At 43.1% G+C, this 284,041-nt stretch overlaps 6 protein-coding genes across 10 annotated transcripts; 2 read left to right on the top strand and 4 right to left on the bottom strand.

The window, feature by feature from the left end:
* Positions 1–8,439: 8,439 nt before the first annotated feature.
* LOC311144140 (transcription factor Sp3-like) lies at positions 8,440–18,245 on the top strand. 3 transcript variants are annotated; one of them, XM_084180131.1, is made up of 7 exons: positions 8,441–8,569; positions 8,892–8,989; positions 9,171–9,266; positions 9,839–11,051; positions 16,334–16,520; positions 17,054–17,250; positions 17,491–18,245. In XM_084180131.1, the coding sequence occupies exons 1-7, from the start codon at positions 8,563–8,565 to the stop codon at positions 17,796–17,798; spliced, it is 2,106 nt and encodes a 701-aa protein (XP_084036257.1). In that variant the 5' UTR covers positions 8,441–8,562; the 3' UTR covers positions 17,799–18,245. The 3 variants fall into 3 exon arrangements, with proteins under 3 accessions (XP_084036259.1, XP_084036257.1, XP_084036258.1); XM_084180132.1 differs by having other exon boundaries at positions 8,445–8,763; positions 17,491–18,225; XM_084180133.1 differs by lacking the exon at positions 9,171–9,266 and having other exon boundaries at positions 8,440–8,569; positions 17,491–18,225.
* Positions 18,246–76,743: 58,498 nt separating this feature from the next.
* On the bottom strand, positions 76,744–80,690 carry LOC311143642 (cell division cycle-associated protein 7-like). The gene is made up of 10 exons (XM_084179510.1): positions 80,328–80,690; positions 79,406–79,549; positions 79,180–79,299; positions 78,827–79,069; positions 78,658–78,732; positions 78,336–78,515; positions 78,036–78,170; positions 77,781–77,930; positions 77,535–77,671; positions 76,744–77,445 (listed from the first exon to the last, which is right to left on the bottom strand). The coding sequence occupies exons 1-10, from the start codon at positions 80,418–80,420 to the stop codon at positions 77,415–77,417; spliced, it is 1,308 nt and encodes a 435-aa protein (XP_084035636.1). The 5' UTR covers positions 80,421–80,690; the 3' UTR covers positions 76,744–77,414.
* LOC311143643 (mitogen-activated protein kinase kinase kinase 20-like) lies at positions 80,565–143,542 on the bottom strand. Its single transcript, XM_084179511.1, has 19 exons — positions 140,697–143,542; positions 137,292–137,379; positions 110,187–110,288; positions 109,720–109,785; positions 107,944–107,972; positions 107,680–107,817; positions 98,639–98,725; positions 98,110–98,184; positions 97,753–97,859; positions 92,621–92,756; positions 85,804–85,848; positions 85,655–85,685; positions 85,403–85,542; positions 85,196–85,258; positions 85,010–85,105; positions 82,861–82,977; positions 82,509–82,583; positions 82,109–82,262; positions 80,565–81,965 (listed from the first exon to the last, which is right to left on the bottom strand). Exons 1-19 carry the CDS (start codon positions 140,853–140,855, stop codon positions 81,259–81,261), a joined length of 2,415 nt encoding a protein of 804 aa, XP_084035637.1. The 5' UTR covers positions 140,856–143,542; the 3' UTR covers positions 80,565–81,258.
* A 332-nt stretch (positions 143,543–143,874) lies between these two features.
* LOC311144047 (rap guanine nucleotide exchange factor 4-like) lies at positions 143,875–196,902 on the bottom strand (the record flags this gene model as incomplete). Of its 2 annotated transcripts, XM_084179982.1 has the most annotated exons (31): positions 143,875–144,772; positions 144,891–144,945; positions 145,032–145,096; positions 145,370–145,457; positions 145,696–145,746; positions 145,991–146,081; positions 147,634–147,812; positions 148,246–148,371; positions 148,741–148,838; positions 152,147–152,293; positions 165,339–165,417; positions 165,609–165,639; positions 165,732–165,820; positions 166,094–166,244; positions 166,471–166,549; positions 167,080–167,165; positions 168,138–168,268; positions 169,862–170,008; positions 170,213–170,289; positions 170,527–170,587; positions 170,683–170,767; positions 170,943–171,126; positions 171,254–171,375; positions 171,520–171,626; positions 171,743–171,793; positions 172,926–172,990; positions 173,442–173,517; positions 192,734–192,880; positions 193,747–193,835; positions 193,936–194,078; positions 196,820–196,902. In XM_084179982.1, 31 exons carry the CDS (start codon positions 196,900–196,902, stop codon positions 144,645–144,647), a joined length of 3,111 nt encoding a protein of 1,036 aa, XP_084036108.1. In that variant the 3' UTR covers positions 143,875–144,644. The 2 variants fall into 2 exon arrangements, with proteins under 2 accessions (XP_084036108.1, XP_084036109.1); XM_084179983.1 differs by lacking the exons at positions 192,734–192,880; positions 193,747–193,835; positions 193,936–194,078; positions 196,820–196,902 and adding an exon at positions 182,103–182,962.
* Positions 196,903–218,460: 21,558 nt separating this feature from the next.
* On the top strand, positions 218,461–261,377 carry LOC311143308 (neurabin-1-like). The gene is made up of 19 exons (XM_084179140.1): positions 218,461–218,581; positions 218,981–220,936; positions 244,727–244,859; positions 245,056–245,176; positions 245,699–245,803; positions 246,057–246,189; positions 249,144–249,302; positions 249,412–249,465; positions 249,654–249,883; positions 250,102–250,198; positions 250,292–250,436; positions 250,604–250,749; positions 250,936–251,248; positions 251,425–251,476; positions 251,559–251,630; positions 251,793–251,988; positions 256,530–256,646; positions 259,387–259,575; positions 259,847–261,377. The coding sequence occupies exons 2-19, from the start codon at positions 219,146–219,148 to the stop codon at positions 260,003–260,005; spliced, it is 4,212 nt and encodes a 1,403-aa protein (XP_084035266.1). The 5' UTR covers positions 218,461–218,581; positions 218,981–219,145; the 3' UTR covers positions 260,006–261,377.
* Positions 261,378–261,383: 6 nt separating this feature from the next.
* On the bottom strand, positions 261,384–266,920 carry pdk1 (pyruvate dehydrogenase kinase, isozyme 1). Of its 2 annotated transcripts, none has more exons than XM_084179136.1 (11): positions 266,237–266,920; positions 265,945–266,089; positions 265,655–265,726; positions 265,370–265,554; positions 265,013–265,108; positions 263,267–263,344; positions 263,048–263,133; positions 262,849–262,947; positions 262,623–262,730; positions 262,422–262,535; positions 261,384–262,317 (listed from the first exon to the last, which is right to left on the bottom strand). In XM_084179136.1, exons 1-11 carry the CDS (start codon positions 266,346–266,348, stop codon positions 262,177–262,179), a joined length of 1,236 nt encoding a protein of 411 aa, XP_084035262.1. In that variant the 5' UTR covers positions 266,349–266,920; the 3' UTR covers positions 261,384–262,176. The 2 variants fall into 2 exon arrangements, with proteins under 2 accessions (XP_084035262.1, XP_084035263.1); XM_084179137.1 differs by having other exon boundaries at positions 263,048–263,124.
* Positions 266,921–284,041: the final 17,121 nt, after the last annotated feature.

Genomic DNA, 284,041 nt, shown 5'->3' with positions numbered 1-284,041 from the left:
TGAACGTCTAGCAAACCAAAGGTTGCATGTTTGAATCTCATCAGGGGCAACTTTAGCATTTGAGCTAATTAGCAACTACTTTTGAGCTACTTTGCAACTACTTATCATGTTAGCTAACCCTAACCCTAACCCTAACCATTTAACCTAACTCCTAACCCTAACCTTAACCCTAACCTTAAAGGACCCCCCCAGAGGAAGTTGCCACCCTTATTTTTGACCTAATTTCCTGTCATAGTGAGGAAATGCACGTTTAGGTTCCACCTACGAAGAATGACGAAGGCTACTTATACATATTCACAAATTGGGTGTGAGAATTTCCTCGTGGAATTGATAACCATCAACAAATAGGGCACTGACAGCTGTGAGTGTAGCTAGCTACCATGCTAACCTTATCTAGCTAGCTATCTTGCTAACCTATGTTCTTTTTATCTAACTACACCATATTCAAAAGATTAGCCAGCTTGCTCTATGGCTGGTTCTGGAGCTGGATTTAAACAGATGGAAACCACTGGCCTATTTTACACTTCGCCATCTATTGTTATCTCCAAAGTTTTGGCATCTTCCATAAATTGCGACTACAAATCTGCCATAGAAATAGTTTGAAAGAAAAAGATGATGCTCCAGTAATATGGATAACTATTGAAAGATAGCTGATATGCGTTTTTCTACATTGTAATGGGCACGGTGCAACCTTTGGTAGCTAGGCTGCTGGCAGGCTTCGGTACATCAAAGCCAAGTCAGCCTGTGCTCATGGTTCTCACATGGGAAGTGAAATGATAGCCTATAATGACTTTGCTCATGATCATGCACGCCGCACATTACTTGTAACTATAAGTTCCTTGAATTTTCTTTTGTGGGTGCCTTTTCATTATCTGGAAAGACACTTGTGGTTTCTAGCTAACGTTACACCAAACAAAGCAGTGGAGTGTGTAGCAAAGTAAAACTTTAGTGGCCAAAACCATTCATCTTGGGGCGACGGGGGGAGTGGGTTTGCAATGCTATCATATCACACAATTATACAATTTATAAAATGGTCATACAGTGAGGGAAAAAAGTATTTGATCCCCTGCTGATTTTGTACGTTTGCCCACTGACAAAGACATGATCAGTCTATAATTTTAATGGTAGGTTTATTTGAACAGTGAGAGACATAATAACAACACAAAAATCGAGAAAAATGCATGTCAAAAATGTTATAAATTGATTTACATTTTAATGAGGGAAATATGTATTTGACCCCTCTGCAAAACATGACTTAGTACTTGGTGGCAAAACCCTTGTTGGCAATCACAGAGGTCAGATGTTTTTTGTAGTTGGCCACCAGGTTTGCACACATCTCAGGAGGGATTTTGTCCCACTCCTCTTTGCAGATCTTCTCCAAGTCATTAAGGTTTCGAGGCTGACATTTGGCAACTCGAACCTTCAGCTCCCTCCACAGATTTTGTATGGGATTAAGGTCTGGAAACTGGCTAGGCAACTCCAGGACCTTAATGTGCTTCTTCTTGAGCCACTCCTTTGTTGCCTTGGCCGTGTGTTTTTGGTCATTGTCATGCTGGATTACCCATCCACGACCCATTTTCAATGCCCTGGCTGAGGGAAGGAGGTTCTCACCCAAGATTTGACGGTACATGGCCCTGTCCATCGTCCCTTTGATGCGGTGAAGTTGTCCTGTCCCCTTAGCAGAAAAACACCCCCAAAGCATAATGTTTCCACCTCCATGTTTGACGTGGGGATGGTGTTCTTGGGGTCATAGGCCGCATTCCTCCTCCTCCAAACACGGCAAGTTGAGTTGATGGCAAAGAGCTCGATTTTGGTCTCATCTGACCACAACACTTTCACCCAGTTCTCCTCTGAATCATTCAGATGTTCATTGGCAAACTTCAGACGGCCCTGTATATGTGCTTTCTTGAGCAGGGGGACCTTGCGGGCGCTGCAAGATTTCAGTCCTTCACGGCGTAGTGTGTTACCAATTGTTTTCTTGGTGACTATGGTCCCAGCTGCCTTGAGATCATTGACAAGATCCTCCCGTGTAGTTCTGGGCTGATTCCTCACCGTTCTCATGATCATTGGAACTCCACGAGGTGAGATCTTGCATGGAGCCCCAGGCCGAGGGAGATTGACAGTTATTTTGTGTTTCTTCCATTTGCGAATAATCGCACCAACTGTTGTCACCTTCTCACCAAGCTGCTTGGCGATGGTCTTGTAGCCCATTCCAGCCTTGTGTAGGTCTATAATCTTGTCCCTGACATCCTTGGAGAGCTCTTTGGTCTTGGCCATGATGGAGAGTTTGGAATCTGATTGATTGATTGCTTCTGTGGACAGGTGTCTTTTATACAGGTAACAAACTGAGATTAGGAGCACTCCCTTTAAGAGTGTGCTCCTAATCTCAGCTCGTTACCTGTATAAAAGACACCTGGGAGCCAGAAATCTTTCTGATTGAGAGGGGGTCAAATACTTATTTCCCTCATTAAAATGCAAATCAATTTATAACATTTTTGACATGTGTTTTTCTGGATTGTTTTGTTGTTATTCTGTCTCTCACTGTTCAAATAAACCTACCATTAAAATTATAGACGGATCATGTCTTTTTCAGTGGGCAAAATCAGCAGGGGATCAAATACTTTTTTCCGTCACTGTATATATACAGCACCAGTTAGAAGTTTGGACACACCTACTCACTCAATGGCTTTTCTTTATTTTTACTATTTCTACATTGTAGAATAATAGTGAAGACATCAAAACTATGAAATAACACATATGGAATCATGTAGTAACCAAAAAAGTTTTCAACAAATCTAAAAATATTTTAGATTTTAGATTCTTCAAAGTAGCTATCCTTTGCGTTGATGATAGCTTTGCACACTCTTGGCATTCTCTCAACCAGCTTCATGAGTAATGCTTTTCCAACAATCTTGAAGGAGTTCCCACATATGCTGAGCACTTGTTGGCTGCTTTTCCTTCACTCTGCGGTCCAACTCATCCCAAACCATCTCAATTGGGTTGAGGTCGGGTGAATTTGGAGGCCAGGTCATCTGATGCAGCACTCCATCACTCTACTTGGTCAAATAGCCCTTACACAGCCTGGAGGTGTGTTTTGGGTCTTTTTCCACTTGAAAAACAAACGATAGTCCCACTAAGCACAAACCAGATGGGATGGTGTATCGCTGCAGAATGCTGTGGTAGCCATGCTGGTTAAGTGTGCCTTGAATTCTAAATAAATCACTGACAGTGTCACCAGCAAAGCACCCCCACACCATCACACCTCCTCCTCCATGCTTCATGGTGGGTACCACACATGCGGAGATCATCCGTTCATCTACTCTGCGTCTCACAAAGACACGGCGGTTGGAACCAAAAATCTCACATTTGGACAAATCAGACCAAAGGACATATTTCTACCTGTCTAATGTCCATTGCTCATGTTTCATGGCCCAAGCAAGTCTCTTCTTCTTATTGGTGTCCTTTAGTCGTGGTTTCTTTGCAGCAATTCGACCATGAAGGCCTGATTCACACAGTCTCCTCTGAACAGTTGATGTTGAGATGTGTCTGTTACTTGAACTCTGTGAAGCATTTATTTGGGCTGCAATCTGAGGTGCAGTTAACTCTAATGAACTTATCCTCTGCAGCAGAGGTAATTTCCTGTGGCTGTCCTCATGAGAGCCAGTTTCATCATAGCGCTTGATGGTTTTTGCGACTGCACTTGAAGAAACTTTGAAAGTTCTTGACATTTTCCAGATTTACTGACTTTCATGTCTTAAAGTAACGATGGACTGTCGTTTCTCTTTGCTTATTTGAGCTGTTCTTGCCATAATATGGACTTGGTCTTTTACCAAATAGGGCTATCATTTGCCAAGAGTGTGCAAAGCTGTCATCAAGGCAAAGGGTGGCTACTTTGAAGAATCTCAAATATATACACTACCGTTCAAAAGTTTGGGGTCACTAAGAAATGTCCTTGTTTTCGAAAAGAAAAGCATTTTTTTTTGTCCATTAAAATAACAGTGGGTGTCCATTAGAAAGAGGAGTGGGAGGCAACTCTGCCTAGAAGGTCAGCATCCCGGAGTTGTGCACTGGGGCCTCCCACTCCTCTTTCTATTCTGGTTAGAGACAGTTTGCGCTGTTCTGTGAAGGGAGTAGTACACAGCGTTGTACGAGATCTTCAGCCTTTTAAAATGATAAACTTGGATTATCAAACACAACATACCATTGGAACACAGGACTGATGGTTGCTGATAATGGGCCTCTGTATGCCTATGTAGATATTCCATTCAAAATCAGCCATTTCCAGCTACAATAGCCATTTACAACATTAACAATGTCTACACTGTATTTCTGATCAATTTTATGTTATTTTAATGGACAAAAAAATTGCTTTTCTTTCGAAAACAAGGACATTTCTAAGTGACCCCAAACTTTTGAATGGTAGTGTATTTTTTTATTTAACACTTTTTTGGTTACTACATGATTCCATATGTGTTATTTCATAGTTTTGATGTCTTCACTATTATTGTACAATGTAGAAAACAGTAAAAATAAAAAATAAACTTGGAATGAGTAGGTGTGTCCAAACTTTTGACTGGTACTGTATATATATATATTTTTACATTTACAGACTACCTAAAAAATAAGTGAAAATTGACAAATTAGCCAATTGTATTGTAATTTTCTGGTTAAAAAAAGGAGGTGCAAAAACATTAGTTTGCACACCCTATTTTTATTTGCTCCCTGGCTCAGGCGGCCAATTGGACACAAGGCTGTTTGGCTCATCTCAGTCACGAAGAGGAATAACTTTGCAGCCGTTTCTGATTAATAAACAATGCCATACTGGTGGGGGTAATGTTCAAATAAAACCCAGCCCTGAAACTAAATGCAGGCTGAAAACTATTTGTATGTCATATCATAGGGAAAGACACCGCATTCACACGGATTTGCATGAAGTGGGCAGTTCGGATTTGGCATTCAAGCCCAAATATATCATACTTTGATTAAAACGATGACTCATTGACTTAAGTGGTAGTGCTACATCATGGGTAAGCTCTGGGCATCGTCTTTCAGCTCAGAAAAGTGGATTTCTACTGATGTGGGCGTTTAACCCCTAGCCTAGCTAACGTTAGCCACCTAGCTAATGTTAGCGTTAGCCACCTAGCTAACGTTAGCAACAACTAATTGTAATAACATAATGCGAATTGTAATTCGCAACATATCATACGAAATGGATGATGGACATCCACGAATTAATACATACCATACCAAACGTAACATAGCATACTAATTTGGGTGTCCGGATTTGTGTTTACTATGTTACGTCTACCCCTGAGTCCAGGTTGCAGCCACAATAGTCACAATAGTTCAGGCTTAACCCCAAAAGAACTTGAGAAATTACAAAGAATTTATGGGATGATAAATAAACACATAAATAACCTTGACATGTTGAGTACAAACAATGCACACACAAGGGATATGTGTTTGGAAATTCCATGGTACTGTTGAATAATTGCATTCAATGGTTCTTGAGGGGATCCCAGTGTCTGTTTAGGATTATTTTTTATTTTTTAACTAAACACAGTACAAAATAATCTTCAAACATCCACATGATGGACCCGCTCAGGTTATTCTGTACTTCAGACTAGAAGGAGTCAAAATCAGATTAAATTAATGATTTGACTAAGGCACACATTGACATTTACCACCCAAATAGGTAATTATTTTTTTATGTCATTTAGCAGACGCTCTTATCCAGAGCGACATTCCTTTACATTTACGAAACTGAAATCTGTTTGTTTATTGATAGGCCCAAAGGTCACAAGCTGACCTGACAGATGGGTTGGAAATCATTTGAATATGATTCTCCCCCAGAAAGTATTAAGTAACATTTTATACTCAAAATGGAAAGAAATATGATTATTTTTCAAAAGTCAAATCATTCCAGAATATATCCCTTGTTCAATTTATGAGAGGAGGCCATTTTGTACATTGCAGGCCTGTGTTATTTGCCCTTGATATAGTAAACTGGGTTTCATTGGGTGTAAATGACGATCAGGGAGTGACTTGTCCAACTGAATATGTCCAACCTTCTACAATACAGGAGATAAGTGGGTACCTACACTTTGGACCTCCTGCTCCACAGCTGAACCGGAGTGACTCATAGAAATCCAGGATAATGTTTCTGTGTCTATATTTATGCCTTTCTCAAAGTTGTAATCCAGATCCATTTGGTATTCTATCCACAATTCTTCCTCCTTGCACCATTTTACATTTTCCCTCTGAGGCGCCATTTACAGTGTCCCACAAGGTGTCTCCAGCAGGGCAGTTTCTCCCCATGGGGTCACCTCTCTCTTGGACCTCATGGAAACAACTGTCAATATGTTAATATGACACCTTCACAGCTTGTGTTTTGATCCTGTTCTTTTCTTCCTGGCTGACCAAGTACACGCTGTGCCTCACTGCTTCATTCTGGACAATGACAGATATTTTAATTTAACCTTTATTTAACTAGGCAAGTCAGTTAAGAACAAATTCTTATTTACAATGACAGCCTACACCGGCCAAACCCGGACTGAGATGCAGTGCCTTAGACCGCTGCGCCACTCGGGAGCCCAAGGGTTGTCTGCTTTAATTAATATGATTAATCTTATCCAGCATCGTTTAACCTTGTGGTTATCTCATTTTCCCCTTTAACACACTATAAGCTATTGTTGTTACTGAATACACAATCAATTGCAGTGCTAAAATACAGTAGTAGTGAAAGATGTGATGCCATTCAATTCAACTTACATTTGGTGTAAATATAATATTGAAAGATAAACTGAATATTGATGGAACTGTAAAGAGCTATACAGACCCTTGTATTGAACAGCTTACTTGTTGTTGCATCAAAACTCCCACTGGGTAATTGCTATGAAAAGATAGTCTGCTCATCACATTCTCAGCAGGTGTATGTTGAATATAGGACCAGTCAATAAAACCAATACAATCTAATGTTCCTTATCCATAGGTGCAGTTGGAATTGGAAACAAAAAAAAAGTGGATTAGATGTATGCTCCTATTAGGATCTATATTCGACTTTTCCTTTTAACTTGGATTTCTTTGTTGAAATTGCTGATAACTTTCCTTGGACTGGAGTAAGACCGACAGACATAGCTGCAAGAATTTCTAAAGGCTGTTTCCGTAGGCCTGTGTTTACCTGACACTTGGATTGACAGCAGAGTGATTGGAAATATCCACCATTCACTGGTGTGAGCTCCTGAGTGCCAGAAAAGTGCTTTTGTAGTCTGCTTGTAATGGGCCAAGTTAGAATTGAAGGTTGAGAGAAATGGCCCCACTCTGGTCGCACTCTGTGAGGAACTGACACACCGCAAATAATACTCTGGAGAAGAAGTGAGGGCCTTGCATCACAGACAGAGGAGAGGCAATACAACACAATTATATTAGATTTCAATGCAATCTTGTCAATATTGCATTCTATGTACAAGATAGTTAATGAAAAAATGTGATACATGCTATAACTCACTTTACAGGGAAGCACTAGCAGTGAACTGGATAGCAGCTGTTTATCTATTGTACCCTTGCCTAATACCCTACCAGTATTTTTCAAGGACCTCTGTGCTAACTTCCATGATAGAAACAAGGTGGAAATAACCTTTCCTTAGGAATGATGGCAAGTATGGTAGAATGTATTATTCTTACTGTTTGAAAGGTCACCTTTGGTGCATGAGCTCACCCCAGTAAGAATTCCAAAATCACCATTCAATATGAACATAAAATACCACAGCCATATTTCATTATATAAATGAACAGTTTACTTATTAGAGAAAGCAAAATATTAAAATGTACATAGAGTATAACAGTGTACAATGATGTCTACTTTTGGTGTTCCTAGCCTTTGCGCATAATCACAACTACTGTCAGACTGTCAAAATCACTGTGATGAACAGTTGACAATCGATAGCTATGATTAGTGAAACTGTACATCTAAATTGGGCCAATCTATTTTATTCAGCTGCCAACACAAGGCAAGTATCTAGCTACAAATGCAGTCATCCCATCTTATCTTGTAAAACCAAGGGTCGACCTGCCTCTGGAATCCCCATGCAATGACAGTTTAATTGGCAAATAGTTACACTAGCTGGCTTTAAGTTTAGCTAGGCATAAATTACCTAAATTGAGAGGTAAGTGAAATCAATTAAGATTATGTTTAAAATCCACTGTGGCTGCAGAACGCTTGGATACATGAACGCTTATCGATGTACAGCATAGCTCCTGGCACCATATTCTTCTTGTTAAGAGAATAATAAACAGGAAGAGAATTAGTCAGAAAATGACTGACATGTACACTGGCGAATGCTAATGCAGGGAATAAAATACGGTATCCAATTGGGTTTAAGAAGAACGGCGGGATTTCCTGTGCGTTACCCAATCTTGGAGGCCCCACCCTTTGTGTTTCCCGCACCGTCAATCAAAATAGAAACGATTGACTAGAATCACCGATTGCAGCCAGCCTTCGATTACTGTAATCATGTTTCGCTTGTGATAATACAGATTCTGCGAAATAAAATAATTGACGCAATGACTGGTATGTAATGTTCAACCTAAACATCGGTATGTTTGCACCCTTTAGCTAAGCTAATGTTAGCTAGCTGGCTAATCTTTTTCCAACAGCTTAGCCAAGAGTGAACGTTAGCGTGCATGCTAGCCACAACTACCACATACGTAGCTAGCTAAGGCTTCAGACAGTTTGATCAACTCCACACCGCAGCTGTAATGGAGGTCAGTCCAGCTTGAAGTGTTACGTTATAGCTAGTGGAATAGCTAGAAACACATTTTCCGTGTGGAGATTTAACTTAACTCTGGTTTGTTTTGCTCCGTTTTCTTCTTTTTGTACCTTGTGACGTTAGCCCCAGAACAGCCAGTGAAACAAGAGGAAATGGCTGCCTTGGACGTGGACAGCAGTCAAAGCAAGTTTCTGCAGCAAGACTGTGGCACAGGAGATCAGGTAGCTACCGTTACTATTTAGAAATTGCCCTCGTATGCTTCTCGGTTAGCGTTTCAGTAAGTGCGTGGTGCTTTGTGAAGTTCACACGTTTTAACATTTGTAGTAAAAGTAGAACTTCCTGTGTGGCTCCGGACTAACGGCCACCCACTTTCTTCCTTTTAAACCCGCCCATTGTGGGTAGGACACTCAGTCGTCATCGCTTGCTCTGCTGGCAGCTACCTGCAGCAAGATCGAGTCGGCATCATCAGATGGGGGTAACGGTGCTGCCGTTGTAGTGGTAAGTCACCACCTCTGGCTCTGCTAGAATGTAGTCGACCCCAAAATGTAGCTATCTTTAACCAATAGAACGCGAGTTGTGTCGGCAGAGATATGCCCAAAGGCCATCATGTAGTGTGCTCATATTTGGATCACACACTATAAAGTTAGGGTTCTCATGCACCTCCAGACAAACATTACTATGGTCATTAAACACCTCTAAACCAATCTTCAAATATGTTGCTAAATCGTGTGAACAAGCAGCACCAAGCTCTTATTCCAATATTCTTCATGAATGGTAATACCTTTTGTGATTTCTATGCACGTGGTGATTCATAACTAATCATGCTGTGGTGATTCATAACTAATCATGCTGTGGTGATTCATAACTAATCATGCTATGCCTTTTCCAACTGGCTGAATACAATAAATACGATAAATAATTGGCTTGCTGTTTTTTATGTAAGTAAATATTTCACTGCTATGTCTAACATTACATAATTAATGTCAATGTTGCAATCTGCATCTTAATGATGCACCTTCTCTGCAAATGAATTGTTTTTATTCACCAAAACAATATTTTTTATTCCGCAGACGACAGACCTAACATCCATCCAGTTAACAGGGAACCCAGATAGATGGGAGGTTTTGACCCCCACAACAACACGGAAGGAGGAACCTGGCATGTTCCAGAGTCAGGGGATCGGGACATCAAATGGACAGTATGTTCTTCCTCTCCAGAACCTTCAGAGCCAACCAATCTTTGTGACATCAGGAAGCGACACCTCCGCCAACGCAGTGCCTAACATTCAGTACATTCAGACAGCTGATGGACAGCAACTAAGCTTCTCCACCTCCAGTGTGGAGGGGGCCACTCTGAGCCAAGATGCCACAGGGCAGATCCACATCTTGCCAGAAGGAACTCAGACTATAAGTGTGACTGGGGCTGTAGACATCCTTACTAACAACCAGAACCTCATATCACAGACTGGTCAGGTCCAGCATATCCAGGGAGTTTCTATCGGCAGCTCCACCTTTAACAACCAGGGTCAGGTTGTCACTAATGTGCCTATGGGGTTGCCAGGGAACATCACCTTTGTCCCCATTAGCAGTGTGGACTTGGACTCCCTGGGCCTCTCTGGTGCTCAGACTATAGCAACAGGGGTAACTTCTGATGGCCAGCTCATTATGACCAGTCAGCCTGTGGACAGCTCTGAGAGTCTGGAGAAGACAGGTGACCAGCTCTCACAAACACTATCTGTAAATGACTCGAATGCTAATGCAGACATGTATGTGCCAACGTCCTCCGCCCAGCTGCCTGAGGCCATGGATGAGACGGGTGTTCTAACCCACGCCACAGAGCAGACAGACCCCTCTGGTCTCCAGGAGGGCTACATTCAGCAGAACCAGGTCCAGAACATCCAGGTGTCCTCCGGCCAGTCCATCATCCAGCTGCAGCAGGTGCCAGTCCAGACCAGTGATGGTCAGGTGGTGCAGGCAGCAGGGGGGCATACCATGCAGAACGTTCAGCTCATCAACCCAGGGACCTTCATCATCCAGGCCCAGACCGTCACGGCCTCAGGGCAGATCCAGTGGCAAACCTTTCAGGTGCAGGGGGTCCAGAACCTCCAGAACCTCCAGCTGCCCACCAACCCAGCCCAGCAGATCACCCTTGCCCCATTGCAAACCCTGTCTCTGGGCCAGGGAGGAGCGCAACAGATCCCCAACCTGCAGACTGTGACCGTCAACTCTTTGGTCCAGGCAGGCATTCAGTACCAGCAGGCAGAGGACACCGACAGCCCTGGAGGTATGGTCTCCTCCTGCATCATGCACAAATCAAGCAGACATGCACAACATAATAGTGGAGAACACTGAGTGGCGCAGTGGTTTAAGGCACTGCATCGCAGTGCTAGCTGTGCCACTAGAGATCCTGGTTCGAATCCAGGCTCTGTCGTAGCCGGCCGCGACCGGGAGACCCATGGGGCGGCGCACAATTGGCCCAGCGTCGTCCAGGGTAGGGGAGGGAATGGCCGGCAGGGATGTAGCTCAGTTGGTAGAGCATGACGTTTGCAACGCCAGGGTTGTGGGTTCGATTCCCACGGGGGGGCAGTATGAAAAATAAATAAAAATAATGTATGCACTCACTAATTGTAAGTCGCTCTGGATAAGAGCGTCTGCTACAGTGGGGGAAAAAAGTATTTAGTCAGCCACCAATTGTGCAAGTTCTCCCACTTAAAAAGATGAGAGAGGCCTGTAATTTTCATCATAGGTACACGTCAACTATGACAGACAAATTGAGAATTTATTTTCCAGAAAATCACATTGTAGGATTTTTAATGAATTTATTTGCAAATTATGGTTGAAAATAAGTATTTGGCCACCTACAAACAAGAAATATTTCTGGCTCTCACAGACCTGTAACTTCTTCTTTAAGGGGCTCCTCTGTCCTCCACTCGTTACCTGTATTAATGGCACCTGTTTGAACTTGTTATCAGTATAAAAGACACCTGTCCACAACCTCAAACAGTCACACTCCAAACTCCACTATGGCCAATACCAAAGAGCTGTCAAAGGACAGAAACAAAATTGTAGACCTGCACCAGGCTGGGAAGACTGAATCTGCAATATGTAAGCAGCTTGGTTTGAAGAAATCAACTGTGGGAGCAATTATTAGGAAATGGAAGACATACAAGACCACTGATAATCTCCCTCGATCTGGGGCTCCACGCAAGATTTCACCCCGTGGGGTCAAAATGATCACAAGAACGGTGAGCAAAAATCCCAGAACCACACGGGGGGACCTAGTGAATGACCTGCAGAGAGCTGGGACCAAAGTAACAAAGCCTACCATCACTAACACACTACGCCGCCAGGGACTCAAATCCTGCAGTGCCAGACGTGTCCCCCTGCTTAAGCCAGTACATGTCCAGGCCCGTCTGAAGTTTGCTAGAGTGCATTTGGATGATCCAGAAGAGGATTGGGAGAATGTCATATGGTCAGATGAAACCAAAATAGAACTTTTTGGTAAAAACTCAACTCGTCGTGTTTGGAGGACAAAGAATGCTGAGTTGCATCCAAAGAACACCATACCTACTGTGAAGCATGGGGGTGGAAACATCATGCTTTGGGGCTGTTTTTCTGCAAAGGGACCAGGACGACTGATCCGTGTAAAGGAAAGAATGAATGGGGCCATGTATCGTGAGATTTTGAGTGAAAACCTCCTCCCATCAGCAAGGGCATTGAAGATGAAACGTGGCTGGGTCTTTCAGCATGACAATGATCCCAAACACACCGCCCGGGCAACGAAAGAGTGACTTCGTAAGAAGCATTTCAAGGTCCTGGAGTGGCCTAGCCAGTCTCCAGATCTCAACCCCATAGAAAATCTTTGGAGGGAGTTGAAAGTCCGTGTTGCCCAGCGACAGCCCCAAAACATCACTGCTCTAGAGGAGATCTGCATGGAGGAATGGGCCAAAATACCAGCAACAGTGTGTGAAAACCTTGTGAAGACTTACAGAAAACGTTTGACCTGTGTCATTGCCAACAAAGGGTATATAACAAAGTATTGAGAAACTTTTGTTATTGACCAAATACTTATTTTCAACCATAATTTGCAAATAAATTCATTAAAAATCCTACAATGTGATTTTCTGGATTTTTTTTTCTCATTTTGTCTGTCATAGTTGACATGTACCTATGATGAAAATTACAGGCCTCTCATCTTTTTAAGTGGGAGAACTTGCACAATTGGTGGCTGACTAAATATTTTTTTTCTCCACTGTAAATGACTAAAATGTAAAATGTAAACACTGGTGGTTGTACAGCGCCTTTGAAAGTATTCACACACCTTGACTTATTCCACATTTTGTTGTGCTACAGCCTGAATTTCAAATTGATAACATTTAGATTTTTTTGTCACTGGCCTACAGACAATACCCCATAATGTCAAAGTGGAATTATGTTTTTCTAAAGTTGTACAAATTAATTAAAAATGAAAAGTTAAAATGTCTTGAGTCAATAAGTATTCAACCCCTTTGTTATGGCAAGCCTAAATAAGTTCAGGAGTAAGAATGTGCTTAACAAGTCACATTGGTCTCCCGAGTGGCGCAGTGGTCTAAGGCACTGCATCGCAGTGCTAGCTGTGCCACTAGAGATCCTGGTTCAAATCCAGGCTCTGTCGTAGCCGGCCGTGACTGGGAGACCCATGGGGCGGCGCACAATTGGCCCAGCGTCGTCCAGGGTAGGGGAGGGAATGGCCAGCAGGGATGTAGCTCAGTTGGTAGAGGATAGCGTTTGCTATGGCAGGGTTGTGGGTTAGATTCCCATGGGGGGCCTGTATGTAAAAAATAATGTATGCACTCACTAACTGTAAGTCGCTCTGGATAAGAGCGTCTGCTAAATGACTAAAATGTAAATGTAAATAATAAGTTGCATGGACTCACTCTGTGTGCAACAGTGGAGGCTGGTGGGAGGAGCTATAGGAGGACGGGCTCATTGTAATGGCTGGAATGGAACGGTATCAAACATATGGAAACCACATGTTTGACACCATTCCATTCCAGCCATTACAATGAGCCTGTCCTCCTATAGCTCCTCCCACCAGCCTCCACTGGTGTGCAATAATAGTGTTTATCATGAATTTGTACTACCTCATCTCTGTACCCCACACATACAATTATCTGTAAGGTCCCTCAGTTGAGCAGTGAATTTAAAACACAGAATCAACCAAAAAGACCAGGGAGGTTTTCCAATGCCTCGTAAAGGGCACCTATTGGTAGATGGGTTTAAAAAAATGATATCCCATTGTGAAGTTATCAATTACACTTTGGATGGTGTATCAATACACCCAGTCACTACAAAACTACAAAGATAGAGGTTTCCTTTCTAACTCAGTTGTCGGAGAGGAAGGAAACCGCTCAGGGATTTCACCATGAGGCCAATGGGGACTTTAATACAGTTACAGAGTTTAATGGCTGTGATAGGAGAAAACTGAGGAGGGATCAGCAACATTGTAGTTAGTCCACAATACTAATCTAATTGACAGAATGAAAATAAAGAAGCCTGTACAGAATACAAATATTCTAAAACATGCATCCTGTTTGCAACAAGGCACTAAAGTAATACTGCAACAAATGTGGCAAAGCAATTCACTTTTTGTCCAGAATACAAAGTGTTATGTTTGGGGCAAATTCATTGCAACACATTACTGAGTACCACTATCCATATTTTCAAGCATAGTGGTGGCTACATCATGTTATGGGTATAACTGTAATCGTTAAGGACTGGGGAGTTTTTCAGGATAAAAAAGAAACAGAATGGAGCTAAGCACAGGCAAAATCCTAGAGAAAAACTGGTTGTCTGCTTTCCACCAGACACTGGGAGATGAATTCACCTTTCAGCAGGACAATAACCCAAAACACAAGGCCAAATCTACACCGGAGTTGCTTACCAAGAAGACTGTGAATGTTCCTGAGTGGCAGAGTTACAGTTTTGACTTAAATCTGCTTGAAAATCTATGGCAAGACCTGAAAATGGTTGTCTAGCAATGATCAACAACCAATTTGACTGTATTTTGAAAAGAATAATGGGCAAATGTTGCACAATCCAGGTGTTGAAAGCTCTTAGAGACTTACCCAGAAAGATTCACAGCTGTAATGGAGCAGGTTTTCATGAAGGATCTCTCTGTACTTTGCTCCGTTCATCTTTCCCTCGATCCTGACTAGTCTCCCAGTCCCTGCCGCTGAAAAACATCCCCACAGCATGATGCTGCCACCACCATGCTTCACCGTAGGGATGGTGCCAGGTTTCCTCCAGAACTCCAAGCGGGCTGTCATGTGCCTTTTACTGAGGAGTGGCATCCGTCTGGCTACTCTACCGTAAAGGCCTGATTGGAGTGCTGCAGATATGGTTGTCCTTCTGGAAGGTTCTCCCATCTCCACAGAGGAACTCTGGAGCTCTGTCAGAGTGACCATCGGGTTCTTGGTCACATCCCTGACCAAGGCCTTTCTCCCCCGATTGCTCAGTTTGGCCGGGCGGCCAGCTCTAAGAAGAGTGTTGGTGGTTCCAAACTTCTTCCATTTAAGAATGATGATTTGTTTAACACTTTTTTCATTACTACATGATTCCATGTATGTTATTTTATAGTTTTGATGTCTTCACTATTATTCTACAATGTAGAAAATAGTAAAAATAGAGAAAAGCTCTGGAATGAGTAGGTGTGTCCAAACTTTTGACTGGTACTGTATATACATTTGCAAAAAAACAAAAAATAATTGTTTTCTCTTTATTATTATGGGGTATTGTGTGTAGATTGATGAGGAACATTTATTTAATCCATTTTAGAATAAGGCTGTAACCTAACAAAATGTGGAAAAAGTCAAGGGGTCTGAATACTTTCCGAATGCACTGAATGTATGAAAACATGGGGGTCTGAAAAAAAAGATAATCCGCAGAAAGTAGACTATTTAATTATTGAGTCACATGATGTAAGCCTCCTGAGGCATCAGGCATGATTTACGCTGCTCTGGGGAGGATTATTAGCTGTATATTATTGTCTGGTTGTTGTTTTCTTTATAATAAAATATTTGCAAACTTGTTATTGTAAGAACAAACATTTAACAACAGAACACGTGTGTGTGTGTGTGTGTGTAACAATAACAACATTTTCAGCCCAATAGCTGAAAAATCTGTCGATGTGCCCTTGAGCATGGCACTTAACCCTAATTGTAAGTTGCTCTGGATAAGAGCGTCTGCTAAATGACTAAAATTAAAAAATGTAAACAATTCTCTGACCAGGTAGTTAACACCCTTTATAGATCTGTGAGATATAATGTAAACAAGCATATTATAAATTATTTGAAGATTTGAAGGGAGTATAAATCATCAAATGGTTTTGTGTCAAGCTATCCATCCACACATTGTCAAGTTTGAACAGGGGTTTTTAATTTGTTCATAGCCAAACTGTCATGAAATCTTTTTTAAAGCATTTAGCGAAGAAGCACTTTTCACTGTGAGGCTTTTGCAGTCCATTTAGCATGCAATTGTTAAAGCTTGTGTTGATATTGATGTGTGGATTGATTGGTCTCCCTCCAGACGTCCAGATAAAGGAGGAGCCGGACTCAGAGGACTGGCAGCTGGGCAGTGACTCCACTCTGAACACCAGTGACCTTTCCCACCTGCGTGTCAGGCTAGGGGATGAGGAGGACCAGCTCGGCGAGGGGGGCAAGCGGCTACGCAGGGTGGCCTGCACTTGCCCCAACTGCAAAGAGGCTGGGGGGAGGTGAGTGAGCTCATACCGTGTACCCTGCTTATAGCGACTACGCTTATAATAATAAATAATAATATGCCATTTAGCAGACGCTTTTATCCAAAGCGACTTACAGTCATGCGTGCATACATTTTTTTTTTTTGTGTATGGGTGGTCCCGGGGATCGAACCCACTACCTTGGCATTACAAGCGCCGTGCTCTACCAGCTGAGCTACAGAGGACCAGCTTACAGTGCTCAACAGCTTATAGTGGTCAGAAAACGCTAGATAGAGTCTTTCCTATACATTTGGTGTTTAAATGACTAGTTCTCAAGGTTTTGGGGTCTGAATGGGAAAGATAAATGTTTTCATATATTTTGTATTAACTCCATTGCCCTCTGTCTGGTTACTAACACAGTCCTACTGTACCCCCCCCAAAAAAAGTTGCAAATCTTGACTGTTGACCGGTCACCAGCATTGGCGCGCAAAGGCCCAAAAAACAGAGCAAGTTCACGTCTATATAGCTGTAAATACAGTATATGAGTGTGTTTGTTTGTGTTCTCTCAGAGGATCCAACATGGGGAAGAAGAAGCAACACATCTGTCACATTCCGGGCTGTGGGAAGGTGTACGGGAAGACGTCCCACCTGCGAGCGCACCTGCGCTGGCACTCTGGGGAGCGGCCCTTCGTCTGCAGCTGGATGTACTGTGGGAAGAGGTTCACACGCAGCGACGAACTGCAGAGACACAGGAGGACACACACAGGTGCACCCTCACTCACCTCAACATTTGCATTACATTTTACATTTGAAAACCTACCCTGTAGGCTGCGCTTTTCACCCATGTAAAGTGTACTCTTCTGTCTTCGGAAAGATATCATTCAGTATAAAAGCATTAGTCCTGTAAAACAGATTACATAATGAGTTCATAGTAGTGATGTAGAAGTGACATGGTTTGGTCTGTCCTACTGTTAAAACTTTTCTGGTCTCTCTCTGTCTGTGACAGGGGAGAAGAAGTTTGTCTGCCCAGAATGTTCCAAGCGCTTCATGCGGAGCGACCACCTAGCCAAGCACATTAAAACTCACCGGAACAAGAAAGGAGGCATGAACTCAGTGAGCAATGCGGTGGTGGCCTCCATGGAATCCGCCGGCTCGTCAGACAGCATCATCACGGCGGGCGGCACCACCCTCATCCTCACCAACATCCAGCAGGGCTCCAGTAACTCCCAGGACATCCTGGCCAATGCTGAGATCCCCCTGCAACTGGTCACTGTAGCAGCCGGAGAAGTCCTGGAGATGGCCGAGTCAAAGTGACACTCTCTTGCTCAATAACTCTTCATGAAATTCTGCATCACTCATTTTCCCTGCTTGTTGTTTTTATATACACTACTGTTCAAAAGTTTGGGGTCACTTAGAGATTTCCTTGTTTTCGAAAGAAAAGCAATTTTTTTGTCCATTAAAATAACATCAAATTGATCAGAAATACAGTGTAGACATTGTTAATGTTGTAAATGGCTATTGTAGCTGGAAACGGCTGATTTTTTATGGAATATCTACATAGGCGTACAGAGGCCCATTATCAGCAACCATCAGTCCTGGGTTCCAATGGCACGTTGTGTTTGCTAATCCAAATGTATCATTTTAAAAGGCTAATTGATCATTAGAAACCCTTTTGCAATTATGTTAGCACAGCTGAAAACTGTTGTGCTGATTAAAGAAGCAATAAAACTGGCCTTCTTGAGACTAGTTGAGTATCTGGAGCATCAGCAATTGTGGGTTTGATTACAGGCTCAAAATGGCCAGAAACAAATAACTTTCTTCTGAAACTCGTCAGTCTATTCTTGTTCTGAGAAATGAAGGCTATTCCATGTGAGAAATTGCCAAGAAACTGAAGATCTCGTACAACACTGTGTACTACTCCCTTCACAGAACAGCACAAACTGGCTCTAACCAGAATAGAAAGAGGAGTGGGAGGCCCCGGTGCACAACTGAGCAAGAGGACAAATACATTAGAGTGTCTAGTTTGAGAAACAGGCGCCTCACAGGTCCTCAACTGGCAGCTTCATTAAATAGTACCTGCAAAACACCAGTCTCAACGTCAACAGTGAATAGGCGACTCCGGGATGCTGACCTTCTAGGCATAGTTGCAAAGAAAAAGCCATATCTCAGACTGACCAATAAAAATAAAATATTAATATGGGCAGTCTGAGATATGGCTTTTTCTTTGCAACTCTGCCTAGAAGGTCAGCATCCCGAAGTCGCCTCTTCACTGTTGACATTGAGACTGGTGTTTTGAGCCTGTAATCGAACCCACAATTGCTGATGCTCCAGATACTCAACTAGTCTCAAGAAGGCCAGTTTTATTGCTTCTTTAATCAGCACAACAGTTTTCAGCTGTGCTAACATAATTGCAAAAGGGTTTTCTAATGAGCAATTAGCCTTTTAAAATGATAAACTTGGATTAGCAAACACAACGTGCCATTGGAACACAGGACTGATGGTTGCTGATAATGGGCCTCTGTACGCCTATGTAGATATTCCATTAAAAATCAGCCATTTCCAGCTACAATAGCCATTTCCAACATTAACAATGTCTACACTGTATTTCTGATCAATTTGATGTTATTTTAATGGACAAAAAAATTGCTTTTCTTTTGAAAATAAGGACATTTCTAAGTGACCCCAAACTTTTGAACGGTAGTGTATATATATATATACACTGCTCAAAAAAATTAAGGGAACACTAAAATAACACATCCTAGATCTGAATGAATGAAATAATCGTATTAAATACTTTTTTCTTTACATAGTTGAATGTGCTGACAACAAAATCACACAAAAATTTTCAATGGAAATCAAATGTATCAACCCATGGAGGTCTGGATTTGGAGTCACCCTCAAAATTAAAGTGGAAAACCACACTACAGGCTGATCCAACTTTGATGTAATGTCCTTAAAACAAGTCAAAATGAGGCTCAGTAGTGTGTGTGGCCTCCACGTGCCTGTATGACCTCCCTACAACGCCTGGGCATGCTCCTGATGAGGTGGCGGATGGTCTCCTGAGGGATCTCCTCCCAGACCTGGACTAAAGCATCCGCCAACTCCTGGACAGTCTGTGGTGCAACGTGGCGTTGGTGGATGGAGCAAGACATGATGTCCCAGATGTGCTCAATTGGATTCAGGTCTGGGGAACGGGCGGGCCAGTCCATAGCATCAATGCCACTCCATAGCATCAATGCCTTCCTCTTGCAGGAACTGCTGACACACTCCAGCCACATGAGGTCTAGCATTGTCTTGCATTAGGAGGAACCCAGGGCCAACCGCACCAGCATATGGTCTCACAAGGGGTCTGAGGATCTCATCTCGGTACCTAATGGCAGTCAGGCTACCTCTGGCGAGCACATGGAGGGCTGTGCGGCCCCCCAAAGAAATGCCACCCCACACCATGACTGACCCACCGCCAAACCGGTCATGCTGGAGGATTTGCAGGCAGCAGAACGTTCTCCACGGCGTCTCCAGACTCTGTCACGTCTGTCACATGTGCTCAGTGTGAACCTGCTTTCATCTGTGAAGAGCACAGGGCGCCAGTGGTGAATTTGCCAATCTTGGTGTTCTCTGGCAAATGCCAAACGTCCTGCACGGTGTTGGGCTGTAAGCACAACCCCCACCTGTGGACGTCGGGCCCTCATACCACCCTCATGGAGTCTGTTTCTGACCGTTTGAGCAGACACATGCACATTTGTGGCCTGCTGGAGGTCATTTTGCAGGGCTCTGGCAGTGCTCCACCTGCTCCTCCTTGCACAAAGGCGGAGGTAGCAGTCCTGCTGCTGGGTTGTTGCCCTCCTACGGCCTCCTCCACGTCTCCTGATGTACTGGCCTGTCTCCTGGTAGCGCCTCCATGCTCTGGACACTACGCTGACAGACACAGCAAACCTTCTTGCCACAGCTCGCATTGATGTGCCATCCTGGATGAGCTGCACTACCTGCGCCACTTGTGTGGGTTGTAGACTCTGTCTCATACTACCACTAGAGTGAAAGCACCGCCAGCATTCAAAATTGACCAAAACATCAGCCAGGAAGCATAGGAACTGAGAAGTGGTCTGTGGTCACCACCTGCAAAACCAGTCCTTTATTGGGTGTGTCTTGCTAATTGCCTATAATTTCCACCTGTTGTCTATTCCATTTGCACAACAGCATGTGAAATGTATTGTCAATCAGTGTTGCTTCCTAAGTGGACAGTTTGATTTCACAGAAGTGTGATTGACTTAGAGTTACATTGTGTTGTTTAAGTGTTCCCTTAATTTTTTTGAGCAGTGTATATACATATACATACAGTGGGGAAAAAAAGTATTTAGTCAGCCACCAATTGTGCAAGTTCTCCCACTTAAAAAGATGAGAGAGGCCTGTAATTGTCATCATAGGTACACGTCAACTATGACAGACAAATTAAGGAAAAAAAATCCAGAAAATCACATTGTAGGATTTTTAATGAATTTATTTGCAAATTATGGTGGAAAATAAGTATTTGGTCACCGACAAACAAGCAAGATTTCTGGCTCTCACAGACCTGTAACTTCTTCTTTAAGAGGCTCCTCTGTCCTCCACTCGTTACCTGTATTAATGGCACCTGTTTGAACTTGTTATCAGTATAAAAGACACCTGTCCACAACCTCAAACAGTCACACTCCAAACTCCACTATGGCCAAGACCAAAGAGCTGTCAAAGGACACCAGAAACAAAATTGTAGACCTGCACCAGGCTGGGAAGACTGAATCTGCAATAGGTAAGCAGCTTGGTTTGAAGAAATCAACTGTGGGAGCAATTATTAGGAAATGGAAGACATACAAGACCACTGATAATCTCCCACGATCTGGGGCTCCACGCAAGATCTCACCCCGTGGGGTCAAAATGATCACAAGAACGGTGAGCAAAAATCCCGAACCACACAGGGGGACCTAGTGAATGACCTGCAGAGAGCTGGAACCAAAGTAACAAAGCCTACCATTAGTAACACACTACGCCGCCAGGGACTAAAATCCTGCAGTGCAGGACGTGTCCCCCTGCTTAAGCCAGTACATGTCCAGGCCCGTCTGAAGTTTGCTCGAGTGCATTTGGATGATCCAGAAGAGGATTGGGATAATGTCATATGAAACCAAAATATAACTTTTTGGTAAAAACTCAACTCGTCGTGTTTGGAGGACAAAGAATGCTGAGTTGCATCCAAAGAACACCATACCTACTGTGAAGCATTGGGGTGGAAACATCATGCTTTGGGGCTGTTTTTCTGCAAATGGACCAGGACGACTGATCCGTGTAAAGGAAAGAATGAATGGGACCATGTATTGTGAGATTTTGAGAGAAAACCTCCTTCCATCAGCAAGGGCATTGAAGATGAAACGTGGCTGGGTCTTTCAGCATGACAATGATCCCAAACACACCGCCCGGGAAACGAAGGAGTGGCTTCGTAAGAAGCATTTCAAGGTCCTGGAGTGGCCTAGCCAGTCTCCAGATCTCAACCCCATAAAAATCTTTGGAGGGAGTTGAAAGTCCGTGTTGCCCAGCGACAGCCCCAAAACATCACTGCTCTAGAGGAGATCTGCATGGAGGAATGGGCCAAAATACCAGCAACAGTGTGTGAAAACCTTGTGAAGACTTACAGAAAACGTTTGACCTGTGTCATTGCCAACAAAGGGTATATAACAAAGTATTGAGAAACTTTTGTTATTGACCAAATACTTATTTTCCACCATAATTTGCAAATAAGTTCATAAAAAATCCTACAATGTGATTTTCTGAATTATTTTTCCTCATTTTGTCTGTCATAGTTGACATGTACCTATGATGAAAATTACAGGCCTCTCTCATCTTTTTAAGTGGGGGAACTTGCACAATTGGTGGCTGACTAAATACTTATTTTCCCCACTGTACATACATACATACTGCACCAGTCAAAAGTTTGGACACACCTACTCATTCAAGGGTTTTTCTTTATTTTTACTATTTTCTACATTGTAGAATAATAGTGAAGACATCAAAACTATGAAATAACACATATGGAATCATGTAGTAGCAAAGAAAGTTAAGTGTTAAACATATCAAAAATATATTTTATATTTGAGATTCTTCAAAGTAGCCACCCTTTGCCTTGATGACAGCTTTGCACACTGTTGGCATTCTCTCAACCAGCGTCATGAGGTAGTCACTTGGAATGCATTTCAATTAACAGGTGTGCCTTGTTAAAAGTTAATTTGTGGAATTTCTTTCCTTAATGCGTTTGAGCCAATCATTTTATGGCAAGAACAGCTGAAATAAGCAAAGAGAAACGACAGTCCATCATTACTTTAAGAAATGAAGGTCAGTCAATCCGGAACATTTGAAGAACTTTGAAAGTTTCTACAAGTGCAGTCTCAAAAACCAACAAGCGCTATGATGAAACTGGCTCTCATGAGGACCGCCATAGGAAAGAAAGACCCAGAGTTACCTCTGCTGCAGAGGATAAGTTCATTAGAGTTACCAGCCTCAGAAATTGCAGCCCAAATAAATGCTTCACAGAGTTCAAGTAACAGACACATCTCAATATCAACTGTTCAGAGGAGACTGTGTGAATCAGGCCTTCATGGTCGAATTTCAGCAAAGAAACCACTACTAAAGAACGCCAATAAGAAGAAGAGACTTGTTTGGGCCAAGAAACACGAGCAATGGTCATTAGACCGGTAGAAATCTGTCCTTTAGTCTGATGAGTCCAAATTTGCGATTTTTGGTTCCAACCGCTGTGTCTTTGTGAGACGCAGAGTAGGTGAACGGATGATCTCTGCATGTGTGGTTCCCACCGTGAAGCATGAAGGAGGAGGTGTGATGGTGTGGGGTGCTTTGCTGGTGACACTATGATTTATTTAGAATTCAAGGCACACTTAACCAGTATTGCTACCACAGTATTCTGCAGCAATACGCCATCCCATCTGGTTTGCCTTTAGTGGGACTATCATTTGTTTTTCAACAGGACAATGACCCAACACACCTCCAGGCTGCATCAGATGACCTGGCCTCCACAATCACCCGACCTCAACGACCCAACACCCGACAATGACCCAACACACCTGGAGTGCTGCATCAGATGACCTGGCCTCCACAATCACCCAACCTCAACCCAATTGAGATGTTTGGGATGAGTTGGACCGCAGAGTGAAGGAAAAGCCGCCAACAAGTGCTCAGCATATGTGGGAACTCCTTCAAGACTGTTGGAAAAGCATTCCAGGTGAAGCTGGTTGAGAGAATGCCAAGAGTGTGCAAAGCTGTCATCAAGGCAAAGGGTGGCTATTTGAAGAATCTCAAATATAAAATATATTTTGATTTATTTAACACTTTGTTGGTTACTACATAATTCCATGTGTTATTACATAGTATTGATGTCTTAACTATTATTCTACAATGTAGAAAATTGTAAAAATAAAGAAAACCCATTGAATGAGTAGGTGTAGCTTTTGACTGGGACTGTATATATATTAAGAAGAAGAGTAGTCAGTTGAAGTCCGTAAGCATTCTTTTTTACTGGGGTGGGGGTGCAAAGAAATCGTTAAATGTGGTTCCAAAACATACTCACTGAAATGCCTTATTTTGTTTCATATTGTGGAGTTGAAAAGGAGGAACGGCGTGTAGTTTTTAAGCTACTGTCAATTGTTTAAAGGTTTGAGTTAAATGTGTGTAAAAATAATGGTACAGAAATTAAGCGATTGGTTATTGCCAGTCTAAAGCCCTTGTTATGTGTTCTAATGACAGCCATGGTTAGGTCTGTGTCAAAACATTAGTACTGTCTTCCTGATTTATGTTTGTGTCATATTTGTACTTGCCTAAAACCATCAGCAAGCTTTACCCACATCCTGCCCAGTTGCATCCTGAATAATATTGCAGGTGGCAAAAAAATAACAATTGCGTATTTAAAATGTTGTATAATAATTCCTATTGAACTGCTACAATTGATCAGATGTTGTAATATGCATTTCTTGCCAATCAAGTATTTTTAGTGAACAGCTATTGCATCGTAAACTGGTTTTATGGTATCTCAAACTCCAAGCTCTTTAAATGGCTTTTTAAATGTGTATAGTGTAATATTCAAATGTGTTTATTTTGTAAAAACATGATTTCTAAATGATTCACAATTTAAAAAGGCGAGTCATTTTTATGAGAAAAGAAAAGCCATGCTAAGGGGTTGAATTGCCAAATTTGACTTTAATCTCAGGGTGACTTGGTCATGCACGATAGAGCAATCCTCCCCAGTAGCCCCTAGAGCTGGTGTGGGGTGTTGTGTAGAGATATGTTATTCGATGGACCAAAAGCAGAGTTGAAATATGCTGTCACCATGTTATCTATGCTCTATAAACTGTATGCCAGGGTCTTTAGATGACAACCCCCCTTACCTTTATGAAATAGTTAGGTAAAGAGATGCGTTCTGTGTCCGCGCCTCGCTCAATCAGCCCTCAAGGACAGAAGTGAAATGGTGTCACTGTATCGCAGTAGACGGTACTCTTTTAATAGCACTGTTCTCTTCACCTGTAGTTTGATAATTATCTTTTTGTATAAAAGTTTTTGTATACTGCCCATGAAACTGTTGGTTATGCTCTTTTATCTCTGTCAGTAAAAGTTTATTTCTCTGTCTTATAATTTATTTTAATCAGAGTGTTATTTTGACTCCCTTTTCTGTAATAATATCTATGTTTTTATTCGGATTATGAAATGTAAGATTGAAAAAAGTGAATTGTGTGCATTGTATCTGCTGTCGTAGTGACTGGTTCTGGAAAGTTGTTTTCAACTCATAAGGCCACCAGTGGCTTTAAGTCCACCATGATATCATTGAAACGTATAATACCCTGTGTGGTCATTAACAAAACACTATAGTATACCTCACAGATTCACGTTTAGAAGTGAACGTCATTTTTACAATCTCAAAAAGTTTCAATCCAGATGTTTGTCATGGCTCATTATAAACATTTTTGTAACGTGGTATTAATTTCATTGATTTTATTCTGTTTTGTGGAAAACAATTGTACAATGTCCACTTTTTGAGGGCAGCTTGTTATTTCATACAAAAATGACTAAATATTACCTGGTAGTATGTTGTCTTGTTATTAAATTATTATGATATTATGTTATACTATGAAGCGGTTAGTTTTGGACACGCAATCTGATTGGTCAAAAATGCGTTCCAGACGTGGCTTTACGACTTCATCCAAGTGGCATAATCATTCTTAAACGAGAAATTCAGTATTTGTGAAATATGATAAAGTTATTGGGGTAGTGCCACAAGGGCCGGCAGTTCGCATAGATTTTCTGCACGCTTTCATTGGACTTCTAAAGTGTTGGCACCTTTCTGTTGGCAGTCCAGTCCAGTAGATGTCACTGCAATCAAAGGAGCAGGAGACAAACTGACCTTCTGACCCTCCTAGAGCCCCCTGCCATTTCACTCATCTAGCCACTGAAGCCTACAGGAGGTAAAAATAGTTATAATAAATAATAATATGCCATTTAGCAGACGCTTTTATCCAAAGCGACTTACAGTCGTGCGTGCATAGATTTTTGTGTATGGGTGGTCCCGGGCTAGTTAATGTAATGACCATGAATATGCCTTTCTTAGTATATGAATTCCAGTTTTCTGACTTTGAACACAATATGTAGATTTCTTCAACTCTGTATAGTGATTCCTCATGAAACCCAAACAGAAAAAGGGATTTTCACGAAAGGTAATCCATAGAATTGTCCTTTGGAGGAAAGATTGTTGACATATATTTGACATTTGTATTTTAAAGCATAATTGAGAAATTATTTATGACATTTTGGTGTCATATGAAGCGTTACCTCTTGCTCTGTAATATGAGTAGTCTTTTGATTTCAATAACTTACTTTACATTTAGTTATGAATATTGAAAAATATAAACATGAATATTGAAAATATGCCATTTTTGATTTGGCTTATTTTTCTATAAATCGTTGAACATAATATACTCTACGGGCATATCAAAATTCCAGAGTGGGATCTCTGGTACTTTTAGAGTTAGGATCCAATTTGTAAGCATTACCAAAAGAGTGAATGTGAAAATGGATTCAAAATATTCGCCCTCTGCTGGTGATTTGCAGGATGTGCAATGATACAAGTAAAAGAAGGACTGTGATTGGTTACATTGCCTACTATGCCAATTTCTCTGTATAAAATGGGCCATAACATAACTTTTAAACTAGCAGAAATCCCACTCTGGAACTTTGATAGCCCCTAGAGTATATTATTTTCAACATTATATTGAAACATTTACCAAATCAAAAATTGTATAATTTCTATAATCATGTTTATATTTTTCAATATTCATGAATGTATGTTAAAAAATGTTTTATTGAAATCAAAATACTACTCATATTACAGAGCAGGCGGTAAAGCTTAATATGACACACATGTTTTGCTTTGCAGCATCTACAGATGAAACATTATGGAGTCTTAAAGGAGGCCTGGCCAAAATGTCATAAATATGCCAACAATCATTCCTCCAAAAGACTATTGTATGGATTACATTTCGTGACAATCCCCCAAATCATGTTCTTTTTTTTGTCTGGGTTTCGTGTGGAATCAATATAATAGGAGAAAGGTATATGATGTATTTTACTCATACAAATTTATGAAAGTTTAAGAATATATTATCAAAAAACATGTAATACTTGCAGCACTCCTCTCAAGCCTTGTCGCAAGAGGCGTTTGAAAGGTGTCCAATAGGCATTTAAAAGAGGCTCACTTTAAAGACATGCTCCAACACTTTGGCTACTACTAAGTCTTTTTTAAACCTCCCTCTGTCGGCTGGATGTGTCAATGTGTAGTTCATACCTCAAGTAGCCACGAAGTCCCTAGCTTGAAAGCGACTGTTTTTCTGAAAGATGTGCTGCGCCATTTTCCCCCCACGTGGGCCATCCCTTAGCAAATCGAGTTCTAGCCAATGAGCTTCAGCCACTCACCATTTCAGTGACAGCTAGCAAGATGCACACACAGCAGAGCGAGAGAGAGAGAGCAATGACGTGGTGCACATATCTGCACATATGTGATGTAGTACGCAATTTTCGGGGACCACTTTTGTGCGCTACTTTCAGAACTACTGGCAACTCAATATTAGTATGGTGCTCCTAATGTTTTGTACACTCACTGTATATCTGTCATACCGCGACATTATTATTTTAGATTGCTCCACAATTTAAGGTTGTTTTGTAGTGGTTTAAATGTAACTTCTCGTTTGTGTGGAAAAGCTCTCCAGCATAGGGTTACAATCAAGCCTTTTCTCTGGAGCTGATATAAATGCATGTGCATTGTGCTTGGCCACAGTTATCGCAGTACTGCATAGGAACATAATTAAAACCTTGCTCTATGAATGCCTATATCGGACAAATCAGAGTGAAAAGCACATATGGTTTTGAATCTGAGTCAATTTGCTGAAAATGGGGTCTATAAACGTTGAAAGGACACGTCTGTTTTGTGGTACCTTTCATTTTAATTTAATGAATTCAATTCATTGTAATGCAACACCAAGTGCACCACGAACATAGAATGACAGTTTGAGTTAATGAAATGTGGTATCATAATTTACTGTTAATTAGTCTAATTTATTTCCCCTGCTCAGTAATACGAATATTGTAATAATCTTTTGCTCCCCTGCAGGAATGAAATCTGTGATACACCGACGTGTGGGGAGAGGACAATCTGCTCAGAGAATCATGGACTTTCCTGTCATGGCACACAGCATCTTGAAGATTTACCTATGGTATCCTTTATTATTGGTTACAATTAAAGCATCCCTACATGGTAATATAAAATAAGTTTGCAGTTGGAAAATCTTGAGAAAGACGGAATGTTCATCCATTCATAAAATATTACTAAGAGGAACTGGCTGGTAGCCCAATATTGGTCAGTTGAATTTGGACAATAATGTGGCATTTTATAAAATCAGTGGTGTTGAGAGACTCTTCTGGTGCCATAAATAATTTCTTCATTCTGTTCTGCACTTATTTGGCCTATGTGGTGGTGGTGGTGTGAAACTTTCACCCAAAAGTAGTAGGCCTTCACCTGCGAGCACCTCAACACTGATAAGTAGAAGCGCTTCAGTGCCACCGAGGAGAAGATGTTTCTGCTGGACCTCCCAGATTAAAGCTGCTGTCACCGAACGATCCTTCTCGGCAGTGAAGGTGGAATAGAGAAGCTGAGTATGACACCGGACTATACTGGCATTCCATTTCTACAGAAGCATTTACAGTCGTGTGGAAGTTCACTTAGTATTCACTCGTCTCGCCTGAACCACTCATTTTATCATAGGAGTAGAACTGTCTTGATTTACAAAAAGAAATCATGTGTGGTTTTAGATCAGATTGAAATTCAAAGAAGGTGGAAATATTGAGATGTTGTGGAGAGACAATACCTTTTTCTTAACACAGTCTTGACCTTCATCCAAGGTTTAGGAGCTATTCAAGGCTATATTAGCTGTATTTTGTAACTGTTTGACCTGAGCCATACAGGAACCATCAGGATGGTGTGTGCTCCATCCACTGATTGTCTCTGAGGAGAATTTTCAGTACAGAGATGGTACTGCCATTGAAGTACCTTTGTTGTTGTGAGTATATTTGAAAGCATTGCACTTAAAGTGATGAGCACTTACTATCCTGTTGACATTGAAGAAAATTTGGTGCAGGTAGGGCAATCTGCTGCTTTGATTGACTATAAGACTGTAGCACAAAGTTACAAATAGGAAACTTTCTCAGTATAATACTGTAAATATCTTATTAAACAAATGACAGCACTATAGTGAAAAAGTCTAGGAATCAATGGACAAGGGAAATCTTAAGTAAAATATGCATACTTGAAGAGTAAAATAAAAGATTTTCCAGTGGTTGCAATTTAGTCTGATTTGGGATAGAAAGGTATAATTCCAAGTGTTCATCCTTTAAGTTGTTTTTGGTTTGTAGGGCAAAATGGCTTTTCTGTGATAGATTCCTCAACAAGCCTACTCTATTTGAATTGCAATGTAATTGTACATGGTGCTCAACTTCAATCATTCCAATTCATGTGCAAAATACATAAATACAATAACTATAAAGAAGGCATAGACCACATGCTATAATAATGTAATTACATTTCCCACTGTATTTGTGATAACATTTGAAAATTCCATAGGGATTATGGATCTCTGCCACAGGGAGGTAATGAGAACAGTTGGCAGAAATGACTTATTTCATTATTCCATCCCAAAGATACAGCACCCTTCAAAAAGAGGAGTGTTTCATCTCTATCCATGGCCCATTTTGACTAACTATGTCCCACAGTGTTGTTGAAAGACTTGCCCGCAATTTGACAAAATCACTACTATTCCGCTTTTCACAGGGAAGAATCAACAACGTCAAAGTACAGTGCCGAAAATCATCGAGGCACAACAGCTGTGCTCATTTAACGTATGTATATCTTGTTGAATTACTGTGCTGTGAACACACTTAGCATTTAAAGTCCTTTTCTATTTGTTCTTTAAAAAATGTATAGGTATACGGCTGCTTTATGCTTTACATGCAATGTCGAGAGCTTGGGACTATAAGGTTCTATCTGCATTTTTGCCAAAGTTGAGTTGACAGCCTTGTTCTGTTCAATGTTCTACCTATATAGTACTCTAAATACCCCAATTCATGTTAAGTTCAAAAGAATACAATATAAAAATTGTTGACACCATTCAAATCAGTCAGGGTTCGGAACTTTAAAGCCAATTATCTCAGAACCGTCATTTTGCAGATAGAACCTTATAGTCCCAAGCTATCAATGTGCTGCTCAATGTACCTCTTGTTCCGCTAGGGCACTCTGTTTCTGAGTAAGTTAGGAAAGTGAAAACACTCTGAAAGTCTCCTGCTTGCTCTCTCTCCATTCTACATTCCAGACACACTCTTGCCCTTGATCAACTGCAAAAGGCAGCACACAATGGAGCAGATCATTTTCCCCTGGCAAGAAAACACAGCATGGATCGACTCAATAACCTGATATTCCCTGTCTGCTGAATATGGCCAATTTTGCAGAAGGTCAGTGATAATTTCTATTCCAGAGACAATTTGGTGACCTACCTCGGGAGTACCAGCAGCGCTATAGGAGAGAGTGGAGAGGTAGAGGAAAAGAGTGGCTGTGTTGACATTGTGTTTAGGCCTCTTCAAGGTGAAAAGATACCTGTGGTGGGACAGGGGGGCTATTATGCAAACCTGATAGTGGCCACCAGCAGCGGCATATTCTGCACTTTGTTTTGCTCCTGTGTCCTGCCATTATTTGTCATCAACGTTTATCTGAGGTGTCTGGGTGGATGTTAAATTGAAAGACGCAGACTGAGGAGGAGGGAGGGGGGTTGTGGTATTGGGGTTGCAGTTGTTTCATCTAGCTTCCCCAGCAGAGCGAGGTGTGTTATTCACAGGGTCTAATTAGGTGCTTTCTTCTTTTCAGGAAAATTGTTGGTTTGCATCGCTGTTCTCTTACTGGAAGGAGGATTTTCAATGGTATTATTCTTTGTCATACTTGTTTGTTTAAGAGTTGTTAAGTGACATCTCACAAGTATTTAAAGCTGTGTTTTGTGAGTGTTTTCAGTTTCTTACAGAATAGATTCTGAGAAAAAGTGTTATAGATTTGAATGTATTGTAGTCCATGCTCCTTTAACTTTCAGTGGGTGTATGATGGATTCTATGCCTCTCCTCCTTTTGCTACCAGTATAGTGTTGCCATATGTCCTGTGGTTGGTGATGACCTTCTGTATTCTAGAGCTAAATTATTCTTGATGCTAAAGATCAAGTATGAACATTTTTCAAATTGTGAATGCAGAGGAGCACTGAAGCCATCTACGTATGTGTTCTAGGCTCTCTGCAAGTGACAAGAGCTGGCCTTTAATAATACTCAGCTTGATTAAAATGATTTTAGTGTAGAACGGAACCATTTCTGTCTGTGAAAATGTACATTAAACGGTGTCAACAATATCCCAGGGGTCAGCGTGGAGTCCCCATGGAGACAGACAGCGGCTGGGTGGCTCGGGCTCAGGAGGCGGTGAGACTCAACGCCCCTCTGAGTGGCAGAGCGGTGATGGCTCTCAGTATCTCTCGTCATGTCCCTGGCAGGTTTGACACAGGTAATATGCATGCAGTCTGACAGAGCCGGAGATGTGCACCGGCGACAATGATGTACATATCATTTTCCTCCCTGGCTGATTGAAGACTGTAATCTGTGCTGGACTTTCTCTCTGATTACACACGTCTCTGTCTCGGGGAGCAAAACAAGGACTCTGAACTGCCGCTGGGCACCGGGCTCATCCTGGGCTTTCAGCCTTCGAGAGGACTGCACTCTGCCTCTAAGGTGAGCTCAATTTTAGTCCCATTTACACTATTGTTACAAGTGGTGGATGGAACGCATCGCAGTGGATAGTGGTCAAACAGTGACTGTCTGCAGATGACACAAGCACAGAGATGTATCTGACTCCCAAGGTCATCCCATTCTCTCTCATCATTACGTGCACTGCACATGCACACTCTCTCAAAGCAGCCAATCACGAATAGGAAGAGACAGTGTAATGAATATTACATCCGTGACATTGTGTTTTGAATGGCTGAATGGTGGGTAGAGCTCTCTTCTGGGCCCACAGGCCAGAGAAAGATGACCCTGCCTCTGGCCAATAGACCAATCTACAATACAGCTAATAGTATGCTGATTTACTGTATTTGCAATACTGTTTTTGTTTGCCAGCAGACCTCTTCCTTTAATATGCAGTCTGAAGAAATCACAGAGGCCTGTGCCTAATATATCATACTTGGGAGCAAACTTCAGCTGTTTTACATGCACTTTACTGTCCCTGTAACCTTGTTTCTTACATTAGTCTCTCTTTAAAATGAAAGAGATTTCTCTGTTGACAATAGGTCACTCCTTTGCAGAAGGTACCTAGCACATTAGATGGTTAGTCTCCAGGGAGAAGTAATGGGTTCTGGGCAATTGACCAACCTGCCACGGTTTACTGCACCTGCACTGAGTTAGAGCTGTCATCATTACCACTTCCTCTAACGTTCCCACGGCAACCCAGGCCCTTCCACTTAAAGCCATGCAGAACAGCAATGGAAAGGTATCGCAGCACTGTCGTTTTAGTGCTCTCATTTACAGCGAGCAAAGCTCACAGGCCTTCTTCCTCAGGGTAAGTCTATGCTCACTCCAAATGAGATACAATCCAATAAACACATTGAAAGTTTATGACACGTTTTTTTTCTACCCCCCCCCCCCCCCTCCCCTCTTTAAATTGTGAAGAGAGAAAGAACAGTGTACACCAGAGATTGTAAAAATGTGGTGCAGTTCTTATCACTTTAGTGGCTGTCTAAATGTCCCTTTTTTTTAAAGTAAGCTAATTTGTACACTGACAAGGTGATGCTGTGCTAAAGGCTTACCAGCTAACCTCACAGCATAGACATGTCAAAAATGTAAGAGAAGATTTTGGCCAACAGAGCAAGTTTGTAACTACTTCACTTTGACTTCCAGATGTTCTTCCCTCAGTTTTCTTTTCCTCCCACTCATGTCTTATATAATTCTTTTCTGAATCCAAACGACCAGCTTGGAAGAGAAAGGAGAGGAACTTTACATTGTGCCAGAAAAGGAATGGAAATTACGGGCAGTGTCAGATAATTGAGCTTGTCTTAAGAGACATGTTAATAACAGACGTCGACGCGGAAGACATGTCACTCCGTACCCCGGGTGACAGACTCTCTCTCCTGTTGATGAGCTGTTTAGAGGGGAAATTGTTCCACGCAAACACCATCGTTATTACAAGCTGGCAAGCTGCTTGCATGTGTACCCAATTCAGCTTGAACTGACAGAATCCAATTGACCGGCACATATTCATGCACTTTATTTTCTTTATTCTCACCAACAATGCAGATAATTACTGCACCAAGTAAAACTGAAAATAGAATTTCGCAGGGCACAAGAAAACAAAGCCGGAGCTGTCTCAGCAAGCCTCTTTTAATGTCTGCTGAAATTGCTGTGACTGGTAATCACGCTTGGTTGGGAGAAAGCATCAATCCAAGATGTTCTTGCGTAGTTAAAACATACACAACCAAATTCACAACTTCTATCATTTAGATAGCACATTATGGCGCACTAGGAAAACATATTGATTGTAGAGTTTGAGCTTAGATAGCCAGAGATGGGCTTTGAACCAATAGCCTGGACGATACAAGGCAACTACAGGGCAAGCATAAGCCAAAATAAACAAGGGTGCACTTCCAACAAAGGCCTGAAAGACTGTGGGTCTATCTGACTGTGGGTTTTTGTGTAGTATGGTGTGAAGAAGTAATTGAATTATGTGTTTTATGACTGTTGCTAATACCATTAGGGACCAAGGGAATCAGCTGTTGTCCTCAGACAAACCTCTGTGTTGCCATTGGCCCTTGTGATCCAGGTCTAATAGCATATCAAGCACCAGGCAGAGGGGAGCAGGTAACAGTCAGCCTGGGACCAGGACACTTCTGCTGCTGGCTTCATGTCTCTCAACCTCTCTTCCTCAAAGTCAACTCATTCATTTGGAGAACACCTTCATGTTTTAAATATACACTAAGTCTTGTTTTTGATGTATATAACCTTGGTCTTTTGCAACTTATTTGTTTGTCATGTTTTTCATGGTGTCCGCCATACGGAGGCAGGGGGATACTTCGGTGCTGTCCAACAAGCTGTCTGTTATCAGAGGGAAATGTGTCCGTTCAGAGGTGAGGGGGGCTTTGTGCTCTCAACCAGGCCACCTCTCTGCCTTTGTCGTGGTAACAAGCTCAGCTCAGGCTCCATTGAAGCGAGAAATTGTAAACTCTCCAGAGAGGCCCAGTGGAGAGATAAGGGTTTAGTGTTTGCTGACTGTGTGCTTGGGGATGAATCAGATAAGCTAGAGTCCCACGCCAGAATGGGAGTGATGATACCTCCCCTTCTATGGAGAGTTATGTTTAATCCCTTTGCCAGTGTATTCACTTGCAAATCCTCCTGTCACCATTAATATGTATTAACACTCTTCAGACAGTGTTCAATACAGATTTATCAGACTCTATTTTTTCCTCTTGTATGCACTGTCATCTCACCCTACTCTGTAACCGTGGAGCTTTCTTTTCAGTGCTAATATTGAGGCAACATGCTTTTGCTGTAAGATACCAGATACTACTGTGCATTCTCTCTCTATGGGGTTTCTTTGAACAGCCCCTTCTTTACTTTAAGTTTGTTTTTCTGTTCTATAGAAGACTTAAACCCCTAACATACTTTATTGCAGAACTGTATGAATATGTGGGATCCCTAAATCTCTGAAAGTATAGCATTGACTCACTAATCAATGTTTGATTTGTTGATTATAAAGCTCAGTCACTTCACACAGAGCTAAAAACCTGTCTTTGAATTCCTCTCGGTTTATCAATTTCCACTATATCATTAAGAATAGCGGTGCATTAATCTGTTTAATCCAATAAAATAAAGAATATTAGATGGGGATGTTTTAGGAGATTTTGTTTGCACCAATTTGTTAGGTGGCCTAATCCTCACAAAGCCCTGTTAAGCTCATTATGGCCTTGCGAGGCCCTGAGCTGCTAGTGGTACGGTACCGTTAGCATTAAAACAGCCCAGCAGCGCCACGGCCTGCATGCCTAGCTGTCAGCTCCCTGGCAGAGCCCAAATCAAGCTGTCAATTACCGGACGTGTTTATGGAAATTACATGTTTGTTAACATGCTGGAAAAATGTGCTCTCGGCTCAAGCAGCGTGAGTTCGGATAACGATTTTGCTTTGAAATCACCTTTTAGTCTGAAATAGGTGATCCTCATCAGATCACAGACATGGGAGGCATTTTAACACTCGCTAGCCACACTAAGATACATCACAAAGAGCCCTCGCACCGGATCTACAGGCTCACTACTAACTAGGAGCTCCAACCTAAACTGGAGCTCTATAACAAACTGACACTCAGATGTATTAATGTGTCTAGACAGCTATATCAACTGTCTGGATTTTAAAAAATACAATAAATTAAGAAAGTTGTGGGGTTTATACAGTATAGGCTAATGTACAAACACTCCACTATGTCAATTGGGTCTGATCTTATGTCAGTATTTGGGGCTCTATGCAACAACTGGACTTTCAGACACAACTGTCTGACATGCCATGTTTATTGTCAATTTACCCCATTTACATCCTATTATTCTCTGACTGTAGAGCCCTTGATTTGAGCCCAGCAGATGATCACGACATTGAGACTATCGACATCCATGCCTCAGAGACGTGTGGCCAAGCTCATCACACAGAAGGTAATTTTGTCCGAGCAATTACCTTACTAATGTATTCTACTGTCGGGGCATTTTCTGCTGCTTAGGTGAGCCGCTGACAGCATGTTTTGATTTTTGAGCAATTGTGCCCTTCACTCGGAAAGTAGTGCTGTGTCTGTCTGTCTGTCTGTCTGTCTTTCTCCCTATGTATCTCCCCCCTGGTGCTCCCGTATTACACATAGCTGCTGCGGAGAAGTGTACCAAATGAACTTACTGTATATAGAAGTGCTGTATTGAAAAGCCATAGCATGTGCTGAGTGGAGTTGACAGAGCTGCAGATATGATGGGGATGTGTGTTTGTGAAGGGAAGATTCCTGCTGTAAGATATACCTATTCTTAACAGTGCTGCATCACCTGTCAGGGAGGATCACAATGTCCCAGAGAACGCCACTGTGCAGTGAAACTGTCATCACACAATTACTCTCACCATTACTGCCCTACAGCTCCATGGAACGGCTGTGACACGCTTTACAATTCAGATTGTATTCTCAGTCATTGGCACTTAAATGCTGCACTCCGTTTGATGAAAAGATAAAGATCTCTGTAATCTGCTGGAGCTCAACCAGCCCTTGAAAGCTTGTCAGGTTGCATTTTGTCATTGGCTTGATGTTGTCACACCTTGCAGCATCACCCTTTGTTGGCCCTGTGTACATGTTTGTTTTTGAGTGTGCTATTGTGTTGCTTGTTGATGTGGTTGTACAGCCAGGACAGGAGTAAGACCTACGCTCCTGTGTCTGCACCCACTATTTGATTCATTCTGAGGAACACAATGTATACTGTATTATGCAGTAACCATGGTGAAGAACCAGGTGTCAGTGCACTTTCCTAAGTCGATGTCAGTGCACTTTCCTGAATCGGCTGTATGAGATCTTTCTTCATTGTATTCAGTTCCTCACCTGGTGAAGTTTTTGGTATCTCTTGGTCAAGGTTACCAGGTTATACTCTGCTGGTTTCCACTTGGTGTAGACAGCACCTCTGGCACAAGCAAGCCTTAAGTATTACTTCAGTCCTCTTCATCACCAGGTCTTCCAGTTGTCCTGCAGATGCAGAAGTGCTCAGCGTTGATAGCAACGACAAAAACCAAACTGTGTGCATAGGTAAGATAGCAGATTGAGTTTAACAAGCCAGATGGGTTGTAATCGCCTGATCAATCCAATGTTTGTGGGTTTTTATGCCTTTTATTATGGTTTGCTTTCCTTACGTGTAATTTCCTCTGGTGATTTGTCTGCCCCTGGGTAGGGCCAGAGAGTTAATCTGCCCGGCAATCACTGCCTCTGCCAGGGCCAGGACCATGACCTGCCCCCTGGGCTAGCTCTGGCTCTCTCTGGCTGGACCTCCAGTGGAGGCAAGTGGAGCAGCCCGGAGCCCCATCCTCCATGCCTGTTGGCCATGCTGCTGTGGTTTTAATGCCCACCACGGAGAGCAACATCCAGCAGCATATGGCTAATGTCCCCTCTGTCTCTGAAGCGGCTAGTTTTTGGGGCGTTTGTTTTTTCGGTCACTTTTTTTTGTTCAGAAGTTAGGCGCTCAGTCCCTGATACAGATGTTGTGCGACACAGATTGGCTTGGAGCCCAACTCCTGTGTTAGGAATTTAATGCTGCAAAGTAGTCAGATATCGCTTCATGACTGTGGTCTTGTGTATGTTATGGCAACACTGCAGCATAAGCTGAGAGCATAAGAGACTTGCAGATCTCGCTGTGGGCTGACGTTTCAGAGACAGACAGCCTCCCTCTAAATAATATGATATGAGATACGGTTCTTCTTCACATTCACATGTGAACCCAACAGGTGTCTAGCTATACAGGAGAAGGTGGGGAGAATCAAATCAAATCAAATCAAATCAAATTTTATTGGTCACATGCGCCGAATACAACAGGTGCAGACATTACAGTGAAATGCTTACTTACAGCCCTTAACCAACAGTGCATTTATTTTAAACAAAAAAGTAAGAATAAAACAACAACAAAAAAGTGTTGAGAAAAAAAAGAGCAGAAGTAAAAAATAAAGTGACAGTAGGGAGGCTATATATACAATAGAATAAAGTGACAGTAGGGAGGCTATATATACAGGGGGGTACCGTTGCATAGTCAATGTGCGGGGGCACCGGCTAGTTGAGGTAATATGTACATGTGGGTAGAGTTAAAGTGACTATGCATAAATACTTAACAGAGTAGCAGCAGCGTAAAAAGGATGGGGTGGGGGGGCAGTGCAAATAGTCCGGGTAGCCATGATTAGCTGTTCAGGAGTCTTATGGCTTGGGGGTAGAAGCTGTTGAGAAGTCTTTTGGACCTAGACTTGGCACTCCGGTACCGCTTGCCGTGCGGTAGCAGAGAGAACAGTCTATGACTAGGGTGACTGGAGTCTTTGACAATTTTGAGGGCCTTCCTCTGACACCGCCTGGTATAGAGGTCCTGGATGGCAGGGAGCTTTGCCCCAGTGATGTACTGGAGACCTTGACTTGAGTTGATCACTGAGAGGCAGAGACTGACAGGTCTTCTAGGTATTGTTTGTCTCTGGAACCTGTACCAGCATGCTGACTTCTGAAATCATAGCACAAGTGTTGTTCTCCTTACAGATGTGAAGGGGTTAATACTTCACTTTTAGAGCCCACAGGCTGGCTTTGTCACTCCTGCTTTATCCCAGTAATTGAGTCACTTTAACAGTGCTTTTGTTTCTTTTCTTAGGTATGTAAGGAGCTGGATAGATACTCAACACGCTCAATCAGAAAGAGCTAATCTGACTATATTGTTTGACAAGTGTGTTCCTTACAGCTTGGAGTGACTGAGATGTAATCTAAAAACAATTATGTCAATTCCTGAGAACAGTATGGGGCAGGTAAGAAGTGTTTCAGCTTTCGTCAGGTTAAATGTAATGGCTTTACTCTAGCCCTCTTCAAACCTTGAACTAATTTGTGATTAATGGTGGTGCTTGTGCCTGTTCAAAGTTGGTGAATTTCCGGCAACTTTTTCAAGTTGATTTAGAGTGGATGGAATTCATTGCAGCCACGGCCGCTTCTGGAGACTGATAGCTACTGTGTGACCATTTCCTCAATTTCCTCACCCTTCCTGTGTGTGCTTTTTGATATTTTAGGATCATGTGGATCCTTGAATCCTATCTGTGACAACGATCTGATCAGTGTCATGTTGACTCAGTCGTGACAGATGTCATTTTGTTGTACCACCCACACACCCACCCCATATAGTCTACCATTACCTGACACTGCTTCCTCTATCACCATCCATCCACCATAATCTCCATAATGTGAAGTGAATTCTAATTCAGCAGGACATCAGGTAACTAATCTTAAAAAATGGAATGCGAAAGGCCTTGGAGGTGCTTTGGCATTTCAGAGCTAGTGAAGGAAGAGAGAAGAAGTCAAGGTTGCAGAGGACTGCAGCCCATCTTAGCCGGCTCTTTTAAACCCCTGTTGGGCTTTTACATTTTATCACTCCTGATATTTGTTCTCAATGGCAAATTAACAGCCTTCCTTGTGCCATTCAGTTTCTTTTCGGAAGACAAGGCTTAAATTTGGTGTAACTGCCTGAATTTACTACTATTCTATTTTTCACACGGCACAATCAATACCAGGACTGAAGTAGAGAGGATAAAAATGTATGATATCTTGCAATTTAATGGTTGAAAAGATGCAATTTGAAAGATCATAAATTGTGAAGGAGCTTATGCTTCATTGCCCTTGATTCAGTGGTTGCTGTTAGAACTTGATTTGCGAGTGTCTGCAAAGTGTGATTAACGAGGCGATCAATGTGCGCCGCAGCACACTACGGCACTCCTAATGCTCTTCATTAGAATAAATAAAATAAATTGACTGCAGCTCTATGAAAACTCTGTAATGGTTAAAAATCAAAGAACGTCATCCTTCTCCTACGATTTAGCCCCTCTCGGCCTGCGTCCACCTTCATCACATTACTCCTGACAGCCCTGTCCCCAAACCTGCAGGGGCCCCGGCGACATGCTCAGGGTGAGGGTAGTGGAAGTGGTGTCGACGGGGGTGAGAAGGGATTGTTTAGTTGACTGGTAATCATAAGTCGGGGGGCTTTTTGCTCAGAAAATGTTGGGGGGAAGGCAGTTTGTGGAGTATTAATGAATGAAATAGCATTTCAAGTTGATAAACGGTTTACAGAGGGGTCTCTGTGCAGATTGTTCTTCTGCTGTGGTTTTTCATGGCCCAGGCCTATTCTCTATAATCACTGCCGTAACCAATAGAAATGCTATTTGGAGAACAGCAAAAACAAGCAAAAATGACCCCAGCCATTATCACCTTGGCTGCTGTAGTAGGTTCATTCACCTCAGTCGATCTACAAACACATAGCCTATTAGCTATACAATTGTAATGTCATACCCCTGAAAGTGGGGAAATATGAGAAATGATTCACACTGACACGTAGCATCTGTTCAGTTAGTTGTAATGATGAATTCCATAAAATCATCAACTCTTTACATAGATATCTCTATTCTCAAATTACATAGCGTTCACATTTGTATTCCTAGGGATTACATAATCAAGCTCTGCACAAACAGACATCAATGGAGCACAAAGATGACCGAATTATCACATTCACATGAATTATTAAAATATTATATCAGTGATCTAGTGGTGAAAAAAGGTGGGTAATGGATAAGACAAGCAACCACCTATATAAACAAAAACGTATGACATTTCTAGAACTGTATTGTTTGCTTCTTGATAATATTTTAATGTAGGCCTATAGGGAAAATAGGTAATGTCGAGATGTTCATATTGAAACATATCTTATTTTTTTAAGTTCCTAACTTGTTTGATAAGATTAGTACAGATTTTCTCAAGGGGCCCGGACCCCATGTTTGGGAACCACTGTACTAACTTCTCTCTCTCTCTCTGTATACTCTGCTTCCTCCTGCCGTTTGGGAGTTTGGGCCGGTGGCTGATGGATCGCTGGTTCAGGGTCCCCGTTTTTGACCTTGTGGGAGAGCTGTCAACGTGACCTTAAGCAGGACGTTGACCCTGGTTGCTTCTGTGTGTCGCTCTGGATGGGAGTCTGTTAGATGACTAATGTGATATAGTTGTTGAGCGGCTTCACTGCAAGTATATTGTATGTTTTAAATATTCAATAAAACAATTGAGAAAAAATTAATAAATAGATTAGCACAGATTTTCTAAAGGGACCCCAAGTTTGGGAACCACTGTACTAACCTCTCTCTCTCTGTATCCTCTGCTTCCTCCTGCATGCATTGTAGCCTGCCTCAGTCTCACCACTGAGCGCCACATCAATGTCGGTCTCAGTACACTCATAGAAAAAAAGGTGTTATCTAGAACCCAAAAGGGTCCTTCAGCTGTCTCCATAGGATAACCCTTTGAAGAACCCATTTTGGTTCCAGATAGAACCCTTTTGGTTCCAGGTAGAACCCTTTCCCCAGAAGGTTCTACATGAAACCCAAAATGGTTCTACCTGGAACCAAAAAGGGTTCTCCTATGGGGACAGCCGAAGAACCCTTTTGGAACTCTTTTTTCTAAGAGTGTAGCCTACTCTCTGTAAAGCAAAGTTATTATGAGAACTTAGTAGCCAATTTTTTGCTCCTGTTGATGTAGGCTCCATTTAATGTTAGCTTCTTACTTCATCCTTCTAGCTGGCTAAGTCAAAATAGCCAGAGCCCTTCAACGTTACTGCAGTAGAAGTCTCTACCGGAAGCTAGCCACCTGACTGACTGACATAAGTGACTACGAGTTGTGCACTCATATTCCGAGAGTAGTTTTTTGTTTGTTTCGGGGAAGTCTGTAGACACGGCAGGAGTCGCGGGATGGTTCTAAAATGGCCTTTTGTCCGGCATCTTGCAAACACACTGTCAGCAGCGTCTCTAGTTTTGGATCCTTCTCTATTGAGCCGCTGCCAAGCTCGGGTAGTTCGTTTCACGTCTCAGACCCTCGGCCTGTGCCAGAAGAGGGCGGAGTTAGCTGTTTAAGAGAGTGGTGAATGTGCTGCTAAAAATATAAATCCGGGAGGCAAATCCGGTGGACACAGGGGAACATAATGAACAAACCACTGTTCATGATTCCACTCGTTCGCAAAGAGGCAGGTGCTATTAGAACTCAGTCAGATCAAGAATATGAACGTTCTGAGTTTACGCTGGGAGCAATATTTAGATGTTGACCCATAATTGATTTTCTTTATTGTGTACAGTCGTGGTCAAAAGTAATGGTCTTCACAAAGTTTGCTGATTCAGTGTTTTTAGATATTTTTACTATGGTATACTGAAGTATAATTACAAGCATTCCATAAGTGTCAAAGGCTTTTATTGACAATTACATTAAGTTTATGCAAAGAGTCAATATTTGCAGTGTTGACCCTTCTTTTTCAAGACCTCTGCAATCCGCCCTGGCATGCTGTCAATTAACTTCTGGGCCACATCCTGACTGATGGCAGCCCATTCTTGTATAATCAATGCTTGGAGTTTGTTAGAATGTGTGGGGTTTTGTTTGTCCACCCGCCTCTTGAGGATTGACCACAAGTTCTCAATGGGATTAAGGTCTGGAGAGGTTCCTGGCCATGGACCCAAAATGTTGATGTTTTGTTCCCAGAGCCACTTAGTTATCACCTGCTCCATCATGCTGGAAAAGGCATTGTTCGTCACCAAACTGTTCTTGGATGGTTGGGAGAAGTTGCTCTCGGAGGATGTGTTGGTACCATTCTTTATTCATGGCTGTGTTCTTAGGCAAAATTGTGAGTGAGCCCACTCCCTTTGCTGAGAAGCAACCCCACACATGAATGGTCTCAGGATGCTTTACTGTTGGCATGACACAGGACTGATGGTAGCGCTCACCTTGTCTTCTCCGGACAAGCTTTCTTCCGGATGCCCCAAACAATCGGAAAGGGGATTCATCAGAGAAAATGACTTTACCCCAGTCCTCAGCAGTCATGTTTTACATTTACATTTTAGTCATTTAGCAGACGCTCTTATCCAGAGCGACTTACAGGAGCAATTAGGGTTAAGTGCCTTGCTTAAGGGCACATCAACAGATTTTTTCACCTAGTCGGCTCGGGGATTAGAACCAGCGACCTTTCGTTCACTGGCACAACGCTCTTACCCACTAAGCCACCAGTCCAATCCCTGTACCATTTGCACAATATCAGTCTCTCCCTGATGTTTTTCCTGGAGAGAAGTGGCTTCCTCGCTGCCCTTCTTGACACCAGGCCATCCTCCAAAAGTCTTCGCCTCACTTGCTGCCATTCCTGAGCAAGCTCTGCACTGGTGGTGCCCCGATCCCGCAGCTGAATCAACTTTAGGAGACGGTCCTGGCAGCAGACTTTGTGAAAATTAATATTTGTGTAATTCTCAAAACTTTTGACCACGACTGTACAATATATTAAAATAAATAAAAAAATAAAATAAAATATATATATATATATATATATATATATATATATATACAGTGCATTCGGAAAGTATTCAGACCACTTTACTTTTTCTACATTTTGTTACTTTAGTCTTATTATGAAAAAAAAACAATACCCCATAATGACAAAGCGAAAACAGATTTTTTTATTTTTTATTTTTTAAAATTAAAATAAAAAAACAGAAATACCTTATTTACATAAGTATTCAGACCCTTTGCTATGAGACTCGAAATTGAGCTCAGGTGCATCCTCTTTCCATTGATCATCCTTGAGATGTTTCTATAACTTGATTGGAGTCCACCTGTGGTCAATTCAATTGATTGGACATGATTTGGAAAGGCACACACCTGTCTATATAAGGTCCCACAGTTGACAGTGCATGTCAGACCAAAAACCAAGCCATGAGGTTGAAGGAATTGTCCGCACAGCTCTGAGAAAGGATTGTGTCGAGGCACAGATCTGTGGAAGGGTACCAAATGTCTGCAGCATTGAAGGTCCCCAAGAACACAGTGGCCTCCATCATTCTTAAATGGAAGAAGTTTGGAACCACCAAGACGCTTCCTAGAGCTGGCCAACCGGCCAAACTGAGCAATCAGGGGAGAAGGGCCTTGGTCAGGGAGGTGACCAAGAACCCGGTTGTCACTCTGACAGAGCTTCAGAGTTCCTCTGTGGAGATGGGAGAACCTTCCAGAAGGACCACCATCTCTGTAGAACTCCACCAATCAGGCCTTTATGGTAGTGGCCAGACTGAAGCCACTCCTCAGTAAAAGGCACATGACAGCCCGCTTGGAGTTTGCCAAAATGTACCTAAAGGACTCAGACCACGAGAAACAAGATTCTCTGGTCTGATGAAACCAAGATTGAACTATTTGGCCTGAATGCCAAGCGTCACGTCTGGAGGAAACCTGGCACCATCCCTACGGTGAAGCATGGTGGTGGCAGCATCATGCTGTGGGGATGTTTTTCAGCGGCAGGGACTGGGAGACTAGTCAGGATTGAGGGAAAGATGAACGGAGCAAAGTACAGAGAGATCCTTGATTTCATCTTAGAATAAAGCTGTAACGTAACAACGTGGAAAAAGTCAAGGGGTCTGAATACTTTCAGAATGCACTGTATATACACTACCAGTCAAAAGTTTGGACACACCTACTCATTCAAGGGTTTGTCTTTATTTTTACTATTTTTTACATTGTAGAATAATAGTGAAGACATCAAAACTATGAAATAACACATATGGAATTATGTAGTAACCAAAAAAGTGTTAAACAAATCAAAATATATTTGAGATTTGAGATTCTTCAAATTGCCACCCTTTGCCTTGATGACAGCTTTGCACACTCTTGGCATTCTCTCAAACAGTTTCATGAGTTAGTCACCTGGAATGCATTTCAATTAACAGGTGTGCCTACTTAAAAATTCATTTGTGGAATTTCTTTCCTTCTTAATGCGTTTGAGCCAATCAGGGTCCGCGGTCAAACGACCACCCCTCATCACTGTCAAACGTTCCCTAAAACACTTTAGCGAGCAGGCCTTTCTAATTGACCTGGCCCAGGTATCCTGGATGGATATAGATCTCATTCCGTCAGTAGAGGATGCCTGGTTGTTCTTTAAAAGTAATTTCCTCTCAATCTTAAATAAACATGCCCCATTCAAAAAATACAGAACTAAGAACAGATATAGCCCCTGGTTCTCCTCAGACTTGACTGCCCTTGACCAGCACAAAAACATCCTGTGGCGTACTGCATTAGCATCAAATAGCCCCCGCGATATGCAACTTTTCAAGGAAGTTACGAACCAATATACACAAGCAGTCAGGAAAGCAAAGGCTAACTTTTTCAAACAGAAATTTGCATCCTGTAGCACTAACTCCAAAAAGTTTTGGGACACTGTAAAGTCCATGGAGAATAAGAGCACTTCCTCCCAGCTGCCCACTGCACTGAGGCTAGGAAACACTATCACCACCGATAAATCTACAATAATCGAGAATTTCAACAAGCATTTTGCTACGGCCGGCCATGCTTTCCACCTGGCTACCACTACCCCGGCCACCAACTCTGCACCCTCCGCTGCAACTTGCCCATGCCCCCCCCGCTTCTCCTTCACACAAATTCAGACAGCTGATGTTCTGAAAGAGCTGCAAAATCTGGACCCCTACAAATCAGCTGGCCTAGACAATCTGGACCCTTTCTTTCTAAAACTAGCCGCCGAAATTGTCGCAACCCCTATTACTAGTCTGTTCAACCTCTCTTTCGTAACGTCTGAGATCCCCAGAGATTGGAAAGCTGCCGCGGTCATCCCCCTCTTCAAAGGGGGTGACACTCTAGATCCAAACTGTTACAGACCTATATCCATCCTGCCCTGCCTTTCGAAAGTATTTGAAAGCCAAGTTAACAAACAGATCACCGACCATTTCGAATCCCACCGTACCTTCTCCGCTATGCAATCCGGTTTCCGAGCTGGTCAGGGGTGCACTTCAGCCACGCTCAAGGTCCTAAACGATATTATAACCGCGATCGATAATAGACAGTACTGTGCAGCCGTCTTCATCGACCTGGCCAAGGCTTTCGACTCTGTCAACCACCGCATTCTTATTGGCAGACTAAATAGCCTTGGTTTCTCAAATGACTGCCTCGCCTGGTTCACCAACTACTTCTCAGATAGAGTTCAGTGTGTCAAATCGGAGGGCCTGTTGTCTGGACCTATGGCAGTCTCTATGGGGGTGCCACAGGGTTCAATTCTTGGGCCGACTCTTTTCTCCGTGTATATCAATGATGTCGCTCTTGCTGCTGGTGACTCTCAGATCTACCTCTACGCAGACGACACCATTTTGTATACATCTGGCCCTTCATTGGACACTGTGTTAACAAACCTCCAAACGAGCTTCAATACCATACAACACTCCTTCAGTAGCCTCCAACTGCTCTTAAACACTAGTAAAACTAAATGCATGCTCTTCAATCTAACGCTGCTGGCACCCGCCCACCCGACTAGAATCACCACTCTCGACGGGTCTGACCTAGAGTATGTGGACAACTACAAATACCTAGGTGTCTGGTTAGACTGTAAACTCTCCTTCCAGACTCACATTAAGAATCTCCAATCCAAAGTTAAATCTAGAATCGGCTTCCTATTTCGCAACAAAGCCTCCTTCACTCATGCTGCCAAACATGCCCTCGTAAAACTGACTATCCTACCGATCCTTGACTTTGGCGATGTCATTTACAAAATAGCCTCCAACACTCTACTCAGCAAATTGGATGTAGTCTATCACAGTGCCATCCGTTTTGTCTCCAAAGCCCCATACACTACCCACCACTGTGACCTGTACGCTCTTGTTGGCTGGTCCTCACTACATGTTCGTCGTCAAACCCACTGGCTCCAGGCCATCTATAAATCACTGCTAGGCAAATCCCCGCCTTATCTTAGCTCATTGGTCACCATAGCAGCACCCACCCGTAGTCTGCGCTCCAGCAGGTATATCTCACTGGTCATTCCCAAAGCCAACACCTCCTTTGGCCGCCATTCCTTCCAGTTGTCTGCTGCCAATGACTGGAACGAATTGCAAAAATCTCTGAAGCTGGAGACTCTTATCTCCCTCACTAACTTTAAGCATCAGTTGTCAGAGCACCTTACCGATCACTGCACCTGTACACAGCCCATCTGAAATTAGCCCACCCAACTACCTCATCCCTATATTGTTATTTATTTTGCTCCTTTGCACCCCAGTATCTCTATTTGCACATAATCTCTTGCACATCTAGCATTCCAGTGTTAATACTAATTGTAATTATTTTGCACTATAGCCTATTTATTGCCTTACCTCCATAACTTGCTACATTTGCACACACTGTATATATATTTTCTGTTGTATTTTTTTGACTTTATGTTTTTTTACCCCATATGTAACTCTGTGTTGTTGTTTTTATCGCACTGCTATGCTTTATCTTGGCCAGGTCGCAGTTGTAAATGAGAACTTGTTCTCAACTGGCTTACCTGGTTAAATAAAGGTGAAATAAAAAAATTTAACAAAATAAAAAGAAGTGACAAGGTAGGGATGCTATACAGAATATAGCCCTATTTGGTAAACAACCAAGTCCATATTATGGCAAGAACAGCTCAAATAAGCAAAGAGAAACGACAGTCCATCATTACTTTAAGACATGAAGGTCAGTCAATACGGAACATTTCAAGAAAACCATCAAGAGCTATGATGAAACTGCCTCTCATGAGGACCGCGACAGGAATGGAAGACCCAGAGTTAACTCTGCTGCAGAGGATAAGTTCATTAGAGTTACCAGCCTCAGAAATTGCAGCCCAAATAAATGCTTCACAGAGTTCAAGTAACAGACACATATCAACATCAACTGTTCAGAGGGGACTGTGTGTTTCAGGCCTTCATGGTCGAATTGCTGCAAAGAAACCACTACTAAAGGATACCAATAATAAGAAGAGACCTGCTTGGGCCAAGAACGAGCAGTGGACATTAGACCGGTGGAAATCTGTCCTTTGGTCTGGAGTCCAAATTGAAGATTTTTGGTTCCAACCGCCGTGTCTTTGTGAGATGCGGTGTGGGTGAACGGATGATCACTGCATGTGTATTTCCCACCGTAAAGCATGTAGGAAGAGGTGTTATGGTGCTTTGCTGGTGACACTGTCTGTGATTTATTTAGAATTCAAGGCACACTTAACCAGCATGGCTACCACAGCGTTCTGCAGATATATGCCATCCCATCTGGTTTGGGCTTACATTTTACATATTTTTTTACCTTTTTAGTCATTTAGCAGACTCTCTTATCCAGAGCGACTTACAGGAGCAATTAGGGTTAAGTGCCTTGCTCAAGGGCACATCGACAGATTTTTCACCTAGTCGGCTCGGAGATTAGAACCAGCGACCTTTCGGTTACTGGCACAACGCTCTTAACCACTAAGCTACCTGCCGCCCAGTGGGACTATCACAGCCTTAGTGGGACTATCATTAGTTTTTCAACAGGACAATGACCCAACACACCTCCAGGCTGTGTAAGGGCTATTTGACCAACAAGGAGAGTGATGGAGTGCTGCATCAGATGACCTGGCCTCCACAATCCCCCGACCTCAACCCAATTGAGATGGTTTGAGATGAGTCGGACAGTAGAGTGAAGGAAAAGCAGCCAACAAGTGCTCAGCATATGTGGAAACTCATTCAAGACTGTTGGAAAAGCATTCCAGGTGAAGCTGGTTGAGAGAATGCCAAGAGTGTGCAAAGCTGTCATCAAGATTCTCAAATATAAAATAAAATATACTTTGACTTGTTTAACACTTTTTTGTTTACTATATGATTCCATATGTGTTATTTAATAGTTTTACAATCTACATTGTAAAAAAAAAATTAAAAATAAAGAAAAACCCTTGAATGAGTAGGTGTGTCCAAACTTTTGAGTGGTAGTTTATATATATATTTATTTTATGTTTTATTTATTGTTATTAAAAAGTTATAGAGGTCCGGACATCTGTGTCTTCATATGTATGTAGTTATGGCCATGTCTATAATAACATTTACCAGGATATTTATTCTGGTTATGCTACTTGCCTCACGCTTTTTTAGGAAATACCCACTGGCCACACACTGGTTGAATCAAGGTTGTTTCAACGTAATTTCGAAATTACTTTGAACCAACGTGGAATAGCCGTTGAATTGACGTCAGTGCACAGTAGGTAGTGTTTAAAGTAGTCCTACTGACTCCTAGGATTCAGGCTGTTGTTGAAGGAGAAAGTGCTATTTCCTAGAAACAACTGTCATGATATTATGTTCTCTGTGCTGTCATCTGTTGGATTTCCTGCCCTCTCCACCAGCTGACCACATCTTCTCTGTTTTACTTGAAGTCCTTCAGTAGATTTTTTAAATACATTTTCCATTAGGTTGTTGAAATCAATTAGCAATAAGTAATTTGACACAGAACACAATTTTAAATGAGTTTCTATTGATATTTTCATTTTTCTCCATCAGTAGAATGCTAAGAGGTCAATAGGTCACATTGTCAACGGTGTGTCAGTGTCTTACCCTCGGTTACTAAGAGAATATGAATCATACACCCACAAATCCATATTACTGCATTCTTGGTGATGGTCCTGTACAGTGAGGGAAATAAGTATTTGATCCCCTGCTGATTTTGTACGTTTGCCCACTGACAAAGAAATGATCAGTCTATAATTTTAATGGTAGGTTTATTTGAACAGTGAGAGACAGAATAACAACAACAAAATCCAGAAAAACGCATGTCAAAAATGTTATAAATTGATTTGCATTTTCATGAGGGAAATAAGTATTTGACCCCCTCTCAATCAGAAAGATTTCTGGCTCCCAGGTGTCTTTTATACAGGTAACGAGCTGAGATTTGAAGCACACTCTTAAAGGGAGTGCTCCTAATCTCAGCTTGTTACCTGTATAAAAGACACCTGTCCACAGAAGCAATCAATCAATCAGATTCCAAACTCTCCACCATGGCCAAGACCAAAGAGCTCTCCAAGGATGTCAGGGACAAGATTGTAGACCTACACAAGGCTGGAATGGGCTACAAGACCATCGCCAAGCAGCTTGGTGAGAAGGTGACAACAGTTGGTGCGATTATTTGCAAATGGAAGAAACACAAAAGAACTGTCAATCTCCCTCGGCCTGGGGCTCCATGCAAGATCTCACCTCGTGGAGTTGCAATGATCATGAGAACGGTGAGGAATCAGCCCAGAACTACACGGGAGGATCTTGTCAATGATCTCAAGGCAGCTGGGACCATAGTCAGCAAGAAAACAATTGGCAACACACTACGCCGTGAAGGACTGAAATCCTGCAGCGCCCGCAAGGTCCCCCTGCTCAAGAAAGCACATATACAGGCCCCTCTGAAGTTTGCGGTCAGATGAGACCAAAATGTAGCTCTTTGGCATCAACTCAACTCGCCATGTTTGGAGGAGGAAGAATGCTGCCTATGACCCCCAAGAACACCATCCCCACCATCAAACATGGAGGTGGAAACATTATGCTTTGGGGGTGTTTTTCTGCTAAGGGGACAGGACAACTTCACCGCATCAAAGGGACGATGGACGGGGCCATGTACCGTCAAATCTTGGGTGAGAACCTCCTTCCCTCAGCCAGGGCATTGAAAATGGGTCGCGGATGGGTATTCCAGCATGACAATGACCCAAAATACACGACCAAGGCAACAAAGGAGTGGCTCAAGAAGAAGCACATTAAGGTCCTGGAGATGCCTAGCCAGTCTCCAGACCTTAATCCCATAGAAAATCTGTGGAGGGAGCTGAAGGTTCGAGTTGCCAAACGTCAGCCTCGAAACCTTAATGACTTGGAGAAGATCTGCAAAGAGGATTGGGACAAAATCCCTCCTGAGATGTGGGCAAACCTGGTGGCCAACTACAAGAAACGTCTGACCTCTGTGATTGCCAACAAGGGTTTTGCCACCAAGTACTAAGTAATGTTTTGCAGAGGGGTCAAATACTTATTTCCCTCATTAAAATGCAAATCAATTTATAACATTTTTGACATGCGTTTTTCTGGATTTTCTTGTTTTTTATTCTGTCTCTCACTGCTCAAATAAAGCAACCATTATAATTATAGACTGATCATGTCTTTGTCATTGGGCAAACGTACAAAATCAGCAGGGGATCAAATACTTTTTTCCCTCACTGTAGGTCATGTGAAGAACAACAACCATTTATTTGTGCTTAAGATAATGCCTCATTCATAAATGTATATCATAAGAAGAGTAGTACATGTTTTGTTGATGCATTGTTGATAGCTAATATGGCAAGTTAAACCCGGAGCTATCATGCAGCTTCCTCCAGTTGTTTAGCTAATAATGAACCCTTTCACATATTTTGCTCATGTAATTTCCAGACCTCCACAATGGAAAGAGCTTTATAATTTCAGAGCAGCTCTATGAAGACCGGGGGTCTTCTCTACCAAAGACCTGGTACAGCGATGGGAGATGATAAGGTGCCTGTCCTGAACTGTGAGAGGGACTGCATGATGTCCACGGTCCCTTTCTGCCTGTGCAACACCTTTGCAGTGCTACGGTATGGGTGACTCACCTCCCCTCCCGCCTTGGCCAACCTTTATTAGCTCTCTGTCCATTAAAGCTGACCTGAGCGCTCATTCTGCATGGAGACACTTAATTGCATGCTGCCCTGGTGCCAGTCCTCCATTGGGTAACTAATAAGCACTGGTTCCTGAGGAGACTATGCATGAACTGTATATGAACTGCAAAACTTTCCCTCTTTTTCCCTCCTCTCAGTTCCGCTCATTATTTTAATCACCTCAGAAATTATGCTCCCTGAATTAAACACACATATGCCATCTGAAAATATTAGCCCTTGTGTAACTTTACAAATATGAATTAAAGATGAAACTGTTCCTTCTTTTTAAATTATTCCATTAAGTGTATGTTAAATGGTTTACAAATAATCAGTAATTACTTGATTTCAGTTTTCGGAAATGTATGAATGTATGCGCAATCACACTTTGGGGAATTATTAAAATTGCTGGTTTTAAAAGAATAACTAGACTAGAGATGTAATTGTAATTGTTTTTCAACTTGTGTTTATTGAGTTTATTATTGAAGTTTGACATCCAAGGTGTAAAATATTGTGCTTGATGACATCTGTAGTTCTCTTTTGCAGATGGCCGTACCCTGTTACTTTAAAATATGTCATTCTGGTTTATAGATTCTGAATATGTGTTCTTACTTCTTATAGCATTAACCATTTAGTGGTCACTGGCTCCCCTGCCTAAACCTATACAGCTTACATAAATGATGATCCAGAATAGGAAATAGTTTGTTGGGGTAGTAGGAGGGCTCTGTGTAACGCTTAGTGTGAAGTCTGTGTGTGTTAGTCATCTCTCTTGGGAAGAATGTGGCAGCCCACAATGGGAGTTGTTAATTTTGTCCCTTGTTTTGCCTGTGGCTTTCTTAGCACATTCAGGTCAGAAACCAGACATGGCGGCCTCACAGATATTCCATGAGAGAATATTGGATACACTAAAGTAATTATGGTAGCATCCATCTGAAAGATGTTTTGTTCTCTTGATGATTTCCCTCGGTATTTCCTTTCAAATCCAGGACAATGTGTACAATTATTTGTTTGTTTTTCATCATCATTCAAAATGCAGTTAATAAACCATGCACATTTTTGAATGGTTAACTGTAACTGGACACAGTCAAATGACCAGGTCAACATTTGAAACAAACAGATCAGGTTTATTTAGCAAATTGCCAAGCATGATAAACAGATGTTGGCTATGAGGGGAAGCCACAAGCATCAATACAGGATGAACAGACCCTTTCCAAAGAGGTTTTCTGTTATGGCTAATTTTACTCAACCCATTGTAGTCATTTCTGGTAATTAGTAACAATTAATTATATTTTGTAAACTGATATCGCAGAATGTTGTGATGTATCCTGGTTGTTTGGAAGTTAGGTCCATCCTGAGGGAATTTCAGGGATGGCACGTCACATTACGTTTAAGTCATTTAGCAGACGCTCTTATCCAGAGCGACTTACAGGAGCAATTAGGGTTAAGTGCCTTGCTCAACGGCACAGACAGATTTTTCACCGGTTCAAAGCCCTGCAGGGCTTAGGGGAAGGGTTAGCTAACATGCTAAGTGTTTGCAAAGTAGTTAAAAAGTACAAAGTTGCTAATTAGCTAAAATGCTAATGTTGTCTATGACGAGATTCAAACATGCAACCTTTGGGTTGCTAGATGTTCGCATTGCCTTAAGTAATCTTCTGTCTTATGTAACCGTACCAAACGTAACATACACTACATGACCAAAAGTATGTGGATACCTGCTCGTTGAACATCTCATTCCAAAATCATCTGCATTAATATGGAGTTGGTCCCCCCTTTGCTGCTATAACAGCCTCCACTCTTCTGGGAAGGCTTTCCACTAGATGTTGGAACATTGCTGCGGGGACTTGCTTCCATTCAGCCACAAGAGCATTAGTGAGGTTGGGCACTAATGTTGACCGATTAGGCCCGCAGTCTGCGTTCCAATTCATCCCAATGGTGTTCGATGACGTTGAGGTCAGGGCTCTGTGCAGGACAGTCAAGTTCTTCCACACAGATCTCGACAAACCATTTCTGTATGGACTTCGCTTTGTGCACAGGGGCATTGTCATTCTGAAACAGGAAAGGGCCTTCCCCAAACTGTTGCCACAAAGCTACAGAACTCGGAAAAAAACAAGGTTGAATCATGACGTCAGTGATCTTCAGGTCGGAGCTCTAGAAAGAGGCCTGAGTTCCCGACTTGGAATTCCGAGCTGGATGACCGTTCAAAACGTATTTTCCCAGTCGGAGCTTGTTTTTTCCAGAGTTCCCAGTTGTCTTGAACTCACTGAAGTCTTAGATTTCCCAGTTCCGAGTTTCCAGTTGTTTTGAATGCGGCAGAAGTCATGCTGGATTGACAGCATGGCCAATATATTCAACCTTTTCTGGCCCATGGTGTGTTTGCGAGTGAATGTTTATCATTTTAAGCTTGGAATGTGACGAGGTGTGAAAGAAGAAGTCAGGCGCAGGAGGTAAAATACCGAAGTCCAGAGTTTAATCCGTTTGTATAAATCAAACGCCCAAAGCGTCAAATGAAACTATTACAAGGGAAAACATCCAGCTTGGCATAAACACAGTGAAAGGTAGCTCAACCGAGCTACACGCTATCACAACAAAACAATCACTCACAAAGACAAGGGGAACAGAGGGAACACTTATACACATACTAACCAGTATGAAAATGTATGCACTCACTAACTGTAAGTCGCTCTGGATAAGAGCGTCTGCTAAATGACTAAAATGTAAAATGTAATTAGGGGAATGAGCACCAGGTGTGTGTGATTGACAAGACATGACAAGTGGAGTGATGAGAATGGGATCGGCAGTAGCTAGTACTCCGGTGACGACGAACGCCGAAGCCTGCCCGAACCAGGAGGGGGGGCAGCCTCGGCGGAAGTCGTGACATGGAAAGAGATCCTTAAACCCAGACTTGGACCACACACCCTTTCCACTGAATAGCAGGCTAGTGATTGCTTTGCAAAGCTTGCAGTTAGCCACTGATTCCTTCTAAAACCGCTCATTGTTGAATTTGCGATTTCCAACTTGTTGTGTAATGTTTATGTCCAATGGCCGATGAGCACCGATACGTTTTATCTATAATTTCTCTCATATGACAAGGATTGAAAAGGATTTGCCAGTAGATTGTCGACTTCATTCATGATGATGACTGCTTGCTAACTAAGATTTTGAAAGTATGATGTTGACATGATCAGTCCAATCAAAGCTACGGTAGATATAACGTGATTTGACATCATTTTATCTGTGGCCAATGACCTTTAGCCTTCTTGGATGGGCACTTCTAATGTAAATCTATGGCAGCACCCAAGGAGGGGCTTGAATTTTCGAGCTCTCCCCGTAGATTTTGCGGTGATGTACTGTCCAGATGAGTGACATAACACTGAGCCAATCACGGCGCAACTAGAGAACATTACCAACCAGTACGCTTCGTATTTTCCGCTGGCTGCCCCACCACCACGGAAAGAACTGAGCTGCCTTACTCAAGAAAGCATTAAAGAGACCATGTTTGTATGTGGCTTTATTAACTCAATGATAATATTTTTTAAAACATTTTTTGCAAACTGATATGTGATATGCATTAATGCCAAAATAACAAGCAAAACAAGCAAACAAATATTATATACAGTACCAGTCAAATGTTTGGACACACCTACTCATTCAAGGGGTTTTCTTTATTTTTACTAGTTTCTATTGTAGAATAATAGTGAAGGCATCAAAACTATGAAATAACACATATGGAATCATGTAGTAACCCAAAAAGTGTTAAACAAATCAAAATATATTTTATATTTTATATTCTTGAAAGTAGCCACCCTTTGCCTTGATGACAGCTTTGCACACTATTGGCATTCTCTCAACCAGCTTCATGAGGAATGATTTTCCAACAGTCTTGAAGGAGTTCCCACGTATGCTGACCACTTGTTGGCTGCTTTTCCTTCACTCTGCGGTCCAACTCATCCCAAACCATCTCAATTGGGTTGAGGTCGGGGGATTGTGGAGGCCAGGTCATCTGATGCAGCACTCCATCACTCTCCTTCTTGGTCAGATAACCCTTACACAGCCTGGAGGTGTGTTTTGGGTCATTGTCCTGTTGAAAAACAAATGATAGTCCCACTAAGCGCAAACCAGATGGGATGGCGTATCGCTGCAGAATGCTGTGGTAGCCATGCTGGTTAAGTGTGCCTTGATTCTAAATAAATCACAGAAAGTGTCACCAGCAAAGCACCCCCACACCATCACACCTCCTCCATGCTTCACGGTGGGAACCACACATGCGGAGATCATCCGTTCACCTACTCTGCGTCTCACAAAGACACGGCGGTTGGAACCAAAAATCTCACATTTGGACTCATCAGACCAAAGGACAGATTTCCACTGGTCTAATGTCCATTGCTTGTGTTTCTTGGCCCAAGCAAGTCTCTTCTTATTGCTGTCCTTTAGTAGTGGTTTCTTTGCAGCAATTCGACCATGAAGGCCTGATTCACGCAGTCCCCTCTGAACAGTTGATGTTGAGATGTGTCTATTACTTGAACTCTGTGAAGCATTTATTTGGGCTGCAATTTCTGAGGCTGGTAACTCTAATGAACTTATCCTTTTCAGCAGAGGTAACCCTGGGTCTTCCTTTCCTGTGGCGGTCCTCATGAGAGCCAGTTTCATCATAGCGCTTGATGGTTTTTGCGACTGCACTTGAAGAAACTTTCAAAGTTATTGAAATTTTCCAGATTGACTGACCTTCATGTCTTAAAGTAATGATGGACTGTCGTTTTTCTTTGCTTATTTGAGCTGTTCTTGCCATAATATGGACTTGGTCTTTTACCAAATAGGGCTATATTCTGTATACCCCCCCTACCTTATCACAACACAACTGATTGGCTCAAACGCATTAAGAAGGAAAGAAATTCCACAAATTAACTATTAACAAGGCACACCTGTTAATTGAAATGCATTCCAGGTGACTACCTCATGAAGCTGGTTGAGAGAATGCCAAGAGTGTGCAAAGCTGTCATCAAGGTAAATGGTGGCTACTTTGAAGAATCTAAAATCTAAAATATATTATGATTTGTTTAACACTTTTTTGGTTACTACATGATTCCATATGTGTTATTTCATAGTTTCGATGTCTTCACTATTATTCTACAATGTAGAAAATAGTCAAAATAAAGAAAACCCTTGAAGGAGTAGGTATGTCCTAACTTTTGACTGGTACTATATATACAGTGGGGAGAACAAGTATTTGATACACTGCCGATTTTGCAGGTTTTGATACTTACAAAGCATGTAGAGGTCTGTAATTTCTATCATAGGTACACTTCAACTGTGAGAGACAGAATCTAAAACAAAAATCTAGAAAATCACATTGTATGATTTTTAAGTAATTAATTTGCATTTTATTGCATGACATAAGTATTTGATCACCTACCAACCAGTAAGAATTCCGGCTCTCACAGACCTGTTCATTTTTCTTTAAGAAGCCCTCCTGTTCTCCACTCATTACCTGTATTAACTGCACCTGTTTGAACTCGTTACCTGTATAAAAGACACCTGTCCACACACTCAATCAAACAGACTCCAACCTCTCCACAATGGCCAAGACCAGAGAGCTGTGTTAGGACATCAGGGATACAATTGTAGACCTGCACAAGGCTGGGATGGGCTACAGGACAATAGGCAAGCAGCTTGGTGAGAAGGCAACAACTGTTGGCGCAATTATTAGAAAATGGAAGAAGTTCAAGATGACGGTCAATCACCCTCGGTCTGGGGCTCCATGCAAGATCTCACCTCGTGGGGCATCAATGATCATGAGGAAGGTGAGGGATCAGCCCAGAACTACACGGCAGGACCTGGTCAATGACCTGAAGAGAGCTGGGACCACAGCCTCAAAGAAAACCATTAGTAACACACTACGCCGTCATGGATTAAAATCATGCAACGCACGCAAGGTCCCCCTGCTCAAGCCAGCGCATGTCCAGGCCCATCTGAAGTTTGCCAATGACCATCTGGATGATCCAGAGGAGGAATGGGAGAAGGTCATGTGGTCTGATGAGACAAAAATATAGCTTTTTGGTCTAAACTCCACTCGCCGTGTTTGGAGGAAGAAGAAGGTTGAGTTCAACCCCAAGAACACCATCCCAACCGTGAAGCATGGAGGTGGAAACATAATTCTTTGGGGATGCTTTTCTGCAAAGGGGAGTGGACGACTGCACCGTATTGAGGGGAGGATGGATGGGGCCATGTATCGCGAGATCTTGGCCAATAACCTCCTTCCCTCAGTAAGAGCATTGAAGATGGGTCGTGGCTGGGTCTTCCAGCATGACAACGACCCGAAACACACAGCCAGGGCAACTAAGGAGTGGCTCCGTAAGAAGCATATCAAGGTCCTGGAGTGGCCTAGCCAGTCTCCAGACCTGAACCCAATAGAAAATCTTTGGAGGGAGCTGAAAGTCCGTATTGCCCAGCGACAGCCCCGAAACCTGAAGGATCTGGAGAAGGTCTGTATGGAGGAGTGGGCCAAAATCCCTGCTGCAGTGTGTGCAAACCTGGTCAAGACCTACAGGAAACGTATGATCTCTGTAATTGCAAACAAAGGTTTCTGTACCAAATATTAAGTTATGCTTTTCTGATGTATCAAATACTTATGTCATGCAATAAAATGCAAATTAATTACTTAAAAATCATACAATGTGATTTTCTGGATTTTTGTTTTAGATTCCGTCTCTCACAGTTGAAGTGTACCTATGATAAAAATTACAGACCTCTACATGCTTTGTAAGTAGGAAAACCTGCAAAATCGGCAGTGTATCAAATACTTGTTCTCCCCACTGTATATAGTTTATATTTGTTAGCTAAACAGGTTGGGCTCTGCCCCGTCCGACGATACCCCCAGATAGGGCCAACCGGACAGGGCCAACCAGGCAGGATAGAACCCCACCCACTTTGCCAAAGCACAGCCTCCACACCACTAGAGGTATATCAACAGACTACCAACTTACTACCTTGAGATAAGGCTGAGTATAGCCCACGAAGATCTCCTCCACCGCACTAGCCTGAGTGGGCTCTTCAGCACTCGGCTACGCACTTCAGCACTCGGCAGTCCCGTTCTGTGAACTTGTGTGGCCTACCACTTTGTGGCTGAGCCGTTGTTGCTCCTAGGCACTTCCACTTCACAATAACAGCACTTACAGTTGACCTGGGAAGCTATAGCAGGGCAGAAATTTGACGAACTGACTTGTTGGAAAGGAGGCATCCTACGACGATGCCACGTTGAAAGTCACTGAGCTCTTCAGTAAGGCCATTCTACTGCCAATTTCTGTCTATGGAGATTGCATGGCTGTGTGCTCGATGTTATACACCTGTCAGCAACGGGTGTGGCTGAAATAGCCGAATCTACTAATTTGAAGGGGTGTCCACATACTTTTGTATATAAAGTGTATCATAATAATTTCAGTGTCCTGAAATGTCGTTTTCTATGTTACATCTAGATGTTCGCGTTGCCTTAAATAATCTTCTGTCTTATGTAACCGTACCAAACATAACATATCACTCAAATTTCAGTGTCACAAATTTTCTCTAGTCTATGAGAACAGCCTGGTACTACTGCCCCCTCCACAAAGTCTACAAGTATCACCGTCCTCCTCCACACCAATGGCCAGAAGCAGCAGTGCCTAATCATTACATCTCAGCACTCTGTAAAGCCATCTCCAGGTATGGGGGGGTGAGTGAAGGGTTGAGAAGGAGAAGGGGGGCTTGGGAATAATCACACCTCACTTGGAAACTTTGACAAACACACTCCTCATCACAGTGAAGTGTGGGGAGCCGGGAGGGGGCACAGGTCAGTGGAGCTGTGAATAGACCTCATCAGCGAGGGTGAGGGATCAGATCCTCATATTAGTTACACTGCAGTCACCCTCAGCGACCCAAGCCGCTTAACGCAATTATTTGCAATCAGCAAATGTGGGATTCATTATAAAATATTTTTTACCCTGACATAATTTGCTATTGTTCGTGTAAAAAAGCCACACAAAAGAACAGTTTTAAGTGTTATTGTGGGGAGCAGGGCCTCTGTTTAAGACACTTTCACATTGCAGCTTTGAAAGTCTGATTAAACGTTCAAAATGTGAGCTGAAATGTATTCTTATTATGCACTGACCCTTGATGAGAGAGAAAGTGGCAGGCTTCTTGAGCACCTTTTCTATTGGGCTGATTTGTAAATATAAGCTTTTGAAATGTTGTACTGTACAAGTTCATGAATATTTCAATTTGCCTACGGAGCTGTGAGGGGAACGACACCTCCGTACCTTCAGGCTCTGATCAGTCCCTACACCCAAACGAGGGCATTGCGTTCATCCACCTCTGGCCTGCTGGCCCCCCTACCCCTGCGGAAGCACAGTTCCCGCTCAGCCCAGTCAAAACTGTTCGCTGCTCTGGCACCCCAATGGTGGAACAAGCTCCCTCACGACGCCAGGACAGCGGAGTCACTCACCACCTTCCGGTGACACTTGAAACCCCACCTCTTTAAGGAATACCTGGGATAGGATAAAGTAATCCTTCTACCCCCCCTTACCCCACCCCAAAGAAAGAAAGAGAAAAAAAAACATATTGTAAAGTGGTTATCCCACTGGCTATAAGGTGAATGCACCAATTTGTAAGTCGCTCTGGATAAGAGCGTCTGCTAAATGACGTAAATGTAAATGTAATCTCATGGTGCCATAGTAATCCTTTGATAGCTTTAAATCCTTTGCATCTTTTATCTTTGGTGTTTGGGATAGACAACACTGACCTAGCTACCTACAATCTCCATATATTCTATATTTATGGCAGGAAGAACTCAGTATAGGCCTTAAACTGCTGCTGATAATGAGATATACTTTAGACTTCCAAATATAACCTGGATTCTAAGAGGCAATTAACCGCTTGAGGTGTTTGTCTGTACATCTGTGTTTGTCTTAGTTTCATTTGTTGACAGGAAATATATGGAGCCCAAACTCTTCAGCATGCTGCTATCTGTTTTGGTCTGGCTGTGCTAGTTAGTAATGCCAGAGAAATATCAGTCTAATTAGCAATTCCCTCACGTTGCTATACGTTGTTTCGCTCTGCATATTTCTGCCTTCCAGATAGTAATGCAATTAGGCACCAAAAAAAATTCTCGCCACAAAATTGCTTAAGTAGATGTAATTACGAAGTACACGTGGTGATGAGGGGAACAGAACTTAAAGAATATAGCCATAAACCTCTATTGTGTAGGACACCCTGTTCATTTTTCAAATAGTAAATTGCGTTTCTTACTAGCTTGAGCAATTCCGAGTGAATGTGGGATAACTCTGTTGTCTACTAAATGTGAATTCCTATGTTTGAGAGTCAACCTCATTGCTTGTCACAAAAGACCCCTCAGCATATGGTATACCATTTCAAATTGGTTGGTTGACAAGAAGATAACTAATTATGTGATAGCATAGACTGCATTGTTTTCTATTGTTTCCTTAACATTGTGTTGTGACCTAATCTCAGCACCCAGAACCAAATCAGCTACTCGGTGTTAGTGCTGTTGTTAGAGACTAGTGACCAAACCACACCAGTTATTGCATGAACTGTTTTGTACAAGTGGGAATACTCAATGAGCAAACAATTCACTCAGGTTCTAAAACATAGCTCCCTCTGGTTCTCTTTCCCATACCATGCATAGTGAACTCTGAGGCATGCAGAGAGAGTTTATAAACTTGTGTTGGCATGTGCATGCATCTGTGTGAAACCTGGGTGCAGCAGCAGGATGCGTTACCATCGCCCATATACGATCAGTTACAATGGAAATAAATAATTCATGATGGGGAAATGAGTCTAATTAGCAGGCAGTTTGGGTCCTTTGATAAAGCTGAGGACTAATTCTGTGAAGGGCAGGAAGCTCTGTCATCAGTCAGCCCTGAACAGATTAGCATCTATTATGAATGAGGGACGAGCACCCTGGTGAAACCAAGTGTGTCCTAGAGACAAACTTAATAGCTCTTGCAATGGGACAAACTTCACCTCCTCCTTCCCTCCTCCCTCAGCCAGCTCCACACACGCTAGTGAGTCCCCGCAGGGCTATTGTGTGCAGGTAGGAGCACGCAGCTACTGTGGAATTCCCAGCCTCTCTGTCCATCATTTTGACAGCTGTGGAAATACATTCACCAAGCAGTATTTAAAAGCATCCGCTGTGTTCAACAGCACTTTAAGCACAAAAGGAACCTATAACTCAAACTCTGCCCTTGGGGTAACTATGCATGTGTCCAATTTAAGAGTTTTGCCAACGTATTCTCCAGCATTTAAAATATCCGGGAAGGTGTTGATGTTTTATAGTTTGTTTTTATTCCACAGGATGTTGGCACGTGTAAAGGCCTGATATTTAATCTAGGAGTAGTGTATGTGATAAAGTGTGTTCGTTTTGGTGAGAAGTAGAAGTAAAACTTCCTGAGCTGAGCGATGTCATATTTATTTCATCTGATGAGAGCCCAACACAATGAAGGCCAATTAGAAGCCGGTGTCATGGCAGTGGCGGGCGGCGTGTGTGAGGTGCTGGGGACAAGCGAGGGCCCCGGTGTCAGGGGGACACGGGTGGGCGTGGTATGCCTGTCAGGAGTACATTGGGAAAGATAACAATAAATGGCTAGTAATGACACTTAATGAGCTTGATTAAGTTGATTTGTTATGGGGGGAAAATGAAGTAGCAAACGGTGGATGTAGACGATGTAATAAGAGATTCATTTTAATAGATAGCAAATTCTGTAGGGCTTTGAAACACAATGGGACTGGAGGGGAAATTAGTGTAAGGTACAAAGGGATGCTAAATTAATTCTTACCAGACATATTTAAGATAATTACGAAAAATGAATACCATCTCTCATTTAGCTGAGCACACTCTAGCCCTGTTTATACCTGGTTCTAACATGTGGCCTTTGTCCTGATCTTGTCCACATTCTGATTGTGCCCTCATTTTTAGACGTAGAGAATCAAAAGACTCATTGTGATCTGATTGTGATCATATCTTAAAAGTGTAAACAGACAAAATCAGGTCAAGATCAGGACAAGATGAAGGACGAATGTTAACAGCAGGTATTAACAGGGCTAACAAGGCTATTGACTGTGTTATGCTTTCAGGTGTACTTTTTCAACATATTTCATAGTATTTTCCAGTTTATTATTTTTTAACACATATTTTTCTTGAGAGAACAAGTTGAGAATGTTCCCATGATGTCAGGTAATTATCTCACCCACTCAGTGTTGAAGGCTGTAGGATTCCTTTCATTCCATCTGATAATTGACTATGAATGGGTGGGAAATGTTATATACAGTTCATATAAGCTCACTTTCCCTTACACAATACCAGTGGAAATTATTTCAGCCTCTACACGTTTCTGAATGAATCTGTAAACAAAATGCCATATTATACAATGTTTTTCACCGCTTTTGAATATGCCTCTACCAATTTTCCTTCGAAAGCGTCAGAAAGTCAGATGAAGGGAAGTTTAATTAAGTAAGAACCTGTTGAGGAAGATTTCCAATCATGGTCTTTAGAATGAGTGCATTCACCGTATTCATCTCCAGGCGATATCCTCTCTCTTTATCCAAGTGTGTGCTGGAGTTCTCTAGAGGGACCACAGTTAATTTAATGCATTAAAGGAGAGCGCCGGGGGCTTTATTTATTTTCTACTTTTCTTAGACTTGTTTAAATGAGACCAACTGCTGCTGTTTGGTCCCTTCTAGAGTCTAAAGGGGAGTGGTGGGTAGCTGTGGCTAGAGGACAGGCTCAGTGGAATCCAAAGTCTTATTTATTCATGTTGGACCCCTGAGAAAGACTATCTCAAGCATTTGGCACTCATTCAAAGACAGTAAGTCCATTGCCAAATGTCCCATATAGCTGCTGTATGAAGTGGTATGAGGTGTTGAAGCAACCATTAGGCCTTATATTTGATCTGTTTGACCCTCTATACCTCTAAATTGCAAAGTTGTGTGGAACTTTTGTCAAGAATACACAGAGGTGAGTTGTTCTCCTCTTCCTCCTTTATGTTGATATATTGTTGGTGTTATTCTCCTGTCTAGGACAAGGCTGAGCACCATCCATCTCCCCCAGGCCTGGTTAGCGTAGCTGCCCTCTGTGGTTTCAGACAAAACGTAAGGTTACTTACGTAACCCCGGTTCTCTGATATTTTGAGTGAGATATCTCATGTGTGGGGTTCACTAAGGATTACCTACTCTCTTGGAAGTACCTATCAAAAGAGTCTGTTGGAGACAGACAGGTAGAGTGGCGATTGGCAAATAAGGTGAGACCCTCACTTCCCCAACCTGTAAAATGTAATGTAAAAAATTTAGATTTCCACCTAAATAGACATACCCAAAAGTAATGATTTATCATAAGAGAGCCATAAACAATACCCAGTAATGCTTATACTACCAGAAATATTAAAATATCACCTTTTTGGTAAAAATAGTTTTAGAAATATCCGAGGTGTAGTCACTTTTGAGGACACAAGCTCAAGTACACACTACAAATATGAATGATCTGCAACAAAGTGGGGGAATATGGCTTGAAATGATTGAAATGCTTTCTAAATATAGTAACAATCAAATTATAAACTACTTACTATAATATTTCCCCTGTCTTATAAATGTAAAATAAATATGATCACACTTAGTGACAGAACAAAATTGGCACCATTTCATATAACTGATGACAGAGCATTTTATGCCCAGCATCCTGTGAGCGACACACAGACGCAATTCCAAATGCCTGCTGACTTGTTATAACTTCAGCTTGAAGCACAAGGGGATTTCCTCCCTCTGTGACTAAGAGAAAGTGGTCTTGTTTAAATTCTATGAGATTATTTTGTATTTTTTTCATGTTGAGAGCTCTAAATCCATCGGAGAATATTACAGCGAGATGAAACTGTGTTATGCTGCAATCGCTAGTCTCCCGTTCATATGCCTTATGGTAACCGGAGGGTAGTTCGATCCTTTGTCTGGATAGGCCAGAAAATGTGATGTTTCGCTCCCTATGCAAATTAGGTGTAAGATTTCACATACTGCATTTTAGATGAGAACTGCTTGTGAAGCGATCAGAGCTGTCACGGAGTGCACAGCAATTGATGTTGCGCCATTCACACAAACCTTTTGGTCGGAACTGGTCCAGAACTACTCAAAATCATCCCCCAAAAAGGACTTAATGTTTAAGTTAAAAGGAGCACTCTTCCGCCCTCTGGTTATTCTCAAGCATGCTTCTCTTCCTCACGCTCTTGTGAGCAGGGGAATGCTGAGAGATACCTCACTCACAATATCAGAGAACCGGGGTTACGCAAGTAAACTTAAGTTCTCTTTCAATTATTCGTTTTGATATCTCACATGTGGGGGATATGGCCAACTCCGATATCGCAAGACATGCTCTCCGAAGCCAGGGTAGTCCCAGTCCCAACATCAGCATCCCTCAGAGGTCCCGAAACAAAGGTATGCTCCGAAAAGGTGCAGAGACAACCCATCGGAAAACACCTCATAACAAAGTGAGGGGAAGCCCAATACAAGGTGCACACAATCTCAGTTTAATGAGATATGTCCCAAAACAGTGCCCAAGAGGTAAACTCCTCTGTAGGATTGGGCCCTTCCAGGCCCCTCCGAAGGCTATCACCCTCTTGCCATTATAAATCTATATAATAGTCCCCATGATCCAGCAGAATAACGTCAAAGAGGGTGGTTGCCCAATGAGCGAAGAGCATGACACCCTTGCCCGAGCACGCCTACAATCCAAGTAGATGCACACTGCGGGTACTGGACAATGACAGCCTTCTAGGGAAGGCAACAGCTGAAAAGCCTTAGGCTCCAAGGTGCGACAATACGAAAAAGTTGCCCCGAGCCAAAGATGGGGTTAGGTACATTAACCTGAAAAAAAAAAAACGGGGTAGACTGTGGGCGTGACCAGTGGCTGGTAGAGCACAGTCCACACATACACTTAGGGATGCCAAGGGCAGTAGCAAAGTGAAAGATCAAGGCATTTGACATGTTCCCGCTTTTCAGCAGCTAGTAGCTGCTGTGAATAGATCTTAAGCACAATAGACATGTCCCAGGACGAGCTAAAGGCTTAGAGCAGGGTTCCCAAACTGGCGGCCCGCTGGATGAATTTGGCTCGTGGGTTGTTTTATTTGGCCCCCCAAGTATACGTGATCGTATACAAATGTAAACAAGGTTTGAAATTATTATGTTTTAGTCAAATATTATATCTGTTTGGGCTTCTTGCGGTCAATTTGCAGGCTACAAATTATTTGTATTTATGTTCCGGCCCCCCAACCATCTGCTCAAGAAGGAAATCGGCCCGCAGATGAATCTAGTTGATGATCCCTGGCTTAGAGACTGTTAAGGTCCTTTAGCCGCTTTTTCGGCCTGCCATGGCCCAGACAGCAATATAGTTTACCCGTAACCCCCTAAGAGACAACACAACAGTTATGGGTAAACTGTATCCCTGTCTGGTCCTATGCACCTTGCAGGATCCTTTGGATGGAGACAAGGTTCATTGTTGTTAGCTCTTCCTGGGATGTGTCTATTGTGCTTAAGATCTTTTCACAGCAGCTACTAGCCACTGAAAAACGTGGAGAGGTAATATTCCTTGATCTTTCGCTTTGCTACTGCCCTTGGCGTCCCTAAGTGTATGTGTGGACTGTGCTCTACCAGCCACTGAACAACAATTAACCTTCTCTCCGTCCAAAAGATCCTGCAAGGATCATAGCACCATGGGAAAACAGAGTGTAGGAAGAAACAATCTGTATATTCACACCACTTCTCCTAAAAAAAACACACCAACTAAAACAGAGAGCGTACATAATGGGCTGGCATTCTTTTCCAAGAGTCGTGGGCCTGTCTCTTTCCTTTTTTTCTTTCTCTCTCACTGGCTATGCCCCGAAGGCTAAAGCATCCGGGTGAGGATAGAGAGTTGCTTTGTTCGCTAGGGTATAAGTCCTGCATGACGATAGCTGCCAGGACTGGTCGTAAGCAGGGTTGACTGGAAAATCACTGGTCATCGAGGGGCTCGAAGATGAGGAGGGAAAGCATACGGCATCACCAAATTTTCCCTGGGTGTGTCAGCTCATCCACCCCAAACGGCGTGTTCCCCGTGTTTTGGGCCTTCATAGGGTCGTCGCTTCTACCAGGCTGCAGCAAGTCAGTCTGGATAGATGCGGGAAGCGGACTGTCTCGGGACAGAGCAGCCAGCACCATGACGTCAGACGTCAGGCAATATAGCCAAAAGAAGAAGGAAACAACTGCAGCGCAGTATTCCTAATCCTGGGCAGTAGGACAGCGGCACACACCAGAACTGGCTTGACTGTGATAGCTTGCGCCATAGCAGTCAGAAGCAAAAGGTCGTAGACACTGGGAAAATGGGCCACACCGGAATGGCGAAAGACATTGCCGCCCTGCTCCATGTGTCTGTGAGACCAGAGGGAGGGCTAACATGCTGACTTCTGCCCCTGACTGAAAACCTGAGGGGAGAGCCTGAGGGAGGGAGGCATTTGGGGGGAACAAAAAGTGCATCTCCTCCATTTTCTCATGTGAGCACGGTCACAAAAGTTGCACAGAGAGTAGGGTATTGTCTTAACATAGCCCTGCCTTCCACACCAGGAGGAGCAACCGCTAAACCTGAAAAGAGAAAGTAGGGGAGATAGCCGTAGGCCCTACACACTATTCTCCTCAGCCGCCAGGGCTACGACCTAGGTTGGCCGACCCTTCTTACCTCCCTTAAGAGGGTTAGAGGGGCGTAAGAGTGCTTCCCTACAAGTTTGGCCCGGTTCAGGGGCCTAACCTGAGTTTTGGCAGACTGCTGCGTCGCCAGGGACCTTAGTCCCCCGCCAGCTTGTTGTCCTCTCCCAGCTGTGAGGCTGGGGCAAGATGCAGAAACCAACGGGTTGCCACGGGCCCAGATCTGCAGGGCAGGCAGAAGTTGAAGGCTTCGTCTTCTTTTTTGTGCATGTCAGACTTCTGCCGCATGGCGATGACTGTGGGCCCGAACAACTCCTTGAGTGTCACTGGAGCATCCAGGAGGTCCACTTTTTCTTTGTCTGTTAAGCTGGATGAGCTCAGCCAAAGCGCCCTGTCTCCCACTCCCAGTAGGCTCATGGTACGACCACAGCCTTGGATGACACTATGGGAGGCATGGAGGTTCAGGTCTGTAATCATTCAGATCTCCTAAGCATCTGGGTCTAGGGTGTTCGAGTTCATTTCCTTCTCCACCTCCTCCAGTAACTCAGCCTGATACGCCAACAATAAAGAGGTCACATTGAGAGCTCTAATTGCTTGGGCTGAGGCCTTGAACGTCTTCTGAAAAAACGGAGGCAGTAAAGTGCTTCACCTTCCCAGGGATTGAGGCACTGGTGTCGTTAGCAACACGGTACAAGTGGCTGAGGTGGTAAAAATCTTGCTTGAGAGTTTTTTTTCCACAAGCTCTGAGCTTCCCTGAGGCAAGCTGGTACTGCGGGGGGCAGTTCCTTAATCGGAGCTGTATGGGACGGGAGTCTTTTCCCATCGTATAGGTCTCTTGACAGGCCCTGAGCCCCTACAGGAGACGGCCACTCTTGGTCTCTTGGTCATGTACCTTAGCAAAGCAATTGATGCATCGTTCCCTGCAATCATGGAACTGCAAGCACAAGAACATGGGGATTAGAGTGCTAGGCTTGTCCTGGGATGAGATAGCAGTAGCCATTGAGAGGAACAAGGCTCGCTAGGGGGACCGAGCAACGCCTGTCGTAGGAACAACGTGTAGACGGTGTATGTTGCAAAAAATGTGGCAAAGAAATGAACTTTATGTCCTGAATACAAAGCATTATGTTTGGGGCAAGTCCAACACAACACATCACTGAGTAACACTCTTCATATTTTCAAGCATGGTGGTGGCTGGATCATGTTATGGGCACGCTTGTCATCGGCAAGGACTGGGAATTTTTTTGGATAAAAAGAAATGGAATAGAGCTAAGAACAGGCGTAATCCTAGAGGAAAACCTGGTTCAGTCTGCTTTCCAACAGACACTTCGAGACAAATTCACCTTTCAGCAGGACAATAACCTACAACACAAGGCCAAATATACACTAGAGTTGCTTACCAAGACGACAATGAATGTTCCTGAGTGGCCTAGTTACAGTTTTGACTTAAATCAGCTGGAAAATCTATGGCAAGACTTGAAAATCGCTGTCTGTCAATGATCAACAACCAACTTGACAGAGCTTGAAGAATTTTTTTAAGAATAATGTGCAATCCAGGTGTGCAAAGCTCTTAGAGACTTACCCAGAAAGACTCACAGCTGTAATCACTGCCAAATGTGATTCTAACATGTATTGACTCAGGGGGTTGAATACTTATGTAATCAATTAGTATTAGTGTTTTATTTTTCATAAATGTTTTACAAATGTTTGAATTTTCCACTTTGACATTACAGAGTATTTTACATTTACATTTACATTTACGTCATTTAGCAGACGCTCTTATCCAGAGCGACTTACAAATTGGTGCATTCACCCTATAGCCAGTGGGATAACCACTTTACAATTTTTTTTTTTTTTTTTTTTTTTTTTTTTTAGGGGGGGGGTAGAAGGATTACTTTATCCTATCCCAGGTATTCCTTAAAGAGGTGGAGTTTCAAATGTCTCCGTGTAGATTGTTGACAAAAAGATGACAATTAAATCAATTTTAATCCCACCTTGTAACACAAGAAAATGTCAAGGAATGTGAATACTTTCTGAAGGCACTGTATGCACATTAATAACACCACGCACAATGAATCTTACAAAAGCAAAATTATCCTCCCTCCTATTGCATAATTTTTCATTTTGCCCAATATTCTGTGTTCCTACCTTGCCACCAGATTTCAAAGGTCTATGCACAACAAGGACGTCATTAGAAAATTGGTTGTGCTGGGGACAATAAAAGGCCCCTCTAAAATGTGCAGTTTTGTCACACAACACAATGCCACAGATATCTCAAGTTTTGAGAGAGCATGCAATTGGCATGCTGACTGCAGGAATGTCCACCAGAGCTGTTGCCAGAGAATTGAATGTTCATTTCTCTACCATAAGCTGCTTTCAACGTCGTTTTAGAGAATTTGGCAGTATGTCCAACCGTCCTCACAACCGCAGACCACGTGTAACCACACCAGCCCAGGAATTCCACATCCTGCTTCTTCAGCTGCGGGATCGTCTGAGACCAGCCACCCAGACAGCTGATGAAACTGTTGGTTTGCATGACCGAAGAATTTCTGCACAAACTGTCAGAAACCGTCTCAGGGAAGCTCATCTACTGGTGGTGGGGTTATGGTATGGGCAGGCATAAGCTACGGACAATGAACGCAATTGCATTTTATTGATGGCAATTTGAATGCACAGAGATACCGTGATGAGATCCTGAGGCCCATTGTCGTGCCATTCATCCGCCGCCATCACCTCATGTTTCAGCATGATAATGCATAGCCCCATGTCGCAAGGATCTGTACACAATTCCTGGAAGCTGAAAATGTCCCAGTTCTTCCATAGCCAGCATACTCACCAGACATGTCACCCATTGAGCATGTTTTGGATGCTCTGGATCGCCGTGTACGACAGCGTGTTCCAGTTCCCGCCAATATCCAGCAACTTCACACAGCCATTGAAGAGGAGTGGGACAACATTCCACAGGACACAATCAACTGCCTGAGATGTGTTGCGCTGCATGAGCCAAATGGTGGTCACACCAGATACTGACTGGTTTTCTGATCCTCGCCCCTACCTTTTTTTAAAAAGGTATCTGTGACCAACAGATGCATATCTGTATTCCCAGTCATGTCAAATCCATAGATTAGGGCCTAATGAATGTAGTTAAATTGACTGATTTCCTTATATGAACTGTAACTCAGTAAAATCTTTGAAATTGTTGCATGTTGCATTTATATTTTTGTTCAGTGTAATTGTCCTTGAAACATTACTTTTAAGCAAATCATATTTTTGTCTACTAATATATTTAGTACCTTTTTTATACCAAGTAAATAAACTAAGCCTATAGGCATAAACACAAGTAAAAGATTCATCTTTGCTGTTGAAAGACGTCTTTGAACATCAATCGACCTGGCCACAATTCCTCACTGAATATGTAAAACACTATCATTTGAGGATTGAGATCCCTTTTAATAAAGAGACTAAAGCAAAGATTTAAAATGAACATGGTGATTAAGAGCAAATGTGCCGGGCATTTATATAGCAGGACTGCAAGATAATTAATAAAGATTCATGCTTTAGACCAACATTTGAATTTTGAACAAAATGTGCCTGATGTAGGCAGCATTTAATCACCTTACTGACAGGAGTAACTGCTTTCATTTAACCTTGACTGAAGATCATGATTTCTAACACGTTTAATTGGATACATCATTTAACAGAATGAACAGAGCAAATTTCCCCCAATTCAAAGGCTCTGATTGACAGACAGTGGCAGTAAGGCCTGCTACAATTAAAGCTGATCTGTATTCACTGCCCCCGTCACCCAGCTCCATAAGTGATGTGACTGTTTGATCATCGCTGCAGAGAAACTTTGCTGAACTTCACCTTGTTTTGAAAGGGCTAGACGCTGAATGAAAGGGGAAGGTTGGGGGGGACCCTCAAGGGTGGGGACACACACAAGCCCCTTGGGTGTCAGCGATGCCTCCCACCTCTGGCCCAACAGCAGTTACCCTCCTGATTCCTGACAGGGACATGACAGGACAAAAGACAAAACTGGAAGTCTCACACCATTATGTTTATTACACCATCAGCAGCTTAATTGAAATGTTTCAAAATCAGGAAAATGACAATGCCATCTTTCCGAGACTTTGGAAATAATGACTTTGTCTCATAGCCCTCTGCAGACAATTGCCCCAATGATGTGAAAACTGTGTTAAGTGGCATACAGTGAAATGTGTTGCAGACACTTAATTGTTTTCTTGCCTTTGACTCTAGAGAGAACAAATTTAATCTGTGAGCCAGACATTTCCTCAGCGACGAAGCCTAACCAGACAAAGCATGTTTGGTTAAGCAACCATGCTCCAGGGTTAAATTTCATATTTAGCAATTACAGGGTTTCTTTTTTCGAACAAAAATGTAATGCATTATTTAAATGATCATAGCTTTGGGATGTTTCAGGGATCATGCTTCCAGGATTTTATATTCGGTAGCTTAAACTGTCAATATGTGAATTAGTGGCATATAGGCTACTGGCTAATGGATGTATAACCATCATTTATTTTGACGTTGGTGCTAAACCCTCTCTTGTTGTTGCAGCATGTGGTCAAAACAGATGGATGTGTAACATTGAATCTCTGAGTGAAAGTGAATGTTGAACTCACTGACTCAAACATGTACTACCTGATCTGATCAATGAGAGGTGTGTTGTATAGGAGGTACAACATGTTATGTGGACAACAAATCTCTCACGCTTGTTCTTGGGAACAATCCTTGGACGTTGCAATAGACTAACTGTGGAATGTTGACACAGTGGTTAGGCCAGCTGGGTCAGATCAACAGTGATATTAAGGAACAGAGGAAAGACATGTTAAAGGAAAAGCATATTTAGGGGATCAGATCCAGTCGAGTGTTGTTCATTCTGTTTCACCACAATAACACAAACCATCTGTGCTGATTTTAAGTGGTGAGAATGATCTTAAGATTATAGAGTGGTTTCTGGTGCTAATTATCTAAGAGCTCTTTTCTTTCTCTGTACTTTAGAGTGGCTACCTCAATTGTTTTCGCTGTTTCTTTTGTCAACTGATAGCTTTGTGGAGATATTGTTTGAGAGTTGGCTAACAACCATGACAGAAACATTATTTCAGCATGTGTGGTGAAACAGATGATACATAATGTTCTTCAGGGTGGCAGTTCTAAATAATAATAATAATTTGAAATGCAGAAACTTTAGAAGACTGTACTGTCTCTGCAGAAGTCTACAGACAGACAATATGATGTATTTGCTCCTCTTACTACCCCACCTTATTTAGAGTCTGACTCTTTCCTTATTCTCCAGTATTAGACAATATTCCAAGTCAAGCGTCAGATCCAACACTAGTAAGACTTGTATGTCCAGCTGTTGGACTTAGTGGTCAATCTACAAGGTCACACTGGATGAATCTGAAAGTCACACTGTATTGCTGTCCTGCCTCCACCACTTTCCTCTCTGCTGTAAACCAGTATAGTCAACCACCATGGGTTAATAGAGACATTAGATATTACAGGGCAAAGAAGCATGCAGGTGCTTTCATGACTGATTGATATTGTTGGGTTTAAGACTATACGACTATAATATTAAACAAATGGTCCATTGAAATCCTTGCTGAGGGAAAAGGGACCGCTAGATGTCCATAGATGTTGTGTATACAGACGAGTAAACCAAGAGAGCTCATGAGAGACTTGACTTTGTGTGTCTTTCAGCTCTGTGCGTCCACAACGTTGAATAAACAATAGTTCATACATGATTCATTCATTAATGTACTGCTTTTTCTTGGTCAAGGCAAGAGGGCCTTTTGACGGGAATGTCTATGATTAAATATTGTGATGTGGGAACAAGGGTCTGCAATTTATTGATGTAGTGTCATCATGACTCAACATAGTTCACAAACATGTAGACTCCTCTGCCAATTATCAAGGTGTTTAACTTTTGAAAACATGGAAAATGACTTTTGCTCCATTTTAACCTCCACAGAACAAACATACAGTAAATTACACTGGATATTAATTCCAGACAGCATTTATACTTAACTTCAGTCCCTAGACAAGTACTGGGATTGTTTCTAGCTTTTGTTTTCGGTCCTCACAGCATTGTGGATATAAAGACGCTTTCACAACAGGATTTATTTGAGACATCATTATATCATTTCTGCTGTTTAATTTGAATGCTTAATTTAACTAGCTAGAGTAAAGAATGCTTTGTTTTTCAGACATGTTTTCCAAATGTGAAGACATTGATCAAATGTAGTGACCTAACTCATAAATACCAAATGCCTCTGAGGTTCTGTATTTTGCATGTGTTTGTGATTTGTTTAGACTGTGTTAGTCAGTGTATCCATTGCATTATCTTGTATGTATCTGATACTGCTGTCCATTTTGCCAGCGTTCTGGATTCATGACCAGCAATGAATTGTGTGTTGTAAGCTCTGGAGGAGAGAGTTAATGAAGTAAATTAATGAAGCACGTGAGCACCACCAACTCATGGCGGTAAGCTCCTTCCATGCTCCTTTTCATAATGTATGATCTCAATTCAATCAATCCAATGTACCTGTTCTCACTTAAGGTAAGATTAGATTTACACATTACGGCTCTGCACTTCCCTACATCATAATTAGCCCCTCCCACTACTAGGGACATAGTGGCAGGCTGGACTCCCCTCATCTCCCTATTGCTCCTCACAACATTTATGGGAACTTTCACAAGGCTGTGCGCACTGACAATGTCATCACCCTCTCAGTCCCCAGCTCTAGGTCCTGCATGTGTGAAGCCCTCACTCGTGGGACAAAGTGAGGGACAAAGAACCCAGACTAGTCCTCCTCCTCCTCCTCCTCCTCAGCTCTCTTGGTCTCCTCAAGTCCCTTCTAAATCAGTCTCTTGGGGCAATAAGCTACAGCAATGAAATGGTACTCTAAATTAAGCACTATGCTAGCTACAGTATGTACTTAGCCTACATGGATTGGAGACATATCTGTGAAAGTACTACTCTCATTGACTAAAGACAAATGTATCTGTCCATTTCCTGTACTTGCAGGTAAACCATTACCACAACCTCAATGATAAGATACTTCTGTTTCTCCACCAACTCTGTGGAAGAGTCACTGAAAGTTGAAGCTGTCAGAAGATGAGGCAGTCTATTGAGTTGCCTGTATTGGAGCTCCCCCTTCAGGAACACCATATTGGGTATCTTCCATCAGATGAGGTGAATAGATAGAAATCAAGCATTCAAAATCTGGTGAGGGTGTGAGAAGCCATGCTATGTCTGTCTAAATTGCAAAAAATCAGGTATGTATGGTTAAGAATGTGGAGCATGCAGCACTGACCACCAATGATAATTTGTGTTTGACTACAGTGGTGCATGTGTGATCACAGAGCAGTTAGGTGAGGAGAGGAGACGGGTCAAAGGTGAATGTAATTTAGTAGAGGTAGTGCATTGACTCATATAGCCTAGCTGTGTGAGATGAACAACCTTGTTACTCTTCAGAAATTTAGTTTTTAGATGTATCACTTATATCTGAAATATCCAAATAATCAGACAAGTAAACTATTCATGATATTGAACATATGCCTTAAATGCCCCCCAACAATTTAACTTTAAGGAAGCATGCAAAAATAACAGAATTGACAAGTTCAGCTGCATGATGTGTTTCCCCCCTTCTGTGAAGAAGTCTGTATTTATAACGTAATCTTATCACGCGTTCTTTGAAGGCGGCAGCGAGTGCACTTATGCCTTCCTTTGTTAGGGTGAGTTGGCAATTTCCTCAGAGATGAAGCAACTGCAGGCAGCCTTTTTCTTGGATAATGTCCCTGACACCTGGACCAAACTGCTGTTTCCTCACAGTCTGGAGTCGGAGGTAAGATACATGTCATAAGCCTCCTGCCACCCAGAGTCATTCGCTGCTGTTCCTCAACAGCAGCACACTCTCTCTCCACTCTACAGGACACAGAGGTCTGGGGGAAAGGAATATTATTGTCTAGAAACTTCTGTCCACCTGCACAAGAAATCACAGAAAAGAGAGAGTACTGAGGACATCTTAGTACCTCTGAATGGGCTCTCCTGGCTTTCTTTTTGTGCTTGTATGATCCAGGCCTTACTGTAGCTCCTAACATGGAACGACATGACAATCTAGTTATGTCGTTCCATGGCAGTGAGCTGAAAAGGGGGTTTATTGCGGAGGCCTGACAGATGTATTCTACATTGTAATTAATCTGTTGATTTTGACCTACAGATTCCATTGTGATCATGCCTTGTGTGTTCAATTTATTCAGCTGTTCTTCCTCTGGCTCCACAACAATCACTAGAAACCGGCGGGACACTCTAGGAAAGTAAAAGCAATTTTGCAACCCTGCAGCCATAATGAAAATATAAATCAATCAAACAACTGCAGAAGAAAAACACCAGCATGAAAAATCCTTCTATGTAATCTGAAAACCTGCAGGATAATAACTATGCAGTTCAACCAGCACAATATCACTATCATTATTAATGTAACAAGATTGTCATCATTACTGCTCTAATTCCTCCAGCCCCGGTAGAACAGGGGATTGTGGGCTGAGGGCCCATCTGTGTGATGTAGTGCTGGGGGCTGGACAGACAGGCAGGCCCAAGGAAGGGTTGTGGCTCTGTGTTGCTCAGTGTGGCATGGCACTCAGGGCACTTCAACCCCCATTCCCTCCTTACAGGTACGCGACAGCCCACCACCGTGCACTACTCATTTACTGCTACACTGGTTTTCATAATTAGCGCCGCAAGGCCTCATTAAATCCGCTCTAATGAATAAATATTGTATTTCATAGCCTGATTACCAGATCAGCTCAATGCCTGCGCGTCGTAAACAATTATTTCCCTAAATATTCATCACCCCAAAGTGGATGATCATTGGTATTTAATACCAGTATTTTCAAGTGCATCTTTATTATGCTAATAATAGATTTTGAAAGATTTGTTTCTGGGGGAGAAAAAGAAAGATTAGCAAAAAACATTTTTTAACAGTGTGATGTCAATTCTGTAGGGAACAGGGAGATGACCTAAGCACAGTGTCACTGTATGGATTTGTGGAGAACAGCCGTTAAATTCATTAGAACTCGGTTCTTTCTTTGCGCATCTTCAGATAAAAAACGGCTACTTTTATAAACCGAGGATGCTATTCAGACCAAATCTGTGGCGAGCTTTGATCAGCTTGTTTGAAAAGGTCTCCAAGATTTTTTCCAATGTCAATGCAAGCCAAGTTCTACTGCAAATGACAGAAGGCAATGGACTACTACAAACTGTTGTGACCAAATGTGTATCCTTCTGTAAACCCAGCAGGGCAAGCTTCCAACTGTTTTCCAAAAAGAGAAGCAGTGCACTCTGAATTAGGGTAGCTACTCTTGTAATAAGAGAGCATGTCTCCTACCAAACTAGCAAACACTCAAGTGTAGACTGTAATTTCAAAAGGTACGTAAGTGTCAGTGTTAATGAGAGCATGCTCACTGGAAATGTTGCAGGTCAAATGTAGTACATTTTCAAAGGCTTAATAGCCATGAACCACCCAAGATTCACCTCAAGACATTTCCTGTGTAGTACCACACACACACACTACTGAACAGAAAATACCAGCAATAACTTCATTGCCACTTGAGTGACACTTGAGAACATTACTATTTGCACTGTAAAACATAGCTGGAAAATGAAAGGAGGAAAAAGCAGAGCAGAGCGAGAAAGTGCTTTAATAGAATTGATTTACAGGTATGAGATTCCCATTAGAGGCTGCTAATTGTTTCCACACCATTAGTGACAGTTATCTAATGAAGGATTTAACCAGGCGCTGTAGTATTTCACACAGTCCCTCTCTGCTCAGGGGGAGGGCAATGGCCCCCTGCTCACTGTGTCCTCTCCACTCTCACCACCGCAGGGGCATGGTGGACTACTAAACAGTCAAGAGTAACTGTGTGAGACTGGGGAAAAAACTTCCAACAGCTGAGACTAAAAACAGCAGATAAACCTTACTGAAGTCAAAAGCACATTTCCTTATAGAAAAATTGATGAATCTTGAATACAATTACCATAGAGGCCAACCAACCTTTACATATTTCATCTTTTGTTTTTTTCAGAACTTGCAGGTTAAAAGTGAGAACGTCACAAGCAAACATAACAAGTATAAACATTGAAGAAATTCATCATAACAGCATAAACATTGAAGACTCATATCAATTACATTGCGTAATTGACGTTAAAACGTATACATTTAAAACAATGTAAGAAAAAAAAATACAGAATCAGGAGCAATAGAAGAATTAACAGTTTTGCATTATGGAATATAAAGCCATATAACATTAGAACGTTGTCAGTCAGGTCCAGAATCAGGTTACGCCCTCCATGGTTTACTGGCTCTCTTCCATTTCCTTCTTAAGGCTGCAGAGAAAAAGAGCCATGTTTGAATTCCCAACACAGTAGCAATCACAGTACTAATACGATTGAAGTGTTTCAGTAGTAGCATTGACCTTTTTAAGTAGGCATGGGCGTTGTTGTAGCCGTGGTATTTAGCCAGGTAGACCAGGACTCCAGTGGCACAGCGACCCTCTCTGGCTCTACAGAAGCTGCAGTTGCAGATCCCTCTGCATGTCGGACACTCCCACTCCTGCAACAGACCAAGACCAGTTCAACCAAGGCTGCAGTCTCTTAACACAACAGTCAAAGAATGTGTCACTGTCTCTTGATGGCTCGGAGTAGAAAAGTGCAGTACTTACAGGATCCAGAAGGGCATCTCGGACCTCCTCTCCGTAGCGGTTACGGAGACATGGGCCACAGAACTGACCCCTCACTCCCACACACTCTGGGTTACGGCAGTTGGTCTTGGTGTCGGTCGTCTTCTGGCGGCACTGGTGGCAAGTGGATCCCTACGTCAAGCAAATCAGAGAGGTGAATTTGGTGAACGTGGCAGTATGAATGTGAAACTTTGAAGACAGGCGTTTGAGTACCACTGTAGAAGAATGGGAACTTACAGTGGAGCTGTTGTACACCTTCTCCCCCACGTTGTTGGCGATCAGGTCCAGCTCCATCTGGGAGATGTCCTCCACAGGCCGCATTACATGAGGAATGGACAGCACCCCGTTGTAGCTGCGCCGACGGGGCGCCTTCTATAAACACATTCACAAATATATCAACCAAACAGACAATTCCTGGAGTTCAGATTCACTATTGTTGAACGGACAGATCAGGAAACTTCTAAAAATGGACCTTTACTTGACTCTCATCGTCACCAACCAAACAGTGAGGTCAACAAGGGTATGTGTGCCACTCACCGCCTCATCCACCTCCTCGTAGTAGCGGCTCCTGCGCACCAGGTCCTCCTCTTCCTCTGGAGGGGGGCTGGGGGGGCCGTCCACCAGGGTGCGGGAGCGAGTGTGGGGCCGAGAGGTGCGTTCAGGGTTCCTCCTGTGGGGTCCTGAGGCTCCCAGAGACTGGCGGGGGGCACGGCGAGGCTTGAGAGGAAATTAAAACATTCCCAATCAAATACAGTCCAAAAACAAACATGGTAGCTAGACATCACATCAATAGTCAAATCTTCTGTTTCCTGATATGTGTTTTATAGTACAGCCTCATCCTCCATCTTGTGTCACTTACCGTATTCATCATAGGCAGGGATGTTCTTCTGGGGAAGCCAGGTATTTTGTTGAGTTCTGCCATCAGCTTTGCAAGCTAATTAAAATAATTGAGAAAAAATAACATTAGCACTCAAATGTCACTCAGTAGGCGTCTGCCAGAATGACTCCTGCGAATGAGCCCGTTGTACCATTGCTTTGTTCTCCCTGATGTTAAGCGCTCTCTTGTCCATGAAGTTGTCTCCCTCCTTGGAGTCGGACTCAGACTCTTTTTTGGTCTGTTTGGTAGAGACTTTGGGCTGTTTAGGGGGCTCTGCTGCAGTGGTCTTCTGGATGGCCCTCCTTGTGGGGAACTTCATGGCCACCTTCAGGGTCTGGGACCGACGGCCCCTCCTCCGAGGCCCCACTGACTCCTCCGAGTCAGAGTCCACTCTCTGAAACACACAGTACATTTGTCTGAGCACACATTCTGAAAGGTTTTTGTGTATAGTAGCCACCATTTTGTAATAAAATTAAGCTGGTAATATCGAGACAAAAAACTCACCATGGCACTCATTTCACTGCTGAACGCATTCTCGAACCCAGTGAGAGACTCTTCCTCCGAGCTGGCCTCAAACACCTTGGCTCTCTCCGCCACCTTCTTAGCTTCTCTGAAGCTACTTTTCTGCACAAAGTGAAACCACAACCTTCATTAACAACTAACTCATTAGATGAGTGAATATGGTAAAACATAAATTGTAACTGGATGGAAACGTAACAATTTGGCTTACTGTGTTTGCAAAGCCACCGTCTGAGCCAAAACTATCACAGCTGTCATCTGAGGAGGAAGAGGATGTCTCCATGGGCACTAGAGGTACGTTACGGAAGCTCCGCAAACTCATCCTGATGGAAGGAGGCTGGGGGGCCCGCTGGCGCTGGAGAGACAAGCGGAAAGAGTTAGGAACAACAATGGATAGAAGCTCATACCATAGACATATAAACACAGTAAGTACTATTAGTTTTAGAAACTGCCTGCACACTGCCGCCCTCCTGGACAGGGAGAGAAGCAGCAATACCTATGATGGTAGGGGTGTGACTGCAAGATTCATTCCAGACACCACAAGGTAAGTTAGCCGTGATATAGCTGTACATTAGCTAACACAAATGTATCTTATAAGGTCATTGAAGTTAGCTATAGAAAAAGCAGTGAGTAGCTAGCTAGCTAACGTTACAGTAGTACCCAAGGAAGATTCACTAACTTTGATTGTGGATACAACCGACATTTTAAATTACAAAACTTGTCAGGATAAAATCTGAATCTGTGTAGCCAAAACTGTGGTATAACTAGTTTGTAGCCACTGAAATAGTTACGATAAAAACATAACTAGCTACCTAATATAAAAAAAACGGGCTAGATTCACACATGGTTACTTGATTTGAAGCAAAGGCAAAGCAATGGTTGCACTGCAACTCCAATGAGACTGCAGGCAGTCTGCAGCAGCTTTTGCTGAAAGTATGCAACAGGTTGACTAAAATGTGAGCAAGAAAATAGAAGTTAACGTTAGCTAGCTACAAGTTTACCACAGCATAATTTGAGGTAGCTATCATTCTCTGCAACTAACTATAAAATCAGAACTTGAAGTACCCTGTAATTTTTTGATATAGTTATTAAGATAAATATGTATTTATTATACTTCAAGATACATTCCTTACCTTAGAGCAAGAAGGACGCATTTTGTTTTCTTGAAAGTTTTCTGCAAAGAATCTCAATCGAAACTCGTGTAGACGTTTCTGCAGTCCTTTCATGAATACAGAGAAACACCTCCGGACTTGCAAATGGGGGCAGAGAAATTTCCCGCGCCAGGAAAGTGTCTTGAAAGGTATATACACTTTTGTTTTAAAATACGAGCTAAAAGGAAAACAGAACACACAAATATGCGACACAACAAATTAGAAAAAATATTTTACAAAATACCGGTGTTAGACACTTATTTTTCAAAACAAATATATTAAAATATTATGTAATATACTGATCCACCAACTTGTAACCTTTCAAGTACTACGCCCTGGCGCGAAATCATAGCGTAGAAATGTGCATAAAGGGGTGGGTTTATAGAAAAACTCCCGCGTCCATGCCACCAGGTGTGGTGGTCATGTCCTTGGATAATGAGAGAATACTATGAACTTCATATTTGTTTATCTGTTGTTGTTTTTTTACCCTACATATAGTTATTGACTATTAAAAACATATATTCCTTTTAAGAATCAATATGTACATTAACTTTTCAATATGGTAATAAAAGGCACAAATATCTCGATCTCATAAATACAAATATTACAACAATGTAGTCTATACAATTTACAATAGCCTTATATAAAACACTTCACATATACAACTACAAATTATATGTAGGCTTACATGCTAAATATAAAATATATTTGAGTACAATTCAGAATTCAGCCCTAAAAGACTGAATTGTGTGCATTCCCTAAATCACAATTCTCCCTAGCTCAAATGACCCCTAGAAAGATCCCTCCGGAGAGAAAATTAGAAAATGTATATTTTTGAAGTAGTGTGAAGGATAATGTTCAAAGTAAACCTGCTGTCCAGTCTATTCAGACAGTTTCAAACAGCAAATTATCCTCAACTTCGACCACCATGGCCATCTCTACCCCCTCTCCTCGGTCTTCCTCTGACCTGTTTATTGTCCTGTCGAAGTAACCTTTTCTGGCGCTCCACTTTGATCCACCCCCCCTCACTGACTTTAGCCCTCTCTTGCTCTGTACTGGGGTTTTCCACAGGCGCTGATATGCCCGGTATCACCCTGGGCCGGTTATGAGCGGCTACACTATAATTATTGGACCGAGGCCACCCCGTTTGCTGTGAGGTTCTGCTGGACTTATTCTGTGTGAAGTTGCCCCTTGTATGGGACCATGTGTCTCTGTTGTGGCCCTCTGTCACAGTCATTGAGTTTTTAAAGTAGCTGCCGTGCCTGCGGTAACCATGCACTGCCCCAGCACTGAGCGGGTGTTCATGCTCCAATGCGCTCTCTGAGGTGGTGCTGGAGGGGCTGCTGCCCTTTGACCCCAGGTAGAGGGGGGAGAGCATGGCGGACAGGCCGGTGGTGGGGGAGGAGCTGCGGGAGCACCAGGGTGAGAGGGAGCTGCGGTTGGGAGACCTCCGCACTGCTGCAGCGTAGGAAGAGGCCTGGTCTCCATACGCAGACACGAACTGAGACAGGGTGCGGGTCTCTGAGCCACCGGTGGGGGTCCGGGAACCAAGCTGCTCTGCTGCTGACTGGCTCTTCAGCTGCCTCTGTCTCAGGTTGTACATCCATCTGGGATCCACATCTGGAACAAGAAAGAACATCCACTGGTAGGGTTGGCTACATAGAAGTGTGCATACATTTGTGCATTCTGTATTTAACACAGCTTTAAATAGACCATTTGTCAATGAAATCGGCATCCAAAGCACCATAGAAAGGAAAGTTGACCTTTTGAATTTGATCTGCTTCTGGGGTTCCCTTCTATGTTCAACTGGGATGTTTCTATCAGCAGCTCCACAGTCTTGATCTCATCTCGTCCACTGGTGGGGTTCCACATCACTGCATGGCTATGTCTCGTACACCTTGGTGATCTCACATCATTCTAGTGGCAAATGTAGGGACACAACAATCACTGTAGGTGATTTTAAACATCAGATCACATCTACATGTCAAATTAAATTCACAATGTATTTAATTTTTGAAGGCGTACCTGTGGACCTACATTTTACTGTAGAATTCTTATTATTGGTAATGATTAGCCTAAAGGTGGTGTAGTGTAGGCCTATGTAGTGCAATGGTTAGGTCATTGTAGGACTGTCTCCCTATAGCAATGTTTTGAATGACTCACCTCATAATTAACAATGCAGTCAACAACCTGATTGTCCTGTAGTCCAACTACCCATTTGTCCATCACAAATGGGGGCTGCAAGTAAATAGTTTGATATTGGTAATTAATCATCATGCATATGCTAGCTAGCACTGTGCATCTTCAACACTGCAATGACATAAATTCAAGGAATAATTACATTTATCTGGAGATACAAAGAGCGATTTTAAATGTCATAACATTTAGCAAAAGGGTATGCTCCTTCAATGGTCATAAAAACCTTCAACAAAGAAATGTAAAGGACAAGTGACTGTTGATTTTAAGTCCGGATGCCCTTTCAGCACATTGCATGGCGTAATGCTTATGATCACACCTTGGTCATCTTCAGGACATCCACATCCTGTCTGTTGGCATCAAAGGTCACATCCTTGATGTATGTTATTGCAACTTCATCTCCGTCAAGTTCCATGTACGTTTTCCATTTGCAGTCCTAAAAAATAGAGATTGTAGGTCTTAGAGTATATTTATTTATCCCTGCCCTGGCCCCAAACTATGTTGCTTTACGCAAAAAAATAAAAAAAAATAACAAAATAGAAAATAGAACTGCTGTCCGTTGAGAACCTAACTTTTTCCTAAACCAACAGCACAGCCTAGAGGTAGTTCCTTGGAATTGAACATTTCTGGAATGTGAATTTATATGACATTTTGATCAAATTTGACAGAAGCACAAGTTATGTTGTACATTTATATTTTAATCCTGCTTTCACCTAGTATCCAATTAAGACAAATGTTTGGAGATTGAGTGCTTTCCCCACACTCTATTTTGAAGTACACTCAGAATCATAGATGATAGCATGTCTCTTGAATTATCAAAGCATGAAGAATGACATAACAAGTGGTCAAACATTAATAATAATAATGAGAATATTAACAACCTATCTTTGCAAAGACATTTATTTTACTTCAGGGGTAAACATAAGTTGGTACGGTGAATATCTAGTATTATTTCCTGTAGTGGATATGGTTTGCAGAATCTTGACACATGGTGCTATTTGTTGTGAAAAATACAGTATAATGCTAATGTTATTCCAGTTAGCTGAAAATAAACTCAGTATTTCGATCTTTGCTGCACAAGGGACATAGGGATCAAATCCTCACTAGGAAATACAAATCTGAGAAAACCCCAACGCCATACTCCTACTGAATATTGCATGCTGACAAAGCAGTAATGATTTTGCCATCCCCAAAAGCCAGCCATGAAGCCACAGGTCACTGCTTAACCACACAGGGTTCACGGTGTGGACCAATCTATTGTGTGGAGGATCACAGAAGAAGACATCAAAGAAGTGCGACTAACACACTCGTCTGAGGAGCCTCAGCCCACTCCTGCACCGTCCCCAGGGACTGGCCGGGGCTCAAAGGGGGAGCTAGCATGAGGAAGGCTCTGGCTCCGAGACACACCAGGCAGCAGCACCGTGTCGGCCCTGGCCAGTCGCACCAGGGCCCCCAGGTCTATGCTGGTCTAATCACTCCAGTAGAAACAATGTCTGATAATGATGCCCAAGACCGGAGTGCGTCTGGTCTAATGACAACTCATACATAATTCAGCACCTTTCTCTTGGCTGCGTGGTGATATCCTCATTAGTAGGGGACCCTCAGTGGTTGTCAGATGGTGGCCGCACAATCGCAGGCCCTCATTTTGTCTTTGAGAAGTGCAGCTGCTACCATGACACCGCCAGCAAAGAGAGGTGGGAAAAAAGCAGTGCGGGTTTGTTTTATTTAGTGCAAAAAACCTTCCAGTTTGTAAAAACAAGGCTGACACAGAACCTGACACCAGGCAGGGGAAAATAATTAGCTCTCATTTTCTCAGCCTCCTGTTTCCTTCTCCCTGCTGTGTTTTCTACCCACTAAAGCACCACATGTCAGAAGAAATGGGAGGCAATTAGCATGCTCGTTTCAGCCCCGCCGAACTCACTGAAAGGGGACTATTTATGATGGGACAATGAACAGCTGAAAGATTAAATAACATTTGCCTTTTAAAAAGAAAATGACTTCTGGCTAAATGGGCTATTTTTGATGAAATTCAAAAAGCAAGTGGAGAAGCAGCCTTTCTCCAGCGTTTGAGACCCTAACAAAGGACGATGAGCAAGTGGGGGTGGGTGGGATGGATGGCTTTAGATGAAATATTTATTCATCTGTTTCTCTTGCAAAGATTTGTCTTGAAGGCAAAGCATGCTCAGTGCAACAGTGGTCAGTGTTTGCTTGAGTTTGATGGGGACCATATGGGCATCTTTACCTAGAGAAACAGCATCTTGAAGAGGAGCATTTCCATCTTGACATACCAGTTACAATCTTATCTGACAACAAGTTAGCTATTACTATATGCATTTGAACCAAACCAGAACTGAGACTAAATTATTTTACAGATACATTTGAAAATGCAGGGACAAAATACCTAAAAAAGTACCAAGACATCTTGGTTATTTGTAATATAATATTTTCAGTGTCCATTGAAAACCTACTGAGTGACCTGTCCCTGCTTTCCAGTGGTACCCAAACACCAGCTCCAGATTAACGATCTTCCTCCTCTCCTCCTCCTCCTCCTCTGCACACTCATCCTGTGGAACAGAGATTTCCAGGCTGAACATATTGTAACAGTAAACAATGCCAACCATTTCATAACATTAAAGGGGAAATAAATACAATACCTTTATTAGTGGAGGGAAGTGGAAGAGCCCAATGTAATCATTGGTTAGCTTCTCAATTTCACTCTGTTGGGGAAAGCATGTTATACATAGCCTTCAAACTTCAAAATAATTTGTATTAGCATATAGCTCAATTTCAATAATTATACCATATGGACACATTGTGAAATGACTTGCTAGTTCACGCTAGTTTGAAAGGTAGTATGGTACCTTGAGGTGCATGATGTGACCTTTGGACCTGACCCCCAGGTCTCGCATGTCTGTTTCCGTGAGCAGCAGCAGCCTCTTGCCAGTGATGTGGTTTTCCTTAAACAGGTCACCATACAGCTGCATGCCATATGCCCCCTCTCCTGAGAACATGGAAAACAAATGCTAATTAAACACATACATGCCAAAATGATGCGTTTATTCATTTGACCATACCTACAGTATGAGAAGTCTATAAGGTGACTTTGAACATACCTGCCCCAAATATCTGCTGCATCCAAAAGTACTGTGGGGATGGAATTGGAAAAGCATTAATATTCATAAACAATGGAGCCATAATGGCTATTAATGGCTAATTACACAAAGGAAGAGGAAGTAGTTGATTGATATGTGTTGATACTGACCACATGTTCCTCTGTCCAGGAATGAATATGACAGTTGGGAAGGAGCTGCGTGAAGAAAAAAGACAAAACTGAATTAGTACCAGGGAATACTGCTCTAATGGTCATGTAATAAAATGTGTCCAGCTCAAATAAAGAAATGTGCTGCCTATTCTTGATGTTTGGACTCAACACAGATCTTGCATTTAGCATTCGTGTGTGCAAGTAAAAAATTATGAACATCAGTGCATTACATACAGTTTTTGCAGCTATTGTGTTCTGCAATCAAGATTACTGGGTCCTAATGGTCTAACTCAAACTGAAATGGCATGCACTCTTCCCACGGAATCTTATCACAGCCCAGAGCCTGAGCTGAATGGCAATCTCAACAGATCGCATTCAAAGAGGGCCGTTTTAGAATTAGCGCGATACACTTCTTTGCAACTTCCTTCTAAAGTCCCTCACCCCCAGCTGCATTTTTCGTCTACTCCAGTGGTATGGTTTGGAAGTAAACACATAAAAAAAACACCACCCCTACCCTACTGCCAAAGTTCCATCACAGATACTGCCTAATTAAAGTGACATAATATTGCATTTACAGGAGCCATATTGTTTTTCACAAATTACTTCAAATCGTTTAATAAAATCCAAAGCATACTGTTGACAAATGGAAACAGATCTTAATTGATGAGAGGAGGGGAAGGAGGGAAGTCAACAGAAACTGCTCAGCCTTTGGGATTCCTTTGGCAGGGAAGAGGAGTTCAGTAGTTCACACCACTCTGCCCCCATGTGGAATGGGAGTATACTGTAGCAAGTTGATTACAGTATAGAGGCGGACAAGCATTGGAAACCTGTTGGCTAGCGGCTACACCACACATTCAACTCCATTCAATACGACTTTGTCAATCCCCGAGGGGGCAATTAAGCAGGCATTGTCAGTAAGTGTAACGTATACAATACAAATTGGTGTTCATGTGCCAAGTATGAGTGGTGCCCAGTTAGCTAATGATAGAAATCCCGCCATTGACTATATGTATTTTTTGAAGCCTTGAGGACCACAGTGAACATGGGTCTAATGCAAATAAATTAATGTAATATGACAATGATTTCAGGTCTTACATGTTAAAACATAGTTATTCCAGACCTCATCTGAAGCTACAGTACCAGTCAAAAGTTTGGACACACCTACTCGTTCAAGGGTTTTTCTTTATTTTTTACTATTTTCTACATTGTAGAATAATAGTGAAGACATCAAAACTATGAAATAACACATATGGAATCATGTAGTAACCAAAAAAAAATTAAAACAAATCTAAATGTATTTTATATTTTATATTCTTCAAATAGCCACCCTTTGCCTTGATGACAGCTTTGCACACTCTTGGCATTCTCTCAACCAACTTCACCTGGAATGCTTTTCCAACAGTCTTGAAGGAGTTCCCACATATGCTGAGCATTTTTCATTCACTCTGCGGTCCAACTCATCCCAAACCATCTCAATTGGGTTGAGGTCGGGGGATTGTGGAGGCCAGGTCATCTGATGCAGCACTCCATCACTCTCCTTCTTTGTAAAATAGCCCTTACACAGCCTGGAGGTGTGTTGGGTCATTGTCCTGTTGAAAAACAAATGATAGTCCCACTAAGCCCAAACCAGATGGGATGGCATATCGCCGCTGCAGTATGCTGTGGTAGCCATGCTCGTTAAGTGTCACCAGCAAAGCACCCCCACATCATAACACCTCCTGGTGGGAAATACACATGCGGAGATCATCCGTTCACCCACACTGCGTCTCACAAAGACACGGCTGTTGGAACCAAAAATCTCCAATTTGGACTCCAGACCAAAGGACAAATTTCCACCGGTTTAATGTCCATTGCTCGTGTTTCTTGGCCCAAGCAAATATCTTCTTCTTATTGGTGTCCTTTAGTAGAGAGAATGTCAAGAGTGTGCAAAGCTGTCATCAAGGCAAAGGGTGACTATTTGACTATATTTTGATTTGTTTAACACTTTTTTGGTTACTACATGATCCCATATGTGTTATTTCATAGTTTGATGTCTTCACTATTATTCTACAATGTAATTTTTTTTTTTTTAAATAAAGAAAAACCATTGAATGAGTAGGTGTGTCCAAACTATTGACTGGTAGTGTATATTTCTAACACCAGTCACATTTTGTTAATTTGTTCCTAGCACAAAATGTTTCTCTTATTTTATTGGCCACATTTGGAATTCTGTGGTTGACAAACCTTTGTTGTGACGTTATTGTAACATTATTGAATTAGTTGTTAGATTCAAGGTAAACAGAACTGGGAAGACCAAGAGGAAATGTGAGAAGACAATAAAGGTTGAGGATGATAACAGTGGGAGAATGGCATCCCTTAAGAGGGCCAGAACGAGATGTATGTTAGGAGAAGTTCAATATTATCATAACGAGACATATACATATACGGAGGAGAAATGGAGGGAAAAAGAGAGGCAGAGGAGGTCGAAGAGAGAGACGGAGGAAGAGGGTGAGCTTGAGTCGGGTAAACATTTTGGAAAAAAGGGAGATGGTTTGTCGAAGAAGAATGGTAGAAAGTGTAGGCAGAGTGAACCGTACGCCGGATCGAAGACAGGATGAGAAATGGAAGTGAGTTAGGCCGAATTATCGGAGGTGGCAGGTGTGGTGAAGTCCTTGGATCCCGAGGCTTGCACTGATGGTCAGGATAAAGATGAGTCTGTGACCGTAAGAGTGACATTTTTGGAGAAAGTGGACCCCTGCTTTTTGGCTGATCCATTTATGGTTTCAGAGTGAGTGAAAAAGGAGTTGGGTGCTGTGGAATCGGTGAAGGTATCCCAGAAGTGGTCTTGTGATAATTGTTTGTGTTTCTGCTGGTCAGAGGGAGCAGGGACTTCGAGCCAAACAAATTGGGACAAGAGATGTGAATTGTATTGCTCTCAAGAAAAGGGCGCCATTGAAAGGAGTGATTACTGGGGTAGCGGTAAGTGAAAGTGGACCAACTGAAGGGAAAGATTCCTGGTGTTTGTGATGCTCGTCGTTTGGTGCGACGCAGACAGGGTGGCGTGAGTGGTGAAACAGAAGAGTCATTGTCTGTTCTTTAGAGTTTTGATGTTGAGTCTCTGCCTGACAAAGTAATGTTAGGATATTTCAGTTATCTCGTACGAGCTTATGTGCCGAATACATTACATTGTTACAGGTGTCAAGCTTACGGGCATGTGGTAGCAGTGTGTAGGTGGGAGGTTCCTAGGTGCGAGAAGTGTGCAGAAGGGCATGAGACAAAGGAATGTGTAGCATTGGGGAAAGATGTGGTGTGTGTTAATTGTAGGGGTGCCCATGGGGCTGGGGATCAGAAATGTCCAGTGCAAGAGGGAGGTTGAGGTTACCAGGGTTAGAGTAGAGCAGAGGGTGTCGTATGCTGAGGCAGTGAAGAAAGTTGAGGAAGATGGGTCAAGGGGGAGGGATCCTGAGAGGATTCGTGTGAGTAGTAGATCTGTGTCAGTACAGAGGGATAGGCCAAAAAGTGATATATGCTTCAGTATGAGTAAGAGTTACAGAGTTAAAGGGTTTGTTGAGTGGTGGTGTACCGTCCTTTCAGGCTGTTGGCCTGAGGTAGGACTAGATAGGTTTAAATAGTGGAGTAGGGTGGTGGGTTTTTAATTAGTGTAGGGTTAGATGGTAGGGTATTTGTTGATTTATTTTCCTTTTTCAAGCACAGTATAAGGGAGTTATACTCCAGTCTAGTTGGTGGCGGTAATGCAACATTTATTGGATGCCAACCGCCGTTAAACCTCATCGAAGAAGAAGGAAATTTAAGAAAACAGGGAGAATAAAGAACCAAAGCAGGAAGTTTAATGAGAAAATGTTTATTGAAAAACAAGGAACAGTAGAGGTTGCAGCAAAATATGTTCATATCAAAAAGCAGTCAGTCTAATAAAGTTATGGCACACCATTAAAGAGACACTATTGGAATAATCCAAGGAATTGGACTAATCCAAGGTGCTGAAGCTTGCATAGATTATATTGCAATTAGATGTCTTGAAAATACCTTACAAAGTGGTTGACTTTCACATGAGGAAGTGTATTGGTTGGTTATTGTCTATGTCACTAACTGTAAGTCGCTCTGGATAAGAGCGTCTGCTAAATGACGTAAATGTAAATGTAAATGTCAATGGATGTGTTTCGGAGTGACTAGGTTTAATAACTACACAACAGAATACAAAAACATACATCAACAAAGTAGAAAGAGGTGAAACCTGCAGGGCCAGAGTCAGACAGAAATATCCTCCATATTGGATATGTTTAGAAGAGAAGAGCTCCCATATGTCCATAAATAGCAGAATTTACAGGGCATTTGGTGATGGCACTTGTTAGGTGAGCTTCAATAGGCTCACTTTGGGGGTTGTTAAACACACTTTGGTCTGTGGTCAAAACTGTTGGTGCAAATGCAAACATGTTTAGCTGATAGATATTCATTAGCTTAGAGAAGCCCTCTAAAGAGTATTTCATATCATCTCTCCAATGAAATACTGTTATTACTTTATAAATAATTTAATGAAATGCTAACCTTCTACCACTGAATAACAGAGTTAGTGGAATAAAGGTCCTATACAGTTGCCTTTTGTCTATGAGAACTTACCCCTGTCAAGGTGTTGTAGTCTAAGGTCTATGGCACTCCTCACAAACATCGTGATTATATGTATCTGTAACATGCAGCTGTCAACCAGCACACGAAGTGAGACTTTACACAAACACCTATAGTGCACCAATAAGCCATGGTATGCGGTCCTGAAATCCAAATCTTCCTAACACAGTGTATACAGAAAAAGGCACTGGAGGTCTGTAGTTTAACATGGCTATCAGGAAACTTTTTCTCTCTCTTCTGCTGACATGAGTCTGGGTCAGCCGAGACACACAACATGTACTTTCTCGTCCTGGTGAGAGACTCAATCAGAGCAACTGCACTCCACCACATTCAGAACAAATTGGCCAATCTTAATGTCAGCAGAATGTCACTTCATCATAAAAGCTTCGCCTCCTCAATGCAACTTGCTCCCATGGCTCTTTCTTCACAGCATGGCACTATACATCCAGTACATTAGGCATAAATGCCATCCATGAGTGCCATGTAGGCGGAAGGTTTCTAATCCATTCTGTTCATACAGCGAGAAGAACATCTCTGTTCTACAACAAGTATTGTATCTTAGGATATGCTTTATCGTTTTTCAAAAGAACGTGGGCAAAAGAAAATGGATTGTTCCAACAACAAAAAAAACAGTCAAGGAATAAAAAGCTATTAGTAATGAATTAACTAATGTACCATAACACCAGTGATGTGAAAATGAATATGCATGGGAGTGTACTACAAGACCACAGTTTTGACACAGTCTAAAGTGATTGATTGACAGATGCTACTGATGCTACCAATCAGGTCGCTCTAATCACTGTCGTCTGACCAGTTGAAGTTTGACATCCCCAAGACCATGTTGGTTTTGCGGCCCTCTCTGACGTGCTGGACTTGGAAGAGTTCTGCTTGGCCTGCACGTTGACCTGCATGCCAGAGTGCAGGACAGGGCCCCCCATGTCCAAGGCAAACATGTCCCCAAAGCCCTTCATCATGGTCTGCAGACTCATCACCTCCACCTCCCCGTTACTGGAGGATCTGATCTGACACGACATCGCCAAACTGTTCGACTCCTCCGTCTTAGACTCATAGAACGACTCAGCGCTAATCTTAGCCATCACAGGTAAGAACAGCTGAAAGGGAAAGATGGGGGAGAGAGGGGGAGAGAGGATAGGAAGGGACGAAGAGGGAGGAAAAGAGGACGGGAAAGAAAAGGAGGGAAGGAACTCAGTCTTAGACCACATACACCAAGACGAATTATTCAATGTGAAATACTTTTTTACCCAATATAAAAGGTGATTGTCAAACACTAGAAGAGTATAGTTCAGAGATATACTAAATTGGATTATCAGAGAAGGTTGGACTGAAACGATTGGAGTCTACAGGACAGATTAAGGAAGGAGAAAATGAATAATAAAGAGATAGCTAACATGGTAACATCTCTCAGGATGACGCTGCTGATTCTTACCCAATACATCAGTACATGTATCAATTTAAACTAATGTCAAATTTATACCAAGGCAAAGCACTGTAAGACATTCCCAATGCATGGCTGTAGAATGCAATTATACAATGGACATAACAAAGGATCTAGTGCAGTGCATCACAAAGTATTAGTGCTACAATGTGGAAGTGTGGAAACCAAATCCAAGCAATAAATCCAACTAGAAAGGTAATATTTAGGTTAAATGTGTTGCATGCCAAAGCAATAACAGAAACAGGAAGCCAAGGCCTAGTGGGGTGTCCCTTTGGAAGCTTCACATAGAAAGGGTAGTATAAGCAAATACACACAAGCAGCGAAGACTCCTATATCTGAGTGACAACATTGGCATTACCAACGTTAAAATTACACTGACCTCTAATTATCACTGATGGCCAATGGGAGCTCAATGACATAGCCACACACAGAGTAGCAGAATGAGCTAATGCCTCTACTCAACACAACCACCCATCAGTGAGACTCAGTGAACCTAGCCTTATTTTTATATTTTCCCTCCATTCCATTCCCCTTCATTCCAGACAGACCCCGGTCTGAAGTAAAGTTAATTCTTTGCTTCCCCTTGTGACAATGTGGACAGGACCGTGGGCCGTGACACATGGACCAACACAGTGAAGGTGGGGTGCTGTTCACGTTCAGTGACTAGACAGTGTGTGGGGGTTGTGGTTGTGCTGAGGGTGTTGGTGGTGTGCAGGTGGTATCGGCTACTGAGGAACTTACCGGGGTGTTGGACTGCTCGACGAGCTTGCGCTCCCACATTTTCAGGCGTTGTTCTCTCTCCTTCAGTTCCTGCTCTTTGGTGCTCAGATCCCTCTCCAGCTTCTTCAGTCTCTCCAGTGTGGCCTCGATCTCACATCTACAGTACAGACAGCATAGGGATGTGTTTGAGTGGTGTCAGTTCAGCTAAACCTAGGGTATGACAAAGTGGGGTGGGGTGAGCGATACTGCATTTCTACATAATTTAAAAACTCTCAAATGCTATTTGGAGAACAGCAAAAACAAAACGACCCCAGCCATTAATTATTACCGCAATATTAGGTTTAAAGGTCTGTGGAACGGTGTGTACAATGTCAACCACTAATCAACTCAACCTCATCATAAATTGACTAATTTACTTGTGGAACAGCGCATACAGTGCAACATGAAATAGATGTAATTATTATTATTATTATTATTATTTATTATTATAAATAGATGCATAATATACGTTATAAAGTCAAAACCAGGCCGACTTCAAATGCCGACATCAACGTTGAAAGTAACCGGGGCATAAAACAGCTGACGCGGATATAAACTATTTTATTTCAGGTAGTCCAATTTTCTTCTGATTGCCTCGTAATGTGTGTGGCCCAGCACATTTTTGCATTATTCGCCAGGGAAGGGAAATATTCGGTGAATATTGAAGCATTGTATCAACAAGGCTGCTCAGAGAATATTGAAACATTTTTTATCAACAAGGTGGCTCCGGAATATTAATATTGCAGCATAGTAGCCAACGAGGGGTTGGCCCGAGAACATTTCTTCCCCGGACCAGCTTATCTCTGTCTGATATTATTGTGTTGCCTACACAGCAGTTGCACTATCTGAATGCTCATTCTGAATAAATAAAATAAACAGCCCTACATCTACACTATAGCCAGTACTTGACTTGGACTGAAATAGGTGCCGGTACTCATTTTGGGTGCCACTACTGTTTATATTTAGGTGCAGGAGCTCCACAATACTTTTCAGCTAATATTCTAAAAGAGGTGTAGGTGCCGGTACTCAGCTCCGGTGAGCTCCTGCCCAAGTCAAGCACTGACTATAGCTAAATAACTTCGCAATATTTAATGACGTTTTGCAAGCAAGATTGATCTGTTAGAATATCTACTTTTTAATTCAGGAAGATGGACAAACTAGACTGATAGACTGAGAGGTGGAAATGCATTATATCAGAGAAGTAGGGATTAGGGATGCAGGCAGAAGAGGATGATGAAGTAGAACATTTTTCCATACGCACAAAAACCTTATTTCTCTCTAATTTTACGCAGAAATTGGTTTACCTCCCTGTTAGTGAGCATTTCTCCTTTGCCAAGATAATCCATCCACCTGAAAGGTGTGGGATATCAGGAAGCTGATTAAACAGCATGATCATTACACAGGTGCATCTTGTGCTGGGGACAATAAAAGGCCACTCTAAAATATGCAGTTTTGTCACACAACACAATGCCACAGCTGTCTCAAGTTTTGAGGGAGCCTGCAATTGGCATGCTGACTGCAGGAATGTCCACCAGAGCTGTTGCCAGAGAATTGAATGTTCATTTCTCTACCATAAGCCGCCTCCAACATAGTTTTAGAGAAGCCCAGCCCAGCCCAAGTCCTCCACATCTGGCTTCTTCACCTGCGGGATCGTCTGAGACCAGCCACCTGGACAGCTGATGAAACTGTGGGTTTGCACAACCGAATAATTTCTGCATAAACTGTCAGAAACAGTCTCAGGGAAGCTCATCTGCATGCTCATCGTCTTCACCAGGGTCTTGACCCGACTGCAGTTCGGCGTCGAAGGTGGGCAAATGTTTACCTTCAATGGCCACTGGCACGCTGGAGAAGTGTGCTCTTCACGGATGAATCCCGGTTTCAACTGTACCGGGAAGATAGCAGACATAAGCTACGGACAACAAACACAATTGCATTTTATCGATGGCAATTTGAATGCACAGAGATACCGTGACGAGATGCTGAAGCCCATTGTCGTGCCATTCATCCACCACCATCACCTCATGTTTCAGCATGATAATGCACGGCCCCATGTCGCAAGGATCTGTGTACACAATTCCTGGAAGCTGAAAATGTCCCAGTTCTTTAATGGCCTGCATACTCACCAGACATGTCACCCATTGAGCATGTTTGGGACGCTCTGGATCGACGTGTACGTCAGCGTGTTCCAGTTCCCGCCAATATCCAGCAACTACGCACAGCCATTGAAGAGGAGTGGGACAACATTCCACAGGCCACAATCAACAGCCTGATGAACTCTATGCGAAGGAGATGTGTCACACTGCAAGAGGCAAAAAGTGGTCACACCAGATACTGACTGGTTTTCTGATCCAATCCCTACTTTTTTTAAAGGTATCTATGACAAACAGATGTATATCTGTATTTCCAGTTATGTGGAATCCATAGATTAGGGCCTAATTAATTTATTTCAATTGACTGATTTCCTTATATGAACTGTAACTCAGTAAAATCTTTGAATTGTTGCATGTTGCGTTTATATTTTTGTTCAGTATAGCTTTTGGTTGCAAATGGTGACCAAAAAGGAGGGCTCCCCCACCTCCCAATTCCCAATTCAATTAATCCCTGGTTATCAGATTACAACAAGGTTTAAAAGGCAGAGTTCAAATGCTGACATCAAATTCAAACCAATCAGCCCACTGCCTAAACGGCTGACAGGCAAAGCAAACTCTCACTGTCTCTGCTTTCTAAAAGTGAGAGAAAAGGCTGCAGGCTGGCAGCTGCTCTCCGAGCGATGCTCCGCATGGTCCTAAAGCCCTCCAGCCAGCCATTACAGTAAACAGCCGTTGCATTTTAATCGGGATTGGAATGATTTTAGTCTACTTTTTTTGTTGTTGCCTACTTTACAGTTTTGGTCTTGAGCTAGGGTATGACACCCCTGATGTGTTTAGTAACCAACATCATCCACCTCATCACATACAACTCTGCACTTATAATACTGGTGTTTAACCGTTGACTTGAGGTATTGTGCTTAACTCAAATTCCAACTCATATCTCTCACTGACATCCATGCAATATACACAAAAGTTCAGAGTTATGCATGTGTTTCTCAAGTTTGGATTCTGCCCTTTTAGTAACAGCCCTAAGGCCACAGACAGTAGAGGAACACTTATCTTCCAGTGTGTTTGCTAATGCAGTTTACCTACTGAATGGTCTGGTCTGCTTTGTCTAGCAAGTTGGGCTGTGTGTTGGGCTGTGTGTTGCACCGTGGGTAGCCATGCTGAGTCAGAGGCCAAGACAATCGGCTCTCAAAGTAACTACTTATAAACAGGCATGTGACACAGACAGGAACTCCTGCCATGTTCCTGCATCCTCACAGTCCTCGCACTCCTCCCCTCCCCTCCCCCCTCCCATCCCTGCCTCAAAGACTTTCCACTAATGCTCGAAACTTCCCTCATAATTGATTCTCTTGCTTGTCGCTTTCCAGACAAACACTCTGTATTTCTCGTCCTCCTACCCTGCTCGTATACAGGTTTTTCTAATACCTCTCACATTTCCTCCCCCAGCACTCTAACTCGCCCTTTCTTTCCCTCCCCAACTAACCCCCCCTCTCTGCTCCTCCTCCCTGATCCAGACAGGTGTCAGAGAAACAGCGAAAAGAGGAGTCTCTTCATGCTCTACTGGACCATGTGCAAACTGCCTTAATATAGACTGCAACAAGAGCCCTCAGAGCCATCCTTACAGAGCAGTGAGCAGCTTCTAACTGACACTATTACACAAATGAGTGCATTGATGGCTCATGAGACAGACAGCCACTGTTCACTGGACTAACAGTCTGATAAGAGAGAAGAAACATAGCATGAGGCCAGATTTAACATAGCCAACACCAGGAGCCATGCAAATCAGTGGAGACCAGAACGGCGCAAATGGAATGGCATCAAACACCTGGAAACCATGTGTTTGATGTATTTGATACCATTCCGCTCCAGTCATTACCACGAGCCCATCCTCCCCAATTAAGGTGCCACCAACCTCCTGTGACGCAAATACAGGAGACATACTCCTGGTTTTACTGTAACACTTGTTTCCAAGCGCCAGAATTGACAATACCTTTGAGCCTTCATCAGTGGGACAGTTGCTTATTATAATAATTTGGTGGGTGATTATATTTGTCCTATTTCACACAGTTTGTATTATATGCATGTGTGAATTGGAAGAGTGGGGTCATGGCCAGGGTCAGCCATTACTAAATGGCGAACCTGGAGCAATTAGGGTTAAGTGCCTTGCTCAAGAGCGCATCGACAGATTTTTCATCTTCTCTGCTCTGGGATTCGAACAAGCGACCTTGGCCCAATGCTCTAACTGCTAGGCTACCTGCCACCCTGTATGTAACATACCTAGTAGTAGAACCATGGATAAATACACCGTTGCTGGCAGACTGTATCCCAAACCTGTGGTGGTCCAGCCCAGTCAGCAAACAGCATCTGTCTGCACAGGGACTCCCTTCTGACCAGGGTAATGAGAAACTATAACACACCGCTCCTGCAACACGTTTGCCTCTGATGCAAGAGGAGCTCAGGCCGCACCATTCCACTCTTCTCCTGTTTCTTACTAGCTAGCTACTACTACTGTCCTTGGTGTGTAACACTTCCCTCTCTCTAACGCACATGTTCCTGATCGACTCTCACTACTGAGCAGCTCACTTGCAGATGCCTGCTTGGACACGTCTCTATGAAGAGTTGTGAGCGTAGAAAAGCCCAAAGAGAGAGAAATCAGTAGCAGCTGACACCCAGGCTGTGCTGAACACCACTAATCCTCCAGCTGCTCATACAGGCCAATTAAACACTTGGACTTGAAAAAGATGTTGATTATTTTTTAGACCTTATGGGTATAGAGAGGAAGGAGATCCAGATGGGGGATTCTTTAGATATTTGATGCCTTTATGTTATCAGTGCAATTATAAAAGATCTGTACGCACACTCCCAAAATCCCTTCATACATTTAGTGGCCCACAAAAGCAGCACTTGCACATAGACGGGCCTATTGATTTGAAACAGTTCTGGCATATCCTTAGACTCTAGCAGTGTTTGTCTAGAAGAGATAGAGAGGATTGCAGTCGTACAGTATGATCTCAGTACCTCCATTCTGCCTTGTTGTGTAGGAAGGAGTTGCACTGTTCGGGAAGCTTGCTGTCATTGGACATGGACTCCAGGGTTGTAAGGATATGTTTGAACATTGGTCTTTCCTAGATGGAAACGAAACAAAAAAGTGTGATATTCATAAGCAGACATGTAGTATATCTATCTATTCATGACTATTGGACTGGCCTCGTAACTGTATGTAACATAACATAACTCATTAGTATTATCCACTGTAGTACTGACTTGTGTGCTGAGTCTATTGTGCACAGTGGCTATGTGTGAGTTTGTATGTGTGCGTTAGCATAAAATTACATATAATTTAATAGGATCTCTGTGTGCGTGAGGATGTCGTACCTTGGGCTCAGTCACCCAGCACTTCATCATCAGCTCAGCGAAACTGGCTGGGCAGCTACTGGGAATGGTTAACCTCTGGAACAGACAGACACAGTCACACACGCACTCACTGAAAGGATTGCTGTAGTCTCAGCTTTCAGTTCTGAGGTCAGAATATGAATTTAGAGCATGTCAGGAGGCAGGTCAAATATACGGATGACTTATGTGACAGGAGACCTGGTGAATGAGTCTTGCAAGAGATGTCCATATAGTCAACAAGCGTATCAACTCCGTTCTGAGAATGCAGATATTGCATGAGTGGGATCAATTGGCTTAGGCCCATATGACGATCCCCAACTAGCTATACTGGTGTGTGATGACTGAAATGATTCCTGTAAAGATACACTGGCTCATTAAGAAAAACTGTCAGGAATCTGTCTCTTCACAACATCTATTAGCATAGATAGAGGAAGCTCCAATCCATCTACAGTCAATCTGTTCCTAGAAGACTGCATAATGAGGAAAAATGAAAAAGGAAGTGAAGCTATACCTCACTCTTCTCCACCACCAGCCAGGCGACTTGTAAACCCTCCAGGCCTTTAAAGGGAATCTCCCGGGTGAGCATCTCCCACAGAACCTGACACAGGGAAACGAGAAGGGTCATGGTCAGTCAACGAGCAAATGCATCTAAGTCTTTCTATAAACTAGGGTACCAGTGAGGATTTCCTACACTGGATAACTTATTACAGCTGTTGATAAGGCATTGATAATAATCTGTCAATTTTCTTCATGTCATTACATTAAGATCAGTGGCGGTCGGTGCCGTTTAAGTTGAGGGAGGACGATTCTTTTTTTATGAGCATGGCCTTATTTCTATTACAGCATACTGTCATTCATATTCCATTCACCCAGCTCAATGTACCATCGTTAGGTATAGGCTACTACATGATACTCCAATTTTCCCTATACCCATCATGAGGTTGGTATAACCTAGCCTATTAATTAAATTTGAGTAGGTGCACAGGTCGAGATAAATTTGAGTAATCAAGGTGACAAACAGTGACACATTCAATACCACCTTGCACACTCTTGCCTGCATGTAGCTGATCTAGGGTGTAATCATTGGTCCAACAGTTGCAAATAAGAGTTTCTATTGGACAAATTCAGGTATGTTTATCCCCATTTTGTTACGTTTGCTTCCGGTCTAAGGCGCTGCATCGCAATGCTAGCTGTGCCACTAGAGATCCTGGTTCGAATCCAGGCTCTGTCGTAGCCGGCCGTGACCGGGAGTCCCATGGGGCGGCGCACAATTGGCCCGGCGTCGTCCAGGGTAGGGGAGGGAATGGCCGGCAGGGATGTAGCTCAGTTGGTAGAGCATGGCGTTTGCAACGCCAGGGTTGTGGGTTCGATTCCCAGTATGAAAAAATAAAAAATAAAAAATAATAATGTATGCACTCACTAACTGTAAGTCGCTCTGGATAAGAGCGTCTGCTAAATGACTAAAATGTAAATGTAATGTAAAATGTTTTAAGAAACGTTTTTCAACAGAATCGGCAGCATGAAGACACCCCTAATGTGGTGCCAGGAAAATAACCTTTCACTCAACGTCAACAAAACAAAGGAGATGATTGTGGACTTCAGGAAACAGCAGAGGGTGCAACCCCCCTATCCACATCGATGGGACTGCAGTGGAGAAGGTAAAAATCTTCAAGTTCCTTGGCGTACACATCACTGACAAACTGAAATGGTCCAGACAGTGTGGTGAAGAAGGCGCAACAGAGCCTCTTCAACCTCAGGAGGCTGAAGACATTTGGCTTGGCACCAGAACCCTCACAAACTTTTACAGATGCACAATTGAGAGCATCCTGTCGGCTGTATCACTGCCTGGTACGGCAACTGCACCGCCCGCAACTGCAGGGCTCTCCAGAGTGTGGTGCAGTCTGCCGAACGCATTACCGGGGGCAAACTACCCGCCCTCCAAGACACCTACAGCACCCAATGTCACAGGAAGGCCAAAAAGATCACCAATGACATCAACCACCCGAGCCACTGCCTGTTCACCCCGCTATCATCCAGAAGGCAAGGTCAATACAGGTGCATCAAAGCTGGGACCGTGAGAATGAAAAACAGCTTCTATCTCAAGTCCATCAGACTGTTAAATACCCATCACTAGCACATTATAGGCTGCTGCTGCCTATTGAAATCACTGGCCACTTTAAGAAATGGAACACTAGTCACTTTAATAATGTTTACATATCTTGCACTACTCATCTCATTTGTATATACTGTATTCTATTCTATAATATTCTAGTCCATGCCGCTCTGTCATTGCTTGTCAATATATGTATATATTCTTAAATTCCATTCCTTACTAGATTTGTGTGTATTGGGTATATGTTGTATATATTGTTAGATTTTACATGTTAGATATTACTGCACTGTCGGAGCTAGAAGCACAAGCATTTCGTTACACCCGCAATAACATCTGCTAAACACGTGTATGTGACAAATATAATTTTATTTTATTTGAATCACACGCAAAAACAGTTCACTTTCATAGTAGCCACATACAAACAGAATGATCACTTTGCTCATTGTATAATTCCTTCTCTCATCTACGTGCTCTCCTCCTCTCAACTTTTCCCTTCGCATGTGGACTTCAGTGCACAACACATCAGCTGTCTGTGACCAGGCGATAAAACCTTTCCAAGCCAAACCTTCATATCATAACTGCTAACCTCTACATACAACCTACAGCCTGTCACCATATTAGCTAACGTCATAGTCAACATAGCTAATAGAACTAACGCGTTAGTAAACTCTCTACTATCATGCAGTACAGTGTACAGACAGCAAGCAGTTTAGCAGTTACACTGATGGCCCGGTCGCAATAAATTCATAAAACCAAAAGCTTACCTTGACTTGGAAGAGTTCCAGTATTGGATAGCCAAAGCCAGCTAGCTAACATAGCATCCCTCTCTGTTTGAGCCGGGTGTTTGAGTAGGCTAATCTAGTTAGCTGCATTCGCTAGATAAGTAAGGGAAAGTGAAAAAAATACAAGGAAATCTCTCTCTCTCTCTCTTGCTTCTCCATCATTTTTGAAGAAATTAATTTGTTCAAAACTATTCAACTATTGTCTTTCTCTCTCTTTGAGTCAACTACTCGCCACATTTTATGCACTGAAGTGCTAGCTAGCTGTAGCTTATGCTTTCAGTAATAGATTCATTCTCTGATCCTTTGACTGGGTGGATAACATGTCAGTTCATGCTGCAAGAATTCTGATAGGTTGGAGGACATCCTCTGGAATTTGACATAATTACTGTGTAAGTCTATGGAAGGGGGTGAGAACCATGAGCCTCCTAGGCTTTGTATTGATGTCAATATACCCAGAAACTATTTGTCCTCCGGCTACACCATGGTGTTACCCTACAGAGTGCTGTTGAGGCTACTGTAGATCTTCATTGCAAAACAGTGAGTTTAAATTAATTATTTGGTGGCATGTAAATATATTTTGTATACTTTTATCTAAAAAGGATAAAAGTATGTTTCACTATTATTTTTATGAAATTCACTGAGGATGGTCCTCCTCTGAAGAGCCTCCTCTGATTAAGATATAAGCGGGGATCATATCTACACTACTCAAAAAAATAAAGGGAACACTAAAATAACACATCCTAGATCTGAATGAATGAAATAATCTTATTAAATACTTTTTTCTTTACATAGTTGAATGTGCTGACAACAAAATCACACAAAAATAATCAATGGAAATCAAATGTATCAACCCATGGAGGTCTGGATTTGGAGTCACCCTCAAAATTAAAGTGGAAAACCACACTACAGGCTGATCCAACTTTGATGTAATGTCCTTAAAACAAGTCAAAATGAGGCTCAGTAGTGTGTGTGGCCTCCACGTGCCTGTATGACCTCCCTACAACGCCTGGGCATGCTCCTGATGAGGTGGCGGATGGTCTCCTGAGGGATCTCCTCCCAGACCTGGACTAAAGCATCCGCCAACTCCTGGACAGTCTGTAGTGCAACGTGGCGTTGGTGGATGGAGCGAGACATGATGTCCCAGATGTGCTCAATTGGATTCAGGTCTGGGGAACGGGCGGGCCAGTCCATAGTATCAATGCCTTCCTCTTGCAGGAACTGCTGACACACTCGAGCCAAATGAGGTCTAGCATTGTCTTGCATTAGGAGGAACCCAGGGCCAACCGCACCAGCATATGGTCTCACAAGGGGTCTGAGGATCTCATCTCGGTACCTAATGGCAGTCAGGCTACCTCTGGCGAGCACATGGAGGGGTGTGCGGCCCCCCAAAGAAATGCCACCCCACACCATGACTGACCCACCGCCAAACCGGTCATGCTGGAGGATGTTGCAGGCAGCAGAACGTTCTCCACGGCGTCTCCAGACTCTGTCACGTCTGTCACATGTGCTCAGTGTGAACCTGCTTTCATCTGTGAAGAGCACAGGGCGCCAGTGGCGAATTTGCCAATCTTGGTGTTCTCTGGCAAATGCCAAACGTCCTGCACGGTGTTGGGCTGTAAGCACAACCCCCACCTGTGGACGTCGGGCCCTCATACCACCCTCATGGAGTCTGTTTCTGACCGTTTGAGCAGACACATGCACATTTGTGGCCTGCTGGAGGTCATTTTGCAGGGCTCTGGCAGTGCTCCTCCTGCTCCTCCTTGCACAAAGGCGGAGGTAGCAGTCCTGCTGCTGGGTTGTTGCCCTCCTACGGCTTCCTCCACGTCTCCTGATGTACTGGCCTGTCTCCTGGTAGTGCCTCCATGCTCTGGACACTACGCTGACAGACACAGCAAACCTTCTTGCCACAGCTCGCATTGATGTGCCATCCTGGATGAGCTGCACTACCTGAGCCACTTGTGTGGGTTGTAGACTCCGTCTCATGCTACCACTAGAGTGAAAGCACCGCCAACATTCAAAAGTGACCAAAACATCAGCCAGGAAGCATAGGAACTGAGAAGTGGTCTGTGGTCACCACCTGCAAAACCAGTCCTTTATTGGGGGTGTCTTGCTAATTGCCTATAATTTCCACCTGTTGTCTATTCCATTTGCACAACAGCATGTGACATTTATTGTCAATCAGTGTTGCTTCCTAAGTGGACAGTTTGATTTCACAGAAGTGTGATTCACTTGAGTTACATTGTGTTGTTTAAGTGTTCCCTTTATTTTTTTGAGCAGTGTATTTTCAATAAAATTCACGAGTTGATTTAAAACCTATGTTTAACCCTTTATCATGGTTGGTGTCTTGACAGATTTGTTTAAAATCGTGCGACTTAAAACATAACTTTTCTGTCCTTGCATTTATGGCAGTGTAAGTTGTTGTTATATCATATATTAATCAGTTAAGCTCTCGGACAGTTTTTTGTATAGAGATCTCAGAAATGCAGTGTAACTACATAACATTTCGTGTCTCCTTATTTTATGGGGTGAAAACAGTTTTCATGGGCACACAAATCCAAATGCATTGCAAAATCGAATGCGTCTAACCGAAAGTCACCTTAACTTAATACTTAAAACCTAAATCTATACTGTTATTAACGTGGTTCTTCAATAATTATGCATAATACATGTTGGATGTGCATTTGGTGTCCAGCTGAATAGTTATGCCTTGATATTTCCACATATCATCATCTGACCCAGGAAGGAATTTCCTGAATGACAGTCAAGTGGCGAACAGCTGTTGTGATAGGCTGTTGTTGCATCACATGCGCAAAGTGCTGGAAAAAAATGTGTTTGCGAGGAATGTCCAGTATATTTTTGTGTCTCATTCTTTACATTTACATTTTAGTCATTTAGCAGACGCTCTTATCCAGCCACTCGGGAGTACACCCTATTTATAATGACAACAAATGACTGTACATAGCCTTGTGGGCTTATTCACAATATAATCTGGTAATGAAATAACATGACAAATACATTTTGTTTTCCATGTTAGACCTGCATTTTTAAACGATACGAGGACTACTTGAACTTGAATTTGGAGCTCAAAAATTCAAGTAGGCTACTGGAATAGGCCTACCTTGAAAATCAGACATTTCCTCAATTTGGTGCTTGAAAAGTTTTTCTAATTATTGTAGGCAATTTATAAGTCTCCTACTCCCTTATCATTATCTGTGATTTCATTTTTGATCAATTTTTGTGAGAGATGTGGACCCTTTCGTTTGTTTCCCGCCATTTCAATTGAAGGGCGTTGCGCTACTCTGTTGCGGTAAAACCATGTGCGGTTATTATGAGGACGACATCTAATGTTGGCTTCAACTTGTCTTTCCATACAAATCCTTCCATTCAAAAATGAACCTGGTTTTTGGTCACTTTCTCATTATAAAAACAGCGATGGTGAGATTCAAATGGTGAGATTAATGCTACCGCTATTCATGGCTTTATTATGTGTGCCTGCATCGACCACACAGGCTACAGAAAAATCACCATGCATGCATCCAATCTATTTAGTCAGGCAATGTCCACATTATTCTCACATATTTTAGAATACCAATGCATTGACAAGGCCTAAAAAAAATCATTATTCTTAAAGTGGTAATTGCCTACTTTTTTGACACTTTTGGGGGGAGGGGGGGTTCTATATCAGGCCCATATGTACAATTATATAAATTATACAATTGTATAACATTGAGATCCTTGAAATACAATTAAGTGCTTGAAAAAGTCCCTGAAAGTCTTAGAATTTGACGTGACAATGTCTGTATGAGCCCTGCTTAAATGATGTATAGTCCTAGGCCTATGTTGTTGAATAGATGGAGTTATGGGTCAATTTGCATAAATTCACTTTTATTCCTCTAAGTGCACATGTGGAACTGCATGAAAGTCCTTTTTATTTTTGTTTCAAACCATTTTGAAATGTTGATCCAATGTCACACATTGGCCCCATTATTTATAGAAAGACTCATCTACACCACAGACTGCATGGTGTGGTCAGTCTTCCACTGAACTGAGATACAACACAGACTAAGACTTTAGTTATACATTAGTTACCATATTAGGAGAGCAAAAAACCTTGAATGAAGGGCAAAATGCAAATCATACAAATCACTACACATACAGTGGGGAAAATAAGTATTTAGTCAGCCACCAATTGTGCAAGTTCTCCCACTTAAAAAGATGAGAGAGGCCTGTAATTTTCATCATAGGTACACGTCAACTATGACAGACAAATTGAGAAAAAAAATCCAGAAAATCACATTGTAGGATTTTTAATGAATTTATTTGCAAATTATGGTGGAAAATAAGTATTTGGTCACCTACAAACAAGCAAGATTTCTGGCTCTCACAGACCTGTAACTTCTTCTTTAAGAGGCTCCTCTGTCCTCCACTCATTACCTGTATTAATGGCACCTGTTTGAACTTGTTATCAGTATAAAAGACACCTGTCCACAACCTCAAACAGTCACACTCCAAACTCCACTATGGCCAAGACCAAAGAGCTGTCAAAGGACACCAGAAACAAAATTGTAGACCTGCACCAGGCTGGGAAGACTGAATCTGCAATAGGTAAGCAGCTTGGTTTGAAGAAATCAACTGTGGGAGCAATTATTAGGAAATGGAAGACATACAAGACCACTGATAATCTCCCTCGATCTGGGGCTCCACGCAAGATCTCACCCCGTGGGGTCAAAATGATCACAAGAACGGTGAGCAAAAATCCCAGAACCACATGGGGGGACCTAGTGAATGACCTGCAGAGAGCTGGGACCAAAGTAACAAAGCCTACCATCAGTAACACACTACGCCGCCAGGGACTCAAATCCTGCAGTGCCAGACGTGTCCCCCTGCTTAAGCCAGTACATGTCCAGGCCCGTCTGAAGTTTGCTAGAGTGCATTTGGATGATCCAGAAGAGGATTGGGAGAATGTCATATGGTCAGATGAAACCAAAATATAACTTTTTGGTAAAAACTCAACTCGTCGTGTTTGGAGGACAAAGAATGCTGAGTTGCATCCAAAGAACACCATACCTACTGTGAAGCATGGGGGTGGAAATATCATGCTTTGGGGCTGTTTTTCTGCAAAGGGACCAGGATGACTGATCCGTGTAAAGGAAAGAATTAATGGGGCCATGTATCGTGAGATTTTGAGTGAAAACCTCCTTCCATCAGCAAGGGCATTGAAGATGAAACGTGGCTGGGTCTTTCAGCATGACAATGATCCCAAACACACCGCCCGGGCAACGAAGGAGTGGCTTCGTAAGAAGCATTTCAAGGTCCTGGAGTGGCCTAGCCAGTCTCCAGATCTCAACCCCATAGAAAATCTTTGGAGGGAGTTGAAAGTCTGTGTTGCCCAGCGACAGCCCCAAAACATCACTGCTCTAGAGGAAATCTGCATGGAGGAATGGGCCAAAATACCAGCAACAGTGTGTGAAAACCTTGTGAAGACTTACAGAAAACATTTGACCTGTGTCATTGCCAACAAAGGGTATATAACAAAGTATTGAGAAACGTTTGTTATTGACCAAATACTTATTTTCCACCATAATCTGCAAATACATTTATTAAAAATCCTACAATGTGATTTTCTGGATTTTTTTTCCTCATTTTGTCTGTCATAGTTGACGTGTACCTATGATGAAAATTACAGGCCTCTCTCATCTTTTTAAGTGGGAGAACTTGCACAATTGATGGCTGACTAAATACTTTTTTCCCCCACTGTAATACACATTTATACCAATACAGTAAATTACATTGTGTGTGGTAAATAAACCCCAGTGTAAGTGGATTGCGATAGAGAACAGTGTGTTGACCCAGACGCTGGCTGGCCTGACCTCAGGCCCTGCTCTGTTTGTTCACTGACTCTTTATGGCACTCAGGAGTCAGGCCCTTGATTGGCTGGGTGACTCAGAGCGTCCCCTATATGCTCTGTCACTCTACACTTCACACCTTCTCCGTCACCATGCAGGAATATAGCCGAGCAGTCACACACGCAGACAGGCAGATACACAAACAGTCACGCACGGCCATGCACAGACACATGGATGCACACACACACGCCATACGCATGCACACACACACACTGAAATATGCCCAGGCTTCAAACTCTCTCTCTACTCAGGGATGACAGATTCCATCTTCTAATGGTGATAGAAATGTGGCAGAAAACGTATGGAATTGCTGCTAGCACTTCTACAAAGGTCAATAATGCCGCTCACGACTACTTTTCCAGAGGCAGTAATGAATGCATGAAAATGTCATCTCTGAAAGTCTGTTCTTTCAAGTGCTAGGTACTGGTTGATTGACAGTTTACTTTCTCAGCCATGCAGTAGCAACAGCGACATTAGAGCTATTTCTTAACCATACTTGTTCTTTGGCTTCCTCTACAAACTAAGCAACTTCCTTACCAAGCTGGTTCAGTCCCTAGTCAAACAAGTTTCTCTCTGATGGTTTCTGTACTTAGTAAATAAAAGTATATGTATGAGCCGATACATATGAACATCACAAGCAGATTGTCTTGCAGAATCAGCTTGAGAAAAATAGCCCATTCTCAGTAACTATTGGATTGAGTATCAACAGCTGATCTGTGGTCAGTGTGTGTCCTATGTGTTGGTCACTCACCACGCCGTAGGAATAGGTGTCACAGGTCTCAGACACTGGCAGGCTCTGGATGACCTCCGGGGCCATCCAGGGGAACGTGCCCACCAGGGACATGTGTGTGGTGTGGGAGTGGAACCGGGACGCCCCAAAATCACAGATCTACACAGGGAAACAGGTACTGGTGAAGGCCCGGGATTTAGCAAGGGTTGGGATAAAAAGGTTTTGGGTGAAACCAGTATGCAAACGTAAGATCCCATGCATTCAGGAATGTGCAAACAAATGTACCTTAAGAACGTTGTCTGCCGTCACAACCACTGCAATAGAAAACATGTTTTTCAAGTCTGGAAAAATATGTATATTCAGTTTTCTTCTAATTCAGCTTTTGTAATATTTGCCTCTGGCTATATACAGTGGGGAGAACAAGTATTTGATACACTGCCGATTTTGCAGGTTTTCCTACTTACAAAGCATGTAGAGGTCTGTCATCTTTATCATAGGTACACTTCAACTGTGAGAGACGGAATCTAAAACAAAAATCCAGAAAATCACATTGTATGATTTTAAAGTAATTAATTTGCATTTCATTGCATGACATAAGTATTTGATACATCAGAAAAGCAGAACTTAATATTTGGTACAGAAACCTTTGTTTGCAATTACAGAGATCATACGTTTCCTGTAGGTCTTGACCAGGTTTGCACACACTGCAGCAGGGATTTTGGCCCACTCCTCCATACAGACCTTCTCCAGATCCTTCAGGTTTCGGAGCTGTCGCTGGGCAATACGGACTTTCAGCTCCCTCCAAAGATTTTCTATTGGGTTCAGGTCTGGAGACTGGCTAGGCCACTCCAGGACCTTGAGATGCTTCTTACGGAGCCACTCCTTAGTTGCCCTGGCTGTGTGTTTCGGGTCGTTGTCATGCTGGAAGACCCAGCCACGACCCATCTTCAATGCTCTTACTGAGGGAAGGAGGTTGTTAGCCAAGATCTCGCGATACATGGCCCCATCCATCCTCCCCTCAATACGGTGCAGTCGTCCTGTCCCCTTTGCAAAAAGCATCCCCAAAGAATGATGTTTCCACCTCCATTCTTCACCTCCAAACACTACGAGTGGAGTTTAGACCAAAAAGCTCTATTTTTGTCTCATCAGACCACATGACCTTCTCCCATTCCTCCTCTGGATCATCCAGATGGTCATTGGCAAACTTCAGACGGGCCTGGACATGCGCTGGCTTGAGCAGGGGGACCTTGCGTGCGCTGCAGGATTTTAATCCATGACGGCGTAGTGTGTTACTAATGGTTTTCTTTGAGACTGTGGTCCCAGCTCTCTTCAGGTCATTGACCAGGTCCTGCCGTGTAGTTCTGGGCTGATCCCTCACCTTCCTCATGGATATTGATGCCCCACGAGGTGAGATCTTGCATGGAGCCCCAGACCAAGGGTGATTGACCGTCATCTTGAACTTCTTCCATTTTCTAATAATTGCGCCAACAGTTGTTGCCTTCTCATTAAGCTGCTTGCCTATTGTCCTGTAGCCCATCCCAGCCTTGTGCAGGTCTACAATTTTATCCCTGATGTCCTTACACAGCTCTCTGGTCTTGGCCATTGTGGAGAGGTTGGAGTCTGTTTGATTGAGTGTGTGGACAGGTGTCTTTTATACAGGTAACGAGTTCAAACAGGTGCAGTTAATACAGGTAATGAGTGGAGAACAGGAGGGCTTCTTAAAGAAAAACTAACAGGTCTGTGAGAGCCGGAATTCTTACTGGTTGGTAGGTGATCAAATACTTGTCATGCAATAAAATGCAAATTAATTACTTAAAAATCATACAATGTGATTTTCTGGATTTTTGATTTTTTAGATTCCGTCTCTCACAGTTGAAGTGTACCTATGATACAAATTACAGACCTCTACATGCTTTGTAAGTAGGAAAACCTGCAAAATCGGCAGTGTATCAAATACTTGTTCTCCCCACTGTACGTAAACCGTTAGAACAGAGGTGTCTTTTGTATAGACTCAGACACCTAACAGAAGGCTAGATCATGCAGATTAATCTGAAATCTTACCATTCCTGGACTTCAGGTCTCTGTGGATAACCTTGACTGGGGCCTCTGAGTGTAAATAGTGCATGCCTGATGGGGAAATAAAGCACATTTCCTCTGACCGATCAATGGGCAACCTGGCTGATATAAACAAGTCTGTGTTCATCTGCCTCATCCATGCCTTCCTCACAATGCCCATTACTTATGTAGACTAGGGACACAGATTAATCACATGTAGGCCTACATGTTTTGACTTCACTTGTTCTCAATGAGACCGTATTCTTAGAAACATATGCCTAGAATAACAATGAGTTGGAATAGACCATGAGCGGGCATATCTGAAATATATTCTACTGCTGAGTTGCTAATGAGCTAAAACAAATGTGGAATCTCAGTCAGTGTTTTAGTTTAGTCAAATGGCTATGCAAAAATTCCACAAGATGTACCATTGCCTGGTTTAAAGGAGCTAAAACAATGAATGATCACTGTACCTTTGGCAATCTCCATGGCCCAAGTCATAACCTGTCCCAGGTCCAGCTCCTCACTCTCTGCACTGGACAGGTAGTCATACAGGGACCCTCCACCGGCATAATCTGTGGGGAAAACACATACCGTTATAAGACTCCCAAAGTAGCATGTACATTGCTCTGCACTATCAAATATGTCTTTATACTTTAGTTAAAGGTCCAATGCAGCCATTTTTATCTCAATATCAAGTCATTTCTGGGTAACAATTAAGTACCTTACTGTGATTGTTTTCAATTAAAATGGTCAAAAAGAAACAAAAATAGCTTCTTAGCAAAGAGCAATTACTGAAGCAAGAATTTGGGAGTGGTCTAGCTGTTATTGGCAGAGAGGGTTGGAACTCGCTTTCTTATTGGTCTGGTGATGTCCCCAGGCAGGCCAAAACTCCATCCCACCAAAACAGGCTGAAATTTCAGGCAGTCTTTTCAAACAGCTCTTACATACTGACCAAACCAGCCGCGTTGCGTGTGTGAGCGTTGCAAAATAAATGTACACATACATGTTATTCAATCATTTCATCCAAACTGCTCGCACGCGTCAACAGGTGTCTGCGTAGCCAGGCGCTAAAACATAACTTGGTTCTATTTTAGATGCTTGACATGCTGCAAGTCCCGCCTCTCCCATCTACTCATTGGTTTTTACGAAAGATGAACGAGGTCCACACTTCAGTCCAGTTTGTGGAGCAATGCACCTTAAAGTTGGTTGCCATCCACCATATAAACTGAACAAAAATATGAACACAGTTACAGTTCATATAAGGAAATCAGTAAATTGAAATAAATTCATTAGGCCCTAATCTATGGATTTCATATGACTGGGAATACAGATATGCATCTGTTGGTCACAGATACCTTTAAAAAAAAAAGGTAGGGGCGAGGATCAGAAAACCAGTCAGTATCTGGTGTGACCATGCCGCATGTAGCGCGACACATCTCCTTCGCATAAAGTTAATCAGGCTGTTGATTGTGGCCTGTGGAATGTTGTCCCACTCCTCTTCAATGGCTGTGCGAAGTTGCTGGATGTTGGCAGGAACTGGAACACGCTGTCGTACACGTCAATCCAGAGCATCTCAAACATGCTCAATGGGTGACATGTCTGGTGAGTATGCTGGCTATGGAAGAACTGGGACATTTTCAGCTTCTGGGAATCCTTGCGACATGGGGCTATGCATTATCATGCTGAAACATGAGGTGATGGCGGCGGATGAGTGGCACGACAATGGGCCTCAGGATATCGTCACGGTATCTCTGTGCATTCAAATTGCCATTGATAAAATGCTATTCTGTTCATTGTGCGTAGCTTATGCCTGCCCATAACATAACCCCACTGCCTCCATGGGGCACTCTGTTCACAACGTTGACATCATCAAACCGCTCGGCCACCCAACACCATCTGCCCATACAGTTGAAACCGGGATTCATCCGTGAAGAGCACACTTCTCCAATGTGCCAATGGCCTCCCGCAGGTGAAGAAGCCGGATGTGGAGGTCCTGGGCTGGCGTGGTTACACGCGGTCTGCGGTTGTGAGGCCAGTTGGACGTACTGCCAAATTCTCTAAAACGACGTTGGAGGCGGCTTATGGTAGAGAAATGAACATTCAATTCTCTGGCAACAGTTCTGGTGGACATTCCTGCAGTCAGCATGCCAATCCCTCAAAACTTGAGACATTTGTGGCATTGTGTTGTGTGACAAACTGCACATTTTAGAGTGACCTTTTATTCTCCCCAGCACAAGGTGCACCTGTGTAATGATCATGCTGTTTAATCAGCTTCTTGATATGCCACACCTGCCAGGTGGATTATCTTGGCAAAGGAGAAATGCTCACTAACAGGGGTGTAAACAAATTTGTGCACAACATTTAAGAGAAATAAGCTTTTTGAGCATATGAAAAATTTCTGGGATCTTTTATTTCATGAAACATGGTACCAACACTTTACATGTTGCGTTTATATTTTTGTTCAGTATATATTTATTTGATTGTTTATACTGTACGCTATACACAGTGCCTTCAGAAAGTATTCACACCCCTTAACTTTTTCCACATTTTGCTGTGTTACAGCCTGAATAAAAATAAATAAAAAATGGAGATGTATTGTCACGGGCCTACACACAATACCCCATAATGTCAAAGTGGAATTACGTTTTTTCGAAAATTTATGAAAAATGAAAAGCTGAAATGTCTTGAGTTAATAAGTATTCAACCCCTTTGATACGGCAAGCCTAAATAAGTTCAGGAGTAAAAATGTGCTTAACAAGTCACATAATAAGTTGCATGGAGAGGAAGGAAACCGCTCAGAGATTTTACCATTAGGCCAATGGTGACTTTAAAACAGTTACAGAGTTGAATGGCTGTGATAGGAGAAAACTGAGGATGGATCAAAGACATTGTAGGTACTCCGCAATACTAACCTAATTGACAGAGTGAAAAGACGGAAGCCTGTACAGAATACAAATATTCCAAAACATGCATCCTGTTTGCAACAAGGCACCAAAGTAATACTGCAAAAAATGTGGCAAAGCAATTCACTTTCTGTCCTGAATACAAAGTGAAATGTTGATGGCAAATCCAATACAACACATTACTGAGTCCCATTCTCCGCATTTTCAAGCATAGTGGTGGGTGCATCATGTTATGGGTATGCTTGTAATCGTTAAGGACTGGGGAGTTTTTCAGGTTAAAAAATAAACGGAATGGAGCTAAGCACAGGCACTACAGCTCTTAGAGACTTACCCAGAAAGACTCACAGCTGTAATCGCTGCCAAAGGTGCTTCTACAAAGTATTGACTCAGGGGTGTGAATACTTATGTAAATTAGATATTTCTGTATTGCATTTTCAATACATTTGCAAGAAAATCTAAAAACATGTTATTGGGTATTGTGTAAAAATCACAACAAAATGTAGAATAAGTCAAGGGGTATGAATACTTTCTGAAGGTACTGTACATAGTATTAGCAAGCTTTTTGGCAGCAAGTTAGGCCTACTATAATATTTAGCTACCTACGTTAGCTTAGCTAGCTAGCTAGATAGCTACCGGTCTCAGCCTGCTGGTTTCCTAAGTGACAGTGGCTGAAAAAGCAAGTGTAGGCAATAGAAAAATGGCCATAAAACCAGCTCTAGCTTAGTTTAGAAGAAAGACTGATGTTTATTTTCTACAGGAAAATTACTTTTTATGCACACGTAGTGTACAGCAGCTGCCATTACTGCAGCAGCGAAAAACCGGAAACAGTCATTCCCAGAAAGTCCCCTGCAATTTCACCCCCCTTTGTGCAAGAGAAAGGCCTATACAGGCAGGCACTTGCTAGCTAGCTAATCATAGGATGTAGCCAGCTTGCTTTCAATAATGTTAAACTCGAACTGGCTAGGTAACGTTTATTTAAACTCAGACAAACATATAATAACTAACCGGGATTTGCAAGTTAGTTAGCTAGCTAGCATTCGGGGGCTTCGTTTGCTAAAAAATAAATGACGGATGGTACTTATCTACTACAAATATAGCTATGGCTCTGGCAGCATATAGCAAAATGTATCAACAAGCATTCACCAACGTACACAGCTGGTTGCATAGTAACAGTGTCAGCGTCACCAGCCTGAATCTATTCTGTAGTTGTAGTACCTCTATTAGCGTATAAATTACTTCCAAACTAGAGAAAGTTATTTTTCTCGCTATATGTTTATTGAATGAACAGGCTAAGTAAAAAACCTGGTGGATTTGTTGTTCAGCAGTGTCGTAGGAACCCCCCTACTATATCAGGAATTGTGACAGAAGGGTGAGGCAGTGGCCAGATATCAGTCCCGCTTCAAAGTAATGGAGGACACTTGAATCAGGTTTGTCACATTTGATCTGGTCAATGGTCAAAATACTATGTCCTGGAATTCACCTAACCACCTGTGTCTTGTATGTTGTAAGGAGGGGCCCCATTCCACTGTGCCAATGCCCTACTCCTGAGCCCGAGTGAGTAATGCCATCCAGTCAGTGCCATGCTGGCACGTGTCCCTTGTGAATTAGCTGTGAATCAGTATCTCTGATTGGCTATGTTCAACAGTGTATTTACTGTTGGCTTCCATGACTGTACGGTGACAGTCTTTCTCTCTCTCGCTCCCTCCCTCTGTGATATAGGAGCTGGGTCGGATATAGGAGCTGAAGTCGGGCTCCTTCATGACCAGTATCTGTGATGAGAGGGGCCTGGAGCTGATCTACGCTGCCATGCTCATGTGTATTCTTCAAACATGTCAGGGAACTCCTGTCTTATACGGGACACCATACAGGAAGGTATAATATTTGCACATTGTTATTTTATCAGAACACTGCTTCTAAAGTATTATGTGAAGTATGCTTTTTTCTACATGGAACTGTTACACCTGAAAGATATCAAAACAATTTGTTTAGAATATCTACATTAGTTCAGCAATTGCACTCTTATATTACTCTGTAGGATACTGACTAGAGATGGGGGGAAAAATTCGATACAGATACAGTGCCTTCAGAAAGTATTCATACCCCTTGATTTATTCCACATTTTGTTGTGTTACAACCTGAATTCAAAATGGATTAAATATATTTGTTTCTCACCCATCTACACACATCACCCCATAATGACAAAGTGAAAACATGTTTTTAGAAATGTTTGCAATTGTTTTGAACATGAAATACAGAAATATCTAATTTACTTAAGTATTCACACCCATGTTAGAATCCCCTTTCTTTCTGGGTAAATCTCTAAGAACTTTGCACACCTAGATTGTACAATATTTGAACTTTATTCTTTTTTAAATTCTTCAAGCTCTGTCAAGTTGGTTGCTAGTCATTTTCAAGTCTTGCCATAGATTTTTTTGCCATAGATTTTTTTTTTAAAGTCCAAACTGTAACTAGGCCACTCAGGAAAATTAAATGTTGTCTTGGTAAGCAACTCCAGTGTATATTTGGCCTTCTGTTTTAGGTTATTGTCCTGCTGAAAGGTGAATTTGTCTCCCGGTGTCTGTTGGAAAGCAGACTGAACCAGGTTTTCCTCTAGGATTTTGCCTGTGCTTAGCTCTAATCCGTTTATTTTTATCCCAAAAAACTCCATAGTCCTTGCTAAAGACAAGCATACCCATAACATGATGGAGCCACCACCATGCTTGAAAATATGAAGAGTGGTACTCAGTGATGTGTTGTGTTGGATTTGCCCCAAACATAACACTTTGTATTCAGGACATAAAGTTACATTCTTTCAGTTTTACTTTAGTACCTTGTTGCAAACAGGATGCATGTTTTGGAATAGTTTTATTCTGTACAGGCTTCCTTCTTTTCACTCTGTCATTTAGGTTAGTATTTTTGAGTAACTACAATGTTGTTGATCCATCCTCAGTTTTCTCCTATCACATCCTTAAACTCTGTAACTGTTTTAGTCACCATTGGCCTCATTGTGTAATCCTTGAGTGGTTTCTTCCTCTCCGGCAACTGAGTTAGGAAGGACGGCTGTATCTTTGTAGTGACTGAGTGTATTGATACACCATCCAAAGTGTAATTAATAACTTCACCAACTCAAAGGGATATTCAATGTCTGCTTTTTTTTACCCATTTACCAATAGGTGCCCTTCTATGCGAGGCATTGGAAAACCTCCCTGATCTTTGTGGTTGAATCTGTGTTAGAAATTGACTGTTCGACTGAGGGACCTTACAGATAATTGTATGTGTGGGGTACAGAGATGAGGTAGTCATTCAAAAATCATGTTAAACACTATTATTGCACACAGAGTGAGTCCATGCAACTTAATATGTAATTTGTTAAGCACATTTTTACTCTTGAACTTATTTAGGCTTGCCATAACAAAGGGGTTGAATACTTAATGACTCAAGACATTTCAGCTTTTCATTTTTTATTAATTTGTAAACATTTCTAAGAACATAATACCACTTTGACATTATAGGGTATTGTGTGTAGGCCAGTGACACAAAATCTCAATTTGATACATTTGTCATTCAGGCTGTAACACAACAAAATGTGGAAACAGTAAAGGGGTGTGATACTTTCTGAAGGCACTGTACATATCGGGATATTATTTTTGACGATATATCGTATCGTTTTGACAATATCGCAATATAATTTTTCCGCTAGTTGCCTGTACCTGCAGCAAAACTCCAGTATTTTTCCTTCATAGCTTGTTCTCCATCTTCTTTTTAAATAGAGATCAAAACTTGTTTTCTCATGGCTCTCTCTTGTCCCTCTGTAGCAGACATATGGTGAGCAATATGTTTGGTATAAAAATAAATAAAGGGAGTTTATGTGACTTGTTTCAGGAAACTAGGCGTATGTCGCACGTCACTACTTCACAGGAGAGCCATTTGAAGGTAAACTTTTTTTTAAAATCAAAATGCGTTTTTGGGCAGAAATGCCTTCTGGAACGTGAACTTTCATGTGACTTAATAACAAACTTGTATGCCATCTATAAATACAAATAAAATTGCTAAATTACGAGCCTAGTTGGTTTAGCCAAAGAAAAAGACAGCAACCTTCCCGCTAGCCATGATTGGCTGAGATAATGAGTGGGCTGGACATGCCAAGAGATGAGTTCGGATTGGTCTGCCATGTAGCGTGCTTCTGTCTATTTGAGCTGGTCTGTATGTGTAGGTAATCCTTTCTAACGCAGCTTTTTCTGAAAGATATCGCGTAGTAGAACTGCATAAGTGTTGCTCTCCACTTTCTGGAGGACCGAGTTTTGAAATCAGTGGAATTAGAGTATGATAGCTAAGGAGATGGAGAAAAAACCTGTCTCTGGATTACATGTAAGGGCAACCATGACAGAGACAGAGAGAGAGAAGCGTCCATCCATGTATACCGGTAAGATAGTCTAGCTAGCTACATTTTCAGATATTACACGTTTCTAATTTTGTCAGAAAGTCATTTTCATTTCAAGTTAAAGTGTACTGTTAGCTAGCTAGCTAACATTAGCTGGCTGGCTCGCTAGCTAACGTTACGTGTATGATCTGTGTAGTAATATTATTCGTATCTCAGAGCCATTTGCTTTGCTAGTTATAGCCTAATGTTAGCTAGCTAACATTGAACCTAGTTGGTTATCTACCTGCAGATTCATGCAGGGTAGTAACGTCATGAGTTGGGATTATGGTTCATTGTTTAGCTAGCTAGCTAGCTACATGTCTTAACAAAAGACTCCACTATGCAAGTATCCATTTCAATAGAATGTTCATGATGTCACTGCAACAACTGTTGACAGACGTAGCTGGTAAATTCGCTCTGGCTATCTACTCCGATTTCAGAGCACTCTCGTCTGAGTGTGCCAGAGCACAGAACAACTGACGAATTTACGAACGCTCAACACCTGTTGAATATGGCCGGTGTCAGTAAACGTTGGCAAAAAAATGTAATTAAATTGTTGCCAGCAGCACAGCTGCAGTCACCAATGCTCTGAATAACATAAAAACAGCCTAACCAGCTCTGCTAGGGCGAGTAAAATGGTCAGAGTGAGCTGTTCTCTCATTTGTGTCTGGAAGTAGCTAGCAAGCTAGACAACGTGCTTAGCTTGGGTGCTTGACTGCTGTTGTTAGGACAGAACGCTCGGATCAACCCTTAAAGAAATGGGTGGGGCTAAAGCTTAAGAGGGTGTGAACGATGATTAATGGGTGTAGACAAAGAAGAGCTCTCCAGTAGGTAACCAAAACATTCAAAGGCCATTTTCTCAAAAGTGAGGTTACAAGTTTATCAACTTTCAAAGCAGAATTACATTCCCATTGTTCCTCAACTGTAGTGTATGATATACCATTTTCTAGTCTCTACTTTTATCCAATGTAAAAAAACACAATTTCAAATTTTGCTACATAAGACCGAATCGAGCCGGTCGGTCACATACAGTGGGGAGAACAAGTATTTGATACACTGCCAATTTTGCAGGTTTTCCTACTTACAAAGCATGTAGAGGTCTGTAATTTTTATCATAGGTACACTTCAACAGAAAATCACATTGTATGATTTTTAAGTAATTAATTTGCATTTTATTGCATGACATAAGTATTTGATCACCTACCAACCAGTAAGAATTCTGGCTCTCACAGACCTGTTCGTTTTTCTTTAAGAAGCCCTCCTGTTCTCCACTCATTACCTGTATTAACTGCACCTGTTTGAACTCGTTACCTGTATAAAAGACACCTGTCCACACACTCAATCAAACAGACTCCAACCTCTCCACAATGGCCAAGACCAGAGAGCTGTGTAAGGACATCAGGGATAAAATTGTAGACCTGCACAAGGCTGGGATGGACTACAGGACAATAGGCAAGCAGCTTGGTGAGAAGGCAACAACTGTTGGCGCAATTATTAGAAAATGGAAGAAGTTCAAGATGACGGTCAATCACCCTTGGTCTGGGGCTCCATGCAAGATCTCACCTCGTGGGGCATCAATGATCATGAGGAAGGTGAGGGATCATCCCAGAACTACATGGCAGGACCTGGTCAATGACCTGAAGAGAGCTGGGACCACAGTCTCAAAGAAAACCATTAGTAACACACTACGCCGTCATGGCTTAAAATCCTGCAGCGCACGCAAGGTCCCCCTGCTCAAGCCAGTGCATGTCCAGGCCCGTCTGAAGTTTGCCAATGACCATCTGGATGATCCAGAGGAGGAATGGGAGAAGGTCATGTGGTCTGATGAGACAAAAATAGAGCTTTTTGGTCTAAACTCCACTCGCCGTGTTTGGAGGAAGAAGAAGGATGAGTACAACCCCAAGAACACCATCCCAACCGTGAAGAATGGAGGTGGAAACATCATTCTTTGGGGATGCTTTTCTGCAAAGGGGACAGGACGACTGCACCGTATTGAGGGGAGGATGGATGGGGCCATGTATTGCGAGATCTTGGCCAACAACCTCCTTCCCTCAGTAAGAGCATTGAAGATGGGTCGTGGCTGGGTCTTCCAGCATGACAACGACCCGAAACACACAGCCAGGACAACTAAGGAGTGGCTCCGTAAGAAGCATCTCAAGGTCCTGGAGTGGCCTAGCCAGTCTCCAGACCTGAACCCAATAGAAAATCTTTGGAGGGAGCTGAAAGTCTGTATTGCCCAGCGACTGCCCCGAAACCTGAAGGATCTGGGTCCAGGTGGAGGATGGAGGAGTGGGCCAAAATCCCTGCTGCAGTGTGTGCAAACCTGGTCAAGACCTACAGGAAACGTATGATCTCTGTAATTGCAAACAAAGGTTTCTGTACCAAATATTAAGTTCTGCTTTATCAAATACTTATGTCATGCAATAAAATGCAAATTAATTACTTAAAAATCATACAATGTGATTTTCTGGATTTTTTTTTTAACCTATTACAAAAATGACAGACCTCTACCTGCTTTGTAAGTAGGAAAACCTGCAAAATCGCCAGTGTATCAAATACTAGTTCTCCCCACTGTATATATAGAGTGTGCGACTCTCTCTCTTTATTTATTTATTTATTTATAACTTACAGTATCGAATCGCAATACATTTAGAATCATGAGAATCACAATACATCGTAAGGGCACCTAAGTATTGTGATAATATCGTATCGTGAGGTCCATGGCATGCTTTGAATTGGTCAGTAGCCTACAGAGTGGTATGAGAAGAGTGCCATCCTCCTGCATCTCACATATGCCTGTAGTTATTGAACTCTGCCTGCTGAAACCAAGTGTTGAGCCAAACTCTGTCATATCCAGGATGGAGTGTCATGCACTCCACCCCTCCGCCACCTGACTGCACCTGTCCATAACCTGCGATACATTACAGAGACGGAATGGATTTCATCACCCACTGGAGACTTGAAGACAGAACCTCACCCAGAGAGAGCTGTGCATGTCAGTGTGTGGTTAGATAGCCAAATCCTTAGATTTGGCCAAATAGACAAATAGAATGCCATTCTAGTGCTGGTTAGACAGCTGAAGTTTACTCTACACAAACATATTTTTATTTGCTAGGTAAGTGTATGCATACTGTCTTTATAAGCACATCAATATGATAATTACATCATTAAATGTTTTGTCTTTGTAACAAGAACACAATCATCACATTGTTGTTGATAAATGTACGTACACTCAAGCTGGGCAATGATTGTGCAATGTTCACATGTAGCCTACACCTGTAGGGATATTAGTAGTTCTTGGATTTGTCCCCCGGGAAAGATCTAACAGCGGAAATAAGGTGAGACGAGAAGAGACAAAAATAGCCAGTTATAGAATATTGTGCTGTAGGACAGCTGAGCTGACTCAAGGCCGGGCATGCAACTCCCGGTTGATACCTTTCCCACAGTAACCTGTATTTACATGATGTGATGAAACGTTGGAACTAAGTTGAACGCTACTTTCGTAGCAAGGTGTTGTAGAATGAGTGTCTTATGAAACACATTCCAGACACTGGCTCTTGCTATCTTGCCATAACTGATTTGACAGAGACATATCAGCTAGATAGGACAAAAAAAGTCAGTCAGGACGGGAGAAGTCCTCAACTTCGTTCTTATAGCAAAGCTAGCTTAGCTTACCTCACTGTACTCACTACTGGCCTTGTTGTGATTGAATGGCAAAGACACACCCAAGAAACACCCACATCAGACCACACCCCCAAGACAACTCTTGTTTGCCTTCAGTCATGACCGCTAGCATTTTTTATGAACATTGATGGAAAACAAGGCCAAATCAGGAAGTGCAGTCGCCCTTTAAACTATCAACGTCAACATTTTATCCCTTTAAAACTATTTTGATATAATGTTCAAGAAGGATCAGACCCATCATATTACTCTAATGTATAGTTTCCCCAGACCAGTAGTGAAGGGAAACACACTAACATAACAACAATAGAAGCATAATGTGGAAGTAGGATGTTTTGATAGTCCATGCAACACCTCCTTATAAAAAGGCCACAAGCACTGCCAATAAACATTGTTAAATCACTGAGATACTTCAGTACCGGGGAGACTGAGAGACAGACAGACACACAGCGCTCCAGTCGCTCCATGAACTATAGAGTGGCCTGGCCTGACAAAGACAGATGGCTAAAATTGACATTATCTGATACCAGCTAGACTAGTGGGAGTCTGATGTTTGCGCAACACAATTTCCTATCTCACCACAGATAATAGTGCAAACAAGAATCACGGTTGAGGGAAGGAACCAGGCCTGTACTTGTAATTAATAATATGAATTGACCTGACCATATTATGCCCTAATATAAATCCAGGAAGGATGTAGGTTGTTGATCTAATCATTTACATTATGTGGTTTAGACACGAACACCAAGACCTCCTACAGATTTCATTGTGGTCTTAAGGGTAACTCTCAACCCCAATTTCAGCCTTTGCCCAACCCCTTTAAATAAAAAATAAAAAAATGCATTCAAGTGAGAATTGCTCATAAATATTCATTTTCGGTGTGGGTAAACGTAGTTGTACCTGATCCCAACACTTCTTCACTAAAGCATACTTACCATAAGTATTTCAGCAGAATTTGTGCATTTTAATTTGTGTGAAAAGACACATTTTTGTGCGACTTAACTCGTAGGAAAATACTGTCACGGTTTCGGCCGAGGCTGCCTCTCTTCCTTGCTCGGGCAGGCTTCGGCGTTCGTCGTCTCCGGAATACTAGCTGCCACCGTTGCATGTTTCTATGTTCGTTTGCTTTTGTCTGATTGTTGTTACACCTGTTATCGTTTAGTGTAATTAGTGTCCTATAAGTTCTCGTTGTGTTTGTCTAGTGTTGTGTGTTATTGTTTTACTGTCGTGCCGGTAGGCTGTTATTCTACTGTTTGCTCGGTTGAGCTATTTCTCCATATTGTTTGGAGTGTTTTGTCGCACCTGTTAGTGCGCCCGTTCTTTTCGCCTACGTGCGGAGTTTTCGCCTCAGGGCATTTATTCGTGATGGTTTTTGTGTGCATCTACTAAAGTCTGTTGGACTAACGTTCTGCGTCCTGCGCCTGATTCCACCACCACACCCACCTACATCTACCTTGACAGAATAACACACCACAAGAATGGAATCAGCAGGAGCCGCAGCAGCACAGGCGACGCTGGAGGACCGGGTCCGCGAGCAGAATGACCAGATCCTGCGGATGGGGTCCGCACTGCAGGAGGTGATCACCACCATCCGAGGCTGGGACACCTCCACCACCATCCTCCCTGCCCGCACCATCGGCAAGTCAGCCCATTCCCGCCCCGGAACCCAGAGGAGTTCGACTCTCGCTCCCGAGGGCCTACGATGGGACCGCTGCTGGGTGTCAGGGATTCCTTCTCCAGGTGGAGCTTTACCTGGCCACCGTGCACCCGGCGCCCTCGGGACATGAGAGCGTGTCCGCCCTGATCTCCTGCCTTTCCGGTAAGGCGTTGGAATGGGCCAACGCAGAGTGGAGGAGAATCGACGCTACCACCATCACCTACGACGAGTTCTCCCGCCGCTTCAGGGCGGTGTTTGACCATCCCCCGGAGGGGAAAGCGGCGGGGGAGCGTCTGTTCTGCCTCCAGCAGGGGAAGAGGAGTGCCCAGGAGTTCGCCTTAGAATTCCGTACTCTAGCGGCGGATGCAGGGTGGAATGAGCGGGCCCTCATCGATCACTACCGATGTAGTCTACGTGAGGACGTCCGTAGGGAGCTGGCCTGTAGGGACACCAGCCTCTCGTTCGACCAGTTGGTCGACATGTCCATCAGGCTGGAAACCCTGCTAGCTACCCGCGGACGTCCCGAGGGGGGTCCGTCCATTTCACCCTCCAGCGCCTCCGAGCCGTGCCCCATGGAGCTCGGGGGCGCTGGCGCTAGAGAGAGGAGGGGTCGGATGACGAGGGGGTCCATCTCCTGCACCAACTGTGGTCGGGGAGGACACACCGCGGCTAGGTGCTGGGGATGGCCTCCTAGGGGAGAAGACGACAGGTCCCGCACTGGGGAGTCCTTCCAGGTGAGTAGGCGCCCCACTCACCCAGAGCTCTCTGTTGCACACTTCTGTATGCCTGTGCGTTTTCCACAGGTAGCACCTCATTCCCAGCATAAGGCGCTGGTAGATTCAGGCGCGGCTGGGAATTTTGTTGATAAGAAATTTTGTTTAGCCTTAGGGATTCCCCTTCTCCCTGTTGACGTTCCCTTCCCCGTTCATGCCCTAGATAGCCGTCCGTTGGGTGCGGGCTTGATCAGGGAGGTCACGGCGCCACTTAGGATGTGTGCGCAGGGGGGTCATCAGGAGATGATCCAGCTATTTCTGATCGACTCGCCTGCGTATCCGGTGGTGCTGGGCATGCCCTGGTTGAGTACCCATAACCCATCTATTTCGTGGCAGGAGAGGGCTCTGATGGAGTGGTCTGCCCAGTGTGTGGGTCGATGTTTAGGCGTTTCCGTAGGGGCTACCTCGGTGGAGAGTCCAAACCAGGTGCCCGCATTGCACGTTCCCCCTGAGTATGGGGATTTGGCTATTGTGTTCAGTAAGTCGAGGGCGACGCAGTTGCCTCCCCATAGGCAGGGAGATTGTGCGATAGACCTCCAGGCAGGAGTTGCGCTCCCACGGAGCCATGTGTATCCTCTGTCTCAGGAGGAGAAGAGAGCTATGGAGACTTACATAGACGAATCTCTGAGACAAGGATACATACGGCCCTCCACTTCCCCTGCGTCCTCGAGTTTCTTTTTTGTGAAGAAAAAGGATGGGGGGTTACGCCCGTGCATTGACTACCGTGGTCTCAATCAGATCACGGTGAAGTACAGTTATCCACTCCCGCTGATTGCGACCATGACGGAGTCATTGCACGGGGCGCGTTTCTTCACTAAATTAGATCTCAGGAGCGCGTACAACTTGGTGCGCATTAGGGGGGGCGATGAATGGAAGACAGCCTTTAGTACCACCTCGGGCCATTACGAGTATCTTGTCATGCCATACGGGTTGATGAACGCTCCTTCAGTTTTTCAATCATTCGTGGATGAGATCTTCAGGGACATGCAGGGGCAGGGGGTGGTCGTGTACATAGATGACATTCTCGTGTACTCGCCTACCCGAGTCGAGCATGTGGCCCTGGTGCGCCGAGTGTTGCGGAGGCTGTTGGAGCACGACCTGTATGTCAAGGCAGAGAAGTGTCTGTTCTTCCAGGAGTCGGTCTCCTTTTTGGGTTATCGGTTGTCTGCGTCAGGGGTGAAGATGGAGGTAGACCGGGTGTCAGCCGTGCGTAATTGGCAAACGCCAACCACTGTGAAGGAGGTGCAGCAGTTTTTGGGGTTTGCGAATTACTACCGGAGGTTTATCCGGGGTTTTGGACAGGTGGCAGCTCCCATAACGTCTCTTTTGAAGGGGGGTCCAGTGCGTCTGCAGTGGTCAGCCGAGGCGGACAGGGCGTTTGGGAGGCTGAAGGACCTGTTTACCTCGGCCCCGGTGCTGGCGCATCCGGATCCCTCTTTGCCATTTCAGGTAGAGGTGGACGCGTCAGAGGCCGGTGTAGGAGCCGTGCTTTCGCAACGGTCCGGCGCGCCACCTAAACTCCGCCCCTGTGCTTTTTATTCCAAGAAGCTCAGTCCGGCGGAGCGAAACTATGACGTAGGGGACAGGGAGCTGTTAGCCGTGGTACAGGCCCTAAAGGTGTGGAGGCACTGGCTTGAGGGGGCTCAACACCCTTTCCTCATTTTGACGGACCACCGTAACCTGGAGTACATCCGGGCAGCGAGGAGGCTGAACCCTCGCCAGGCGAGGTGGAATATGTTTTTGACCCGGTTCACATTTAAGATCACGTACATCCCTGGGTCACAGAACGGTAAGGCAGACGCACTGTCTCGGCGGTATGACACGGAGGAGAGGTCCGTGGAGCCCACTCCCATACTGCCGGAGTCTTGTCTGGTGGCACCGGTAGTGTGGGAGGTCGATGCTGAACTCGAGCGGGCGTTACGCACCGACCCTAGTCCACCTCAATGCCCGGAGGGTCGGAAGTACGTTCCGCTCGAGGTTCGGGATCGATTGATCTATTGGGCTCACACGTCACCCTCCTCTGGACACCCTGGTATCGGCCGGACAGTGCACTGTCTTAGTGCCAAGTACTGGTGTGTCAGGGCGTGTGTAGGTGTGGTGTAGGAAATCAGATGCAGGACGCAGACGGTAGGTTCCAAAAGCTGTATTCCGACCCAAACACAGGCAACAGGGCAACAAAGCCCAACAGCTAAACTACGCCAAAGGCGTGTAGGCAAAATGCGCACAAACAGGTGCGACAAAATATGTAGTGCACGAAACGAGTGCAAACGAGCTCCAGCGCAGTGGAGAGAAATATGCTCAACCGAGCAAACACAACACTGACGAAAACAATCACACACAACACAAGACAAACACAACGAGAAACTTATAGGATACTAATCACGTAAAACAGAAACAGGTGTGACACAAACAGACAAAAGCAAACGAACATGAAAACATAAATCGGTGGCAGCTAGAATTCCGGAGACGACGAACGCCGAAGCCTGCCCGAACAAGGGAGAGAGGCAGCCTCGGCCGAAACCGTGACAGTACCCCCCCCTTGACGCGCGGCTCCAGACGCGCGCCGACTCCGGCCTTGGGGACGACCCGGAGGCCGCGGCGCAGGGCGCGTCGGATACCCCCGATGGAATTCCGTCAGGAGCGACGGGTCCAAGATGTCTCTCCTCGGCACCCAGCACCGCTCCTCCGGACCGTACCCCTCCCACTCCACTAGATACTGAAGACCCCCTCTCCGACGTCTAGAATCCAAGATGGATCTCACGGTGTACGCCGGTGCCCCCTCGATGTCCAACGGGGGCGGGGGGGTCTCCAAGATCTCATGTTCTTGGAGCGGGCCTGCTACCACCGGCCTGAGAAGGGACACATGGAACGAGGGGTTAATACATTTATACTCCACTGGCAACTGTAATCTATAACAAACCTCGTTCAACCTTCTCAGGACTTTAAATGGCCCTACAAACCGCCGACCCAGTTTCCGACAGGGCAGGCGGAGGGGCAGGTTTCTGGCAGAGAGCCAGACTCGATCTCCAGGTGCGTACACAGGCCCCTCACTGCGGTGTAGGTCGGCGCTCGTCTTCTGTCGACGTATGGCACGCTGCAGATGGACGTGTGCAGCGTTCCACGTCTCCTCCGAGCGCCGCACCCACTCATCCACAGCGGGGGCCTCGATCTGGCTCTCATGCCATGGTGCCAGAACCGGCTGGTACCCTAAAACACACTGAAAAGGGGTTAGTTGGGTGGAGGAGTGGCGAAGAGAGTTCTGTGCCATCTCAGCCCAGGGCACATATCTCGCCCACTCCTCCGGCCGGTCCCGGCAGTATGTTCTGAGAAACCTGCCCACATCCTGGTTTACGCGTTCCACCTGCCCATTACTCTCCGGGTGGTAGCCCGAGGTGAGACTCACCGAGACCCCCAACCGCTCCATAAAAGCTCTCCAGACTCTGGAGGTGAATTGGGGACCCCGGTCAGCCACAATGTCCTCGGGCACCCCGTAGTGCCGGAACACATGAGTGAATAGTGCTTCGGCGGTTTGTAGGGCAGTAGGAAGACCCGGCATGGGGAGCAAACGACAGGCCTTAGAGAACCGATCCACAACGACCAGGAGTGTAGTATTCCCTTGAGAGAGGGGAAGGTCAGTTATAAAATCCACCGAGAGGTGGGACCATGGTCGTTGTGGAACGGGCAGGGGTAGTAACTTACCCCTAGGCAGATGTCTAGGCGCCTTACACTGGGCGCACACCGAGCAGGAGGAAACATAAACCCTCACATCCCTGGCCAACGTAGGCCACCAATATTTGGCACTAAGACAGTGCACTGTCCGGCCGATACCCGGATGTCCAGAGGAGGGTGACGTGTGAGCCCAATAGATCAATCGATCCCGACACTCGAGCGGAACATACTTCCGACCCTCCGGGCATTGTGGTGGACTAGGGTCGGTGCGTAATGCCCGCTCGAGCTCAGAATCGAGCTCCCACACCACCGGTGCCACTAGACACGACTCCGGCAGTATGGGAGTGGGCTCCACGGACCTCTCCTCCCCGTCATACCGCCGAGACAGCGCATCTGCCTTACCGTTTTGTGACCCAGGGATGTAGGTGATCTTAAAAGAGAAACGGGTCAAAAACATACTCCATCTAGCCTGTCGAGGGTTCAGCCTCCTCGCTGCCCGGATGTACTCCAGGTTACGGTGGTCCGTCAAAATGAGGAAAGGGTGTTGAGCCCCCTCAAGCCAGTGCCTCCACACCTTAAGGGCTTGGACCACAGCTAACAGCTCCCTGTCCCCTACGTCATAATTTCGCTCCGCCGGGCTGAGCTTCTTGGAATAGAAGGCAACGGGGCGGAGTTTAGGTGGCGCGCCTGACCGTTGGGACAGCACGGCGCCAATACCGGCTTCAGACGCGTCCACCTCTACCTGAAATGGTAAGGAGGGATCCGGATGCGCCAGCACCGGAGCCGAGGTGAACAGGTCCTTCAGCTTCTTAAAAGCCCTGTCCGCCTCGACTGACCACTGCAGACGCACCGGGCCCCCCTTTAAGAGAGACGTGATGGGAGCTGCCACCTGCCCAAAACCCCGGATAAACCTCCGGTAGTAATTCGCAAACCCCAAAAACTGCTGCACCTCTTTCACAGTGGTTGGTGTTTGCCAATTACTCACGGCTGACACTCGGTCTACCTCCATCTTCACCCCTGACGCAGACAACTGATACCCCAAGAAGGAAATCGACTCCTGGAAAAACAGACACTTCTCTGCCTTCACATACAGGTCGTGCTCCACCAGCCTCCGCAACACTCTGCGCACCAGGGCCACATGCTCGACACGGGTAGGTGAGTACACGAGGATGTCATCTATGTACACCACCACTCCCTGTCCCTGCATGTCCCTGAAGATCTCATCCACGAATGATTGGAAAACTGACGGAGCATTCATCAACCCGTATGGCATGACGAGATACTCGTAATGGCCCGAGGTGGTACTAAAGGCTGTTTTCCATTCATCATCCTTCCTGATGCGCACCAAGTTGTACGCGCTCCTGAGATCTAATTTCGTGAAGAAACGCGCCCCATGCAACGACTCAGTCATGGTCGCAATCAGCGGGAGTGGATAACTATACTTCACCGTAATCTGATTGAGACCACGGTAGTCGATGCACGGACGCAACCCCCCATCCTTCTTCTTCACGAAAAAGAAACTCGAGGACGCGGGGGAAGTGGACGGCCGTATGTATCCTTGTCTCAGTGATTCGTCTATGTAAACCTCCATAGCTTTCTTCTCCTCCTGAGACAGAGGATACACATGACTCCGTGGGAGCGCAGCTCCTGCCTGAAGGTCTATCGCACAATCCCCCTGCCTATGGGGTGGCAATCGCGTCGCCCTCGCCTTACTAAACGCGATAGCCAGATCCCCATACTCAGGTGGAATGGGCAATGCGGGCACCTGGTTTGGACTTTCCACCGAGGTAGCCCCTAAGGAAACGCCCAAACATCTACCCACACACTGAGCAGACCACTCCTTCAGAGCCCTCTCCTGCCACGAAATAACGGGGTTATGGGTACTTAACCAGGGCATGCCCAGCACCACCGGAGACGCAGGAGAGTCAATCAGAAACAGTTGTATAATCTCCTGATGACTCCCCTGCGCACACATCCTAAGTGGCGCCGTGACCTCCCTGATTAAGCCCGTACCCAACGGACGACTATCTAGGGCGTGAACGGGAAAAGGAACTTCCACAGGGAGAAGGGGAAACCCTAACTCTAAACAAAACTTCTTATCAATGAAATTCCCAGCCGCGCCTGAATCTACCAGCGCCTTACACTGGGAATGAGGTGCTACCTGCGGAAAACACACAGGCATACAAAAATGGGCAACAGTGAGCTCTGGGTGAGTGGGGCGCCTACTCACCTGGAGGGAATCCCCAGTGCGGGACCTGTCGTCATCTCCCCGAGGAGGCCATCCCCAGCACCTAGCCGCGGTGTGTCCTCCCCGACCACAGTTGGTGCAGTGGATGGACCCCCCACTCTGCCGACTCCTCCTACCTCTAGCGCCAGCGCCCCCGAGCTCCATAGGACACGGCTCGGGTGCGCTGGAGGATGGAATGGACGGACCCCCCTCAGGACGTCCGCGGGTAGCCAATAGGTGATCCAACCTAATTGACATGTCGACCAGCTGGTCGAAAGTGAGACTGGCGTCCCGACAGGCCAGCTCCCGACGGACGTCCTCTCTGAGGCTACATCGGTAGAGATCGATGAGGGCCCGATCATTCCACCCTGCATCTGCCGCTAGAGTACGGAATTCGAGTGCGAATTCCTGGGCACTCCTCCTCCCCTGCCTAAGGAAGACCAGACGCTCCCCCGCCGCTTTCCCCTCCGGGGGATGGTCGAACACCGCCCTAAAGCGGCGGGAGAACTCGGTGTAGGTGATGGTCGTGGCGTCGATCTTCCTCCACTCTGCGTTGGCCCACTCCAACGCTTTACCGGCCAGGCAGGAGATTAGGGCGGACACGCTCTCATGCCCTGAAGGTGCCGGATGGACTGTGGCCAGGTACAGCTCGACCTGGAGCAAGAACCCCTGACACCCAGCCGCTGTCCCGTCGTAAGCCCTCGGGAGAGATAGACGGACTCCTCGATGTTCCGGTGCTGGAACGGGCGGGCTGACCGATGGTGCTGGCTGGGCGGGCGGTGGTGGAGGCGAACCCCAGCCTCGGAGTGTGGAAATAACCTCCTGCAGGGCGTTCCCCATCTGCAGGAGTTGCTCCTGCTGATCCCGAACCTGGGCTTCCAGTCTTGTCTGGGCTGCTTCTGCTCCTGCTGATTCCATGGGTGGTGTGTGATTCTGTCAGGGCGTGTGTAGGTGTGGTGTAGGAAATCAGATGCAGGACGCAGACGGTAGGTTCCAAAAGCTGTATTCCGACCCAAACACAGGCAACAGGGCAACAAAGCCCAACAGCTAAACTACGCCAAAGGCGTGTAGGCAAAATGCGCACAAACAGGTGCGACAAAATATGTAGTGCACGAAACGAGTGCAAACGAGCTCCAGCGCAGTGGAGAGAAATATGCTCAACCGAGCAAACACAACACTGACGAAAACAATCACACACAACACAAGACAAACACAACGAGAAACTTATAGGATACTAATCACGTAAAACAGAAACAGGTGTGACACAAACAGACAAAAGCAAACGAACATGAAAACATAAATCGGTGGCAGCTAGAATTCCGGAGACGACGAACGCCGAAGCCTGCCCGAACAAGGGAGAGAGGCAGCCTCGGCCGAAACCGTGACATGGTGGCCCACGTTGGCGAGGGATGTGAGGGTTTATGTTTCCTCCTGCTCGGTGTGCGCCCAGTGTAAGGCGCCTAGACATCTGCCTAGGGGTAAGTTACTACCCCTGCCCGTTCCACAACGACCATGGTCTCACCTCTCGGTGGATTTCCTCACTGACCTTCCTCCTTCACAGGGGAATACCACTATACTGGTCGTTGTGGACCGGTTTTCTAAGGCCTGTCGTTTGCTCCCTATGCCGGGCCTTCCTACTGCCCTGCAAACCGCCAAAGCACTATTCACCCATGTGTTCCGGCACGACGGGGTACCCGAGGATATTGTGTCTGATCGAGGTCCCCAATTTACCTCCAGAGTCTGGAGAGCTTTTATGGAGCGGTTGGGGGTCTCGGTGAGCCTCACCTCGGGTTACCACCCGGAGAGTAATGGGCAGGTGGAACGTGTGAACCAGGATGTGGGTAGGTTTCTTAGAACATACTGCCAGGACCGGCCGGAGGAGTGGGCCAGGTACGTTCCCTGGGCTGAAATGGCCCAGAATTCCCTACGCCATTCCTCCACTAACCTAACCCCTTTCCAATGTGTGTTGGGTTACCAGCCGGTTCTGGCACCTTGGCAGCAGAGCCAGATCGAGGCTCCTGCGGTGGATGAGTGGGTGCGGCGCTCGGAGGAGACATGGAACGCTGCACACGTCCACCTGCAGCGGGCCCTCCGTCGTCATAAGGCGAGCGCCGATCTCCACCGCAGTGAGGGACCGGTGTACGCACCTGGTGATCGAGTCTGGCTCTCTACCAGAAACCTGCCCCTTCGCCTGCCCTGTCGGAAACTGGGTCGGCGGTTTGTAGGGCCATTTAAAGTCCTGAGAAGGTTGAACGAGGTGTGTTACAAATTACAACTACCTGTTGAGTATAAAAGTATTAACCCCTCGTTCCATGTGTCTCTTCTCAGGCCGGTGGTAGCTGGCCCACTCCAAGAAAGTGAGATCAGGGAGACTCCTCCGCCCCCATTGGACATCGAGGGGGCACCGGCGTACTCCGTGCGGTCCATCTTGGATTCGAGACGTCGGATGGGGGGTCTCCAATATCTAGTGGAGTGGGAGGGGTACGGCCCGGAGGAACGGTGCTGGGTGCCGAGGAGAAACATTTTGGACCCGTCTCTCCTGACGGAATTCCATCGTGGGCACCCGACGCACCCTGCTCCGCGTCCTCCTGGTCGTCCCCGAGGCCGGAGTCGGCGCACGTCTGGAGCCGCGCGTCAAGGGGGGGGTACTGTCACGGTTTCGGCCGAGGCTGCCTCTCTTCCTTGCTCGGGCAGGCTTCGGCGTTCGTCGTCTCCGGAATACTAGCTGCCACCGTTGCATGTTTCTATGTTCGTTTGCTTTTGTCTGATTGTTGTTACACCTGTTATCGTTTAGTGTAATTAGTGTCCTATAAGTTCTCGTTGTGTTTGTCTAGTGTTGTGTGTTATTGTTTTACTGTCGTGCCGGTAGGCTGTTATTCTACTGTTTGCTCGGTTGAGCTATTTCTCCAAATTGTTTGGAGTGTTTTGTCGCACCTGTTAGTGCGCCCGTTCTTTTCGCCTACGTGCGGAGTTTTCGCCTCAGGGCATTTATTCGTGATTGTTTTTGTGTGCATCTACTAAAGTCTGTTGGACTAACGTTCTGCGTCCTGCGCCTGATTCCACCACCACACCCACCTACATCTACCTTGACAAATACACAACTTTTTGTGTAGGAAAATACTTTTTTGGAGGGCAAACTTCAGAACAATCTTTTGAAAGTTATTAGAGCAATACATCATAAAATCTACTTTTCAAGAGAGACCTGGTCCAACAGCAGCAGGGGGAACAAAGTTTCAGACAAAACTACTTACATACACTAACACAACATTGAACAAAACTATAGACACACATACGGTACAACAATTACATATTACGTAAAGAAATATACTACAATAGTAGCCTAATGTTGTTTTTTTATTTATTAATGCCAAAACTGTTTTCTATGCTTGTTTTCGCTTAATACTTTGGGATACTAGTGCACTTGTAGTCAGAAAGGGCCTTTTTTTATAATGCATTTCATATTTTCTGGAACCTACATTACACCATTTTCTTTATAATGCATTTTATACAAGGCTTTGTCGAATTTTATGAGGGTTGGAAATTGCAGAATATTTTTAATTTTTTTGTGGTATCGATAAAGGTATTTGATTGGGGAACAGGGATACATTTTTGTCCAGTGAGAAATACTCAGTCTGAAGCCATTTGGCTATGGGTTTCACAGCTCTATAATAATGATACAAGTTATATCAGCTGAAAAAGAGTTAATTTACAAACTATGGGATATAAGATGTTGGGAATAGTGGCATAGGAGAGTCTGAAATGAATTAAATACCCTAACCTTAAGCTATGTTCAATGTCAATTTCCAGTGAGAAATGCTGGTTTTCACAGCCCTATAATAATGATACAAGTTCTATCACCGTAAAAAAGGTTTATTTACAACCTCTGGGGTATAGCATGTAGGGCAAAGTGGTATAGGAGAGGCTGACATATAACCCCTAACTTGAGTTCTTTGACAATGAGAACCAACAGGGGCCTAGCTTCGTCCTTCATGACTGGGAAAGGCCTCGATTCTAGGCCGTAGAAAATCCTACATCCATTAGATCAGAACAGGATGGATCAACAGTGATTCATATTTCCGGTTTGCATCCTAAAAAAAGGATAGTTGTGTTTTGCTGCATAACACATTATTTGTCTACCCATATGATGTGGATCATTGTCAGGTTATTTGATATATAAGCTTTAGTAACAAAAGAACACCATGGTTGAAATAACACTTTAAACAGGTAGTTTGTAAATGTGTATAATGTGTTTGTTTTGGGTCCACACTGGTAAGTTAACTTATGTAAATTGGATAGGATTTTCTTCTGAATAACTGGTCAGGGCATAACACTTTCCATTTAGCTTCAGGCAACTTTGATGTAAGGCTTGATCACATCTGTAGTGACAACTTCTATCCGTCACACCCATTGTTGCTTATCCATTGTTCACTAGATATATCAATGTAATTACACCCAACACAATTTGGAAAAACAGAATGCTTCCCACCACTAGATCACATAACTAGACATGAGCTGGACGTGATCCCAACGCTGCCACTAATGTAGCGGAAGAAAGTGAAAGCTGCAACAGGGACTCTAACCAGGGCTCATACGTGGCAAAGTGAGCTCTAACGGCCGTTACCATGAAAGCCTAGTAGGCCTCTGGGTAGAGGCAGTAGGCCTACAATGCTGGCATATGCCTTGTTACAATAGCCTAAGTATATAACATGATTGACACGACCGTAATAATCATCATTAAACGGCCTTGGAAGTGCCATAAGTGTAAGCCAACATAATTCATTATTTTACATTAACCTGTTGAACTGCATTGATATGGCTTAATTGTCCAGACTCGTTATAGTTGCAAATACCATGCAGTTGCAACATGGGAATTTTTTGCAGGTCTTCTGTTTGCCCACATCATGAAAATGTATCCCCATTCCCAAATCAAATACTTTCACCGATACCACAAAAAAGAATGGACAAATACAGCTTTTTACTCCAATCTGGCAACCCTCATAAAATCCAACATAGCACCAGTAACCCAAAGTATTAAGTGAAAACAAGCATAGAAAACAGCATTGGCATTAATAAAATAAAACATAAAAATGTAAGGCTACTATTATATTATAAGTATGTCGGTGACAACCTGGCTGATTAACAATATTGGGTTGTTAACACGATTGTTTTATATATAAATACATTTGGGACACAAAAAAAGGCAGTGTAGAACACCATTGCCCAAAATGGGGGGGGGGATACTGTCACGACTTCTGCCGAGGCTGCCCCCCCTCCTGGTTCGGGCAGGCTTCGGCGTTCGTCATCACCGGAGTACTAGCTACTGCCGATCCCATTCTCATCACTCCACTTGTCATGTCTTGTCAATCACACACACCTGGTGCTCATTCCCCTAATTAGTATGTGTATAAGTGTTCCCTCTGTTCCCCTTGTCTTTGTGAGTGATTGTTTTGTTGTGAGAGCGTGTAGCTCGGTTGAGCTACATTTCACTGTGTTATTGCCAAGGTGGATGTTTTCCCTTGTACAGTTTCATTTGACGCTTGGGGCGGATTAAAACTCTGGACTTCGATATTTTACCTCCTGCGCCTGACTCCTTCTATCACAGATAGACATTGTTTGTTAGATAGACGAGACACCAGCCCCTGATATATGAGCAGATAGGAGAAATTTATAACTGAGTTGATGTGGAAATGGCATGATCAGAATTGTCATAAAACATTTTCCTTTACCTGGTGCTAATTAGATTCTGCTTTGATAAATAGAGACAGCAGCTCCTTGACAACCAGCCAACCCAGTGTTTCCTCTGGATATTGCGGGGGGGGGGGGGGGGGGGTTGAAGAAAATCCGAAAAGATCAGTTCTGGTGACTTATTAAAAGGACACTAATCCAAAGTGAATGGAAATACAATTATGCTGACACCATCTAAAATTTAATTTCCACCTCCAGAAATGAGCCCAATAACATATTGGTAAAATTATTTGTTATAATTATTTTAACATATTGGACAGGTATGCTATTAGCAATAAGCATTATCATCTGTAGCCCAACTGATGCAGCATAGTGGCTATAAATCAAAAGTCTGAAGCATGAGGTTGCCTATCTACATTTAGCCTATTGGGCTAATCATTAGCTAGATCTCAAATGTGATCTTTTAATAGTAGCATCCTATTGATAGCATAAACAGTGAATATAATGTCGGTCTGCCTACCTGTTAGGGTAACTTGGGGTATATCGCCACTTGGGGTAACACGCCCCCGCCTGTACATTTTACTGAAACCACTTTTCCTGGTGGCCACTACTCTTGTGCAACAAAAAATGCAATCTGTCTCATCACAATCTTTTAAGTCACTCCAAGAAAATGATTTTAGGTAGGGTGGCATTTTACCACAAGTTACCCTACAAGTGACTTTAGCCGCAATCTCCCCTGTGCCCTAATGGTGAATTGCAGAGAAGTAACCTGCTTAACCATGCAGCTGCTAAAAACTCCAGGTTTAAATGGTGCAGTTCGCGCATATTTAGGAGTTGTGAAATAAATCAATTAGGAATGGAAATAAAGGCCATAAAAACTGCTGTTTTCGCGATTGAAAGAATTGTTGTGCATTGACTGCTTGTCAGAATCAATGTTTCCATCCCTATGGCACTCGTAACTTGAATGCACCTCAAGGGGAATATTTATCTAGAAAACTATTCTACTATGGGGTTGTCCGATTTTTCTATTCATTACTCGTTTTGTTTGCAGAGGAAAAGTAAATGTGGACTGTTCTAGCATCTTCAAAGTGCGCCTCGGCAGAAATATATTTTCATGTTCCTTATTTTTTTGACGTGGCAGCAATGATTTTGCCATGGCACAGCGCCACAGCAAAACGACTGCAACGGAAACACTGAGCCAACACCATCTCTCGCACTCATGTAACACTGGCCAGAGGAGTGAATGGTAAAGTATGAGAACTCTGTGAAAGATTTGAACATTACTGCCTCGTAGCGACTATAGGGCATTTCTGACTGTATTATAAGACAAACAGACAGAGGAAACATCAAAGGGGCATCTGTTTTCCTCTCCGAGCAATACCGGATTTTAACAAAGATTTTTTCCAATTCCTCAATCCATGAAGTCGCACACAATGCTTATACAATGTGATTTAGGTTTTTTTTCCAACTAGGGCTGCATGTTTCCATACAACAACCTTCCACGATCTATGGGAGCAGAGCAGGAGCAGGTGGAGTAAGCATGGGAGTGTGGGTGGCCCAACATTGAATGGGAAAGAGTACATGTAGTTAAATGTCATTTGTGGAAATCATCCTAAAAGTAGTGGTTGGACACTTCCAAAATGACCTGATTGCTTAGGTCAGTGTAAGGCCAAACTGCGAAAGTAGATCATGAACAAAAGGACAAAAACTTAAAGGAAAATACCACTTTTGTTTGTTTCATTAGTCCACTGTTGATACAGTCCACTGTTGATACATGCGTTTGGACACATCATTACTTTCTGTATTTGGAAAGTTCTATATCTTGAAAACGTAATTAATGAAACAAATACCACAATATCGTTTTTGAGTGTTATTGTCCTTTAAGCTTGCCCAAAAAATGTGTTATAGGGAACAATGATAGAATCATGTCTGAGGCAAGGCTGTATACAAGAGTTCACCATAAGTGCAGTTGCATGCTTAAAAACCCCTAAGGAAGAGATAAGGGAGGAAATGGAGGTGTACAGTAAGTAGTAAAACTCATATTTGTAAATGAAAGGTGAAAATCCACAAAGTATAAATCAATACAATAAATAAATATCTAGTGAGCACTATTCCTATCAATGGCAGTATCATTCACCACTCAACGGCTGAAAAGTGAATAGCTAACATCCTAATCATGGAAGCATTGAGTCTGCCTATGACTGCCATGTGATGTGATATTCAGAATATGCGCAGGGAGGGGTTCCCCATACCACAGGGCGAGGACTGTCACATGTTATGAACTCAAAAAACATCTCAGTCACTAACATTAACAAAAAGCCAGCAACATGTAATCTTACTGAACCATAAAGCCATCTACTAACTAATGTGTTAATATAGACCACAGCACGATTCAGTTCTAAGCAAACCAAATAGCTGTGAAATAAGCATGAACAGATGGTGTTTGTTGGTTTTTCCATTAACACAATAGATATAAACGTGGTCTGAAGCTGCTGAGGAGATAATAGCTGTGGTTACTATTGTATGACAAACAGGCAAGATTAGGGTTGTGCAGACTTACCAGTGACGATTCCATAGTTGGGTGCTTCAAGGACCGCCCCATAGAACTGAATGATGTTCCGATGGCTCAGTACACTGAGGATTTCAGCCTGAACAGGGGACACACAGGCAAACATAGAATTCACAAACAAAATATACTAAATAGGTACAGTGCCTTCAGAAAGTATTCACACCCCTTGACTTTTTCCAAATGTTGTTGTGTTACAGCCTGAATTTAAAATGGATTAAATTGACCAGGGAGGTTTTCCAATGCCTTGCAAAGAAGGGCACCTATTGGTATTGGGTAAAAAAAAAAAAAAAAAGCAGACATTGAATATCCCTTTGAGCATGGTGAAGTTATTAATTTTCACTTTGGATGGTGTATCAATACACCCAGTAACTACAAAGATACAGACGTCCTTCCTAACTCAGTTGACAGAGAGGAAACCGTTCAGGGATTTCACCATGATGCCCATGGTGACTTTAAAACAGTTATAGAGTTTAATGGCTGTGATAGGAGAAAACTGAGGATGGATCAACAACATTGTAGTTACTCCACAATACTAACCTAATTGACAGAATGAAAAGAATGAAGCCTGTACAGAATAAACATATTCCAAAGCATGCATTCTGTTTGCAACAAGGCACTAAAGTAATACTGCAAAATATGTGGCAAAGCAAATTAAGAAATTAACTTTTTGTCCAGAATACAAAGTGTTATGTTTGGGGCATATTTGGGTACCAATCTCAATATTTTCAAGCATAGTGGTGGCTGCATCATGTTATGGGTATGCTTGTAATCGAAACGGAATGGAGCTAAGCACGGGAAAACCTGGTTCAGTCTGCTTTCCACCAGACACTGGGAGATAAATTCAACTTTCAGCAGGACAATAACCTAAAACACAAAGCCAAATCTACACTGGAGTTGCTTACCAAGAAGACAGTGAATGCTGACTGGCTGAGTTACAGTTTTGACTCAAATCTGCTTGAAAATGGCAAGACTGGAAAATGGTTGTCTAGCAATGATCCCCATTCAATTTGACAGATCTTGAAGAATTTTGAAAAGAATAATGGGCAAATATTGGACAATCCAGGTGTGCAAAGCTCTTAGAGATTTACCCAGAAAGACTCACAGCTGTAATCACTGCGAAAGATGATTCTAACATGTATTGACTAAGGGGTGTGAATACTTACAGTACCAGTCAAAAGTTTGGACACATCTACTCATTAAAAGGTTTTTCTTTAGTTTTACTATTTTCTACATTGTAGAATAATAGTGAAGACTTCAAAACTATGAAATAAGACACATTTGTGTTATTTCATAGTTTTGATGTCTTCACTATTATTCTACAATGTAAAAAGTAGTAAAAATAAAGAAAAACCCTTGAATGAGTAGGTGTGTCCAAACTTTTGACTGGTACTGTATGTAAATTCATTTATATTTCATTTTCAATATATTTGCAAAAATGTCTAATGTGTGTAGATGGGTGAGAAAAAATAAATATTTAATCCATTTTGAATTCAGGCTGTAACACTACAAAATGTGGAATAAGTCAAGGGGTATGAATACTTTCTGAAGGCACTGTAGCTGACATCTAAACTGGGTAGAAAATTGCATTGAAAAAAAGGACTGCATTGCATTTCCATTAATTACAATAATTTTGCTACTGAAGATCAATGGATATCAGTGAAAATATTTCTACACACCCCGAAATAGCCCTATTAAATAGAATACGCATGAAAAGGTACACTATATATACAAAAGTATGTGGACACCCCTCCAAATTAGTGATTCGGCTATTTCAGCCACACCTGTTGCTGACAGGTGTATAAAACCGAGCACACAGCCATGCACTCTCCATAGACAAACATTGGCAGTAGAATAGCCTTACTGAAGAGCTCAGTGACTTTCAACGTGACACAGACATAGGATGCCACCTTACCAACAAGTCAGTTCGTCAAATTTCTGCCCTGCTAGAGCTGCCCCGTCAACTGTAAGTGCTGTTATTGTAAAGTGGAAATGTCTAGGAGCAACAACGGTTCAGACGCAAAGTGGTAGGCCACACAAGCTCACAGAACGGGACCGCCGAGTGCTGAAGTGCGTAACACTCAGTTGCAACACTCACTACCAAGTTCCAAACTGCCTCTGGAAGCAATGTCAGCACAGGAACTGTTCGTCGGGAGCTTCATGAAATGGGTTTCCATGGCCAAGAAGCCACACACAAGCCTAAGATCACTATGCGCAATGCTAAGCGTCGGCTGGAGTGGTGTAAACCTCACCACCATTGGACTCTGGAGCAGTGGAAACGTGTTCTCTGGAGTGATGAATCACGCTTCACCATCTGCCAGTCCGACGGACAAATCTGGGTTTGGCGGATGCCAGGAGAACGCTACCTGGCCCTGGGCTCCCGAGGCGGTCTAAAGCACTGCATCTCTAGTGCTTGAGGCGTCACTACAGACCCCCTGGTTCGATTCCAGGCTGTATCACAACCGGCCGTGATTGGGAGTCCCATAGGGCGGCGCACAATTGGCCCAGCGTCGTCCGGGTTTAGCCGGTGTAGGCCGTCATTGTAAATAAGAATTTGTTCTTCACTGACTTGCCTAGTTAAATAAAGGTTAAATAAATAAAAAATGCATAGTGCCAACTGTAAAGTTTGGTGGAGGAGGAATAATGGTTTGGGGCTGTTTTTCATGGTTCGGGCTACGCCCCTTAATCTTAACGCTACAGCTTACAATGACATTCTAGATGATTCTGTGCTTCCAACTTTGTGGCAACAGTTTGGGGAAGGCCCTTTCCTGTTTCTGCATGACAATGCCCTCGTGCACAAAGCGAGGTCCATACAGAAATGGTTTGTCGAGATCTGTGTGGAAGTACTTGACTGGCCTGCACAGAGCCCTGACCTCAACCCCATCGAACACCTTTGGGATAAATTGGAACGCCAACTGCGAGCCAGGCGTAATCGCCAAACATCAGTGCCCGACCTCACTAATGCTCTTGTGGCTGAATGGAAGCAAGTCCCCGCAGCAATGTTCCAACATCTAGTGGAAAGCCTTCCCAGAAGAGTGGAGACTGTTATAGCAGCAAAGGGGGGACAAACTCCATATTAATGCCCATATTTTGGAATGAGATGTTCAACGAGCAGGTATCCACATACCTTTAGTCATGTAGTGTATATCAGATGTATTTTTGTCTCAAGACAATGAGGCTATCACTTACAAGAAATCTCCAGACTCAGAAACCCATGCTTTAATTGGGCCTAATATGATCCCTCATTTGGCAATAGTCGTTCTTTTAAAGCATACAGTATGTGAAATTCTGTGCACAAGGCGAGGGGGAGTATAATAACTAAATGGGGTAGCAATTAAAATGATTACTATACCGACAATTAAAAAGTATATGAAAAGCCTCAGCAATTAGGACTCCTACCTCATTTTCGATCTTGAGCAGCTTTTTCACCGCCACCTCTTTGTCCTGAGAGATCCACCTGGCTCGGTACACGCTCCCGAAGCTGCCGCCGCCGCAGTTCTCGTAGAAGTGGATGTCATCAAACTTGATTTGCACAAAGGAGGCACTGAGAGACAACATCTCATAATAACACTCAGCCCCAACTCAACGTCTGTCTGGAGGACCACAGGGAAGGAGATAATAAGCAGAGTTCACTAAAAAGCAGTTTAGAACCGATGCTCAAATCTGTCATAGGCTTGTTCCCAGAAAAGACCCCTCTGATTCCTCAAGGTAAAAGTCCTGCACCAGTGACACACTAAGAGAGCAGCTGTACACTTGAGCACACCATTAGAGCGTGTGACTGAGAAGCTGGATGTGCTGCTAACAGTACCTCAGGGAGGCCTCTGTGTCATTGGCTATGTCTGCCCGGAGTGGCACTGTGATATCCCTGATCTCAGCCAGTGATTTACGGGACATTCAACACGCCCGCCTGCCCCAGACCTACGCCACACAGTCACCAGTACCAGTAAGCACTAAGTGAGTGTCCCAGGATCCTCTGCTTGTATAAGAACTATGGATGGTATCCATGGCATGCATTCTCCCTCTACTGTGATCAGTTTGCACAAAATACACACGGCCAAAGTCACTGACTATTCCAGCACAGTCTAGTGTCTGTACAAGGCTACTGAGCTAGACACAGCAGAGCTAGTAAAGGGACTGCATCCTCTAGTCTCCCATGAATCACTGCAAACTTTTAATGACACACTATCACTACACACTTGTTTTAAAAACAAACCCAAAGAAGGTGCTACACACCTCTAATTCTATATTCAAATAACAGGGACTATGTCTTCCTAATGTATATAAATGAAAGTGCAATCTATAGGGAGAGGGAACACCAAACCATCAACTTTGTGCCTGCAGAAAACAATTAGTGCTTCCTTTTGTTTTTAAATAACAACCTAAATGCATCTTGTAAAGAAATAACCCCTTCATTACAGGAAATTGTAGCTCGGTTATTGTTCAGAAGTTTCCCATTTACTGCTCAGCAATTATGGCTTTTAAGAGGCTGTTACCTTGACCTGATTCAGGATTGCTATCCAGCCCAGCAGGAAATGCCTCCATTGTCACAGAGGGGAGCCAATGCTCTCTACTGATTTACGGCTATTCATGCTATACTTAGCTTCACACCAATCTTCTCAGTACATGAGCAGCTCCGACATTTTCTGTAGCCACTCAAGACGCCAGGGTTACTGGGATATTGGAGCTCGTTTTTGCCTGTCCTCACTGGAAAGTAAACACTCTGCTGCAGGCATTGAAATAATGGACTAATATCCATGTGAAAATATACAGGCAAGTAGATACCTGCCAGAGCTCTACAGATGAAAATGTAAAAATGTAACGGAAATAATCAAATGTATTGAATTAACCTCATCTGCTTTACCCATCCATATCATCCCTGTGGTGGATATGATTACAAACTGTGTCCCATCAGGAATTACAAACTTCAGTTTCAGAGAAGCTGCAGTGTTTAAACTACCACCCAAAACAAAACAAAGTAGAAGTCTCACTGCTGTTACTTACATAATCAAAATGCCTCCAGGCATTTACAGTAAATAATTCAACCAGGGATAAAACAACACTAATGATGAAAGAACACAACCTGATATAATGACAAACTGGTGTTCATGACAGAGCTATTACACTGAATAGGCTACAGTGTATCAACATTGTATTGTGGACAACATGTTGGGTGGTCAAGATTGTCCATAATATTCCCCTCAAATTCTCCACAACCCTAAGAAAATGTATGTGATTTAAGAACAATATCATATGCAATTTGTGTAATAAACAGTAATATTTACTACAATACTGGTGCACCCAAGAGGTCAGCACTGTCTAAAACTACTGTGCTCTGTTTACTTTGGAGAGACCCTATCTCCAGCCTGGTCTCAGAGATTTGGTATGGTTAGAAAAGACAGAAGGTTACTTAGGGTGGTTGGTCGGGGTGGACGGGAAGGCTTATATAGTGAACATTTAGCAACCCAAAGGTTCGCGTTTGAATCTCAACAAGGACAACTTTAGCATTTTAGCTAATTAGCAACTTTGCAACTACTTACTACTTTTTAGCTACTTTGCAGCATACAAAATAAATGATGGACATCCACAAATTAATACATACCACACGAAACGTAACATATCATACTAATTGTAGTATTCTGGATTTACATTTACTATGTTACGTCTACCCAGGTTGCCATGTCAAGGAAAACAATGGGTACGCTACTGGATGGGAATGGTCCATTGTTTATGTTGCATGTATAGGCTAGTGTAAATGTTGTTAAATATAATTTAGCCAAATTAAGACACTTCAGCAGCTCAGGTTCAACACGAATTTAAGGCAAGACTGGCCATTTCCTCGATGACACGCATGTTGCGTATTACTAAAAGTGGAAGCACTTTAACGCACGAGACCAAAGCTTTTGCCAAACATAGACAACTATAAAATAAACATGAACAAAATGGGTTATTCACAACTTTAAAAAAAAGTATGTAATGGAAAACATTTAATGGCGCGTAGGCCTACTCACCGAATTATAATGCGATATTAGTACCTAGCCTACCTTTGAATTTTCCAACAAATAATAGCAAAAAATCTGTTTGACAGATCCAATGGTTAGCTTAACTTCTGCAGGTAAACATATACCTACTGTAAAGAACCCACTTTCCGGGAACCCGGGCGTGACGTTTATGATTTCCCCACACAGTCATGTCTAGTTACCAAATTTCTTCCTTGACTCGGGCTGAGTGCTGAACGCTAAAGAGAAATAGCCATAGACATTAAAACCAGGGAAGTATCCTAAAATCTTTCGAAGAGTTTCACAAATTCTGATGACAACAGCTCCACTCAATGGACAAAATCGGTACACCCCCAACGACACCATTAAATAGAAGTAGCAGTCTATGATATAACAACCAACACCTGCAATAATAGGGAATTTAATTAGTTTTCCTATCATCAAAAGACATACTATGACAGCATAAAAGTGTATTTGAAATATTATTTCGTGCTACTCTAAATATATTTTCATCTTAGCTCATAATTAGCTATTATACTAAATAGTTATCAAAATAATGAATGGACAGCATCATCAGCAGATACATCTAATTTGTTTTTAATATTTACACAATAAACATGTCTAAAATAATTGCAGACAACAGTTACCTTACATACTTTGAAAGAGGAATGTGCTCACATACTGTATATCCAGCCCAACATCTCAAATCATTGCATGCTGAGGTTATAATACATATATGAATACATTGTACAACATGTGTAATAAAAAGCCTCAAACTAAAATATTTATAAATACAATCTGATTTAGAAAAAAGACAGGAAACCACAACTGAATATCAGGATTTTGAATTTAGGAGGTCAGAGAGTGAAGTAAGAGCCAATGTTTCCATCTGGAAAAGTTCTCTGTTTAACATAAACTTCACAGATTCTTGTACAACAATCGAATGGATGATTATTTCCAAAAGATCATTCACTTTATAGAGTGTGTCATTTTCATGGGGCTGGTGACTTCAAATAATCAACTAGAGCTTCAGGGACATGAGAATGAGATGAATTTGAAAATACTTGGTGAAATTTAAAGCAGAGTGTTTAAAAAAATGAGAACAATACACAAAAGGAAACAAGAAGCAGAAATTATACTGACATTTGAAAATACAGTTGAAGGTGGAACTGATGAACTCTGTAGCATACTTGACTATACTGTATGTATAATAATGTGAAGTTCCATGTAGCAGAGTGGATATGTGTGTGTATTGGTACAACATGTAAAGCAAGCTTATTTTTGGCAGTAGAGCAGCAGCATGAGACATGTACTGTAGCTGTCCAGTGTCTGTCCAGTGTCCAGGGAGGCTTCAGGTCCTGCGTGGCTCCAGTCTGTGGGAGAGCTGAGACAGTGTTCTCTGGTTGTCAATCACAGTCAGCTGGCGCACGTAGCTCCTCACGTCCGGGTGGTTCTTACTGGTCTGAGATGGTTCTGCACCTGAGAGACGATGGGAAAGAGAAATACCACCTTTATTATAACAGTGCCCTGTATACCCAAGCACTTAGAAACCTTCCCAGTCAAGTTAAGACTTTTAAAGACAGTTATGTTTACTTACTGAATGGCAGACTTCTGCAGTATCTCACTATTCTCACTGTATTAGCGATCATTCGCTGAAAAACACAAATAGATGTTACCATTTTGAATTTAGACCTCCAATATAATATATCAAAATCAATATCCTCATGGAGGGCCTTACCATTTTCTCAAAATTGACCAAACTGTCAATGAATGTCTTGTTTCCATCATGAGTGAAAGTCATGTCTGGAAAGATAATAGCAATATGATTACACACATAGAAAGAACATAGGCAAAAGTACAAGGACTGGAATTGACAAGAGCAAACAATATAGAAGCTAGTTACACTGTCGCAGGTCGACACTCCAAAAAGAGAGATCAAAACGTGCTGATAACTTCTTCACACAAGAGGCAGTGAGGATAAACTTCTCAATAGTCAATCAATGGGTAAGATAATGGTTAAAACAACATGGAGGGTCATGTATATGGTGGGAGAGAGCTGTGTTGGGTTGCAATGACCTTTGATCAGCAGCGGCATGAAGGGAATGATGGGCGGGTCCAGCTTGGCCACAGTGAGCCGGTACGCCCGGTGGTTCCTGGAAGGGTCCTGTGGAAACACTCACACTGTTCTGAGATCTGCCATAACCATGTTAAGTGGGCATATCACAGTCACAGCCAAGGGTGGTGCTGCTCAATCCATACATTGTTAGATGACAAATGACCATGCAAGAATGTGAAGTTTTAATTCAATATTTGAATAAATAGAAGCTATAGAAAGAAAGGCTAGAGACTATGTAGGTGGATGAATGGTTGATATGGGGCTAAAAATTGTTAATTGTACTCACCATTAAGCTTTCAAATTCACTGTAAAACTTCTTAAATTTGCTTGGTAGTTTCTGTCAACACAAATAACAGGGAAAGTTATCAAACAGTTGAAATCACTATATTCTTTGGCAGGTGCTAAACACAGGTGAGTGTTTTTGGACAGTGTCAGACAGACAGACAGACAGACAGACACAGACACAGACACAGAGACACAGACACAGACACAGACACAGACACAGACAGACAGACACAGTGAGAGAGACAGACAGACACAGTGAGACAGACAGACAGACACAGTGACAGACAGACACCCACCTCCCAGGTCTGACTCAGTCTGCTCACGGCTGGGTTGCTCATGCCCATGATAATAGCGAAGAAGGAGTTGAGGTTCTTATACTCTTTACAGCTGTTACAGAGAGAAAGTAGTCCAAAGATGTATCAGTATCAGGTTCCATGTTACATGTGACTAATATAAGTAATCACAGGGGGTCAGGAATGAAACACTCATTACCTAAATGATACATGTACAGTGCATTCTGAAAGTATTCTGACCCCTTCCCTTTTTCCACATTTTGTTACATTACAGCCTTATTCTAAAAGGGATGAAATACCAAAAAATCCTCATCAATCTACACACAATACCCCATAATGACAAAGCGAAAACAGGTTTTTAGAAATCTTTGCAAATGTATTAAAAATTAGAAACAGAAATACCTTATTTACATAAGTATTCAGACGCTTTGCTATGAGACTCGAAATTGAGCTCAGGTGCATCCTGTTTCCATTGATCATCCTTGAGATGTTTCTACAACTTGAATGGAGTCCACCTGTGGTAAATTCAATTGATTGGACATGATTTGGAAAGGCACACACCTGTCTATATAAGGTCCCACAGTCGACAGTGCATGTCAGAGCAAACACCAAGCCATGAGGTCGAAGGAATTGTCCGTAGAGCTCTGAGACAGGATTGTGTCGAGGCACAGATCTGGGGAAGGGTACCAAAAAATGTCTGCAGCATTGAAGGTCCCCAAGAAAACAATGGCCTTCATCATTCTTAAATAGAAGAAGATTGGAACCACCAAGACTCTTCCTAGAGCTGGCCACCCGGACAAACTGAGCAATCGGGGGAGAAGGGCCTTGGTCAGGGAAGTGACCAAGAACCCGCTGGTCACTGACAGAGCTCCAGAGTTCCTCTGTGGAGATGGGAGAACCTTCCAGAAGGACAACCATCTCTGCAGCACTCCACCAATTAGGCCTTTATGATAGAGTGGCCAGACTGAAGTCACTCCTCAGTAAAAGGCACATGACAGCCCGCATGGAATTTGCCAAAAAAAGATGCGTAAAGGACTCTCAGACCATGAGAAACAAGATTCTCTGGTCTGATGAAACCAATGCCAAGCGTCATGTCTGGCGGAAACCTGTCACCATCCCTACGGTGAAGCATGGTGGTGGCAGCATCATGCTGTGGGGATGTTTTTCAACGGCAGGGACTGGGAAACTAGTTAGGATTTAGGGAAACATGAACGAAACAAGGTACAGAGAGATCCTTGATGAAAAACGGCTCCAGAGCGTTTTCTACTTTTAATAAATTTGCTAAAATTTTAAAAACTGTTTTTCTTTGTCATTATGGGGTATTGTGTGTAGAATGATGAGGGAAAAAAACAAAAAAATCAATTTTAGAATAAGGCTGTAACAAAATGTGGAAAAAGTCAAGGGGTCTGAATACTTTCCGAATGTACCGTACATTCAGCCATTCACACGTTTTAATCTTGACATTTAAACCTTTTCCCTTAGGGATTGATTGGGAGGGTTGACCGAACCCTACAGCTAAGTGACACAAGTATGCATTTCTACTACTACAGCTCTGCAGTCAGGGTGAGACCGAGTGTGTGTGCAAACGTGTATGTGTCCGTGCATGAGAGAGAGGGCGACAGGGCGACAAGGCAAGGGCCACTCACTGAGCAGCGATCTTGATGAACTTCTTGAGCAGCTGAACACGTTTGCTCTGCTGAGCACACAGACAGATCTCTGTGATCACCCACAGCTGGATCTCATTGAACCTCCTGAGGAACAGGTCCATGTTGGCCGTGGTCTTCTTGAAGTTCTTCCTCCCAAACGTATGGTAGATCAGCTCATGCTGTAGAACAGGGCAAGAGAGAAGGTCAATGACCGTGTCCCTGATAGTTCCTGTAATAATATATCAACATATTGGTTTAATAGTTGATCGATACACTCTTAGAAAAAAAGGTGCTATCTAGAACTTAAGGGTTGTTCGGCTGTCCCCTAAGGAGAACCCTTTGAAGAACCCTTTTTGGTTCCATGTAAAACCCTTTCCACAGAGTGTTCTACATGGAACCCAAAAGGGTTCTACCTGGAACCAAAAACGGTTCTACCTCCTATAGAGACAGCCGAAGAGTGTAGGAAGACATAGCTTGCACCCCAAATGGCACACTATTCCCCATAGGTCAGTGGTCGAAAGTAGTGCACTATACACGTATAGGGCATAGGGTACCATTTAGGACGCATCCATAGAATCAAGTAATTCCTCATTTGTCATTGGTCTGACAAACCTCATGTACACAGTGGAAGAGTTCCCAGTCGTAGAGTGTCATCTGGTAGGCCAGGTCTTTAGAGCTCATCAACTCAAAGCTGCCCATGGAGCCTGTGGAGGGTCCTTCTTGCTCTGGCAAGGGCGTCTGAAATATAGTGCAAACTTAATATACCATATAATTTACAGTTGTCTGTATGATATTATTATTCTTCATCATACAATTAACACTCATCTGAAATACAGGACTGTTTTAATAGCTACAATGACAGTTATACAACTATAACAAGTCGAAATGCAACAGTAGCCTCAGGCCAGTGAACATCTGTCACTCGATGAAAAAATATATATTACATGAGAGAAATACAACATCAGACGCAACATGCTTCATAGTAACAGCTGCATGAGATGTAGCTTGTAGGGAAACCTCTGGGAATTAGTCGGGTGTGTCTGAATGCTTGTTTTTCTGCATTGTAATTTGGTGGGCAATATGTTTTTCTCAGGGGTATATACCCACCAATGAATCCAGTTGATCCCTGGGACAGATAAATAGACGGCCGTTGATGCTGAGTGTGGAGAAGACTGAAATATCGTTGGGTTTTAGCACCACTTTATCTGAAGGAAAACAACAAACAAGCGATAATAAAAAAACATGAACATATCAAATACAGTACATTAGCATATTATTATGGTATGTTCTAAAGTCGCATAACAAGGGTAAGGAAAAGATATTGGCCGTTTTACGGACTCCCGACCAATTCTACTACTTTGTGTGTTTTTTGTAGCTGTTTTTTTATTTTTTTAGTAAATATTGTCTCCGCCATTATTTCCTGTGAACGAAAACAGCTTCTGGACATCAGAACAGCGATCACTAACCTCGATTTGGACAACAACTTCTACTTCAACAAGTCAGCTACTGTGGATGTTCTGCTTACTACGGACAAGGCCCTAATCCCTGGGACTCGGAAAAGGAAGCGACGCCACAAAAGGGGCAGATGGGCGGGCATACTGATAAAACTACGTTGGCGTGCAAATAAACCGCCCCTAGACTCCGTTCTTTTGGAGAACAAACTGGACAAGCTTTGTTCGAGACTATCCTTTCAACGGGACCTGAAGAACTGTAATATCCTGTTTCTCCGAGCCGTGGCTGAACAAGGACATGGATAATATACATCTAGCTGGTTTTTCTATGCATTGTCAAGACCGTACGGCAGCTGCAGGTAAGGTTAAGGGGGGAGGGGTGTATCTCTTTGTTAACAACAGCTGGTGCGCAAAGGAAATCTCAGGGTTTGCTACCTTGAGTTAGAATACCTAATGATAAGCTGCAGACCGCACTACTTACCAAGAGAGTTTTCATCTATATTTTTCGTAGCTGTCTATTTACCAGCACAAACCGATGCTGGCACTAAGACCGCACTCAACAAGCTGTATAGGGCCTAAGAAAACAAGAAAATGCACATCCAGAGGCAGCGCTCCTAGTGGCTGGTGATTTTAATGCAGGGAAACTGAAATCCGTTTTACCCCATTTTTACCAGCATGTCACCTGTGCAACCAGAGGCAACAAAACTCTAGACCACCTTTACTCCACATAGTGTGTGACTCTCTTTATTTTTTATAGTTTACAGTTTATTTGCCGTTAGTCAGCACCTCTACACTAAATACTTTTCTCTGGGTGTGCGCCAGCTCATGGTTTTACTTTGAGGCAAGCAACACTGAACCATGCATGAGAGCACCAGCTGTTCCGGACGACTGTGTGATCTCGCTCTCCGTAGCCGATATGAGCAAGACCTTTAAACAGGTAAACATTCACAAGGCCGCAGGGCCAGTCGAATTTCCAGGACACGTACTGAGAACATGTGCTGACCAGCTGGCAAGTGTCTTCACTGACATTTTCAACCTCTCCCTGACCCAGTCTGTAATACATTCATGTTTCAATGACTATCGCCCCGTAGCACTCACATCTGTAGTCATGAAATGCTTTGAAAGGCTGGTCATGGCTCACATCAACACCATCATCCTAAACACCCTGGACCCACTCCTATTGCATACCGCCCCAACAGATCCACAGATTACGCTCTCTCTATTGCACTCCACACTGCCCTCTCCCACCTGGATAAGAGGAACGCCTATGTGAGAATGCTGTTCATTGACTACAGATCAGTGTTCAACACCATAGTGCCATCCAAGTGCATCAAAAAGCTCAGGATCCTGGGACTAAACACCTCCCTCTGCAATTGGATCCTGAACTTCCTGACGGGCTGCCCCCTGGTGGTGAGGGTATGCAACAACACATCCGCCACGCTGACCCTGAACACTGGGGCGCTTCAGGGGTGCATGCTTAGTCCCCTCCTGTACTCCCTGTTCACCCACGACTGCGTGGCCGTGCACAACTCCATCACCATCATTAAGTTTGCTGATGACACGTCGGTGGTAGGCCTGATCACCGATGACGATGAGACAGCCTATAGGGAGTAGGTCAGTGACCTGGCAGTGTGGTGCCAGGACAACAACCTCTCCCTCAACATCAGCAAGACAAAGGAGCTGATCGTGAACTACAGGAAACGGAGGGCCGAGCAGGGGTGTAGTGGAGCGGGTCGAGAGCTTCAAGTTCCTCTGTGTCCACATCACTAAGGAATTAACATGGTCCACACACACCAACACAGTCATGAAGAAGGCACGACAACACCTCTTCCCACTCAGGAGGCTGAAAAGATTTGGCATGGGCCCTCAGATCTTCAAAAAGTTTTACAGCTGCACCATTGAGAGCATCTTGACTGGCTGCATCACCGCTTGGTATGGAAACTGCTTGGCATCCGAATGCAAGGCGCTACAGAGGGTGGTGCGGATGGCCCAGTACATCACTGGGGTTGAGCTCCCTGCCATCCAGGACCTCTATACCAGGCGGTGTCAGAGGAAGGCCTGGAAAATTGTCAAAGACCCCAGCCGCCCAAGCCATAGACTGTTTACTCTGCTACCGCACGGGAAGCGGTACCGGAGCGCCAAGTCTGGGACCAAAAGGCTCCTGAACAGCTTCTACCCCCAAGCCATAATACTGCTGAATAGTTAATCAAATGGCTACCTGAACTATTTGCATTGAACCTTTTTGCACTGACTCTCTTGCACTGACTCTATGCACGCTCACTGGACTCTACCCACAAAACACCCTCATTTGCATATTGACGCCACACACAACACACTTTCCCACTCTTCACATACGCTGATGCAACTGTTTATTTTAAATCCTGATTGCCTAGTCACTTTTAGCTCTACCTACATGTTTCTTACTTTTTAACTCTGCATTGTTGGGAAAGGGCTCGTACTTTAAGTAAGCATTTCACGGTAAAGTCTACACCTGTTGTATTCGGCGCATGTGACAAATACATTTTGATTTGTAAGGTTCTAAAGATGCCCCTCTGTAGGCCTATTACAGTTTCAAAACAGTGCTTCAAAATAGCCCGTGCACAGCCTTTTACTTAACCCTAATCACAGGAGAAGATACGGTTACACTGCTATAGGGTTTTACTGGCTGCGGTTGCCATAGCGCTCTCCTGAGTCATCTGAAATAACCCAGAGTCGTCCTCTAACTTCATTATCAAAGAAAGCGGTCAAAAATACTTTGAAGAGGATGCATTTATGTTAGCATTAGAACTGGCAATATTGCATTGAACATGACAGACGGGGCATCCATATTCCTCTGAATCCTCAGCAGAGAATTGTGCCCAGATTCTTAGCAGCAAAACAAATGCTAGTAAATAACAGCTCCACATACTGAAACAGACCGATCCAGCACCAAAACCCAATCACTTCCAGTAAATCAGGCCCTGATTAATGAGCATCATAGCATCTGTAAATATCAGGCCTTGTGTGGAAAGACTGTGTCAACCACCACCGTTTGATTAGCGTGTGGCTGTAGCCCATCTCACCTCCGGCCGAACTGAGGTTGACCAGGAGGAGTTCCTCCGCTGACCCCAGCTTGTCGGCCACAGCGCTGATGACCTCTCTGACCGAGGCGGCCATGGGGACCCGGATGGTGGTGTAGGTGTGGTCGCTGCAGTACACTTTGAACAGGACTGCATGGGGAGAGAGCACAATGCAGGTCCCTTAACATTTAGGAATGAGGGATGGGTACTGGACAGACAGGTCAGAGGCCAAGTGCATCAGCCTTGGAACATAATTACAAATAATTTGTAGACTGCAAATTGACTGCAAGAAGCCCCAAAATACAGTGGGGAGAACAAGTATTTGATACACTGCCGATTTTGCAGGTTTTCCTACTTACAAAGCATGTAAAATCCAGAAAATCACATTGTATGATTTTTAAGTAATTAATTTGCATTTTATTGCATGACATAAGTATTTGACCCATCAGAAAAGCAGAACTTAATATTTGGTACAGAAACCTTTGTTTGCAATTACAGAGATCATACGTTTCCTGTAGGTCTTGACCAGGTTTGCACATACTGCAGCAGGGATTTTGGCCCACTCCTCCATACAGACCTTCTCCAGATCCTTCAGGTTTCGGGGCTGTCGCTGGGCAATAAGGACATTCAGCTCCCTCCAAAGATGTTCTATTGGGTTCAGGTCCGTAGACTGGCAAGGCCACTCCAGGACCTTGAGATGCTTCTTACGGAGCCACTCCTTAGTTGCCCTGGCTGTGTGTTTCGGGTCGTTGTCATGCTGGAAGACCCAGCCACGACCCATCTTCAATGCTTTTACTGAGGGAAGGAGGTTGTTGGCCAAGATCTCGCGATACATGGCCCCATCCATCCTCCCCTCAATACGGTGCAGTCGTCCTTTCCCCTTTGCAGAAAAGCATCCCCAAAGAATGATGTTTCCACTTCCATGCTTCACGGTTGGGATGGTGTTCTTGGGGTTGTACTCATCCTTCTTCTTCCTCCAAACACGGCGAGTGGAGTTTAGACCAAAAAGCTCTATTTTTGTCTCATCAGACCACATGACCTTCTCCCATTCCTCCTCTGGATCATCCAGATGGTCATTGGCAAACTTCAGACGGGCCTGGATATGCGCTGGCTTGAGCAGGGGGACCTTGCGTGCGCTGCAGGATTTCAAGCCATGACGGCGTAGTGTGTTACTAATGGTTTTCTTTGAGACTGTGGTCCCAGCCCTCTTCAGGTCATTGACCAGGTCCTGCCGAGTAGTTCTGGGCTGATCCCTCACCTTCCTCATGATCATTGATGCCCTACGAGGTGAGATCTTGCATGGAGCCCCAGACCGAGGGTGATTGACCGTCATCTTGAACTTCTTCCATTTTCTAATAATTGCGCCAAAGGTTGTTGCCTTCTCACCAAGCTGCTTGCCTATTGTCCTGTACCCCATCCCAGCCTTGTGCAGGTCTACAATTTTATCCCTGATGTCCTTACACAGCTCTCTGGTCTTGGCCATTGTGGAGAGGTTGGAGTCTGTTTGATTGAGTGTGTGGACAGGTGTCTTTTATACAGGTAACGAGTTCAAACAGGTGTAGTTAATACAGGTAATGAGTGGAGAACAGGAGGGCTTCTTAAAGAAAAACTAACAGGTCTGTGAGAGCCGGAATTCTTACTGGTTGGTAGGTGATCAAATACTTATGTCATGCAAATTAATTACTTAAAAATCATACAATGTGATTTTCTGGATTTTTGTTTTAGATTCCGTCTCTCACAGTTGAAGTGTACCTATGATAAAAATGACAGACCTCTACATGCTTTGTAAGTAGGAAAACCTGCAAAATCGGCAGTGTATCAAATACTTGTTCTCCCCACTGTATATAATATTTGACTAAAGCAATAATTTCAAACCTTGCTTATATTTCTATACGATCACGTGTCTCTATTATGCATGGAAATACTTGGGAACAGATTTCCTAAATTAAAATCACTTGGAGCTGATTTCCTGGTGTTTTTACAGTCTTTTATGTCCAACAATGAAACTTCAAAAAAGTATATATACAGTATACAGTTGAAGTCGGAAGTTTACATACACCTTAGCCAAATACATTTAAACTTAGTTTTTCACAATTCCTGACATTTAATCCTAGTAAATATTTGCTGTCTTAGGTCAGTTAGGATCTCCACTTTATTTTAAGAATGTAAAATGTCAGAATAATAGTAGAGAGAATGATTTATTTCAGCTTTTATTTCTTTCATCACATTCCCAGTGGGTCAGAAGTTTACATACACTCAATTAGTATTTGGTAGCATTGCCTTTAAATTGTTTAACTTGGGTCAAACGTTTCAGGTAGCCTTCTACAAGCGTCCCACAATAAGTTCGGTGAATTTTGGCCCATTCCTCCTGACAGAGCTGGTGTAACTGAATCAGGTTTGTAGGCCTCCTTGCTCGCACACGCTTTTTCAGTTCTGCCCACAAATGTTCTATAGGATTGAGGTCAGGGCTTTGTGATGGCCACTCCAATACCTTGACTTTGTTGTCCTTAAGCCATTTTGCCACAACTTTGGAAGTATGCTTGGGGTCATTGTCCATTTGGAAGACCCATTTGCGACCAAGTTTTAACTTCCTGACTGATGTCTTGTGATGTTGCTTCAATATACCCACATAATTTTCCTTCCTCATGATGCCATCTATTTTGTGAAGTGCACCAGTCCCTCCTGCAGCAAAGCACCCCCACAGCATGATGCTGCCACCCCTGTGCTTCACGGTTGGGATGGTGTTCTTCGGCTTGTAAGGCCCCCCTTTTTCCTCCAAACATAACGATGGTCATTATGGCCAAACAGTTCTATTTTTGTTTCATCAGACCAGAGGACATTTCTCCAAAAAGTACGATCTTTGTCCCCATGTGCAGTTGCAAACTTTGCAAACTTAGTCTGGCTTTTTTATGGCGCAGTGGCTTCTTCCTTGCTAAGCGGCCTTTCAGGTTATGTTGATATAGGACTCGTTTTACTGTGGATATAGATACTTTTGTACCTGTTTCCTCCAGCATCTTCACAAGGTCCTTTTCTGTTGTTCTGGGATTGATTTGGACTTTTCGCACCAAAGTACGTTCATCTCTAGGAGACAGAATGTGTCTCCTTCCTGAGTGGTATGACGGCTGCGTGGTCCCATGGTGTTTATACTTGCATACTATTGTTTGTACAGATGAACGTGGTACCTTCAGGCGTTTGGAAATTGCTCCCAAGGATGAACCAGACTTGTGGAGGTCTACCATCATTTTTTAAAAGTTCTTGGCTGATTTATTTTGATTTTCCCATGATGTCAAGCAAAGAGGCACTGAGTTTGAAGGTAGGCCTTGAAATACATCCACAGGTACACCTCCAATTGACTCAAATGATGTCAATTAGCCTATCAGAAGCTTCTATAGCCATTACATCATTTTCTGGAATTGTCCAAGTTGTTTAAAGGCACAGTAAACTTAGTGTATGTAAACTTCTGACCCACTGGAATTGTGATACAGTGAATTATAAGTGAAATAATCTGTCTGTATACAATTGTTGGAAAAATTACTTGTATCATGCACAAAGTAGATGTCCTAACCGACTTGCCAAAACTATAGTTTGTTAACAAGAAATATGTGGAGTGGTTGAAAAAAGGGTTTTAATGACTCCAACCTTAGTGTATGTAAATGTCAGACTTCAACTGTATATTTGCCAGTTGTTGCTGTGAGATGTTACCCCACTCTTCCACCAAGGCACCTGCAAGTTCCTTGGACATTTCTGGGGGGAATGGCCCTAGCCCTCACCCTCCGATCCAACAGGTCCCAGACGTAATCAATGGGATTGAGATCCGGGCTCTTTGCTGGCCATGGCAGAACACTGACATTCCTGTCTTGCAGGAAATCACGCACAGAAAGAGCAGTATGGCTGGTGGCATTGTCATGCTGGAGGGTCATATCAGGATGAGCCTGCAGGAAGGGTACCACATGAGGGAGGAGGATGTCTTCCCTGTAATGCACAGCGTTGAGATTGCCTGCAATGACAACAAGCTCAGTCCGATGATGCTGTGACACACCGCCCCAGACCATGACGGACCCTCCACCTCCAAATCGATTCCTCTCCAGAGTACAGGCGTCGGTGTAACGCTCATTCCTTCGACGATAAACGCGAATCCGACCATCACCCCTGGTGAGACAAAAACGAGACTCGTCAGTGAAGAGCACTTTTTGCCAGTCCTGTCTGGTCCAGCGACGGTGGGTTTGTGCCCATAGGCGACGTTGTTGCCAGTGATGTCTGGTGAGGACCTGCCTTACAACAGGCCTACAAACCCTCAGTCCAGCCTCTCTCAGCCTATTGCGGACAGTCTGAGCACTGATGGAGGGATTGTGCGTTCCTGGTGTAACTCGGGCAGTTGTTGTTGCCATCCTGTACCTGTCCCGCGGGTGTGATGTTCGGATGTACCGATCCTGTGCAGGTGTTGTTACACGTGGTCTGCCACTGCGAGGACGATCAGCTGTCTGTCCTGTCTCCCTGTAACGCTGTCTTAGGCGTCTCACGGTACGGACATTGCAATTTATTGCCATGGCCACATCTACAGTCCTCATGCCTCCTTGCAGCATGCCTAAGGCACGCTCACGCAGATGAGCAGGGACCCTGGGCATCTTTCTTTTGGTGGTTTTCAGAGTCAGTAGAAAGGCCTCTTTAGTGTCCTAAGTTTTCATAACTGTGACCTTAATTGCCTACCGTCTGTAAGCTGTTAGTGTCTTAACGACCGTTCCACAGGTGCATGTTCATTAATTGTTTATGGTTCATTGAACAAGCATGGGAAACAGTGTTTAAATCCTTTACAATGAAGATCTGTGAAGTTATTTGGATTTTTACGAATTATCTTTGAAAGACAGGGTCCTGAAAAAGGGACATTTATTTTTTTGCTGAGTTATATATATATATATATATATATATTGTGGCAGATCAGGGGGTTGGGTCAAGACGTTTCCTTACTTCCCCCAGTCCTCCCTCGTGTGCTGCCCTTCTGGCAGCTTTATGGGCCTTGCACAGCTGGTGAGCAATCCGCCCTTAATTACTCACCAGCTCCCAATCAGCCCCAATTAGTCCTGTCCGGGGAGCCCGTCGAGACCTGGCACGTCCAGCAGATGGAGAACAGAAAAAGAGAAGCGTTGAAGGGACAAGAACCACCTGGTGACCCGATCATTTGTGTCTTTTCCAGGGGAGCATGGTCCGTGACCAGGGTGAAGTGGGTACCTAACAGGTAATACTTGAGAGTGTCTAGCGCCCACTTCACCGCCAGACACTCTTTCTCAACAATTGAGTTATTTTTTTTCTCGCGGTATCAGCTTTCGGCTGATGTACATGATGGGGTGCTCCTCCCCATCGTGTATCTGGGACAGAATGGCCCCTAGTCCCGTATCACATGCATCCATCTGGACCACCATCGGCACCTGGAAATCGGGCGTTACGAGAATCGGATGGGAGCACAGCGCTTCCTTCAGACGGCTGAACGCCGCTTCTGTCTCGTCCATCCATTTCACTGTTTTCGGGAGGCGGGCCCTGGTTAGATCGGTGAGGGGGGGAAGCTATAGCCGCAAAGTTGGGGATAAACCGGCTATAGTATCCTGCCAGTCCCAGGAAGGACTTGACCTGTGTCTTGGTGCGTGGAACGGGCCAGTCACGTACCGCGTGAACCTTCCTCTCCTGGGGCTTGACGTTCCCCCGTCCGATCAAATACCCCAGGTACTCCACCTCCTCGAACTCTAGCTTGCATTTCTTGGGATTTGCGGTCAACCCGGCTTGTCTGAGCGCGTCCAGCACTGCCTGGAGGTGCGTCAGGTGCTCCTCCCAACCTTGGCTGTTGATGATGATATCATCCAGATAGGCCGCTGCGTACTGCTGGTGGGGTCGAAGCACTCTGTTCATCAGTCACTGGAATGTGGGTGGGGCTCCGTGGAGACCGAACGGGAGCACCCGGTACTGGTACAGACCGTCTGGTGTCGAGAACGCCGTCTTCTCCCGGGAGGAGGCTGCCAATGGTACCTGCCAATATCCTTTGGTCAGGTCAAGGGTGCCGATGTACCGGACCTTTCCCAATCGGTCGATTAGCTCGTCCACCCTCGGCATGGGGTAGGCGTCGAATACGCTTATGTCGTTCACACCCCGGAAATCATTACAGAAGCGGAGGCTACCGTCCGGTTTGGGCACCAACACGATGGGGCTGCACCATGCACTGCGGGACTCTTCAACAACCCCCATCCTCAGCATAGCCTCCACTTCTTGTTTCACGGCCTTCCGTCGGGCCTCCGGAATTCGATACGGCCTCTTTCTTACCGTTTCCCCAGGCGGGTACTGATGTGGTGTTCAATGAGGGTCGTGCGGCCCGGCTTCTCTGAGAACACTGCGTGTTCCGATCAACAAGCTCCCGGAGCTCTTGCTTCTGGGCCGGGTCGAGGTCCTCACTACTCGGGACCACCACTGGTACCGTTGGCGTCCTGGGTCCCGACCATAACACGGCCAAGGCTGTCCTCTCGTGCCACTTCTTCAACAGGTTCACGTGGTAAATCTCTTGAGGTTTCCGTCTCCCCGGTTGCCGTACGCGGTAGTTGACAAGTCCCAGTTTCTCGACCACCTCGTATGGTCCGTGCCATGTTGCCAGGAACTTGCTTTCGGCCATTGGGATCAACACCAACACCCTGTCTCCCACCTGGAATTCTCGGGGGCTCCCCGATTGTAGACCTGGGCTTGGGCGCGTTGGGCCTTCTCCATATGCTCCCTCACGACTGGCCATATGGCTGTCATCCGCTCCTGCATCGTCTCCACGTGCTCTACCACGCTGCGTAAGGGGGTCGGTTGAGCTTCCCACACCTCCTTGGTGAGGTCCAGTAGGCCACGTGGCCTCCGTAGAGGACTTCAAACGGGGAAAACCCAGTGGAGGATTGGGGTACTTCTCGGATTGAGAACATTAGGTGGGGTAGCAGCTGGTCCCAGTTCTTCCCGTCCTGCTCGATGACCTTCCGCAGCATCTGTTTGAGCGTTTTGTTAAAGGGCTTGCCGAGCCCATCCGTCTGCGGGTGAAAAACGGAGGTCCGGATCTCCTTGATCTGCATGAGGGCACACAACTCTTTCATGAGGCGGGACATAAACTCTGTACCTTGGTCTGTCAGGATCTCGTTCGGGATGCCCACCCGGCTAAAGAGGTGGAACAGCTCCTGGGCAATTCCCTTGGATACCGCCGCCCGTAGGGGAATGACCTCGGGATACCGGGTGGCATAGTCTACTATTACCAAGATGTACCTGTGTCCTCGTGCAGTCTTTACCAGGGGTCCCACTATTTCCATGGCGATGCGTTCAAAGGGCACCCCGATGATCGGCAGGGGGACCAGAGGGTTTCGGAAGTGTGCTTTCGGGGCTGTGAGATGACACTCCTGGCAGCTGCGACAGTAGTCTTCCATGTTGTTTATTAATAAAATAATCAAAAGAAAAGGTTAGGTCTCCCCCATGAGACCCTCTCCAGGATACCGTCTCCAACTACCCGGAAGTTACCTTACTTCCCCCAGTCCTCCCTCGTGTGCTGCCCTTCTGGCAGCTTTATGGGCCTTGCACAGCTGGTGAGCAATCCACCCTTAATTACTCACCAGCTCCCAATCAGCCCCAATTAGTCCTGTCTGGGGAGCCCGTCGAGACCTGGCACATCCAGCAGATGGAGCCACTGCCTCGTGATGTATACTCCATCTGTTACCAGGCCTCGACAAGACTCCCCCTGGTGGCTGACCTGCTGTACTCCACAATATATATATATATATATATATATATATATATATATAGTCATGTGAAAAAGTAAGTACACCCGCTGGATTTTTTTTATTTTTTATTTTTAACATATTTGGACACATGGATATTTGAGCTAAATTCCCACCACATTCATTGATAAAGGTAACCAAATTTAACAAATCACAAAAAAAAAAAACTTTGAAAATGTTATGCAATTAAAATAAACAGAAATGCCTTTTCCTTATGCGGAAAAAGTTAGTACACCCCTACCTTTACCATCACATAAAATGAATATAATTAGAATCAGGTGCACCAAAACAGATGCAAATGATTCGAAAATCATTAGAGAGAAACTTAGCCTTCCATAAAGATTAGAAACGTGGTCTGGTTTGGGCTTAACCATGTGGGTGTGTGGTAACACATCATGCCAAGATCAAAATACCTACACTGGCAATCTACCTAGGACAGGTCGTCCCACCAAATTCAGCCCAAGAGCTGACCGAAAGATGCTCATAGAGTGTCTAAGAACCCCAGGGTAACATCAAGGGATTTACAGGCCTCTCTTGCCACAATCAATGTCGAAGTGCATGAGTCAACTGTCAGAAAGAGACTGCACAAACTCAGTGGTGTAAAGTACTTAAGTAAAAATACTTTAAAGTACTACTTAAGTAGTTTTTTGGGGTATCTGAACTTTACTTTACAGTAGGTAATCCCTACTGCCTCTGATCTGGCGGACTCAATAAGCACAAATGCTTCGTTTGTAAATGATGTCTGAGTGTTGGAGTGTGCCCAACACGGCTATCCGTAAATTTAAAAAACAAGAAAATGGTGCCGTCTGGTTTGCTTAATATAAGGGATTTGAAATTATTTATACATTTACTTTTACTTTTGATACTTAAGTATATTTTAGCAATTGCATTTACTTTTGGTACTTAAGTATATGTAAAACCAAATACTTTTAGACTTTTACTCAAGTAGTATTTTACTGGGTGACTTTCACTTTTACTTGAGTCATTTTAGATTAAGGTATCTTTACTTTTACTCAAGTATGACAATTGGGTACTTTTTCCACCACTGCACAAACTTGGCCTACATGGGAGGTCAGGAAGGAAGAAGCCTCTGCTCTCAAAAAAGAATATCAAGACACGACTGACGTTTGCCAGACAACACCTGGGTAAAGACCAAAACTACAGGAACAATGTGCTCTGGACAGATGAGTCAAAGGTTGTTTGGCCGCAATGCCAGACGCCATGTTTGGCGAAAACGAAACACTGCCTTTGAACAGACGAACCTCATACCAACCGTAAAGCATGGAGGCGGTGGCATTATGGTTTGGGGCTGCTTTGCTGCCTCAGGGCCTGGTCAACTTGCCATTATTGAGTCAACCATGAATTATATATTGTCCCAGAGAATTCTTAAGGAGAATGTGAGGCCATCTGTCAAAAATCTGAAGCTGAACCGAACATAGATCTTGCAACAGGACAATGATCCAAAACACAAAAGCAAAGCTACAACAGAATACCTCAAAAATAAGAAATGGAGGGTTATGGAATGGCCGAGTCAAAGCCCAGATCTCAATCCTATCGAAATGCTGTGGGGGGACTTGAAGCGGGCCGTGCATGCAAGAAAACCCTCAAACATGACACAGTTGAAGCAGTACTGTAAAGAAGAGTGGGCAAAAATTCCTCCCAGTCAATGTAAGGGACTGATAGACAGTTACAAGAAACGTCTACATGAAGTTATTTCAGCCAAAGGGGGCAACACAAGCTATTGAAGCTTGGGGTGTACTTATTTTTTCCGCACTATGGAATTGCATTTCTGTTGATCTTTGATGAATAAATGATTGCAAAGCATAATCTTTCAGTGTCATGAGTTAAATTAGGTTACCTTTATCTGTCAATAGGGTTGAAGTGAAGATTACATATCCATGTGTCCAAATATGTAAAGAAAAAGACAACTGTCCAGGGGAGGTACTTACTTTTTCACATGACTGTATATATATATATATATATATATACAGTGGGGAGAACAAGTATTTGATACACTGACGATTTTGCAGGTTTTCCTAGTTACAAAGCATGTAGAGGTCTGTAATTTTTATCATAGGTACACTTCAACTGTGAGAGACGGAATCTAAAACAAAAATCCAGAAAATCACATTGTATGATTTTTAAGTAATTAATTTGCATTTTATTGCATGACATAAGTATTTGACCCATCAGAAAAGCAAAACTTAATATTTGGTACAGAAACCTTTGTTTGCAATTACAGAGATCATACGTTTCCTGTAGGTCTTGACCAGGTTTGCACACACTGCAGCAGGGATTTTGGCCCACTCCTCCATACAGACCTTCTCCAGATCCTTCAGGTTTCGGGGCTGTCGCTGGGCAATACGGACTTTCAGCTCCCTCCAAATATTTTCTATTGGGTTCAGGTCTGGAGACTGGCTAGGCCACTCCAGGACCTTGAGATGCTTCTTACAGAGCCACTCCTTAGTTGTCCTGGCTGTGTGTTTCGGGTCGTTGTCATGCTGGAAGACCCAGCCACGACCCATCTTCAATGCTCTTACTGAGGGAAGGAGGTTGTTGGCCAAGATCTCGCGATACATGGCCCCATCCATCCTCCCCTCAAAACGGTGCAGTCGTCCTGTCCCCTTTGCAGAAAAGCATCCCCAAAGAATGATGTTTCCACCTCCATGCTTCACGGTTGGGATGGTGTTCTTGGGGTTGTACTCATCCTTCTTCTTCCTCCTCCAAACACGGCGAGTGGAGTTTAGACCAAAAAGCTCTATTTTTGTCTCATCAGACCACATTACCTTCTCCCATTCCTCCTCTGGATCATCCAGATGGTCATTGGCAAACTTCAGACAGGCCTGGACATGCGTTGGCTTGAGCAGGGGGACCTTGCGTGCGCTGCAGGATTTTAATAAATTACGGCGTAGTGTGTTACTAATGGTTTTCTTTGAGACTGTGGTCCCAGCTCTCTTCAGGTCATTGACCAGGTCCTGCCGTGTAGTTCTGGGCTGATCCCTCACCTTCTTCATGATCATTGATGCCCCACGAGGTGAGATCTTGCATGGAGCCCCAGACCGAGGGTGATTGACCGTCATCTTGAACTTCTTCCATTTTCTGATAATTGCGCCAACAGTTGTTGCCTTCTCACCAAGCTGCTTGCCTATTGTCCTGTAGCCCATCCCAGCCTTGTGCAGGTCTACAATTGTATACCTGATGTCCTTACACAGCTCTCTGGTCTTGGCCATTGTGAAGAGGTTGGAGTCTGTTTGATTGAGTGTGTGGACAGGTGTCTTTTATACAGGTACCAAGTTCAAACAGGTGCAGTTAATACAGGTAATAAGTGGAGAACAGGAGGGCTTCTTAAAGAAAAACTAACAGGTCTGTGAGAGCCGGAATTCTTACTGGTTGGTAGGTGATGAAATACTTATGTCATGCAATAAAATGCAAAATAATTACTTAAAAATCATACAATGTGATTTTCTGGATTTTTGTTTTAGATTCCGTCTCTCTACATGCTTTGTAAGTAGGAAAACCTGCAAAATCGTCAGTGTATCAAATACTTGTTCTCCCCACTGTATATATATATATATATATATATATATATATATATATATATATATATATATATATATATATATATATATATATATATATATATATATATATATATATATATACACACACACTGCTCAAAAAAATAAAGGGAACACTTAAACAACACAATGTAACTCCAAGTCAATCACACTTCTGTGAAATCAAACTGTCCACTTAGGAAGCAACACTGATTGACAATAAATATCACATGCTGTTGTGCAAATGGAATAGACAACAGGTGGAAATGATAGGCAATTAGCAAGACACCCCCAATAAAGGACTGGTTTTGCAGGTGGTGACCACAGACCACTTCTCAGTTCCTATGCTTCCTGGCTGATGTTTTGGTCACTTTTGAATGCTGGCGGTGCTTTCACTATAGTGGTAGCATGAGACGGAGTCTACAACCCACACAAGTGGCTCAGGTAGTGCAGCTCATCCAGGATGGCACATCAATGCGAGCTGTGGCAAGAAGGTTTGCTGTGTCTGTCAGCGTAGTGTCCAGAGCATGGAGGCGCTACCAGGAGACAGGCCAGTACATCAGGAGACATGGAGGAGGCTGTAGGAGGGCAACAACCCAGCAGCAGGACTGCTACCTCCGCCTTTGTGCAAGGAGGAGCAGGAGGAGCACTGCCAGAGCCCTGCAAAATGACCTCCAGCAGGCCACAAATGTGCATGTGTCTGCTCAAACGGTCAGAAACAGACTCCATGAGGGTGGTATGAGGGCCCGACGTCCACAGGTGGGGGTTGTGCTTACAGCCCAACACCGTGCAGGACGTTTGGCATTTGCCAGAGAACACCAAGATTGGCAAATTCGCCACTGGCGCCCTGTGCTCTTCACAGATGAAAGCAGGTTCACACTGAGCACATGTGACAGACGTGACAGAGTCTGGAGACGCCGTGGAGAACGTTCTGCTGCCTGCAACATCCTCCAGCATGACCGGTTTGGCGGTGGGTCAGTCATGGTGTGGGGTGGCATTTCTTTGGGGGGCCACACAGCCCTCCATGTGCTCGCCAGAGGTAGCCTGACTGCCATTAGGTACCGAGACGAGATCCTCAGACCCCTTGTGAGACCATATGCTGGTGCGGTTGGCCCTGGGTTCCTCCTAATGCAAGACAATGCTAGACCTCATGTGGCTGGAGTGTGTCAGCAGTTCCTGCAAGAGGAAGGCATTGATGCTATGTACTGGCCCGCCCATTTCCCAGACCTGAATCCAATTGAGCACATCTGGGACATCATGTCTCACTCCATCCACCAACGCCACGTTGCACCACAGACTGTCCAGGAGTTGGCGGATGCTTTAGTCCAGGTCTGGGAGGAGATCCCTCAGGAGACCATCCGCCACCTCATCAGGAGCATGCCCAGGCGTTGTAGGGAGGTCATACAGGCACGTAAAGGCCACACACACTACTGAGCCTCATTTTGACTTGTTTTAAGGACATTACATCAAAGTTGGATCAGCCTGTAGTGTGGTTTTCCACTTTAATTTTGAGGGTGACTCCAAATCCAGACCTCCATGGGTTGATACATTTGATTTCCATTGATAATTTGTGTGTGATTTTGTTGTCAGCACATTCAACTATGCAAAGAAAAAAGTATTTAATAAGATTATTTAATTCATTCAGATCTAGGATGTGTTATTTTAGTGTTCCCTTTATTTTTTTGAGCAGTGTACATATATATATATATATATACACATACTGTATATATATTTCCCATGGGGAGTATTATTTTGATATATATACTGTATATATATATATATATATATCAAAATAATACTCCCCGTGGGCCAAATTCTTCCCTCGGGCCGCTGTTGGAAAACCCTGCACTATGCCATACTTACTCTCATCATTACTCTTGATGGCCTGTCGTTTCTGCAGCTTCTCATCCCCCATGCTGAACTGCCTCAACAGGACTTTGTGCTGGAACAGAACAGGACAGACATAGAAGTGTGTTGGTTCAACATAGAAGTGTGTTGGTTCAACATCATGACAACAAATCCATGGGGGGGGGGGGGGGGGGGGGGGGGGGGGGGGAATGTAGCTCGTGCTGACAATGAAAACAAAACTACAGAATATGACTGCAGTGCTTGGTTCATAGCTGGGTCACATACCTTTTTTTGAGAGGATCTGGCAACATCAGAGCTGAGAAGGTAAACAAAATGAGATTACACCATGCTAAAACCGGGGACACTAAAGATAAGTACAACGCAGTAACAATACATTTATACACTTACTTGTTTTTAACTATCTTCTCTAACTCTGGGAGTTGATCTTTCAGAGCAGGAATCTCCCTGGCATCATCAGATACAGACACAAAGAACTCCTGCAACACACAACGCACTCTCAATGAGGAGAGATTAATGAGCCCAAACTAATTTGGATTATCAAATGGTAAATCACTAATACTACACTATTACAGCAAATAGTACGTTTTTAAGCAACAAGCTGAATAAGTGTGCCTATTAATAAAGGTTTGTGAGGAAGACACTGGTTACATCCGAAATGGCAACCTATTCCCTTTATAGAGCACTCATTTTGACCAGGGCCCTATGCACTATATAGCGAATAGGGTGGTATTTGGGATGCATCCACTGACCTCTAGGAAGGCTAGTGAGGCATCCTCTTCCTGCAGGTGATCTCCATGTACTGAGGCCCACTGCAGCACCAGCCTGATCACCCTCCTCTTGTTGTTCATGGTGTAGTCCAGACGCTCCTGTTCTGAGCCCTGGGACGCCTCAGCATGGTAGGTGCAGGGCAGTTAAGGACAGAAACACATACGCGCTACATATTCACTGACTCCCATCTTAGTCCAGGGGCCGTTTGTAGCAAGCGTCTCAGAGTAAGAGTGCTGATTCAGGATCAGTTTAGCCATTTAATTCACAATGAATATGATTATTTGGACATGGTGGACCTGATCCTAGATCCTGATCCTATATGCTCATAATTTGCTATTTTCAGTGACTGAAAGGATATTGGGCCATGAGCACCGGACACAGCTGACTGTTAGGGATGAAGACGCAGTGCATGAGTACAAAGTCGTCCAGAGCTGGGTCTGGGCAGACAGAGACAGAGAGAGAGATTGAGAGAGCGGGCGAGTGTGCGAGAGAGAGCGCGAGAGAGAGCGCGAGAGAGAAAGAGAGAGAGCGGAAGAGAGACAGAGAGAGAGAGGAAGAGGGGCACCTGTGATGTCAGATGAAAGGGTGCCAGACCAGGCCATCAGGCTGACAGTACTACAGGCCTGATCACACATGGCTGCTGGCTCTGTCACCGCGGACGGCTGGGACATGAAAGCAGCCAGGAGCCCACACAACCAAGTGTAATTAGATCAGCCCTGTGATGCGCTGCTAATTATAGACATGAACAAACAGGTCAGCAGCAGCATGGAGGATGGATGCTCTCGCTCTCTCAGATGATACAGAGGAGACAATCTAAACACACAGCCATGATGAACACAACACATCCATCGACATTACAGTCAATATCACATAGGGTTGAAATAATGGTCACCTGGTCCCTACACAGAAATACAACGGTCCACAGTGGCAAGATATGTTATTGGAGGGACAGAGTGCACTACTCTACCTGATTCGTTGAGGTGAGAGTCCAGTCGCATCATTTCCAGGAAGTGCTCTAGAATCTTCTCTGGTGTCCCTGACATCACAGTGTATCTAGAATGGCAGTGTCAATCAATCACCTACTTCATTAATCAAGACAGGTTTCCTGCTAGTGCTCACTACTGTTCATATTCCACACTTCAATGACCTGTGTCCCTGACTGTGATTACTACATTAGATAATAATCCAAACAACAGTCAAAGAGGTCCTGACCACTGCTGTAGGTTATAGTGGGCTGGCTGGGTGAGAGAAGGTGTGGAAGCCTCTCCATAGGTAAAACAGAGGAAGAGACCACCACTCGACCATAAGAATCAACACGCTACAGCCAGGCTTGTTGTGATTGGCTAGTTCAGGGGAGACAGAGGACAAGGTGTGTGCATCCCAAATGGCACCCTATTCCCCAAAGGGTCCTGCTAAAAAAAAAGTAGGGAAAAGGATGCCATTTGGGACGCAGTCGGCGTGTGCCAGGCACTCTACGTGGGAAGGAGAGGAGCTTGACACCCTCACACTCTTCATATGTGACTGGCGCTGTAGTTGATTAGAGGCCTACCCTGATGGAGTGATTGTGACCCGCGGGGCCTGCCTTCTCCCCGGGAGCCCATCTCTCTGTCATTACCATTAATGTGTCTCTCTCCATTACTGCAGCCGCGGTCACTGACAGCAGCCGCCATTAAGACTAGCTAGTAGCTAACACACGTCTGCAGCCTCGCAGTCACCAGATCCACACTACTATACACCTTTAGCCGAGGGTCTCTCACAAACTCACCCACTTTTTACACTCACTCTGTGCAACATTTCAAGAGAGTATCTCACACTAACCTCACTCCCCTTTATGAATCTAACGTCAAGAGACATTATCACACACATTAACCTCCCTCCCAACAGAAGAGAGTATCTCACAAACCCACAGTCCCCTTTAACTTCCTATATAACTCTACCTCTATTGAACAGTGCTGCTACAGAAAGTAGTTCAATCATATTGTGAGTGGATGACTGGGTGACACAGATAGAGAGTTAGCTCAGTACTTGTAGTGTGAGGAGGAGGAGGTGGTGGTCGAGCCATGGGTGGAAACCTGGCTGCTGCTGCTGGGGCTCTTCTCCAGCACCAGAACATCCTGATAATGCTCTTTCAGACGCACCGTGTTGGCCTCCACGTCCTGGACACACAAACACAAACACACACACTTGATCATTATGTCATCATAAATCATTGTACTGTAGTTTTGTTTTATTATGAAATTACATGCCATTCCTAATGACTACAAGTGGTTGTTATCTGGATTACAAGATTTTGAAAATGAATAAATAAGTAACTACCGACTGAATAGTACTGTAGCAAATCCTGCAGAGTAGACCATCCCCCAAAATGGTTGGGATGACTTCTCTCTCCGACTCTAAAGTGGCATCTGGTAGTTGACATGCAGAGGATGCACTACATTACATCATCCCATCAGAACTATGGTACTGTAAGCATGGTGGATTAGTCTGCTTGTACAACTGACAGGGAGACTGGGAGGTCAGCATTTTGTCTGAGTCACAAATGGCACCCTATTCCCTATGTAGTGCACTACTTTTGACCAGGTAGTGCACTTTATAGGGAATAGGGTGCAGTTTGGGATGCAACTGTGTTGTCCAGCAGCCCATCAGTCCAAAGCCAACAGGAGATTTACAGAGGAGGAGGAGGACTCAATGAGCCTCATACAGAGGGTCTGCCTCTGTGGATCACACAGATATCCATCATCCATCCGCTTTTCTGTACACACAATGAAGACCCTGATGTCCTATCAAAGTCCAATGCAGGCTGCACGTGGGCGGGGCTAAACAATAGGCTGTGGAGGGAGAATGTAGAGAGACCGATAGCCCAAACGGAGGCAGATGGCGATATTGATCTAGTATTGATGGTTTTATCTTACCGTCCAAATGCATTGTATGCAGCCAGTAATACACTCGTATCCCCTGTGGACCGGTTCGTACCTAAAACATTCTCCATTCAGGCTGCAAAGGCATCGATTTCCTCCTGAACTAGATTTAATGACGAGAAGGAGGAAAAAAATGGGGGAAAAATGCGTACTTTCTTTATGAAACACCATTTTCCACCACCATGCTAGTGGCTAATGCTACTTCCTGATGTTGCGCTCTGCATTCAGACTGCTGCAACCTGATTGGCTGAACGCAACACGCAACATCCGGGACTAGCATTCCTTCCTAGGTATTAACCACTTTAGCATGGTGGTTCAGGAGGAAATCAACGCCTTTGCAGCCTGAATGGAGTTTTTTAGGTACGAACCGGTCCACAGGGGATACGAGTGTATTACCGGCTGCATACAATGCATTTGGACGGTAAGATGGAAACGTCTCAATATCGCCATCTGCCGGCCTTTGGACTAAGAGACTGACAGCTGACAGTTTGGCTTTAGCGTTTATACTGTACCTCTCCTACAAACAACTGTCTCCATTGAACCACAAAGTTGATAGTAGTCTATCATTAAAACAATTATATATACATTATACACGAAAACGGGGACTTGACTCTTAACTGATACAACTGGTTATTGTATGCATCATTCTGATGAACGTTTACACCTCTCTTATTTAGGAGCTGCAATGTTGAACCGAATCTCAACCAATAGAGTGAGACTATACCATTGAATACAGATAAAGTGGAATTTCACTGAGCTTAGTAGACAGAGAGGTGTAGGGGGCCATGCTATCTTCTTTGAGGACAAACAGAACTTCCCCAGATAACTCACTTTGAGGATCCGGTTGAAGTCCTCCTTGTCCACACGTAGGAAGTGGCAGTTATCCTCTCGTAGGACAATGGAGGCGGCGCGGGGGGCATCGTTGACCAGGGCAAGCTTCCCAAAGTCATCTCCCTCATGCAGCGTGCAAACAACCCCCTATGTGAAACAGGACAAGAATAAGCAAACAAAGAATGTCTGTGCCTTAAAGGGACAGCATACAATACTTTTACATCTGCTATGTAATTTATCCACTCTCATATTTTCTATAATTGGCTATAGTGATTAGCTGAATACTGATCAAATGGGGATGAATTGTATGAGATGCGAGATTCAAATAACATTTGAACAATCATATTTTACCTTTCCATAAATGACAACGTTTACAGAGCCCTTTAGAATGATGTACCACGATGTGCCTTCCTCCCCTTGATTGAACACTGTAAGTGAAAATGATAACATATCAAAACTGATATTTTCCAACAAAACATCTCCAGGAATGCATCTCAATGCAATGAGTTACAGAAATAGAAACCACAAAGGATTTACTACATAATCCGGGATTTTCTTTCTGCCTCCATATAGAAAATGCATTTATAAATCAATGAATAGCGTGCAAAGTTTATGAAGTTAAAGTGGTTGAACTCTGGTCATGGAGGCAGTGTTAAACTACTTACACACTGTTCCTGCTTTGGCATGGGATTCAAAGATCAGGACTCCGGCTAACTCCCTCTTTACCTGTAGAAGCAGGGGGGAAAACACAGCTAGGTTACAGGGTTGACATCATATACAGGCCTAAAATGCGTTACGAATGTAACCGAATCTGCACTCACAGTGGTGGACAGGTGCGATAAGGCTTTTATATGGAGCAGCTCCTCATAAATGATCTCCAAATCATCTGCTGTCCTCTGTCCTGGCCTGGGGAAGGGGAAATAATTTGACCTTGGTTACAATCTAATTGATTCACTTTGAACAGGACCTTCACATCAGCTTTGCACTTTGCTTACATATCTTATTTATCTTTCCTAACCCGAACCTTCCAGACCTGCATACATCCTACCCGCAGGTGGCGATCTCTGTGATTGGTCCTTACTGTTTCCTCAGGATCATGCGCATGTGTGCGTCAGGGCCGATCTGGGAGAGGAGGAGGAGGGTATCCTGCAGCTCCTCATCGCTCTCCCTGGTCTCCTCCTCAGTGGGAAGGGGAGCGTCCTCCTGCTCATCATCCAGGAAACGGTAGAACAGATACTTGTCCTGGAAGGTCAGCTCCTGGTCCACTGCAACCAACAAACAGACAGAACACACAGAACACACAGAGGGTTTAGAAATGGACCGGCGTTCACATGCACACACACAGACAGAGAGGTTACTCTTAGTACTGTCTACTGGACAGTTCTGGCTCACCGTGGTTGAGAACGCCTTCCTCCAGCAGCACCTGCCACATGCCCACTGCTTGAACGCGAGAGTAAACACAGGAGCTCTGCTGCATCTGCCAGTCAACCAGCTCTGTTCCCACACAGCATTGCCTGCAGGAGATATACACATCCCATCAGGAAATACATACAGCAAAAAACAGACATAACCAATACACACATAACCACAGACAGATGTACACGTACTGTGATATGAGTGTACCAGGTGTACATGGTACAGGAGATATTCCAACCCACCTGTATGTCTTCAGGTGGTACTTCCTGTCTCGGATGATGTGGGGAGCTCTGGAGAGGATGGCATCACGTAGAACCTTCCCTGCTCGCATGATCTTCTCAGATGGGACCTGTGGGGAGAAGAAGGAAGGATGGAATAGCAGCAGAGCCTTATAATAGAGGAGAGTGAAGGAGATCAATGGACAGCTACAGAGATGGCCTCTACTGGTGTGATGGTCTTTACTACCTGAGAAATTGATTTAGGATGGGGTTTGGCTGGGCTTTCTGTGAAGGATTTCTGAAAAGTAAAATGAAATGACAATGACTGGAAAACGCACACACACACACACGGAGACATCATGGATTTCAAAATAAAAGCACAAAATGAAGAACGGGATGATAAGAACATTTGAGATTGTATGACACACGATACAGACTTTAGTGAATGGTCACATTTCCCTCCCTATCAATGATGACAGAGAATAGGCCCTTGTGAAGATGTAGCCTTTACCACCATCAACCAGGGGTGTCATTTCAGCTAAACCTAGGGTATGGCAAAGTGACAGCTGTATAGATGCGCTCTCTATAAAGCCAGCCAGCCATTCAACCAGCCTTCCCTCCCGCTCCCAGGCGTTCGCATGGTCCTAAAGTCAGCCCGCTAATACTGCTGAACTGCATTTGCTTATAAAATCAGGATTGGAATGATTTTAGTAGCCCATTTTAAATTGTTGGTGTTGGGCCATACCCAACTGACACCCCTGCTAACAACTTCCACGGTAAAAAACAACAACAAAATTATACTATCATTGTAGTTATATATAGTGCACATGTTTTGGCTGGTCTGGGAAAAAAAACAGGAACAAAGCCCAAGCCGTAATAAATCATGAAACCCCAGAATAGCACCATGTTATCTGTATGGAGGTAAGGAAGTCACAATTTAGTTAAGGTGGAACGGGAACTATTTAGTACATGATGCAGACAAACGGAAGTGAGGTCTCAGCTGCTGCCTTGTTTATATTTAGTCAAACTTTAAACAAACTCGACATTCCAGACTTATTTAGAGCTTCTGGTAACTAAAGAGGATGTTGTTAGATCAGGGCCCATGTAAGCAGCACGTAAATAGGTTTAAATGGTAATGATAAATAACCATCCTTTTACCACCCACTATCACTCTTCCATTCACAACAGTTTTCAATCTTGATGATATTCACTTCACATAAAGTGGTTCTAATCTCTCGTACCCAGACGGTGGTCGTTTATGCTAGATTTTGTCTCTGGGTTGCCAATATTACATGGTTACTCCCATAGTCACACATTGCTTTTTGGATGATTTTGGATATTGATAGTGGACAATGTTTGATGGTGAAACTAAGTCATTATGATATGTAATGATGAAGTCTCACTTTTGCATTCAGAAGACTCTACTGTACCTTATTCAGATGTTTAGAGATGGATCCAAAAGAGTTGGTACTTATGTGCTCTTTGTCCGGCATTCCTGAATGAAAACATTTAAATACGTAGTCATTCGTAACACATTAAGTCTGAGTTTAAAGCCAAGGCAACACAAAATAAATCCCATACATCAGTATTTATTTCTCTGCAACAATTGGTGCATTTTCACAAATATACTTAGATGTTAATGCATAAACTCAATGCTATGTTGAATGTAGATATGTATCAACTAGAATCTCCTTGAGGAGTGAGTTACATAATGTCATCAGTCGCCGAGGGAGATTTGTACAGTAAGAAGAGTATTATGTTTTTCCCTCAGGAAAAACATAATTAGTTATTACACTTCAAAACCTTATCTGAGGGGAAATTACCCCTTTTCTTAGACTTGACTTTCAGACTGCTGATATCGCTTTTTCCATAGTAAAGGCGAGAGGTAGGCCAGTAAGGAACATTGTAGATTGACATTACTGATGGCACTGTAGGCTTGTACTCACTGTCAGGGCTGGGTCCACCACTTTCCATAACTCCATAAGGCGGGGCTAGCAGTCCAGCCATGCACTGACGATATTTCTACAGAGAGACAGAAGAGCAGTCTTATTATTAGACATGGTGGAACAAGCCACAAGCCAAATCCTCAACACTACAAGGTTTATTATACAGTGTGTCGATGCAATTCAATTCAAGATAACGATGTAATTAATTGTGAACTACGGTCACCTGGTTATGTCATGTTAAACCATGGAATTATTCGGATTGTAGTATTATGCGTCTCTCCTTATACTCCCTTCTCTTAATCAACGTGTCTATTGAGGACTATGTAAATACACAGCTGAGACTCCCAGCTGGCAGTTATGAGTATTCAGAAGCTTTACAACTGCTGCAGCCTCATTTAAATGAGCCTTGATCTCACAAACCAGTGCATTTCAAAGGACAGGAACAAAATACACGTTTCATGTAGCTTCATTTGAAGTAAAAGCCTATTACTGTAGGCCACAGTAGCCGACGGGTATACAGGACAACATGCTTCCAAAACTATAGTAAGGGATTGATGTGGGAAATGGTCAAATGTTCAACTATCTATGCTTTTCATGCTCTATTTGACTAATGATGTCATTACTGGGGATGAGCAGATTGACTCAGTGTGGCAAGAGTTGATCAAATTCCCTTAATCTGTGGTCTTTACAGATAAAAAGGAATTACAAAAGATTACACCAAGAATCAACAAAGACACACCCTTACAAAAAATAAATATCACGTGAAAAAACATTGTGGTTTTCAGACACGTGTGAACAAATCACGTGAAAAATGTCACGTAAAAAAGGAATAAAAAAAATTAACATGGGACATTTTCACGAGTCAGACGTGGTTTTCAGACATGTGTGAAGATTCACCTTTTCACATGACTCAGACACGTGGTTTCCCAACATTTCACAAGTGATATTATTAGTTTTACATGTGTGCTTTTGTAACTGCTGGAACCCAGGACTCCAACGGGAGAAGTCAACGTCTTAACCATTCGACCAAGAGGGCAAACACTAATTTTGAAGTCGCAGGCAGGATTACCTCATCATGTGACCATGAGAAACCATGACCTCTACACTTTCACATGTGCGTTTTCACATTTTAATATCAATTATGTCAACATAAAAAAAATAATGTATTGCAGGATTTGCTTTGATAAATCACGATTAATCACAAATTCATAATTTGCTGTTTTGATTTTGTCAAAAGTAAAGGTTAGCAAAAACAGGTACATTTTTAAAACACACTTTCTTTAACCTCAAAGTCAACTTCTTTTGACATCGCATTGTTGTTTTTAGCTGTATAGATTATGTATTTGGAGGTTTTCAGTGTATTTTGAACGATTTCAGGCAATATGATTTTTTTGTTTTTAATTGCACAAAAATGACAAAAAGTTAACTGATTTGAACATGTTAAAAGGGATCAATTAGGAGACCGAGAGCCCTAGCATCTCTGTTCTTTTCATCTGGGTTTCTTCCAACACTGATCAACTTATGAAGAAGAGAGGCGTGCATCTGCAGCAGGAACACTCCGAATGGATGGCTCAGAAATAAAAAAATATTATTTTTAACATACTTTTTATTATACTCAGGTAGGCTAAGTTACCTTTTTACAGAATGGAATTACAGAATGTGTAATTCCCTATGTGGAAACATTGCTATTTTAACACCAGATTTTCACATGTGAGGAGAATAACACTATTTCACCACCACATGTCAACTTGCAATTCCACATGTGAAAGTTTGACTTTCACATGTGAATATTTCTTACATGTGAAACTGCAATTTAGATTGTCATGTGATTGATTTTCACATGTGAACGTGCAATTCTACATGTGAACATTTTTCACGTGAAACTGCATATATCTAATTCTAACATGTGAACATTTTTAATATGTGAATCCGCAATTCACAAGCGAGGTGAAACATGTTTTTCTTCTCACATGTGAAAACGTGGTGTTAATATGTGAATTCTAAATGTAATATATAGTACCAGTCAAGTTTAAACACATCTACTCATTACATTTACATTTTAGTCATTTAGCAGACGCTCTTATCCAGAGCGACTTAGTTAGTGAGCGCATACATTTTTCATTCAAGGTTTTCTTTATTTTTACTATGTTCTACATTGTAGAATAATAGTGAATACATCAAAACTATGAAATAACACATATGGAATCATGTAGTAACCAAAAAAGTGTTAAACAAATCAAAATATATTTTATATTTGAGATTCTTCAAAGTAGCCTTGACAGCTTTGCACACTCTTGGCATTCTCTCAACCAGCTTCATGAGGAATGCTTTTCCAACAGTCTTGAAGGAGTTCCCACGTATGCTGAGCACTTGTTGGCTGCTTTTCCTTCACTCTGCGGTCCAACTCATCCCAAACCATCTCAATTGGGTTGAGGTCGGGTGATTGTGGAGGCCAGGTCATCTGATGCAGCACTTCATCACTCTCCTTGGCCAAATAGCCCTTACACAGCCTGGAGGTGTGTTTTGGGTCATTGTCCTGTTGAAAAACAAATGATAGTCCCACTAAGCGCAAACCAGATGGGATGGCGTATCGCCGCAGAATGCAAAGCACCATCAGACCTCCTCCTCCACCTTCACGGTGGGAACCACACATGCGGAGATCATCCGTTCACCTACGTGAGGGTGAATTCACGCAGTCTCCTCTGAACAGTTGATGTTGAGATGTGTCTGTTACTTGAACTCTGTGAAGCATTTATTTGGGCTGCAATCTGAGGTGTAGTTAACTCTAATGAACTTATCCTCTGCAGCAGAGGTAACTCTGGGTCTTCCTTTCCTATGGCGGTCCTCATGAGAGCCAGTTTCATCATAGCGCTTGATGGTTTCTGCGACTGCACTTGAAGAAACTTTCAAAGTTCTTGACATTTTCCGAATTGACTGACATTCATGTCTTAAAGTAATGATGGACTGTTGTTTCTTTTTGCTTATTTGAGCTGTTCTTGCCATAATTTGGTATTTTACCAAATAGGGCTATCTTCTGTATACCACCCCTACCTTGTCACAACACAACTGATTGGCTCAAACGCAATTCCACAAATTAACTTTTAAGAAGGCACACCTGTTAATTGAAATGCATTCCAGGTGACTACCTCATGAAGCTGGTTGAGAGAATGCCAAGAGTGTGCAAAGCTGTCATCAAGGCAAAGGGTGGCTACTTTGAAGAATCTCAAATATAAAATATATTTTGATTTGTTTAACACTTTTCTGGTTATTACATGATTCCATATGTGTTATTTCATAGTTTTGATATCTTCACTATTATTCTACAATGTAGAAAGTAGTAAAAATAAAGAAAAACCCTTGAATGAGTAGGTGTGTCCAAACATTTGACTGGTACTGTACGTGAAAATATGGTTTCACGTGTGAAATTTAAGCTCAAGGTATTTCACATGTGAAAATGCTAATTTGACATGTTTCTTTTGTAAGGGCACACACACGAGAGGGAAGCATCCAAACTTCTGAAAATTAGTCTGGATCTCTTTTTACTGCATTGATATTCCAGTTTGGTTCCTGTGGTTTTCTGGTGTACTGTAGATAAGGCCCATCTATATATGCTCCCCAGACTCCTACTACTGGGCATCGCCTCAACCCATATCCGTCTGTGAGCATTAGTGCACTCATCCTACATGTAGAGCGATCCTCTGAGGAATCAGAGCATGACAATAAGGATATAAGTGGCTTATACTGTAGCTGTGCCTTGCAGCAGGACTATTATGTAACAAACATTATACCCATGTCACTGTAAATGCCTTATCTTAGCTCATGACAATGCAGTACAGGCCTATAGGGGTCAAAGGAACATTAACATTAACAGTAATATTACTTCAATTATCCAAACATGCATGAAACCATTTGCATGTGTAATTCTATGTGTTAAGCTTCCATTTCAAGGACAGTGTGGTAGAGCTCTGCTTGTCTGGTAGAATAAAACGAGAGCGTCTCTATCTTTCTGCTAACCTTTTATAGGCTTGTACTGTGCCTTACTAGACCTTAACTACAAAACTAAAAAAACTAAAAATCAAGGAAAGGGTCATTTAGATAAGTACTTTATGCAATTTCACTAATATTAACTGGATTGGCTAGAGTTATTTCCTCAATAATACACTTCACAAAACCATTGTGATCATTCAAACACATCCAAATCCCTGGAATGGATTGCTGTTAAATCAATACCCTATAACAGCATGTGCTAAAGGACTTCCAAAAACAGGTAAATGGACACAAGCATAATACAATGGGCTAAGAGCCTAAAGGATGGGCGGGATTCCGTAGAAGCTGGTTTTAGCATTTAGCAAACATATCAATGCTGCCTGACATCCTTTTTATAATATTTTGGTCACTCCAGACCTAATGAAAGCCCAAACTACAGAGTCATGTGTTACCAGATGGCAGTTTGCTCCCAGAGGTCAATTTTAAATTGAATTCTACCCACAGCTAATCACTTTAAGATCCCCTCAGAGCCAAACAGCTTTTTCGCTCAATTAAGAAGCCTTTTGAAAACGTCTCAATGACCTCTGATTTTAGAAGCATTTCCCCTTAATGTAGTCCAAAACACTAATTGACTCTGTGCCCTCTGAGAGTTACTGAAATATGAGCAAAAATTTTATCTTTAACCATGAGACTTACATTGTATATCAGCATGTATTCAATCTTAGAACTGACCATAATCATCACATATTGGCTGTTCCATCAATTAGGAGCCTTTTGACTAGCGTAACAAAAAATATGTTTGATTTCACCAAATGTTTACATTCTGTCATAAAGAGCACATGTTCAACTTCATTAAAAAAACTTGTTTTCCCATCTCAAGAGGTTAAATAAATAAAAAATGACTACAGTAAGTGCCTATTAAGTGTCAAATAAAGTAACAGGTTTGACCGTAACAGGGTTGACCGTAACAGGGTTGACGACTTCATCTTAAATCGTCCATAATCCCCTTGTGACACGGGGCATGGAAGGTTGTTGTGTGCAACAGGGAGGGGTGCTTTATAAAAAACAACAAATGTTTTAACATTTCTAGCCTGTCAATCTATTGGTAACAGGGTTGACGTGTTATGCTCGACTCACCTCAGTTTTCCAGCACAAAACACCAGAAAATTGTCAAAGAGTAGAACCAGCTCACCTGCTTTTACACTATGATGTTTATTAGATGTTCAATGTTTCCTTTGAAAAAAAAGTCAAAGCAAGTAAAATGAGGGACAGGTTGTTGTTTTTTCTTAAAATGAGTCACTAATCACATGAAATAAATAATATTCTTCAGAAATGACTGTCAAAGCAACAAAATAACTAAGGCTTTAGAATGATGTTGAAAACTTGGGAAAATGCTGGGATTAAGTAGGTTAAAATCTTCCTAGAAGTCACAGAGGATGCTTAGAGGGACATGTCAAAATGCTGACTTTTGGCACTTTAGCAAGTCTTTATTAATATTAAAAATCAGATTTATAGAATTTTCCATGTGGTTTATATTAAAGGGCACTTCATTTAATATAACAGGCTTTTAAAATTCTATATTTTTGCACAATTTCTACTTAAAATATCAAAGGGCACTCATTTCGTGGAACAACCTATATAACAGCATGCTTTTTTGGTTCATTATTCAATGTACATTAGTGCCACAGAAAAAAAGCCTTCAGGATCAGTTACTGTAAACATGCCCGTCTTTCTTTGTTGACAATTAAAGGGCTTGGGCTTGAGAGGAGCACTTAAACTAAGCAACAAATGAGCATTCAGTGCACAGGAGACGCCTCCAACACTTAAATGACCCTGCTGGACCAATAAGTCTCTCCCCTGAGGGACTGGCTGACTGATGGCGAGAGGGTGGGGTGTGGAGAGATGGTGGGTGGGGTTTTTGTTTTAGAAGGGTGTTGTTTTAGATGGGGATTAGTGCTGATGGCAGGAGTGTCAGAAAACGCTCCATTTTCACAAGGCTACACTCTCCCCCTGTGACCTACTGTACTCTGCACTCGCTTCTTTATGAAGCCTCTAGCTATACAGATGAGGAACAATCATACATTATCAATGATTCCTTTTGTCAGGGCAGACTTATTATAGTCTACACGAAATATGCTTGAATGAAAAAAGGAATATAAAATTACATCAAATATAATGTATATTTGATTGTTCTTCATCTGTGAAAATGAATTCATCAGCTGACTAAGACACTATATATCTGAGCCCATCTTACAATAGTACAGTAAGAGTTGTGGGACAACTGAAAAATAGACTGTTCGATAACTTTCTTGTCACGCGAACCCCTTATTCTATTAGTTAGCCCAAATCCCATTAGCGGAGATTCAGCTCTGTAATTACAATGAGCACTAAAAACGGCAAAATCCATCAGAGTGATGTCTCACATTAGCCTCCATTCCTTCAACTCTCATGGGATTATATGTATAATATCGATTCATTTTTACACACACTAGCTACTGTAGAGTGATCAGGGTTGGAAAAACAACACAATGGTCGAAGCACTGTAGCATCTGTTGCAGGTAAAGCGGTCACAAAAGGCATGGCTGCTCAAGAAAACAGTATTTCAATATTTCATAACAACTGAACGATTGCGTGGGAAGCTATGCACCTTTCAAAATGACTTTATTCTATTTTAACCGCAAGTCTCATTCAGTCACACCAGATAGATATCAATGTTACTCATATGAACATGTGTGACGCTACACAACAAGACTACCATCAAACCATGTGTGTGCAGAGATTTGACGCAACATGATATGACAGGTCAACAGAGCTTCATTGATGGCCTGCCTGACACACCTACCACAGCATCAAAGGAAGTGTCCTAATCATCATGTTAGATTACCTAGCCAGCCCTACTGTATCACTTTACTGAGAGAGGCTGCCTGCCCGCTGTCCATTAGGAGTAGTAATTAGACTAGATCAGATTGAGGAGATGGGGGTCAAAAAGTTAGGATGTAGGATTACATGCTAAATCTATCCATCCCACAGTGTTAGTTCAGAAGATGCTAAACATTTCAAGAAGCTGAATTGTTTTCACATTAAAAAGTAATTCGTTTGAATTATCTATAGCCAAAAGTAAATAAAAATAAAATGTTACCATAGAAGGGTTACAGTCACTGATGCCTTCACCCCCACTAAAGCAGTCAACAGGATTGGTAGTCACCGTTCAAAGTAAAGGCAGTCAACATTTACATTTACATCATTTAGCAGACGCTCTTATCCAGAGCGACTTACAAAAGTCTATGGAGATAATCACTGTCAATAAGTCTTTAAAGACAGTTTTACAACTAGGCAACAGCCAAAACAAAGGCTTAAGTCAAACAGTTCACTCTTTGTCTGATATTATTTTCTCCAGATAATGAAACAGTTTGTAATCCCATCATAGCAGTAGGTTTAGGAGGTTGTGATGAGAAGCATTGTTAGAGTGGATTTCCTTGGAGTTAATGGAAGGATTTAAAGGCATGCACAGGATTTTTTGTTGTTGCTGTTCTCTGAACTGGAGGACATGTTAGGACCAGATCAGGAAGTTTCCTGGGATTTGAATCTGGAAGAAGGGAACGTGAATTACTGTGGAGGAGAGAATCCAACCCACAAACCCGGATTACATAAATAAAAGATACAATTGCATCGTATAGTGCCAAAAACTCTTCTATGCAATTAAATAAAGACGCAAGTATAAAGACAGGCCTAAAAAGCCCCACATCTATGTAATAATACACTCATAATAACAGGAGTGCAACTATTACTCTGTGACTCATCCTAAACATCATTTATCTCATCATACAAACCGAGGCTTTATCAACGCAATGACAGCTGTATCTATTCTCTTTCTCTCTGGGGGGGAAGAGGGGTCTGGGCAGCTACTATCTGATCTGCCTCATCCACTCTGTTACACTGATGCACACTGTTGTTCACAAACATACACACACATGCTCCGCCTCTCCAACCATTGTGGCTTCTCTATGTTACTATTTCTATAAATGCATGCTTCAAAGTACTAAAACGCTTCTAAAATAACATTTGTCAAAACATACAGTAACATTTCTAAAGTAATGCTGACATGCATTGCAAATATCATAGTGATGATATGCATGATATGGATCTACAGTAGTACTGGATCTTCAAATCAAAGTCTAGAAATATGAAAAATATAACAACCTGTCACATAACTACATTCACAGCTCATGTTCTCACTCCTCCTCTGCCCTGCATGCTTGAGCACATTTTGCACTCTGAGCATCATTATGCATGGGTGTTGTATGTTGAATAATTCACCCCAGATTACATAACATACATAATACAAACCGTTGCCTGCTCTCAAGACATTTCCTTAACTAGTCCATACCCTCCACTGACTGGCAGACTTCAGGCTGCTTGGAAAACTATTTGGGGAAGCAGCTTAAGGCTCTCAGCAAACAGAGACATTTCATGCAAACTATCCCAAACATTATAGTTTAAGTTATAACTATAGTTATAAGTTAAGCATGTTTATCCTTGTGATAGGTTTCTGTATCCGTCAAGATACACATTATTCAACATTTATTAAAATGTATTAATTGTCTAGAAGTTTATCCCATTTCTAAGCTCCACATTAACATTACACAAAGGTTTGATAAAGCAAGACTCACCTACACGTGTTCACAGTGTCCCATGTACAGACGACTGTTAGTGCCTAGTTATCTTAATGAGATGATTCTACAGTCCCAGTAGTAGAATCCACCTTTTAGAGTCCCTGTGTCAGTAACTGGTTTGAATTCCCCCACATCCCTCGGTTGTCAGTGTGGTCCAGTCCTGGTGCCCCAGCCTCCATCCCTCTCTCAGAGCAGAGTGAGTTGAGCCCAGCCTGCATGTGCCCAGTAGAGTCCCTGCCTCCCAGCCAGCTGATTTCCCCCACGCAGCAGTTGCTAGGCGATTACTCCACTCCTCCAATCATCATGCACTCATGAGCGGACGCTCTCTCCATTGCAGCGGCACACAGCTACACTACACACACACACACAGCGCAGACACAGTTGTAACTTGCTCATGTGGTCCCAACAGGCAGGGACATAGGAGAGCTTTTCTCTATTATTTAAACCATTAAGTCATGTTTACACAGAACACACAGATATGTATTTTAAGTGCGCTCCAGTCTTGCAAAGAATACAAAGTTAATACATAACACTAGAACAATGGTTTGGGAAAACACTCATCATAGTATCACAAAAGGATACCAACAATTGTTGTCTTCCATGCAGTTACCCTTCAATGTTACACCTTCAACAGCACCCATCTTGTCATCTCCCACGCAGGGCATTCATTAAATTAATTATTCAAAATTGCATGTTCAAACCTACAGTTGAAACGAATCAAATCTGACAGTCTCGTATTGTCCAGGCACACTAGGCCTACAGCAAGGTATTAAGTGACATTACAGCCAGAACAAAGCAGAAAGCCAACTGCAGTAATTGCTTTTTGGACTCAGCAATCCTATTCTTCAGGGGCAACAAGGAGCCATACAATGAACATCCTTTTCGAGGCCCTGAATACTTTCTCCTTTATTTAGTGAGTTCTGACCCTAAAATGTTCCGTACATTCAGTACTCCTGGTTCTATTACGTAGCCTCTCTTCATTACATCAAGGACAGTTGGCAGATGGAATCTTTGACCTTCCAACTGATTAGAGCCAAACATGCCTGCAGCTTTTAACTCTGGCCTTTTGGCCAACAGACAAATAAGTGTTTTTGACAATATTGTTAGGTGGGTAAATCCATTTGAATTCAATCCATTTTTGACTGCATCCGTTTTGATTTAAACAAAACTTTCCATACATGTTTGCCCATGGAAGAAGTGGTCAGAAAGTGACTTATTGGACCTGAATGCCAAAACATTCAAGAGATAAAGGTGCTTAAAGTTGACCCATTTTGCATACCACACCATACCATGAGACATCCATGTCTTCATCACTGGAAAAGATAAACGGTTGAGTTTGATATCATTTAAAAGCTTACAAACAGGGTTGTCAAAGTAATTTATAATAATTCTGAATTTGTTTTGACCTTTAAAAGGAGCAATCTGCAGTTGCTTCATCAATTTTTGGACTTCTAAATTAATGAAATGTACCGATTGATTCATGAAGACTTGTACTTATAAATGCCTCATGAGCTTAGTTCAACTGTCGTACCCCATCAGAACCCAAAATATAAGCTTGTTTCACTCCAATGTTTGTAAACAAAGTAAATGTAAACAAACAATTATAGCCTCAAAAACATAATTAAAACGCTAATTTTGATATCATGGATAGTCAGTCCATGCATCCATAGCTCTGTCCATGAATTTGAGAGTGGTTACATATCTCCAGCCCTATCACTTCAGCTTTTTACTGACACAGGCGTGGGGAAGGCTCTTTGTTATTGTTTCAACTGCTGATTGCGACTTTAACGGCAATTATCTAAAAACGTGTGCAAGCCGATTTTTTTTCATATTTGCATATGTTGTAGCTTAGACCCTATTTGGTTGGATTTACCCAGGTTGTAAATATGTTAGTATCTGAGGGCTGACCACTGCAAAAAATGTATTGAAGATTAGAGTAATATTTGGAGGACAATGAGGGGGGCCAGCCACACTCAGTGCCATAGGGGGAACTCCCCCACTACAGCAGTGAGATAGTAATAACAAGTGTCAATTGATTGATGTGACAGGGAGGACAGACCAAAGCCCCAGGGTGTGAACAGTATTGCCAGTATTGCATAACTGCTCGACTGCAGCCAAGTTAACCATGAATCAGCTAAAAAAGAGACAGTGAAATTGCAGAAAGGTGTCTGTGTGAAATGACCACTCTGTCAGTTGGTTTGGAGTGAAACAGGGGGAGAGGCAAGGAGGTGAGCAGGTGCATGTGTGTTAGTGGAGCAGCTCTGGTAAATGTGGACACCTCATACCCAGCCTCTGGTAAATGTGGACACCTCATAGCCAGCCTCTGGTAAATGTGGACACCTCATACCCAGCCTCTGGTAAATGTGGACACCTCATAGCCAGCCTCTGGTAAATGTGGACACCTCATACCCAGCCTCTGGTAAATGTGGACACCTCATAGCCAGCCTCTGGTAAATGTGGACACCTCATAGCCAGCCTCTGGTAAATGTGGACACCTCATACCCAGCCTCTGGTAAATGTGGACACCTCATAGCCAGCCTCTGGTAAATGTGGACACCTCATACCCAGCCTCTGAGCCACCCAGTCTGTCACGACAAACTTTGGGGAGACAACAAAATAACCATGAATTGATTGGAAAAAGATGACATGGAGAATCATATAATTGTAAATCACATAACTTGTTTTTGGTTTTCAATGGCCCGAAATTCACACTTTGATGGGTGACCCCCAAGCCTGGGCTGTCTAAATTGGTTTAGTACACTTTCAGTCAGCTTTAGACACAAACGCTCTGGGAGGTTACAATAAAGCGTTTGCAAAAGATTAGGAATATGGCATGACAGGAAACGCAAAGCTCTATTTTGAACAGTTCTGTACAGACTTTGTTTGTGACAAAGTAATTGATTAGATAATGTTGGGTTACATCCACATTTTCAGAGACTGAAATAGTGCATGATGAATTGTGAAGTCTACAATGCAGTAAATAATGGACCACTGTGAATAAACAAAATGTGTCATTCTATACCCTCCATTTCTATTCTAGTTTCCCCATGTAATAGCAGTGCATGCATATTCAATTCACAAAGCCCCGACAACACCACTAAGTGCAAAACAATGAAATGCAACCAAGAAAACTGAGAGAGTGCCAGTTGGTTGATTTAGCAATTCTCCTCTCTACTTGGCACATCATCCACTGGAGAGTGTGTGTGTGTGTGTGTGTGTGTGTGTGTGTGTGTGTGTGTGTGTGTGTGTGTGTGTGTGTGTGTGTGTGAGTGAGTGAGTGAGTGAGTGAGAGAGAGAGAGTGATGAATGTGCACATCTGATTGTGAATTTACAGATGATGTAATCCCTCTGATCTTTTATCGTTCCATCTGATTGAACAATCAGCCATGAAAAGCTGATTCTCTTCCAGGTTGAAAATCATTGTCCTAAAGTTTTTTATTATGCAATGACTCTGCGAGAACGGATAAGGAAATAAACAGAAGTGTTGTTAATACAATCATCTCCGTGCTCTTTCCTTGTGTATATCCACTGTTCTCTGGGAAGGACTGTGGTTGGACTTGGGTCTGCTGGCATTTAGATGCGGTAAGACACACAAATAATTTTGGCCACTGGTCTTACACTGCCTATGTATGCGGATGATTTCACACTTTACATGTCAGCATCCAAAGCCAGTGAGCTTAAAGTGGCCGCCAACCACCCACCCACTGCCCTGCATCCAACAGAGCCTCGCCTCAACCCTGCATGGGCTCGCCTGTCATGCACACATGCTAACTAGGCATGCCTTTGAACACTGTCTCCCCACTACCCTACAGCACAGATATATATAACAGCAAAGTGGGCTACAATAAAATCCTGGGTATGAAAGTGAATCCTATGTGCACCACAAGCGCATGGAACAGAGACAGGTATCTGCTGGCTACAGGCTACTGATCCAGATTGTGCTGTCGTGCAAGAAAGCAAAGCACAAACCACAATTGTGTTGTTTCAATCTCGGTGGACGACAGAAGCAGGGAACAGTGTAGGGTACATTGATGATCAGGTCATTGGAGCCTCAGCCAGTGTTGCTGTGTGTGCAGAGCACAGTCCATGTCTGATCTGTTAAATAAACAAGCACATGCCTGCCTTTCCCAATAACATAAGCCAGACTCGGATGTGCAGGGCAGGAGCCATGTCTGATAGCAGTGACAGTTGATGTTGTTGTTTAAGGCGGGGGTCAGGGAATAGAGAAAACCAACATTGCATGTTCCAGCAAAATTTCCGTGACTATCACCACCTTCAGTGTCAAGCCGAGTGGGACAGTATATCACACCATAATCACAAATGGTTTGTGTCCCATTCACTTCAGCATGGACGGATGCAACGCTTTGAAGAAGATTGAAGGTGCAAGATGTTCAAACGGAGAGCAAAGGCCATCAGTAAAAATACTTGTAGAAAAGTATTTGAAGTGAATATACACATACTGTCTGGACTTTTTTTGGTGATGTTTTGAAGTCAGAGACTGGATGAAAAGTGTGTTCTGAATACTTAACATGGCAGCCATGAATAAAGAATAATACCCACCAGTTCATTCAGGCAGTGCTGTTCTCAGTCTGTAGGAGTGTTGAGCACAAATACTTTCTGCTTTCTGCAGGGAGAGAGATCTCAGATCTGTGTGGGTGGAGGTCTGTGTGTGTCTGTGTGTATGTTCGTGCGTGTCAAGGCCTACCTTACCCTAAACATCTTGTTCCTCGGGGGATGGACCTGGGGTTAGGACAACTCCGGTCAGCATCACCTCAACGTGACCTCTCTCTCTCACAGATCTATCTGTTCATCAACTCCCAAAGGAGCTACTCCTAAAGGAACTGCTACTCTTTGTTTCTTCAGACAAATAATTAAATACAGCTAATACGCTGTTGAATAATTCTTAAGTCATGGCCTGAGGGAGATCTTTCGCCTTTAATGAGTTTTGTGTTTGACTCAATCAGAAAAACACACAATGTGAAGTCAGGTTGTCTATGCCGCAGGGAGTTTATTTTTTGATCAGTTATTTAACCTTTATTTAACCAGGTAAGCCAGTTGAGAACAAGTTCTCATTTACAACTGCGACCTGGCCAAGATAAAGCAAAGCAGTGCAATAAAAACAACAACACAGAGTTACATATGGGGTAAACAAAACATAAAGTCAAAAATACAACAGAAAATATATATACAGTGTGTGCGAATGTAGTAAGTTATGGAGGTAAGGCAATAAATAAATAGGTCATAGTGCAAGAATAGTTACAATTTCGTAATTAACACTGGAATGATAGATGTGCAAGAGATTATGTGCAAATAGAGATACTGGGGTGCAAATTAGCAAAATAAATAACAATATGGGGATGAGGTAGTTGGGTGGGCTAATTTCAGAATGGCTGTGTACAGGTGCAGTGATCGGTAAGCTGCTCTGACAACTGACGCTTAAAGTTAGTGAGGGAGATAAGAGTCTCCAGCTTCAGAGATTTTTGCAGTTCGTTCCAGTCATTGGCAGCAGAGAACTGGAAGGAATGGCGGCCAAAGGAGGTGTTGGCTTTGGGGATGACCAGTGAGATATACCTGCTGGAGCGCAGACTACGGGTGGGTGTTGCTATGGTGACCAGTGAGCTAAGATAAGACAGGGATTTGCCTAGCAGTGATTTATAGATGACCTGGAGCCAGTGGGTTTGGCGACGAATATGTAGTGAGGGCCAGCCAACAAGAGCGTACAGGTCACAATGGTGGGTAGTATATGGGGCTTTGGTGACAAAACTGATGGCACTGTGATAGACTACATCCAATTTGCTGAGTAGAGTGTTGGAGGCTATTTTGTAAATTACATCGCCGAAGTCAAGGATCGGTAGGATAGTCAGTTTTACGAGGGCATGTTTGGCAGCATGAGTGAAGGAGGCTTTGTTGCGAAATAGGAAGCCGATTCTAGATCTAACTTTTGATTGGAGATGCTTAATGTGAGTTTGGAAGGAGAGTCTACAGTCTAACCAGACACCTAGGTATTTGTAGTTGTCCACATACTCTAGGTCAGACCCGCCGAGAGTAGTGATTCTAGTCGGGTGGGCGGGTGCAAGCAGCGTTCGGTTGAAGAGCATGCATTTAGTTTTACTAGTGTTTAAGAGCAGTTGGAGGCTACGGAAGGAGTGTTGTATGGCGTTGAAGCTCGTTTGGAGGTTTGTTAACACAGTGTCCAATGAAGGGCCAGATGTATACAAAATGGTGTCGTCCGCATAGAGGTGGATCCGAGCGTCACCAGCGGCAAGAGCGACATCATTGATATACACAGAGAATAGAGTCGGCCTGAGAATTGAACCCTGTGGCACCCCCATAGAGACAGCCAGAGGTCCAGACAACAGGCCCTCTGATTTGACACATTTAACTCTATCTGAGAAGTAGTTGGTGAACCAGGCGAGGCAGTCATTAGAGAAACCAAGGCTATTTAGTCTGCCAATAAGAATGCGGTGGTTGACAGAGTCGAAAGCCTTGGCCAGGTCGATGAAGATGGCTGCGCAGTACTGTCTTATCGATCGCGGTTATAATATCGTTTAGGACCTTGAGCGTGGCTGAGGTGCACCCATGACCAATTGGTTAGTTAGTCTGCATTTACAATCAATTACAGCATAGTACAAGAGATATATCGTAAACAGGCAGGGTATAAACAACTAAGAAAATTAAGAATTTCTAAAGCCCTGTGCTGCTAGTAACAGGATATCAGGAGCACTTTCTGAATTGCGGCAAGGCTGACAGAAATAAATGGGCACCCCTGGACCATCTCAAACCAAGGCTCCACAGGTAAGCACAAGCAGGGCTGAATAATACTATAACACGTTGTGTCTAGCACCTTGACACATAGGAGAGAGGAGATTCTCAAAAGAGCTGAAAGGGATGAACTCAATCAGGTCTCAATCTATGTTCTGTGATCATGAGCAAAATACTGTGACAGCATACAGTATACGACCCAAAGACGTATAGGGCCACACAACATGCTGACAACATAATTCATTTAAAGCTTGTCAACGGGAAAGCTCACAGGGTTCACTTTTGATAGCCGTTCAGTCATTCACAGCTTGTGTGACATACAGTGAGGGAAAAAAGTATTTGATCCCCTGCTGATTTTGTACGTTTTCCCAATGACAAAGACATGATCAGTCTAACATTTTAATGGTAGGTTAATTTGAACAGTGAGAGACAGAATAACAACAACAAAATCCAGAAAAATGCATGTCAAAAATGTTATGAATTGATTTGCATTTTAATGAGGGAAATAAGTATTTGACCCCTCTGCAAAACATGAATTAGTACTTGGTGGCAAAACCCTTGTTGGCAATCACAGAGGTCAGACGTTTCTTGTAGTTGGCCACCAGGTTTACACACATCTCAGGAGGGATTTTGTTCCACTCCCTTTTGCAGATCTTCTCTCTTTGTACTGTCCCCTTAACAGAAAAACACCCCCAAAGCATAATGTTTCCACCTCCATGTTTGATGGTGGGGATGGTGTTCTTGGGGTCATAGGCAGCATTCCTCCTCCTCCAAACACGGCGAGTTGAGTTGATGGCAAAGAGCTCGATTTTGGTCTCATCTGACCACAACACTTTCACCCAGTTCTCCTCTGAATCATTCAGATGTTCATTGGCAAACTTCAGACGGGCCTGTATATGTGCTTTCTTGAGCAGGGGGACCTTGCGGGCGCTGCAGGATTTCAGTCCTTCACGGCGTAGTGTGTTACCAATTGTTTTCTTGGTGACTATGATCCCAGCTGCCTTGAGATCATTGACAAGATCCTCCCATGTAGTTCTGGGCTGATTCCTCACCGTTCTCATGATCATTGCAACTCCACGAGGTGAGATCTTGCATGGAGCCCCAGGCCGAGGGAGATTGACAGTTCCTTTGTGTTTCTTCCATTTGCAAATAATCGCACCAACTGTGGTCACCTTCTCACCAAGCTGCTTGGCGATGGTCTTGTAGCCCATTCCATCCTTGTGTAAGTCTACAATCTTGTCCCTGACATCCTTGGAGAGCTCTTTGGTCTTGGCCATGGTGGAGCGTTTGGAATCTGATTGATTGATTGCTTCTGTGGACAGGTGTCTTTTATACAGGTAACAAGCTGAGATTAGGAGCACTCCCTTTAAGAGTGTGCTCCTAATCTCAGCTCGTTACCTGTATAAAAGACACCTGGGAGCCAGAAATCTTTCTGATTGAGAGGGGGTGAAATACTTATTTCCCTCATTAAAATGCAAATCAATTTATAACATTTTTGACATGCGTTTTTCTGGATTTCTTTGTTGTTATTCTGTCTCTCACTGTTCAAATAAACCTACCATTAAAATTATAGACTGATCATGTCTTTGTCAGTGGGCAAACGTACAAAATCAGCAGGGGACCAAATACTTTTTCCCACTCACTGTAGCTAACTCAGCACAACAAGCAACAAAGCCATGATGGAGTGATGTTTTGCTGAACCAAAGGTCTGTCATTGGCATGTGTGACTGGAGCAAAGGAGATTGCTTTCACTGAACACTATTGACAGCAATTAAAGACAAGCTCCAGTACTTTGGCAACTAAGAAAGTATTTTTAAACCTCCAGCTTTGGGCTGGATGTGTCAATGTGTAGTTCATACATGAGTAATCTATTAGCATAATTACTGTCTTAACTCAATTAGCCACAAAATCCCTAGCTAGAAAGCAACTGTTTTCTTGAAGCTGTGCCACGCTATTTTCCCTACATTTCCCCCCACATGGGCCAGCCCCCTAGCAAGTCAAGTTCTAGCCAATGAGCTTCAGCCCCTCGCATTTTAGTGACAGCTAGCAAGAGGCCTGCCCAGCGTTATCCAATGAGGTTGCAGGGCCGGGCCCAACGGCTCAGTGGACACAGGAGAGAGAGAGAGAGCAATGATGTGGTGCACATACTGTATCTGCACATGACATAGTACGCAATTTTGGGGGACCACTTTTGGCTCGTGAGTGCTACTTTCAGAACTACTGGCTAAAAAGTATACAAAAGTACAAAATAATATCTTTAAGCATTGCAATGTGAGCTGCTACCTCCAATGACTTGGCTGTTTTAGTAATAGGAAAAAGTCAATGAAACACAAAACATTTACATCATAGTGGGGGAGATGTGGACACATCTCTAGACACTAAAGAATGTTCATAACAGACAAAAATGCTGTATGCCGAGACAAGCTGTTGTTTAACCATCACTAACATCACAAGCTTCCTTCCCATTTGAAAAGTTTGAACTCATCAAACAAGTAGATTCATGCATAGATATCATTGTAAAGCTGAATCGTTTGAAACAAAATCCCTGAACATAATGACATACTCATCCAAAGTTCTGAGCTGAAACCATCTTCAAATCAAACTGAACGCTATATAGTCAGTCATTATATCACTCAGTACTCCTTTTATCCCAGCTCTAAAAAACTAACTGCAACCGTGGGTAGAAAATATTATCTGAACACAGAACAAAAACATGCCCTATCAGTGAAGCATCAGCAAATGCACAATGATGATGTTCCTGTCTGGCAGTTAAAAGCCTTTTTCCGTAGGCTCATCTCAGACCAACCTTTCAGAAGAGCTTATCCTCTGGATAGAGATAGTAGTATTTCCACGTGGTTGTCCACAGCCTAAACACAGTAGGCTACACCCAGACAGGGCTCAGATTCCAGTTCAAGTGAGGACCAACGAGTGACATACAGTCCATGGCTTTAACACTAACAGCCCCCTGCCTGCCCTCTGCTCTCAGAGGAAACCAGCTCTCTCACTCAGGAAGCCAATGTAGTGGCTCCATTAGGACAGGACAGACAGGGGCCTGTGGACAGTGTGGCACCTCCATCCTGGCCAACTCACTCCTTAGTGCCTTCCTGTACTGCTGGGGGGTTGGAGGGTGGGGATAGGAGCTTAGTGGAGCAGGAAGGGACACAGTGGCAAGGGTTATAACTGTCAAACCTGCTGCTGACATCATCCTTACTCTTCTCCTCATGCCTCCTTAACCCAACATGTGGGACATTCAGATATCATTACTGCTCTTCCAAAATAATTTCCTATGGAATACTTATGCCCTGAGTACAAGGAACAATGTTTCACAGATATGGACAAAGAATCTTCGCAGGGTTACTATTTTTCCTGGACTAATTGAAGAGGAGAATGGCTCCTAACCACAATTGTAAATGTATCCACACAATATGAAGAAGTGCACTGAATCTCTATAACTCTGCACTTCCCCCTAGTGGTCAAAAGGTCTAATGAAACTGTAAACAGATGCTTCAACTATGGCTGAAGAAATACTATCCCAATTAAAATATATAAAAAGGCTATTTCTTGTGGTCTACTTTCTGCTTTCATGTCCTGGTCACGTGATGTATACACAGTGTATAAACACAAGTCAAATCCAAATGCCTCAGAGACACACCTCAAAGGGTAAACAACTTATCAACAGGTCTGCATGCTCATTTTGCAGAGATCAAAGAAAATCCCAGACAAAGAACCCCAACAAAGCCTCATTATTTCCAGTGTGGGTATTATCAGTCCACTGATACTTTACTACAGCTACTATCTGGGTGAGTCATACTAGATGGTGTATTGAAAGTATGAATCTACAATAGTGAGGAGTACTGCAGAGGTGCTTACCTCCCACAGAGACTTGAACTCCCTCTGGTCGATGCGGAGGAGTTCACTGAATTCCCGGGTGACAATGGTGGCGTGCCGAGGGGTGTTATCCAGGATCGACTCCCCAAATGCTGTCCCAATCCCCAGAGTGCAAATCGTAACCGCATCCTACAACAGACACCGAAAATGATCTCTTCTTGGATGGTTCCTCGTTGTTTTCAATAGAGGAGGAGACAGGGAGGAAGTAGGGAGGACTATGCTAATCAAATGTGTTTATTCCCTTAAAAATGGGCCTCATTGAGAGGCACTCAAAGTGCTAGGTATGGGCAGTGATCAGATCATGCCCAATGGTGGGGCGCAATCTAGCAGCTCTGAACACTTGCATTAGACAGAGGGCTTCTAAAATCACTCCAATCAACACAGGGCCAGGCAGACTTGAACATACGGGGCACTGGTAATGATAGGAAAAGGCTCCTGGTGTCCCCAAGGTTAGCAATCTCAGATACAAATCATTGTGAACTAGAGTGCCCTTTCTAGTTGGCTCTTCAGATGAGCTCCAGGTTTAATGTGCATCTTGATCTCCTCATGCACATGTTACAGAGCAGTTCATCCTTTCTGACGTGAGAGGAGACCATCAAAACGAATAGAATTAAAGGTAGGCCTATTGAAAAGATTTTCTCCCATCTCAGGCAATACATAAGGAATACCAATTATTTATTTGCAGGAAAGTGGACACACCTCTGATACGCATATCTTATTTGGTATCTAATGATTGTATGAAGAAATATGAACTTTAGCTATAGTACAATTTATTTTGGAACCAACGAATTGATTTAATACGGGGCAAGTGATTTATATTGCGCAGAAAAGTAATTCACAGTAAGTGAGGGAAGTCGTTTCAATATGGCGTTTCGTTTTGCAATCTTGTTAATTTGCAATCTTTTATGCCATCGACTGTTTATGGCATCAACTCAATAAATACTATTGCTTTTCATTAAAGGGGTATAATTCTAGGAATATTCAATCTTTCTTACCTGATGATTTGCTGTCTCTGACACTTTGACATCAAGTGAGCCAGAGAGGACAGCATACCAGCTGGTACCAATATCTCCTTGACGGTATACTAGAGAAGAAAATACATGATGTGAGAACATATTTTTAGATATGCACAGAGTAAGAGCCTTGCTAACATACTGGTCTTCGAACATAATTGCAAGACTTACATGTGATGCCTCTCTCCAGACATTCGTAGTATCCACACAGGCATATCTGTTGTAGGAGGCTAGGGTGGAACCGCTCAAAGGCCTTCACACGTTTCAGCCTGGCCAGGATGATGTCCACATCTTCCCCAGAGCGCTCAGCAGGTCTAAATGGAGAGGACATATAATATAATATGCCATTTAGCAGATGCTTTTATCCAAAGCGACTTACAGTCATGTGTGCATACATTTTTACGTATGGGTGGTCCCGGGGATCGAACCCACTACCCTGGCGTTACAAGCGCCATGCTCTACCAATTGAGCTACAGAGGACCACATCAGTCAGTTATTCAGCACAACATTAGAGAATTAGGAAAATAACCCTGTATGACGTTGAACACTGGAGAGCTCCTGTCACCTTGGACACTCCATTCATATCCTCTCGTTTAGTGCCAAAAACAGATTGCAAATGTCTGCTAATGTTTGTTCATGTTGCTAACGTTTTTCAAGCATATTCTTATATCTTTATTTGTTAAATGTGAATGTGATATTATGTCCTGATATGTTCGAATGTATTATGTATTGCCATTGATATTGAAATCCACTTAAAAGGATTCATTATTAAGTGAGAAATTCATGTTAATTGATGAAATAGGCTTCCCTGTTTAGGTGCATTTTGGAATATCCCAGTGTTCAGCGTGCTCATTTAAGGAGGGCTGGAGTGACATGTTGTCCCAGTGCTCTCTTAGCCTCAGCAGTTTGAGGAATTATTGACACTGTCAAAGTTATAGATGCTCTGCCTAGTTTGAAGGGTATCTGCCTTAGAAGCCATTAAGTTATCTGTTATTTTGAAAGTCTGTGTTTATATGTCAGTGTTCATCAAAGTCTTGTAAATATTAATGGATCCAGCTCACCTTCTGCACCTGTAAATCACTACAACTATTTTGCACGTGATTCTGTCTGACTCCTGATGCTTCACACCCCCTGACAAGACCTTGTAGGGTCCACTATTTTACCTTCACATTACTTTGTAGAGTCACTTGCCACAGTAAAAGTGGCAGAATATTTCACTGAGCTACAGTATAGCCTGGGGGTGATTATTTTTTTTCTGGCACACTTTCAACTCCCTGGCGTTGAGATAACTTCCCCACACTGATAAAAGTGTAACAAGATGCCTGTAGGTAGATTTAGGAAGATACTTCCTAAATGTGAGGGACACAGTTGCATGTTCAGCTATTCCCATTTCCTGTCATTCCCTTCCGAAACAGCCCCAAATTGTATCATGTGTGTTAAATCTTTTCATCATGACATATTATGGCTGCTTATTCCGTACCCTACTAGCCAACCATGGGATTGGATCATAAATATTTGAGAGACTACCAACTGTCTTGGTAGCTGGTATAGGCCCTTTGCTTCCTGTTACATGTAATGCAAGAGTAGAACAATGCAAATATGAAATGCTATATTTGGCCATTCACATTGTATTTGCGCTTACATTTGGTGGGGAAAGTGACAGACAAATGTATTATACAACCAACCAAAATCTAATCAAAAGTCTGTACTGTAAATGTCAAATGTCTACATCATAAGGTGAGTCATATTTGCCTGGAGGTGACGATAGGCCACACCAAAAGCAACTCCTTTAAGCTGCACTGCCTAAAGTGCATAGTCCTCTCTACAGACAAAGGGACATTTACTGTGTAAACACATCTGGCAAGCCGAGTCTCATGGCCGTGTGGCTAATGTACTTTGCACTCTCTCTCGCTCCCTCTCTCAGAGGTGATGGTGCCGAATGGAGAGACCACAGAGAAGGAGGTTTCCTGGCACGCTGGGCCCTCTCTCCTTCCTGTCTCCTGCAGCCTTATCCACAGCTCAGTAATCAGAGCAGCCGCTAGAGGGCCCGGAGAACCGCGGGAATAAACCATGCCCGCCCCCACCTTTCCTCGCTGTGTTAGAAGTCATCTTTCAGAAAGGTAGCTTTGCATCATTACTCTGGGCAAAGCTGGAATGGCAAGTTTAAAACTCTAGAGCAATCAACAGTGAAACACCACAACCTCCCACCTGTTTCACCTAATAGAGGTCTTTGGTGATTCAATACATATACTTTCTATTTTCCCGACAGGTTCTTCACCTTTACAATGCTGTTCCAACACACAACGTTTACAAATCTCACTGGATAATAAGAATCAAATGACTAATGTATTTCTGACCAAAGGTTATAATCTGTATGAAGAGTAGTGCAATAGAAGTAGGAATAGAGAAACATTTATTTGTAGAGGGACGATCCCATGGTCAAGTGACCATCATGGCGAGTCCTGCTGTATCAGTCATAAATATAGTATGAACATTCAACACTCAATGACTGATATTTCCATCTAATCATTTACCCAGTGGTGCTCCCTTGTCACTCAGACTTCGTGGGGTGCAGTAACAGTGGGGACCTTAGCAGTATGTGTTTGTAAACTGGTTCTTGTAGATCTCCTTGTGACATTTGATGTAAACTACTTACACACTTTTTATTTCAGAATCATCAGCTAGTATTGCAAAATGCTAATGAGGAATTAATGAATATCCACGCTCTGAGTCAGTTCAAATCGTGTTTAGGAATAAATGGGCTGGATGTAGAAAATAAAAACGTAGCCTAGAGCGGTGGTTCATACGACATATATATATGAAGACAATTTATAAAGGCATAAACCTAGCGATATTCACTGCTGCGCTGGCTAACTATGTATAAAATTCACTAGTTAGGCAACATATGGCAATGTGGAGGATAACCTAATTCTGTAAGGCAAGTAAACACATGCTTCACTGATCCCATTGGAAGGAAATGCCTACAAATAAATAGCGTATTGTGAAAAGTCAGAAGTTGGTTTCCAAAAAACATTTTAAAGAAATGTGGAATTACCTTTTATCAAGGCAAATAATCCATTCTGCAGACGCAGAGGAATGGCCAGAGGTGTGCGCTGCCACCATCTTCGGCGAGATCATAGACCCGGTGAAATGAAGAATTGCATCAGCAGCTCTTTTTATTGGTCTATACCCTTTTCGCTCCTGGTCTTTAATGCATCGTTGAATTTGACCGTCCCCTGTTCGCTCCGGCTGTCTAACATGCCAGGTGCCCTTTCGTGATCTTTTTAACATAATAGTTAACTTGAGTGGAACATTTTGAAGCATATATTTAAAAAAAGTAATTACAATATTTGGAATGGGGGTAAATTCTAAAAACAAAGTATTTATAGGATAATTTTTAGGCTATGAGTTACAACTGTAAATTTGGCAGGTTTCCAAAAACAATAAAGACCTGGGAGATTTTGCTTGTAAACAAGGTCATTGTAAACAAACACTGTATAGTGTATAGCATCAAAACATGGTTAAAACTATAATTTTGATATGATGGATGGTCAGACCTTGCATCTGATACTCTGTCTATGAAAGAATGTTTATATTTCTGCAGCCCCATCCCTCAACTGTTTACCAAAAGCAGTGGGTGCAGACCACATTTTTGTTCAATTGCAGATTGCCCTTTTAAAGCCAGACTTTTGTGGTGTGAAACCTTGCCTGGGATGTACAAGAGTGTCGAGCACTGACGACCAAGGTTAGATGGAAATTGGTTACAGTGGTGCCTTGACTCCTATCACCAGAGTGCTGATATCAGTCAGATGTTGGGGCTGATGGGGAGAGGAAGAGATCAAAGAAAGGTGTATATACAGTTGAAGTCAGAAGTTTACATACACCTTAGCCAAATACATTTAAACTCAGTTTTTCACAATTCCTGACATTTAATCCTAGTAAAAGTTCTCAGTCTTAGGTCAGTTAGGATCACCACTTTATTTTAAGACAGTGAAATGTCAGAATAATAGTAGAGAGAATAATTTATTTCAGCTTTTATTTATTTCATCACATTCCCAGTGGATCAGAAGTTTACATACACTCAATTAGTATTTGGTAGCATTGCCTTTAAATTCTTTAACTTGGGTCAAACTTTTGGGTAGCCTTCCACAAACTTCCCACAATAAGTTGGGTGAATTTTGGCCCATTCCTCCTGACAGAGCTGGTGTAACTGAGTCAGGTTTGTAGGCCTCCTTGCTCGCACACACTTTTTCAGTTCTGCCCACACATTTTCTATAGGATTGAGGTCAGGGCTTTGTGATGGCCACTCCAATACCTTGACTTTGTTGTCCTTAAGCCATTATGCCACAACTTTGGAAGTATGCTTGGGGTCATTGTCCATTTGGAAGACCAAGCTTTAACTTCCTGACTGATGTCTTGAGATGTTGATTCAATATAGCTACATCATTTTCCTTCCTCATTACACCATCTATTTTGTGAAGTGCACCAGTCCCTCCTGCAGCAAAGCACCCCCACAGCATGATGCTGCCACCCCCTTGCTTCACGGTTGGGATGGTGTTCTTCGGCTTGCAAGCTCCTCCTTTTTCCTCCAAACATAAAGATGGTCATTATGGCCAAACAGTTCTATTTTTGTTTAATCAGACCAGAGGACATTTCTCCAAAAAGTACGATCTTTGTCCCCATGTGCAGTTGCAAACCGTAGTCTGTCTTTTTTATGGCAGTTTTGGAGCAGTGGCTTCTTCCTCCTGAGCGGCCTTTCAGGTTATGTCGATATACAGTGAAGGAAAAAAGTATTTGATCCGCTGCTGATTTTGTACGTTTGCCCACTGACAAAGAAATGATCAGTCTATAATTTTAATGGTAGGTTTATTTGAACAGTGAGAGACAGAATAACAACAACAAAATCCAGAAAAACGTATGTCACAAATGTTATACATTTATTTGCATTTTAATGAGGGAAATAAGTATTTGACCCCCTCTCAAATCAGAAAGATTTCTGGCTCCCAGGTGTCTTTTATACAGGTAACGAGCTGAGATTAGGAGCACATTCTTAAAGGGAGTGCTCCTAATTTCAGCTTGTTACCTGTATAAAAGACACCTGTCCACAGAAGCAATCAATCAATCAGATTCCAAACGCTCCACCATGGCCAAGACCAAAGAGCTCTCCAAGGATGTCAGGGACAAGATTGTAGACCTACACAAGGATGGAATGGGCTACAAGACCATCGCCAAGCAGCTTGGTGAGAAGGTGACAACAGTTGGTGTGATTATTCGCAAATGGAAGAAACACAAAGGAACTGTCAATCTCCCTCGGCCTGGGGCTCCATGCAAGATCTCACCTCGTGGAGTTGCAATGATCATGGGAACGGTGAGGAATCAGCCCAGAACTACACGGGAGGATCTTGTCAATGATCTCAAGGCAGCTGGGACCATAGTCACCAAGAAAACAATTGGTAACACACTACGCCGTGAAGGACTGAAATCCTGCAGCGCCCGCAAGGTCCCCCTGCTCAAGAAAGCACATATACAGGGCCGTCTGAAGTTTGCCAATGAACATCTGAATGATTCAGAGGAGAACTGGGTGAAAGTGTTGTGGTCAGATGAGACCAAAATCGAGCTCTTTGGCATCAACTCAACTCGCCGTGTTTGGAGGAGGAGGAATGCTGCCTATGACCCCAAGAACACCATCCCCACCGTCAAACATGGAGGTGGAAACATTATGCTTTGGGGGTGTTTTTCTGCTAAGGGGACAGGACAACTTCACCGCATCAAAGGGACGATGGACGGGGCCATGTACCGTCAAATCTTGGGTGAGAACCTCCTTCCCTCAGCCAGGGCATTGAAAATGGGTAGTGGATGGGTATTCCAGCATGACAATGACCCAGAACACACGGCCAAGGCAACAAAGGAGTGGCTCAAGAAGAAGCACATTAAGGTGACCTAATCCCATAGAAAATCTGTGAAGGGAGCTGAAGGTTTGAGTTGCCAAACGTCAGCCTCGAAACCTTAATGACTTGGAGAAGATCTGCAAAGAGGAGTGGAACAAAATCCCTCCTGAGATGTGTGCAAACCTGGTGGCCAACTACAAGAAACGTCTGACCTCTGATTGCCAACAAGGGTTTTGCCACAAAGTACTAAGTCATGTTTTGCAGAGGGGTCAAATACTTATTTCCCTCATTAAAATGCAAATCAATTTATAACATTTTTGACATGCGTTTTTCTGGATTTTGTTGTTGTTATTCGGTCTCTCACTGTTCAAATAAACCTACCATTAAAATTATAGACTGATCATGTCTTAGTCAGTGGGCAAACATACAAAATCAGCAGGGGATCAAATACTTTTTTCCCCTCACTGTAGGACTCGTTTTACTGTGGATATTGATACTTTTGTACCGGTTTCCTCCAGCATCTTCACAAGTCCTCTGCTGTTGTTCTGGAATTGATTTTCACTTTTCGCACCAAAGTGCATTCATCTCTAGGAGACAGAACGCGTCTCCTTCCTGAGCGTTATGACGGCTGTGTGGTCTCATGGTGTTTATACTTGCATACTATTGTTTGTACAGATGAACATGGTACCTTCAGGCGTTTGGAAATTGCTCCCAAGGATGAACCAGACTTGTGGAGGTCTACAATAATTTTTTTTAAGTTCTTGGCTGATTTCTTTTGATTTTCCCACGATGTCAAGCAAAGAGGCACTGAGTTTGAAGGTAGGCCTTGTAATTCATACACAGGTACACCTCCAATTGACTCAAATGATGTCAATTAGCCTATCAGAAGCTTCTAAAGCCATGACATCATTTTCTGGAATTTTCCAAGCTGTTTAAAGGCACAGTGAACTTAGTGTATGTAAACTTCTGACCCACTGGAATTGTGATACAGTGAATTATAAGTGAAATAATCTGTCTAAACAATTATTGGAAAAATTACTTGTGTCATGCACAAAGTAGATGTCCTAACCGACTTGCCAAAACTATAGTTTGTAACAAGAAATGTGTGGAGTGGTTGAAAAACGAGTGTTAATGAGTCCAACCTAAGTGTATGTAAACTTCCGACTTCAACTGTAGGGGTGAATGTAACAGAGGTAATGTTCTGGGTTGTCTGTCACCTTAATGACAGACACCCCAGAATGCAGACTTTGGAGTAGGCTACAAAGCCATTATGACTATGGTGGTTCGATTGCAGTAGATTATACAAACACACTAAATCCAAGGCCACCAGAGAGATGCTGCTGAGTTGAGGGGGTGAGAAAGCAATGCAGACAAGCGATAAACAGCACAGGAGCTGTGAAGGCCAGCCACTACAGTGACAGCACTGCAGCAAAATGAGTGGGAGGAAACAGTCAACTGCTTTTATATCCACTGTAAGAAAATACCTGCAGTCTGCCCATGGGAGTGGAATATTCTCTATTGGAATGGCACACTGGTAGCTGTGGATCACAGGACAATTATGGTGCTATTAAATTGGCAACCCGAGAGAGATTCCGGTTTTGTAATTTTGCAAAAAATCACTCATTAACATTACTCTGGTTCAATCAAACAGGAGCCCTTCGGTAGCTAGCTGCAGGCTCTGTCGTTCTCATTCAACACACACGGACTACAACACCGAAAAAGCAACTCAAGCCCAATGGGGTCTTTGGATTGGCAGGAGGGGAGGGTTCCACACTCCTGCAGATGTATCCCATATACAATATCCAAGGTCCAGACGGTGTGTATGTGCTATACCCGGGGAGTCAAGTGGCAGCAGCTGCTGAAGACAGATGTGCCAAACAGCATGATTTAAAATGGCCAGTCAGCACATCAGGGGAATTCTGTGCTGCAGGATATTAGTATGCCATGCAGGCAGGAGTATAGTGTGACATTTGGATCTCCATACGGTGAAGTCATGTAGCAGGAAGTGAGGACAGACAGGGAATAACATTTGCTTATGCCTGCTCTATAGTATACTTTGGCTGCTATAATGGCCATAGAATGTATTTTTATTCACATTTAGATGCTATTTCTTCTCCTGGGAGTAGCAGGCTACTCAATTTCTAATTTCTTTATGGACTGTTTGAGCTCTGCCTGGGACTATGGAGAAAATAAAATAGAGTTTAAATACAGTATCACTTTTCTTACATAGACTGCTTCTTGTCTTTCCCTTGAGTTGCCTTGGTAACAAACAGACATGGGAATGTAAAAGTAATGGCTATCTTATCTTGCCTCACTAGCTGTGGCAGTATTTTCCTGAATCCACTATGTGTTTGTTAACAAGACTGTAATACGTGTTTGAAAGTACCATCTGATTCCCGCTTTTAGTCCATAATGACCTCCCTGAATTGGGAATAAAAACAATGTGTGGTATTATATTAATTAACGAGGGCCCTTACACAGTATACATTTGTAAAAAGCTACTATTTTGACATGAGATTATCATTGTCATTGCCATCATCATAGTGCTGATTTTATTTCGGAACATTTCTGCTCTCTCACCTTTTGTTCACAGCCATTTCATTTTCTGTCAGAAGATGGCAGCATTTAACGTTTCTTCTCCGAGAAAAACCCATCAGGCTGCATTCTGTCCAGTAACATCATGACATCCTTTAATTTCCAACTTTTGAATACTGTATACTTATCCAACTGTGCACAGGCCACAACTCAAATACCACTGTCAAGTTTTATCTACTGTTATAGATTGGGTCTATCTGTGGTGGTGACAAACCACAGTTTATGTTTCTGAACTGTAATTGCCATCAACTGAAGAGAAGTTTGCTGTCATCACCATAGTTACGCCTTCTCTTCTGAGGTGGAATTTGGAATTGGTCAGGGGGATGGGGTCATATGAGCTTCTCCTGCTCAGGCATGCAGTGCATGGACACAGCACACATTCCACTAATACTGCATACTGCCAGCTGCAACATACCACCATATGACAGACACATCCGGCCAGTTAACACTATGCCACACTCCCTATAGGCTAAGAATTAGTGGCCACTGTCAAGTTATTTTCAATAAGACATTGAACCACATAGTTACATGGTATATAATGTTTAAAATACAGTATAGACAAAATCATGTTAAAAAAAAAATGGCTTAGTGAATAACCCATGGATAACACAGTGAACTGCTGAGGACATTCTATATTCAGAATTAATAGAATATATTATTTGCTTAATGTAATGTAATATTAAAGTCTCAAATTATGGTGCATATTTCCAGTCATGGAGTCAAAAGTGGAAATCTGGATGTTGTCTTAAGTTTGACTGATGGAATATAATATAATTTCTGGCAGAGATATGAAACATTGAGGAAAATAATCAGTAAACACTTCAAAGATTTAATCTATGAAGACCTCAGAGATTTGTATAACATGACTAAGAATTTTCTAACAGAAAACAGGCCTTTTCAAACTGTGGTTCTGGCATGGAAAGTAGTTCACTCCAGAGGGCCTCTGTCCAATGGGCTGCGTTTACACAGGCAGCCCAATTGTGATGTTTTTTGGTATTTTGACCAATCAGATCAGTTCTGAAAAATATCTGATGTGAAAAGATCTGATGTGATTGGTCAAATGACCAATTAGTTGAAAAAACATCAGAATTGGGCTGCCTGTGTAAACGCAGCCAAAGACAAGGATTGAGGCATATCTGGTTCATTTTTTAGCCGAAAGACTGTACATTATTATTTAATGTATGTATCGGAATTAAATTACTTGAGGATCTCGCTAGTCACTGTCCATTTTACTGTAATCTCTCACTTGCTGAATACCAACAAGGTGAAGCTATTCTTGGAATTCATAAAAAATGTGAAGACTGATCTTATCAGCAGGCTTTGCTAAGAAAACCCTCATAAGTGGAATCCACTGTATCTCAGAGGAGAAACCAGCTTAAGTCAATGGAGTAATGGAGCTAACAGTGCACCTGAGATTTACAACAGAGAGTGAAAGGGCGTTCTGAGAGGAAACACAACTGACCTTTGTTTCGGGATTCATGTCTGCATTTCATGAGTTCCCTAGCAGTAAAGGGGAGGCTGCCAGCAAAAAGGACAAGAGGATCTACAGGTAACTGCCAAAATAAAGGAAACGCTTGAGTAAATGAGGGAAACAAAGTATATTAAAAGCAGGTGCTTCCACACAGGTGTGGTTCCTGAGTTAATTAAGCAATTAAAATGTCCCATCATGCTTAGGGTGATGTATACAAATGCGTAGTTGCCCATTATTTTGGCTACAATGGCTAGAAGAGATCTCAGTGACCCTGTCCGAATACCCATATTAGCATACTAAATAGAGTCATAATACCCATAAACCTAGCTGGACGAGACTGCCGAATCGAGGCAAAGGTAAGAAACTATCTAATGTTAAATTTAGTAATGAATAAATTGGCTACATTTCTTTAAAATTGACAATTCTGTGAACTGTCTTGTGCAAGTTTTAAATTGACACAATACCTGTTAGCAAAGGTATAAGCTAGAGATGATGTGCAGGGATTTGTAGTCTTGCATTATGTCTACTTTGATGCTAATTAACATTTTCAAATCTGAGAGTAAATAGAGATTAATATATTGATAAAAGTCACCTTGTCCAAGAGAGATTTTCATAGTTATCAAAACGTCACGCCAGGGTAAGCCTACACGAAACACTGCCTTTATTTGAAGTGTTTCTAAAATTCCCTATGGGAAAAATAATTTTCCCTGTTTGACCGCTAGGTTTTATGGGTATTATGACACCTCCACTGTGGGGCTCTATACGCTGTATTTGGATTAAGTGGGACACTTTTTGCATTGACCATCTTCTGTAACCTCTTTAGACATCTATCCAACATATTAGCCCAACAAATTATACATTTCTGAAATCCTCAAGATGTTTCCAAAATCACGCAAAAAACAAATGTTGATATCATTTTCACAGGAGGCATGACACACCCATTTGCGTGCACCGAGTCAAAACCATATTTTCAGTTTGGATTTGGTAGACTGGGACAGCAAGTTAGATAAACTGGGACACCATTATTATAGTACTAATTCTACCCCAATGACAACATCTGAGGATTTCAGAAATGCATAATGCGTTGGGCAAATACACTGCTCAAAAAAATAAAGGGAACACTTAAACAACACAATGTAACTCCAAGTCAATCACACTTCTGTGATATCAAACTGTCCACTTAGGAAGCAACACTGATTGACAATAAATTCCACATGCTGGTGTGCAAATGGAATAGACAACAGGTGGAAATTATAGGCAATTAGCAAGACACCCCCAATAAAGGACTGGTTTTGCAGGTGGTGACCACAGACCACTTCTCAGTTCCTATGCTTCCTGGTTGATGTTTTGGTCACTTTTGAATGCTGGCGGTGCTTTCACTCTAGTGGTAGTATGAGACGGAGTCTACAACCCACACAAGTGGCTCAGGTAGTGCAGCTCATCCAGGATGGCACATCAATGCGAGCTGTGGCAAGAAGGTTTGCTGTGTCTGTCAGCGTAGTGTCCAGAGCATGGAGGCGCTACCAGGAGACAGGCCAGTACATCAGGAGACGTGGAGGAGGCCGTAGGAGGGCAACAACCCAGCAGCAGGACTGCTACCTCCGCCTTTGTGCAAGGAGGAGCAGGAGGAGCACTGCCAGAGCCCTGCAAAATGACCTCCAGCAGGCCACAAATGTGCATGTGTCTGCTCAAACGGTCAGAAACAGACTCCATGAGGGTGGTATGAGGGCCCGACGTCCACAGGTGGGGGTTGTGCTTACAGCCCAACACCGTGCAGGACGTTTGGCATTTGCCAGAGAACACCAAGATTGGCAAATTCGCCACTGGCACCCTGTGCTCTTCACAGATGAAAGCAAGTTCACACTGAGCACGTGACAGACGTGACAGAGTCTGGAGACGCCGTGGAGAACGTTCTGCTGCCTGCAACATCCTCCAGCATGACCGGTTTGGCGGTGGGTCAGTCATGGTGTGGGGTGGCATTTCTTTGGGGGGGCGCACAGCCCTCCATGTGCTCGCCAGAGGTAGCCTGACTGCCATTAGGTACCGAGATGAGATCCTCAGACCCCTTGTGAGACCATATGCTGGTGCGGTTGGCCCTCGGTTCCTCCTAATGCAAGACAATGCTAGACCTCATGTGGCTGGAGTGTGTCAGCAGTTCCTGCAAGAGGAAGGCATTGATGCTATGGACTGGCCCGCCCGTTCCCCAGACCTGAATCCAATTGAGCACATCTGGGACATCATGTCTCGCTCCATCCACCAACGCCACGTTGCACCACAGACTGTCCAGGAGTTGGCGGATGCTTTAGTCCAGGTCTGGGAGGAGATCCCTCAGGAGACCATCCGCCACCTCATCAGGAGCATGCCCAGGCGTTGTAGGGAGGTCATACAGGCATGTGGAGGCCACACACACACTACTGAGCCTCATTTTGACTTGTTTTAAGGACATTACATCAAAGTTGGATCAGCCTGTAGTGTGGTTTTCCACTTTAATTTTGAGGGTGACTCCAAATCCAGACCTCCATGGGTTGATACATTTGATTTCCATTGATAATTTGTGTGATTTTGTTGTCAGCACATTCAACTATGTAAAGGAAAAAGTATTTAATAAGATTATTTCATTCATTCAGATCTAGGATGTGTTATTTTAGTGTTCACTTTATTTTTTTGAGCAGTGTATGTTGGATAAATGTCTGAAGAGGTTACATAAGACGGCAACGCAAAAGGTCTCCCACTTTTTCTGAATTCACTCAAATAACAGTACTACGAGAACAAATGTGCAGGATATAAACTCTGCAAAAAAAGAAACGTCCCCTTTTCAGGATCCTGTCTTTCAAAGTTAATTCGTAAAAATCCAAATAACTTCACAGATCTTCATTGTAAAGGGTTTAAACACTGTTTCCCATGCTTGTTCAATGAACCATAAACAATTAATGAACATGCAACTGTGGAAGGGTCATTAAGGCCTAAGGCTAAGGGCTTGTAGGCCTGTTGTAAGGCAGGTCCTCACCAGACATCACTGGCAACAACGTCGCCTATGGGCACAAACCCACTGTCGCTGGACCAGACGGGACTGGCAAAAAGTGCTCTTCACTGACGAGTTGCGGTTTTGTCTCACCAGGAGTGATGGTCGGATTCGCATTTATCGTCGAAGGAATGAGCGTTACACGAGGCCTGTACTCTGGAGCGGGATCGATTTGGAGGTGGAGGGTCCGTCATGGTCTGGGGCGGTGTGTCACAGCATCATCGGACTGAGCTTGTTGTCATTGCAGGCAATTTCAACGCTGTGCGTTACAGGGAAGACATCCTCCTCCCTCATGTGGTACCCTTCCTGCAGGCTCATCCTGACATGACCCTCCAGCATGACAATGCCACCAGCCATACTGCTCGTTCTGTGCGTGATATCCTGCAAGACATGAATGTCAGTGTTCTGCCATGGCCAGCGACGAGCCCGGATCTCAATCCCATTGAGCACATCTGGGACCTGTTGGATCGGAGGGTGAGGGCTAGGGCCATTCCCCCCAGAAATGTCTGGGAACTTGCAGGTGCCTTGGTGGAAGAGTGGGGTAACATCTCACATCAAGAACTGGCAAATCTGGTGCAGTCCATGAGGAGGAGATGCACTGCAGTACTTAATGCAGCTAGTGGCCACACCAGATACTGTTACTTTTGATTTGGACCCCCCCCCCCCCCCCTCCCTTTGTTCAGGGACACATTATTCAATTTCTGTTAGTCACATGTTTGTGGAACTTGTTCAGTTTATGTCTCAGTTGTTGACTCATGTTATGTTCATACAAATATTTACACGTTAAGTTTGCTGAAAGTAAACGCAGTTGACAGTGAGAGGACGTTTCTTTTTTTGCTGAGTTTAGTACTAGAAGAACCATAGCCATGCCTAACCTAAGTACAGGGGTTCCCTAATATAAACGGGATCTCTTTCCTCCATTGGAAAAGCTTTTAAGACTGTTCCACTTTAGCTACTCCATCATGCTGCTCTACTTTAGCTAGGTAGCAGGACAAAAAAAAAAAGACAATTACAAAATTGAAACATGATATTGGCAACTTTATGTATTTTGATGCACCAATACATAGTATGCACATTTACATCAGAATTTCGCACAGTGCATTATTTATAACCTTAACATCAAAACAGAAAAAAAATAATGTCACTGATCTTACCATGTTCTTCACGGGGTGAGCTTCCTGTTTGAAGCTTGCTCTGACTGCCACCCTCTGTCACACAAATTAAGTGATGTGATTTAGATCATGTGGTTTCTCAGCAAGGACTTCACAATAGTTGTGATTTTCTCTTGTCAGACCAAGCTGTCCCAGTTTGTAGGATGTTTAAAAGCTCTGATGAAGGCCAAGAGAACAAGAAACACCTTCCAATGAGAAAACAGAAATCCACTTTGGCTTCCTTTTTCAAAGATGTAGCCTTCGATGCAATAGGCCTACCCGTGATCATTTTAAGGGGAACAAAAACTACTTAGCCTACATTTGAACACCACTGCAGAAGCTTTGCTATTTCGGCATCTTCCCAATTAAGTAGCCTAGTTTTGTTGTTTGGCTACTTGAAGAGAACTTGGGCTTATCACTCGCAACCCACCTCTTCCAATGCATTGTGGAAAAGTGAGTATAACATCCCGGCATTTAAACCATACTCGATTTTCAAAAATGCACAGTCTGAAAAACGTTATATTTTCGAATACTGAGAATGCGTCATGCACGATTGAGTTGTTGGTTAATAATCGGTAGCACATCACCATATCTGATTATCAGCTGCTGTCAAAGCCATAATGAATATGACATCCGGGCATTTAAAGTATACTCGGTTTTCGAAAGGTCACATACTATAAAACTAAAAACAAATCCACATACTCAAAAGGCCTACTATTTAGGACGCAAGTATGGGTATTCAGACACTGCCAGTGACTTTGAAAGAGGGGTCTCAAAGGAGCATAGGGGGTTTTAAGGGTGTGTGTCAGTCACTAGATCTCAACCCAATTGAGCACTAAAACCCTGTTTTAAGTGGTTTTTAGACTTATTTGGCATATCTTGTTGCTTGATAGCTACTATATTGACAGTTTGACAAAAACATGTGGTAGCTAACTAGCTTGTTAATTGTTTACAAACAAATTAGTGAATTTGTTATAAAACTAAACTGCTACCTAGCTAGCTAGTTGACTGCTGTGGCTAGCCAAAAAGGACTTGAAAGTTGGATCATCTTATTCTTTAAGGCTTTAAAAGTGTTCTTACACTATGATTTTGAACATTCAAAGTAACTGGGAAACGTCAATGGCAGACATTGTCACCTTAGCTTGCTACATAACTTCTGAGTGATAGGAAGCATGAGCACCACCACCAATCAGCCTACACCACTGCACGCATACCCGTTGTTACTATGACAACTAGCGTAGCCTTGTCAGCAAATTACTGCTGTCTGAACACACACACATCCGATTTGGTCACTTATAATTTGCTGTTTGGGCAGTCAGTAGTCCAAAACGGATTTGAAAAACAAAACTGATTTGAGCATTAAGGCTTGCAGTGTGAACAAGGCTTTAGCCTATAGGAGATTCTGGAGTGGTGCCAAAGACACTGTTTTCCACCATCAACAAAACACCCAATTATGGAATTTCTCATGGAAGAATGGTGTCGCATACCTCCAATATAGTTCCAGACACTTGTAGAATCTATTCTAAGGCACATTGAAGCTGTTCTGGCAGCTCGTGATGGCCCAACTCCCTATTAAGAAACTTTATGTTTGTGTTTATTTTGCCAGTTACCTGTATATAGGCCTAGTGAAAAATGTGTTACAGCTGTGCTATGATTCAAACATATCTGTTGCGATACCTGGCCCTTCAGAGGGCTGAACATCATGATATCATGTGAGCTGTCCACCTTGTAGTATGATTTTAGAGTGCTTTGTTGCTTGTACAATGTCCTGTCTTCCCTTAAATTTGAAGATACTGGTGCATTCAGACATTGTTTGAGGTGTTGTCATGGGGACTGTGGGCCATTGGCCTGCTGTGATTTTACCCCTGGGAGGGAAGCTGGCCCACTGACTGCCTGTATGCCTTTCAGGGCCCAATGGCCCACTGTTGCTAGGAGATAATCCAGTGAGGTTGTAATAGTAAACACACACATGCAGACCTCATGAGCACACGCAGCATCATTTCAGATGCTGACTAGCATTCAGAAAACTGTTTTTTTTTGCAGCTGTTTTGTAGATGACTTTCAACGTTTCCCACTACTGAAAAAGGGCTACAACAAAGAAAAGTATTTTACCATTTTTAAAGGCTCCACACACAGTGGATCTAGAAATGTGTTTTTACTGAAAAAGAAGCTGAGTGCTAAATTTAAAGGGAAATGGAGTCACAGTCATCAATCTGTTTCATAATTCCGATCATTGAGACCTTTAACCCCTCACCTTGTTGAACCCACAACAAATCTCTGGACCACAATGTAATGTATTTATAGAAAACAAATTAACTATTAAACCAGAAGCACATGTTGGTTTCTGTGAGAAGCTATATAAACCCTCATACATCAGATACCGATGTCCCAAATGGAATGTGAGAGCAGATTACTCCCCAGGAAATGCCTGAGAAGAATTTATCCAGTAAGACTGCAGAGATTGCTTCCCTAAATGTAGCTACTGCTAAGCTGTTTGTGTCAATTTATATTTATGAATATCCTCTGACATGTTGACTGTGATGTAGCCTACTTGAATAGTTACACAAAGGCTGTATTGAAGTAATCTGTCTACACCATTAGCTACCTACCATTAGCCACACTCTTTATATGAGTAAAATTGTTTATGATGTGTTACTTAAATTCGACATAAGTCATAAAAAGTTTGGAGTAGCTCTTCAATCCATTCAATTGGAGTTGAGACATGTTGTTAGATGTACACTACCGTTCAAAAGTTTGGGGTCACTTAGAAATGTCCTTGTTTTCCATGAAAACATACATGAAATGAGTTTGAATAGTAAATATAGCAAAATGCATAGGAAATGTAGTCATTTACAAGGTTAGAAAATGACTTTTAATAGAAATAATAATTGTGTCCTTCAAACTTTGCTTTCATCAAAATAATCCTCCATTTGCAGCAATACAGCCTTGCAGACCTTTGGCATTCTAGTTGTCAATTTGTTGAGGTAATCTCAAGAGATTTCACCCCATGCATCCTGAAGCACCTCCCACATGTTGGATTTGCTTGATGAGCACTTCTTACGTACCATACGGTCAAGCTTCTCCCACAACAGCTCAATAGGGTTGAGATCCGGTGACTGTGCTGGTCACTCCATTATAGACAGAATCCCAGCTGACTGCTTCTTCCCTAAATAGTTATTGCATAGTTTGGAGCTGTGCTTTGGGTCATTGTCCTGTTGTAGGAGGAAATTGGCTCTAATCAAGCGCCGTCCACAGGGTATGGCATGGCGTTGCAAAATGGAGTGATAGCCTTCCCTCTTCAAGATCCCTTTTACCCTGTACAAATCTCCCACTTTACCACCACCAAAGCACCCCCAGACCATCACATTGCCTCCACCATGCTTGACAGATGGCATCAAGCACTCTTCCAGCATCTTTTCATTTGGTCTGCGTCTCACAAATGTTCTTCTTTGTGATCCGAAAACCTCAAACTTCGATTCGTCTGTCCATAACACTTTTTTCCAATCTTCCTCCGTCCGGTTTCTGTGTTCTTTTGCCCATCTTAATCTTTTCTTTTTATTGGCCAGTCTGAGATATGGCTTTTTCTTTGCAACTCTGCCTAGAAGGTCAGCATCCCGGAGTCGCGTCTTCACTGTTGACGTTGAGACTGGTGTTTTGCGGGTACTATTTAATGAAGCTGCCAGTTGAGGACCTGTGAGGCGTCTGTTTCTCAAACTAGACACTGTAATGTATTTGTCCTCTTGCTCAGTTGTGCACCGGGGCCTCCCACTCCTCTTTCTATTCTGGTTAGAGCCAGTTTGCGCTGTTCTGTGAAGGGAGTAGTACACAGCGTTGTACGAGATCCTCAGTTTCTTGGCAATTTCTCACATGGAATAGCCTTCATTTCTCAGAACAAGAATAGACTGACGAGTTTCAGAAGACAGTGCTTTGTTTCTGGCCATTTTGAGCCTGTAATTGAACATTAACCTGTTAGCTACCACAATCGAACAATTGCTGATGCTCCATATACTCAACTAGTCTCAAGAAGGCCAGTTTTATTGCTTCTTTAAATCAGCACAAGTTTTCAGCTGTGCTAACATAATTGCAAAAGGGTTTTCTAATGATCAATTAGCCTTTTAAAATTATCAACTTGAATTAGCAAACACAACGTGCCTTTGGAACACAGGACTGATGGTTGCTGATAATGGGCCTCTGCACACCTATGTAGATATTCTTTTTTTTTTTTTTTTTATCAGCCGTTTCCAGCAACAATAGCCATTTACAACATTAACAATGTCTACACTGTATTTCTGATCAATTTGATGTTATTTTAATGGACCAAAAATTGCTTTTCTTTCGAAAACAAGGACATTTCTAAGTGACCCCAAACTTTTGAACGGTAGTGTATACATTTTGAAACATGGGCAATTTTTCTGCAATCTACAGTAGTCTTTCTTGGTGTCAACAAAGGTTAATTTTTCATGTTTCACACATTGAGAAAATAGCAAAGCTCAAAATATGGGCCTGATAAATAGATCGCCATCTGTTTATGCATTAGCTGCCAAGTATATTTCATTAAAAACAGATCAGTAACTGTTTTGTTTTACAACAATTTTGGAATTGTCACCTAATGAAGTGCCTTCTAAATGCATTTTGTCCGGTATTATCTATGATTAGTGTGGATAGACCGGTAACTATGGTCTACTGGTGCCAAGATGAGCATAGGATGGGCAGAACTTGATGCTCTACAAAGGAACTACTTTTGAATAAATCTTGGCAGTACAGTAGAAGCCTATTTTCATTCACTAAAACATTTTAAAAAGAGGATTCAGATGTCATAAAAACTTCCACTTATCTACATTTTAAAGATATCTAGTTCCTACATGAGTAGAGACTACTGAGGGGAGGACGGCTCATAATAATGGCTGGAATGGAGTCAATGGAGTGGTATCATACAAAGATGTGGTTTCCATGTGGTTGATACCACTCCATTGACTCCATTCCAGCCATTATTATGAGCCGTCCTCCCCTCAGCAGCCCGCACTGCTGTACATTGATTTTCAAAGTGATCAGGGCCTGTGCAGGGTTAACACATTTGATCAAGTCTGTTCTTTATTGGATTGAACATCTACTTAAAAATCTATCCTATAAAATGTTTTGATGTCTGTGAGGGTGGAGCACTTTTTTCTTCAACTCTATTCGCATCTTTTGTCCCCCTTTCTATTTGATTGGTTGGTATTTTCGAAATCTAGGTCCTCATGCCACCTGGGAAATGTCACTAAACTCTCTTCCAGTGAGTCTGTAGCTGATCTCAAGAACATCAACAAATCCTGATAAGGCTATCTAGGTGTTTTCGGATTAGAATGAACACATCAAATATTTGTCTGTCTACAGAGTAGAAATTGAAGTTAATTTTTGTGCTACTTCGTGCAGGGCTACTGTCCCTAAAGGAGGGAACCAGTTTAAGTGCTGCATGGTAAGTAGTTGCTCCATTTTCCATATGAAAGAAATACTGTATTCACTCTTCTTCCTATAAAAGAATCCAGTCATTGCATTACAATGTGTTATAGTGTTAAATCATAAAATACGATTGCCATTGCTTGGATTATGTGGAAACATTTGGCTGTATTAGCATAATTTACCATATTCATTTTACTCAAATATCTCAATGATTAGTAGTAGAAGTAATCTTCTCTATTTACTAAGTGTTATGGTGTGTTCTTCAGAGATGATCTCTCCTTACCTTACCTGTGCAACCACCACCAGTGTTGACGTTCTCCTGTAAAACTGCACTCATCTTTTTCAGTGTACTTTTCCATCCTCAGTAGGCAAGCACTGTTTTCTGAGACAGGCTGCATAGTCTGGCTGCTACAGACAGAGAGAATGGGATAAATGCCAAGCGAGCTGGTCCTGGGGCTCTGTTCACAAACAGACTCCAGAGAGCCCCAGGACAGCAACACAATTAGACCCAACCAAATCATGAGGGGGGGGGGTTGACCGAATGGGACAAACACACCATTGAAACCCTGCATGCAGAGCTCTGTAAGATTATCCTACATGTCCAGAGGAAAACTACAAACAATACATGCAAAAAAAGAGCAATTACAATGGCTTGCGAAAGTATTCACCCCCCTTGGCATTTTCCTATTTTGTTGCCTTACAACCTGGAATTAAAATTGATTTTTTGGGGTTTTGTATCATTTGATTTACACAACATGCCTACCACTTTTTGTGAAACAAACAAGAAAGACCAAAAAATTGAAAACTTGAGCGTGCATAACTATTCACCCCCCCCCCAAAGTCAATACTTTGTAGAGCCACCTTTTGCAGCAATTACAGCTGCAAGTCTCTTTGGGTATGTCTCTATAAGCTTGGCACATCTAGCCACCAGGATTTTTGCCCATTCTTCAAGGCAAAACTGCTCCAGCTCTTTCAAGTTGGATGGGTTCCGCTGGTGTACAGCAATCTTTAAGTCATACCACAGATTCTCAATTGGATTGAGGTCTGGGCTTTGACTAGGCCATTCCAAGACATTTAAATGTTTCCCCTTAAACCACTCGAGTGTTGCTTTAGCAGTATGCTTAGTGTCATTGTCCTGCTGGAAGGTGAACCTCTGTCCCAGTCTCACATATCTGGAAGACTGAAACAGGTTTCCCTCAAGAATTTCCCTGTATTTAGCGCCATCCATCATTCCTTCAATGCTGACCAGTTTCCCAGTCCCTGCCGATTGGAAAAACAAGATGGTGTTCTCGGGGTGATGAGAGGTGTTGGGTTTGCGCCAGACATAACGTTTTCCTTGATGGCCAAAAAGCTCAATTTTAGTCTCATCTGACCAGAGTACCTTCTTCCATATGTTTGGGGTGTCTCCCACATGGCTTTTGTCGAACACCAAACGTGTTTGCTTATTTTTTTTCAGCAATGGCTTTTTTTCTGGCCACTCTTCTGTAAAGCCCAGCTCTGTGGAGTGTATGGCTTAAAGTGGTCCTATGGACAGATACTCCAATCTCCACGGAGCTTTGCAGCTCCTTCAGGGTTTTCTTTGGTCTCTTTGTTGCCTCTCTGATTAATGCCCTCCTTGCCTGGTCCGTGAGTTTTGGTGGGCGGCCCTCTCTTGGCAGGCTTGTTGTGGTGTCATATTCTTTCAATTTTTTTAAAAATAATGGATTTAAAATGGTGCTCCGTGGGATGTTCAACATTTCTGATATTTATTTATAACCCAACCCTGATCTGTACTTCTCCACAACTCTGTCCCTGACCTGTTTGGAGAGCTCCTTGGTCTTCATGGTGCCGCTTGCTTGGTGGTGCCCCTTGCTTAGCGGTGTTGCAGACTCTGGGGCCTTTCAGAACAGTTGTATATATATTGAGATCATGTGACAGATCATGTGACACTTAGATTGCACACACATTAACTTTATTTAACTAATTATGTGACTTCTGAAGGTAATTGGTTGCACCAGATCTTATTTAGGGGCTTCATAGCAAAATCCATTTAAATTACAGGTTGTAATGCAACAAAATAGGAAAAACGCCAAGGGGGATGAATACTTTTGCAAGGCACTGTAAGTTTTGGAAACATCTAAAATACAGTGACCCCCTCTCATATCATTACCAAGCCCTGCAATGCCAAGAGCTGAGCAAAGAAAAGAGTCCCCTCATCCAGGTGGTCCTGGGGCTGAGTTCACAAACCTGTTCTACTAACACACTGAAGCCTCAGGACCAGAACATCCAATCAAATCAGAATAAACCAAATTATAACACAGTCAAAACAAAACTACATTGGTTATTGGGAAACAAAAGGACAAGCACAAAGTAAAATGCAGTGCTTTCTGGCCCTAAATCGACAGTACACCGTGGTTAACTATTTGACCATGGTTACTGATCAAAACCTTAGAAAAACCTTGACAAAGTACAGGCTTAGTGAGCACAGCCTTGCCATTGAGAAGGGTAGACACAGGAAAACCTGGCTCTCTGTAGAGGAAAGGCTGTGCAACCACTGCACCACAGCAGAACCTGAGACCGAGCTGCATTTCCTGACAAAAATGTCAAAAACATAAAACAATTAATGTCATTTCCCCAAATTTGAAACTGTTTTTTCAAGGTTTCAAAGACCTCTCTGATGAGAATAGGCTACCCGTCCTGTTGGGGGAGGACGCAGAGAGCTGTGGGTTGGCAGCGCACTACATTGCTGCCTGCTAAGAGATGAGGGACAGTGTCTGATAGACCAACCAACCTGCACATGTCCACTATATTGTTATTGTTCAATAGTTATTTTGACCCTTGGTTATTGTTGTTACTGTTGTCCCATTGACAATATTGATTATTATTTTAATTATGTTAATAGTGTAAATATCCAGAGTAAGCTTTGGCAATATGTACATTGTTACGTCATGCCAATAAAGCAAATTGAATTAGAGAGAAAGCGAGCGAGCGAGTGAGAGCAAGAGATCTCTGCAAGGCAGCACATTTCTCAGTGATGTAATAGTGCTTTTTATGAACCTTTGAGTTTCTTTACAGGTCAGCTATTCTGGAACAATGTTATTACCCAATGGACACAGTCGAGTTATGACACATTGAGAGTCATTCAGGCGACCATTTAAGGAGGTGTGGTCTGACCAAGGGACCAGATATTGCAGATATTTATCTACAGATTTGTAACGGGCTAATGGGATTCTCCATTACCCGTTACAGGATAGGTACTGTTTGACATGGCACAGAATCTACGACCAACCTTAACTTGGCGATACTATCTTTGTTTTCTATTCGGCCAAACATGTACACTACATGACCAAAAGTATGTGGACAGCTGCTCATCGAACATCTCATTCCAAAATCATGGGCATTAATATGGAGTTGGTCCCCCCTTTGCTGCTATAACAGCCTCCGCTCTTCTGGGAAGGCTTTACACTAGATATTGGAACATTGCTGCGGGGACTTGCTTCCATTCAGCCACAAGAGCATTAGTGAGGTCGGGCACTGATGTTGGGCGATTAGGCCTGGCTCGCAGTCGGCGTTCCAATTCATCCCAGAGATGTTCGATGGGGTTGAGGTCAGGGCTCTGTGCAGTCCAGTCAATTCTTCCACACCGATCTCGACAAACCATTTCTGTATAGACCTTGCTTTGTGCACGTGGACATTATCATGCTGAAACAGGAAAGGGCCTTCTCGAAACTGTTGCCACAAAGCTGGAAGTACAGAATCGTCTAGAATGTCATGGCGAGCTTTACACCACTCTATCCGACGCTTGGCATTGCGCATGGTAACCTTAGGCCATTTCATGACGCTCCCAACCAACAGTTATTGTGCTGACGTTGCTTCCAGAGGCAGTTTGGAACTCGGTAGTGAGTGTTGCAACCGAGGACAGACAATTTGTGTGTGCTAATAGCTTCAGCACTCTGCGGTCCTGTTCTGTGAGCTTGTGTGACCTACCACTTCGCGGCTGTGCCGTTGTTGCTCCTAGAGGTTTCCACTTCGAAATAACAGCACTTACAGTTGACCGGGACAGCTCTAGCAGGGCATACATTTGACAAATTGATTTGTTGGAAAGGTGGCATCCTATGACGGTAACACGTTGAAAGTTACTGAGATCTTCAGTAAGGCCATTCTACCGCCAATGTTTGTCTATGGAGATTGCATGGCTGTGTGCTCGATTTTATACACCTGTCAGCAACGGGTGTGGCTGAAAGCCAAATCCACAAATTTGAAGGGGTGTCCACATACTTTGTATATATAGTGTACCTTCTAAAATGTCTGTGTCCAGTTGCAGGTGGTTCGTTAGAATTTAGAAAATGCTCCATTATTAAAATAAATACATGTTTTGCTCCATGAAGTAATCCAACAATGTGTAAACCGCCATCTTCTCTACTTCAAACCCTCTCTCATTGATCAAGACAGGTGAGTGTCATGACAAGCAGCACTTTGGGGTGGACCCACCTGTCCCAATCAATGAGAGAATATTTGAAATAGACAAGATGGCGGCATACATATGGTTGAATTACTTCATGGATCAAAAAATCAAAAAACATTTTCTTAATTCATAAGAGCACCCAGCAACTGGAAAATTAGATTTTAGAAGACATGTTTGGCAGAACCGAGAACAAAGATAGTATAACCAAGTTAAGGTTGGTCGTAAATCATCTGTGTAGCGTCATGCCAAGCCTATTTCACACAAGCTCTTATATTGTTCACGAAAATCACAGCCACTTGTTGGAAACAATTTGAAACATCAAATAGCCATATTGCTGTTGAGACATTTACCCCAAAACAATACTATCAGATAGAGCAGCTGCTGAAGATGCATACAGTAGCTACCTGATGGGATAGGTGTTGCTTTGTTTGAGGACATTTTAAATGTTTTTTCCAGTTCCAAGTTGTTCTTTCATTTGCGGTAGGTGAGCTTCTCAAGGAAATATATTCCTGAAATCTCTCGTGACTGCGCAAGCACGCACTCAAGAAGGGGGTGGGGGGTTTGTAGTCCTGGAATGTTTTGGTGTGCGCGCCCCCGATGTTGTCTGATCGTGTGGCGCGCCAGAGAGCGAGGGTAGGTAAGCGCGGTAGCGCGATACGTCTGTGTCTGGAGTACAAGGAAGGAGGAAACTATGGAAAGGGGAGTGATGGTGGTAAAGAAATGACAAGTTTGGGAGTATAAATTACACAAGAGTTGCCTTATGAGGAGCCTTCAGCGCCTAGGACGATGAAACAAGTATCGTAAGAGGTAAAATACTACGGCAGTTCATTTTCGTGCGGTAAAGCTCTGAAATGTTTTGATCACGGTTTACTTGGAATTGTTACAATGAAACTGATCACCACTAAGGACATTTTGGTATCTAACTTGTTTCGCACAGTTAACTTATTTCTGTGTTTCATCTTTGGCTGACTTTATTGTCAGTGTTTGACCGGTTACGAATTGTCATAGGCTACTTAAAAGCCAATTCAGGTTCAAGAATTAAAGACGTTGGTCTACAACAATGTCGTGATGAGGGAAAAGTCATTTGCTTTGAAACAGCACGAAGAATGCGATTGCGAGGTATATAGGAAGTTGATCTGATTTGGATAGGCTCGAATAGTACTAACAGCTAGGTTTTGAAAGTGTGTTTTGCTCTTGTCTTTGTAGATGACCACACATTACGCATGATTTGAGGTAAGGGCGCCGGAGAATCTGAGGGATCCATGGCACTGGTCGAGAGAGAACAACAATAGTGAAACAAGAAACGAGGAAATACTCAGAAGTTTAACTCCTATCACCTCTTCCCAAGATACTCCCTGTAAATCTTTGAAAATGATAAAAGCCGAGAGCAAAGGAGAAAGGGCGCTGAGGAGCGCGTCCCCGCATAGAAATGCTTACAAGTCTGACTTCCACGCTATTAAGTGTACTTTTGATGGGACGAAATCCGACGGCGCTGCAAAGTTATATGCAAATGGCTCTATCGACACCCAGGAGGACACGAGGGGGAGGCCTTTTGGCAATCGGATAAACAAGATAAAGAATATTTTCCTCCAGATGGATGGTCAGCAACAAGAGATTCAAGAGGTGAAAACCACATTGAAAGCTGATGTGTCCCCTGTCTCCCCACCAAATGAGCCATTTGCAGTCACCACACACACAACAAGCTTGAGCTGTGCCACTAGCCCAGAATCTCAAAGTTTAGATAAAACCCCCAAGGGAGGGGATGTCGAAGTTGACAAAGCAGCTTTGGCAGAGAAGTTTTCTTCGACCAGGAAACTCTTTGAGAGGACTATCAAAGAACAACCCGCAGCGGATAAGTCTCCCAACAGAGTTGTAAGCCGGGTGGCCCTGGGCAGTGTGTCTGATGGGGGGAAAAGTACCAGGAGATTGTCAGGGTCCACTGAGACTAGCAACATCAAAACAGAGCCTGGTCCCACTCCAGTGACGAGAAGCCGGACAGATGAGAGGAGCGATACTGAGGAGACAAAACATGTGTCCAGGTTGTCACTGAATGCTGGACCCATGTCCAGGCGGCTAGACAACTTCATTGTGGACAGTGACAATGAGAGAAAAGCCACAGAGATATTATCTAAAGTATGCAGTCTCTCAGATCGGTCAATGCCTACATCTCCGACAAGGGACAGTTTTTACAAATCCACCATTCCAACTAATGATGCCACTAACAAACCCACCTCTGTAGTTACCAGTGTCATTCTCAAACCAACTTCCCCATTCAATAACACCACTCACAAACCAATCCCCCCAACAGCCAATGCCACTCCAAAGGCCAGCTCCCCAGAGCCCATATCCCCAGGTGGCCAAAGTGCTTACAAGCGCTCCCCCTCAACCAGTGACTGTTTTGGTAGACCATCTGTGGGTAGCGATGGCGTAAAACCCTCCAGTCCACCCCCCAGGGATCAAAAACAGCCTACCATGTTTGCCAACAGCTTTTACAGTAGCAACAGGGCCAAAACCTCCGACAGTGCCAAGAGTGATGGGCATGTGGCACATAGTCCCACCAGGGAAAAGCCACCTACCCAGGCTTCATCTCTGCCTGGCATGGTCCGGGCTGAGCTCATAGTGGTACAGAATGAGTCATCAGAGAGCGAGGAGAATGAAGATGAGAATATTGAAGACAATGTTTTTGAGGAACTGAATGTGCAACCCCCAAAAGAGATCAAAGTTGAGCTAAAAGAATCACCACCAAAGGTGATCAGTCAGAATGATGACCACCATCAGCAGATCTTAGAGAATGATGAGGGCAAGGAGACAGAGATTACACTGAAGAAGGAAGATGGAAGTCGAGTTGAGGAGTGGAGGGAAGACACAAGTCCTGTAAATCAAACTGCGGATTACGAGGAGGAAAAGGTGGATGAGGAGGTTGCTGAGGAGGGGCGTGAGCAGGAGGAACAGGGCAGCAGGGGCAAGGTTTCCCCAGTGGCATATGGTATAGAGAACGCAGCATTTGTGGATGATAGGGATACTGACCAGACCCTCAAGGAGGAGGAAGAGAAGGAAGAGCAGCCCTGTGATGAGGAGGACATTGAGGAGGCCCCTGGGCTTTCAGATGAGGAGGAACCGGGACCACGGAGGAAGATCAAGTTTTCAACGTCACCAATACGGGTAAGCATTGAGAAGGGGAAATGTCACATTGATAATCTGAAGTGAAGTTGATGATAATTGCTTTGATTTTGGGGTCTTAAAGAATGTAAACCTTACTATAGGGTTTCTATTTATAGTAGCTGGCTAACTTTTGTCTGGCCTAAAAGTTCTGAGAGAGGTCAATTGTATATGTGGTAATATACCAGACAATCTCACAGCTGGTGCCCTTTTGGATCTAATTTATTAACCAAGGAAGTCTGCTTTCGCTCAGGTTGTTGACATATTTGTGGAGGGCATTCTTTGGTGCCTTGACTGACAGATCACATACACAATTAGTATCTTTGTTACACATGATGATGTTATGGCTGCTGTAGCACTGTATCATCAGGCAAGCCGTGTCATGGATGAGAACCCAAACTATGGGGTGTTTAAGCTTCTGTAATTACTGAGGCATTGCCTAAAGCTGATGTGTCTGAGGGTCACATCTTTCTCCTGTTAACAATGTCAAGGATCTAGGCTAGTAGTAGTGGGACATATTTCCGGATGTTAGTCCGGAATGCTCCAAGCGGTATTCTTGGAAACATTGTTGACATTACAAAAGGGGTCTGTGTGAGCCCCAGCTGAATGAGGACAGTCGGGAGGGATATGGAGTGACGTGGTGGAACCCTGACTTAACTGTACTCTACTCTACTGTACTCTACTGTACAGTATAAACAACCTCACCATGGCTTGTAGATGGTTGGTTGGAGGCCTGCTCTTGGAGAATGATTATTTCCATTCACTGTGAAAGCCGTGCATACTTGTGAACATTAGGGTTGGGCGGTATCCAGATTTTCATACCGAAGTATACAGTATTACCGGAAGGGGCACTATTCATTCACTTATTTATTTATTTATATATATATATATATACATATATACATACAATATAATACATACATACATACATACATACATACATACATACATACATACATACATACATACATACATACATACATACATACATACATACATACATACATACATACATACATACATACATGCATATAGTGGGGGAAAAAAGTATTTAGTCAGCCACCAATTGTGCATGTTCTCCCACTTAAAAAGATGAGAGAGGCCTGTAATTTTCATCATAGGTACAGTCAACTATGACAGACAAATAGAGATTTTTTTTCTCCAGAAAAACATATTGTAGGATTTTTAATGAATTTATTTGCAAATTATGGTGGAAAATAAGTATTTGGTCACCTACAAACAAGCAAGATTTCTGGCTCTCACAGACCTGTAACTTCTTCTTTAAGAGGCTCCTCTGTCCTCCACTCGTTACCTGTATTAATGGCACCTGTTTGAACTTGTTATCAGTATAAAAGACACCTGTCCACAACCTCAGTCACACTCCAAACTCCACTATGGCCAAGACCAAAGAGCTGTCAAAGGACACCAGAAACAAAATTGTAGACCTGCACCAGGCTGGGAAGACTGAATCTGCAATAGGTAAGCAGCTTGGTTTGAAGAAATCAACTGTGGGAGCAATTATTAGGAAATGGAAGACATACAAGACCACTGATAATCTCCCTCGATCTGGGGCTCCACGCAAGATCTCACCCCGTGGGGTCAAAATGATCACAAGAACGGTGAGCAACAATCCCAGAACCACACGGGGGGACCTAGTGAATGACCTGCAGAGAGCTAGGACCAAAGTAACAAAGCCTACCATCAGTAACACACTACACCGCCAGGGACTCAAATCCTGCAGTGCCAGACGTGTCCCCCTGCTTAAGCCAGTACATGTCCAGGCCCGTCTGAAGTTTGCTAGAGTGTATTTGGATGATCCAGAAGAGGATTGGGAGAATGTCATATGGTCAGATGAAACCAAAATAGAACTTTTTGGTAAAAACTCAACTCGTCGTGTTTGGAGGACAAAGAATGCTGAGTTGCATCCAAAGAACATCATACCTACTGTGAAGCATGAGGGTGGAAACATCATGCTTTGGGGCTGGGGCTGTTTTTCTGCAAAGGGACCAGGACGACTGATCCGTGTAAAGGAAAGAATGAATGGGGCCATGTATCGTGAGATTTTGAGTGAAAACCTCCTTCCATCAGCAAGGGCATTGAAGATGAAACGTGGCTGGGTCTTTCAGCATGACAATGATCCCAAACACACCGCCCGGGCAACGAAGGAGTGGCTTCGTAAGAAGCATTTCAAGGTCCTGGAGTGGCCTAGCCAGTCTCCAGATCTCAACCCCATAGAAAATCTTTGGAGGGAGTTGAAAGTCCGTGTTGCTCAGTGACAGCCCCAAAACATCACTGCTCTAGAGGAGATCTGCATGGAGGAATGGGCCAAAATACCAGCAACAGTGTGTGAAAACCTTGTGAAGACTTACAGAAAACGTTTGACCTGTGTCATTGCCAACAAAGGGTATATAACAAAGTATTGAGAAACTTTTGTTATTGACCAAATACTTATTTTCCACCATAATTTGCAAATAAATTCATAAAAAATCCTACAATGTGATTTTCTGGATTTTTTTTCCTCAATTTGTCTGTCATAGTTGACGTGTACCTATGATGAAAATTACAGGCCTCTCTCATCTTTTTAAGTGGGAGAACTTGCACAATTGGTGGCTGACTAAAGACTTTTTTTCCCCACTGTGTGTGTGTGTGTGTGTGTGTGTGTGTGTGTATATATATATATATATATATATATATTATTCTTATTTTTTAAATTGCGCACAAAACAATTTAGGCAATAGGGATTTTGATCCAGGAGGGGATTGAATGTCTGCTGTAACCATGAAGCTTGATCTTGACATGTAGCACTTATTCCAAATGCCTGTATTTTTCGTTTTTATGAGCGTTTGTCCACATGTTGTCTTTATGGTCTCGTCTCGTTCGCTCATTCTGTGCTGTGCACCTTCCCATTTACACCAGAGATCTGTATATAATGACGAAATGCTCATATTTCCACCCTTAACAATAGGAGTCGTTGTCCCAAAGGCGGGAAGGCAGGCGACAAGCTTGGGTTCAAAATAAGCGCATAGAAACGCATCGGGATTATTTTTGGACATATTTTGGCGAGATTGAAACCTCTCGCTTCGCCTCTTTCTCCCAAGCCTTTCCCCTTACCACTCAGAACAGCAAAGATGAGAAATCACTTCTTCCTCTCTGACAAGCGGTTTCAACTCGCTATTTGCATTTGAGGTTTGGTCCAACAGAATCGGTCATATGGACACCAGGACACATGGAGACATTATTTTACTGTAATAGAGGAGAAGTTAACCTTTCAACATACCCTTTTTTAAATGTTTCAACTCCTCAAATTTCGAGCAGAGCAGACACTACTAAAACAGATGTACCAATGAACATTCATTGTGGAAAATATTTGCATCATTGTAGTCATATAAAGATTGTTATACTAGCTGTTTAGTCTGTGTTTTATAAATGTGCAATAATCATAAAACAATTATATGGAATTAGCAACTCGTTCTCATTCTGAGAAATAAGGTAGGCCACTTGATTTCAACATCTGAACAAACTGGACAGGCTAGCATGCTGTTACAGTTAGAGACAGACCGAAGGTTGTGTTCATAACAATTCAACTATTTTTCCTTGTTAGCTGAATTCAGATCCAAGTTGGCTAAACTTGAAATATAAATATTAGCTGGCTACTGACTAGCACATGGGCTTGTTTTTGAGACAGGTGTTAATTTTCTGTAATGCCTGCTACAATATTAGTGAATGTGCATTATGCATGGTTCCGGCTTATTATTATTTTTACAAAGGGCATTTTTATAGACAGACCTGAATGCCAGATCAGTGATTATTGCAACAACAACAAAAAGCAGGTACAACTATTTTGATAAAATAATTACATTATCAGTGGGTCTTATTTACATTTTAGTCATTTAGCAGACGCTCTTATCCAGAGCGACTTACAGTTAGTGAGTTTATTATTATATTTTTTTCATACTGGCCCCCCGTGGGAATCGAACCCACAACCCTGGCATTGCAAGCGCCATGCTCTACCAACTGAGCTACATGGGGCCCTATGGTCTTATGGTTGTTGAAGGCATACATTCAGCCTATGTATAATTTCACAAGCTCTGAATATATTAGATTATTGCTGACTGTTTTAAATGCAGTGTATTTGACCTTTAATTGTACAATGAAGCTTATGTGTATATTTTTATTTATTTTATTTTATTTTACCTTTATTTAACTAGGCAAGTCAGTTAAGAACAAATTGTTATTTACCATGACGGCCTACACCGGCCAAACCCGGACGACGCTGGGCCAATTGTGCGCCGCCCTATGGGACTCCCAATCACGGCCGGTTGTGATACAGCCTGGAATCGAACCAGGGGGTCTGTACCAGTCAAAAGTTTGGAAACACCTACTCATTCCAGGGTTTTTCTTTCTTTTACTATTTTCTACATTGTAGAATAATAGTGAAGACATCAAAACTATGAAATAACACATACGGAATCATGTAGTAACCAAATAAATGTTAAACAAATCTAAATATATTTTATATTTGAGGTTCTTTAAATAGCCACCCTTTGTCTTGATGACCCGAGTGGCGCAGTGGTCTAAGGCTGTGCCACTAGAGATCCTGGTTCGAATCCAGGCTCTGTCGTAGCCGGCCACGACCGGGAGACCCATGGGGCGGCGCACAATTGGCCCAGCGTCGTCCAGGGTAGGGGAGGGAATGGCCGGCAGGGATGTAGCTCAGTTGGTAGAGCATGGCGTTTGCAACGCCAGGGTTGTGGGTTCGATTCCCACGGGGGGCCAGTATGAAAAATTGAAAAAAATAATGTATGCACTCACTAACTAAGTCGCTCTGGATAAGAGCGTCTGCTAAATGACTAAAATGTAAAAAATCTATCGTGAATCGCCCATAACTTTGAAAAAATAGAGATATGAGTTTTAGGCCAAATCGCCCAGCCTTTTGTGAACGGCATCAACATGAAGTGGGCTGGGCTGGGAGGTGTTGGGTGATATCTCCCATCGCCACATCGAATCAACATTTTGGCAGATCAGGGGAAAACAAATCACTTCAGGGCATTCCACAGCCTGTGTGAACTGGTCAATGTTTATCCAGGGCCTCAAATGTGTGTTGTTATCTCAGGGTGTGGATACCCCCAATTGGCCTGCCAGGTGGTCCTAGAGAGTGGGTCCTGATGGGGTCCTGGGAGAGGGGGCCAGTAGCTGACCTGGAGGACGACACAAATAACAGTGTGCTGCATCTCTCCTAGGGATGACATAGCAGAGATTAGCCTAGCTTTGCACTTCACACCAATGTGTTACAGGAACAGTTCACATATTGATAGAGCTCAGTAATGGTGTGAGTGAAGTGAAATACACAAACGTGTTCGGAAATTCAAGCCATTGCAAACTCCATTATCAAACACTGTTTCAGTGAAGAATGCATTACTCATAAACTCCTGTGATAACGATGAATCAATTTATGATCACCAGTCTTTTTGTCCAGATAACACTAAGATTAGAGGGCGTCTCCTTGTTTGGACTAGGTCCTAAGTGTGATGTGACATCTGTTGGTTGACTGTATTCTTCCTCTGGTTGTGAAATGGTGGATTCTTAGTTTGGTCTTGCCCTGGCATGTGCTGCTCATCATTCTTCCCTCCTTGTTTCTCACTTCTAACAGGCGGGAGGTAGATAGCATTTCAAAATCAAATTGTATTGGTCACATACACATATTTCGCAGATGTTATTGCGGGTGTAGCGAAATGCATTTCTGGGACAAAGTATTTACTAGTTATAAATAAATAAATAAAGAGATGTCATGGAACATTTACTGCAACCAGAAACAGTAACAAACAGGAAAGAGAGGTACGTGTGTGCGTGTGTGTGCGGTGTGGTCCTATTTGAGATGAGTCATGATTTAACTGCTTCCAGACAGCTTGAAGTGGGCACTGCGCTTTAGGTCTTCCTCAAGCATGCACTTCCTGAAAACACTCCGCCCTGGAGTATATCTTAACAACACAAGAATGAGACGTGTCTCCTGCTATGTGTTGACTCGAAAGTGGAATGCTTCCTCTGGTCTTTCCTTTAAATGTCAACGATTATATTGCAAGCAGGAATGGCTTCTGTTACAATACTTATCAATTTGTTTCCATAAGTGCAGCCTTACTAGCCTAGAGAGTCAAGTTATGTAAGCTGTGTTCTTTCCCTCTCAAACAGGCCTCTCAGGAGAAAAGACACTCCTTTTGCAATAGGGGTAATTTCTGGGACAGGTTGGCTCTTGCTGTTGGTGTTTGAATATCAGTTGAAAAGGGGAGTGACTGTCTACTCACAACTGTTGTCTGGAAAGCAGAAAGATTTGCAATTGACAGTTTGATCTTTATCTTCAACTGAAGCATCATTCCAAGGCATTTTCAACACAAGTCTGTCCTCACGGCACAATACAAATGACATTCTAGTTTACATCACTAGTAGTGCTTGACTAGAGTATTCAGTCAACAATGCCTCAGACAGTGTGCTGGTTTGAGCTGGCCCTGCCTGGCATAGCAGGCCGCTCTGGAGCCCTGGCCTGCTCTCAGAGGAGAGTTGAAGTGCTTTGTGCTCCAGCCTGCAGCAGGATTTAGGTCTTTGTGTGCAACCTGAGCCTGTACAGGGGACCTGTCGTCTGAGGAAGAAAGGTCCTCTTTGTCAAGCTGCTGCAGGAGACTTCCATTCTGAACATGTCCCTTGACCGAGGCTCAAAAGACAGTTTGCAGTTGCACATATGGAGAGTTACTGTTTGTTTCTCAAATGAATGGATTGTAAATTAGTTGAGACTGATTTTCAGACACCTGTACTCCTATACCATTAGCTCCGTACTTAATCTGCTTGTTCTGCTTGATGCATCTTTAAAAATAAAGGTTGTGCTTTACTTAAGGAATCTCAACTTAAATTGATGCTTTGTACTCATCAGAATACTGCATTCCCATAGCAGCTGTGTCGGTAGTAGTCTGTTGCTAAAGGAGTCCCATAACCTACTGATGATAAATATTCAACATAAACACATACCGTAGTCTTTTCCACATATGTTTTATATTCGAGACATCTCTTGCACAATCTATCGTTTATGTTATATTGCGTTGCTTTTATTGTTACTTCAATGTAGGGCTGGGCAATATATCGAATTCATTTGAATGTATGTTTTATGCGATGTTCCAAATGCCTGTATCGCAATAATCATAAACATTCTGATCTGTTGCATCAGACGAATTGCTTTTTAAGGTTAATTTTGTTTTGTAATTTTTTTAATGTAGCCAAGCCTACTGGTTTTATGAATATGGGATCTATCGTCTGACAACTGTCCCGAGTCTGTTTGGAATAGGCTATTTCTTTATCGACAAGCTGACCAATAGAATAGGTAAACTTTTCTACTATGGGGGATAGTAGGTTGACATAGGCTAGTGATTTTGCTGTTTGTTACTCGTCTTGTTGGCTGAGAAAAATACAGTTATTCTAACATCTTCAAAGTGCACATCAGAATTCAGTAAGAAGGACCACACATCGTTCATCCTCGACTTGCATGTTTAGTTTATATGAATTACCATAATCTAAATGTGATTTCTGTCATTCTGAGCACGGTGGGTGGACGCCCTAATCAGGTTATGCACCCAATGCATATGGGTACGGTCAATTTCTCAAATGTCCGGTAAATTAAAATGCTGCTGGTCAAATTTCCGGCCCAACATTTTCCTAATTGAAACCCTGTCATAGACAGACTTGAAAGCCAAATCAGTGATTATTGCAAAAAAAGCATGTTAAACTAATTTGATCAAATAATTAAATTATTGGTGGGTCTTATGGTTTTGGAAGGCTTTTATTTAGCCCTGAATTAATTTGATTATACTTGTCTGTTTGAAATGCAGTGTATTGACCTTTTAATTGTGCAACAAAACTTATTTAGATATCTTGAATCGCCTATAAATGTGAAAAAATCTATATATTATTTTTAGGACCTACCGCCCAGCCTTACTTCAAAGAGCTTTTGAAACATGAAATTGTGTCGTAGGCAGAGGTAAGGAAAGGGTTAAACCCTCTTCTCTCTGTACAGTTGGAATTGTGTTTTCTAGGTGTGGCCTAATTTGAAGAAAATGATGGAGTGGTGTGACACACACAGCTATGTTGAAACTGTGAACCACAGGTCTAACAAACAGCACACCCGGCAATCTGTATCTGCTGAAATTCACATTCACCTTGACACCAATGCTATGACCACATGTTGTAGAATTATAGTAGAGAGCGGTGTAACTCCCCTCTTCCAGGTGTGTTATTATCCTGTTGTAGATACTGTGTGCAGTACAGAGGTAAGTACACTGTAGTTTGTCCAGTTAATTCACTGTCCAGAGGGGCTGACTGAACTATTGTTCTGTGCTGCTCATCGCTGTTGGAGTCCGGTAGACATTTGGAGTTGAGAATGAGTTAATCATCAGAGAAAAGAAAATGGCAGCAGGAACCTAATTGACATTGTGGAAGCCTGCACAGAATAAAAAAACTTCCAAAACATGCATCCTGTTTGCAACAAGGCACTAAAGTAATACTCCAAATGTGGCAAAAGCGATGACATTTTTGTCCTGAATACAAAGTGCTATGTTTGGGGCAAATCCAATACAACACATTACTGAATATCACTCTCCATATTTTCAAGCAAAGTGGTGGCTGCATCATGTTATGGGTATGCTTGTAATTGTTAAGGACTGGGGAGTTTTTCAGAATATAAAAAAATTAATGGAATGGAGCTAAGCATAGGCAAAATCCTAGAGGAAAACCTGCTTCAGTCTGCTTTCCACCAGACACTGGGAGATGAATTCACCTTTCAGCAGGACAATAATCTAAAACACAAGGCCAAATCTACACTGGAGTTGCTCACCAAGAAGACAGTGAATGTTCCTGAGGGGCCGAGTTAGATTTTCAAGTAGATTTAAGTCAAAACTATGGCAAGACCTGGAAATGGTTGTCTAGCAATGATCAACAACCAATTTGACAGAGCTTGAAGAATTTTGAAAATAATAATGGACAAATGTTGCCCAATCCAGGTGTGGAAAGCTCTTAGAGACTTACCCAGAAAGACTCACAGCTGTAATCGCTGCCAATGGTGCTTCTACAAAGTATTCACTCAGGGGTGTGAATACTTATGTAAATGAGATATTTCTGTATTTCATTTTCAATACATTTGCTAAAATATCAAAAAACATGTTTTCACTTTGCCATTATGGGGTACAGTGGCTTGTGAAAGTATTCACCCCCTTGGCATTTTTCCTATTTTGTTGCCTTACAACCTGGAATTAAAATTGATTTTTTTGAGGGGGTTTGTATCATTTGATTTACACAACATGCCTACCACTTTGAAGATGCAAAATATTTTTCATTGTGAAACAAACAAGAAGTAAGACAAAAAAATTGAAAACTTGAGTGTGCATAACTATTCACCCCCCAAAGTCAATACTTTGTAGAGCCACCTTTTGCAGCAATTAAAGCTGCATGGATGGTGTTCTCGGGGTGATGAGAGGTGTTGGGTGTGCGCCAGACATAGCGTTTTCCTTGATGGCCAAAAAGCTCAATTTTAGTCTCATCTGACCAGAGTACCTTCTTTCATATGTTTGGGGAGACTCCCACATGCCTTTTGGCGAACATCAAATGTGTTTGCTTCTTTTTTTCTTTAAGCAATGGCTTTTTTCTGCCCACTCTTCCGTAAAGCCCAGCTCTGTGGAGTGTACGGCTTAAAGTGGTCCTATGGACAGATACTCCAATATCCACAGTGGAGCTTTGCAGCTCCTTCAGGGTTATCTTTGGTGTCTTTAATGCCTCTCTGATTAATGCCCTCCTTGCCTGGTCCGTGAGTTTTGGTGGGCGGCCCTCTCTTGGCAGGTTTGTTGTGGTGCCATATTCTTTCCATTTTTTAAAATAATGGATTTAAAGGTGCTCCGTGGGATGTTCAAAGTTTCAGATATTTTTTTATAACCCAACCCTGTTTGGAGAGCTCCTTGGTCTTCATGGTGCCGCTTGCTTTCAAATCAAATCAAATCAAATTTTATTGGTCACATGCGCCGAATACAACAGGTGCAGACATTACAGTGAAATGCTTACTTACAGCCCTTAACCAACAGTGCATTTATTTTAAACAAAAAAAGTCAAAATAAAACAACAACAAAAAAAAGTGTTGAGAAAAAAAAAGAGCAGAAGTAAAATAAAGTGACAGTAGGGAGGCTATATATACAGGGGGGTACCGTTGCAGAGTCAATGTGCGGGGGCACCGGCTAGTTGAGGTAGTTGAGGTAATATATGTGGGTAGAGTTAAAGTGACTATGCATAAATACTTAACAGAGTAGCAGCAGCGTAAAAAGGATGGGGTCGGGGGGCAGTGCAAATAGTCCGGGTAGCCATGATTAGCTGTTCAGGAGTCTTATGGCTTGGGGGTAGAAGCTGTTGAGAAGTCTTTTGGACCTAGACTTGGCACTCCGGTACCGCTTGCCGTGCGGTAGCAGAGAGAACAGTCTATGACTAGGGTGGCTGGAGTCTTTGACAATTTTGAGGGCCTTCCTCTGACACCGCCTGGTATAGAGGTCCTGGATGGCAGGAAGCTTTGCCCCAGTGATGTACTGGGCCGTACGCACTACCCTCTGTAGTGCCTTGCGGTCGGAGGCCAAGCAGTTGCCATACCAGGCGGTGATGCAACCAGTCAGGATGCTCCCGATGGTGCAGCTGTAGAATTTTTTGAGGATCTGAGGACCCATGCCAAATCTTTTTAGTCTCCTGAGGGGGAATAGGCTTTGTCGTGCCCTCTTCACGACTGTCTTGGTGTGTTTGGACCATGATAGTTCGTTGGTGATGTGGACACCAAGGAACTTGAAGCTCTCAACCTGTTCCACTACAGCCCCGTCGATGAGAATGGGGGCGTGCTCAGTCCTCTTTTTTTTCCTGTAGTCCACAATCATCTCCTTTGTCTTGGTCACGTTGAGGGAGAGGTTGTTGTCCTGGCACCACACGGCCAGATCTCTGACCTCCTCCCTATAGGCTGTCTCATCGTTGTCGGTGATCAGGCCTACCACTGTTGTGTCGTCGGCAAACTTAATGATGGTGTTGGAGTCGTGCCTGGCCATGCAGTCATGGGTGAACAGAGAGTACAGGAGGGGACTGAGCACGCACCCCTGAGGGGCCCCCGTGTTGAGGATCAGTGTGGCAGATGTGTTGTTACCTACCTACCTGTTGTTGCTTGGTGGTGCCCCTTGCTTAGTGGTGTTGCAGACTCTGGGGCCTTTCAGAACAGGTGTGTGTATATATACTGAGATCATGTGACAGATCATGTGACCCTTAGATTGCACACAGGTGGACTTTATTTAGCTAATTATGTGACTTCTGAAGGTAATTGGTTGCACCAGATCTTATTTAGCGGCTTCATAGCAAAGGGGGTGAATACATATGCACGCACCACTTTTCCGTTATCTATTTTCTATAATTTGTTTAACAAGTAATTTTTTTCATTACACTTCACCAATTTGGACTATTTTGTGTATGTCCATTACATGAAATCCAAATAAAAATCAATTTAAATGACAGGTTGTAATGCAACAAAATAGGAAAGACGCCAAGGGGAGGAATACTTTTGCAAGGCACTGTATTGTGTGTAGATGGTGAGAAAAAAACATCAATTTCATCCATTTTGAATTCAGGCTGTAACACGATGTGGAACAAGTCAAGGGTTATGAATACTTTCTGAAGGCCCTGTGTCAACGTTTAGGATGACTATGTTTGATGTACAGTTACAAGATGACATGGCGTCACACCCTGGGTTGTTCTGAACAGAATGAACCTATGTTTGTCTATTATGAAGACGATTCGCAGCAGAACATGCACCTGAATGCACTCTTGACTACTTTCTATGCGCAACATTTCGATCTGTTTCTCTGATTTGCCCTGTGAAAGCCTAACACTGTTAGATCGAATTTTATAACTTAGCTAGTCATGTTGGCAATAGAACAAATTATGCCCACCTGACCCAGATTGCGAATTATAATGGGATGTTTTTGGATTGCGTAAACAACAACAGTAATTGTGTGATGGCAGGGATGCAGGGCTGTGTTCCAAACAAAACTACAAGTGTGCTTGCTGTAGTTCCTCAACAGCTAGGAGAGCTCAAAAAAGTACCTTGTGGTTGAGGATTCTTCTTTAAGTCATAAAAGTGCATTGAAATGACTTAGGAACTGTGCACACTTTGGATAGGTGTGTAGCCACTTGGATACTACAGTTAGACCTCTCACTCAAACCCTTTACATTTATTTTGTCTTATGTTGCACCTACCCCACATTTTCCAGGAATATTCTTATGATTTTACTCTGTATCCAGTGTATATTCAGATTTCGTTATCAACAAATGTGAAAAGTACAGTAAATGAAAATTCTCAAATCAACAGATTATGGTTTGGATTCAGTCTTGTGTCAGGTGAGCTGTTTTGTTCTCAACTTTGGTCTAATCATTTTCCCATAATTTCCAAACTGTTGCCTTTCAGTTGCTACCATTCTTTTCATATTCATTCTGTAAGAAACATTTAAATGTAGCCCTATCCATATAGGCCAATTCCCACACGTGTAAAGGATTAAAATAGATAAATAATGGTAAAACATACACTACCGGTCAAAAGTTTTAGAACACCTACTCATTCAAGGGTTTTTCTTTATTGTTACTATTTTCTACATTGTAGAATAGTAGTAAAGACATAAACTATGAAATAACACATATGGAATCATGTAGTAGCCAGAAAAGTGTTAAACAAATCAAAATATATTTGAGATTCTTCAAATAGCCACCCTTTGCCGTGATGACAGCTTTGCAGACTCTTGGCATTCTCTCAACCAGCTTCATGAGGTAGTCACCTGGAATGCATTTGAATTAACTGGTGTGCCTTCTTAAAAGTTAATTTGTGGAATTTCTTTCCTCCTTAATGCGTTTGAGCCAATCAGTTGTGTTGGGACAAGGTAGAGGGGGTATACAGAAAATAGCCCTATTTGGTAAAAGAGCAAGTCCATTTTATGGCAAGAACAGCTCAAATAAGCAAAGAGAAACAACAGTCCATCATTACTTTAAGACATGAAGGTCAATACGGAAAATGTCAAGAACTTTGAACGTTTCTTCAAGTGCAGTTGCAAAAACCATCAAGCGCTATGATGAAACTGTCTCTCTCATGAGGACCGCCACAGGAATGGAAGACCCAGAGTTACCTCTGCTGCAGAGGATAGGTTCATTAGAGTTACCAGCCTCAGAAATTGCAGCCCAAATAAATGCTTCACATAGTTCAAGTAACAGACACATCTCAACATCACCTGTTCAGAGGAGACTGTGTGAATCAGGCCATGGTCGAATTGCTGCAAAGAAACCACTTCTAAAGGACACCAATAAGAAGAAGAGACTTGCTTGGGCCAATAAACACGAGCAATGGACATTAGACCAGTGGAAAGTTGTCCTTTTGATCTGGAGTCCAAATTGGAGATTTTTGGTTCCAACCGCTGTGTCTTTGTGAGACGCGGTGTTGTTGAACGGATGATCTCCCGAGTGGCGCAGTGGTCTAAGGCACTGCATCTCAGTGCTTGAGGCGTCACTACAAACCCCCTGGTTCGATTCCAGGCTGTATCACAACCGGCCGTGATTGGGAGTCCTATAGGGCGGGTCCGGGTGACTGGAAGTCTATGGGAACAGCTAGCATATGTCCAGTCATTGCGCTAACGCTAGTTAGCAGTGGCTCGCAAAACTACCTTCAACTTCCTTCATTCAAACTGCACGCAGAGACAAAAATTGTATCCATGAGTTCATCTGGGTAAGTATAAAAAGGGCTTAATTGCCAAAATATCGCACTATCCCTTTTAAGATCAGATTGACAAGTTACAATGTATATTTGTTGCAAACAGAAGGAGCAGTGGCGCTAATGAGAGGCACAAGCGCACAGCCCCTGCTTGCTCCTCATCTCTCTACAGTGCAGTGGGGCGAATCAGTTATATTTCAGATGGTGTCAACATAATTACATTTTTATGCATTTTTAAGTAGAATGTCTTTTTAAAAAGTCACCAGGAGTGACTTTCTCACAGTTGTTCTACAAAACAATTATCCTGTTGAGGCATGCCCTTTGTTCACAGCAGTGGGTTCTGCCTCTCCTCTCCTTCCTGCTCAATTTCCTGTGTGTGAATCCTGGAAAGTGGAGAGGGAGTGAGCGTAGATACCGTTCGGCGGCACTACTCTAGTCATGGACACTCCAGGAGGGGCTACTCCTATACATCCCCTCCACAAAATGTTATACTTTCATTTCCTGTCTCTGTTTCATTCTATTGGTGGCCAGAGGAATGTGTCTGACACACTCCACCAATGTTCCCTTGAAGCTGTGCATGCAGTAGCCCTGAGACTGCCGCGCAGAAGAAATATCAGCCCACGGAGAGAAGAACGAGATTGAACTTCACTCAACTTTGTAGAGTTTTCCCTGTTAACACTATCAACCTTTCCCTTTACTGTGGCAATTGTGATCGAATCAACGCAATATTAGTCACTTTCAATATGACATACCGAAACAAAACAAATTATGCAAGAGAGTTTGTTGTAGGCAGAATGAATCGGAGTAGGATTCTATTGGGCATGACTCAGCCTGTACTCTACACAGACCCGTGCGCCATAACCAATCAGAGCTGCAGTAGGCCTATATGCAAATCTACCATTGCCATATATGGATCTGTGCCATTTACTTTGAATTGGACTATGTTTACAGCTGTGGTCGTGAGTAGATGCGCTTGTTTTGAGATCAAAGCAAGAGCTGGATGTAGCCATGTGTGGACATTTTGTTCATATCCTTTGCTAGTTAGTGAGTTAGTAGCGTAAAGTGGTTTCTTGCATCAAACAACACAAAAACTTTTCCAGTCACCACCTTGTCTGAAGGACAAGTGGATAAACAGGTTAATGTCAAGCCCTGCACGTTTTTTTCAAAACTCATGGAATGTAGGCCTACGTTAAACACCACACATTGGCTGCTACTTTAGGCTGAATGATAGAACAGCTATTTCCATGTTAACATGTTATGGGATGCATTTTCTCCAATGTTTTTGATGGTCGGCCACTCTGGTAGGCCTACATTATGATCAAGTAGCCTACTTGGCCACTGTTAAAACTGTAACTTAAAGCAGGTAAAGCCTCAGTGTTCACAGTAAACGCACGCTGGAAGTTGCACAGAATTTTCACAACGTTCACAGCAGACCTGAAATTTGCTCAGTGCCTAATGTTTTTGAGGGAACATTGCACTCCACCCTTACCCAGCCAGCAGAGAAGCCAGAGAGGAGAGGTGAGGAGAGGGAGGACCTGCCTGCCAGGATCTGGGCTCTGTCCAGACACCTGGACTAGTATTGGGCTGGAGACTGGAGTGATGGGCCTGAATACTAATAAAGCTGCCTCAATGCTGCCTTTTCGCTCTTTGGCACAGGGAGAGTCCGACTAGTCTGGGGCTGATTGTGATTGCCTCATACTGTGTTTCATTATGTGATTAAAAGTAAGTACATCAATAACTGTTGTTTTCACTTAGCTGGTTGACAGAAGACTAAGTGGTATCTGAGGGTTTTTATCAGCTGTCATAGCAGGGCACGAGAGGTGCCTGTTAATCTGAGTCTGTGGGCCATTTGTAAGCAAACCTGTTCAACCTGTCTCTACTCCACGCTCCTTTGAATATGATTCCAAAATAGAACCCAGCCGCATTCTATCTCTCTGACTCAACATCACCAAACACAGGGTTGGGGTATGGCCTCTTTCTCACAATTAAACAGTCAGTCACTATAAGTGCTTTTCCAGAGTGATTAATTCATTGTTTATTTCTTCAAAGGTAGAGTTGAAAAGGAGGCCTATTTGACTGATTTATTTGTTATTGAACCAGTGTACACTAACGGTCAAAGGTTTTAGAACACCTACTCATTCAAGGGTTTTTCTTTATTTTTACTATTTTCTACATTGTAGAATAATAGTGAAGACATCAAAACTATGAAAGAACACATGGAATCATGTAGTAACCAAAAAAGTGTTGAACAAATCAAAATATATTTTATATTTGAGATTCTTCAAATAGCCACCCTTTGCCTTGATGACAGTTTTGCACACTCTTGGCATTCTCTCAACCAGCTTCACCTGGAATGCTTTTCCAACAGTCTTTGAAGGAGTTCCCACATATGCTGAGCACTTGTTGGCTGCTTTTCCTTCACTCCGCGGTCCGATTCATCCCAAACCATCTCAATTTGGTTGAGGTCGGGGGATTGTGGAGGCCAGGTCATCTGATGCAGCACTCCATCACTCTCCTTATTGGTAAAATAGCCCTTACACAGCCTGGAGGTGTGTTGGGTCATTGTCCTGTTGAAAAACAAATGATAGTCCCACTAAGCCCAAACCAGATGGGATGGTGTATCGCTGCAGAATGCAGTGGTAGCCATGCTGGTTAAGTGTTCCTTGAATTCTTAATAAATCACAGTGTCACCAGCAATGCACCCCCACACCATAACACATCCTCTTCCATGCTTTACGGTGGGAAATACACATGCAGAGATCATCTGTTCACTCACACTGCGTCACAAAGACACAGCGGTTGGAACCAAAAATCTCAAATTTGGACTCCAGACCAAAGGACAAATTTCCACCGGTCTAATGTCCAATGCTCGTGTTTCTTGGCCCAAACAAGTCTCTTCTTGTTATTGGTGTCCTTTAGTAGTGGTTTCTTTGCAGCATTTCGACCATGAAGGCCTGATTCACGCAGTCTCCTCTGAACAGGTGATGATGAGATGTGTCTGTTACTTGAACTCTGTGAAGCATTTATTTGGGCTGCAATATCTGAGGCTGGTAACTCTAATGAACTTATCCTCTGCAGCAGAGGTAGCTCTGGGTCTTCCATTCCTGTGGCGGTCCTCATGAGAGCCAGTTTCATCATAGCGCTTGATGGTTTTTGCGACTGCACTTGAAGAAACTTTAAAAGTTCTTGAAATGTTCCGTATTGACTGACCTTCATGTCTTAAAGTAATGATGGACTGTCGTTTCTCTTTGCTTATTTGAGCTGTTCTTGCCATAATATGGACTTGGTATTTTACCAAATAGGGCTATCTTCAGGATACCCCCCCACCCCCTACCTTGTAATAACACAACTGATTGGCTCAAATGCATTAAGAAGGAAAGAAATTCCACAAAGTAACTTTTAAGAAGGCACACCTTTTAATTGAAATGCTTTCCAGGTGACTACCTCATGAAGCTGGTTGAGAGAATGCCAAGTGTGTGCAAAGCTGTCATCAAGGCAAAGGGTGGCTATTTGAAGAATCTCAAATATAAAATATATTTTGATTTGTTTAACACTTTTTTGGTTACTACATGATTCCATATGTGTTATTTCATAGTTTTGATGTAGTTACAATGTAGAAAATAGTACAAAATAAAGAAAAACCCTTGAGTAGGTGTTTTAAACTTTTGACCGGTAGTGTATATTTTTTATCTGGTCCTATCTTTTTGTAGAGCATGCTAGCAGGAAGTATTGGACCTATTCTGTGCTCTGTTTATTCAGGACTGAATAACTTGGCGGCATACTTTCTTTCCTAATTACTGTATGATCTGCAACAGGCCCCTGCCCTGCTCCCACAGCATGTTTTCATTTGTTGTCTTTGTAGAGCTGCTTACATTATGTGCTCGTCCCAATCCAGCACTCAGCGCTCGCTTTTAGTGCCCTGGTGCAGCGCGGGCTTCTCTGGTTAGCTTCCCTCCCAGCTGCTGACTCATTTCCCACAGTGGTATTTTTTGGGGGGGAAGGGGTAATGGGAGAGGGGGAAAGTATGTGTGTGTGTGTGTACAGCAGGCAGTCATCCCTCTGTGGTGGTTGAAGGTGGATGAAGCGTAATTGTCAAGACAGGCGTGCGTGGAGACAGGCTTTCACAAGCCATGGAGAAACAGAAAATATGAAGCAGATGGCACTACGGTTTACCAAGCCACATCACAGCTTCTGCCACCCCATTCAAGATTTAGGGGCACAAAATTACCAACAATAAAATGCTACATTAATTGCCAAGCTTTCAGCTCAGTAGTCAAAGAGAATACTATGCGCTTGATGGATTTTTGATCTGAATCTGCTTGTCCTGGTCAGTGTAGGGCAGGCTTAATGATGTTCACTGAAAGTTTGGCCTCCAGAATTGAACCAATTGCGACCCTTACCTGGCCAACCACCAGGCCTGCACACAGAGATAAAGGTAAATGGTTGTTTCGCATGGTAACTGGAGATTGGTGATAACAACAGCAAGCTGTGTTTTTTCTGGGTTAATAAAGACATTGATTCCAGAGTATCTTTCTTCTGTGGAAGACAGTGCTTGAGTGATTAGGTTTCAGGGGCAGAGAAAGGAACATTGTTCCGAATAGCTGGAGTATTCCATGGCAACAGGAAAGTCGAACAAAAGAAGTGAGAGGGGAGAAGCCAAGCAAAACCACTGCAGTCCAACTGAGGCCTGGGATGCATCAGTGTGTTCCCGCCGTTCTACAATTACATTTTCTATAACGTTTTCTCCAGTTAATTACTGTACACCCCCAAAACCAAGCCTTTTTTCATCCTTAATGACATTTCTGTCTGCTTTGGTTTTATTGATTCGTTTGGATTTTAATTGGCTATTAAATCCCAAACCAATCTGATTTCATTGTTCACACAGACTTTTTCTAGAGCACACTGTTCTCAACCTTAGTAAATGTGTGTGTCACATAATCCAAAGACAGATGTACTTGGACTAAACTATTTTCATTTGAAATGCCAGAGAGCATTTGTACTGTACATCCTGTATTAATTGGCAAATCCACTCATCTCAATACCACGTGAGATGGCATTGCCTGTGACCAAGCTTAAGCATTGTCTGTCCAGCTAGGAGAATAAAGCCTAAGCATGGGATGCAGGCAGGGGATATAGTGTTCAGCTATGAGAAGATTATACCCACGGACATGGTCAAAATCTAGATCTACCTCTAGTAAAATGATGAAAATGCCATTCTTCCCTTCACCACAAAATTGCAGTAGTGTGTACAAACCCTTTGGATTCTAATCTGTTTATATGGGAATGTGCTTGTGAGAACCCATAGCGGTCTACACAGAGACGGACGGTCGGTCGTCTCCTACTCCCACTGAGCGCCTGCCAGGTTCCTCAAGTCCTGACATGCTCCAGCACCCAGACCTCAGACTGGGCTTCTCGGAGTGGAAATGTTTACTGGATTGCATCATGCAGCCTTCTCACTATTACTCCATCCAAGCTTCCACTTGGACCACCCTTTTTGAGCGAACCACAGTGCGTTGTTTGGTGCACACCCGGGGCACGTTTACCCCCTTAGTTTGGTTCGTTTGGACTGGTGTGAACACTATCCGCACCCGGGTGTGCACCAAACAACGCACTGTGGTTCGCTCAAAAAGGGTGGTCTCGGTTTCCATTCTTACCGTGGGTGCGGTTCGCTACAGGTGTGAACGCAGTCCGGACCAAACTCGGGAAAAGAACCAGAGGCGCATAGTATTATTGGTTGTTTGACTGCGAGCTTTTGAGAAAATGCACGCATTATCATAACTTGATATCTTTGAAAAATGTTGTGAGTAGCAGCGCTTTTATGAGCACACCCTATGCAGATTTAGGGGAACCGGGGCTATACAGGGGATACAGTGGGGGGAAAAGTATTTAGTCAGCCACCAATTGTGCAAGTTCTCCCACTTAAAAAGATGAGAGAGGCCTGTAATTTTCATCATAGGTACATGTCAACTATGACAGACAAAATGAGAAAACAAAATCCAGAAAATCACATTGTAGGATTTTTTATGAATTTATTTGCAAATTATGGTGGAAAATAAGTATTTGGTCAATAACAAAAGTTTCTCAATACTTTGTTATATACCCTTTGTTGGCAATGACACAGGTCAAACGTTTTCTGTAAGTCTTCACAAGGTTTTCACACACTGTTGCTGGTATTTTGGCCCATTCCTCCATGCAGATCTCCTCTAGAGCAGTGATGTTTTGGGGCTGTCGCTGGGCAACACGGACTTTCAACTCCCTCCAAAGATTTTCTATGGGGTTGACATCTGGAGACTGGCTAGGCCACTCCAGGACCTTGAAATGCTTCTTACGAAGCCACTCCTTCGTTGCCCGGGCGGTGTGTTTGGGATCATTGTCATGCTGAAAGACCCAGCCACGTTTCATCTTCAATGCCCTTGCTGATGGAAGGAGGTTTTCACTCAAAATCTCACGATACATGGCCCCATTCATTCTTTCCTTTACACGGATCAGTCGTCCTGGTCCCTTTGCAGAAAAACAGCCCCAAAGCATGATGTTTCCACCCCCATGCTTCACAGTAGGTATGGTGTTCTTTGGATGCAACTCAGCATTCTTTGTCCTCCAAACACGACGAGTTGAGTTTTTACCAAAAAGTTCTATTTTGGTTTCATCTGACCATATGACATTCTCCCAATCCTCTTCTGGATCATCCAAATGCACTCTAGCAAACTTCAGACGGGCCTGGACATGTACTGGCTTAAGCAGGGGGACACGTCTGGCACTGCAGGATTTGAGTCCCTGGCGGCGTAGTGTGTTACTGATGGTAGGCTTTGTTACTTTGGTCCCAGCTCTCTGCAGGTCATTCACTAGGTCCCCCCGTGTGGTTCTGGGATTTTTGCTCACCGTTCTTGTGATCATTTTGACCCCACGGGGTGAGATCTTGCGTGGAGCCCCAGATCGAGGGAGATTATCAGTGGTCTTGTATGTCTTCCATTTCCTAATAATTGCTCCCACAGTTGATTTCTTCAAACCAAGCTGCTTACCTATTGCAGATTCAGTCTTCCCAGCCTGGTGCAGGTCTACAATTTTGTTTCTGGTGTCCTTTGACAGTTCTTTGGTCTTGGCCATAGTGGAGTTTGGAGTGTGACTGTTTGAGGTTGTGGACAGGTGTCTTTTATACTGATAACAAGTTCAAACAGGTGCCATTAATACAGGTAACGAGTGGAGGACAGAGGAGCCTCTTAAAGAAGAAATTACAGGTCTGTGAGAGCCAGAAATCTTGCTTGTTTTTAGGTGACCAAATACTTATTTTCCACCATAATTTGCAAATAAATTCATTAAAAATCCTACAATGTGATTTTCTGGAATTTTTTTCCCTCAATTTGTCTGTCATAGTTGACGTGTACCTATGATGAAAATTACAGGCCTCTCTCATCTTTTTAAGTGGGAGAACTTGCACAATTGGTGGCTGACTAAATACTTTCCCCCCCCCACTGTATATGCTACTGAATGTATTCTCTGCACGTCGCAGTTATAGCGGCTATTGCGCTTTCCTCCCGCATGTTGTTGGAAGACCAACGCGAAAGTGATATGAATATTTGGGACACACAAGTGATGCTCCATGATGATCATAGCTGGATTTAACCTGAGCATTTTTGCCCAGTAAACAAATGACTTGCATGAACATGTGGTTTTGTTTGGGCATCTTAGTTTGTTTGACATTTGGCAATATGAAACCAACCAGACCAAATGGAAAAAAATACAATGTAACAAATAATCAAACTCTGATTCGAACTATAGCTCAGAACTGTGTGAGAAAACGCCCTTAGTAGATAGCAGGCTAGGATACATCTATCCTCTGAAGAATGAGTAAGCCAGTTTGTGTCCGTCTCTGGTGTTCTTTACTATACTGAACAAAAATATAAACGCAACATGTAAAGTGTTGGTTCCATGTTTCATGAGCTGAAATAAAAGATCCCAGAAATGTTCCATATGCACAAAAAGCTTATTTCTCTCAAATTTTGTTCACAAATTTGTTTACATCCCTGTTAGTTAGCATTTCTTCATTGCCAAGATAATCCATCCACCTGACAGGTCTGGCATATCAAGAAGTTGAGGAGTATTTCTGTCTGTAATAATGCGATTTTGTGGGGAAACACTCATTCTGATTGGCTGGGCCTGGCTCCCAAGTGGGAGGGCCTATGCCCACCCAGGCACACCCATGGCTGCGCCCTTGCCCAGTCATGTGAAATCTGTAGATTAGGGACTAATTTATTTATTTCAATTGACTGATTTCCTTCTATGAACTGTAACTCAGCAAAATCTTTGAAATTGTTGCATGCTGTGTTTATATTTTTGTTCAGAATAGTGCATGCTCTGACTAACAGTGGGCCCCACTTTTCTGAGCTCGTCAATGGGTTGTAATAACACATTGGGTCAGGTCTAAGGCGCTGTGGTTGCATGAGGTAACAACTATGCTGTTGTTACAGTGAGGTCACACTTGAAGCTGACCCCATGCCTTAGAAATTAGGGAGAACAGAACAACTCTAGACTAGAGTTCATTCCCTTGGCTTTGACAGTTGTAGACTCCGCATTCCCCTCTTTTAAACCTAAACATATCTTCCCTTTCCTCAGTTTCCTGCAGCCAGCAACACATTCGATATTGAGTGCGTTTCCTGCAGTTCTTGACACAGGATGTCTGAAGAATATCAAAGCTGAAGACTAATGTGTGGTCCGCTCTATTCTGTCCCCACTATCAGTAGAGCTCTCTTCTCTCAGAGCAGATCTGAGATCATCTGTAAAAAGCAGCTTTGAAATCCCAGCTGGCTGTGCTGCTTGCTCTGGCTCTCTGTCTTTCTGGCTGGATATCACCTTGTGACTGAGGAGAGGACACACCATACAGGCCTGGGAGCCCACAGCCCAAGCCGCTTTAGATAGATTGGATACATACCTTTTTTAATACATCCTGATAACGTAGTCACTGCCAGCAGATGGTTCTCCAGAGAGCAGAGAGCACCTTAACGTGACCCTAGGAGTGTTTCACAGATTAGATTATGGAAGGCGGCCATGTCAGCCAATAAATACATTTACATTTTAGTAATTTAGCAGACGCTCTTATCCAGAGCGACTTACAGTTAGTGAATACATATTTTTTTTTATACTGGCCCCCTGTGGGAATCGAACCCACAACCCTGGCGTTGCAAACGCCATGCTCTATCAACATGCTCTATACACGCGGTATGCCGGCTAAATGAACTGTGTGATGTTTGATTTATTCACAGATATGGTGGGGATAATGCCCACCTGTAATGAAAGCTAACAGAGGGCAAGAGATTGCTGACTGAATACAGGCTTTCTGTGAGCTATTCATTTTAGCACTGAGGATTACCACCTGTTGCCACAGAGCATTGATCTTTGCCACATCCACTCTTTTCCTCCCAGCTGTGGCCTACTTTCTCTCGGGGCGGGGTGTGCTTTGCCAGCCACACTTTGTGCGACTAGGATCCTAACAAGGAAACCGCTACATCGTCTCTGAACTGAACGGAGACTGAGCTAGTGCTCTGATGTTATGTCTGCTGAAATCATAGGTTCTTTAAACCTTAATGAAATCCCTGTAACAGTGTGTCTTTGTGCATACTGGCATTTGCATGCCTCAGTGCTTTTGTTTGCTGTAAACTAGTGAGACTGCAAGTTACCTCACTGTCCAAAAACTAAGGCACAAAAGCCTCTTTCACTGGCAAAGGGTGAACAAGAGTGGATGGCACTGGGAGCACTTTTTTATTGATAACTAATGAAGGGTTAGCGTTCAAGACATCAAGGCCTAGTCTGCTTGATATTTATTGAAACTCATAACCACAGTAGAGACTAATAAATAGACTAGTTCTCAGCAGAACAGACTTCTTTTAGAGAATAACACCAGTTCTATGAGTACAGAGACAGAATATGAGTCCATTGCTTGTTGTTGGAGTGTGGGGAAGTGGTGTACCTAGTTGTAAGCCCCCTGTGCTTGTGTTCCCACACTGCAGGTGTTCAGCACCTACTCTAACGAGGATTACGACCGGCGCAACGATGAGGTGGATCCCGTGGCGGCGTCGGCTGAGTACGAGCTGGAGAAGAGGGTGGAGAAGATGGACGTGTTCCCCGTGGAAATTGAAAAGGGTCCGTCTTCTTGTCTGTCTTTAATCTTTCCTTTATTAGTACCATTGAGTACCATCGTCCCTTTGAGTACCATTGAGATTTTTTTTACAAGGCAGCCCTGGCCGAGATGCATCATCATCATCATCATCATCACAAGGGTCCAGAGAATGCAGTCCCATCCATCCATTCTAACTCCCCATCTTTCTTTGCCCCACAGGAGACAACGGCCTGGGCATCAGTATCATAGGGATGGGAGTGGGAGCTGACCAGGGCCTGGAGAAACTAGGAATCTTTGTGAAGACCATAACTGAGCGGGGAGCAGCTGAACGGGATGGCAGGTGATGCCCAGCCCTTTGGGGTAACGCGCTGCGCTCCACTGTGCTTAACCGAAGCATTAAAGTTTTAACCGTGTTTTAACCGTGGCAGTTAAAATGTGTTGTAAGTTATAGGCCCATCACGATGATCCACAACACTGTCGGGATGTCAAAGGGTTCACAAGGGTCAAGAGACAAATTGTATGTTGGAAAGAGGGCGTGCAATCAACAGGGGAGGATATTTGAGAAATGTACTGTAACTACGTTGTAGTGACTCTTTTCCACAACATAAGGCCAGATACCCTGGGAAACAGAAGGAGACATTTCTAAACAACTGACTGTATTTATAACCCTGTGAGGCACCGAAAGAAAATGGCTCCTTCTGTTTCCCAGGGTATCTGGCCTTATGTTGTGGAAAAGAGTCACTACAACGTAGTTACAGTACATTTCTCAAATATCCTCCCCTGTTGATTGCACGCCCTCTTTCCAACATACAATATGTCTCAAATGTCTTGCCTTATGATTGCATGTTGTCCTTTCCACTAGGATCCAGGTTAATGACCAGATAGTGGAGGTGGATGGGATCAGTCTGGTAGGAGTGACCCAGCTGTTTGCTGCTACAGTGCTGAAGAACACTAAAGGAACAGTCAGGTGAGCTCAGAGTCCAGCTCTAGTAGGCCCTTTGAAATAAGTCGTAATCATCCTCGGTGTGGCTAGCCTCGCCCCCAGAGTTCTAGGTTATCTGGGAACATGAGATTAAGGTGTGGCAGTAATGGAGCCTCCCACAAAATTACCTCATAGCTATCTTTAAGTGATTAGGTATGACTGGAAGAAAATAAATTTCCTTGAAAAATTGAGAAATATTGAATAAATTGGTTTGTTTTTATTATTGTCACACAAACAGCTTTCTGATTGGCCGGGAGAAGCCGGGGACGCAGAGCGAGGTGGCGCGTCTGATCAGCGAGACCCTGGAGCAGGAGAAGAGCGAGCAGGAGCAGCAGCACCTGGACGACCCCTATGAACAGTCCACCGAGGAGGTGAGTCACCTGGCCCGACCCTGGTCCCTGGCCCGTTGGTTAGCCCAATCCAGTCACGCTCCATCCGGGAAGGGAGCAGTGAGTAACCCTGGTGCTGTGTGGGTGGGGTGGCTGCTGGAGCCTGCTGGAATTGTGCAATGTTTGCTTTTCAAAAGCACAGGCAACCACATGCCTTTATTTAGAAAGGGAACTGGGCATGAAAAGGTAGGGCACCTGGAAAAGAGACAAAGCTTAAACCTATTGGATCTGATAAAAGGCGATATACAATGATTATACAAAACATTAAGAACACCTGCTCTTTCCATGACATAGACTGACCAGGTGAAAGCTATGATCCCTTATTATGTCACTTGTTAAATCCACTTCAATCAGTGTAGATGAAGAGATGAAACAGGTTAAAGAAGGATTTTTAAGCCTTGAGACAATTGAGACATGGATTGTGTATGTGTGCCATTCAGAGGGTGAATGGGCAAGACAAAAGCTTTAAGTGCCTTTGAATGGGGTTTGGTAGTAGGTGCCAGGCGCACCAGTTTGTTTTAAAAACTGCAACGCTACTGGGTTTTTCACGCTCAACAGTTTCCTGTGTGTATCAAGAATATTCCACCACCCAAAGGACATCCAGCCAACTTGACATAACTGTGGGAAGCATTGGAGTCAACATGGGCCAGCATCCCTGTGGAACGCTTTCAACACCTTGTAGAGGCCATGCCCAGACGAATTGAGGCTGTTCTGAGGGCAAAAGGGGGGGTGCAACTCAATATTAGGAAGGTGTTCTTAATGTTTTGTACACTCAGTGTACATGTCCCATTGTGGAGCATATCATATAGATACAGTGCATTGGGAAAGTATTCAGACCCCTTGACTTTTTCCACATTTTGTTACGTTACAGCCTTATTCTAAAATTGATTAAATAGTTTTTTCCCCCTCATCAATCTACACACAATACCCCATAATGACAAAGAAAAAACAGGTTTTTAGACATTTGTGCAAATGTATTTTTTAAAAAATACAGAAATATCACATTTACATAAGTATTCAGACCCTTTACTCAGTACATTGTTGAAGCACCTTTGTAAGCTATTACAGCCTTGAGTCTTCTTGGGTATGACGCTACAAGCTTGGCACACCTGTATTTGGGAAGTTTCTCCCATTCTTCTCTGCAGATCCTCTCAAGCTCTGTCGGGTTGGATGGGAAGCGTCGCTTCACAGCTATTTTCAGGTCTCTCCAGAGATGTTCGATCAGGTTCAAGTCCGGGCTCTGGCTGGGCCACTCAAGAATATTCAGAGACTTGTCCCGAAGCCACTCCTGCGTTGTCTTGTTCTGTGCATAGGGTCGTTGTCCTGTTGGAAGGGGAACTTTCGCCTCAGTCTGAGATCCAAAGCGCTCTGGGGCAGACTTTCATCAAGGATCTCTCTGTACAGTCCCGTGTAGCTCAGTTGGTAGAGCATGGCGCTTGCAATGCCAGGGTTGTGGGTTCGATTCCCACGTGGGGCCAGTATGAAAATGTATGCACTCACTAACTGTAAGTCACTCTGGATAAGAGCGTCTGCTAAATAACAAAACAAATATTTTATAATAATACTTTGCTCCGTTAATCTTTCCCTCGATCCTGACCAGTCTCCTACCCCATGTCGCTGAAATCATCCCCACAGCATGGTGCTGCCACCACCATGCTTCACCGTAGGGATGGTGCCAGGTTTTCTCCAGACATGACGCTTGGCATTCAGGCCAAAGAGTTCAATCTTGGTTTCATCAGACCAGAGAATCTTGTTTCTCATGGTCTGAGTCCTTTAGGTGCCTTTTGGCAAATTCCAAGCGGGCTGTCATGTGTCTTTTACTGAGGAGTGGCTTCCGTCTGGCCACTCTACCATAAAGGCCTGATTGGTGGAGCGCTGCAGAGATGGTTGTCCATCTGGAAGATTCTCCCATCTCCACAGAGGAACTCTGGAGCTCTGTCAGAGTGACCATCGGGTTCTTGGTCACCTCCCTGACCAAGGCCCTTCTCCCCTGATTTCCGGTTTGGCCGGGTGGCCAGCTCTAGGAAGAGTCTTGGTGGTTCCAAACTTCTTCCATTTAAGAATGATGGAGGCCACTGTGTTCTTGGGGACCTTCAATGCTGCAGACATTTTTTGGTACCCTTCCCCAGATCTGTGCCTCGGCACAATCCTGTCTTGGTTTTTGCTCTGACATGCACTGTGAACTGTAGGACCTTAAATAGACAGGTGTGTGCCTTTCCAAATCATGTCCAATCAATTGGATTTACCACAGGTGGACTCCAATCAAGTTGTAGAAACATCCCAAGGATGATCAATGGAAACAGGATGCGCCTGAGCTCAATTTCGAGTCTCATAGCAAAGGGTCTGAATACTTATGTAAATAAGGTATTTCTGTTTTTTATTTTGAATACATTTGCAAACATTTCTAAAAATCTGTTTTCGCTTTGTCCTTATGGGGTATTGTGTGTAGATTGATGAGGAAAACAATTAATTAATTTAATCCATTTTGGAATAAGGCTGTAACGTAACAAAATGTGGAAAAAGTCAAGGGGTCTGAATACTTTCCGAAGGCACTTTGAATGCCGTGCTACTCCTGTCCAAGGAGCTGTTGGTCGTGGTGAACAAATTTGGTCATTTCTATGTGTGTATGCAAATAATCTGTGCAGTAGTGTGTGGTTGTGTGATGGGGCTTTGTGTGTTATCTTTTTCTGTGCGGTGGCTCATGTTTGGGGTTGTGTGTGTGTGTGATGGAACATGTTGATGAGCAGAAGATATGCATTTCCTGCTGATACAGGCCTCCTGTTGGGCTCTCTGCAGGCTACCACGGTAACACTGGGATATGATGTAGTGATTACCCATACCTCCCCCCTGGGCTCCGAGCCGAGCTGCTGGGCGCCACGTGGGCAGGTGATTGGCTGCGTGATGTCATTGTGTGGTTGTGGTTGGTTGTGTTTCAGGAGGAGCACTACGAGGAAGAGGATGGAGAGGAGGGAGGCATCCTAGAGTCTAGTTTCTCCGGCGGAAGGACTGTGGAGGTGTCTGACCTGCCGGAGACCGAGGCCATGTTCAAGCCCTCCAACGTGGACTCCACACAGATGGGCTTGAAATTCAAGGAGGTATTTCAAATGCTAGAATTATCACAAGTTTACAGTATGGTGGATGTGTAATTATTTGTGTGATATGTGCTTGTTTTTGTTACTTAAATTGTTTATTTCTTTACCCTAGCTCCAGCTGAAACAAAGCATAGCAACAGCTGAAATAAACCAACTGAAGGAAAAGGTATGATCAATGCTTGGAGTGTAGCTGTCGCCAGCCGGTGACCAACCATAAATGTCATCAGTCATGCTCTCTGTCTCTGCCTGTCTGTCATCTGACTGACCGTAATGATTTGAATATGTTGATTTTACTAGTAGATGAGAAGCCCTTACATTTAGGTACTAAAAATACATTTCACTCTTCCTCTACAGCTAAGGGCGTCCGAGGAGGACAACGCATCCAGGGAGCCCATGGAGGTTGAGTTGGAGCAGAAGATTGAGGAGAATAATGAGAAGATGTTGAAGCTGGAGAAGGACTGGCTGGAGGCCCAGGATCTGTGTAAAACTGTCAACAAGCAACTGTCGGAGACCCAGAGCCAGTACGAGGCCCTGGACAAGAAATACAACAAGGCCAAAAAACTGCTCAAGGACTACCAGCAGAAGTGAGTTGAGTTCACTAAGGGCCAAGTTAGACGTGCATTATTGCATTATTTAGAAGTCTCGACTTCAGCTGAGTGAGTTTCTGTGTTGACCTGAGCTTCCCATGCTCTGAACAGGCGGAAGGCCTTCCACTACGCTGAGTCATGTTGTGTAGAAAGTACAATATGTTTATATGTCGATGGAATGATTTATGAAGTCTAATGGTCTGATTCCTTTCCAGGGAGATTGACTTTGTGAAGAAGGAGGAGGAGATGAAGAAAGTTCTAGACGAGAAGGATCGATGGTACAAGGAGCAGCTTGAAAGCCTGCAGGACAGGGTAAGAGGAACATATTGGAAGAAAGAGACTTCAACATTAGAACAGACCTAGTGGAGAAGAAGTTGACTGTCCATTCTGTGGTTCTCTCCTCAGATAGCGGTCCTGGAGGGCAGCGGTCCGCCTGCTGACCGTGAAGAGACCCAGTCGGGTCAGGACTCTGCTGTGGAGAGGAGATGGAGCAGCCAGGGGAGTGAAGGCCCTGTCACCAACACACAGTCAGTGGACTCTCTAAATCTAGGTAGGGCTCAATGTACACTTGACGAACAGGCTAGGAGCCACCCATCATTTACTACCATTGGAAAGCGTGACTGTCTCTGAACACGAGTATGTCTGAGAATAGTGTACAGTGTATGCCTTATGTTGTGTTTACTGAGCTCTGAGCTGTGTTTTGTCTCTCCTCCACAGATACAGACTGGAGCGAGCTGGTCCCTGAGACTGAGCGCTTGGACACCAGTGCACACAAAGCCAAGGGCCTACTGGCCCCAAGGAGGAATCGTCCGTCTCGCAATAAACTGAAGGAGAACCTTGGCATGTCCCCTTGCCACTCACAGGTCAGCCCGGAAAGTTCTCTCAGTCATTTTGAAAACAATTTCAGGGTCAATAGTACTAGCTAATTCAAAGATGTATTCTTCCGCATCTCCTTCTATGGATGCATGTTCAATACCAATATTCACATGTATCAGTTCTATCTCCACTGTTTGTCTGCTCACATCACTGCTGACTGTTTTTCCCTCCAGGAGAACGAGGAGGAGGACTCTACCAGGAGGAAGAGATGCATCCAGGAGAGCCTATCCCTGCCCGTGCCCATGTGCTATCCTAGGACCGGCCAGAGGGACGACACCCCCGAGGCTGGGGAGAGATCCAGGAGCAAGGTGAAGCTCTCCAGCAGCCCCTCCCTGCCCCCGTCCCAGAGAGATAGTGTCGAAAGCGGGGGCAGTCCTTCCCTGTCCCCACCCAAAGACACCTCTTTGCCCTCACCACACTCCCCCTCAGGGTTCCTTCGCAACGTCAAGAAGAGGGAGTCCAAGGGGAAGGGCAAGGAGCTCAAAGGTACTGCCCCTCATCAACAGATGAATCTGCTACCCACAATATGCTCTTTACACAGCACATTTACAAAACCTGTTGTTGCTGCTACCTCCACTGACTGTCACCATATTGATATGCCTCTTACTGGCTCTCTGCTTGTGGCAGTTCATTTCGTTGTCAAAAATGTAACTCTGTTACAGATGAAACAAATGAGAGTTCTTCAGTAGGAAAACCCAAAAAGACGATTTTTGGGTAAGTGCCTGAGATAATAATTAATTTTCAGTTTGACAGTCCTGTTAGTCCTGCACCATCTAAAGCTTTTGAAAACCAACAGTGGCCTCCGGAAGTCTGGTGGCAAAGGGAAGAAACATGACAAGGAGGCGATGCGAGCATCTCTGGACAGCAGGTATGTCACATGTCATGTTACCAGGCCTACTGTTTCACCACATCCTAGATATGTCATCACCGTACACTCACAGCTCTGCTATCAGAGGACCTTTGTGCTATTAAAGGGACAATTTGTAACTTGGAGACTTTGCTTATTTTTCTTCATTTTCCTAATGCCCAGGGGTTCTGCCGAGCTCCTGGAGGAATCTGGGGGAAACCTGTCCCCTTCTGAGTCCATGACCTCTATACCCACCTGTATGCCCTTCTCCTGGTTTGGGGACAGAGACAGGGACAAGGAGCCTTCGTCCACCAGCAGCAGTCTACCATACGCAGCCACTGAGACCAGCAGTGAGCAGAGCCAGGACCGCAAGAACAAGGTGAGTGTACACACACACACACACACAGTGCCATCAAAAGATAATCTAGACATCTTTATCCAAGAGGTAGAGATGTTCAGTAACGTCAGAATCACCAGTAGCAAACGGAAGCAGAACACATAAAGGAATTATTGCATTAGGCCATTTTACTGGTATGCCAAATATAGCCGGGACTCTAATTACATTTCATTTGCTACTACTAAGTGGAATGAAAGCAGTCCTGTGTCACTGAACTGACCTCTCTCAGTCATTTCTGGACTGTTTCATGGTGAGTTGGCCAGTAATAAGCCAGTGATTCATTGGTCAGTAATCCACTGTTTAAAGCATGTTTTTGCTCTGCGTGGAAATACCAAATCCAGTCAAGAAATGTGTAGCAGCCGGCCGGTATCGTTTTTCCCAGAGTGTGACGATGATGTTGCTGTGGAGTGGCTGGTCTGTCTCCTATAGCTCCTCCCATTCAGGAAGAGAACAGAACAGGGTTGCGCTGCTGCTGCTGCTGCCTGTGGAACCATATGGAGGCCGTGTGTGTGTGTCCCAAATGGCACCCTATTCCTCTAAGGGCCCTGGTCAAAAGTAGTGCACTATATAGGGAACAGGGTGCCATTTGAGATGCAGCCCCGTCATTAATCTGAGAGCGAGAAAAGGAGGAGGAGGATTCACTGGCATTTCAATGGCTTAGCAACCAGAGAATTATCCCCATTAAATGCATCTGCACAAATAGGCCTGAGTAATTCACAACCAGGCTGCCTGGTGAGTAGATGGAGGCCAACAGCAAACAGGGCCTCCCCTGGTTCCGCTGGCTGGAATTCTACTACTCTGTGTGATCCGGTGCCAGCTGGAGCTGGGTGTCAACCACAGTGTACAGTCGTGGTCAAAAGTTTTGCGAATGACACAAGTATTGGTTTTCACAAAGTTTGCTGCTTCAGTGTTTTTAGATATTTTTGTCAGATGTTACTATGGTATACTGAAGTATAATTACAAGTGTCAAAGGCTTTTATTGACAATTACATTAAGTTTATGCAAAGAGTCAATATTTGAGAGTGAGTGAGCCCACTCCCTTGGCTGAGAAGCAACCCCACACATGAATGGTCTCAGGATGCTTTACTGTTGGCATGACACAGGACTGATGGTAGCGCTCACCTTGTCTTCTCCGGTCTAGCTTTTTTCCGGATGCCCCAAACAATCGGAAAGGGGATTCATCAGAGAAAATGACTTTACCCCAGTCCTCAGCAGTCCAATCCCTGTACCTTTTGCAGAATATCAGTCTGTCCCTGATGTTTTTCCTGGAGAGAAGTGGCTTCCTCGCTCCCGTTCTTGACACCAAGCCATCCTCCAAAAGTCTTCGCCTCACTGTGCGTACAGATGCACTCACACCTGCCTGCTGCCATTCCTGAGCAAGTTCTGCACTGGTGGTGCCCCGATCCCGCAGCTGAATCAACTTTAGGAGACGGTCCTGGCGCTTGCTGGACTTTCTTGGGCACCCTGAAGTCTTTTTCACAACAATTGAACCTCTCTCCTTGAAGTTATTGATGATCCGATAAATGGTTGATTTAGGTGCAATCTTACTAGCAGCAATATCCAAGCCTGTGAAGCCCTTTTTGTGCAAAGCAATGATGACGGCATGTGTTTCCTTGCAGGTAATCATGGTCAATAGAGGAAGAACAATGATTTCAAGCACTACCCTCCTTTTAAAGCTTCCAGTCTGTTACTCTAACTCAATCAGCATGACAGAGTGATCTCCAGCCTTGTCCTCGTCAACACTCTCACCTGTGTTAACAAGAGAATCACTGACATGATGTCATCTGTAGCTGTAGCTTGAAGAAGGGATGTAGCTCAGTTGGTAGAGCATGGCGTTTGCAACGCCAGGGTTGTGGGTTCGATTCCCACGGGGGGCCAGTATGAAAAGAAATATATTTAAAAAATAATGAATGCACTCACTCTGGATAAGAGCGTCTGCTAAATGACTAAAAAATGTAAAAATGTAAAAGAAATCTGGTCCTTTTGTGGCAGGGCTGAAATGCAGTGGAAATGTTTTGGGGGGATTAAGTTCATTTTCATGGCAAAGAGGGACTTTGCAATTAATTGCAATTCATCTTAACACTCTTCATAACATTCTGGAGTATATGCAAATTGCCATCATAAAAACTGAGGCAGCAGACTTTGTGAAAATTAATATTTGTGTCATTCTCAAAACGTTTGACCACGACTGTACAGTATGGAGAACGACTTGACAAGCTCTCTAACTGTCCTTCTTTCAAACAGACAAATCTCTCCTGGTCCTCTTTATTCAGTCGCTCGTTAGATTTGGTACAGTATGATTTCCTTTTTACACCCCCAATCTTAGAGGAGCTGGTAGATTAGAACTAACCAGTCATCTAGTGTAGTGTTGTGATAGTTAATTTCACATCTAGATCATACTAAAACCCTAACATTGATTTGTGTTGTTGTAGTGGAATTGGGTTTGTGGTAGTGTGTCAAGCATTCAGAAAGTATTCACACCCCTTAACGTTTTCCACATTTTGTTGTGTTACAGCTTGAATTTAAAATGGATGAATTAAAGATTGTTGTGTCACTGCCCTATACACAATACCCCATAATATCAAAGTGGAATTATGTTTTTTGACATTTTTACAAATGATTTATAAATGAAAAGCTGAAATATCTTGAGTCAATAAGTATTCAACCCCTTTGTTATGGAAAGCCTAAATAAGTTCAGGAGTAAAAATGTGCTTAACAAGTCACATAATAAATTGCATGGATAATAGTGTTTAACATGATTTTTGAATGACTACCTCATCTCTATACCCCACACATACAATTATCTCTAAGGTACTTCAGTCGAAAAGTGAATTTCAAACACAGATTCAACCATGAGGCCAATGGTGACTTTAAAACAGTTACAGAGTTTAATGACTGTGATAGGAGAAAACTGTTGATGGATCAAAGACATTGTAGGTACTCCACAATACTAACCTAATTGACAGAGTGAAAAGGAGGAAGCTTGTACAGAATAAAAATATTCAAAAATATGCATCCTGTTTGCAACAGGGCACTAAAGTAATACTGCAAAAAATGTGGCAAAGAGCAAATCACTTTTTGTCCTGAATACAAAGTGTTATGTTTGGGGCAAATCCAATACAACACATCTTTTTTAATTTTTTTTATTTAACTAGGCAAGTCAGTTAAGAACAAATTCTTATTTACAAATTCTTATTCACGGCTGGTTGTGATACAGCCTGGAATCGAACAAGGGGGTCTGTAGTGACGCCTCAAGCACTGAAATGCAGTGCCTTAGACCGCTGCGCCACTCGGGAGCCCCAGTACTGAGTACCACTCCATATTTTCAAGCATAATGGTGGATGCATCATGTTATGGGTATGCTTGTAATCGTTAAGGACTGGGGAGTTTTTCAAGATAAAAATTAATGGAATGGAGCTAAGCATAGGCAAAATCGTAGAGGAAATCTGGTTCAGTCTGCTTTCCACCAGACACTGGGAAATGAATTCACCTTTCAGCAGGACAATAATCTAAAACGCAAGGCCAAATCTACACTGGAGTTGCTTACCAAGAAGACCATGAATGTTCCTGAGTGGCCGAGTTAAGTAGATATTTTTCTACTTGAAAATCTATGGCAAGACCTGAAAATGGTTGTCTATCAATGATCAACAACCAATTTGACAGAGCTTGAAGAATTTTGAAAAGAATAATGGGCAAATGTTGCACAATCCAGGTGTGGAAAGCTCTTAGAGACTTACCCAGAAAGACTCACAGTTGTAATCGCTGCCAAAGATGCTTCTACAAAGTATTGACTCAGGGTGTGAATACTTATGTAAATTAGATATTTCTGTATTTCATTTTCAACAAATTAGCAAATATTTCTAAAAACATGTTTTATGGGGTATTGTCTGTAGATGAGTGAGAGAGAAAAAAACTATTTAATCCATTTTGAATTCAGGCTGTGACAACAAAAGGAATACTTTCTGAAGGCACTGTAAATCGAACATTTCACATTTATGCTTCCTCGCCATACCTTTCATATCACACATGATATGATTAATATTATCAGTCGGAATTAATCACAAATGATTGAAAAACATAGTCTTGATACAGTACCACATAGTTTTTTGAGTGGCGTTTTAGTGCTGTACCAGTAGAAATAGTTGTTTGTGTGTGTCATAATTGTCGTAGTAGAAGTAGCTTTTGTCATGCTAGTAATTGTCGAGTTATGTTTGTCGTGAACTCAACTGATAATCCAGTTGGATTTATGAATGTGTAATCAAAGACCTGATATCTTCTTCTACCCCTCTGTTATGATGATAATGTATTTACACAGTATTCCTAGTGTTGATATCACCATAGAGCAAATCATGTCAATGATAATCCCTATTTAATTCTCAACCTCAATTTCCACATTTACACTGTTACCACTGCTGATCCCTTTTCTCCCTAGAGCTTTAGTCCCCAGAACTGTCGTTTACCCACCCATGTGTTTGTCTAGTTAATGCGTTCCTCCTTGTTTCCTCCTTGTTCCACTGTTCCAGAGTTTGTCAGTCATAGATGATTCAAACCTTGGCAGTCCCAGTTCAGACATCTCAGGCTTAGTTGCAGAGCCCATTCTGTCTGGGCGCTCACATACTTTAATCTTCTCGTCCAGTGAGGTGAGTGCTCTCTCTCTTTGTTCCACAAAACCCTGTGTGGGATGGTGCTGCTCAGATGTCTCTGAAAGGGGACAGTATCAAGCATGCTCTTTGAGTTTACCCCCCTTGTGGCTGTGGTGATGGAATCGTGAATGACCACCGGAGAATGAAGTTGCATGTGTGTGCTGAAGTTTGTCTGTGTGGTGTTAAAACAAGCTTGGGGTCCTTGTTGTGCTACTACCAGCTGAACTAGCAGTAGAGGCTACTTAGTTACTCCAGTTGTCTTCTGTTTTTCTCATAGACCATAGAACAGGGATCATCAACTAGATACAGCCGCAAGCCTATTTTGTTCTTGAGCGGATGGTCGGTGGGGCGGAACATAATTACAAATAATTTGTAGACTGAAAATTGACTGCAAGAAGCCCAAACAGATATAATATTTGACTAAAGCATAATCATTTCAAACCTTGTTTACATTTGTACAGTGGGGGAAAAAAGTATTTAGTCAGCCACCAATTGTGCAAGTTCTCCCACTTAAAAAGATGAGAGAGGCCTGTAATTTTCATCATAGGTACACGTCAACTATGACAGACAAATTCAGAATTTCTTTTCCAGAAAATCACATTGTAGGATTTTTAATGAATTTATTTGCAAATTATGGTTGAAAATAAGTATTTGGTCACCTACAAACAAGCAAGATTTCTGGCTCTCACAGACCTGTAACTTCTTCTTTAAGAGGCTCCTCTGTCCTCCACTCGTTACCTGTATTAATGGCACCTGTTTGAACTTGTTATCAGTATAAAAGACACCTGTCCACAACCTCAAACAGTCACACTCCAAACTCCACTATGGCCAAGACCAAAGAGCTGTCAAAGGACAGAAACAAAATTGTAGACCTGCACCAGGCTGGGAAGACTAAATCTGCAATAGGTAAGCAGCTTGGTTTGAAGAAATCAACTGTGGGAGCAATTATTAGGAAATGGAAGACATACAAGACCACTGATAATCTCCCTCGATCTAGGGCTCCACGCAAGATCTCACCCCGTGGGGTCAAAATGATCACAAGAACGGTGAGCAAAAATCCCAGAACCACACGGGGGGACCTAGTGAATGACCTGCAGAGAGCTGGGACCAAAGTAACAAAGCCTACCATCAGTAACACACTACGCCGCCAGGGACTCAAATCCTGCAGTGCAAGACGTGTCCCCCTGCTTAAGCCAGTACATGTCCAGGCCCGTCTGAAGTTTGCTAGAGTGCATTTGGATGATCCAGAAGAGGATTGGGAGAATGTCATATGGTCAGATGAAACCAAAATAGAACTTTTTGGTAAAAACTCAACTCGTCGTGTTTGGAGGACAAAGAATGCTGAGTTGCATCCAAAGAACACCATACCTACTGTGAAGCATGGGGGTGGAAACATCATGCTTTGGGGCTGTTTTTCTGCAAAGGGACCAGGACGACTGATCCGTGTACAGGAAAGAATGAATGGGGCCATGTATCGTGAGATTTTGAGTGAAAACCTCCTTCCATCAGCAAGGGCATTGAAGATGAAACGTGGCTGGGTCTTTCAGCATGACAATGATCCCAAACACACCGCCTGGGCAACGAAGGAGTGGCTTCGTAAGAAGCATTTCAAGGTCCTGTAGTGGCCTAGCCAGTCTCCAGATCTCAACCCCATAGAAAATCTTTGGAGGGAGTTGAAAGTCTGTGTTGCCCAGCGACAGCCCCAAAACATCACTGCTCTAGAGGAGATCTGCATGGAGGAATGGGCCAAAATACCAGCAACAGTGTGTGAAAACCTTGTGAAGACTTACAGAAAACGTTTGACCTGTGTCATTGCCAACAAAGGGTATATAACAAAGTATTGAGAAACTTTTGTTATTGACCAAATACTTATTTTCCACCATAATTTGCAAATAAATTCATTAAAAATCCTACAATGTGATATCCTGGAATTTTTTTTCTCATTTTGTCTGTCATAGTTGACGTGTACCTATGATGAAAATTACAGGCCTCTCTCATCTTTTTAAGTGGGAGAACTTGCACAATTGGTGGCTGACTAAATACTTTTTTCCCCCCACTGTATATGGTCACGTGTCTTTCTATTATGCGTGGAAATACTTGGGAACAGATTTCCCAAATAAAAATCAATTGGAGCTGATTTCCTGGTGTTTTAACTGTTTTTTTATGTCCAACAATGAAAATAAAATAAAATATTACAGAAATACTTGGGGGGCCAAATAAAACCACACCGTGGGCCGTCTGCCAGTTGGGGAGCCCTGCCATAGAATGATCTGTGCCGCTCCTGTGTCTGTTTAGTGGAACTTGTCTTACATTCCTTATCATATGGTGTTGGATTGTGTGTATAATTGTGTTTTATGACTGTATTGCTTATCTTGTTGGTGTTTCAGTTGATAAGTGATTTATTTTATTCTGATAAATGTTAGACTAATGCCCTGCTTACTATACTCAAACAAGCAGAGGTATGCCAGGTAGAACAAAACGGACATGCTCCCTCTGCATGTTCTGGCCTGTTCCACTTATCAGCGTTGTGACAAACTCTGAATGGACCAGTGGACACAGCCTTTTTATGTGATTTCAGTCACTGGATGTGCAATGCATGTACCAAATGCTTTGCACCGTGCCATGTTTTGATATTGTGCTTAAACATTCATTTGCTATTTAATCCATTATACTGTGCTCTAGGTGACTTGTTTCGTTAGTTTTTTGGGGATGTCATGTGTTTCTTGGTGTTCCGTAGACCCTGGATGATGAGCCAGTGCCCACAGGGAAGGAATATCAATGGCAGAACCGCCCTGTCCTTGAGTGGAACAATCAGCAAGTCTGTCACTGGTTGATGGGCATGAACATGGACCAATACACGCCTGAGTTCACCGCCAAGGGTGTGGATGGCCATCAGCTCATGCTCCTGGACAGTGACAAGTTGAAGGTACGAGGGCATCACAAGCAACAAGACCAAAGTTCAGAACTCATATGTAGGCCACACAGAGTTTCAGGCAGAATGAATAATGTACAATTGAAATGATTTTCATATCATCTAAACGCAAGCTCTTCCATTTGCCACAAGTCAGGTTTATAAGGTATAGACTGCCACCTTATGGCCAAAAATGACACAATAAATGAGAGGATATTGTCAGAAGTGTATATACATTTCAGAGAGGTGTGCTCTAGAATGTGACCAGTGATGTTTGTCCCTTCAGGCCCTGGGTGTGTCCAGCCAGAGTGACCGGGCCACCATCAAGAAGAAGCTGAAGGACATGAGGAAGTCCCAGGAGAAGCTGGAGAAACAGAAGGAGAAAAGGGAAAAGGAGGCACGACGCAGCGGGAGACTGCCTCCCAACACTGACTCTGTCTGCTGAACTGCCCCAGAGGTGACCCACTCTCTCTATCTCTGAACATAACCTAACACATTCTCCCTCGAGTGAGGCAGGACATTCAACGACCCCTGTATCTGTTCTGTTTCACATATAAGCCACATAAGTACCATCCTCCTCAGTTCACAGCAGTAACTAAGAGAGCACAAACTCAGTCACTCATCATGTGAGTCTATAATGACCAGTAATGATAATGTTAGCACACCAGTGTTGGTTTACCGTGCCAATTGTAAGAATAATCTGAAAATAGCCCTATTTGTCTTGTTGGCTATTGATACTTTTCCTATCATAGTTTTGGGTTATTCACAAGCACACACAAGAGCTGGCTCTGCTTTTCAATCAAATACGCTGACAGTCCTGTCTCCAGAAGTATCTGTATCATATCATTGTGGTAGATTGGGGAGACAGGAGGGGGAGGGGGGGTGAAAGTAATACTTTAATGACAAGTGTTGGGGACATGACCAAAAACAAAACTCAACATGTATTTTTTTTACCTTTATAAAGCTATAGAAGCAGTACGTTTATCCCTTTTGAGTTTCCAGATATGTAGTTGCAGGATTTGTGTACATTTACCCATACAACAAGTCGAATGAATTCAGTACTGCTTTTTACGTGTTTTATAGTGTATTTTTGCTAGCATAACTTTCCTGTAGCCATGTACAGATAGATATTTTGTTGCAGGAACTTTGTACAGTTATTGAGATAAAAGTACTATATAATCTTTTAAGCTTAAAAGGGTGACAAGGTTTTAAGTGTGTGAATGAAGTTTTCTACATATGCCTATTAACTGCATAACATTTTAAAATCAAATTATTAAGGTTAATCATTTTATATATACTTTTTCTACTAAGTAGAATAGCCACTAGGATGAGAACATATTTGCTAAATGAAAGGCAAAAGGAATCAAGTAACGACAACGGAAATGCTGCTTATATAGCCCCTTCCCAACTGTGCCTGTTTTGAGAATGGAGGATGTACTACTCTGTGGTCCTATTGAGCCGGAGAATTTTATGTGTTGCTGAAATGGTACCAACACATGCAATATTATTCTACACTGCATGCACTCCTTGCTGACAGGGTGTGGGTCCATGAGAACATGAGGTGTGTGTGCCTATGACAATAAATCAGTTGAATGGTTGGCTGTCTTGTCAACATGAATGTTGGGTGCATGTTGAGCTTGTCCATAGCCAAGCATTATTTTTTTATTCAAGTATGCTTTGTTTAGATTTTGGGGAGTTAAAAGGTATTGGACACACTAGTTGAATTCCCTTCACTTGTTCCAATACAAAAGAGCTAGTCTATTTCTGTTCTTGGTACATATTGTAAAAGCAGCATAAAATAAACATTCTCACATCAGATTCCGTTGTGGGTGTATTTTGTGCTTTAATTGGGAGGTCTAATGGTTTCCGCATTCATGAGATGGATGTTCCACTAACGTGCACTTTAATAAGGTCAACAAATATAACATATATCTCTTGAAAGGTTGAGTCAATGAAACCACACTGCACCTCAAACGTATCTCAATGGTGAGAACAAGTTTTATCTGTATTTCTCTTCCGTTATGTATAGCTGTAGGACAGAGAAAATATGTACTCCATTTATACTGTCAAGATAATAACATTCCTTCAACGATAGCGAAGGACATGGAAAAAGACCTCGTAGCTGCACAGCTTTGTAACAAACATCTTCAGCCTGTGGAGAACACTCAGTATAAATAACAAGCAACATTCACTCTTTTTCCCTTTCAGCAAAATGCTAGAAACCAAGCAATCCTTTCACATAATACACATGGTATAAACATGGCAGTTTTGACAAAGCAACACTTCCAGAATGGGTTTATACAATTTAGTGATGATAAATACTCACTTCTTTAAACCATTGCATATATGACTGTCAATGAACTCTATTGATCAAAACACCAAAACCTATTGTTCACATGAAATGTATGGCACTAGAACTATGCTCTGTCATTTGTGTTAGTTACGTATACATGCAACCAGTAAAAGTGCAAAGGTTTTTGACCTATTGCTTCCCAAAGTGGAGCAGCTATAGCATCACTCACATAAAGCAATTCATTCAGCAACTACAACCAAAACAATGAATGTACAGTAAATCATCTAGCAAATGACAATAGTCTAACCAGGAGGCATCTAGGCCTAAAAACTACGGAATGTTGTCATGTCCTTGGGCTCCTTGCTTGGAACACACCAGTCGTCTGCCTCGTGCATGGTCTTGTAGTGCTTCCAGGCTGACTTGTTGTAGACAGGAAGCCTCTCGATGGACTCCGTGGACAATGCCTGCACACAATTGTCGAGGGAATAATGGAGAAATGGGTCTCAAGTTATTCTGAAAAACATCAACACTTAACGTCTCATTTTTGTTTACTTTTTTTTTTACTTACCCGGATATATATCACAGCATCGGTGCCATAGCCCTCCAGAGAGTACAGCTTCAAATCACCTTGGAAGTATCTGGCATATAATCGAGAGATAGGCAGGCCGTACCCATAGCCAGCCTACAACAGAACAGATAAGAGAATGCTTACAATATTGTAATTAATATTAATAGTATGTGCTCCTTGTTATAAAGTGGATAGTCTCACCAGAGGGCTGCGTTGGCCGTCCATGCTGGGTGGGGGGGCGGTGGAGTATGTGTAGGTGAACAACCTCTCGATCTTCCTCAGAGGGACCCCTCCTCCACGATCGCTCACCTGGAAGAGGAAATAGCATAGACTAGAGATGCACTGATAAGACTGATATGATGATATTACGTCTCTCTAGCCATATAAGAGAGGTTAAATGAGAAGCAGCACTGCAGAGTAGTTGTACCTTAACTGTCAAGTCTTCACTCCCCAGGGCAACCTGGGCATGTACAGGAGGATAGTCCATAGAATCGCCATATAACTCCATGGTGGCCCTCATGGCATTCTGGAGAGATCAAATCCACATTTAAGGTTCAATTTTCTTCTCAGAACTTAAAGTAAGCTCATAAGTAATTCATTTTGAAGTTTTAAAAAATAAGGCATACCTTGAAAAGTTCAAATACCATGTGGTAGAGATGGGATGGCACATACACTACAGTCAGAGGCTTTCCATCATCTTTCACTGTAGAGACTATTGGAAAATGTAGGAACTGTAAGTGTGATGCAATAACTTCTGAAAATACATGTAAACGCAGTCTAATATCATCAAAAGTCCACCAAGTTTATTATTATGCATAAGTTGGGAATGAAATCCAAACATTTACCATTGAATTCTTCCAGTACCAACTCGGGAGAGTTCATGTAATACCGATCACAAAGGTTTCTTGCATTTTCATACGCATCTGGGGGAAAGGCAAAGCAGTTTACAGTGGGGAAAAAAAGTATTTAGTCAGCCACCAATTGTGCAAGTTCTCCCACTTAAAAAGATGAGAGGCCTGTAATTTTCATCGTAGGTACACGTCAACTATAATGAGAAAAAAAAATCCAGAAAATCACATTGTAGGATTTTTAATGAATTTATTTGCAAATTATGGTGGAAAATAAGTATTTGGTCAATAACAAAAGTTTCTCAATACTTTTATATACTCTTTGTTGGCAATGACACAGGTCAAACGTTTTCTGTAAGTCTTCACAAGGTTTTCACACACTGTTGCTGGTATTTTGGCCCATTCCTCCATGCAGATCTCCTCTAGAGCAGTGATGTTTTGGGGCTGTCGCTGGGCAACACGGACTTTCAACTCCCTCCAAAGATCTGGAGACTGGCTAGGCCACTCCAGGACCTTGAAATGCTTCTTACGAAGCCACTCCTTCGTTGCCCGGGCGGTGTGTTTGGGATCATTGTCATGCTGAAAGACCCAGCCACGTTTCATCTTCAATGCCCTTGCTGATGGAAGGAGGTTTTCACTCAAAATCTCACGATACATGGCCCCATTCATTCTTTCTTTTACACGGATCAGTCGTCCTGGTCCCTTTGCAGAAAAACAGCCCCAAAGCATGATGTTTCCACCCCCATGCTTCACAGTAGGTATGGTGTTCTTTGGATGCAACTCAGCATTCTTTGTCCTCCAAACACGAAGAGTTGAGTTTTTACCAAAAAGTTATATTTTGGTTTCATCTGACCATATGACATTCTCCCAATCCTCTTCTGGATCATCCAAATGCACTCTAGCAAACTTCAGACGGGCCTGGACATGTACTGGCTTAAGCAGGGGGACACGTCTTGCACTGCAGGATTTGAGTCCCTGGCGGCGTAGTGTGTTACTGATGGTAGGCTTTGTTACTTTGGTCCCAGCTCTCTGCAGGTCATTCACTAGGTCCCCCCGTGTGGTTCTGGGATTTTTGCTCACCGTTCTTATGATCATTTTGACCCCACGGGGTGAGATCTTGCGTGGAGCCCCAGATCGAGGGAGATTATCAGTGGTCTTGTATGTCTTCCATTTCCTAATAATTGCTCCCACAGTTGATTTCTTCAAACCAAGCTGCTTACCTATTGCAGATTCAGTCTTTCCAGCCTGGTGCAGGTCTACAATTTAGTTTCTGGTGTCCTTTGACAGCTCTTTGGTCTTGGCCATCGTGGAGTTTGGAGTGTGACTGTTTGAGGTTGTGGACAGGTGTCTTTTATACTGATAACAAGTTCAAACAGGTGCCATTAATACAGGTAACGAGTGGAGGACAGAGGAGCCTCTTAAAGAAGAAGTTACAGGTCTGTGAGAGCCAGAAATCTTGCTTGTTTGTAGGTGACCAAATACTTATTTTCCACCATAATTTGCAAATAAATTCATTAAAAATCCTACAATGTGATTTTCTGGAGAAAAAATCTCAATTTGCCTGTCATAGTTGACGTGTACCTATGATAAATTACAGGCCTCTCATCTTTTTAAAGTGGGAGAACTTGCACAATTGGTGGCTGACTAAATACTTTTTCCCCCCACTGTATATAGGAAAGTAATACTGTATTGTTGCTATCAATTTAGGCCTATTTCAGTTGTTTAAAATTGTGCAGCACTTACCCCTGACTACCTCAGTAACACTGCAGTGCGGATCAATACTGCCAATCTGTTTAGGATGAGCTGGGTTTACCCTCACTTTCCCGCCAAAGAGCAGGGCTAGAATAGAAGACGTACAGATACATGCAAAACTGTCACCACTAACATTTAACAGATGTTTATATAACAAGTTTGACAGCTCTGCTTCCATTATTTGTCCATTTCTTTCAGATATTCTGGTCTTAGGATGTAAGATATTTTTCGCCTTTAACAGAATGTCTTTAAACTGCCAGAAACAGTTTCCATTTGAAATGTTCCTCTTCTGAGCAATGCTGCAGCTTTTGACATCAGTGTGGGTGCAATAACAGGTGACATGCTCACTGTGCTGGTTAAGCAGCATCCTGATGGATATTCTGCTCATGTAGAAGCGATCCAGGAAATACTGAACATTCTGGCTGACGATGGGGTCTGTGCCATAGGTCTCCTTGTACTCCACAACCCCCTGGGCCATGGTCGGGATGACGTCATTGTGACGGTTTCGGATCTTTATAACAGCATCAGTGAAACTATGTGAAGACGGACACCAAAGGAATTATGATCCACAATGGGCCCAGTTTATATTAGTGATATGTAAGCATGAATAACCAAACGTGATTATAATCTTACTCATATGTTACTTTCTCATCATCAGCATCTTTCTCCTTGAACTCAATGATGTCTTTAAGACTTTGCATGTACCTAAAAATAGAAAATGACCCAATACATTGGTTAAGCTATTCATAGGCCTGCTGAACATGCATAACAGGAGAAGATGGGAATTAGCCTGGTGGAACCAGCCTGATTGCTGCAGTCACCCTCCTGTTTTACTGAAGTGAAATACAATAGTAAAAGCAGCATTCAGGCTGGTTCCAACAGGCTAGATGGGGGTCTGATGGCTCTAAAATGACAGTACTCACCAGCTCTGGACCAACCGGACTGATGGAGTCTTTAGCAGATTATCAGGTAACAAGTTGATCTCCTTCATTATATTTGCCAACCTCACAGGTAGCTCCTGTCTGAGGAATGTAAACGATGTTTTCTCGCATGCATTTTCACCAGACCCTGAATGTGGAACAGAACAAACATGACTGATGGTTAGTTAGATGAAAGATATGAAGCAGGTGAAGCAGCTATATAAAGCCTATGTGCCACGTCTCAATGAAGTTAGCAAACAGTTGGCTAAAGACATTGAGAATCAAGTCCACTTACCGAAGTCCAAGAACTGTTTCATCGAGAGGGGTGAAGGGGAGAATCTGGAGTAGTAATCAATATGCTTTCCCATGGAGGCGGCGTTACTCATCAAGGCCCTTAGGATCCTCATTTTGATCGACTTAGCTCACAGTTGATAAACGGACGTGGATAGAAATGATTCAGTTGACGGTGTTGAACAGCTTACTGTACATGGCATAGTTGACATCTGATCAACGCAGCGAGATATGTAGCTAAGCTAGCTACGTTACTAGCTAGCTTTTATCAGCTAGCTAGTTAGCGTTTATGAAGTTTGTTTGCAGCCGTCACGGTCCACAAGTAAACGAATAGGCTAGGTAATGTTTACAGTTTACAATAAACTATAACACCTTAGTGGAGTTTGCCATCTTATTTATCTAGTTAGCTAACGTTAGTACTCAGCAGGTCATGCATTCAAGTTGACTGGAACTGTACATAGCAGTTCCTACTAGCTAGCTAACGTACGCGTTCCTAGAAAGGGGGCTACTTACATTATCTTAAACAAAAATCATACGTATTAGTTTATCTTATTATACTATCTAAATTCAAACCATATATCGCTTCAAGAATCATGCATTCGTTTTCTTGCGCTAGCTAACTTTCCAGCAGTATGCTAGCAGTCAAAACAAACACTTCTTCTGTGGGTTTTATGGCGGACTACAACCCGAAAAGGTGTATTGCCGCCACCAACTGGATGGGTTGAAATCATAACAAAGGAAAAAAAAAAACATACATAATTGGGAAACTAACTTAATCCACCCAAGTAAAAATACTACATTGACAAAACAAAACTCCCACTTCTTCCAAATATCTATACCTCCCTTCTCAGGCTGTAGGGCCTGAGAGGGTGGTATGGCTTGTGACAATATTCCATGTAACTCCTTCGCAGAGAAATCTTTCAGCCCCAGGAACCGCTCCGCTGCATCCACAATGATTTAGCTCTTCCTGGACCTTCTCTCCACCTTGGCAGTGCCATTTATCACCATAGCTATAAAGGCCACCTTCTTAACCTTTAAAATGTCAGGATCCTGCTGGTGAAAGTCAACCCCTGCTGCCTGCAGTGAAGGCCTATCCACCACCATGGACTCTTCAGGTGCACCATTCAAACCTTTTAACGGCTGCTGCATATGAAATACTCTGGACAGCCCTGACTTTGGCCACCTCATTCTCTTTCACTCTTGTGGGGCATTCAAAAGATGTGGCTTCATGGTTCCCACCACAATTGCAACATTTCACATTTTCATCACTTTTATACCACATAATATGATAATTTCCACAACTTGGACAGCTTCTCCCTTCTGCAAACACTTGACCAAAAGCTTTACAATGGTCACACTGCATTGGTCTTGGGATAAATGCTCGAACTCTGTAGTTTATATACCCCAACTGCACTTCAGTAGGGAGAGACTCCATATCAAAAAACAAAAGAACAGATAGACTTCACTTTTTCACCATTCACCACACGATTCATCCGACGTGCATCAATCACTCCAGGAATATTTTTCATCTCTTCAAAATCGACTTCCCACGAGACCCCAGATATAACCCCATTGAGGGGTGCCCTGTTCCGAAGAGACACACACGACACTTCAAATTGATCAAATCGGGTGAGACGCAACGCACGTTCCTTCTGATCCGCAGAAGCACAAACAATCTAAACATGCCCGCCTCTCGTGATCCTCACAGCCTTCACTTTACCCAGCACTCTCTCCACCAGTTTGGATCTCTCAAATGGTTTCTTCAAGATTGGTACTCTGCTCAGCTGCTCCTCATTAACAAACCGTACTCCTACTAGATACGAAGGGTCATTCTCATCACTGTACACTACTTTGCTCCGTTTTACATTCTTTTGAACAATACTCAAATTCTCCTTGATTCTACCATCATTGGATTCAGAATCTACTTCATCGTCCGCTTCTGCCATTCTTTCCCGTTTCAATCTGAAAAATCTACCCAAAACAACCGCTAATCTTCTTCTTCGGTTGGGTTTATCGGTGGTTGGCATCCAACGTTAAGGTGCATTACAGCCACATACTGTACTGGAGTGTGGGCCAGAGACAGGGAGAAACTAAATCCTACCTGCCAGCCCCGTTTCTCTTAAAAAATATAACAAAATATTTGAGACTCTTTAAACTAATTTCCTGTATCCCCTTCTCCCTCATACTAGATCTCAGCCTCTCTCTTTCCCTCTCATACTGCCCAGACTGTATCAATACATGCTCCACTGTCTCTGTTTCCTGGCAATAATCACACTTTCCTGTTGGATGCTTTCCTATCACATTTAAAGTCTTATTCAACTGGCTGTGTCCCACCCTTAATCGTGTAACAATAGCCTCCTCTCTTCTGGCCCTTCCTGCCATCCTCCCCACCCGACTTTCCTCTATACTTGAAATAAATGCCCTTAGTATCTCTATTCCACTGCTCCTGCCATCTTTGTACCATCACTGTCCATATCAGGCTTTTTGCCTCTGCCTTGCTCATTGAAACTACAACGTCAACATCTCCACTACTAAGTGCTTGTTTAGCCAGTACATCAACTGCCTCGTTCCACTCCACCCCCACATGGGCTGGGACCCAAGTAAAAATCTGTATAGCCATCTGTCTAATCCTGCCATGGGTTTGTAGTACATCATAAAGCAGGTAGTGTCTGCTACGTGAGCTAAAGGACTGCAGACTCATCAACACTGCATGAATCAAGAGCAAATAACTACACTGTCTTGTTTGACTTCCTCCACCCACTGCAAGGCCAACAGTATGGCCATCAGCTCCGCTGTCTATAAAGCCAGATGATCTGTAATACGTTTCCTGACTGCCACCCCACATTCCTACATTACAAATGCTGACCCAGCACTTCCTGTCCTTGGATCTTTTGAACCGTCTGTGTAGATGGCCACAAAATCCTGATACACAGTATCCAGATGTCTTTTAAACAAACCAGATGGATCAACACCCTCCCTATATTTACGTAGTCTCTCCAACACATTTTTTACATTTACATTTTAGTCATTTAGCAGACGCTCTTATCCAGAGCGACTTACAGTTAGTGAATACATGTTTTTTTATACTGGCCCCCCGTGGGAATCAAACCCACAACCCTGGCGTTGCAAACGCCATGCTCTATCAACTGAGCTACATCCCTGCCGGCCATTCCCTCCCCTACCCTGGACAACGCTGGGCCAATTGTGCGCCGCCCATGAGTCTCCCGGTCGCGGCCGGCTGCGACAGAGCCTGGATGCGAACCAGGATCTCTAGTGGCACAGTTAGCACTGCGATGCAGTGCCTTAGACCACTGCGCCACTCAGGAGTTACACTTCTAGCTCAACTACTGGAGGTGGGAGAAGCCATGTTGGGTTTACAGGAATAGCTACCATTGGACTAAACTCCCTTCCATACAGTCCCATCTCCCTTGCCTGGTTATTACCCCCCGACCCAAACCTTGTGTTCTGTCCTCGCTCATGTTCCCAGCATGCCTGTAAAATCCCTTTCGCAGGATGAGATACCCCATGTCCCTGTAGGTTGACCCAATAATTCATTGCCAGCTGCTGTCTCCTAATCTGCAATGGCATATCCCCCATCTCCACCTGTAGTGCAGACACTGGGGAGGTCCGAAACACCCCACTACATATTCTGAGTCCTTGCCCCTGTATGACATCTATCCTTTCCAATGAGGTCCAGGCTGCCAAACCATATGCTATACTGCCATAGTCTATTACAAATTGGATCAATGGAACATAAATGGTCCTCAATGAGGAACGCCCAGCCCCCAACTCCTTCCCCGTCAGACAGTGCATCACATTTAGCACTTTCTTACACTTTCCCACCACTCTCTCAATGTGTTCTGCCCAGGTCAGCCTAGTGTCAAAGTACACCCCAAGAGCAAGTTTCCTCTTTGGTTCAGGGTTCTTGACGTCACATGTACGCCACTTTAGTAGACTCTGAGATGTGCCTGTTTCCTTAGTCTACATATACATTTAAAGCATTTATGTAATCAAAACAAGCACATAAAGCACATAAAGAGTGTTGGGCCAGTAGCAGAAATGTCGCTAGATCGAATCCCAAGTCGACAAGGTGAAAATTCTGTCGATGTGCCCTTGAGCAAGGCAGAGCAAGGCAACCTTATTGCTCCATGGGTCGCTGTTGATAATGGCAGACCCTGGCTGTCACCCCATTCTCAGAGGGTGTCTCAGGGAGAGTAAAATATGCAAAAAACACATTTCCCCAAAAAAATATTATTTAATAGAACAAAATGTATAAGATCTCCTAAGCCTCATACCTTATTTTTGGCGTTTATCCCAAAACCCCATTCTTTCCCCCATAGTTATGGCTGAATGAACCAGAGGTATAGAGCCCCACAGTAGAGGTGTCATAATACCCATAAAAACTAGCGGTCAAACAGGGAAATGGTTCCAATCATTTTTCCACAATTCCTTTTCCCCATAGGGGATTTTAGAAACACTTAAAATATGGGCTGTGTTTCATGTAGGCTTACCCTGGCGTGACGTTTTGATAACCATGTAAATCTCTCTCGGACAAGGTGACTTTTATCACTAATTTAAGTGGATGCACGTGGCATTTCGGCAACTTTGAAAAAAAAAGACTTTATATCGGAGTTGTACCTGTTGTCATAGAGATAGATACAGGACTCATCATGGATATAACCCATTTTAGCATGGACATAACACGTTCTAGCATGGACATTGCCATTTGAGGGCTTCCACCATTTTAAAGTCGTAAACTTGGGGTGGAGCAATCAGCCAATTAATGAGAAATTTGACTACTTTAAAATGGAGATAGCCTCAATAGCACTGTCCATGCTGTCACAACACTATAATAGCACTACCCCCCCCCCCCAAATTGTAAAGTGGTTATCCCACTGGCTATAGGGTGAACGCACCAATTGGTGAGTCGCTCTGGATAAGAGCGTCTGCTAAATGACGTAAATGTGCCCTTGAGCAAGGCACTTAACCCTAATTGCTCCTGTAAGTCGCTCTGGATAAGAGCGTCTGCTAAATGACTAAAATGTAAATGTAAATACAAAGATGAGTCCTCTTTCTATCTCTATGGCCTGTTGTTCACGCATGTATCTGCCCTCTCATTGCCTAGAATGGTGCCACCTGATCTCTCCTCATCCCACCTGCCTTCCATCTTTGAGGACATGTATTTCCATTGTTAGAGCGGTCACACAAATATCTTGTCAATATAATAGACAATCTTTGTCTATGCCTCATATTTTTTTGCTTGTAGTTGGTCAATGACAAGTTTCAGAGACCCCATAACAACTGTTCATTAAAAATAAGAAATTGTAGAACATTGAGCCATTTATTCTCTTTTTATTGTAATTTGTCACAAAGCACAGTATTCAAAACATCTGAATTGAGGAATGCCAGTGATGAGACCTACATTTTTTTTCTCCAAAACACTGCATTGTTCTTAGTCCCGGGCTATCTTAACCCCAGGCTAGACTGGCCCTGGGCTTGCTTAGTCGGTGTTCACACAAGCATTTGTTAACCCTGGGTTAAGGTGCAGTGTGAACGCGCCTAATGTTTCTCATTGATCACCATTCCACAGCAACTTCCCTTTGAATAGCTTCCATATAAAATGAAGTCTGATAGGCCTACAGACAACATTCATCAACAAGATCACTTTCTGAAGTCGACATTTTGGGGGGTTGTATTATGATACTTATGTCAGGTGGCATCTTAACCTTCAAGACACACATTAAAAATACAATTACTGAGTGCCCTCTTTCTTACTCAAAAATACTAAAATAAAATTAGCAAAACAATACACTGCATTTTATTGCTTCTTTCGGCTCCAGTTGTCCCAACTGCATGCTACTGAAGTATCACCCAGTACAGTATTTGCGCATATGAAAAGGCTTTGACAGGGGCACTGTATTGGATAAACAGAGGTTTGGTGTGAATCAGTTATATATCTGTCTAACAAAATCATAGTGATAATAATAATTTTGCCTCGTAACTAGCCAAACCCGAGGGAGCTCAGTGTGTCAGTATGACAGAAACGCCCCTCTTTACCAGAGTGCATAAAAGACTGAGATAATAATTATCAGATCAGACTGACCTCAAGCTGCAGTCCATATTGGTCTAGACCCTGAAAATCAACACAAGGTGAAGACGACAAAGTTGCCTCCACTAACAATCAATGTTACGGCTGAGTAGCTGTTCTAAGTACTGTATCTAAGAAGGTGAATTTAAGTGGGACCATCCTGTTACTCTCTTCAAACCATCGTCTACTACACTGCTCTCATCACCCCACACAGGGGTTAGTTAGTAAATAAATAATTAAATCAATTTGTGTGGTACGGAATGATCAGTAAGACCCGGGTACGTGCAGACGTAAAGCGCCTACGACTTTCAGAATGAGACTGATATGAGGTAAATGATTAATAAATGACTGTTAAATGATAAGAGATATCAAGATATCTTTAGAGTTAATTCGGGAAACGGTAACTCGTTAAACAACTTTTCCCGTGGTGCCCCAAATTCCTAATGAGTTAATTGTTACATGATTAATTTAATCTAGTAACAATTAAACATAGTAGGTAATTATTCGATAAATAATAGTCATCACTATAATGAAAGGCACTTCACGACTTAATGAAAATGTATGCACTAACTGTAAGTCGCTCTGGATAAGAGCGTCTGCTAAATGACTAAAATGTAAATGTATGTTGAATTCAGTCTATAGGAATTGTGTAGCAAGATACGTTGTACACCAATAGCGCTGTAGGCAGGATTGTTGTTGAGAGTGGCGTGTGTGGTCTCTTTTCATCCAGATACTAGTAGGGAGAGATTGATTCCGGTGTTGTATATCTGACGGAAAGTCAGTGTGTAGGGGATTACTGAATGCTACGAGCCAGGACATATGGGCCGATTGAGCTATTCTGAGGAATATAGTCGTTGCCCATAACGTGGTATATTTCTGTCTCTCTTGTTTCAGAAGCGAGTAGACTCGGTCAGTATTAATTTCTTGAACTAGGACATTTGAGAAGATATAGTTGTTGGCCGAAGCAAAGTATTATCTCTCTGTCTATCGCGCTTCAGTAGAACCACTAAAACATGTTTTATGTTTCCGCGTGTTCCGGTAAAACATTGCTAGCAAAAGAATAGCCGAAAGGGTTAACGTGACGTCATTTATAAACCCCTTCCCTTGTTAAAGGGGACCCTGTGTGTGCGTGGAAATTACATTCCCTGTACAAGAAGGGTAGCTTTGCACTAGATGCTAAGCTAACGAAGGGAGAGCAGCCATTTTTGTTTATCTCTTTGTTCCAACGGAAGTTCCGCCCCTCGGAACTCCCGTTTGATTTCAGCTTTCTGCGATCAGCGACCTCTGGTGGTGAAGAATCGCCAGTAATTCTTTTTGAAACAACTAATGTGAGGGCACACTCTTAACCCACTGTTACAACTGGTTACACTGTATGATATCAATACAATCTCAACTGGTTGGATATCATTGTCTCATTTGATTTAACCGGGAAGGTGAATCGCCAAACAAACCTTTTTCAGGGTTGGTCATTTGGAAAAGGTCAACATTTATTTGTTCAAACCAATGAGACATTTTAAACTTTCTACACATTAACCTAGATACAGCAACTTTTTTCAGGTTAATTAAAGTTTAATTCCCAGATAGCCTATACAGGTATGATTGATCATTATCATTGATTAATCCATTCAATTTGCTTTTGCAAAGCTCATTGGGCCAACTCCAACAGTACTGGTCCAGGATTGACGGAAGTCACGGGAATGCCATGTGGTTCCAGCCCTTAGGAAAAAGGACCCCGGGGGTGAATGTATACTCACATTTGAACTACTGGTTACACTTAGGATATCCAGCAAATCTCAAATGATTGGATATCATTGTCTCATTCAATTTAACAAGTTAAATTGCCGAACATACCCTTTCAGGTTTATCATTTGGATAAGATCCAGATTGATTTGGTTCAACAAAGGAGACCATTTAAACTTTTCCATATTAACCTAGATACAACAATGCTATCAGGTTAATTAAAGTTTAATTCCCAGATAGCCTATACAGGTATGACTAATCAATAACATTGATTAATCAATTAAAATTGCTTTTGCAAGTTCGTTAAAAGCCAACTCCAACATTACTGATCCAGTATTGATGATTCATTGACGTCTGTAAACTGAATAAAATCATTTTTGCAGCTTCCAACGACTCAAAACCCAAAATTGTACATAAGTTTAAACAACTAATAATCATCAAAATGAGCAAGCTATCAGAGGGGGTGCCATCCATTTCCCCGCTAATAAGTGAACCCTCAACCACAGAAAGATTGATCGCTGACCTCAGCAGCGATGCAAATCCAAACTATGCCGAAGGGTTGAGAATGTTAGATCACAATGCCATAAACGAAAAAAATGCAGAAATTGCGAATGACGCCCTCCAAAATAGGCCGGCAGGCACAGGCCTTGTAAAGGTTCTCTCCAGTTTAGCCCTGAACTATGCCCACCAGCAGATATGGGCATTGGTCCAATACCGCTGTGCTCAGCAGTAGCACAAGCAAGAAACTATTGTGATGAAGGGACAGGTGGAGAGAACCAGGAAGCTAATGACAAAAGCTGACATAGACAAGATGCTGCTAGCCGAGGAGCTGCGTTTGAGAACGGATCAATTAAAAGATCTGGCAAACACTTATGACGAAGAACGAGCACAAACTCTCGAACAAATCCGTTTTCTACAAGAACAACTCGATTTAGCCAACAGTAAATACGACGAAGTCCATGCAAAACTAGATTAATCTGACGAGCTAGCTAAAAACAAGGGCGACCAACTTAATGCCCTGCAAGCAGTTTTAAATGACACCACTCAAAGCAATAATGTTCTATTCCAAAAGCTGCAGACCAAAGACGATCAGTTAATGAACACCTTGACCAAATTGGATGACAAAACAGCGGAACTCATTGAAGTCGCTGACCGAATGAATGATGAGAGAACCCAGGTGAGGAAGTTGGAAAACTTGACCTCTAAGCAAGCGGAGGACATCTCATCACTGAATCTCTCGCTCCACACTCGAGACCTCTCCCTGCAAACCATGACAGATAAGTATGAAGCCGAACGCAGCAACTGCGACACTCACGCGTCTAAAATAAATACCCTCAGCTCCCAAGTGGACTCTGCGATGCAGCAGAACACCACCCTTAGGTACCATCTGGAGAAACTCCAGAATACCTACGCGCTACCGTGTGACTACCCAACAGAGCAACCAAGCTCGCAACCGGAGCCGGGGGAACGAAGGAGTGTAGACGACAGGAGGTTTGGTTTCAGACTTCACCTCTCCTAGGGGTTCCTCAGTCTTTTCATCTTGGTCGTTCAGCCCAGAGTAACATGGCGCCTCTTCGCCAACAAAATGTCAATTTGGCTTTTCCTCTTGGCCCTTCGGTCAAAAATTCCCCACGGGAGGAAGCAGACGCGCCCGCACACTTGACGCGGAACGCCTTGACAAAATCGTAAAAAACTTCTGCATCTTTGACCCCATTCCAGGTAAGCCAAACGACACTGAGACGTTCTTAGCAGACATAGAGGACGCCTTGGATGGCTACCCGAACACTACAAATACTGACAGGCTTTACCTGTTGAAGCGAACGTCCAACAGACACGTGACAAGGTTCATCCATCTACAACAGCAACACGTGCAAAACGACTATGCTAAACTTGCCACAGCTTTGAAAATAGAATTCAGTGGTTCTGCGACTCGCAAACACGACAGCTTGCTGGCTAACACTGTCAAACAAGCTCAGAATGAACACCCACAAGCCTACTATCATAGGCTTCGTTCAGCTTACTTTGGCATGCTCACTGAAACAGGAATGGAAGAGCTATTACCATTCAAAAATGTATCCCAACTTCATTTACTACTTGGGCCCTACTGCCCACGTTGGTTTGCCAATCTCGGCACTCCGAGAGCTTGCGAGCACAGCTTTTGATGCATCCAAAGCGGGCCGGGCTAAGAGCCCGGACACCTTGGTTTTCAAGATTGGGGAGTGCAATCACTCCAGTTGCGGCATCAGGGACAGGAGCGGAAAAAGATGACGCACCAGGTGGGCGGCTACCACGTACATACCACATTGATGACCACCGCAGTAACGATAGCTACAAAGAACGTCCCCAACCAAACAGGTCCCGCAGAGGTTGATCTGGCCGCTACGTTCCTGCATCTAACCCTCACAAATGGTCAGGGAACAAGGGTAACAAGCGTAACAAGAGTAACAAAGGGTTCGATGACGACCAAAATGTAACCCAAAGCTCTCTAGAAGCTCTGATAAGAGATATACTTCAGCAAAATAAATTTGAGAAAGAGGGAAAAGGTAAATCACCATGACTAGGCGTGAAATTGCCGGAGAATGGGTCCCCTGAAATTAACACCATTTGCCAGATTGGAAACGTTCACCTTAACCCCGCCCTCACTCAAATCCCAGTCCAGGGCTCGCTTGATCTAGACACAAGCCCATGGGATTTGTCTAGAGACCATGATATAGATGTTGCGACGCACAAGGTAAGCAGCGTTGCAACAGCTGATTCCTCTCCCATTCCGATAGAGGACCCACTGGGTAACGAAGTACAGCAATCTGTCTTAAAAATCGACACAGATAACGCACCACTCCGTTCTGCCAACCCACTCCACTTTGTTGAGGATATGACAAGAAAAACCGACTCGAACAGGCCATACCTCAAAGCTGTTTTAGAGGACTGTTTGACCTGTGATGCACTGATAGAAGGTGTGTGTGTCTTTTCCCGGAGGGGTATGAGAAATCCTGTTGGAGGAACAGGTCACATGTACGGGGGTGATCATATGACGTCAACACATTGAATTTCGGTCAAGCTTATAGGGGATCATTACATTTGGGAAATATAAAAGTAAATGTTGATAGAGTTAACATTCCAAATTTGGGTACTTTTATAGAAGAACATTTCTGTAGGTTATACGAATATTGATTGTGTGTTGGGAAGTAGCGTTGTATGAATGTGGTATGAGTTAATCTGAAGTTTGGAGAATGAGCTGGTGATATAATGATACCTGGGGGGGTATGGTAAAATTAACTTGCGGCAATAAAGAATCATTAGAAATACGAATGCGGTGGATGATATGAATAATATTGAAATATGATGAATGTTATGTGCGGATAATTTATTATTAGAGGTTGGGTAAAAGTGAAATAATATATACGTTCTGGCTTGCGCGCCCAAACGTAGACGTATGTGGGGGGTGGGAGACAGTACATAGAGCGTGTGATAGTTATTATAATGCTTAATCTTATTTCTATCTATCATTTCGGAAGCAGAGGTGATATAGTAAAGGAATTTTAGTATATTAGGAGAAAAAACATAATCCATTTTATTAAATTCGTTAGATCTGTTACCAAATTAATGAATGTAGAGTTGACTCGTTGACTGCTAAATTATTTCCTTTGAGTTTATGAGATCGTTGTCTGGTAAAGCTATTTTCTGATAAGTATGGTAGGTGCCAGATACTAAAACTACAGATCCTTATAATTTGAATACAGGATGATCTACTTATCATTTCAATGAAGCATAGTTCTGCATTACAAACTCAAATCTAGATTTTCTGATTAGAGTGTAAGACTGGGATTTAGGAGTTTGCGGGGTTTGAAGTGAACAACTCCCGTATTCAACAGGAATAGTGGGGGGGAGAAAGATAGATATTTTCTGTGGCGCCGAATGAGTTGATCATTTGAAAACTACTGAGAATATAGTTGTAAATTGGAATATGGAATTGAATATGGATGTGAATTAAATGTATGCTTGTCAACGATAGCATGTATTTGTTTTAGTAATTAGAGCGCAATCAGAAAGGACAGTTACAGAAATTGAATAGCGGACTGGCAATTGCGATAGAGCTGAGGCCGTGATTTGAATTGATAACAAAGGAAAGTAATTTAATAGGGAAGTTAAAATTTCAACGGTGAATTGTTTGGGTAGACAGAGGAAAGTAATGTCTTTTAGTAATATGAATGCAAATATACTAGTAGTTATTGGGGGTTTGGGAATAGACTTTACTAATGCCATGTTTTAGTTCGCGGGTAAAAGAGAGACAGTCCAGCGAGTACGAATCGTGCTGTAAGAGAGATTTGAAGTAGAAGTCTAAATAGTTGAATTGAAAACAGTTCTTTTGACAAATTCTAATTGTTATTACTTTAGTCTATAGTTTGCGTAACACCAGTGACATATGCAAATAGTTAATGCATTTTAAAACAATAATTTGTTTTCGATTACGTGGACTAGTGGAATGTAGGTAGTTTAATTATTATACTGAGGGGATAGTACCAAGTTTATGTAGGTTCTAAATTTGTTAAACAACAAGTTTGTGTTTTAAAATAAATTAATGCAATAAGATACAATTATAACATTATCAGAAATGGGCACAATATAATGCGAAACGGTTATTACCTACAATGGGGAAAAAAAGTATTTAGTCAGCCACCAATTGTGCAAGTTCTCCCACTTAAAAAGATGAGAGAGGCCTGTAATTTTCATCATAGGTACACGTCAACTATGACAGACAAACTGACAAAACACATCCAGAAAATCACATTGTAGGATTTTTAATGAATTTATTTGCAAATTATGGTGGAAAATAAGTATTTGGTCACCTACAAACAAGCAAGATTTCTGGCTCTCACAGACCTGTAACTTCTTCTTTAAGAGGCTCCTCTGTCCTCCACTCGTTACCTGTATTAATGGCACCTGTTTGAACTTGTTATCAGTATAAAAGACACCTGTCCACAACCTCAAACAGTCACACTCCAAACTCCACTATGTCCAAGACCAAAGAGCTGTCAAAGGACACCAGAAACAAAATTGTAGACCTGCACCAGGCTGGGAAGACTGAATCTGCAATAGGTAAGCAGCTTGGTTTGAAGAAATCAACTGTGGGAGCAATTATTAGGAAATGGAAGACATACAAGACCACTGATAATCTCCCTCGATCTGGGGCTCCACGCAAGATCTCACCCCGTGGGGTCAAAATGATCACAAGAACGGTGAGCAAAAATCCCAGAACCACACGGGGGGACCTAGTGAATGACCTGCAGAGAGCTGGGACCAAAGTAACAAAGCCTACCATCAGTAACACACTACGCCGCCAGGGACTCAAATCCTGCAGTGCAAGACGTGTCCCCCTGCTTAAGCCAGTACATGTCCAGGCCCGTCTGAAGTTTGCTAGAGTGCATTTGGATGATCCAGAAGAGGATTGGGAGAATGTCATATGGTCAGATGAAACCAAAATATAACTTTTTGGTAAAAACTCAACTCGTCGTGTTTGGAGGACAAAGAATGCTGAGTTGCATCCAAAGAACACCATACCTACTGTGAAGCATGGGGGTGGAAACATCATGCTTTGGGGCTGTTTTTCTGCAAAGGGACCAGGACAACTGATCCGTGTAAAGGAAAGAATGAATGGGGCCATGTATCGTGAGATTTTGAGTGAAAACCTCCTTCCATCAGCAAGGGCATTGAAGATGAAACGTGGCTGGGTCTTTCAGCATGACAATGATCCCAAACACACCGCCCAGGCAACGAAGGAGTGGCTTCGTAAGAAGCATTTCAAGGTCCTGGAGTGGCCTAGCCAGTCTCCAGATCTCAACCCCATAGAAAATCTTTGGAGGGAGTTGAAAGTCTGTGTTGCCCAGCGACAGCCCCAAAACATCACTGCTCTAGAGGAGATCTGCATGGAGGAATGGGCCAAAATACCAGCAACAGTGTGTGAAAACCTTGTGAAGACTTACAGAAAACGTTTGACCTGTGACCAAATACTTATTTTCCACCATAATTTGCAAATAAATTCATTAAAAATCCTACAATGTGATTTTCTGGATTTTTTTCTTCTCATTTTGTCTGTCATAGTTGACGTGTACCTATGATGAAAATTACAGGCCTCTCTCATCTTTTTAAGTGGGAGAACTTGCACAATTGGTGGCTGACTAAATACTTTTTTCCCCCACTGTACATAAATAATAAATAAATAAAGGATGGACACATACATAGACATACATACATACATACATACATACATACATACATACATACATACATACATACATACATACATACATACATAGACATACATATCCTTTAAAAATATATATATATTCCCCTTTATTACTTTCCAACCCCACCACCCTTTCCCCACTTGGAGTAAACTAGTGAACAACAACGCCTAGGCCTCTACTTCCAGCCCATACCCACTATCTACATTTTATGGACACAGTCAATTTTACAGTAATTACATTTTGTTTGTTCTTTCTCCTGAACTTCTTCTACTCTCAACCTCTCCGATCATTTTCATGATGTCCATCCGGTTTGCTTCTATATGCCATATCTTTCTAACTGTGCTCCTTCACAAAAGCTCCCAACCTACAACCCATACACTTATTATGGACACAGCGTGCCTACATTATTAGTTATCTTGTTATTGTTTGTTGTTATTAGTCCCATCCTTCAATTCCATTCAACACCTCCCATCTATCTTTTAACACCATCCATATAGGATTTCTATTTGCCATATATATTTCAACTGTTCTGTGATGTCTTACAAAAGTTCTGAACCTTTCTATTCTCATTGTTTCTACAGATTGTAAATGGAAAATAAACATTTTTGCTAAAAGTATTATTATGTTATTGATCGATTGACTATGACTTTTCAGATCACCCAGTAGTGCTATCTGCAGGGTTAGCTCCAGGTAAATATTGCAATCCTTTAGCCATTCCTGGACCTGTGTCCAAAAACAAGCTACAAATGGACAGTACCAAAACAAATGATCTAATAATTCTGTCTCTTTGCAGCAAAATCTGCAGAGCTGGGAAGATTGTATCCACCATATAAATAACATTCTATTGGTAGCAAGAATTTTATATAACTTACCTATTGGTGCAGAATCTGACTCAAGCGGATATCTCCATTCTTCAGCACACTCAGCTTGGAACATTGATTGATTACTCATTCCATGATTTTGAACTTGTTGTTCCCGTTATTGGGCCTCTTCCTCCCTCCCTAGACCTATGTGGTGAGGAAAGTACGCTTTTTACTTGTCCGTCAAAGGCAATCGCAATAACTCCCATATTGCCACTGGACGACACATCAACGTTCAGGCTGGATGTCGATTCTGACAACGACCTGTTGATATACTCCATCATCACAGAGGATGATACCGCATCTTCTTCTGCACGTGAAGTACACACTGATGACGTAACAGCTAATGATTCCCCCACCATTGACAAGCCGTCACCACCTGATGAAGACCTGTACAATGCTGCTGAACCATATCCTGGTTTCCATGCACAGGTACTACAGCTACTGACGGAGGCAGACGCACTTGTCAGTGACACTGAAAGACATCAGTTGCGGGACTTATTTAACAAACACAGAGAGATCTCGTCGACAGACTCGCTGGATTGCGGGGTTATGGGTATTCATGTGGTGCGTATTCCTACGCCACCCGGAGCAGCTCCTACGTTTATGAGACAATACAAAATTCCGCTTGCAGCGTACTCGGCGGTACAAGAGATTATCGACTCCTTATTAGCTAAACAGATAATCAGGGAAAGTAACAGTACGTACAGCGCTCCCGTGTGGCCTATGTTGAAACCAACGGGTAAATGGCGTCTTACCATTGACTATAGACAACTCAACAAGCTGGTTCCGTTGTCTCGTTGGCCTATGACACAGCTCGACCAAGAGTTGCCAAAGGTGACAAACGCCAAGGACTTCTCCACTGTTGACGTGGCGAATGGTTTCTGGACCATGACAGTCGACCCTCACGACCAACACAAGTTGGCTTTCTCTTTCTCGAACAAGCTCTTCACGTTCAATGATTACCCATTCAGGTATTTGAACTCCCCCGCAGAGTTCAACATCTTCCTGCACAAGGCAATGCCAGATGCAGCCACCAGGGGAACGATAATCTATGTGGACGATGTTCTCATGAGGAGCGAGACTTGGTCACATCACCTCAACGAGATGGACCACATTCTTAACCAACTAGGAACGGCAGGGGCTAAGCTGGCTATCATGAAAGGACAATGGTGCAGGACCAAGGTCAACTATGTTGGACTTCTGGTGGGTGCTGAGGGAATCCTGCCACAATCTATCAGAATCCAAGCAGTCCGCAACATCAAAATGCCTGCAAACCTTCATGAGGTACGCAGCTTCTTGGGAGTATGTAATTACTCCCGTCAATTCATCGAAAATTATGCTGACTTGTCAAAACCTTTGACCCATCTTCTTCAGAAAGACACCCCATTCGTTTGGGATGCCACTCACGACAAAGCTGTGACTTCCTTGAAAGACCTGCTTTGTGCGGCACCCTGCCCTGTCTACCCCAACAAAGACAAGACATTCTTTTTGGAAGTAGGTTTCTCAGAGCACTGCCTTAGTGCTAGGTTGTACCAAAAATACGACCAAGACAGATGTGTGGTTGCTTACACGAGCAAAACACTCAACCCTGCTGAACACAAGTACTCAGACTGCGAAAAAGCGCTGCTGTCGACAGTCTGGGCAGTCAAGCACTTCACCTCTTATGTCGGAGGACAAAAGGTGATCATAGAAACATGTCACCAGCCGGTGACTTTTCTGAAAAGCCAAAGAATCCGTGAGGGTGCTGTACACAACAGCAGGATAGCGGATTGGCTCATGACGCTGCAAAGCCATGATGTGGTTGTCAACTACACAAGTGAAAAACCTGCCTTTGGGTGGGGCTTTGGCGGTGTGTCAATGCTGCGTTGAAGATGAAATTGAATTCAAACCAGCCCTATGTGACGTAGCTCCGCCGTTGCCATCAAACCATCACTACTTCGAAGACAACGTGTGTCTTGGCATGCCGATGGCATTTGTAGATGGCTGTTCTTACTGTCAGCTAGACCACTTGCAAACTGCTGTGGGATTGGTATGGCATAACGACATTCCGTGCAAACCGCTTCAATTTCAGCTAGGCAACAAGACCAGCCAGTTCGCAGAAGTAGCTGGTGTACTTATCACACTGCAAACTGCGGTAAAATACGACTTGTCAGAACTGGCAATCTGCACCGAATCAAACTATGCCAGACGCACCTTCTTATGCCACTTGCCGTTTTGGAAATAAAAGCACATGACTACTTCAAGTGGCAAAGAAGTGAAAAACAAAGAGCTCATTCTAGCTTGTGATGACCTCATAACCAAACACGAAATATGGGTGTATTGGAAAAAAGTCAAGGGACACTCCAAATCACCTGGTCGTGACAAACTTGGCAACGACCATGCTGTCAGCATGGTGAAATCTGGTGCAATTCACGGTACCGCTTGGGTGTTCGATTCTCGAGACGCAATGATCACCGAGGCGCCCATGGTGTCTGCAGTAATGCGTAGCCATGTAGCACCGCGGGAACCATCTTCGCACGAACATAATGTGTTGCCAACTCATTAATTCTTGAATGGTGACCTGGTAGCAATGCAACACCAAGATGAGTCCCTCGCCACTTTCATGGCTTTCTTATTTCATGGATCCTATCAATCACCCAGTGTCCGATCTGGCTTTGGCAGGCTCACACGACTTGCGTTCGACTTGCATACGCAACTAAACAGCACCTCACACTTGTAGATGACCTACTGGTTTATGTTTCAGAAACCGACGCCACACAAAGGTGGGTGGTTCCCACAGAGTGGGATAATGATAGCTCATGCCCACGACGAGCCATGTGGGGGCCATAGGGGGGTCAAGGCTATATGTGAAACATTGCGACAGGTGGCCCACT

This window comes from Coregonus lavaretus (genome assembly GCF_964263955.1).
Source record: "Coregonus lavaretus genome assembly, chromosome: 16".
In the NCBI taxonomy this organism is placed as follows: domain Eukaryota; kingdom Metazoa; phylum Chordata; class Actinopteri; order Salmoniformes; family Salmonidae; genus Coregonus; species Coregonus lavaretus.
Note: the sequence above shows the minus strand (reverse complement) of the source record. Positions and strands in the feature narration are given on the sequence as shown.

Coding starts and splice junctions, on each gene's coding strand:
- LOC311144140 (XM_084180131.1), top strand. Junction 11,052..16,333: donor GGACACCGACAGCCCTGGAG/GTATGGTCTCCT, acceptor GTCTCCCTCCAG/ACGTCCAGATAAAGGAGGAG. Junction 17,251..17,490: donor ACACAGGAGGACACACACAG/GTGCACCCTCAC, acceptor TGTCTGTGACAG/GGGAGAAGAAGTTTGTCTGC.
- LOC311143642 (XM_084179510.1), bottom strand. CDS start 80,420: ATGAAAGGACTGCAGAAACGTCTACACGAGTTTCGATTGAGATTCTTT. Junction 78,733..78,826: donor TCAGGGAGAACAAAGCAATG/GTACAACGGGCT, acceptor TATTTTAATTAG/CTTGCAAAGCTGATGGCAGA. Junction 78,516..78,657: donor CCCTGCCTATGATGAATACG/GTAAGTGACACA, acceptor TTTCCTCTCAAG/CCTCGCCGTGCCCCCCGCCA.
- LOC311143643 (XM_084179511.1), bottom strand. CDS start 140,855: ATGTTGTCTCTCAGTGCCTCCTTTGTGCAAATCAAGTTTGATGACATC. Junction 110,289..137,291: donor CAACTATGGAATCGTCACTG/GTAAGTCTGCAC, acceptor TTTTCCCCACAG/ATTATGCCGGTGGAGGGTCC. Junction 85,686..85,803: donor CCTGGACAGAGGAACATGTG/GTCAGTATCAAC, acceptor CCATCCCCACAG/TACTTTTGGATGCAGCAGAT.
- LOC311143308 (XM_084179140.1), top strand. CDS start 219,146: ATGATAAAAGCCGAGAGCAAAGGAGAAAGGGCGCTGAGGAGCGCGTCC. Junction 244,860..245,055: donor CCCCGTGGAAATTGAAAAGG/GTCCGTCTTCTT, acceptor TTTGCCCCACAG/GAGACAACGGCCTGGGCATC. Junction 249,466..249,653: donor TAAACCAACTGAAGGAAAAG/GTATGATCAATG, acceptor CTTCCTCTACAG/CTAAGGGCGTCCGAGGAGGA.
- pdk1 (XM_084179136.1), bottom strand. CDS start 266,348: ATGAGGATCCTAAGGGCCTTGATGAGTAACGCCGCCTCCATGGGAAAG. Junction 266,090..266,236: donor GAAACAGTTCTTGGACTTCG/GTAAGTGGACTT, acceptor TTCCACATTCAG/GGTCTGGTGAAAATGCATGC. Junction 262,731..262,848: donor GTGAAGACTTGACAGTTAAG/GTACAACTACTC, acceptor TTCCTCTTCCAG/GTGAGCGATCGTGGAGGAGG.